At 43.0% G+C, this 287719-nt stretch overlaps 6 protein-coding genes and 1 non-coding gene across 36 annotated transcripts in view; 3 read left to right on the forward strand and 4 right to left on the reverse strand.

The window, feature by feature from the left end:
* Positions 1 to 4471: 4471 nt before the first annotated feature.
* Positions 4472 to 57586, reverse strand: COPA (COPI coat complex subunit alpha). 2 transcript variants are annotated; one of them, XM_003892913.3, is made up of 33 exons: positions 57416 to 57586; positions 54318 to 54431; positions 54046 to 54119; positions 49460 to 49540; positions 47841 to 47917; positions 46690 to 46799; positions 39665 to 39774; positions 37253 to 37352; positions 28768 to 28903; positions 28138 to 28220; positions 26911 to 27061; positions 25552 to 25618; positions 24473 to 24548; positions 22552 to 22634; positions 21742 to 21881; positions 21081 to 21166; positions 20826 to 20964; positions 14219 to 14381; positions 13964 to 14110; positions 12685 to 12874; positions 12468 to 12563; positions 11202 to 11290; positions 10877 to 11000; positions 9911 to 10000; positions 9627 to 9736; positions 8578 to 8655; positions 8391 to 8459; positions 7710 to 7846; positions 7238 to 7424; positions 7045 to 7155; positions 6545 to 6706; positions 5694 to 5888; positions 4472 to 5419 (listed from the first exon to the last, which is right to left on the reverse strand). In XM_003892913.3, the coding sequence occupies exons 1-33, from the start codon at positions 57453 to 57455 to the stop codon at positions 5360 to 5362; spliced, it is 3675 nt and encodes a 1224-aa protein (XP_003892962.2). In that variant the 5' UTR covers positions 57456 to 57586; the 3' UTR covers positions 4472 to 5359. The 2 variants fall into 2 exon arrangements, with proteins under 2 accessions (XP_003892962.2, XP_003892963.2); XM_003892914.3 differs by having other exon boundaries at positions 20826 to 20991.
* Positions 57544 to 74126, forward strand: NCSTN (nicastrin). Of its 3 annotated transcripts, XM_021925734.2 has the most exons (18): positions 57662 to 57766; positions 57990 to 58174; positions 59007 to 59111; positions 63650 to 63773; positions 64201 to 64322; positions 64757 to 64902; positions 65879 to 66029; positions 66355 to 66464; positions 66713 to 66865; positions 67552 to 67656; positions 67825 to 67902; positions 68774 to 68946; positions 70635 to 70737; positions 70842 to 70937; positions 71239 to 71326; positions 71573 to 71727; positions 72013 to 72225; positions 73327 to 74126. In XM_021925734.2, exons 4-18 carry the CDS (start codon positions 63742 to 63744, stop codon positions 73447 to 73449), a joined length of 1848 nt encoding a protein of 615 aa, XP_021781426.2. In that variant the 5' UTR covers positions 57662 to 57766; positions 57990 to 58174; positions 59007 to 59111; positions 63650 to 63741; the 3' UTR covers positions 73450 to 74126. The 3 variants fall into 3 exon arrangements, with proteins under 3 accessions (XP_003892964.2, XP_021781426.2, XP_021781428.2); XM_003892915.3 differs by lacking the exon at positions 57990 to 58174 and having other exon boundaries at positions 57544 to 57766; XM_021925736.2 differs by lacking the exons at positions 57662 to 57766; positions 57990 to 58174; positions 59007 to 59111 and adding an exon at positions 59151 to 59169.
* A 7740-nt stretch (positions 74127 to 81866) lies between these two features.
* On the forward strand, positions 81867 to 87749 carry NHLH1 (nescient helix-loop-helix 1). Its single transcript, XM_003892922.5, has 2 exons — positions 81867 to 82202; positions 85460 to 87749. Exon 2 carries the CDS (start codon positions 85632 to 85634, stop codon positions 86031 to 86033), a length of 402 nt encoding a protein of 133 aa, XP_003892971.1. The 5' UTR covers positions 81867 to 82202; positions 85460 to 85631; the 3' UTR covers positions 86034 to 87749.
* Positions 87750 to 106990: 19241 nt separating this feature from the next.
* LOC116271894 lies at positions 106991 to 107132 on the reverse strand. Its single transcript, XR_004180638.1, has one exon. It is a non-coding gene; the product is annotated as a U4 spliceosomal RNA (small nuclear RNA).
* A 7646-nt stretch (positions 107133 to 114778) lies between these two features.
* VANGL2 (VANGL planar cell polarity protein 2) lies at positions 114779 to 143282 on the forward strand. Of its 8 annotated transcripts, none has more exons than XM_031654525.1 (9): positions 114779 to 115080; positions 116206 to 116289; positions 130110 to 130370; positions 130522 to 130642; positions 133462 to 134069; positions 134877 to 135013; positions 135513 to 135648; positions 138632 to 138863; positions 139708 to 143282. In XM_031654525.1, exons 3-9 carry the CDS (start codon positions 130300 to 130302, stop codon positions 139966 to 139968), a joined length of 1566 nt encoding a protein of 521 aa, XP_031510385.1. In that variant the 5' UTR covers positions 114779 to 115080; positions 116206 to 116289; positions 130110 to 130299; the 3' UTR covers positions 139969 to 143282. The 8 variants fall into 8 exon arrangements, with proteins under 8 accessions (XP_031510385.1, XP_031510387.1, XP_031510381.1 ...); XM_031654521.1 differs by lacking the exon at positions 114779 to 115080 and adding an exon at positions 115353 to 115553; XM_031654523.1 differs by lacking the exon at positions 114779 to 115080 and adding an exon at positions 115353 to 115486.
* A 56950-nt stretch (positions 143283 to 200232) lies between these two features.
* On the reverse strand, positions 200233 to 233304 carry SLAMF6 (SLAM family member 6). 12 transcript variants are annotated; one of them, XM_021925803.2, is made up of 8 exons: positions 233076 to 233297; positions 210219 to 210551; positions 205091 to 205231; positions 204418 to 204528; positions 204041 to 204079; positions 202931 to 203013; positions 201031 to 201102; positions 200233 to 200681 (listed from the first exon to the last, which is right to left on the reverse strand). In XM_021925803.2, the coding sequence occupies exons 1-8, from the start codon at positions 233122 to 233124 to the stop codon at positions 200634 to 200636; spliced, it is 876 nt and encodes a 291-aa protein (XP_021781495.1). In that variant the 5' UTR covers positions 233125 to 233297; the 3' UTR covers positions 200233 to 200633. The 12 variants fall into 12 exon arrangements, 8 of the variants coding, with proteins under 8 accessions (XP_021781495.1, XP_021781472.1, XP_021781469.1 ...); XM_021925780.2 differs by having other exon boundaries at positions 202931 to 203010; positions 204968 to 205231; positions 233076 to 233294; XM_021925777.2 differs by having other exon boundaries at positions 204968 to 205231; positions 233076 to 233287.
* Positions 233305 to 269350: 36046 nt separating this feature from the next.
* Positions 269351 to 287719, reverse strand: part of CD84 (CD84 molecule) — a 38289-nt gene continuing 19920 nt past the window's right edge. For 2 of the 9 annotated variants that reach the window (XM_003892925.3, XM_021925743.2), the window contains 5 exons: positions 282173 to 282424; positions 281659 to 281778; positions 279234 to 279331; positions 278216 to 278278; positions 269351 to 276616 (listed from right to left, as the gene is read on the reverse strand). In XM_003892925.3, the coding sequence (XP_003892974.1) occupies positions 276551 to 276616; positions 278216 to 278278; positions 279234 to 279331; positions 281659 to 281778; positions 282173 to 282424 (599 nt within the window). In that variant the 3' untranslated portion in view covers positions 269351 to 276550. Of the gene's footprint in view, positions 276617 to 278215; positions 278279 to 278906; positions 279143 to 279233; positions 279332 to 281047; positions 281779 to 282172; positions 282425 to 287719 lie in introns of those variants that run through there. The other 7 variants (XR_002516978.2, XR_002516979.2, XR_002516983.2 and 4 more) reach the window with 7 other exon arrangements.

The following is a 287719-nucleotide window of genomic DNA, read 5'->3' on the forward strand; positions in this document are numbered from 1 at the left end:
AAATAACCAGAATCTATACATACATGATTGATATGACAATTATGGTACATAGCATACTACTTTCTCTCACTTCTTTTGTTGAGACGGAGTCTCGCTCTGTCGCCTAGGCTGGAATGCAGTGGCGCTATCTTGGCTCACTGCAGCCTTGGCCTCCTGGGTTCAAGCGATTCTCCTGCCTCAGCCTCCCGTGTAGCTGGGATTACAGGCATGCACCACCACATTCGGCTAATTTTTGTATTTTTAGTAGAGACGGGGTTTTACCTTGTTGGCCAGTCTGGGTAGCCAGGCTGGTCTCGAACTACTGACCTCAGGTGATCCACCGACCTCAGCCTCCCAAAGTGCTGGGATTACAGGCGTGAGCCACTGCGCCCGGCTTCACTTCATTATTTCATTCAAATGTTATCTTTTCTGAAACACTTTCCTTGGCCATTCCTTTTCTTCTTAACACTGAACACTATCTGACATATTATCTACCATGCTTGTTTATTCTCCGCTCCCCACCGTGCAGAATTTAAACACTATGAAGGCGAAGATTTTCGTCTGTTGTCTTCGCTGCTGTAAAGCCCAACTCCTAGGCTAGGGTTTAAAACTTAGTAGGCACTCATTGGCCACTCTTTGCTCTCGCAGTCCCTAATCAGGCACATCTGTCTGCCCAATCTAGTGGCATCTCTCATTTCCTATTCTCTATTAGAACTGTTTGATTAAAGGACACAGGGCCAGGAACTTAGAACTCAATGTTAGAAAGAGAGCATCTGGGACCTTGGACTGAGCAGGGCAATTAGAATGTAGTAGTTAGTAATGGACTTGCTTTCCCTGACCAATCTCCTTTTCTCCACACAGAACCCAACCTCCAACTGAGTGAACACCGGGGATGCTCAGATAGAGGTAACTCTAGACGTCCCTTTCCTCCTTTGGAATTGTTCTATTCAGATCTGTAAGAATGTAGCAACTGTTTCACATACAGATCCGTTTTAGCACTTGGAGAGCACCTATTATTAAGGTCTTGTTCTGGGCACAGCAAGGACAAAGAGATAAATCAGGACCACCCCCTGCTGTAAGGTAGCTAAGTGGAGGTGAGCCGCAGGTATGATGAGATATACACACAGTAAGTATGACACAAGGTAAGAATTTTAAATGAAAAAAATTCCTGTGTTAAGTCACCTCATCACTTTCATGCTTAGCTTCCCAAACACACATTTGAGTACTGCATCAACCACCAGATCAAGCACTTACTATGTCTTTCACAGACAGGGCACAGACTTGTAAAATCGTATCTGTGCAAAACCTGTTTCCTTCTGACCACAAGTAGTGTGTTTTGGGATAAAAATATTATGAACTGTAAGTTATAAAGCCTAAATTCCAGCCCTAATTCTGCCACTAAATCACTTTCTAAGTCCTTTACAATTCTAAACTTCTGTAATCAAATCCTTTCCTGATAAACTTGTTTCCCCAATACCTGCAACATAATTTATTCCAGGGTTTCTCATTCAAATTGCTTACATGTGGATCTCCAATATGGCTATAGGTATAACAAGCACGTTAAAAAAAAGAAAACTTGTCTATCAACAGGCATCTCTATTGGCTTTATTTTATTTTTTGAGACGAGTTTCACTGTCACCCAGGCTGGAGTGCAGTGGTTTAATTTTGGCTCACTACAGCCTCCATCTCCAGGGTTCAAGTGATTCTCCTGTCTTAGCCACCTGAATAGCTGGGTCTACAGGCTTGCGCCGCCATGCCCGGCTAATTTTTGTATTTTTAGTAGAGACAGGGTTTCACCATGTTGGCCAGGCTGGTCTTTAACTCCTGACCTCAAGTGATATGTCCACCTTGGCCTCCCAAAGTACTGGAATTACAGATGTGAGCCACTACACCTGGTCAATTGGCTTTAAACTAATGTAATATAAGCATGTTAATTAAAAGATAATAGATGATAATTAAAATGGAATAAAAAACAAGCATGACTCTTTCTTTGCATTATTTCTTAAACTTGTTTCTGCTTTTCTATTTTTACTACTAATACTCCTAACATCTCATCTCAGTATTTACTGACCTACTACTGACTGCTCCTTCTGCCTTTCTAATGTATAGCGAATACTGTTGAATAACAGTATTTTATAGTACTTTCATATCATTCTGTCCTTAAGGATTTAATGGCTCTCCAGTTTATCAAATTCTAATTCTTGCCTGGGATTCACAATTATTTCATATACATCAATCTTGTTTCCCCAATTATGTAAGATTCAAGAGGCAGGAATTGTAAAGTTTTTCCATATCCCTCAGTTAGTAATGTTTTTGTGTGCAAAATTAATTTTGTAATTTAATTTGCAAATTATAAATAAAAAAATTTGCCAAAATTTATCACCAACTTGCCTATGTTTATAGGGATAATGTTTGTAACTTGGGAAAGTGTCATCAAAGTAGTATATACTTTTTTTTTTTTTTTTGAGACGGAGTCTCGCTCTGTCACCCAGGCTGGAGTGCAGTGGCACGATCTCGGCTCACTGCAACCACCGCCTCCCAGGTTCACGCCATTCTCCTGCCTCAACCTCCTGAGTAGCTGGGACTACAGGGACTGATACCACGCCTGGCTAATTTTTTGTATTTTTAGTAGAAATGGGATTTCACCTTGTTAGCCAGAATGGTCGTGATCTCCTGACCTCGTGATCCACCTGCCTCGGCCTCCCAAAGTGCTGGGATTACAGGCGTAAGCCACCGTGCCCAGCTTTTTTTTTTCTTTTTTTTTTTTTTTGAGATGAAGTCTTGCTCTTGTCCCCCAGGCTGGAGTAGAATGGTGCAATCTCAGCTCACTGCAACCTCCGCCTCCCGGGTTCAAGCAATTCTCCTGCCTCAACCTCCCCAGTAGCTGGGATTATAGGCGCCTGCCACCACGCCCGGCTAACTTTTGTATTTTTAGTAGAGACAGGGTTTCACCATGTTGACTAGGCTGGTCTCAAACTCCTGACCTCAGGTGATCTGCCTGTTTGGCCTCCCAAAGTGCTGGGATTACAGGTGTGAGCCACTGTGCCCGGCCAATATGTACATTTTTTTTTTTTTGAGACGAAGTCTCATTCTTGTCCCCCAGGCTGGAGTGCAATGACGCAATCTCATTAGTAGTATGTACATTTTTGAGAAGGCAGCCTTAGTTTAGGGATGCTGTTTAAAAAAGCAACTCTTAAGATAAAGGTAAAAAAATACAACATGCCGGGCGCAGTGGCTCACGCCTGTAATCCCAGCACTTTGGGAGGCCGAGGCGGGCGGATCACGAGGTCAGGAGATCGAGACCATCCTGGCTAACACGGTGAAACCCCGTCTCTACTAAAAATACAGAAAATTAGCTGGGCGTGGTGGCGGGTGCCTGGAGTCCCAGCTACTCGGGAGGCTGAGGTAGGAGAATGGTGTGAACCCGCGAGGCGGAACTTGCAGTGAGCCGAGATCGCGCCACTGCACTCCAGCCTGGGCGACAACAAAGCGAGACTCCGTCTCCAAAAAAAGAAAAATACAACGTATATAGTATGAAGAGAAGTAAAAAACAAAGTGAAGCTCCCTAATATATTGATATGAGAAAATACCAAAAATGTTAAATGAAAAAACAAAGGTACAAAATTGTTAAATAATATGGTTTCATTTGTGTATAAAGGGGGATAGAGAATGGCATAGTCATATCTGCTAGTATACACATAAAAAATTTCTGGAAGGATGTAAGCAAGCTGGTAACAGTGGTTACCTGCTTTGGGGAAGGTGATAGGAACTGGGTGCCTGATGAAAGGATGGAAAGATTTGTCACAGAATAGCTTTTTATATTTACTGATTTTTTAACTATATGCATTTTTTATTGAAAACATGAATTTAAAATGCAAAAAAGTACATATTTTAATCAAAGGCACAGTAACGTCTACCCAATTATTCTTAGCATATGACAAGCAAAATATTGTATTGTCAATGTAAAAATTTTATCATTGTAATATATATAATGTACTATTCTTGTATCTGTATATTACATGTAAAATATCTAGAACAGTGACAGGCACATGGCAGTTGCTCAATAAATATTGCTATAATCAGCAAGAGATAAAAGGCTGCAATCAAAAACAGAATAGGGGAGCTACTTGCTTTCTATCATTTTCACAGCAGTTTAGGTCCTCATATATATCCTATGAAAAATATGTGCTTCTTTTTTTGTTTTTTTGAGACAGACTCTCACTCTGTCGCCCAGGCTGGAGTGCGGTGGCGTGATCTCCGTTCACTGCAAGCTCTGCCTCCTGGGTTCAAGCAATCCTCTGCCTCAGCCTCCGGAGTGGCTGGGATTACAGGCAACCGCTGCCATGCTCGGCTAGCTTTTTTTTTTTTTCCCCCAATAGTGGATGTTTATTTTGTAATTAAAAATTATTACTGGAAGGAAGACATGTGCTTTGGTGGGGTACCTGCATGGGTGAACAAGAACATGAGAGTGTCCAAGAAATAAATGACCAAGTCAAGAAGCTCTCGTAGAGATTTATTTAGTGTGAGAAATATGAGAACAATAGTTGTAAAGAACAAATCAATAACCAGCAGTGTGCATTTTGGGAAACCAAATAACTTCTTCAAATTTCTGAGCACACAGAGGGTACCTGCCTGGGAATTTAAATGTCTAAGGAAAATGGGAGATGATTAAGAGTTGGTGTGGCCTAGTCACACCAACATGTATTTATTACATCCTGCTCCTTTCTAGTTGACAGGAAAGAAAGTTGCTGTGGGAAGAGAAGGGATAAATACTGAAGGGATTTACTAAATAAATGTCCATCACAGAGTTTTCCTTTTTTTTTTTTTTTTTTTTTTAAGACAGAGTCTTGCTCTGTCACCCAGGCTGGAGTGAAGTAGTATGTTCTCAGCTGACTGCAACCTCCACCTCCTAGGTTCAAGTGATTCTCATGCCTCAGCCTCCCAAGTAGCTGGGACTATAGGCGCATGCTACCATGCCAGGCTAATTTTTGTATTTTTATTAGAGACAGGGTTTGACCCTGTTGGTCAGGCAGGTCTCAAACTCCTGGCCTCAGATGATCTGCCCACCTCAGCCTCCCAAAGTGCTGGGATTACAGGCATGAGCCACTCCACCCAGCCCAGAGTTTTACTTGTTCCTTAGAATTAAGCTGGAAAGGCAGGGCCAATTATTAGAACAACTATAGTCAAGTTGAGAAGACCTCAAAAAAGTCAAGTTTAGACTTCAGATTTTTCCATAGAAGAGGAAAAGATACTAGGTTTTAGGGTAGAGAAAGCCAAATCCAAAGAGTAGTTGCAGGAGGAAGGTGCTGTTAGAAGGAGGATATAGAGACATTCTCTGGGAGGAACATATGGTGACTGACCCATGCACACAAAGGGGGCCTTAGCGAAACTGCAGAGGACTGATCCTTAAACCAATCACATCTTTGCCAATCTCTGTCACCTGTGGAAGAGCAAACAGAGGAATAAGTTAGAGATTTGTAAGGTTGAGAACTCTAGAAAACTTATTCCCTATACCCTCAATGGGCGTAGTAGACAGGTATTTGGGTGTTCGTCACTGACTAGCAAACAGCAGTGGGGAGATGCTCTAGCTTTCTCCAGTGTCACTGCCTCAGGGAGCAGGGGACAAGCACAAGAAGAAAAAAACCACCACCATGTTTCTTTCTTTTTCCCCTTCTCTCAATATCCTAGATACATTTATTGAGGACAGTACTTACTGTGGTGACCCTACAGATTTGACCTTTGAACTCAGGGGAATAGCAGGCCCCACTGAGTGGACACTTTTCCACTGGCTTTCCACGGTAGATGGGCCGATATGATGCAGCACAGATGTCAAAGGGGTTGTGCATGTCATAATTGAGCTGATAGGCATCTGCGGGATTCTTCTCACAGGCAGACAGGATTTTTCGGGTCTAGGAAAAGGAAGGAGTATTTTATTTAGGAGGATGGAAAGCTGCAGACAACACCTCAAAAGGATCCCATCACCATGGTTTGGTAGTTCCATTGATGTGAGATACAACTGTACTAGGTGAAAAGAGGTCCCAACCTCTGTACTGGATGTATGTGAAGGGTTAACAATCACCATTCCTATTGTATCAAACTTTCACCTCCTCAATACAAAAGTGGCTCCATAATCTAGACCCACATTCCTCCACTAACTCTGGAGATTATCAGGATCAGGTCCTAGAAAGGGTTAAAACAGACTTCCATCACCCAAAAAGAATGCATTTGGAGGACACAAGAAATGAGATGTGTATATGAAGCTTTGTGGTGGTTGTGATGGGATATCTGGAGCTTAAGGACAGGACTGGGGTTACTTTCAGGTGCAGTGGAGCTATTCTAGGTTGCACAGCACTCTTAGACAATTGTCATGTCTCAATAAACTACTAATTTTCCAGGAAAAAAGGAAGCACCAAGTCAGGAAGTAAACAGAAGGTAGCATTCTGTTGGCTCTTTTTGTTGAATGTTGTTATTTACTGCTTTGTTTCAGAGGCAAGGACCTTGGTCTGTTCCCTCCATGTAAGAGTTGATCTGGCTTCCCTATGGTCACTGAAGGAGCTCCATCTACCTGTTGCGCCACCTCAGGCTTGGGCCCGAGTTCTAGTAGGCGCCGAGCAAAGGTGGCAGCTGTCTTGAAGTTCTTGAGCTTGAAGAAGAGATTGAGGGCTGTACGCAGCACCAGGATCATGTGCACAGGCTGCAGGTTTGAGTGGGTGAAATAGGCTGCCATCTGGTGGACAGAAAGAAGAACACATGCCAGGTTGATGCTACACCTGGTAGAGGTCGTTTCTAAGCTGCTACACATGCATAGAAAACACAACACAACACAACACAACACAACACAACAGGATGGGTTATAAAGCAGAGAGGTCTTCTGCCTCCTAGGTATGGAGGACTGGTGAGATGAGGAAGTAGGGTGAAGAAATGCATCCTCCCCTCATAGAAATGAAGGGCCTAAATTTCTCTTCGTCCCCACTCAGATCTGGGTTTGAAATTAAAAGAATTCAAACCTAGTGAAGGGTGAAGGGAAGGACGTCTCTGTTGTACTCAGGGTCCTATAGATCTTACCTCACATATGCGCTTCTGCTGTTCTAGAGTCTCTTTGGGCAGCTTCTTCCTTTCTATCTCCATGGACAAACCCACAATGTACTCACGGCAAATGGTGATGAGCTGCTGGGCCTGTAGAGGGGGCAGAAGGTCAGGATACAGAGACAAGAATGTGGGAGTGCCCAGAACTGGGACAGTGGCTAGACCCTCTTACCTCTGCAATCTCTTGTTTGTTGTCCACAACAAGAAGTGGCACACTGAGAAGGATGGAACGGAATTTTTCCACAGCCTCCTCAAATTTGCCAACTGTGGTGAGCTGGTAGCACAGCTGCAACCGTTGGATGAGGTCATTAAGCTTCAGGCCCACAGCTGGTACACCATTCTTCAGCCCTGCATCCTTCCTGGAAAGGGAAAAGTAGGAAGAAGACAGGATAGTCAGTAGCCAACTAGGATCCAATTTCCTTTTCTGGCAAACATCCTCATAGCTACCCTCCTGTCTCCTGTCAAAGTAGCTGCTGTCAAAGACAGCAGATGTAAACCAAACCCCATAGAGTAACAAGCCAAAGATCTTTTTTTCTACTGGAAAACCCTAGCTCTGAAAGAATTCTGACTATGTCACTGAGGCTACCATCTGAAATATCGACCATAACTTGGAACAGATGAAAGCAAAGAGCGAAGAGCCTTACCAGTTGCGATTAGGATATCCATACATGGAGGGTAGGCAGGGCAGAGCCTGATAGGTTGTGCGGCCTCGGGCATATGTCTGTAGGAACAGTTGCTTGTAGGGGCCAAACTGGATTACCCCTACTTGGTCATGAAGGAGCTGGAACAGAAGGAAAGAAACAAGGATTTTGGCCCTGCTGCATAAAAAGCTACTTTTCCTTGGGCAAGGTAATTAACTTCTCTGTTCACGTTTCCTCTCCTCATCAGTAAAATACATTTAATTGTAAGACCTACCTCATTTAATAATACCTATTAAAGTGGTTAGGATAGTGCCTGGCACATAGTGAACATTAAATAAATGTTAGCGGTTATTGCAATGTTATCATTATTGTTGTTATTACAACAATACTGGCTTAGTGTTCAAAAGAGACCCCTGCTTGGGAAGGGGTACTTATCTCACTGATGTGAGCCAGAAAGCAAGCTATAAATGGGTGGAAGATGACTGAAGGATCTGCCCTAAAAGATTACTAGGCCAAGTGGAAGGCAGATAACAGAAAGTCAAGTGTACCTAACAAAGAGTTTTCATGAAAAATATACACCTTTGCCCTTGCGGGTAGGATAATTTCACTTGATTAAAATGAGTCAACCATCTCCCTGGGACCCTGGGCTAGGCACACTCAAGAGGAAAAGCCAAGGTTACTTACCCGCATGGCTGTTTCGAAAGAGCCTGCCAGGATGTGATCAACTGGAAGCTGAGAGTTATTACACCAGATCTAACAAGAAACAAGAAAACCCAAGCCAAGTGAAACTTTGTTCTTCTCTATTCTCCAACACCTGTTATACACTAATCGAGTATTAGCCACTCATCCCTGCTGGTTTCTTCCTGCTTACCTGAGTTGGACTTGTTCCCTTGGTTGGGGGCACAAAGAAACCATCTTCAGCCCCACCAGCTGCCCCAGGGGATATATCCTAGGGGAAAACCAAAAATTGAGTATTGAGTAATTTTTTTTTTTTGAGACAGGGTCACACTCTGTCACCTAGACTGGAGTACAGAGGCATGATCTCGGCATACTGCAACCTCTGCCTCCCATGCTCAAGCAATCCTCCAACCTCAGCCTCCCGAGTAGCTGGAACCACAGGCACAAGTCACCACACCTGGCTAATTTTTGTATTTTTTTTTGTAGAGATGGGGTTTTGCCATGTTGCCCAGGCTGTTCTCCAACTCCTGAGTTCAAGCGATCTGCCTGGCTCAGCCTCTCAAAGTGCTAGGATTACAGGCATGAGCCACCGTGCCCAGCCAAATTGAGTAATTTTTTAGGCCATTCAAGCACTTTGTTCTGTTGAATCTAGAACACAACCATTTACATTGTTCCCTGCCTCCACTGAGGAAGAGGGGTGATAGCTGTGGCAGAAGACTGCCAAAAGAGAAGCCACCTCACCAGTGACAAAATGACTTATCAAAAACTCCAGGTGCTGCCTTCTCATAAGCTGCTGCTGGAAGAACGCTGATTACCTCATTCTTCTTTCTTTCAATGGGAGTTAAGCATCAGATTAGAGATAAGTCCTACATCCTCTCCTCTTTGAGCATATCAGGACAGATGGAAGTGACAAGGCCACTAACTTTGACTCTCTCATGCTTCCTGCTTCTTTTACTTTTAAAAATAGAGACAGGGTCTTGATATGTTGCCCAGGCTGGCTGGTCTTGAACTCCTGGGCTCAAGCAATTGTCCTGCCTTAGCTTCCCAAAGTGCTGGGATTACAGGCATGAGCCACCGTGCCCAGCCATCTTCCTTCTTTCAAATGGGAGATAAGCATCAGATTAGGAGGGTCTAGTCCCCTTCCCTTCTGGAGACCTTAGGATAGTCGTGGGGGACAATAAGGCCTCTAGCTTCCACAGGGAGATATGGAGAGAACCTTCTAAGGGTACAAATTCCACATACCAGCTCAGGAGGGAGCTCCAGATCTTCTTCTACATCCCAGCCACCTCCTTCTTCCTGTCCCTTGCCAAGAGCATCATCCCCCAAACCTTCTGTAGCCTCCACAAACCCATCTGTAAGGAAAATTCAAGCTCAAAACAGATTTGGGCAGTGGCATAATCTTAGCCAAAGAAAGTAAAATCAATCCTAGTTGGTTTCATGGCCTGGAGGTCTGCAGATCTACCCACAACCCAGTCCCAATCCAAGGTGTCCATCGCCCCAGAACAGTCTTAAAACAGCACTTTTACCTTCATCCAATTGTAGCTCTGCATCCTCTCCCCAGCCCTCTGTACCAACAGTGTCAATGTCAATGTCAGCAGCCAGTGCTCCTCCCTTCCCTACAGAGGGAAGGAATAGAACGGAACTGGTTATAGTCCAGCAAGTCTGAGATATGGCCTTTTCTGCAGGCAGGTTAAATCCTTTCAAAAACAGGTGCCAAGCTTCTGCCTACTTATTACTTATTTTTGTGTATTATTTATTTTTGTGGTATATATGTTATGCTAACTTGCAGTAGGTTTCACAGAGGGAGGGAATAGAAGACAGATGGAAGGAACTGGCCTTCCTGCTACCAAAAACTGGCTCTTAAATAATTTGTACTTACCAGCCTTTGGCTACCACTCTTGAATTTCTTCCTGAGAGCTTTGCTAAGCTACCACCACTACAATATGTACAAGGCGTCAGGCATAGGGTAGATAGAGGAGGTGGAGGAAAGACCGGGGTTCAGCACAAAATGCTTAAGAGTCTGTTTAGGCTCTTACTCATGTGAAATAAACTAGGAGACCAAGAAAACAGGAGGAGGTTAAGGGTGGAAGTGGTGGAGGGTGGTAGCACACATCTGCCTATACCCACATACCGGAATTACAGGTACTTGAATTAGTACCTTTAAGATTGTGTCATGAATGATAAAATACTGAACAAAGAACATGACTACATATATAGTAAAACTTAAGAAAATATACCAAAATATTAACTGAAGTTATTGATGGTAGTAGAGGGATCCCTTGTTTTTCTCCCTATTTTCTAAATTTTCTTTAATGACCTGAAAATGCTATTTTAAGTTTTTATGACCGCACCATAAATGACTGGCATTTCAATACTCCATTAGGCTTCATGCAGAAAAAAAGGACAGATTAAACTAAATGCTAATGGTATTCTCTAGGACAGTTCTTCACAAAACAAACAACAAAAGTGGTATGGGAGAAGTAGGTACTTACCTTTGCTGGCAATGGTGCCTTCAAAAAATCCTTTGGATACGGTCAATAAAGGCCAATTGGTATCCAATGGCATGATAGGTGCAGGTGGCTGGAGCAGCTTGGCATTAGGGTCAATGTCTGGGATCTGAATAGTAGAAGAAAAGAGGCTAAAAACAAACAGCACTTGGAAGTCACATAAGGAAAGTTATGGAGCCTCCTTTGATGTCATTTGTTTCTCTGCCTCTCCTGATAACCAGGTGGGAGAGTGATATTCATAATTTTAAACTGTTCTAAGATCTTAGAGTTACTCCTGTAATAAGAGACAATCATGTAAATAAAGACTCACTGTCTCCTTCTCTGGGTCAAATGTTTCCTTTAGGCTCTCAGCTTCTTCATCTAAGCCATGGGTAGCAGCTGTGAGATAGGCCAGGGACTCTGTAGAGAAAACAGACTTTGTGGTATAGGTACATTTCCAAATGCATGTTGCTGGGGTAAGCAGCCTCTGAGATGGTCCCCACAGTGATCACTGACTCCTGGTATTCAAGTTGTTGCATAATACCCACCTCTTAAGTGTGGGCTGGATTTATTAACTAGCTTCTAATGGATAGAACATGGCAGATGTGATGGGATGTTACTTCCTAGATCTGGTTACAAAGATTGTGGCATCTATCTTGGGGTGCCCTCTTTTGCTCACTTGCTGTAAGGGAAACTAGCTACCACGTTACAAACTTCTTTGGAGAGGGCAACACGAAAAGAAAGTGACGTTTCTTAGACAACAGGGAGCAAGGACATGGGGGCTGTCAACAGCCATTGAGTGAGTGCAGAAGTAGATTCTCTCCCTGGTGAGTCTTCAGATATCTGCAGTCCTGGCCAACACTTTGACTGTAGCCTCACGAGAGACGCTGCTAAGCCATGCCACAAATTGTGAAATAATAAATGTTTGTTGTTTTAAACTACTAAATTGGGGGGTAATTTGTTACACAGCAACAGAGAACTAACTAGCTGCTTATCTTTGAGACCTATCCATCAGTGCTGAGAACCTTGGATATCCCTGACTCGTCTCTGTTACATCTTAAATCTAGTTACTGCAACAAATCATGTTGTTTCTACCTTCAAAATATATCCTGAATCTGACCAGTGCTCACCCCTCCACTAAGAGCACCTTGGTCCAAACCTCATCTTTCACCTTGTTTGTTCCCTAATGTATCTCAAATGCTAATACAATGCTTGGTATATAGTGGGTTCTCAAAAATATCCCTTGACTATATACATGAATAAATGAGTGAAACCTCCAAACTGAAAATAAAGAATAAAATTCTAATGGCATCCAACCATGTGCATTTACTAGGGTGTCTGCTCTAGGCCTTTTAAAATCTCCTATCTTCCTCATGAATAACTATTTTCCTAAGGGTGTTTGGCTGGACTGAATATTCTGGCTGCACCTCGCTTTGGCTTTGAATAAAATCTTCTAAGCACAGGAGGAGCATGTTGTCTCTCCTAAAAAAATGCACAATAAAGAGAAATCCCTCACCACTGTACACAAATTAACTCAACAAGAACAGAAAAATACTTCCTCAGACCCTGAAAAAGCTGGTAAGTCCCAGATACTTACTCTGCCCACAGTTCTTTAGGATCCGCACACGCTCTGACACATCACCCAGGTATAGGGCATTCTGATAGTGGCCACTCATGTCCTTTCTGATCTCAGCTGCACCAAGTAAGTAAGAGACACCAAGTTAGGTCTTTTCTTTTAAGTTCCCTTTCTCCTTTATTCACCTTCCTCCTTCCCCCAAGAACCCCTCTTCCCATCCTTAGTTTGAGGGCCTCACCAATCTTCATCATCTTGCGAAGTTTTTCTAAATTGCCAGTGATAAGATACAGGAAGGAAAGTTTGTCAAAGTTTTTGGTACGCTGATAGCACATTTCCACAATCTGGTGGTTTCCCTGTAGCAGGGCCACTTCTCCCAGCTTTTCCCAGCAGTTCTTGTCATCCAGTGCTTTGGCTGCTTCCAGAGCAATCTAAAGAATCCCCAGGGTTGTGTTAACAGGTTGAAGGACAATGTGACTCAAAACCAGGGACTCTGCAAAGCATCTGACTCTATATAAATTTCCCAAAGAATTTCTTATACTTTCACTTACTCCTAGCTTTTAGTCTAATTCCATTGAAAATTAGCCAGGCACAGTGGCTCGTGTCTGTAATCCCAGCACTTTGGGAGGCCAAGGCAGGCGGATCATGAGGTCAAGAGCTCAAGACCATCCTGGCCAACATGGTGAAACCCTGTCTCTACTAAAAATACAAAAAATTTGGCTGGGCATCATGGTGCGCGGCTGTAGTCCCAGCTACTCGGGAGGCTGAGGCAGGAGAATCGCTTGGACCCAGGAGGCGGATGTTGCAGTGAGCCAAGATCGCGCCATTGCACTCCAGCCTGGGCAATAAGAGCGAGACTCCTGTTTCAAAAAAAACAAAAGAAAAAAAAATCCAGTGAACACATAGAACCCCTTTAGATACAGGGATAGAAATAATCACATCACATTTATCCTCCTCCTCGGAAATTTACTTTTACAACAAAACCACCCAGCAGTTGCTGATTCCACAGAGCCAGTTCTTGCTTAGCTACCTTACTTCCTAACTGCCAGGTATGAAGATCCACAGGGGCTTTAGCAAAGACAGAAGAAATAATACTAGGAAGAAGTTCAGAACTGGAAAACGTTTTCCTAAGCCCTTTTCATCTTAGAAAGCAATGCCTATACATTCTAGGCCTCAGTGCTTAATAGGTACTCTTTCATCTAAGTAGCCAGTCAGCAAGATTAAGTGTCAAGGAAATAATAAGATTTTCAAATTCCATACCATCTTGCTTTTATCCTAGAAGTTACTAAATTCACACTAATTGAGGTTGACAAAAATAGAAATGCTGTGGGAGAAGCAGAGGCAGGTAAAAGTAGAGATGGGCAAAGAGCAACAGGAAGATGGCTCAATGTAACAACTAAAAAAATCCCAAATTTCATTATTCTGGCTAAAGAAGCAAGCCCAGAATAATGCCCTCCCAATGCCACTCTAATCCTCTCACCTCTAAGATAATATGGGGCTGATGACCATATTCCTCTCACCTCAATGTTTCCACACTCCAGTGCCAGACTAAAGCGAGTTTTCTCATCCTTGACAAAATGCAGTGCCACTTCAGGATAGCCCTTCTTCTGGAGGTAAGCAATAATAGACTGGCCTACTAGTTTGGCATTCCTCACCATGTGCAGTACCTAGACATTTGGGGTAGGGTTGGGCAAGAAGTAGACATCACTCACAGGAAAGAAAAAAAAAAGAGTGCTGCCTCTCTTAATACTCTAGTTTGCATCCTCACTTCGTACCTCATCATACTTTCTGTTGATCAGGGCCAGCTTGAATTTGAACTCAGTGGGATCAATGGTGAGTACCCGGGGACGACACTCCCTGTCTAGGCAGTATACATTGTTGCCCTTCACCCGTGTAACATAGATGGGTAAATCCAGAGTTCGAATGATCCCGTGGTCCCTAAGAACAGAGGGTAGATGGCACAACTTTCAGTAAGTGAGAGGGAAAATCCATCCTGTGAAGAAATGGAACACACCTAGGAAACGGTCTTTTGTCAAGTGCCATTTGAACAATGATATAGATGGGAAGTGATTCAAAAAAGAGCAGAACTAAATGCCAAATTTATCATATTCTTTCTATGATGGGGTAGATGGCATGATTTTTCTTTATATACTATTATCCTAGAAGATGAGTAACAGACATGGCTATAGGAATCAGACCTAACGGTTAAATCTTAAGTTCTTATATATAATCAGTAGGTGATTATGGACAGATAACTCCTTTATAAGCTATAATTGAAAGTAGAAGAGAGGTATATGTGAAGAGTTCTGACAAAGAAATAATAAAAAACAGAAAGTATATATATTTTTGAGATGGAGTCTTGCTCTGTCGCCCAGGCTGGAGTGCAGTGGCGCGATCTCGGCTCACTGCAAGCTCTGCCTCCTGTCACACCATTCTCCTGCCTCAGCCTCCCGAGTAGCTGGGACTCCAGGCGCCCGCCACCACTCCGGCTAATTTTTTGTATTTTTAGTAGAGACGGGGTTTCACCGTTTAGCCAGGATGGTCTTGATCTCCTGACCTGGTGATCCACCTGCCTTGGCCTCCCAAAGTGCTGGGATTACAGGCGTATTTTGAACTCAATAATAATAAATAGATTGCAAATTGAAGTTTGTCAATATAGCTAACGCAATACTTGACAATTTATAGACTGTATTAAAAGAAATACTAAAAATTATTGGGTTCTACATGTATATATTAGGAGAAACTAAAAATTAACAAGCACTCATCTCAAAAATGTTACTGTTCTTTTTAAACCAAAGAAAGTACGTAGAAGAAAATAATAAAGCCAATAGTAGAAATTAAATAGAAAACAAAAATACAATAGAGAAATTCAATAAAGGCAAAACTTGAATAAAATTGATAACCCTCTCATGAGGGTAATTCAGAGAAAAGAAAATAGTATGAATGAAAAAGGGGATATCACTACAGATCTTGCAGAATAAAGATGTAACTTTTTAAGAGAATCAAACTGGCCAGGCACAGTGGCTCATATCTGTAATCCCAGCACTTTGGGAGGCCGAGGTGGGTAGATCACATGAGGCCAGGAGTTCAAGACCAGCCTGGCCAACATGGTGAAACCCCGTCTCTACTAAACATACAAAAATTAGCCAGGCGTGGTGGTGCATGTCCGTAATCCCAGTTACTCAAGAGGCTGAGTCAGAAGAATCACTTGAACCCAGGAGACGGAGGTTGAAGTGAGCCGAGGTCGCACCACTGCACTCCAGCCTGGGTAACAAAGTAAGACTCCAACTCAAAATAAATAAATACATAGATAGAGAGATAGATAGATAGATAGATAGATAGATAGATAGATAGATAGATAGATGGATGAACAGATAGATACGTAGATAGATAGATAGATAGATAGACAGATGGATAGATAGATAGATAGGCAGATCAAAGGATCAAACTCCTAAAAAATAACATTTGCCAAAGCTGACTCAAAAATAAATAGAAAACACCTACAGTCCTGTAATAGCTAAATAAACTGAATCAAATTTTAAAAATCCTCCCACACAGAAAGTCCTATGTCCATATGACTTCAAGGGCAAATTCTAACCAATATTCAAGGACGAATTAATTTCAATCTTATGCAAACTCATTGAGGGAACAGAAAAAGATACATTATTTGCTTACTTTATGAAATTCACACAACCTTGATACTAAAACCTAACAAGGACAGAAAGAAAAGGGAAAATTACAGGTAATCTCACTTATAAATATGTGAAAACATCAGCAAAATATTAGCAACCTAAAGCTAGCAATATTTGAAAAGGGTAAAAATATCAAGACCAAGTTAGGTTTATATCAGGAATATAATGTTGATTTAACATAAAAAATCAGCTGGGCACAGTGGCTCATGCCTGTAATCCCGGCACTTTGGGAGGCTGAGGCAGGCGGATCACCTGAGGTCAGGAGTTCACGACCAACCTGACCAACATGGCGAAACCTCGTCTCTATTAAAAATTCAAAATTAGCCAGGCATAATTGCTCACGCCTATAATCCCAGCTACCTGGGAGACTGACACAAAAGAATTGCTTGAACCCGGGAGGTGGAGGTTGCAGTAGCTGAGATCATGCCATTGTACTGTAGCCTGGAGTGAGACTCTGTCTCAAAAAAAAATAAAAAATAAAAAATAAATCAATTTAATTCACTACATTAATCAATGAAAGGAGGAAAATTGTATGACTACCTCAATGCAGACTGAGCATCCCAAACAGGAAATCTGAAATGCTCCAAAATCCAAAAGTGAGCACTGAAATGACACTCAAAGGAAATGTTCATTGGAGCAGTTTGAACTTCAGATTTTTGGATGTGGGATGTTCAATCAGTAACGCAAACACTCCAAAATCAGAAAAAAATCGGAAATATAAAATACTTCTGGTTTCAAGCATGTCAGGTAAGAGATACTCAACCTGTATATGCAGAAAAGTTATCTAATAAAATTTAACATTTGGACCAGGCATGGTGGCTCATGCCTGTAATCTCAGCACTCTGGGAGGCCACGGCAGGCCGACTGCTTGAGCCCAGGAGTTCAAGACCAGACTGAGCAACACGATGAAACCCCATCACTACAAAAAATACAAAAATGAGCTGGGCATGGTGGCATATGCCTGTAGTCCCAGCTACTTGGGAGGCTGAGCTGGGAGGATAACTTGAGCCCAGGAGGCAGAGGTTGCAGTGAGCCAAGATTATGCCACTACACAATGGGCAACAGAGTGAGACTCTCTGCCAAAAATAAATAGTTAAATTACATTAAATTAATAAATATATATAAATAAATAAATTCAACATTCATTCAAGGTAAAAAAAAAAAAAAAAAAAACTCTTAGCAAAAAGAAATAGCAAAATTCCTTCACAGAAAAGGGATATACATTTAAAAAATCTACTGTAAGCTCACATAATTCTAAGACACTGAAAGTTCGCCCTTTAAGTTAGGAATAAGACAAGAATGTTTGCTGTCATTATGTTAACTCAACATTGCTGGAGATCCTAGTCAGTGCAGTAAGACAAGAAAAATATAGTAATATGTAAGTACTTGAAAGAGAAACTAAATTGTCATTACCCACAGATACTATGATTATTTGTAAAGGAAATATAAATCCTAGAATTGATAAGAGTCTAGCAAGATTCCTTCATTTAAATTGAATTAACTATATTTCTAAATATCAACAAAATTAGAAAATTAAAATTTTAAATAGATATCCATTTACAAACAGAATTTTAAAACCGTCAAGTGTCTAATAAATCTAACCAAAGAAATGCAAGATCTCTATAGAGAAAACTATAAAGCTTTATTGAAGGATGTTTCAGAAGACCTAAATGAAGAGCTGCTATACCAAGTTCACAGATTAGGAAATTGAACACTGTAAGGACTGTAAAGATGGTGGTTATCCCCCAACTGATATAGAGATTCAATGCAATTCCAAACAAAATGACAAATGTTTTTGTGTGGAATTTCACGTTACTTTTTTTTTTTTTTGAGACGGAGTCTTGTTCTGTCACCCAGGCTGGAGTGCAGTGGCGCGATCTCAGTTCACTGCAACCTCAGCCTCCCAGGTTCACGCCATTCTCCTGCCTCAGCCTCCCAAGTAGCTGGGACTACAGGTGCCTGCCACCACGCCCAGCTAATTTTCTGTATTTTTAGTAGAGACGGGGTTTCACCGTGTTAGCCAGGATGGTCTTGATCTCCTCACCTCGTGATCCGCCCACCTCGGCCTCCCAACGTGCTGGGAGTACAGGCTTGAGCCACAGTGCCCGGCCAAGAATTTCACAAGTTACTTTAAAAACTTATGTGAAGGGCTGAGCCTGGTGGCTGACGCCTGTAATCCCAGCACTTTGGTAAGCCACTGTGGGAGGATGGCTTGAGGTCAGGAGTTTGAGACCAGCCTGGCCAATATGGTGAAACCCCATCTCTACTCAAAATACAAATATTAGCTGGGTGTGGTGGCATGCGCATATAAGGCAGGAGAATCTGGGGAGGTAGGAGAATCACTTGAATCTGGGAGGCAGAGGTTGCAGTGAGCCAAGATTACGCCACTGTACTCCAGCCTGGGCAACAGAGCGAGACTCCATCTCAAAACAACAACAACAACAACGACAACAAAACTTATGTGAAAAGGCATAATTTCCTTGAAAATACCCTAACAACTTTTAAAAAATAAACAAAATAGGATCAGAGTAAGTGTTGTACCAGATGTGAAGATTTATCATAAAGCTACATTATTTAAGACAGTGTGGAATTAGAGCGGAGATAGACCACAGATCCTTGCATTTTGAAAACATGATTTATGTATGACAAAGATGAGACTGCAGAACAATGGAGAAAGAGTGGTCTTTTCAATAATGCTGCTGAGCAATTGAGTGTCCTTATGGAAAAAGTGGGATTAAGCTTTCTATACCTCACAGCATACATAACAATCAATGTCAGGTAGATTATAGACCTAGATATAAAAAGCAAAGTTACAATGTTTTTACAAAAGAATACAGAAGAATAGTTTTATGATTTGGGAGTCAATAAAGATCTTTAAAATAGGATGAAACCTAATATCCATAAAAAATAAAGATTCATAAACTTAACTACGTTTTAAGACTGTCTGTTCATTAAAGGATACCATAGGGAAAATCAGAAGACATGCTACAAAAGGGGAGATACTGATATTTGCAACATGTAGCCCTGACAAAGGACAGACATCCAAAAAAGAAAGATAATGTAAGACAGATTAAAGATTTGAACAGAATTCATATGAGGAAATCCTACTGGATGGCCAGATGAAAAGGTGCTCAATCTCACTAGGAAACAGAGAACAGCAAAACAAAATTACAAGGAGATACCATTACACATCCATCAGATGGACAAAAATAAGTCTCACCAAAACCCAGTGTTGGTCAAGAAGGCAAGAAAGGAAATTTTTTCTTTCTTTCTTTTGAGACAGGGTTTCGCTCTTGTTGCCCAGGCTGGGGTGCAAGGGCACGATCATGGCTCACTGCAACCTTTGCCTCCTGGGTTCAAGTGATTCTCCTGCCTCAGCATCTGGAGTAGCTGGGATTATAGGCACCCACCACCACGCCCAGCTAATTTTTTTGTATTTTTAGTAGAGACAGGGTTTCTCCATGTTGGTCGGGCTGGTCTTGAACTCCTGACCTCTGGTGATCTGCCCGCCTCAGCCTCCCAAAGTGCTGGGACACAGGAGTGAGCCACCGCGCCCGGCCCAAAAGGAAATTTTTATACCAAGCTGGGGGGCATGCAAATTGGTACAGCCACTTTGAAAAGCAGTTTCACAGCTGGGCACGGTGGCTCACAGCTGGGTGCGGTGGCTCACACCTGTAATCCCAGCACTTTGGGAGGCCAAGGCGGGCCCAGATCACAGGGTCAAGAGTTCAAGACCAGCCTGGTCAACATGGTGAAACCCCGTCTCTACTGAAAATACAAAAATTAGCTGGGCGTGGTGGTGCGTGCCTATAATCCCAGCTACTTGGGAGGCTGAGGTAGGATAATCACTTGAATGCAGGAGGCGGAGGTTGCAGTGAGCCGAGATCACACTACTGCACTCCAGCCTGGGCGAGATTCCACTTCAGAAAAAAAAAGAAAAGCAGTTTCACATTGCCTAATAAATGTGAAGATATGCATACTCTATGGCCTAGCAATTCTACTCCGAGGATACACTCTAGAGAAATGTATGTACATGTACACCAGAAAACAGGTAAAAGAATGTTAAGCATTGTTCACACAAGCCAAAAACTAGAATTCACTCAAATATTCCTTAAAAGAGTAGAACTGACAAACTGTGGTATAATCATATTATACAAAAATGAAAATAATTACATTGGAGCTACAAGATGGATGAATCTTACAAAATATTGAGCAAAATATGAAAAAATATATTCAGTATGGTTTCATTTATATGAAGGCAAAACCAGGCAAAACTAAATCATACCAAGAAACACAGGGCAGTAAAATTATAAAGAAAAGCAAGGAAGAAATTAACTGTAAAAACTAGAATGTTATTTTTGGTGGAAACAGGGTGGGTTGTGACCACATGGCGAAGGGCTTCTGGGGTGCCAGCACTGTTCTGTTTTTTGACTTGGGTGGTAGTTATGTTGATGTTCACTACATAACTTGTTATTCTATATATTTTTTTATGTAATTGTCTACATTTGTTTCAGAGTTCTCAATTTTTAAAAAGTTGAAAAAAGAATGTTCTGATGCCCTTTGCACATATATGCCAGGTAAGACTTTTCCATGAAGGAAGTTCACTGAGGACTTCAGTTACATCTCAAGACAGGACAGTGATTTCAGGAAGCTGCCTTCTCCCATTCTGTATCCCAGATAATTAACTTACCCAGTGGTGACAGCATATTTGATGTGGTTGCTTGTGGTATAGATAAATACCCCACTCTCATCCCAGGCCCCACTCTTGACACGAATGTTCTCATGAATGTTACATAAAGCATCCAGTTTGCGGTTACAGATCACAATGGCTGTAAGAGGCAAAGGGCATGAGTGTTCTGTTGGATAGGGTAAGTGCCGTAGACTGGCAGGAATGGGGGTGGGAGGGACTGGTCTCTAAATCAGGGTGGATATAATGAAGACTCACCATGTTTGGCTAGTAGTGCTACATGTGACATGTCTGCTGACCAGATAACATATTTCACTTTAGAAATCTTCACAGATGCCAGAGTCCTGAGATAGACAGAGATGTGCAAACATGAATGGATCTATTTCCCTTATCTCAGGCTATGATCTACATCAACTGCACCCTCTAATTAATGTAAACCCCAATTTCTTAATGCAATACTAATTACACAAAATAATGTAATTTCTACATAGTAGCTCAGTGACTTAAACATTTTGGCTCACACTGTGCACTTTCCCCCTCCTCAACCCCCCTCTCCCTCATTTCCTTGTATTGTTAGGGAATCTGTGTATGTCTATTTTCACCACTGGACTGTAAGCTCCTTTAAATATAGGAACTATGTTATTAATCTGTGTCTCTCTCGTTCTAAGCCCTGAGAACACGCTTTGTTCAGGTAAGTACTGTAAAAACAGATAAATAACCAAGACTCTCGCTGTAATGCTAGTGTGGATGTGCAGGATGGAGAGTGATCACAGAAAGGAAAAGTTACTACAAAGAGTCTTGGGAGCACAAGAAGTGGCCAAGCAACAAGACAAACTCACTTGGGGAAAAAGGTTCCCACTAAAGATGTCCACTCTCCCCAACTACATGGCTGTTTGCTTAGGGGCACCTGATATGTTACCGCTTCTGCTGTACGTCAAAGAGTGTGATAGAGTCCGCATCTCGAAGCAGGAGATTGCCTGTGCCAGCATAGAAGATCTCATCACAGTTGGGCACCTGTACCTTTTTGGTGATCTCATTCTTCAGATTCTTGATCAGAAGCTGCAATAAGTATTAAAGATGGGGTTAAGAGAAGAAGTGTGTATAGATGATGATGGCAACTGATGATGTCTCTCAGCAATTGTTCCTTAGCGTCAATTAACAAGTATTTTTTGTCCTGTCCATGTCAATGACCACTGCAGACAGACCACGCCAACCAAGATCTTCTCTAAGGTCTTTAATACATATTTTTTCTCCTCCAACTAAAACATTCTGAGAAGTCCCAACTAAAGTCTGAATTCCTCAATGAACAACAGAGAGAAAACAGTGTTTCTGGGGCTTAAATTTTGTTAAATATTTTCTTCAGCGTGCTTTATCTTGTGCTGGACCTATTACATTTCAAATAACAATGGAGACAGCAGAACAAGGAGGGAAATTTCCTCATCCAGCCCATTCACTTCAGATTTGATGCATTTTGGGCTCCTGTAGCCAACAGTGACTTTAGCTTGGTTCTTAAACCCAGAGCCACCGCAATCATCAACCCAATCAAATCAGTTTTAATGCCTTTCCCCCAAGAGGGTTTAGTGTAGGGCTACAGACAGAGGTATAGCCAATACATGAGAATCACGGCTGCTCGGGGGAGAATAGAAAAAACAATGGTCTTTATTTTGCAATACACAGGCCGCTGCCACCACACTCCCCAAATTAGTTTCCGCTTTTAGTCTTAACTCACCGAATGCATCCGATCTAGGACAGCAAACCGATTTCGAGCGACCCAAACGGCTGTCAGGCCTGAGGATCGTTTCCCTTCAGGCGCTGAGAAGAACAAAACCAAAGGGTGGGAGCATGTGGTGAGTCACTGGCAGGTGACATAGTCGGGTGCCATGGAGCTGCCAGTCTTGCTGGATGCCATCTTGGCTTTGCCAGTTGAGCTGCTTCCTAACTAATTCAGCCATAACCTGGGGCTATTATTGAGTGACTTTTCCCCACCAGTCCCCTCCAAACACCAACCACCACCCCTGCCAAGGCTCTTTTCTCTAGGCCAAGTGGTTGCATTTCAGCCAACATCATGTACTGGCAGAAGGGCCGCCCATCTTGGGAGACAGCACACTCCATCAAGCTAACGAGCAGGGCCTCCCTGGCCAAGCCGCAGCAAAGCAAGCCTGTGTCATAGGACCCCCTCCCCAGGATGCAGCTGCTCTGCTGCTTTTAACATGCAAATGCTGACTTCCTAGTAGGGCAGGGTGGGGCAGAGCACTCCCAACTAAATCTTGACAGGAGAGCTTGGTGCTGGGTGGTATTTAGAACCAAGCTGTTGCTCTGTAAATGTCAACTGACCATTCTTATCAACTTGAGGAGAGTTAAAAAATGTTTCTCAGTTCAGTGGCTTATTAGAATTTTGAAATGGACACTCCATTCTCTGGGAAACTTGTAGAAGAATAAACAGAAGGGTGCATCAAAATACTCTTTTACCTATTAGACCAGCAGAAAACTGGAGAGAACATGTTGGCCAGTCTTGCCCCTGGCATCTGGAGGGCAGGCAATTTATGAAACTAATTATTATCAAAAATAACACTCCCATTTTCCAGGGGCCAGGAATCTGCATTATTCAAGCCTATCATTGTTGCCCACCATTGGGCTGCTCCTTTATTATTATCTCCCTCAAAAAATGAAGTACAGAAAATAAAAGTGGTAATAAAACAAAACAAAATATTTTAAATTCTATTAATTGTAAACACAGATGGGAAAAAAAAAAAAAGCAAAGGGCTGAGTTGGGAGGTACCAAACCATAAGATTTAGTCAGAAATGGCTTAACTAATTTATAAGGGAGAATTTGACTTATGGATACCAAATACAAATATATTTTCTTTCTCTCACTATGAACACATTTAAAAGAGAGGAGATAGATTAGCAACAATAATAACCCAGTGGCACCCAGCTAGTAAATTATTTCTCAGGAAACTGTTGATGGGGTCTAAAATATCATGAAAGTATGCCAGTAAGAGTGGGGATCTGCAGAATAAATCTCTGATCTGGTACTAGCTATAAACCCGCTGGAGGAAGTGCACTGAAAGGACCATAGGCAATAGTCAAATCCATTCTGAGAATGTTTTGTCAGCAAGTTCTAATCACAAGGACGTCAACAAGGGATGGTGGTGATGGAAGAGGTAGGCAGGAGTCTCAGCTGGATCCTGGGATCCCAAGTGGGGTGTGGGGCTGTTAGCAGCCTCATCTTTTTGACACGCAAAAGGAAGCAAATCGAATCTGGATGTGGATGGGAGAGTATAAATCCCTAGTCCCAGGATGAGGCATTGTAAGATTGGAACCACATTTTTAAATAAATGAAACTACCAGGGTGAAAGTCGTATCAACTGACAATAAACTAGGATAACATGCTGTGCTGAAAGAGAAAATGGAGAGTTTCTAATAACCAAATTATAAAATATATATATCTAGCTGGGGTAATAAAATGGAGGAGGAACATGAATATTTCACACCATGGTCGCCACTGATGCAACTGTCAGCAGCACCTGCCAACAGACATGAGTGATGTGGCCATGGCTTGCGGATGGAATGTGAAAAACTTGAAGAGGAGTTATGATGCGGGTGAGGAGAGCCGGAAGCAGAGTGGGTTAGACAAAAAGAACACCTACCATCAGGATTCTGGGAGTCAGCATCTTTAGGGATGGTGTACAGGTCATAGGTACTATTCTCTAAATTGCTAGCTCTCTGTAGAAGAAAAGGGGAAATTAAAATGTTAGTGACAAGCACCCAAGATAACAGTTTTCCAGTTTACTCTGACAGAGAAAACAGTTCAATTGCAGAGACATCAATCTGAAACCATACTTTTCTTACCCTTCACCCAGAGGGCATTTGACTGTTTCTACATCTATGAATTATAGGGCTCTTTGCCAAACAACTCGGCACTGATGCCACTTTATTTTCTTTATCTTCCAAAGATGCAGATATTATCTGAATGAAAGTAAGAACTGCTCTCTATTCCACAAATTAGCAGACTAGGACCCTGATATTCTGGTACCCCACCCTGAGGACTCATCAATGGAGTACTCAACCACTGGAAAGAAAAAAAAGACATCAAAGAAAAGACACTATAGGAATGCAAATGTTTATTGGAAAAAGAAGAAAAGAAAAAACATGAAAGAAAACTGTCAGAATATGGGACTGCTAGATATTAAAGAAGAAAAGATTAGACAATATAGTTATATGAGGAAAGACATATAACTTCATTCCTTTTAACTTGGCCACCAGGGCACTAAAATTAGAATGTCATTTTTTTTTTTTTTTTCAAATTCTGTTGCAAGAAACAGAGAGGACTCTTTGATGACTCTGAAGCCAACCCCACTGACATGAACTCCCTCTCAAAATCATAGTTCTTCTATTTTCACCCAAAGGAAGGGATCAAGGTAAACATTTTCTTTCCATAGGATATATATAGCCTAAACATACTCTCAAATTATTTCTAGTGATCTGGGTCATTCATCCTGATGCTCCATTAAGTTCAGCTTTATGAAAGATAGGCAGTTCACAAATGCTCAGTATGTTTATGACAACTGAAACCTACCTGATTTGAGTCTCTGAGTGATTACTGTGTCAGCTCTCACAAAGTGACCATTAAATAGTTTTTAAGAAGCCATTAGAGATTCCCTGAGGGCATAAGAAAGAGACCTATGGAAAATGGGGAGAACCTAGGAGGGCTCCACAGGTTACTTACCGTACAAAGCAAGACTGCATTTTCTGCTGGATTGTATGACATATTGAATACTGGAAACTTGGAACCACTAGAGATATATATAGAAAAAGGAAAAAACAGGGAAGACACATAAGAATAGAAGGAAGAAAGGAATCACCCCCACACCTCCTACTTATCCAATCTTTACACTATATACTCATCACTTTTATAATCAGGAGTAAAATGAATATTGTATTCTCTTCCTTTAAGGCTTGGCAACTTCCTTAGCTCAGCTTTGAACAAACAGTTTTAAAAAGTAAGCCATAGTAGAAGTCAAATTATTCAATAGAAGGTAGGTAGGGTTAGCACTCACTGTAGTGAGTGGGACTGAAATTCCTACACATAATTGCAGTGGACACCACACAGTAACATAATGTGATTTGTCTCTGGCTGGTTTCTCCTGTCCCTTGGAGTGTTCACATAAACCCATTTTTTTATTGTAGTGATGCTAGAGGGCGGTTATCAAACCCTCATGCCAAAGTTTGCCACCATTAATGTTTCAGCATGCTGATGCAGCTGGCTTTTCAAAAGGACAGTTCCTTTTGCCAGGCATTCCAGAGGTTATCATATCTTCAGAATTAAGAGTTTCCAGGGACATATATTCTGGTTCAGAGCTTTTTCTGGTGTGCTTTTTGAGGGAAGGCAATGGACAGTTAAAGACAAGAAATGCCAAATAAAGGCAAAAAGTTCTGTTATCAGTTTGGGCCATTCTCTATCAAGAAACTTCCTCTGGCTTGCAAGAGACCCAGCAAATTGTGGCAGAATGATTTTCCATCCACATGGTCACTAGCATTCTCAAGAAGGGAACTCTCATTCTACGACCACTTCCTTGCCTCCCTCACTCATTGAGTTTACACTGAGCAGGCTCATCTAATGGGGATTCCATCTGTGACAGAATACGAGATCCAAAATGTCATTTAAAAGAAGAGTCTTGGTCGGGTGCGGTGACTCACGCCTGCAATCCCAGCACTTTGGGAGGCCGAGGTGGGCAGATCACAAGGTCAAGAGTTTGAGACCAGCCTGACCAACATGGTGAAAACCCATCTCTACTAAAAATACAAAATTAGTCAGGTGTGGTGGCACATGCCTGTAATCCCAGCTACTTGGGAGGCTGAGGCAGGAGAATTGCTTGAACCCAGGAGGTGGAGGTTGCAGTGAGCCGAGGTCGTGTCACTGTACACCAGCCTGGGTGACAGAATGAGACTCCATCTCCAAAAAAATAAATAAAAATAAATAAATAAATAAATAAAAGTAAATAAATAAAAGAAGAGTCTTGTTTGTGGGAGTTGTATCAGGGTGACAGATGAGAGGGTTGGGAGGAAAGAAACAAGTCCGATTTACCTCCGCAACTGCATCACAGCTACATCTTTGGAGCTGTTGAAATCCAGCTGACGTAAGAATCGGTCCTTGACATAGTGTAGCATATTGCCGTGAACAGCATAGGCTGGCCGTTCCCGTTCCAGCTTAAACACAATCATACCACCATCATGGCCTGGGGGACAGGGAGAAGAGGAGAAAGAATTAAGCTGTAGGCAAGAAAAAAACCTGGAAATTGGAGATACATAAGGATGAAGATTATATCTGTATGCTATTAATAAAAGACAAGACACCTGAATACATCTCTTACTTGCCTAAATTCTCACACTTCTTGGAATCTTTATTTAAATAATTCTCTGTGAATCCTTTTCTAATACTATTCACACTGCCATACTTAGTGCCACTATTCACACTGCCCTTTTCTGTGTTCCCCTAATGCTTTGTACAAACCTCCATTACAGTACTTATCATCCTGCACTGTAATCATTTAGGTCTATCATCCACATTATAACATGAATTCCCTGAAGGCAGAAATTATAATTTCTGTCCTTCCTCAGTCTCTAGCATATAAAAAGAGTATAAAAAGTATTTACTGAAAAAATGAATGTTAGTTTAAAAACTCTTTATTATTCTGTTTTTTAAAATGTTTTGCTCTTTCCCTACTAGCATCATCGTCCCTTAGAGAACCCTTATACTTTTGTTCTCCTACTGTTTGTTCTCCAACTATAAACCAGATCATGTCACTTTCCTGCCCAAAACCTTCCAATGGCTTTCCATTTATTCAGAATAAAATATTAAGTTCTAACCATGGCACAGAAGGCAATACACGATCTGGCCTGACCTCACCTATTGTAGTCCCTTACTCACTGTGCTCCAACTGGCTGGCTTCTTTGGTGTTCCTTAGCATGTGATGGTGACACACTAAGCACCTCTCACAACACAGTCTCTGCATTTCCTGTTCCCATTGCCTCACACCCTTTCACTTTTCTGAACACCCAATAAAAAGCAGTAGTCCCCATACTTATCCATCTCTATCTCCCTTAACTTTAATTTTTCTTCAAAGCATTTTTCACCACACATCATTTTATGTACATATAAAGTGGAGGAAAAAAAGGAGGAAAGCTTCAATTAAGTGGCTCTGAGAGTCCTTCTTCTTCTTGTCATCCTACTATATATTTACTAGAGACAAAGCTAATAATCACTTTCAAGTCTTATATAAAGCAAAGAAAAAAGAGAGAAAATGGCCCTTACCTGCTGCAAAGAGGTTAAGGTTAGGGTGAGCAGCTAAGACCCAGAAACGATCATGGTCTCTGCGGAAAGTCTGAACCCCAGTCCTAGAAAAGGTACACAAAAAGAAAAATATTAATTTCCTAGGAATCTTCAGCCCATCCTACACAAGAATATTAAATGGTAAGCCAGCAAGCTGATTAAAATGCAAATCAGGGAGAGTAAACTGCATATCCTAAGTAACAGTAGTCGTGATAAGTTCTACCAAAGAACAAAAAGAGGAGACTTCAAAACTGACCACATTATCATGATATATAGATCTCCCCTTTTCAGCATAATTTTATGGCTTTCATTCCGCATTTCTTACTTCTCTAGCTACAGAACTGGAGAAAGGGGGAAGAAGAAAAAATGTTTAAATTTAGAGGCAAAAAATAATAAACGTGGAGATTTCTATTTGATGGAAAATTTGTAAATGTTGATTGATCTCTAGGTCTCTTCAAATGTTGATTGATCTCTAGGTCTCTTCAAATTTTCATAATATATGATTTGATTTGTCTACATGCTGAAGATGATGAGAGACATAAAGAAGTATTCCAATCTAGTTTTAAAAGAGAGAGTAAGAGAAAGTTCACACAACATTGATGACTAACTTACCGCTTAGACATATCCCAGACTCGAATACTCTTGTCCTCAGAATTGCTGAGGATCAACTCTTGGCGAGGGTGGAAGACGGCACAAGATACATTGTTATAATGGCCCCGGCAGGTATCAACCTCCCATGCCTTGGATTCTGAAGGACAAAAAGAATTAGGTCATCACAATTCCCTACTACTATAACTGTAGGATTTGGAGATATGACATCCTTTTAATCAAGAACTAAGTACTATTATAGAATGCTAAATTTCCAACTTCTTTCTAATATGGCAATCTCCTTCATTTAAGCCTCTTAATCTTTACATTTCTTGGTTCTTTCATTCTGATCCTCTTATTGATTATAACACATCTTCCCTTGGCCGTACATAGTGGCTCACACCTGTAATCCCAGAACTTTGGGAGGCTAAAGTAGGGGGATCACTTGAGCCTAGGAGTTCGAGATCAGCCTGGGCAACATGGCAAAACCCCACCTCTACAAAAAATACAAAAATTAGCTGGGTGTTGTGGCACACATTTGTAGTCCCAGCTACTCAGGAGGCTGAGGGGGAGGATCGCCCGAGCCCAGGAGGTCAAGACTGCAGTAAGCCATGAATGCGCCACTGAACTCCAGGGCAACAGAGCAAGACCCTGTCTCAAAAAAACAAACACCTCTTTTTCATCATTCGCCATCCCTTTATCCTGTTTTATCTGTCCTGATAACAATTTGTCCTAGTTGCCCTTTTAATTTTTATTTTTTATTTTTTTTCAGGGACCTGCCACTTCAGGAGCTGCCATTTTAGAACAAATATGAGCTCCTTAAGACAGGGGCCTTATCTGTTTTAGCCACCACTGTATCTCCAGAGCCTTAAACAAAGTCTAGTACAAAGGAGGTACTCAATAAATATTTGTCAAATGAATGGATGAATTCTATGTTAATACTCCTCAAAACAAGGGTACCATCACAGGAAAAAAGGGAAAGAAGGAATACTTTCAGTTGCAAAACAGTGGTATAGAAACAAGTTGGCTTCACTCCCCTCCACAGAAAACCCAAAACAAATATACAGGGCTGAGATTTTCATCAGCAACAACCCAGACCTCAAATATGACAATGAGACAGTTCCCGGGGCCACAGAAAGATGAAAAAACTCTGAGCAGATGGTAAGAGAATCTGATTTCCACATCTGCAATGCCCCTCACCCCAACTCATGGTTTCTACACTGCAAAAAGTAAGACTGAGGTGGTCAACTATCTTCCCCATCTTCCCCATCTTCCCGGGTGCCCCGGCAGGACATCTAACCTTGACTTAACCCATGGGAGGCATCACGACTGCCTGAGAGAGGAAATATCCCTGAGGACAGGCAGAGAGAAAGTGGGGAGGCAGGACTATCATACCCAGCCCCAAAAACTTGCTCTGTTACTTGGCCAAAGGAGATGCCAAGTAGCACTGCGTTGCAGGAAGTATGTTCCACAGGTCCCCCCATATACGAACCTCTAGCCAGGCTTGACACACAGATGGGATAATCCCTTCGGGACCTCCCCATTCAGGACAGACAATGCTCGGGTCATTTACTAAAGCCAAGGTGAACCTGGGCTTAAGGTGTCACCTGAAGTCAAAAAGGAGGAAGTGACCGAGCAGTAAAGATTTGCTAAGCAAATATGTTCAATAAAAACTAAAGCAAGCCAAACAGAGAAAACTGGAATAAGTAACTAATCTTTCAACACAAAGACATAGGTGTATACCCAAAAGTAACAATAGCAAACACGGAACCATAACCTTCCCACAAGGATAAAGCAAAAATACAATGATTGACCCTAAAATGACAGAAATTTCTGATCTCTGACAAAGAATTCAAACCAGTAGTTTAAAGGAAACCCTGTTATCTCCAAGAGATGGCTGAAAAACAATTCAGAAATTTACCAGAGAAGTTTAACAAAGAGATTGAAACAATGAAAATAAATCAAACAGAAATCTTGAAACAGAAACACATTTGCTGAAATGAAGAGCTCATTAGAGACTCTGAATAGCAGACGGGACCAAGTGGAGGAAAAAAATCAGTGAGCTTGAAGACTGGCTATTTGAAAAACACATAGTTAGGCCAGTGGTAGTGGCTTACACTTGTAATCCCAGCACTTTGGGAGGCTGAGGTGGGTGGATCACAAGGTCAGGAGTTCGAGACCAGCCTGGCCAACATGGTGAAACCCTGGTTCTACTAAAAATACAAAAATTAGCTAGGCATGGTGGTGGATGCCTGTAATACCAGCTACTTGGGAGGCTGAGGCAGGAGAATCGCTTGAGCCCGGGAGGTAGAGGTTGCAGTGAGCTGAGATTGCACCATTGCACTCCAGCCTGGGCGACAGAGCAAGACTCTGTCTCAAAAAAAGAAAAAAAGAAAAAAAAAAAAGAAGTCAGTGGAGAAAAAAAAAAAAGAAGAATGAAAAGGAACAGAGACCACCTACAAGACTACAAGAAACAGAAAATTGCCTCAAAAGACCAAATTTAAGAATGATCGGCTGGCGTGGTAGCTCATGCCTGTAATCACAGCACTTTGGGAGGCTGAGGTGGGCAGATCACCTGAGGTCAGCAGTTTGCAACCAGCCTGACCAACATGGAGAAACTCCATCTCTGCTAAAAATACAAGATTAGCTGGGTGTGGTGGCGCATGCCTATAATCCCAGCTACTCAGGAGGCTTAGGCAGAAGAATCACTTGAACCCAGGAGGCGGAGGTTGTGGTGAGCCGAGAGTCGCACCATTGCACTCCAGCCTGGCCAACAAGAGAGAAACTCTGTCTCAAAAAACAAAAAGAATGATTGGTTTTCAAGAGGGAGCTAAGCAAGAGCAAGGGTAGAAAGCTTATTTAAAAAAATAATCACAGAAAATTTTCCAAAACTTGAGAAGAAAGAAATATCCAGGTACAGGAAGGCCTGAGAACACCAAACAGGTCCAATCTAAATAAGACTACCCTAAGGCATATAAAAGTCAAACTCTCAAAAGTCAAGGACAAAGAAAGGATCCTAAAATAAAAATAAGCAAGAGAAAAGAAGCAAAGAACACATAAAGGAGCTCCAATTTGTCTGGCAATAGATGTTCCAATGCAAACCATATAGGCCGAGAAAGAGGAATGGTATTTTCAAAGTGTTCAAAGAAAAAATCCGACATCTAAGAATACTGTACCCAGCAAGATTATTTTATTTTCCAAATATGAAGGATAGTCTTTCCCAGACAAACAAAAGGTGAGAGAATTTACCACCACCAGACTCATCTTTATAGTAAGTATTAAAAGTAGTTCTTCGATCTGAAAGAAAAAAACACTAACGTGCAAAAAGAAAACTTTTCAAGATATAAAACTCAAGATGTAAAATTAAGTTCACAGACAAACCCAGAATACTATATTACTATAATGGTAGTGTGCAATCCACTTATAACTTTACTATGAAGCCCAAAAGACAAATCTATCAAAATCAATAATAGCTACAGCAACATGTTAAGAGATAGTCAAAAACGCAGGAGCAGAAATGGAGTTAAATGTATAATTCCTGAGTGTGTTTTTGCCTTTGTTTTTGTTCTTGTGATATAAAATAAGCTGTCATCTCTTTAAAATACCTTATTCTATCGATAAGATTTTTTTTTGTGACTCTCATGGTAATTACAGCACAAAAACCTGTAATATACTCACTAAAAATAAAAAGCATCAAATTAAGACATATTACTAAAGAAAATCACTTAACCACAAAAGACAGTAAGAAAAGGAAGAGAGAAGCCTCAAAAAAAAAAAAAAAAAAAAAAAAACGAGAAAATAAGCAAAAAACAGCAGTAATAAGTCCTTACTTATCAATAACATCACTGAATATAAATGCTCTCAATTCTCCAATTAAAAGGCACAGAGTGGCTAAACGGATAGAGAGAAGACCTAACTATATGCTGCCCTCAAGAAACCCATTTCACCTATACAGACACACATAGACTGAAAATGAAGTGGTAGAAGACATTCCATGAAACTGGAGACCAAAAAAGAGCAGGCGTAGCTATACTTGTATCAGATAAAACAGACTACGAAACCTAAGACTCTATAAAGAGACAAAGAAGGTCACTATATAATGATAAAGGGGTCAACTCGGCAAGAGGAAATAACAATTATAAATATCTGTCCACCTAACACCAAAGCTCCCAAGTATATAAAGCAAACACTAATAGATCCAAAAGGAGAGACAGACTACAATATAATAATAGTAAGAGAACTAATACTCCACTCTCAAAAACAGACAGATCAGACAGTAAATCAACAAAGAAACAGTGGAGTTAAACTACACACTAGATCTAATAGCCCTAACTGAAATTTACAGAACATTTCACCCAATGGCTACAGAATATTCTTTTCATCAGCACATGGAACATTCTCCAGAATAAACTATACTTTAGGCCACAAAACAAGTTTGAAAAAATTGTGAAAAACAAATCATATTAAGTATCTTTTTTGAACACAATAGAACTAGAAATAAATAACAAGGGGAACCTCAGAAAATACAAACATATATAAATTAAACAACATGTTCCTGAAAGACTAATGGATCAATGAAAAAATTAAGAAGGAAATTTAAAAATTGCTTGAGACGAATGAAAATGGCAATACAATGTATCAAAATTTATGGGAAATAACAAAAGCAGTACTAAGAATGAAGTTTATAACATAAACACCTATGTCAAAAAAAAAAAAGGAAAGACTCCAAATAAACAATCTAATGATGCATCTCAAGGACCTAGAAAATAAAAAAAGAAGGCTGGGCGCAGTGGCTCACGCCTGTAATCCTAGCACTTTGGGAGGCCGAGACGGGCGGATCATGAGGTCAGGAGATCAAGACCATGCTGGCTAACACGGTGAAACCCCGTCTCTACTAAAATACAAAAAAAATTAGCTGGGCGTGGTGGCAGGTGCCTGTAGTCCCAGTTACTCGGGAGGCTGAGGCAGGAGAATGGCGCGAACCTGGCAGGCGGAGCTTGCAGTGAGCCAAGATCGCGCCACTGCACTCTAGCCTGGGCGACAGAGCGAGATTCCGTCTCAAAAAAAAAGAGAAAAAAAAAAGAGCCAAACCCCAAATTGGTAGAAGAAAAGAAACAATAAAGATCAGAACAGAAATAAAATTGAGATTAAAAAAAATACAGACTATCAATGAAATGAAACACTTGCTTTTTGAAAAGATAATATCAACAAACTGTTAGCTAGACCAACTAAGGTAACAGTACAGAAGATCCAAATAAGTAAAATCAGAAATAAGAAAGGAAACATAACAACTGAGACTTCAGAAATACAAAGAATCATTAGAGACTATTACAAGAATGACATGCCAACATATTGGAAAACTTACGAGAAATGGATACATTCCTAGACACATACAACCTACAAAGATTGAACCATGAGGCCAGGGATGGTGGCCCACGCCTGCAATCTCAGCACTTTGGGAGGTCGGACAGGTGGATCACTTGAGGTCAGGAGTTCAAGATCAGCCTGTCCAACATGGCAAAACCCCGTCTCTACTAAAAACACAAAAATTAGCTGGGTATGGTGGCACAGCCTGTAGTCCCAGCTACTTGGGAGGCTGAGGCAGGAGAATTGTTTGAACCCAGGAGGTGAAGGCTGCAGTGAGCTGAGATTGCCCTGCTGCACTCCAGCCTAGGCAACAGAGCGAGACTCCACCTCAAAAAAAAAAAGATTGAACCATGACAAACCAGAAAAACTTCTAAAAACCAGTGCCTAGATCAAAGCCTTAATAATAGTTCTTCCATCAAAGAAAAGCCCAGGACCTGATTGCTTTACTGCTGAATTCTACCAAACATTTAAAGAATTAATGCCAATCCTATTCAAACTCTTAAAAAAAAAAAAAAAAAAAAAGGAAGAGGAGGGGGGGAATATTTTCAAACTCATTCTATGAGGCCAGCATTACTCTGATAACAAAACCAGACAAGGACACCATAAAAAAAGAAAACTACAGGCCAGTATCACTGATGAATATAGATACAAAAATCCTCAACAAAATATTACCAAGTCAAATTCAATGGCATATTGATAAGATCATTCACTAAGATCAAGTGAGATTCATTTCAGGGACGCAAGAATGGCTCAATACACATCAATAAACATGATATATCACATTAACAAAATCAAAAACAAAAACCATATGATAGTTCAACAGATGCTGAAAAAACATTGGATAAAATTCAACATCCCTTTATAACAAAAGTTATGATCAATATGGGTAGAGAAAGAGCATACCAAAAAATAATAAAGGCCATATATGGTAAACTTAGAACTAATATTATACTTAATGGGAAAAAATTGAAGGCCTTTTGTCTACAGACCAGAAGGCAAGGATGCCCTCTTTTACCACTTTTATTCAACAAAACACTAGAAGTCCTGACCAGGTCAGGTAGGTATGAGAAATAATCAAAGGACAACCAAATTGGAAAAAGTACCCTTGTTCACAGATGACATTATCACATACTTAGAAAAACCCAAGACTCAACCAAAAAACTGTTAGAAATGATAAATTCAGTCCAGCTGCGGGATACAAAATCAACATACAAAAATCAGTAGCATGGCCAGGTGCGGTGGCTCATGCCTGTAAACCCAGCACTTTGGGAGGCCAAGGTGGGCAGATCACTTGGGGTCAAGAGTTCGAGACCAGCCTGGCCAATATGGCAAAACCTCATCTCTACTAAAAATACAAAAATTAGTTGGGTGTGGTGGTGTGCGCCTGTAGTCCCAGCTACTCAAGAGGCTAAAGTATGAAAATCATTTGAACCAGGGAGGGGGAGGTTTCAGGAAGCCAAGATCGAGCCACTGTACTCCAGCCTGGGTGACAGAGCGAGATCCTGTCTCAAAAAATCAGTAGCATTTATATATGCCAACAGTGAACAATCTGAAAAAATATCAAGGAATCCCATTTACAGTAACTACAAAAAATATAAAATGCCCAGGAATCACTCTAACCAAAGAAGTAAAAGGGCCATACAAGGAAAACTATAAAACTCTGATGAAAGAAGTTGAAGAGGACCCCTGAAAATGGAAAGATATTCCATGCCTGTGGGTTGAAAGAATTCATATTGTAAAAATGACAGGGTAAATTACTACCTAAAGTAATTTACAGATTTATTGTAATCCCCATCAAAATATCAAAGACATTCTTCACAGAAACAGGAAAAAAATCCTAAAATTTATGTGGCAGCACAAAAGACCCCAAATAGCCAAAGCAATTCTGAGCAAAAAGAACAAAGCTGGAGGCATCACACTACCTGACTTCAAAATTTACTACAAAGCTAGAGTAACCAAAACAGTGTGGTACTGGCACAGAAACAGACACATCGACCAATGGAACAAAAGAGAGGACCCAGATATAAATTCACAAATCTATAGCCAACTCATGTTTAACAAAGGTGCCAAGAACATAAAATAAAGTGTTGGGAAAACGGGGTAACTATATGCAGAAGAATGAAACTCCTATCTCTCACCACACACAAAAATCAAACAAAAAGGATTAAAGACTTAAATATAAGACCAGAAACCATGAAACTACTAGAAGAAAACATTGGGGAAATGTCCCAGGATATTGGTCTGGGCAAAATGCTCATCACTAATTACCAGAGAAACACAAATCAATGTGTCCTTAACATAAATGCTGAAATATATGCACATATATACAGAAATAAAAGACATGCAAATCAAATCCATAATGAGGTATCATTTCACCACAGGTAAAATGGCTTGCACCAAAAGGACAGGCAATAACAGATGCTGGCGAAGGCATGGAGAAAGGGGAACCTTCCTACACTGTTGGTGGGAATGTAAATTAGTATAGTCACAATGGAGAATAGTATGGAGGTTCCTCAAAAAACTAAAAATAGAACTACCATATTATCCAGCAATTCCACTGCTGGGTATATACCTAAATAAAGGAAATCAATATATCAAAGCGGTATTTGCATCCCCATATTTGTTTACTGCAGCACTATTCACAATAGCCAAAATATGGAATCAACTTAAGTGCTCATCAAGGGATGAATAAAGAAAATTACACACACACACAATGGAATATTATTCAGTCATAAAAAACAATGAAATCCTGTAATTTGCAGCAAAATGATGGATGCAACAGGAGGCCATTGTGTTAAGTGAAGGCAAGAACAAAGAGATAAATATGGCATATTCTCACTCATATGTGGAAGCTAAAAAGTGGATATTATTAAGATAGAGAGTAGAATGGGAAGGAGGGTGAAGGAGGAAATGAAGGGAGGAAAACAGAATATAAATATATTTATTACCACTTAACTGTACACATAAAAATTGTGAAGATGATATATTTTATTTGTAAAATAAATAATTTCTATGCTCCTGGCATTAGCATTAATTAATCACCTAAGGTAGAAAAATTGGTCAGAGTCCAGAAGACCTGCCTACTTTACCTTGCTGGCTGGCAATTTCCTAGATATGGTGATAATGTAACCAGTTCACTCACCATTCATGCGCCAGATCTTCACTTGACGATCATCTGCCCCAGATACAATAAGGGGCATAGTGGGGTGGAAGGCAGCCCAGTTTACTCCACGATCATGACCCTGTAGAAAAAGAGTAGTTCTTCTAAAACATCTTTATAGCCGTCACTCAAAGCAAATCGATGAATCAAGCTACCCGTTGTAAAAGATATCTCTGATTTATTCTTCATGTGAACAGATTCAAGAGACTATGCTGCTCTAAAATTTTGAGCATCAGAATTATCATGTCTGTTCTCCAATATTACCCCAAATTCTCATGTGAATTTCCAAATACATATTTCTAACCCCAAACTCAGCCTCATTTGCATTTAGGATATTCTGCTTTGTTTTTCACTTGCCCATTTTTATCTTATTTCTACAAAAAATTATTAGTATCTCCAGACAAATTTTATTTTTTATTGTTTTTAGATGGAGTCTTGCTCTGTTGCCCAGGTTGGAGTGCAGTGGCGTGATCTCGGCTCACTGCAACCTCTGCCTCCCGGGTTCAAGCAATTCTCCTGCCTCAGCCTCCCAAGTAGCTGGGATTACAGGCACCCACAACCATGCCCGGCTAATTTTTTGTATTTTTAGTAGAGACAGGGTTTCACCATCTTGGCCAGGCTGGTCTTGAAATCCTGGCCTCATGATCCATTTGCCTCGGCCTCCTCAAATGCTGGGATTACAGGCGTGAGCCATAGCACCCAGCTGACAAATTTTATAACTTAATGCAGAAATCTCAGTCTGATCTTGAAGGAGCTCCAAGATTCTTTTAAGAAATCTGGCCGGGCGCCGTGGCTCACGCCTGTAATCCCAGCACTTTGGGAGGCCGAGGAGGGCGGATCACAAGGTCAGGAGATCGAGACCACGGTGAAACCCCGTCTCTACTAAAAATACAAAAAATTAGCTGGGCGCGGTTGTGGGCGCCTGTAGTCCCAGCTACTCGGGAGGCTGAGGCAGGAGAATGGCGTGAACCCGGGAGGCGGAGCTTGCAGTGAGCCGAGATTGCGCCACTGCACTCCAGCCTGGGCGACAGAGCGAGACTCCGTCTCAAAAAAAAAATAAAAAATAAAAAAAAAGAAATCTGCAAGGTGAAAACTATTTTCATAATATTACTAAGATGTCGTCTTCTTCATTCTTTTTTTTTTTTTTTTTTTTTTTAAGACGAGGTCTTGCTGTGTCACCCAGGCTGGAGTGCAGTGGTACAATCAATCATACTAATTGCTCCCTGCAGTCTCAAACTGAAGTGATTCTCCTACCTCAGCCTCCCAAGGGACTGCAAGTGAGCACCACCATGCCCAGTTTTTTCTTGTTTTTTTTTTTTTTTGGGTAGACACAAAATCACAAAATCTTGCTATGTTGCCTAGGCTGGTTTCAAACTCCAGGCCTCAAGTAATCCTCCAGCCTCGGTCTCCCAAAGTGCTGAGATTACAGGTGTGAGCCACTGCACCCAGCCTATTTATCTTCCTCATTCTTATTATTTCATGAGTATACAATAGAGTTTCCCAGCACATGATACGTGATATCATTGCTCTGACAGCTAAGAGAATGTGTGCCAATACATTTCACGTTTTTAAAAGTTGTTTTAATTTAAAATGTGGTAAAAAATTGACACACATAACCCACATAAACAAAAACTCTTTGGGGTCCTCAATAAATTTTAAGAGTCTAAAGAGATCTTTAGACCAAAAAGTTTAAGAACTGCTGATTTTAAGATACTGTATACCCTATTTATCCAGTTATATGGTATACTGTGACAGAATCCTGGATAAGGCAGTTTTGAATTAGCAGTATTATTGAGATATATCATAGTGCAGTGAAAAGCACCTGGGTTTTGAGTCAGATCCAAATTCAAATCTTAGTTCTTACATTTATTTAGTAGATACATGTAGATTTTGGTAGACTGCTTAATTTCTCTAAATCTCAATTTTTTTTTGTCTGCTAAATAGGGATAATAATATCTACTTCAGTGGGTAGCTATGAAGATTAGATCATTTTTTAAAGAAAAACTAGTTTCTTTCCCTTATGCTTTTCTGTTTTCTCACCTGCACAAAAGTTACACATGGCTGGTTCTCAATAACTTTGATTAAATTTCTTACTGCCCTGCCTGACAGAAAGCTTGAGAATGGGCTCTGCTTTGGGATGGTGATGAAGTCTGTGCCTGGCCTTCTCCCTTTCCCTACTGGGTTTATAAGGTAATAAGACTCTCCCTCAGGTGGCACATAAGCTTCATTTCTCTGTTGGTTCACTCACAGTTTGATTTCTAGTACCTCAAACAGTGCCTGGCACTTAATAAGCATTCTGTAAATGTTTGTTGAAGGAATGAATAAATGAACAGCATATTGTGACTTTCTCAAGATGACAGCCCATATCCAGCCCCTGGCTGTAAAGATAAGTACCTCTAGTACATGCTTCACCACTGCATCTGTAGTTCCAAATAGATCAACCCCAGTTATTCCTCTCACATCCGATTCCACCGCACCAGGGGACAGGTTTTTTTTCCTTAGACCTTTGAAGGGATAAGGAGCAGGATGAAAGATGTAAACATAAATGTTATCTAAAACAGCACAGTATCAGAAACACAGAAACTACAGTGAAAAAGAAGAGAAAAAGAAATGGAAAAGACTGAAGAAAGAAAACAGACTCAAGAATTCTTATTTCTAAAAATGTTCAAAATATTGAAGTACATTCACTATCTTCCCTTCTGCTCCCTTAACACTTAAACAGATCCATTACTGGAACTTCTTTCCAGAGGAGGGTGACCCAAATTTCTGGCACACTTTAACCTCTTCTTCCGCGAATCTTACCTCAAGAGGTGTCTGCTTCAGTTAATGCCCACTTTCCATTCTTCAGTGTTCTTGTGTTCTTGAAATGTGGCCCCAAATGGTAAACATTCAATTTCTACTCTCAACTTCATAAAATTTATAGCAGCTTTTTTCCCATCATTTTAGAAAATTTTTCCTTTTTTTTAAAGACTAGTCAAGTGCAGCAGTGAGAATGGGGAAAAGAGTGGAACAAGGAGTTCAATCTGTTACTGACTGGGAACAATCAACTGAGATAACTCACTATCTTCAGACTCAGCTCAAGAAACTTAAAAGGAAAGCCATTTGAGGCAGGCATGGTGGTTCAAGCCTATAATCCTAGCACTTTGGGTGGCCAAGGCAGGTGAATCGCTTGAGCCCGGGAGTTTCAGACCAGCCTGAGCAACATGGCAAAATCCCATCTCTCCAAAAAAAAAAAAAAAAAAAAAAAAAAACATTCGCTGGGTGCTGTGCCACATGCCTATAGTCCCAGCTACTTGGGTGGCTGACAGATGGGAGGATGGTTTGAGCCCAGGAAGTCGAGGCTGCAGTGAGCCATGATGGTGCCACTACACTCCAGCCTGGGTGACACTGAGACCCTATCTCAAAAACGAAAAGCCATTTGAAGAGGCCACAGCGCAGTGTTTCTCAACTTGAAGCCTTTCGACAGCTGATGGGGGAAGTTCCAAATGGGTTACAGAAACTAGGCCTATTAAGGACAAAACAGCTATTTGGTAGAAGATAATGTAAAACCACAAGCCATGTAAAAAAGTGTACTCATGCCTACTACTTGACTCTTGGACAAGGAACAAGATAATTAAAACTGTCATGTCCTTTTAAGTTCCTGCTTAAAAGGCTGATTATAGATTTGAATACTTGGATTTTGCCATTAAAACCTTTGGAGGCTAGTTTTACTGGGAGGAATTAGGCTCTAACTTAAAAACGATGGAAAAAGACACCAGAATAATAACAGTCTTATTTGTAGAGGACCCACATATATGGCTCAAGTACAACTATCTTTAAAAGCTATTTGTGCTACAGTCAGAACCAAAATTATGATAACACTACTACTATCTCACATTCAAAAAGTACTTTGCAGTTTTCAGAGTGTATGCCATGTAACTGGATTCTGATAACAAACCTTTGGAATGAGCAAGCAGGTAAAACTGTAACAGTTTGTAGATGAGAAAAAAAGAATTGAGACTAAAATCCTATCTTTTGAAGTATTTTAGGGGGAAAGTGGAAGATGAAATTACCCAGCACTTGTAAATTTTTTTTAAAAAGATAGCTACGTATAATGGAAAACAAAAACTCTTATTGAAAATAAAACCTAAAGGCTGGGTGTGATGGCTCACGCCTGTAATCCTAGCACTTTGGGAGGCCAAGGTGGGTGAATCACCTGAGGTCAGGAGTTTGAGATCAGCCTGGTCAACATGGCAAAACCCCATCTCTACTAAACATACAAAAATTAGTCAGGCATCGTGGCGCACGCCTGTAATCCCAGCTACTAGGGAGGCTGAGGCAGGGAAACTGCTTGAACCCGGGGACAGGTTGGCAGGGGTGTAGCACAGAGGTTGCAGTGAGCCAAGATTGTGCCACTTCACTCCAGCCTGGGCGAAAGAACGAAATTCTGTCTCAAATTAAAAAAAAAAGGAGGCTGGCGCAGTGGCTCACGTCTGTAATCCCAGCACTTTGGGAGGCCGAGGCAGGTGGAACACCTGAGGTCAGCAGTTCAAGACCATCCTGGCTCAAACAGTGAAACCCTGTCTCTACCAAAAATACAAAAATTAGCTGGGCATGGCGGTGCATGTGTGTAATCCCAGCTACTTGGGAGGCTGAGGCAGGAGAATCACTTGAACCTGGGAGATGGAGGCTGCGATGAGCTGAGATCGCGCCACTGCACTCCAGCCCGGGCAACAGAGTGAGATTCCGTCTCAAAAAAAAGGAAAGAAAACCTAAGTCATTTTAAGCCTAAACTTTGCCATCTGTAGGAAAATATAAGAACTTAAGTTTAATAACCACATTTATATTTATTGTTTTAAAACTGTGATATATCTCTTCTGTTATAGTGGCACCTACATGTTAACACTGGAGAAGCAAGAGCTTAGAAGGCCACAACAACTTTAAAATTATTTTGTCCTCTGTCCAAGATGAGCATTTAGCCGGTAGGTAGACAGAAATAAAGCTGATGCTTTACAATATATTCTCCCAAAGGTTCATAAATACTTCATTGCTGGGATGCCTCCTTTCACTTGTTACACTTGTCCCTTTAATAAGATCTGTCAACTTTTTCTAATGAGTCTGGTATATGAAACAGATTCAAAGGAAAATACAAAGATAGACAGCTGTGAGAAACTTCACCTCCAATAAGCTTCAACAAACACATTAAAAGGAAAGCTGTATGACAGAATGGAAGGCTTTGTTGCATTTGCGTGTAATGATCCAGGAAAAGGGGAAGGGCAAAAACAGACAGATGAATGGTGACAGGCAGTGAAAAGATACTTAGAGAAGAAATATTTGAGCCTTCAACAAGCCACTCGCTAGGACTGAACGACAGACGGAAAATTTCTACAGCAGCTACCCAAATCCAGAGGGAGGAGAGGACACTCTCAGAATGGACCAGTTTGATGCACATCTCCCAATACGGACCAGGGAAAGCAGGAAAAAGAGAGGGATGATAACAGGATTTGGCAGCAAATTAATACTTTTTTAGTAGCCATTTCAAAGACTGAGCCTGAATTACATGGGCTTGACATGCAAAGGTACAAGCCTATTAAAATAATTTAACTGTCAGTTTACTTGGGAGCTCAAGTTAAGAAAGTAATCTTTTATATATAGGTTTGTAAATACATTCCCTTTTAAATAAATAGTTTTTGCCAGGCTAACACAAAAGATTCAGGTTAAGTTAAGCCCCGTGGGGCTCAATCTCCATGGGAGAGGTATCAAGAGATAGGTTTTCCTTAAGATCTCTATATTCTCTTATTGCTTAACTAACTCAGAGAGTGTCCCTTTCAAAAAAAAGAGAGTCAAAAAAATTAGAATTAGTCCTCTAAATTTGGGAGTATTCATACTCTTATTCAGAACTAACTTCTCTGTTTTGGAAATATAAGCACTGGTCTTTAACAGATCGGAAAGCTAATTCCTCTTCCTGTTTTCTGACTTATTTGAACCCAATAGCAAAAAAGAACTCTGCTGAAAAAGAATATGCTGATTTCTACAGAAGGAAAGCATAAAAGTCTAACCCAAAAGCTTCTTGCACTTTGTTAAACACCAAAGCATCTCCTTCCACTCTGGTTAAGGGGTTACTGGAAGTCAAGAGTTGTGGGTAAAGAACAACACTTAGAAATGGTAAAGACAGCATTAACATTAGTACAGCAAGTTAGCACAAAATTCTCACTAGCACATAAATAATGTATAGCAATTGCAAGATTATTATATAGTAATCCATGCACTTCACACATTCAAAAGCAAGTATAAACCCCATGGTGTCACACTCTCTCCCTCTCTTCCCTGATCTAGGGCCCTTAATTTTGATGTAAAAATGTTCTCTGTCTGCAAAAGGTAAAGAAAAGTATTTCGTGCCTTGAGCATTTCATGATCACCAATAATCCAACCACCTGATTGCCCCCAAACGGCACTGGCTAGACTGCAGGGAACATGCTGGGCTGGCATCAGGTGGCACAAACATTACTCTTAGAGTGGAGCCCTTCTCAACCTGGTGTTCTGGAAAAGAATTAAGTCTTAATGCCTGAAAGCATCAGTTTAGGTATGTAATAAATTCTCTATGATCTAGAATAGCATTAGCTATATACCATTCTTGGAAGAACTATGGAAACAGCCACTGAAAGTACTTTCTATAGCACTTAATTCTCTCACAAAATCCAGGTTGACAAAGGCTATTCTGGATAATTGCCGGCCGGGGGCAGTGGCTCATGCTTGTAATCCCAGCCCTTTGGGAGGCTGAGGCAGCCAAATCACTTGAGGTCAGGAGTTCAAAACTAGCCTGGCCAAAATAGTGAAACCCTGTCTCTACTAAAAACACAAAAATTAGCTGGGCATGGTGGCATGTGCTTGTAGTCCCAGCTACTTGGAAGGCTGAGGCAGGGTAATTGAACCCAGGAGGTGGAGGTTGTAGTGAGCTGAAATCATGACACTGCACTCCAGCCTGGGTAACAGTGAGACTGAACAGCATGAATTGGGATCCAACCCCATCAGGCTCCTATATCCTGAGACAGAGAGAGTGCTTTGAATGTGCGCACAGTGAAAAATCATGGAAAGCCATAGTGAGGTTACTGGGAGAGTAGATGCTAAGCTCCCTGGTACTGGCAGTGAGGAGAGGAGAGGACACAGGTTCACAGTGCCTGTGTCTAGCTCCTCCTGTTGGCATGGCTGGTCACATCTGGGTGTACTTCAAAAAACCTTGTCAGTCTGATGAAAAACTGCAATGGCAAAGCCCTAGGGAAAGAGAGTACAACTACCCTATCTCCAATACCTCGTTTATACTACTCCCTTTCATTCTAAGCCTTTGAAAACTACAAAGACAGCATGATCTAGAGGTTCTACTCTACAATTGTCTCCATCTCCCCTTGTCTTGTTTCTATGCTACATTAACCTAAACAACTGCTATTGCAACATTCCAAATGCTGTATCCCAGAATCCAAATTTTCAGCTTGCTGTTCATTAATGGTCTATAAAAACAAGTTCCATTATTGCCCCAGCCCCCCATGCCACAATGGAGTTGGGAACAGTTATCACCTCCGCTGTACAATGCAGAGGATGACTCCTTTATTACAAAGAACCAAACAAAGATCTATGAGGGGGGCCTTCCTTTCATAGAATGAAACATGTTTTGTAGTCCAGTCACTGACATTTCAAAGAACTCAAATCTCTAAGAATTTCTAAGGAAATGAATAGAAAGAAACAACAGGCTGGGCATTGTGGCTCGTGCCTGTAATCTCAGCACTTTGGGAGTCAAAGGTGGGCAGATCACCTGAGATCAGGAGCTTGAGACCAGCCTGGCCAACATGGTGAAACTCTGTCTCTACTAAAAATACAAAAAGTAGCTGGGCACGGTGGCACATATCTGTAATCCCAGCTACACAGGAGGTGGAGAAATGAGAATCGCTTGAATCCGGGAGGCAGAGGTTATAGTGAGCTGAGATCATGTCATGGCACTCCAGTCCAGGTGACAGAGTGAGACTGTCTCAAGAAAAAAAATAAATAAATAAAAGTTAAAAAAAAAAAAAAAAAAGAATGAAAGAAACAACAAATACTAACTGGTCAGGGAACTACAGCATTTAGTGTTTGATTTCCCTATTCCACCACGAAGCACTTCCATCATTCTCACAGGTACAGTCCACTCTCTGCATTTAAATTCTCTAGGTAGCACCTTCTTAGATCTCCTCTATATAAGACTAAACATTTAAATCCTTGTCTCAAAATAAAGATATGTAAACTGTAAAAGGAGGAATTATCCCAACTATCCATAATCTATAAATTGTTTAATTTCTAGTCCTAAATCTGTCCATTAAAAGGTATTCCGGGCCAGGCACAGTGGCTCACGCCTGTAATCTCAGCACTTTGGGAGGGCAAGGTGGGTGAATCACCTGAGGTCAGGAGTTTGAGACCAGCCTGGCCAACATGGTGAAACCCTGTCTCTACTAAAAATACAAAAATGAGCTGTGCGTGGTGGCACACACCTGTAATCTTAATTACACAGGAGGCTGAGGCACAAGAATCGCTTGAACCCACGAGGCAGAGGTTGTAGTGAGCCAAGATCGTGCCACTGCATTTCAGCCTGGGCAACAGAGTGAGATTCCATCTCAAAAAAAAAAAGGCCAGGCACAGTGGCTCACACCTGTAATCCCAGCACTTTGGGAGGCCAAGGCAGGCGGATTACGAGGTCAGGAGTTTGAGACCAGCCTGGCCAATATGGGGAAACCCCGTCTTTAATTAAGATACCAAAATTAGCCAGGTGTGGTCACATGCGCCTGTAGTCCCAGCTACTCAGGAGGCTGAGGGATTAGAATTGCTTAAACCCGGGAGGTGGAGGTTGCAGTGAGCCAAGATCATTGCACCACTGCACTCTAGCCTGGGCAACAAAGCAACACTCCTCTCAGAAAAAAAAAAAAAAAGGTATTCTGGAAATAAAAGTTACCAACTCCTAGAACCCAACCATGCTCCTTGCACTAGAAGAAATGTAATAGAGAGATTTTACTATTTTTAAATAAAGCAACAGGGTCCAACAGTCTTGTTTCCCTGTATTAATCTATTCTAAAAATTTCTTTTTGTCATAGATGTATTTTTTTCTTATTTGTAGTGGAAAGCCTGATTCTTAATCAAATGTCCCAATAGTATATAGATTTTAACTAAAACCTGATCTAACTAGAAAGTTAAAATTTCTTCAAATCAAATGAATTTTCTAGAGTTACCTCTTTTCTTAGAGAAGACTTCCAATATGAAGAACGATCAAAGCAGATTCAACACCCTCAGAAACAAAGATGCTATTATAAAACAGAATATTCTAAATTTTCCAGTTCTAAGTCAACTCTCCTCACTATTTTAAGCAATTGCAGTTTTGCACCAGACATGACCAGGTTGTCCCCTGAACATGGGCAGCTCACCAGAAATATCCCAAACGCGCACAGTCTGGTCCAGGCTGGCTGATACTACCAAGTCTTCTGAGGGGTGGAATTGAGCACACATCACATAATGGTTGTGCCCTGTTAACACACTGCAAGAAAAAAAAAGACAATACCAAATTAGAGGTGGAAGTCAACAGACTCCTAAACTAAATACCTTTCTCCATATTCAATAAATGCTTATCCAATTATATTTTTATGGAGACAAAGGTAGGTCATCCTACCAATTGTGAACTAATAATAAGCCCAGTCAGCTATTTTAACAACAGTTCTCTTCTTGCCTCTAATGCTTTAGTATTTAAATATTACTAATTTCAGGAGAACTGAGATTGCATAGCTCTCCTCTCAAAAATATTTTATAATATCAAAATAAATGTAATCTCAGTAATTCATACTGTAAATTATCTGTGAGATTTTAGTAAGGTATCTCATTTAAAGGCCATCACTTTATTTTTTATTATTATTATTTTTTTGAGACGGAGTTTCACTCTGTTGCCTAGGCTGGAATGCAATGGCACAATCTTGGCTCACTGCAACCTCTGCCTCCCCAGTTCAAGCAATTCTCTGTCTCAGCCTCCCAAGTAGCTGGGACTGCAGGCACGCGCCACCATGTCCAGCTTATTTTTGAATTTTTAGTAGAGACGGGGTTTCGCCATCTTGGCCAGGTTGGTCTCGAACTCATGAACTCAGGTGATTTGCCCGCCTTGGCATCCCAAAGTGTTGGAATTACAGGCATGAGCCATGGTGCCAGGCCAAGGCCATCACTTTAAATGGTCCCTAACTCTTCGTGGAAGGTTCTATGTAAAGCTCCAGCTCCAAACACAAAACAAAACAAAGGTCTAGACCTTGACTCAGGTTTTCTGGGAAAATAATTGAAAACCAGCTAAAATTTCTTGTTCTAAAAGGCTGTATGACTTCTCTTCCTGGTAAGAAATTATTGGAAGATCCAGATTCACATATGGGATTGCCTCTACATTCATTATTTTGCACTTAAAAGCATCCTACAAATACAATCAGTAATTAATCAGCCGACATAGCCATTTGGGAAGGGAGAAGATTGTTGTAAGAGAAGCTGATTATGAAAAAGTAGGAAAAATGAAGACTCTTTTTGAGCCCTCTGCCTCCTGCTTTACCAAACACAGGTTCTAGATTGCCAGTTCCACACTCGGATGGTCTGATCATCTGAGGCACTCAGAATCCAGGGATATTCCTGAAAGATATTCCAGACAAAGGCTTTAAACATTAAACAAATTTGTTTCATCAGCCTCTTGTAATCATTTTTCTCTAAAGAATTGCATTGCTTAACAGTTCAGCTACATTAGCAAAGGGGCTGCTGCTTTTGCTACCAGGTTAGCTGTCGCCTTTTCTCTACCACTCTAACAGCTTTTTTCAACTTCGGCACTTTCACCTATAAGACTTAAGAATGGAAGCCAGTCAGAGGCATAATAGATTCTCAGAGGCAGATAGTGACATATACATTTACATTTTCTTCTATATGTGTGTATGTGTGTGCATTTATATATAGTTAATCATGTAAATTAAGATCCTGTGAAAGATTCTTCTACCTTTAACTCCAGGATGGGAATATTACTTTATTGTCTGACTTCTTTCTGTCCAGTTTCAAAAAATTCCCAGGTCTCAGCAACCAAAGCAGAAAGTAACATATAAAGACAATTTAACCTTTTTGGAATCTGTAAGATTGTTGAGAAAAGGAAGTATTTCTTATTTACACTTCCTTCTTACTACACTTGCTAAGCTTTGTGTTAAACACTGAAGACAGACAGTATCTCTACCTTCAATACAGAGATAGTATCTCTAACATCAGTATTTAGCACAAAGCTTAGAAAGTATAACGCACACACGTATTTACTGAGCTGGTAAAATGAAAGAAAATAAGATTTTTCATAACTTTCCAGGTAGATGGCAACTTGTTCTAGGCAAGGGTCTTCAGGAAGTCCTTTATGGCAATGACAAACAATTCCTACTTAAATTATCTTATTGAGTGGTTATCATTCTGAAATGTTTAAATTGTAATTTTCTCATTCTCTCCTATCCTAAATTTTTTTAATTAAAGAAACAATGTATACTCAACCAGTAAATTATTGTTTATTTCATCATATTCTAACTTAATTCAAAGACTTAATTTACTGGCAATCAAAGAATATTAGAAGTTAATGCTAATACACAGAATTATAAGGAGATCCTCTCAGGTTGCAAATGGATTCAGAGGTTGGGAGTCTGTAATCTCACTATCTAAATCTACTATGATACCTGGCAGCTCAAAGAAAGTAGTAAGCCTGGCTAAGGGAACAGCCTCCACCAGACCCAAAAATCCTAGGATAGAGGGGGTATGATTGTTAATACTTCAAAACGTTTGTTAGCTCATCAAAATGGCATCTTAGTCTGATCTTCCAGACACACCTACTACTTACTAATAATACCCTACATGGGATTAGTTGGCAAACTTTTGTTTTTTGGTTCAGCAAACCTGAAATCAAATCCCTACTTTTCCCTACAGAGAAACAATGACTTCCCATAGAATCCACTGAATCCAATAAAATTAAATTCAGTACAATCCCGAGTGCTTCCTTTTGCAGAAGGAAACAAAGCAGAAAGGTCAATACCACACAGATTGTAGAAGAGCCACTCCAAAAACAACTCTGTTATTAAAACATGGGTTCTTAAGGATCAAATAAAGATTACTATGGGGAAAGTAAGAATGCTCCAAAACTAGCGCCCCATGACTACTTACATGATGAAAAAACGTGGTGCGAATATAATCTAAGTGCCCAAGCAACGTGAAAAGACAGCGCCGAAGCTTGTAATTCCAAACCTGGAAAGACAGAAATCAAACTAAGAAACAGAAATATAGCTATTGGGCCTCTATAGAGATAGAAATACGTATATAAATATGGGTTTACATACATATTTGTACTTTGGCATTTCTAAATAGGTAGGAATCTTGGTAGGAAGCCTTAAGATTTGAGGGAAAAAGAACAAGAATGAAACTATAAGTCAGATAAACAATGTGGGGTTGGGGTATGATTAGGGAAAAGATAAATATGAAATTATTGAAGTTTTTCAGGCTGGGCGCAGTAGCTCATGCCTGTAATCCCAGCACTTTGGGAAGTCCAGGTGGGTGAATCACAAGGTCAAGAGAATGAGACCACCCTGGCTAACACAGTGAAACCCCGTCTCTACTAAAAATACAAAAAATTAGCCAGGCATGGTGGCATTCGCCTATAGTCCCAGCTACTCTGGAGGCTGAGGCAGGAGAATCACTTGAACCCGGGAGGCAGAGATTGCAGTGAGCCAAAATCATGCCATTGTACTCCAGCCTGGGCGACAGAGTGAGACCCGGTCTTGAAAAAAAAAAAGAGAAAAGTTTTCCTTTCTTTGGGAAGACACCATCTGTATTTAGTAGCGGGAAATATTTATCCAGGGCTTGATTTGAAACTCTTTTTTCTACTGCATAATTGTGCTCTCAGCTTGAATACAGGCCCCTTAATGCTTTACCCATCACTTTTAAAAAGTATGACAGGCTGGGCACGATGGCTCATGCCTGTAATCCCAGCATTTTGGGAGGTCAAGGGGGGATCACCTGAGGTCAGGAGTTTGAGACCGGACTGGCCAACACGGGGAAACTCTGTCTCTACAAAAATACAAAAAAAATTAGCCGGATGTGATCCCAGCTACTTGGGAGGCTGCAGCAGCAGGATCACTTGAACCTGGGAGGCCGAGGTTGCGGTAAGTCGAGATCGCACCACAGGACTCCAGCTTGGGCGACAGAGAGGCCTGATCTCAAAAAAAAGTAGGACACATAGATACCATGACTCCAAGGGAAACAGTAATATATGGCATCAGCTTCTTAGACTCCTACCCTGGCGGCAAATGACGCCCATACATATGTGGTCTGTACTCAACTGTCAAGTAAACAGACTTTAACTTATTACATGGAAAATACTACATTGCTCAGTAAGGCTGAGCTAAGCAGAGAAACAATATCATATTCAGATGTGAAGTTGAGTCAACTACCAAAGTACTAGGCATCAACGAACACGATGCCTGGAGCATAAATATAAAATAGCTTATCTTCCTCATTCAGAAAATCCCCTAAAAGGTACAAAAATAAGAGATCAGATGCATTTTTCTTTTTATTTCATTTAATTTTTTAAAATTTCTTTTTAATATTTGTTTATAATCAATCTGGGCCAGCTTGTTACTATTTCTAATTTTTAACTTTTCTTTAGTAAATTATAAAAATATCATTTCCTATAACAAATTCAAACAATCCAAAAGTATGATCTTCCAAACAAGAATGCTGAGTTCCTTAAGGCAGGGTTCTTGCCCAGCATGCTCAACACTATACCCTTACCACCTAACACAGTGGCTGACACTAGGTAAGTGCTCAGCAAGCATTATGCATGGAAATAAGAATAACATGAAAAGTTAAAGTATTCCAATACCTTCGCCTCTATCTATTCAATCAGTTACATATAAATACACATGTACACAGTGGAGTTCCACATAAAAATTAGATCATACCATAAACACTATTATTTAACTGACTTTTTCCCCCTTATAGAGTTCAGTGTTTTAAACTTTCATATTTCTAGCTTCAAAATGTCTTGACTCCTTCAATGGCCTAAGTCAAGCTCCAAAACTGTAAATCCTTAAAGACTTATAGGTGTTTTAGACCAATAGTCAGACCATTTGCTGGGCTCCCCGTCTTACTCTTTGTAAATGAAGATTATACTAGTTTATCTGGATATAGCAAGCAATATGATAGTCCACAGACATAACTTTTCTAGATAATCCTCCTTTTTATGAAAAAATGTTCAAGTTTATTAGTCATCAGAGAAATTAAATTAATTAAAACCACTGAATGGGCTGGGTGCGGTGGCTCACGCCTGTAATCCCAGCACTTTGGGAGGCTGAGGCAGGAAGATCGCGCAAGGTTGGGAGTTTGAGAACAGCCTGACCAACATGGAGAAACCCCATCTCTACTAAAAATACAAAATTAGCCGGGCATGGTGGCGCATGCCTGTTATTCAAGCTACTCAGGAACCTGAGGCAGGAGAATCACTTGAACCCGGGAGGTGGAGGTTGCGGTGAGCCGAGATCACGCCATTGCACTCCAGCCTGGGCGACAGCGCAGACTCGGTCACAAAAAACAAACAAACAAACAAAAAAAACTCCACCGAATGATAGCACTATACACCTACCAGCTAGTAAAGAATTCCTTTGTTTTAATAACAGCTTTATTGAGATACAGTTCAAATACCATACGATTTATTCATCTAAAGTATAAAATTCAATGGTTTTTAGTATATTCACAGTTGTGCAACCATCAATTTTAGGACATTTTTATTCACTCCCCTAAGAAATTCATACCCATTAGCCATCACTCCTCATTTCCTCCCAACCCCTCCAACCCTAGACAATCACTAGTCTACTTTCTGTTTCAATAGATTTACCTATTCTGGACATTTCATAAGTGGAAGATTATTTCTTTTCCAAAGTATTAGTCATTTTGGGAAACCTTTTTTCTTAATTAACACCCAGTTTTTCCTTTTTAAACAGATTATAAGAATCCCAAGTTAACCATTCTTGATACTCAATGTTCATCACTATAAACAACAAATACAAAAATATTATAATGAGGTGATATCCTTATGGGCTTCTGAGATCTATCAGGTGATCTGAGTTTTGATTGCCCCAGGATGTGGTGCTTAAAACCTAGAAAACAGAAATAAATGTCCTTCCTATAATTCCAATAGCTCTTTTCTCTGTAGGCGGCTGTCACTCATTACTCCTGTCACCTAAGTTCTGTGGTATAATCACAATATATAACTTCTTGAAGTTGCTTATGAAAAAGGCTTTACCTTTTTATCAAGTAAATTTCACTGGTTTGGTTTGATAGATAGACTTAATGAAAACAACTAAAGGAAGTAAATAAAGGAAATTTTGATTTATTTTCATAGGTTGCTAGTCTCTGGCTCTAACTTTCGCTATTATGATAGTCAATCATCTTCAAAGAATTGCCTATATTCTGTCTGCTTCCTCATTTTATACTAAGGCCTTCCAAATTAAGCACTTTAAAGGTTATTTCTCAGTCTTGATCTTATTCTAAATGCTTTCTCCTTCCCAAAATTCTCTTCTTCCTTGGCATGCAAGGGGCTTCTTCTCCCTCTTGGTTCATCTTGAACCCCTCAAATCACTGGTTCCCATACTAACTCTACATCCTCTCTCTCCCTTAAATGATGGTCTATCTTCTTATTCAACGTACTCCCTGAGCAATATCTTCTACTGCTTCTCCTTTGGTTCCTCCCTTCATGATGACAAATCACAAATATATTTCTAGCACAGACACCTCAACTAGACTGTCTCTTAGCTCCCTCAAAATTATCAGAGACAAGATGGAATTCATTACCCATTCTCTTCCACTCCAGAAAACTATCTCCTCCTGATTTTCCCTTCCTAGTTAATGACACCCCCTTTACCCAGTGACCTAAACCAGAAGCCTGAAAGTCATCTCATTTATTTCTCCTTATTGGCCCTTATTTCTCCTTATTGGCCATCTCATTTATTTCTCCTTATTGACCATCATCCAACGGATATACTGATTCATTTCCTTAAATTCTCACATCCATCTCCTTCTCTCCATTTCAAATGCTACTACCTAAGCTCAGGTTTCCTGACTGGAATCTTTGCCTCCAGTTCTGCCCAAATCATCCAATCTTTTCTTTAATTACCACCAAGTAATCATTTTAAAAACATATAAATCTGATATCACTCCTGTATTTAAGTTCCTTAAATTGCTCCTTGTTATCTGCATGATAACATCTAAACTCCTGAGTGCTGCAAACAGGTACTCCACGATCTGGCCCCTCTCATCTTCTGCCCCTTCTCTCAACATTTCTTCAGGTTTTCTCCATACAAAACTAATAAGAGTTGCCCTGTATCTAGCTGTATCATGCCTTTTGTCTTTGCACCTGTACTGTTCTTTCCTATTTCACTGTGAATATCTCTCTATTACATCACTCACCAAACTGTACATGCTATTACTTGGATATATGTTTATCTCCTCTATTAAAATAAAAGCTCCTTGAAAACAGAAGCCATTTCTTATTTATTTTTGAATTCCCAAAAAAGAAAACAGTGTCTGGTACACAGTAAGCATTCAATAAATGTTTGCTGGGTAAGTTCTCCAGATAATGTTGTCAAAAGCCTGAGCTCTGTATGAATGAACTTCCCTGTCTTTCAGTCCCTTTCATGATTCCCAAACCTTCCCACATCCTCTGTCCTTTATTCTCAGTCATGACAGACCCTCCGTACCTTAATCTTATAGTCATCTCCTCCAGAGACGAACAGTGGCTGCTGCTTATGGAAGTCAATGCCTCGCACTGGACCTGGTGGAGAAGGCAGGCAATGTATGTTAGAGAGAGCTATCCTTTCTAATATCTAAGGTGATTCCTATTCAGGATTTTTCAGTTTTATCACTTCCACATTCTTTAATCATAGAGGAATCCATGTCAAACAAGGCTTTAAATACCCCAGGATATGAAAAATACTTATACTCCTTTAACTTCCTCTTAGAAATATCTCACCATCGTGTTCATCAAACTTGTCAATGAGAGTGCACATCCGATAGTCCCACAACTGGATGACCCCATTATGTAAACTCGTCAGGATCCAAGGTCTTTTGGGGTGAAAGCTGAGCCCTGAAAAAAATAGAAAATGATACAATGAGCTAACTAAGCCCCATGATGTCACCTTCTGTCAATTCTGATAAGAGAAACTAGCGGGCGGGCAGTGGCTCAAGCCCTATGTCCCAGCACTTTGGGGCACGAGGCAGGCCCGGATCGAGACCAGAATCGAGACCATCCTGGCTAACCACGGTGAAACCCGTCTCTACTAAAAAATACAAAAAACTAGCCGGGCGAGGTGGCGCCTGTAGTCCCAGCTACCGAGGCTGGCGTAAACCCAGGGCCGAACTTGCAGTGAGAGCTGAGATCCGGCCACTGCACTCCAGCCTGGGTGATAGAAGTGAGATAAGTCTCAAAAAAAAAAAAAAAAAGAAAAAGAAACAGCAAGGTTAATCCTAGGTTCATTTATTCATTCGACACACTTGATGATTTTTTACTGGATGCCAGACATCATGAATTTATGTTTGGTACTAGATGTTTGTTATATTCCTTTAAATATTGTTGGGCTTTGCTCTAGGATGCAATTAAGTTACTTGGAATCAGTTGATCCTTTCAAGGCTTGCTTTTAGGTTCTATTACAGGGGGGCTACAGCAGCCTTCATTCTAGGCTTAATCTGGAACCATTATTAAAGCAATAGCCCATCTGAGGTCTCTATTTGAAGCTCTATAATATCAGGAAGTCTTTCCATTCTGGCCAGTAGGAACACAAACTAGTCCCAGCCCTGTGTGAGCTCTGGGGATTGCTCTGCCTTCTTCTTTCCAGTGGTTCTTTGTCAGGTTTTGAATAGTTTTCTCACATGCAGATCAGTACTCAAAGACCTCTAGTGCTCTCTCTCTGCAGCCCCCTCTTCTCCAGTATTTTGCCCTGTAAAATCTAGCATCTTTGCTTCTCCACACTCTAAACTTTCGTTTCCTCAGAAAGAACAAGGGATTCCCCTTTTCACTGAAGCCTGAAAACTCTCTAGGCAGTAATCTATGACAATCATAGGACTCACCTTGTTTATTTCCCTTCTCTCAAGAATCATTTCCCTGCACTGCGTGTCACCCAACGTCTGTGAGCAATGTATGAACCTTTGTTTCATACATTTTGTTTGTTATTCTATCAAGACTGGAAATGGAAGTCCCCAGAGGTAACAACTACTAACAGTTTGGAGTGTACCCTTTCAGATTTTTAATGCAGTTACACATAGACATAGGCCTTACTATTTTATGAAAGTGGGGATCACATTATGATGTTGTTCTGCAAACTTTTACATTATTCTAACAGGCATTTACCTTTGTCCCCCAATTTTTGGCTATCAGAAGAGCCTACTGAAGATACTTCTACAGATAATCTAGCCTATTTGCATTATTACTGCTCTAGGCTAAAGACCTGTAAGTGAGATTGCTCAGGAATAGAATATGTGCACTTAACATTTTAGTACATATATTTAAATGTAAAAACACTGTATCAATATACAGTCTTATGAAGTCTATGGAGGTGCCCATTTTGCACACAGGATGTTATCAGCTATTTGTTGTTTTGTTTTATAAATCTAAGACCCTCCCCCCAAGAAAGTAACTTCACTTTTTTTTTTTTTTTTTTTGCATTTCTTTCATTACTAGTGAGGTGGAACTATTTTAATTATTTATCGAGCATTTACAATTTTTCTTCTAAATTGTCTATTTTTCCATTAGGTTCTCTTTTTCTTTTCCATTATGATATATAAGTACACTCAACAATGGATGTTTGCCCTCAATTATTACAACATCTTTGTTTTTCCTTCTCTACTGCCCAGCAAGAAATTAGGAGCAGAAAAGAAAACTGAAAGATTATGAAGACCCATTTCACCTACAAAGGTCTCAGAAATTCTTAATGGTACCTACCTTTCAAGGTCAAGTTTCCCAAGAGACTTAGAAACTGCTCAGAATATATTCACACATTGAGAGCAGCCTCCACTTTTTGCACTACTGAGTCTACACCAGGTGCTGTAATAAATACATTCCATACTTTCTCATTTTAATTCTTTCTATAAAAGACTATTTTACAGATGAGGAAATAGAGACTTAGAGACCTTAAGTCACCCAAGTCATACAGCTTGTTAGTGGATGTCTCAGGATTCCAAAGCAAGCCCATCTGACTTCAAAGACCAACCACTTCAAAGACTAACCATTTTGTTACGCTGCATCTTACTACATACTCTAGATACTATTTTTTCCGGGTCTCTGGAGACCTTACTTCTCTCTGCCTTTCACATTTTAACATTCTGAGGCTAATACTGAGATCTCAGTATTTGCCCTCCACCCCCAACGACCCACACTCGAGCTCTAGAGTCGCCATACTTAGCAAATAAAAATACGAGATGCCCAGATATATTTGAACTTCTGGTAGGCAAGGACAGACTAAAAAAACTATTCATTGTTTACCTGAAATTCAAATTTAACTGGGTGTCCTGCATTTTATCTGGCAACCCTATCAAGTTGAGACTTTATTGGGGTTATAAGCCTCAAAGTACTACTTCCGGGTAATGAATAAAGCCGAATGGAGGTACTGATGTTGAGATGCTGCAGCCAAGGCCTCCTTAAGTGAGGTAGCCACTACACGTCTCCAAAAAAGCTACTGACTCGGGTGCAAGTAACAGAGATCGAGACTCAAGCCCCAGGGACACTCCATATAACACAATCAAAAAGCCAACAGGTCACAGGGCCTTTGGAGCAGAACAATACAAGTTGGGAGCACAGCAAAGAGAGAAAGGGAGAAGAAAGAATAGGGAGGTGGTCTAAGGAATCACCTACAGTGTGGGAGCCACTTTATAGGTAAATCGAAGCCCAAGGACACACCAAAGAAGAGGGGACTGGAGAACCGCTAGCCAGGCCTAACCTCTCTTCCACCCTCCGTCTTCCTCTGGGTCCGTCTAGTGGGCCCACTTCGGCCAGCACGTCTACCCATTTTCTCTTCCCCGGTGTCTGCGCCGCTCTTGACATCCAACCTCCATGTTCCCCTTTTTTTTCTCCACTACCTTTGACCCGCGCGCTCTTGGTCTCGAATTTGGTTAGCATCTCTCAGGTCTCCGACTCCGATGTTTTAATCCGAGCCCCGACACACCCTGCTGCCCTTCGGACGCCTCCACGTCAGCTACCCTCTGCCGCGGTTTCCGGAAGCTCCTGGAAACACGAACTTCCGGTCTGTTGGGCTCCGGGCCACAGAGATGGTGTCAGTGGTAGCCTAGAGAGGCCGCTACCCGGCAGGAGCCGAACGGGGGCTTCCGCTCAGCAGAGAGGCAAGATGGCCACGGCAGGGGGTGGCTCTGGGGCAGACCCGGGAAGTCGGGGTCTCCTTCGTCTTCTGTCTTTCTGCGTCCTACTAGCAGGTGAGGCCTCCCCACCCGTGAGCTCCGTTCTCTAAAGGGAACTCTCCGGATCGGCCCAGCCGCGAGCGCCACTGTCTCCCTTCTGGTTCCTGCTGCCCCTCTGTCCCCCCACCCTGTAAATCCTCTTTCTCTTTCGTTCCCACGACAGAAGTTCCCCCTTTGCCTGGACCTAAAGGTCCCTTCTCCCCCGCAGCATGTCGTGTCGCTTCACTCCCTTCTCTAGGCCTCTTCCTGGACTTCGAACTCGACCCTCTCCCACTTTGTCCAGATGCCTCGTTTTTCCCACAACCCCAGCCACCCACCCCACAGTCGAAAGAAACAGGTGTGAAAGTTAGCTTTCTTCTCCGGGTTTAGACTTTTTGAGACGAAAGCAATCTTGTTCTGTGGGTGCTGTGCGGCGCTTAAAAGGTAGATTTCTTATTTCTTCCTCTATTGGTTACACCCAAAGTCTGTGTCCCTCTGCCTTGCCTCAGGTTTTGTTTTTGTTTTTGTTTTTTTAATCAGTAAAGCAAGAATAAGGTAGGATATGGGTACTCTTAACTGTCCAAACCGTGAAGTAACGATTCAAGGAACTTTTGGCATTTATAATGTACTTGACTGTTTGTTTATACGCGTTTATTTACTGATACATGGCTTTTTAGTTGGTCACACCCTAAAATGCAAATGTCTGTATGTAACTATGACTGTGCCTTCCCCTAGTTCACATTGTTTTTAAAGATCCTCAAAGGAGAAACCACAGCTGCCCCACACTGTGGGCACACAAATGACCTACTGATATTAAATTAACTGACCAGTGTATGTGATAAGGTTTCTCTCAATTCTGTTCACACTCTTGGAAAAATGTCTCAGAAAGTTTTCTTAGCTCAGCACCTTTGTATTAACTGGTTAGTAATATACATACAGGATATACAAGCAGAAGTGTGATCACCTGTGCAACCAGAATTTGGCAAATCTAAGGTCAAACACCTTTCCTTTGACCAAGTTTTCTCTCTTTTAGTGTCACTGTCAATGGCGCTACATGGACTTTTTAATAACCCTTTGAGGCACATAGCTGAGTGCCATGTAGAGCATGTATCTGTTACAATAATGTGCGCAAGAAGTAAGAATAATGGACTTTAACCTCATTTTAGAAAGTGTGATATTGAATGATTTACCCAAGCCATACATCAGGTTAATTACATGATAGAAGCTAATACCTGTGTCTCTCAATTTTTTCTAACACTTTTTATCTTCCGATCAGGTTTGTGCAGGGGAAACTCAGTGGAGAGGAAGATATATATCCCCTTAAATAAAACAGCTCCCTGTGTTCGCCTGCTCAACGCCACTCATCAGATTGGCTGCCAGTGTGAGTTGAGACTGGGATTCATGTTTATGGACATTGATATTTGTCTGTGCCCTAGATAGTAAGTAACAGTCATGTCCTGCTTAGGAGTTCTGACACTCATACTGGACTGAGAGTAGGCAGTTGTAGAGAACGGTCTGTCAAGCTAGGCAAGATAATAAGAACTGACATTTAGTAAATGCTGCATACCAAGCTTTTTACATGTGCATCTCATATAACCCCCACGACAACCCCATAAAATAGGTCTTACTATTGTTGTCACTTTATAAATGATGAAACTAAATCTTAAAGAAGTTGAGTAACTTTCCCAAGATCATACTGGTAATAAGTGATGATGCCAGGATCTGGTGGCTCAAGCACTAAACTGGGACTCCTTTTTTTTTTTTTTTGAGACAGAGTTTCACTCTTGTTCCCCAGGCTGGAGTGCAATGACACCATCTTGGCTCACTGTGACCTCTGCCTTCTGGGTTCAAGTGATTCTCCTGCCTCAGCCTCCCGAGTAGCTGGGACTGCAGCCACTCACCACCATGCCCAGCTAATTTTTGTATTTTTAGTAGAGGCAGGATTTCACCGTGTTGGTCAGGCTGGTCTCAACTCCTGACCTCAAGTGATCCACCTGCCTTGGCCTCCCAAAATGCTGGGATTAGAGGCGTGAACCACCGTGCCCAGCCAAGCCAGGACTCTTAACCACCCTATTACACTTTTTTTAAGGAGAAAAAAGTCTCATATTCTATGGTGTCCAGTCATCACTTGCACTCTGAACTTTTTGGAACCAAAATGGGCTTCTTAAAGGCAATGAACTATTTAAAGAGAAGGCGTTGAAAATGCCGTATAGACTGGGTGCGGTGGCTCATGCCTGTAATCCCAGCACTTTGGAAGGCCAAGGCGGGTGGATCACTTGAGGTCAGGAGTTTGAGACCAGCCTGCCCAGCATGGTGAAACCCCCCATCTCTACTAAAAATACAGAAATTAGCTGGCTGCTGTGGCGTGCCTATAGTCGCAGCTTCTCGGGAGGTGGAGGAAGGAGAATCACTTGAGCCCAGGAGGTGGAGGTTGCAGTGAGCAGAGATTGTGCCACAGTACACCAGCGTAGGTGACAGAGTGAGACGCTGTCTCAAAAAACAAAAAAAAAAGAAAATGCCAAATAATTGCAGGAGGAATTAGTGAAGCATTCTATTTATCCTTTTTTAAAACTTTGTTTTTCCTTAAATTCAACTGACAGTGAGGCCACTTATTTTTACACTTTGTGTGTTTCAAAAGAAGGTTCCACGACACTATGGCTTTAAAAACTGTTAAAATCATAGGGCAGGAAAAGTAGTAATCTAAAGGCTAACCTGCTGTCTTCAGATTTTGTTTCCCATGGACAATAGCTCTGTCAGAAAGTAGTTTTGCAGAGAAGCAGGAAACTTGGAGTCTGATATTGGCTCTCTCATCATCAAATTGATCACCTCTGAATTTCAGTTTACCCCTGGAATAATGGTTGGAATACTTGCATAAAACTGAAAGTCAAATATCTCTTTTTTTTTTTTTTTTTTTTTTGAGGCAGAGTCTTGCTCTGTCGCCCAGGCTGGAGTGCAGTGGCGCGATCTCGGCTCACTGCAAGCTCCGCCTCCCGGGTTCCCGCCATTCTCCTGCCTCAGCCTCCCAAGTAGCTGGGACTACAGGCGCCGCCACCACGCCCGGCTAATTTTTTTGTATTTTTAGTAGAGACGGGGTTTCATTGTGTTAGCCAGGATGGTCTCGATCTCCTGACCTCGTGATCCGCCCGTCTCGGCCTCCCAAAGTGCTGGGATTACAGGCTTGAGCCACCGCGCCCGGCCAAATATCTCTTAATAGATGGTTATTGATGATGCTAGGTAAAGAGGGTGATCTCAGAAATAGATGGTTATTGATGATGCTAGGTAAAGAGGGTGATCTCAGAAGTGCTGTATAATTTCCTGAAGCCTTCTTCCAATTTCGTAAGAGAAAACTGGGACACTGAGAAGTGAAGGACTTGTTCATGGAAGCGGTTACTACTTTTTTAGCCATCTTTCCCTGAGCTATAGTGTCTGTTCATTATCCCGTGTCCCTGCTATACAGAGCACTGGGAGTAGGTTGACTGGTTCCAATCAGCCCCAAATAAAGTTTTTGTTGTACTTAGTTTCTTTTTTTTTTTTTTTTCTGAGATGGAGTCTTACCCTCTCGCCTGGGCTGGAGTGCAGTGGCACGATCTCAGCTCACTGCAATCTCCGCCTCCCAGGTTAAAGTGATTCTCCTGTCTCAGCTTCCTGAATAGCTGGGATTACAGGTGTGTGCCACCATGCCCGGATAATTTTTTGTATCTTTAGTAGAGGCGGGGCTTCACCATGTTGGCCAGGCTGGTCTCGAACTCCTGACCTCATGATCTGCCCGCCTTGGCCTCCCAAAATGCTGGGATTACAGGCATGAACCACTGTGCCCAGCCCTCTGGACTTAGTTTCTGAACTGGTTTGTAGGTAGAAGAGAGCTAGGTCCAGGGTGGGCTGAGATCAGACTGCTGGTCTTGCTGGAACCTCACTATAAAGTACAGAAGGCCAGGACCCCATCTTCTTGTAACTGGGCTCTAAGAAAACTCCTTTGGGAATGAGTCATTCTGCTCTATGTTCTTAAAACAGCTCTGTGGGAAGCAAAGCCTCTGGAGGTAAAGCCAAGTGCCAGTACAGAGAAACAAGAGGGGGCAAGCGGGACTCTGGCCACTGCCTCATTAAGATCTTGTTTCCTTTTCAACGTACTTATTTCTAAGTCTTACTTTGTCATATCTGTCTTTTCTGAGCAGGCTGCGCCCTTTTTAATTAGTGTAGCTAACATGATAAAACTAAGGAGAAAAAGTGATACCCAGGTTTGATTTCTCATTATAGTGCTCTGCTTCTCTTGGACAATTTAAAGTTTTGAAAGGGGGCTATAAATAGATTTCTTTTCCCTCCCTCCCTCCTTCTATCCTTTCTTCCTTCTTTCATCTATCCCCACAGTATGAGATGAACAGAGGTAGAAAACCTCCTCATTGAAGGCCCAGAGAAAATAAGCAAGTTACTTAAGACTACACCATTGCTAGTTGGAATCCAGATTAGAATCCAGGTTTTTTCCGGTCCAGTATCATAGTTTGTCTTCTTCCTGTCCTCCCTGGAGTTGAAGTTTTGGAGTGGGTGGGTGTGTGTGTGTGAGAGTTGGAGTCACACTATGTCACCCAGGCTGGAATGCTGTGGGACAATCTCAGCTCACTGCAGCCTCCACCTCCCAGGTTCAAGCGATTCCCCTGCCTCAGCCTCCTGGGTAGCTAGCATTACAGGTATGTGCCATCACACCTGGCTAATTTTTGTATTTTTAGTAGAGATGGGGTCTCGCCATGTTGGCCAGGCTGGTCTCAAACTCCTGACCTCAAGTGATCCAACCACTTCAGCCTCCCAAAGTACTGGGATTAGAGGCATGAGCCACTGCACCTGGCCGAAGTTATATATGTTTTAGTTGCCACACTATCTGTTCCTTTTCCCATGTTTTAAATGCTATGGCAAGGGCCAGGCATGGTGACTCACTCCTGTAATCCCAGCACTTTGGGGGGCCGAGGCGGGCATTTAAAACTCTAAAGTGATTCTGATACACAGCCAGGGCTGAGAACTACTGGTCTTAAATAATTTATGAATAACACATCCAATTTTCTGTAGGAGGGAGACCCTAGGATATCTCTGCACACATCACTGGGGACTTAAGGAGTATTACCTAATGTCTTGAATTATGTAGAATTCAAAGTATTCTGGATTCTGGGTATCCATCCTCTAATACAGTGCTTCCCAATCTTTATTATGTCATGAGACACATGGAAAATGTTATTTGTATGGCATCCTGGCACATAGAGAAATGGGTGATATTTTCAGGGCATCCTGGGGTGAATGATAAGTAGACTCCTGGCTGGAGGTGACTTTGGAAACCCTAGGTTTCCTGGAATGAGGAGAACCAATGAGAGCACATCTCTGATCCATTCAAGGCTTGTCAATTGGGAAGCTCTGTTTTAGAAACCTCAGAGTTCTTGATTAACCTCATCTAAAACCGGCCAGAAGCAAGTAAAGTCATTCCCAAAAAGGGCAAAAGGAATGCCGATCCAGGAAGGCTCCTGAGGCCAAGGGCATCTATGCGTGTGTTTTCACAAAGGAAGATTCAAAGCTAAAACCCTGAGCTAGAGATTTAGTGGCATTTCCTGGAGAAAATATAGGTTTGAAAACTTTGGTGTCTGTTGTTGTAGAATCTTATGTATATGGCTAAATAAGGTTGGGGGCAGAGAGCAAGAAAATGAAGTTCACAGAACCTTTCTGGCATATAATGAGTCCTCTTGTGCTCTTTTATATTCCATTCCCTCCTGATAAACTTCAGATGGAGCTCGGGCAACAGCTTTTCAGTTCAAATCTAGAGGTGCCTGTATTCACCCAAATATGTTGTGACATCTTTAGGGATAAAAGATATGCAGAATCAGTGAGGCAGAGTGAGAATTATCAACTGTGGGAGCTTTAATTTAACTCATTCTGTCTTGGCAGCTTCAATTAGTGGAGACACAGGGGTTATCCACGTAGTAGAGAGAGAAGAGGACCTACAGTGGGTATTGACTGATGGCCCCAACCCCCCTTACATGGTTCTGCTGGAGAGCAAGCTTTTTACCAGGTAAGAATAGATATATCTGCTGGGAAAACATCCATAGAGGGAAAGTTCCAGTGAACAGTCCTCCCACTTATTAGTGAAAACTTCCCTTGGCTGCCCTAGTCTGGTCAGGGGAGAAGGCAGGGTGGTCCTCAGAAGGAAAGGTGTACCATCAAAAGAAATGATCTTGAGCTCAAGGCCAAATTTCACCTATCTTGTCCCTGAGTAACCCTGGGTACCCCTCCCCTTCCTTCCTGGGGTGCAGACTCACTAGAGCTCTACTTTTTAGAGCAGATCATACTCCAGACTCAGAAGTTAGAGACGGAAAGGGAAGAAATAAGTCAACAGTATGATTCCACTAGTTCCCCATTTGTTTCCGTCCTGGAGGGCAGGATGTCAGGCTGTCCGACACCTTCCTGTGTTCCTTCATGGAATTCCTTTCCTATTCCAGGGATTTAATGGAGAAGCTAAAAGGGAGAACCAGCCGAATTGCTGGTCTTGCAGTGTCCTTGACCAAGCCCAATCCTGCCTCAGGATTCTCTCCTAGTGTGCAGTGCCCAAATGATGGGTTTGGTAAGTGTCCCAAAGGATCAGGAGAGCCTACTGTCACCTAAGGCTCATTGTTGCTTCGGTCTTATGTCTTTGTGAGGGATGTATGTGTGTTTGTGTCTGTGTGTAGTGTCAGTAACTGACTCCCAAACAGGAGGTAGTGTTTATTTGTCCTTGCTGCTCATACCTTCCCTCTCCCGCTTCCCTTTCCTTCGCCTTACATGGCATCATCTCTTTTTGTCACATGTTCACATCCCTAATCTTATAGCCTAAGACTCCCTGATACCATTGTCTTTCCATTTTAGTGTGGATGGTGATAGACATCATGCCTGCTTCTTTGAGTCACCATCTGCTTTTGAACTCTTAGTTCCAACTGTAAGATTCTTCCTCCCTCACTGGATTCCTAACTACTTGGTGTCCCAGTAACCAGTCCCCCTATTCCCCATCCTTCCCTTCAGGTGTTTACTCCAACTCCTATGGGCCAGAGTTTGCTCACTGCAGAGAAATACAGTGGAACTCACTGGGCAATGGTTTGGCTTATGAAGACTTTAGTTTCCCCATCTTTCTTCTTGAAGATGAAAATGAAACCAAGGTCATCAAGCAGGTAATGACTCTGCCAGCTCCTAGCAGTTCCAGTTAGAAAGATTATTTTTCTAGCCAGTTGTGGTGGTGTGTGCATGTAGTCCCAGCCACCCAGGTGGCTGAGACAGGAGGTTCACTTGAGCCGGGAGGCAGAGGTTTCAGTGAGCTGAAATGGCACCATTGCAGTCCAGCCTGGGTGACAGAGTGGGCTGTCTCTATCTCAAAAGAAAAAAAGAAAGAAAGAAAGAAGATTATTTTATAGGCTCTCCTATTTGGAGGGTGGCTCATTCTACTAGTACACCTGCTGAAAGATGGTTGCTCCAAAAAGAACCAAGACGTTTATTTTTCTCACATTCTCTCCCCACATTTTGCTCCTGCTTCTTTAATGCTCACAGCATTAAAGCCTTTTAGACTAGAAGAAACTATAAAGAATATCTGAAAGAATAATATGAAACAAGGTACACAGCGCACATGAAGAACCACTAGTATCGTAAAAAAAAGCATTGGACTAGAGATTGAGAGATTCAATTTGGTAATTTCTGGGCTTCTTTTTAGCTCTACTGTGCCTTAATTCTGGCCTAGTATTTCCATTTTGACTCATAGAGTAGTTAAGAGATTTGTCCAAAGTTGCATGTTGAGTTGATCTCCTAGCTATGTCATATCTGATTCTCTATCTCTAGTTTGGTGCTCTTTGTATCAGATCACACTGAGTCTTTTCAGTGGCTGAAACTTTCAATTGGGCCTGGCCATCTGGAATGGGATAATTTCATCTCCAGCTAAACCATTGAGTCTGCAACCCTTTGTACCTCTTGATGAGTTTTTCTCTTTGACCTTATAGATCCTGTGGTTGTACCAGATAACTATAGCTCAGGGACAGATGTCTCTAAAAGAAGTGTAGCTTCATCCCAAAAGGATGGAACTGGGCCCTCCTCCTTCTGGGACGTAGGGGAGGGCCTCCACCAACTAGCTGTCTCAGTGGGGTCCATCTCCCCTTTCAGTGCTATCAGGATCACAACCTGAGTCAGAATGGCTCAGCACCAACTTTCCCACTGTGTGCCATGCAGCTCTTCTCACACATGCACGCTGTCATCAGCACTGCCACCTGCATGCGGCGCAGCTCCATCCAAAGCACCTTCAGCATCAACCCAGGTAGGGCAGATCCAAACCATGAGGGTAATGGAATAAGGGGCAGAGGGAGAGTGGAACCAGGCTGGGGAATGTTAAGAGAGACTATAATAGAGAAGGAGTAGACACCATGAAGGAGCTCTGCGTGGGAGAACTAGAAACAATTCTGAAAATTTGAGGCAGCTTGTTCCTAAAGCGGATCGTGGCAGAGAAGCCAAGCCGGGACTGTTGGAAGTAGAGAAAACGACTTAGATTCCGTGGGGCACTGGTCAGAAGTTTTCCAGTGTTGCCTTTATAGCTACTGTCTCCTTTAGCCTTGTTGATCTTTCATTGTTTTCATCCTGCTTAGAAATCGTCTGTGACCCCCTGTCTGATTACAATGTGTGGAGCATGCTAAAGCCTATAAATACAACTGGGACATTAAAGCCTGACGACAGGGTTGTGGTTGCTGCCACCCGGGTGAGTGTTGGCTTCTGATCAGGATGGGCAGGGCTGGCACAAAAAGAGCTGGTAGGCCCCTCTCTAGCATATCAGATTTCAAAGTTGCTAAATTGGGAAGCCTCAAATGGGGAGGAATCTGGGCTGTGGGACTCCTGGGTTGTCTCTGTTGCCGCAGGACAGGTATATTCTCTTGACTGGAGCAAGAAAGGAGGCTTGGGGCCAGTTTTAAAGTATATATCCCCTGACTTTTCTTCTGTTGTACCTAGCTGGATAGTCGTTCCTTTTTCTGGAATGTGGCCCCAGGGGCTGAAAGTGCGGTGGCTTCCTTCGTCACCCAGCTGGCTGCTGCTGAAGCTTTGCAAAAGGCACCCGATGTGACCACCCTGCCCCGCAATGTCATGTTTGTCTTCTTCCAAGGGGTAAGGGCTCTTTGCTGGGGTGCAATGGCAGGGAAGAAAGAGGATAGTAAGGATGAGAGTGGCTACTGGTTGGAGAAGACCTTGGCACTTGACCTAAGTTGTTAATCAGCATAGAGCTTCTGGATGTGTCTACGTATGTCTCCCCTTTAGATTCCTCCATTTTAGGAAGCTTAGAGTCCTTCTTTTCAGGAAGCTTTTACACCCTGAATTGGTATGTAACCATCCCCTTTTTTCCCGCACTGATAAGATATATTGGAGGTGGCCTTTTACTTTTACTCTCTGGACTCCTTTACTGCTATCTCCATCCAGGAGCCCTGAGGCTCCTGACTCTCATCACTAGGACCACAGCCCTAAACTAAGGGAACAGCATCTGTGGCTGAGTCACTGGAGGTGGGGGACAGTTAAGAAGCAGACACATTATAGCTGATGTTCATCTTAGGTCTTTACTGAGGCTACTTTCCCCATTTCTGGGCTTGAGAAATCTTGTAATACATACATATGAGGGATAGTCACAGCTGGGATGTGGGGCCAAGAGAAGCACAAAGTTGCATGACTGTAAGCTGACTAGCAGTTGAGGTGACCTGAGACAGTCGTCTTGCTTACAGCTTTGATGATCTGGCCTTCTTCGAGGCTCTCCTAACCCTTTGGAATCTCTGTTCCCCCTCCTACCTTCCTCCATCTCTCAGGAAACTTTTGACTACATTGGCAGCTCGAGGATGGTCTACGATATGGAGAAGGGCAAGTTTCCTGTGCAGTTAGAGAATGTGGACTCATTTGTGGAGCTGGGACAGGTATGTGGCATGTCCCCCAGCCCCTTCCTTTTTAATTAAAACTTCCTCCTTTGTTATTCTGTGGTCTCAACTACAGGAACCACCACCTTTTCCCTTGACTTCTGTCGCCTAGGTATGGCCCAGAACAGGAGACTGATTCTAAGTGTTGTTTCTTCATCCTCCCCCCAGGTGGCCTTAAGAACCTCACTAGAGCTTTGGATGCACACAGATCCTGTGTCTCAGAAAAATGATTCTGTACGGAACCAGGTAACCTGAGCATCTCCCCTCATTTCCTGTTCCTACAGCTCAGAATCCAGACCCCAACCCCTGCCCTGTTTCCACCAACCCCCAGGGCCTGTGAGACAGGGTAGGAGACAGGATTGGATTGGGTGTTGGCCAAAGGATGAACACCACAGCTGTTGTTGCTGCTGGGAAGAATCAGGAGCTCAGTGGCATTCCATTGGTTCCCTGGACTGGGTAGTTCTCTGATCATTTGTTGCCTAGCAGACTACTACTGCCCATTAAGGATAGGTGAGTGACTAGCTCCCTTCTTGCCTTGCTGCCCCATGGATCCAGTTGTCAAGGCTGCTCTGCCCAACTCCTGGCTGTGTTACACTCCCTATCCAAACTTGTCCTCCACTTTCCTCACTGCTTGTTCAAAACCTTCCCTTCCCTCTATGTCCACCTTTAGGTCTGCTTTTTTCCAGGTGGTCCTCTTTCTGCAATTCCAGCCTTCAGCATCATCCCTGCTGTGGAATTCTGTAGCATTTAAAGAATTGGTTATCTGTTTGGCATTCAGCTCGCAGTTTTCTATTATTATTTGCTCCCTGAAATTCTGCACAATAAGTAATAAATGAAGCATCCACTGAGGATAAAGCAGAGTCTTGAAGACAGTAGAATTTCCTTATAAATATGAAAAAAATAGGTCTCTTCTTTATGCCCCAATTGTCTAATTCTAAAAAGAATGGTGGAACCTACAGGAAATTGGTCCCAAAAGGCTTGAGGGATAAAGGTCTACTAGAGACAGGGTAGCTCCCCAAGCAGGGGACTTGAAGTATAGAGCATTTCAGGCCTAAAAGAGACCTCCTGCTTCCCATCCCCCAGCCTCCCATCAGTTAATCTCCCTCGTTCCCCCCAGGTGGAGGATCTCCTGGCCACATTGGAGAAGAGTGGTGCTGGCGTCCCTGCTGTCATCCTCAGGAGGCCAAATCAGTCCCAGCCTCTCCCACCATCTTCCCTGCAGCGATTTCTTCGAGCTCGAAACATCTCTGGTGTTGTTCTGGCTGACCACTCTGGTGCCTTCCATAACAAGTAAGAATCACTTGGCCCTGCACCCTCTTCATTCTTGAAGAGAGTCTATTCTGTAGTCTGGGAGGAAGGTTATTACCCTCCGTTTTCCCACACTACCCCCTCCAAAATCTCCGGTCCATCTGTATTCTTTGCTCAGTGGCCTTTTCACATCTGACCTGAAACCCTTATTTGTTTGACTATCTAGTCATCTTAGAAAATCATCCTCACCGTTAGCCCTTTCCTGTCACAATCCTCAGTTATGGTTCCACTGCTCCCAAGCTCTCCAGGGTCCTGAGTTCCTCAGGGCTGCCAGCAGAGGGCATCATCTCAAACAAGCATGGAAAGGATGGTGGGGGCCCTTTGACTAGAGGACAAAAAGCAGTCCTTCTCTGGAACTCACCCGGAGGTGCCGGAAACAGTATTCATACTCTGTGAAATGTACCATGTTCTTGACATGTGGTAGGTGTCCATCCATGGTTCAGTGTGAGGGTAAAAGTGCCTCCTATAGCTGATGGAGCTCCAGAGATAGTAAGGCCCTGTTAGTCACCTCTTTCTTAGTCCGGGTTACCCTTAAACTGCTCCTAACTTGAGGCCTCGGATAACGGGGGACTTCTTACTCAGGCTGGATTGCCAAGCTTCCCTGGGGCCAAATGATTTTCAAAGTGAAAATGCTTGAGCTCTGTTTCTGACCCCAGCCAAGTAGCACCTTCTCACTCATTTAGGGGAGTGACAGTCCTAGCACTTAGGGTCAGCTGTCTTCTCTAAAGCAATCCTTTTTTTTTTTTTGAGACAGAGTCTCGCTGTGTTGCCTAGGCTGGAGTGCAGTGGCCGGATCTCAGCTCACTGCAAGCTCTACCTCCCGGGTTTACACCATTCTCCTGCCTCAGCCTCCCAAGTAGCTGGGACTACAGGCGCCCGCCACCACGCCCGGCTAGTTTTTTGTATTTTTTTAGTAGAGACGGGGTTTCACTGGGTTAGCCAGGATGGTCTCGATCTCCTGACCTCATGATCCGCCCATCTCGGCCTCCCAAAGTGCTGGGATTACAGGCTTGAGCCACTGCGCGCGGCCTCTAAAGCTATCCTTGTACCACTCTGGGGCAAGTGAGGATTCATCATTTGAACACGTTTTGGATTTGATTATGTGGCTGACTTGACTTGTGTAAACAGGGATTTACTGATGGTAAAGACTGTGGAGTTCAGCCCCTCTTAAGGTCTATCTCCTTGGGGCTCCATAAGGATCATCATGGTGCTTTTATCAGTGCGTTCTTATATATCTATGAGCAGACCTGATCCTAAGACGTGCTAATCACCTCCTGCTCCCAGCCACCGTAAATCTAAATGTTCATTGGAACAGTTATACAGTTGATCTCATGATATATGGCAGAGTTCTCTGAAAATCATCTTAGCCGTCCCCCATATCTCCAGCCCAAATGATACAGAAATCTCTCCTGTGTTTAAAGATCTGAGCTCATTCACCTTTTCTACCTTGTCTCTCAGGAAAATCTTTAATTTTCTGTAACTACCTCACCCTCACTCCTACTTCCCTGTTCTCCACACCTTTTTCAGTATGGGATCCTGATTTTCTCTCACCCCTTTCTTCTGGATGCTGAAAATGAGATACTGAGTTCCTGCATAAGGGGCATTTGAGGGAGGAGAGGGGCAGAACCCTGGCTAAATGTAGCCAAGGCTCATGCTGGCTTTCCTGGCAGATACTACCAGAGTATTTACGACACTGCTGAGAACATTAATGTGAGCTATCCCGAATGGCTGAGCCCTGAAGAGGACCTGAACTTTGTAACAGACACTGCCAAGGTAGCATTGAGTCAGGCTGGGTGGGAGCCTGGGGCACACAGTGAAGAGCTAGCATTTGAGGATAGGAGAGGTGGGCCATTCAGCCCCCTCCTCACCTACCACAGGCCCTGGCAGATGTGGCCACGGTGCTGGGACGTGCTCTGTATGAGCTTGCAGGAGGAACCAACTTCAGCGACACAGTTCAGGCTGATCCCCAAACGGTAAGAAGATGGGCCCTAGCTCCTTCTTTCTGTTTACACAGCAAGCTGTCCCTATCCTCCCTTGCCCTAGTGTCCCAAACCTTGGAATTCCACATTACTGTTGATGCTGGTGAGAATGCCTGATGCCCCAGAGAGCTCTTATGTGGGCCTCATCTGCATCTTATGAGCCAGCCACTGTCTCCCAACTCCAGTGTATCTGGCCAGTCTGGTTCCTGCCCCATGACTGGGTCTCCGCTGATAATTCTTTCTCTGGGCTCCCTTCAAGTCACAGGGTTTTTTCTCCTCACTGTTCCAATCCTAGGTTACCCGCCTGCTCTATGGGTTCCTGATTAAAGCCAACAACTCATGGTTCCAGTCTATCCTCAGGCAGGACCTAAGGTCTTACTTGGGTAAGCATCTGGTGTGGGAATGGGACCCTTAGCTGAGGAAAGGGATAGAGAAAGTCATTTTGGTTTAACCTTTATTATTTTTTTCTTTTTCCTCTCTGTTTTTCTTACCCCCTGTTTTCCTTTCTTCTCATATTTGATGGATCTTTTCCCCTTGTGCTCCTTTCTGGCTGCTGCCAATCTTGGGCTTTTCTTGTTTCATCCACCGTCCACCCACCAAATCTTCCCTTCCCTTTGGTCTGCAATCAGGTGATGGGCCTCTTCAACATTACATCGCTGTCTCCAGCCCCACCAACACCACTTATGTTGTACAGTATGCCTTGGCAAATTTGACTGGCACAGTGGTCAACCTCACCCGAGAGCAGTGCCAGGATCCAAGTAAAGTCCCAAGTGAAAACAAGGATGTGAGTGGTGGTGGGTGTCGGAAGTGCCCTGGGGCCCCTTTCCCTTGGGAAAGTTGGAGGTTCTTCTAGACCCAGTTAGACCCAGGGGTTGGGATGGAGAGGTGGAGAGATGCAGTCCTCAGCAATTGGGTGTTGAAGAACCTGGGTGAAAATGGACCATCTAAAGGATAAAGGGACAGCAACCAGTTAGCTCAATTGGTTAGAGCATGGCACTGATAGAGGGTAGAGGGAACGAGTGAGAAGAGGATCACCCTAGCCATGTGTTGTGGCCCATCTTCTGTGCAGCTGTATGAGTACTCGTGGGTCCAGGGCCCTTTGAATTCCAATGAGACGGACCGACTCCCCCGGTGTGTGCGTTCCACTGCACGATTAGCCAGGGCCTTGTCTCCTGCCTTCGAACTGAGTCAGTGGAGCTCTACTGAATACTCTACATGGACTGAGAGCCGCTGGAAAGACATCCGTGCCCGGATATTTCTCATCGCCAGCAAAGAGCTTGAGGTGAGATAGGGCAGGAGGGGAGGTGGCAGGGATCTGTTTGACTTCTTTCTGCTTTCTTGTGTCACATAGCCCCTTCCATCTCCCATTTGCCCCACATCTGTAGCAAAAGCTTACTGCCAATCTGTCCCTGGTCAGCCAGCGTGTTCTCTTAGGAGGCCTTTCTTTTCTTTCTTTTCTTCTTTTTTTTATTTTTCTTTTCTTTCTTTTCTTTTTCTTTCTTTTCTTTCTTTTTCCCTTCCTTCCTTCCTTCCTTCCTTCCTTCCTTCCTTCCTTCCTTCCTTCCTTCCTTCCTTCCTTCCTTCCTTCCTTTCTTTCTTTGTTTCTTTCTTTCTTTTCTTTCTTTCTTTTTCTTTCTCTTTTCTTTCTTTTCTTTCTTTCCTTTTTTTGAGATGGAATTTCACTTTTTGCCCAAGCCGGAGTGCAATGGCGCGATCTCGGCTCATTGCAACCTCCGTACCCCAGGTTCAAGTGATTCTCCTACTTCAGCCTCCCAAGTAGCTGGGATTACAGACGTGTGCCACCATGCCCGGCTAATTTTTTTAATTTTTAGTAAAGATGATTTTCACCATGTTGGTCAGGCTAGTCTTGAACTCCTGATGTCAGGTGATCCACCCGCCTTGGCCTCCCAAAGTGCTGGGATTACAGGCATGAGCCACTGTGCCCGGCCAGGAGGCCTTTCTTCACAGACAGTTTGAGTAGGTGTTCATTCTGGAGAACTCCTGTGGATCCCAGAACTCCTTCACAGCTTCCACTCCCATCTGGCATTCCCCGTCTGGCACAGCTGGGATGAGTCAGTCTAATGTACTGAGCTCCTGTCACAAGTCAGTAATGTAAGTGCCACAAGAGAACCAAAGCCATGGGCCCTCCTTTCAAAATGCCTAAAACACGAGACGGAAGCAAGAACAGAGATACTTCACTTCTCTTTTCAAATGGGGAGACAAAGTCTATAGGCTGGGGAGATGTTGCCCATGGTTGTTCCATACTTGGTGCTTAGAGCCAGCATCCGAATTCCCATGGCTCCAAACCCCAAACAATTATCCAAAAAACGGCACTGAGTTCTGAGAATGCCTTTCTCCTTTCCTGCCCTCCCTCCCCCTGCAGTTTATCACCCTGATAGTGGGCTTCGGCATCCTCGTCTTCTCCCTCATCGTCACCTACTGCATCAATGCCAAAGCTGACGTCCTTTTCATTGCTCCCCGGGAGCCAGGAGCTGTGTCATACTGAGGAGGACCCCAGCTTTTCCTACCAGCTCAGCAGTTCACTTCCCAGAGCATCTGTCCCACTGGGACACAACCACTAATTTGTCACTGGAACCTCCCTGGGCCTGTCTCAGACTGGGATTAACATAAAAGACTGGAACTATCCAAAAGAGACAGGGAGAGATAAGTTGCCTCCCTTCCTCCACTCCACTTTCCCATCTCCCCTTCCCCATTTCCTCCTCCTTCTCTACTCATGCCAGATTTTGGGAATACAAATAGAAGCTTCTTGCTCCTGTTTAACTCCCTAGTTACCCACCCTAATTTGCCCTTCAGTATCCTTCTACTTTTTCCGTCCTGCCCTGTACCTCTCTCTGCTCCTCACCCCCACCCCTGTACCCAGTTACCTTCCTGACTGGGAAGGACATAAAAGGTTGAATGTCAGGGTCAAACTACATTGAACCCCTGAGGAGGACAGGGGCATCTCTGGGCTGAGCCTCCTGTATCCTTCCCACCGTCCTTTCTTCAGGCCCTCAGACGGCACATTAGGGTGGGCGTGCTGCGGGTGGGTATCCCACCTCCAGCCCACAGTGCTCAGTTGTACTTTTTATTAAGCTGTAATATCTATTTTTGTTTTTGTCTTTTTCCTTTATTCTTTTTGTAAATATATATATAATGAGTTTCATTAAAATAGATTATCCCACATTACTTGTACTGCTACAGTTATTCTTCCCAGGCAACTCTGTTCAGCGAGCCTGGACTGGAAGTCATGAAGTTGTTATCTTTTATGCTATCGTCTTGGGCTCCAGAGGACCCAAGGGGTAAGGCTCTGTCAAAAACAGTTGAAGTCCTTTCAAATTGCAGAGCCCTGGTTCTCCTCTTGTAAGAACAATGTTAACGTAGTTTCTTCTCACTTTGTAATGAACAGGCATGTCTTTATTCACTCTGAGACACTGGCTGGGGTACAGAGATGAAGAGAATATAACCCTAACCCTTGAGTAGCTCACAGTTGGGATGAGAGAAGAGACAGACATTCTCATAGCTACATGTAATCCAGTGTAATATAAGGAATAATCTCAGTGTATCCCAAGTGCTCTGGTAGCACATAGAGGAATTCAGGACCATGTCGCGGGTGACATTCAAGTGATGACTTAAAGCGTTCACCGGGTGTGGAAGCACAGAATGAAGAAAAGGCGTGAGTCACGTTTGGGAGATGGTAAGTTCAGTGTGTCTGAGCCATAAGGATCAGCAGGAGGCGAGACTAGGCTGAATCCCGAAGTTCTTGGCTGGCATGCTAAGGAGTTTGGGTTTCTGTTAATGGTGGGCCTTTCGTAGGCCAAAACAAGTTTGGACTATTTTAGAAAAAGAACCTGACCTCTGTAGAGATGCTCAAATTCCCTAGGTCTTCACGGAGGCAAAATTCTGGAGTATAGCAGCCCTGCTAAATGATCGTGGGCAACGGCTGAGTCAGCCAAGGGGGAAAGAGAACCTGCAGGAGCAGAAGCTTAAACCCAGCCTTCACTCCACTGCTGGCCAGGAGGCTGCCTCCGACACGTGCCTGAATGCCAGCAGCAATGGAAAGGGACTGGCTGGCAGTATTCACAGGGTTTCAAGCACTCCTCTTAGTTCCCTGATTGGACTGTTTACCTTTTCAAATCCTGCTGAGAAGAGGTGATTTTTCTCCAGGTTTCTCTCCAAGTTCCCCTGGGGGGAAGGGAGACATGTTTGGAGTTCCGAGAGATGAAATATACCCTGCTACTTCTCCCCCACCCCAACCCTCCCAGTTTGAGCTGGAGAGGCTGTGTGGTGCTGGCGGGAGTCGAGCACAGCTGCCACCATCGACTGGGCCGGGCTCCACACCTCCCTCGGCCAACAGGTCTCCCAGCGGACAGAGCAATAAACTCCCTCATCCTGCTGGCAGCTTCAGGAAGCAGAGAAGTGGCTGGGTACCAATGAGGGGGCTGAACAGGGAAACAGGGTTGGGCGGAATCGTGATCAAGGGGTAAGTAAGAAGTTTCGAGATGGAGGACTGTCACTACTTCAATCTCCTCTGCCTAGGGAAGCATCCTGAACACAAACTTGTCTGCTGCCTTCCATGCTCCCTTACCTTCCACTTCCTAAAAAACCAGCTTAGCTTTTTCCATGGCTCATGGAGAGGCCAGGCCCCATAGAAGGAGCACAGCCATCCAGATGACCCACTGGTCTCTCAAACACCCTTCCTTTCTGAGACCATGGTTCTGACTTCTTACCAGTTATCTCCTATGCCCTGAAGACCATGTGTGACTGGCTGGAAGCATCTAATGGGCCATGTACTTCTCAGTTCCTTAGCCTCCGCCTCTCCCTTGATCTTGGCCTTGCCTACCCTTGCCTTCTGAAATGTTTCATTTTCCAGCCCCTTTCCTTTCCCCGAGGGTTTTCCTCCCTATCTACTCCTACCTGTTGCTAGCTGACACTGTACCTTCTCTTCCTCCCAATCCATGCCAATACTTGAATAACTGACCACTCCTGCTCCAAGACCCAGCCTGCCTCTGCCTATTGTGATATCTCGTCTCTCAAGACGAAGGCTTTCCTACCCACTGGTGTTTCTTGCCCAGCTTATCTGGGTAAAGGGATTTTCTATTTTTTTCTTTTTCACCTCTGGGTCACTGCTCTCAAAGGTACATCCTGAGATGAGATACTGTTTACCCAGCGTGTGGTGGTCTGTACTCTGTGTCACTATTATTCAGTAGGACTTTTGTTTCTTCAAGGGACCTTAGAAATCATTTGCATAGTCTAACTCAGTTGATTGAAGAGGGAAACAGCCCAGAGGAGTGATGTGGCTTGCCCAAGGTCACACAGCAAATTAGAGACAGAACTAGGATTAGAACCTTCTGTACATCTGCACGGGCAGCCACAGCAGTAATAAGCATTTATTGAGCATGGCTCTGGTCAGGGCATTCTGCCCAGCATGGACAAAGGGAAAGAGATAGAGCACCTTCCCTTGGAGATTTGGGACCCAGAGTCTAGATGGCAGGACGAGACATAAGATAAATAACAGGCAAGGCAGCATAGTCCCCATGCAAAATCAGTGCTATAAACAAGTTCTACAGAGAAGTTCAGAGGATGAAGGGTTTTCTTCAGCCAGGCGAGGCCAGTATGGAGGAACGTCGTGGGAAAAGCTCAGGACCAGGATTCTGCCACTAATGCTCTTTGTGGCCTTGGAAAGGGCATTTCCTCCCTCTGTAAAATGTAGTTAGACAAGGGACTGCTCCCAGGGCCCCCCAGCTCTGTCAGTCTTGTTCTTTGAAGAGAGCCAGAGTTGAAGCCTCTTCCGTCTCCCTTCATCTGAAAACTCAGAGCAGGGAACGTTTGAGAGGTTGATCAATTCCTGAACTCTCAAAGGTAGCAGGAGAATCAACTCTAGGGAGGAAGGCCTGAGGGGCACTATTGCCGTATAACCCAGGGACAGCAGGAATATGGGGAAACTGTGGCATAACACCAGAGAAAAGACCCTGTCACCCAGCATCCCATTCCCAAAAAAAGTTTGGCAGGAATTGAAGTTAAACTGGGGAAGCAGGGACCTCTGGAAGGTTGGGGTCCCAGTGGGCCTCAGATTGGATTTTTATTCCTTCCTGAATTCAAACTCCAAAGCTAGAGGAGCTCTCCCACTCCTATTGTGGAAAAGGGCAGCTGTTGCCCCTGTCCCCAATCGGGGAAACTTGGAGCAGGAGTGGAGGGGTCATCTCAGGAGGCCTAAGGAGAAGTCATTAGTCTGAGATGATGCAATTGTTGAGTAAATGTTACAGCCTCTGGCTCAGGCTGGTTGGATGCTCACAGGCTGGGGGCTAGGACCCCTAGAGTCCCCACTATCTCCCCCAACTCACAACGGAGAAGGAGTTAGATAAACTGAGGGAAGAAAGAAAAAAAATGAGAGGGTATCCAGAAAAGGATAAGCTAGTGAAAGGAAACTAAGGAAGTAGGGGGTTCCTGGAAGGACTGAAGGCGGAAAGGGAGGCTGAAAGCTGTACTGAGAGGGATGGGAGCCTGAGGGGAGAAAGGCCAGGCGGGCGTGGCCAGGAGGGGAGTAAACCCAGAGCTGGTGGTGACAGATGGGTGGACACAAAGAAGAGAGCTTCAGGGAAGACAGATGGATGGGGGAGGGAAGAGAAGAGGTTGGGGGGATGTGGGGGGAGCCCAGTAGTTGGAGGCCATAATGAGATTGGAGATGGGCTATGAGCTGAGGAGAGGTGAGTGGAGAGGAAAGAAGAAAGGGGAGGCCGCCTTAGGAGACAAAGGCAATACAGCCTAGAGGGCCGGGGACGAGAGGGCTCGGTTGGGCGCTGAGAAGGGGGGCTTCCAGCCAGGCTGGCAGCAGAGAGAGTGACAGATTGTGTAGTGAGCCAGAGTGGAGACCCGCTGTCACCTTCCAGAGGCACAGAGAGGTGGAGACAGAGAAAGACAGACTGACAGAGACCATGTGGAAAAACACAAGGAGAGAAGCTAAGACGAAAGACATCCAAGACAGGCTGTCCCTTCCCAGAAACAACAGCTCCTGCCCAGGAGGAGCAAGCTCTGCCTGTCTTGCTCCTGTGACCCAAAACACTGCCACTGTTACAAAATAACACCCTAGCCATAGGCCACTCCCGGGAAGGGTCAGGCAGTGTGGCACAGCGAGGGTTAATGTCGTCTGCTCTCCCTGCCAGCCGCTTGCCTGGTTGGGTCCCCAGGGCTCCCCACATATGTCACCCCCTCTCCTGCCAAACCCACTGCTTCCCAGCTCCTCCAGGCCCTCCCCCAACCCTCGAGGACAAGGCCCAGGCCCCTGTGTCTTCCCTACACACCAACCTCCCTCCCCTCCCACAACGATCTACCTCTCAGGCCATGGGGAAAGATTTGTGAATCATGATCTGAAAAAGTGAATGCCTGTAAAATGTAAAATAGCAGGAACACTCGTTCTGTTGTATCAGGTGTTGCCTGATTATTGGATTATCACAAATAAAAACCAGTGGAGATTTTTAAACAACAAAAAGAAAGTAAAATAACAAACTATAAAGCCATAATCCTCCTCCTTATCCCCAGGCCCTGGTCTTCCTGCCCTCCTTGCAGCAAAGACCCACACACAACTCCAGGGGTTCTCCCTCCCCCTGGGGTCAGAGGCCAGACAAGCTGGGTTGGCCTCAGAACTCTCCCCAGCCTCCATAATCATAATGCCGCAGATATATGTGTGTATGAAACTTCTTGCCACTTTAAAATCACCATAGGAGGTTGGGATGAGCACTTTATACGGTTTACCCAGCACTCTCCCATGCATTATTTCACCTGGGTGTCACTACTCTGACAAAATAAAACTCAGTCAAGGTTAAGTGACTTATCCAAGGTCACCAGGACTTAGACCCATGTCTAACTGCCCCCAAATTTAGTAGATGTAGTTCTTCCCACCATTTCATGCGTTTATGTCCTCTTTATCACAATTGTGTTCTTTTTTCGCTACTCCCCTAAGGAGCAAATTCTAAGTGAAGTCCTAAGTGAAAACTGGGGCAGGAGGCCCCAGAGTCCAGGATCCTGGCATGCCAGATGCAGAGGAGGGGGAGCGGCCCCCAGAGCACTCTTGCACCCTCCTCTCCTATGGAACCTTAGCTTGAACTGGGACAGGTTCAGGCAGGGTGCTTCCAGGATGGAGGCTGCAGAGCTTAAGTATCTGAGCAAAATGGCCTGAAAGGAGGGAGCCCTGCAAGGGGTTTGGCTTCTTCCTGCCTTCTCTATGCAATCCTCAAGGTTCCTTTCTGCTTAGGGTGTCTCTCTAGATTCTGCTTCTGTTTTCCTCAATGTCTTACTTTTTGGGATCTGGCCTCCCTGTTTCAGTAATAGTCCCTCATCTCCATCGTTCAGTTTATCACCTTTCCCCCACCTTGTTCTCTTTGTCTCTGGTATTTTTTTGTTTCCTCCCAACTGTCTGCTCTCTGCTTACCCCGTGCCTATGTGGCCCCACCCTGCCTTGGGGCCTCCCTCAGGACTCTGTCTCATGGTGTCAGTATTTCCCTGTCGCTGAATGGCTGTGTTTCCTCCACATCTGTATTCATCCAAGTCTGTGTCTCTCTTTTTTTTTAGACGGAGTCTTGCTCTTGTCGCCCAGGCTGGAATGCAATGGCACAATTTCGGCTCACTGCAACCTCTGCCTCTCGGGTTCAAGCGATTCTCCTGCCTCAGCCTCTCGAGTAGCTGGGATGACAGGCGCCTGCCACCACACCCAGCTAATTTTTGTATTTTTAGTAGAGATGGTGTTTCACAATGTTGGTCAGGCTGGTCTCAAACTCCTGACCTTAGGTGATTCACCCGCCCTGGCCTCCCAAAGTGCTGAGATTACAGGTGTGAGCCACTGTGCCTGGCTGCAGCATCCTCTTTTAAAGCCTCTCCCCAAGTCTCTATCTCTCCCATAGCTTGGGTCTCCAAGTCTTCCACAAAGCCTTGGCAACCTGGCAATTCTGTTTCCATTCTTTTTTTTTTTCTTAAAAAAAAATCTTTTTGCCTCCTTTGTGTGTCAATCTCCCCATGAGACTGTGTCTTCCCATTTCCCTATGTCTTCCCCATGTCTGTTACCCAATGACTGTGGTTTCTCATTTTTTTCCCTCCCTGAGTCTCGGTATCTTCCCGTGTCTTTCTCGTCGTTTCCCTCCACTTCCCCTGTCTCTGTTCATCTCCCCTTCTTTCTGAATCTCTCATCTCCCCCATGGCACTCTCTCCTGAGTCTCTTGGTCTCCCAATTTCTTGGATGGGGTGGAGGGCAGGAGAGTGGAGGAGGTAGAATTGTTGTTGCTGGGGGCTCATTAGGTGGAGATTGGTTTTTAATCAGCACCATGGCAATGATGATGCAAGAACTGAGTTGCCACCTGATCCCCTGCCCCCCAGCCCCCCTCCTCAAGCCTCCTTTCCCCTCCAGCTCAGCCCATCTGCTGGCGCCTGGGCACCTGTCTGGGCCTGCCCAGGTGGGAGTTGGCACCTCCCAGACTCAGGGGTGGGGGCAGGTGGGGGAGCTTGGGGAGGAATTATGGGACTCCCCTTAGGGAATGCTTCACCCTGGAGAAAGCCCAGAAAATGTTGACCAGCAACAGAGAAATGGCAAGTTCCTCCAGCCTGAAGGTGGGATGTGCTCCTACTAAGCTCTAGGCCCACTACACATATTATCTCCCTTAATTTCCATGGCAACCTAAGAGGCAGCTATAATCAACCCCATTTTACAGAAAAAGAGGTCAAGGCTCAAAAGAGTGTTATTTGTCCAAGGTCACACAGCTGACAGAGCCTTTTTCACTGTACCACACTACCTCTCCAGCCATGGTTCTTTTCAATACTCGCAAAGGTTCAGTGAAAACATCGAACAGCTGAGTAGGGAGAGAACTTCAGATACGGAAACCCTCTGTGCACTCTCTCTCTATGTACCCTGGTCCCTGTGCTGCCCCTCCTCAATCCTGCCACTCGGCAACATACACACACACACACACACACACTCTCTCTCACACTTACTTTCACACTCAAACTCACACACACTTGCATATACATGCTGGAGGCTACTGAGCTATTGATGGGAACTTAATCAGTGGCCATTTGCATATAATTTTGTATCTGGTTTTCTTATTGCTGATTTGATGCCCTCAAAACACACTCAGAGCCTGCCTAGGCTGCCCTGCCCTCCTCTCCCAGTATCCTTCCAATCCTGGTTCTTCCTGTCTTGGCACTCCTCCACTCCTCTCCTTTTAGCCCTTACCTCTTTCTTCCTAAGAGCCCTCTAATTCCCAGTGGTTCAGGTTGGGCTGGCCAGCCTAGAAAAACTCCCTGTGGGATCTGTGTCCCAAATTTGATCCTGCTTCTCCCCTTGGTGATGGATTAGGTAGGAAGATAGGGGATGGGGTAAGGAGGATGTAGGGGTGATTGAGTCCCAGGGTGATGAGGGTAGGGGCTGGAACAGTTGCTACAGGCAGCCTGGCAAACAGTGGGTACCAGTTTTATGAAGGATAAGAACTTGAGGGCCAGGACCCTAGGGTCCTCTTCTGCATTGTAGTGCTGTCCACTTGCTGTTTTCTCGGTTTCCCTGTCAGTACCTTGAAGAGTCTTCCTCTCAGGAAAAAGGAGACACCAGGAAAGGGCTGTCCAAGTCACGCTGGGACTCAGAATGGGGCCATGGCACTTAACCATAGCTTGCTGGGAGCCTCTGCCCTGCTGCCTCTGATGTGGGAGACTGAGGGGGTTCATCTGTGGTCCTGCCCTGGCTCTCGCCCCAGCCCCACCCCTTCCCCAGCTCTCCATTTCTTGCTTATGAAATATGCATGGAGAACAGATGTCCCTGCTCCCCCACTCCCCGCCCCCCCAGGGCCAGCCCCCGCCCCCAGCTCCCGGGGGGTTCCCAGATCCCTCTGCCAATGGCTGCCTGGCCTGGCTGTTTAATATTGATGAAGGGGGGTGGGCCTGGGCCAGCCAATGGAGAGCTGGGGGTGTGTGTGTGTATCTTCATATATATACATAGGGCTGGGCCAGCTCAGGTGTGTATGTGTCTGAGGGTGTGTGTGTGAGTGTGGCTGGCCCCAGTATATTGCCAAGCCTACCACCTCCACCTGGGCCCTACACCGCCACAATGTGTACCCCTCTTATCTGCCCTGGAGCCTGTACAGCCATGCCACGCTGCCCCTGAGAGTCTAGAAAGCTGGTCACTAACTTTGCAGACGGATGAGCCCTGAGCACCCAGAGGAGACTGGGGCTGTCAGCGCTGCCCCTTGTGCTGCCGGCTTGGATCCCCTGACAGGGTCCTTCTAGGTAAAGGGGAAACCACGGGTGGGGAGGGATGGGCGTGTCCCTCCCATTCTCTGGCTCAAGCCCCTTCCTAGAGCCTCCCTCTAGTTCTCTCTCTCATGCGCTGTGTCTCTCTCTGTCTCCGCATGCCCCTCTTCTCCACTCCTCCCCTTCGACTCTTTGTGCCTATCTATCCTCAGTCGGGTTAGGGCTGGCAGAAGTCGGGTGGGAAGTCCTGTCTTGGAGGCTTGGAATTGCTGCTCCCCTGATCCTTGGACCCTGGAACTTTGAGACCAGAAGTGGATTTGGGGGTGAGGATTTGATGGGTAAATAGAAGCTGCTGCCGGGACTGGAACTGGGGAGGACAGTGGGGCCAGGTGGAGATGAGACTGGGGCCAGATGGGGAGCACAGAGAGGGGAAGGAAGGGCATGGCGAAGTGATGAGGGATGAAGGAACATAGGGACCAGGCAGAGAGAATTAGCCTGTGATAGATGTGATAAATGTGTTGGGAACCCCACAGCTGAACTCCTGCTCCCAACTCCAGCATGGGGGTGGGGAGTTGGGGGCACTAAACATGTACTGGGAGGTGCTGACTTTGGGGCCTCCCACACTATTGCCATCCCCCCATAGTTCATTTGAACCCCAGAACATGGAATGTGTTCTCAATTTCAGCACTAACCATCTTCTGTTTCCTGTTAAGATTGTGTGTGTACTTGTCATCAGATGTGGATGACTTTGCATCCCTCCAGAGCTTCATAGCTGTTTGTTGACTTGATTTGAACCTATCTTCTGTGTGATGGGGTGGGGCAAGGCTTGGGAGGATCCTAACCCCTGTGAGAGCATCTATCAGGCAGGAAAGCCAGGGCGGGGAAAGAAGGGGAGATAGTGACCGTGCAGGCACCTCGGGGCTTCTGTTTCTAATCATTCTTAGTTGAGCTGATGGTGAGTGGCCCACTGTTCCCTTTAACACTGCAACAAGCAAAGCCCTTTCCCCAGCTTTTCCAATGCCATGTTTGTGCTGCCCTGCCCTGATCTCCTCTGGTCCTAGGACAAGCAAACCTTAGCTGAGTCCCATAAGGGTAGCTCCAAAAATCTGTCTGTGTCCTCCTCTGCAGGCCATGTCTGAACCTACCCTGGGCTATGGGAGAGTAGGGGGGGTAGAAGGTTGATTATGTTCCCTTTCCCCAGTCTTCCTTGCAGAGCCTCCAAAAGGGCCAGGGAATGGCAAGGGCTGAAAATTTCAAGGACAGAGGTGGAGGAAGGGGCTGGTTGTGCATAGGCAGGTGGTGGTGAGAAGAGATATCTTCCCCTGGTTTTAGTGGACAGGATCTGACATCCACAATGGTTCTACTGGAGAGGTTTGGGGAACTGGGAAGGGAGCTGTGCAGAGCTGGGGCAGCTGTGCAGAGCTCCATATGTCCTAGTCTACTCTACAATGGGCAATCTGTGTGTTTATCTGCTCCTCCACCCCAGGCAGCAAGGGTAGAGAGGGGCCCTGAGAGGGAGGGGACCACAGGACCAAGGCTTGTATTCTCCCCTCACAACTGGGAAGCATCTAGAGTCATAGCTAACTTCTCTTGGAGCTGTGGCTGCGGTCTTGCTCAGATTTTTTCCTCCTTTTATTTATTCATTTAGGTAAAAAACAGCATAAAATTTATAATAACCGTTTTTAAGTGTACAATTCAGTAGTGTTCAGTATATTCACATTGTTGTGAAACAGATATCTAGCACTTTTTCATCCTGCAAAGGTATAATTTATAATAACCATTTTTAAGTGTACAATTCAGTAGTGTTCAGTATATTCACATTGTTGTGAAACAGATATCTAGCACTTTTTCATCCTGCAAATGTATAATTCTATACCCACTAAACAACAACTCGCCATTCTACTTTCTGTTTCTATGAATTAGACTACCTTAAATACCTCATATAAGTGGAGCTATACAGTATTTGTGTTGTTACTGGTTTATTTCACTTATCATCATATCCTCAAGGTTCATTCATGCTGTAGTGTGTGACAGAACTTCCTTTTTAGGGCTGAATAATATTCCAATGTATGTATATACTACATTTTGTTTCTCTGTTGTCTATTGATGGACATTTGGCTTGCTTCTACCTCTTGGCTATTGTGAATAGTGCTGCTATGAACATGAGTGTGCAAATATCTCTTTGGCTTGTATATATACCCAGAGGTAGGATTCCTGGAGCATATGGTAGTTCTATTTTTTTATTTTTTGAGGAACATTTATACTGTTTTCCATAGTGGTTGCATCATTTTGCAGTCCCAACAAGGCATAAGGGTTCTGATTTCTCCATATCCTCGCCCAGACTTATTTTTTGTTTGTTTGGTTTTTGTTTTTATAGTAGCCATCCTAATGGGTATGAAGTGATATTTCGTAGTGGTTTTGATTGGCATTTTAATGATTAGTGATGTTGAACATTTTTTCATATGCTTGTTGGCCATTTGTATAACATCTTTGGAGAAATGTGTATTCTAATCCTTTGCCCATTTTTTTTCTTTAAAAAATTTTTATTTACATAAATTTATTGGGTACAAGTGCAATTTTGTTACACGCATAGATTGCATAATGGTCAAGTCAGGGCTCTTAGGATGTCCATCACCTGAATAACATACATGGTACCCATTCTGTAATTTCTCATTTCACCCCCCTCCCAATCCCTCTTTTGCCCATTTTTAAATTGGGTTATTTTATTTTATTTTAGTTATTGAGTTGTAGGATTTATTTGTATGTTCTAGATATTAACCCCTTATCAGATATATAATTTGCAAATATTTTCTCCCATTCCATAGATTGCTGTTTTACTCTGTTGATTATGTTCTTCAATAAATTAAAGTCTGATGTGATCCCATTTTTTCTATTTTTGCTTTTGGTGTCACATCCAAGAAATCACTGCTGAGTCCAACGTCATGAAGGTCTCTCCCTGTTTTCTTCTAGGAGTTTTATGGTTTTAGATCTTCAATCCTCTTGCTCAGTTTTAACCTGCCTGGTGTATCCTTCTCATCACTTCTGCTCCTTTCCTGTTACTCGTTTTCTCTTCCCTTCTTATTACCTTTCCTCCTCCTCTTCCTTTCACCCTGTCCACCTGCCTCTCTGTCTCTCAGCCTCTCCCCACCCCGACCCACACTCGTTTCTGCTGTTCTTGCCTCACACTCACAGTTCCTTACCCCTCCCAGCCCACCTCAAACCTGCTTTCCTACCTCTGAGCTGAGCACTCCCTCCTCCCTCTGCTGCTACCACTTCTCTCTTCTCTTTTTCAGGCTTCAGACTAGAACCCTGACCATGGAACCCTGAAGTGGCGGTGACTTCTAGAGCTCAGTGGCAGACCCGACGACCCCAGGCCCTTCCTCCCCCTCCCACCACCAGCTTTCAAGCTCCCAGAGGGAGGGGTGGGGAGGGGATCCTGATCTCACAGGGCAGGGGGCTTCCATCATGATGCTCAACTCAGACACCATGGAGCTGGACCTGCCGCCCAACCACTCAGAGACTGAGTCGGGCTTCAGTGACTGTGGGGGCGGGGCGGGCCCTGATGGTGCTGGGCCTGGGGGTCCGGGAGGGGGCCAGGCCCGAGGCCCAGAGCCGGGAGAGCCTGGTCGGAAAGACATGCAGCATCTGAGCCGCGAGGAGCGCCGGCGCCGGCGCCGCGCCACAGCCAAGTACCGCACGGCCCATGCCACGCGAGAGCGCATCCGCGTGGAAGCCTTCAACCTGGCCTTCGCCGAGCTGCGCAAGCTGCTGCCCACGCTGCCCCCGGACAAGAAGCTCTCCAAGATTGAGATCCTGCGCTTGGCCATCTGCTATATCTCCTACCTGAACCACGTGCTGGACGTCTGAACTCGGCCTGTTTCCCACCTCCCGGACTTCTCTGGGGCCCCTTTCCACCGCTCACTGCTTAGAATGGCCGCATCCTCCCCGAGCCCTTAAACCTTGGCATGGAGTCCCAAAGGCCCTGGGCCCAGGCAGAGAGCCCACGGGCTGGTCATGAGGGCATCTTTCTTTCACTGACCCGGGCACCTCGAGGGCTTTTCTCCTGGGTTCCTCCCGGGGTTTACTGCTGAGGCCCAGCTGTGCAGAATTGTTTGCTAGTGTGGTTGGTATGGAATCCTTGCTAGCTTTACTAAGCCAGCCGCACTTGGAGTCTGCCCCCAAGCTCTCTCACGGAATGCTGCCTCTTCTACCCCTATGTCCAAATTTTCAGCGACTACAGACCCCAGCTCTGTATCCTATCTGTTCTAGCTTCTCCTGCCCATGGTGGGGATGGGCTGTCAGAACTGCAAGGGAGGAAGACTGGGATTAGAGTGGGAGTGGGCTTCTTCCTTCAAGATCTCAGTCTCTCAGTGCTTGGCAGAGGGGCGGGGCCCTGGCGAGGCAGGGGTTGGTGCCCTGACTCCTGTGAGGGGAATCTCAGTAGCTGGGAATTATGGAAAAACTCTTCTTGTTTCTGCCCATCTCGTTCCTGTGGCTTAGCACATACAGACCTCAGATCTTACTTGGTAGTGAGTGCCTTGCCCTCTCCGAGCTATTTGGCCACTTCCCTGCCCCTCTGACTCCTACTGTCCCAATTTTCTCCCTCCCTGTGTGTCACTAGAGAAACAAAAAACAAAAAAACCTAGATCCCAGATTAGGGGATGACATCCCAAACAGCCCGGAGTATTTGCAGGAGGCTCAGGCAACGAGTGGGCCACATCTGACTTCTGCTTCCTCCATCTCAACCCACCCTGAAAATGTGCAGCACCCCTCACTGGTTCCTCCCCCTCACAAGGAAGGCGCCCGATTGTTGCCCTCTGGGAGTGCTCGGTTCTCCTGGCCCTAGGACCTACTTATTAAATTTTTTTTTTTTTTTTCCTTGATCTGCTTTTGGCAAGGGAAAAGACCCCCAACTCTGTGTCCCTACTCCATGTTGCTGATCCCCACCTGCACACTATAACCCAGGGTCAGCAGTAGAATGAAGGGCCTTAGAACCTGCATAGAAGAAATGAACTCACTGCATTTCTGTGTTCCCTTCTCCCTCGCAACAAACTCCTAGCTCTACAAGTATATTTATTTATTCATCTATTTATTATTTATTTATTTATTTATTTATTTATAAATATTGCTATTTATTGCCGAGTTGTGCACTTTGGGATAGAGTGAGGGGCTCCCAGCAGCTCTAGCTGGGTCTTTCTTGCTTCCTCCTTGTTACTCCTCTCCTTTTCTTGCTCCTTCTTCAACTCTTGGTGTGTGTGTGTGTGAGCATGCCCTTTGCTCATCACACCATATCCTTTCCCCAGATTCACCTGTCCTGACACTCTAGTCCTCCAGGATAGTGCTCCTCCCCCAGCTTCGGGGCTCCTGGATGTCCTTCCTCAACGCCCTCCACCCCTAGACAGTCCCACCCGGTCCCGTCTGCCTATTTTCTCTCCCCAGCCTGCCCTGTGACCCTTGCTTCTTCCTGATACTCCCAAGAGCAGGCCCCAGGGGTCTGTGTCTTATATCTGTGTGTGATTCCTTCTGGTTGCATTCCCAATTTCATACAAAAGGAAAAATAAAAGTGACCTCGTTCTAGCACCAGGTATGGTTGTGGTTCATTCAGTTGGGTTAGGAAGCTGGCCTGCAGGTTATGGTGGGGTGGGCATTAAGGGTCCTAGGCTTCGTAGGCTCTTCTGATGAGGTCAGAGAGCTCAGTTTGGGGAACAAACGAAGACAGAGAGAAGGGGCCACAGGGAAAAGAGGTTCAGGGGAGAGTATAACATACAGATCCAAGATTGCCCCACCAAAATCTGGGTGCCAGATACTCCCTTCTTGGTACTTATTTAGTGACCCTATCTGACTTCTCTGATGTTCTGCTTCTGCTCCTGCTCTCTATGGCCTGAGACAGAGGTGAATATTCCAGTGGAACCTAAGTTAAACATGTGTCTGTGGGTCCGTGCTGCTGGGAAAAGCTATGGTATGAAACTGAGACATTGCCTTCCCCTTTATTGTCTCTAGGCTGGGTCAAAATTCCCTGCAATCTCAGTTCTTGGCCTATTTTGTGTTCCCCAGCCTTAGGATACTGGGGAAAACAGACGGCAGGCCTGGGACTCACAGAGGAGTATGGACAGGGATTAAAAAAAAAAGAGTGCTGAAGGAACCCTCAATGAATTTATAGATGGGAACACTCAAGCTCAGAGAAGGTCAGGGTCTTACCCAAGGTCACACAGCTAATTGGGAGCACAACTAAGGCCCAAATCCAGGTTCTTTGTACCATATGCTGCCAATTCCCCTCTGCCTCCTTAAAATGACCCAGCCTGACAGCCCTCTTTTGGACCCCATATTTTCATAGGTGCATTTATAAACTAGAGAGGATTTAGGGTTGTGTGGCGAAGAAACCAAAAGGTCTGGAGACCACTTTATAGGAAGAACAGTTGAAAAACTGAGGATATGTATCTTGATCAGAGTAGACTTGGGGATAATAGGACACCCACTTTTAAATATTGAAAGAAGAATCAAAAATGGGTATTCTGTGGGGCCCCAGGAGGCAGAACAAAACCAGTGAGTAGAAGTTAGAGGAAAGTGGATTTTAATTGGAAGAAAAATTTTGCAATACCTGGAGCTGTCCAGCAATGACAGTGACTGCCTCAAGAGGAGAACTCCAAATAGAGAAGCTGGAGCATCAACCACACACAAAGAAATCATAGAGCACGTTCCTGCCTCTGATGGAAGACTGGCTAGGACCATTAGAAGATCCTTTCCAAACTTAAGGTCATACGAGAAGGCTGAAGGCAAACAGCAGGAGGGAAATGCAGAGACACCTTCCAGTCCCTGAAGGGTTTTCTTTTTTTTTTTTTTTTTTTTTAATCGTGTTGAGACAGAGTCTTGCTTTGTTGCCCAGGCTGGAGTGCAGTGGCAGGATCTTAGTCCACTGCAACCTCCACCTCCCGATTCAAGCCATTTTCGCAGCTCAGCCTCCTGAGTAGCTGGGACTACAGCTGCCTGCTGCCACGCCTGGCTAATTTTTGTGTCTTCAATAGAGATGGAGTTTCACCATGTTGGTCAGGCTGGTCTCAAACCCCTGACCTGAAGTGATCCTCCTGCTTTGGCCTCCTAAAATGCTGGGATTACAGGCATGAGCCACCGTGCCCAGCTATGGATTTTCATCTTTGATGAACAAAGAATGACATAAACAGCACGAGGGGCTTAAGTTAGACTTACGGAGGAGCTTCCATACAGGAGGACTTGACATCTTCCCCTTCCCATGTGAGTTAAATGACATGTGCTCTGCCCAGAGCCTGACAGAAGGGAGGGCTGAACTGAGATCAGGGAGAACTTTAGGACTCCAAAGGGCCGGAGTTGGATGGGAACACAGAAATCAGTGAATCCAACAACTTTATTTCAAAGGCAGGTAAACTACTGTCCAGACAGGTGACATAACTCACCCATGATGATGGCCTGGGATTAGAAGCCAAGTCTTCCATTCCTGGCCCTGAGAGCTTTGTGCTTCTGTGTGCTCAGCAGCCACAGTCCTCTGGGCTCCCTGCCTCCCTCTCTTGTCTCTTTGCCTGGGCTGGAGAGCAGAAGGGGTTAGGGGGCCCCTCCCCTCAGGGATCCCTGAGGGCCTCGGGGTGGTGAGAGGGGGAAGCTGCAGCTGTTCTACTGCTAGCTCCGAATTTCTTCAGATAATCAATTGGCCTCGCTGCCGCTGCCGCTCTTCTTGCTCTTCTCGCTCTGGGCAGGACAGGAGAAGGAGGTGGAGAGTGGGAGGAGGAGGGAGCAGGGGACCAGGCACTGGGGGAGGAGGGAGAGGGCAGGGAGATGGAAGTCCCTGGGCTGAGGGGAAAGTGAAAGCTTTGGGGCTAGCAGAGAGGGAGGATGGAGAAAAGGGATTGTTAGAAGAGGATCTGCTCTACATCCCTCATTCCACAGCCCTCTAAACCCAACTAGTGGGTGAGGGGTGGGGGAGGGGCAGCTTGGGGGACCCCAGAATGGGACTCTTGCACTTCACCCCTGCTTTCCTCCTCTATCCCCTTGCCAAGTATCCCATGCATGGCCATAGCTCCCCCAGCTGTCCATGCCCTCTTCCAGCTCTAGTGACCACAGATGCCTGACCGTCCAGTCGTGTCTTCATCAATGCCCCCCTCTGTCCTGTAACTCAGCAAACCCCACCACCAGTGACAGAGCAGAAGGCAAGGCCCCAGGGGCTTGGGGGGATGCCTAAAATACCACACACACACACACACACACACACAGTCATAGGCTGCCAGGCATATGGCTTCTTTGTGCCCACACAATGGAGGCCCTGTCTGTGCCCTGTCCCAAGTCTGGGCACAGTGTGGAGCGTGCTCCGCTCCCTCATTCCACCTACCTCCCTTCCCTCTCCACCGCCTGTGCAGGTCCTGCCTTTTTTGTCTTTGCTTCTTCGTCTATCTGGAAAGCCCTTTCTACCACCCAGTTCCTTTATCTTTCTGCTTTTTTCTTGTGTTTTTTCCTGAGCTTTTGACCTCTCATTGGATGAGGATTATGGGCAGAAGAAAGAGGCTCACAGTGCTGGGATGTCAGCGAAGGGAGGAGAAGGGAGCAAACAGAGATGAGCCTGAAAGGCTGAGAGGGAGTGGAAGAAGGAAGGCAGTGGTGGCAGCTCAGCCACACTGTGCTAGAGGGGAGAAAACCCACACCCGGCAGCCAGAGGACCCATGTCCCTGCTCTGTCTCCACCTCTCCCCTTTGTGCCACAGTGAGCAAACCGCAGGCCCTCCCTGAGTGACAGCTTTTTCATATGGAAAGCAGAAAGACAACAAGACCCACCGGGGTGTGATGCGGATTAAATGAGATCATCATGAAAGTGTTCAGCATCCTAAAAGCTCATCAGATGCTATCTCAGGGGCAGTAAGTAGCAGGGTCAACTGTACTTTTACACAGTTTGTGCACCATAGAAAGCACCAGGCTAAGGGCAGTGTAGGGGCCTGACTCCCAACCCCCACTCTACTAAACCAGCTGTGTACCAGGATGCAAGCATTCCCCGAGAGGTGGCCCTGGAAATGAGCCCCTCATGTGGGTTCCTGAGCATTGGTCGGGAGTCCAGATGAAAACTCCGGAGTCCTGACCACCTTGGGAACCAAGACAGAATGGAAAGGGACAAGAGGCTATGGGGGATGCCTCTCCCTGAGGGGGAAATTCCTGAGCTCAGTCTTCTCTGAACAAATAGACAATCTATGAGATCTACTAAACGAAGGATGGAGAAACTGCAGCTGAGGAGAAGAAGGGGGCTGAAGAAGCAGAAAAAAAAAAAGGGAGACGTGGGTCGAGGGTGTGATGAGAGCAATGTGCTGGTCTGAGGACCTTTCTCTGGTTCCCTCCTCCTCCATTCCCTCCCTTCAGCAAGTTGAAGGCTGATTTGATTATTTCTTGTTGAACACTGCCCCCTGCTGGCTACCAGCAGAAACATTTTCCCTCTTCCCTATTCCCAGCTAGGAGCTGCTGAGAGCCTGAAAAAGAGAAGAAATGACCCGACTGAGGACAAAGCACGAAGGAATTGCAATTCTGCAATCTGGAATTTTCTACTTGTCAGAGATTTCTGGAAGGTGAAGGAGGCTTGAGGGCTGACTAGGAGTAAATAGAGTTTAGAATCCACAGGTGGTTCATTTAGCTATGTTATGACCTATAATTTCCAGATTGATTTTTTTTCTGGTCTGTGCCTGTTTCATTTATTGTGCGTCTGTGTTATGTGCGTGTTCTGTATCTGGGTATGCTTACCTAATTCTGTAGTTTTTGAACACGTCTATGTCTGTGTACTTTGTGTGTGTGTGCTCTTTTTAATGTAGGACTCTGAGTGACAGCTGTCAGGTATGGGGCAAGGACAGGAAGCTGTCTAATTTCCTCTTTCCTAGAAGCCTGTTCTCCGCTTGAAGTTTTGCCTTTGTCTCCCAGCTCCATGAGCTATAACCTATGGCTATTTATAGGTTACAGGTTTTATTCTGGCTCCTGCCCCTCTTTGGACATCCCAAGCTCAGAGCCTTGATTTGCTCTAACCTGAGACTCTTGGACCTCCCAAGCAGGGCCTCCAGTGTGGTTCCCAAGTGAGAATCTCTACTGTCTACTTCCCTTTTATCCTTTCTGGCATTAAACTCCAGCCTCCTTCTTTCATAAGCTTGTAGCTACCTCTTTCATTGGTTGATTCCAATTTATTCAGTGCAACATGCATTTATGGACTAGCCAATGTATACCAGGCACTGTTCTGAATTCTGAAATACAGGATCAGGCCCTCCCCACCATCTGCTTGGGAGGGAGTGTGGGAGACAGGCATGTAAACATATCAATTTCCCAAAAGGGAGAGGCATCTGCAAGGAAAAGAAGTAGTGCAAGGAAGCGAGTGATTACCTCAGAGAGGGTGTTGGTGAGGAAGGCAGCCAGTAAAATCTGAGCTGGGTTTTGAAAACCATGAGATGCGTACAGTGAATTCTGCGGTGTGCAGCCAAGACCCTCCTTACAGATTTCCTCCTTCGCTGGACAAGCCACTCACTTCTCCAGCTGTGGAAGTGTTGACTCACAGCTGAGTCCCTCTCCAGGAATTGCCTTTGGAGGAAGAAAGCCACCTTGCCTGAGGTGCTGCTCTCTCCCTAGGGCAACGACTGGTTGATATGGGGTTACAAAGTTATCCCAGCTTGAGAGCCCCCATGGGATGGACAGAAGCCTCCGTTGCCATTGTGTTGCTTTTCGTTTCTCTCTCGGCTTATTGCAGCTTCCCTCACACCTCACAGGTGTTCTCAAGATCTCTCCTGCTGGCACTCTCCTGTATACGATCTCAGAGTTCAGGAATCCGCTTCCCAGGGAACTCCACCTAAGATGTAAAGGCACTGTAGGTATGAAGGCATGGAGCCCTGAGAAGCTCTGGTGAGCAAGAGCACACTATAAGCAGTGTGGTATTGTTGGGACATTAAGTGCAAGGGGCTGATGGGACAGGAGAGTGACAGAATGGTCTGGAGAGGTAAGCAGGGGCCAGGTCAGGAGAAGCATAATAGGGACTGTTGCTTTGCCACACAGTGATGGGAAACCAATGAATGTTCTCTAGTAGGGTAGATAAACACCATCATCAGATGTACATTTTAGAAATATCACTTTCAGAACATTTCTTTTTTTTTTAAGAGAGAGTCTCGCTCTATCACCCAGGCTGGAGTGCAGTGGTGCGATCTCGGTTCACTGCAACCTCTGCCTCTGGGTTCAAGTCATTCTCCTGCCTCAACCTCCTAAGTAGCTGGGATTATAGGTGTGCGCCACCATGCCCGGCTAATTTTTTGTTTATTTATTTTTTGAGACGGAGTCTTGCTCTGTCACCAGGCTGAAGTGCAGTGGCGTGATCTTGGCTCACTACAATCGCCGTCTCCCTGGTTCAAGCGATTCTCCTGCCTCAGCCTTCCAAGTAGCTGGGAGTACAGGTGTGCACAACCACACCCGGCTAATTTTTTGTACTTTAGTAGAGATGGGGTTTCACCATGTTGGGCCAGGCTGGTCTCGATCTCATGACCTCAAATGATCTGCCTGCCTCGGCCTTCCAAAGTGCTGGGATTATAGGTGAGAGCCACCATGCCTGGTCACTTTCAGGACATTTCTGAAGATAGCTGCGTAAAGGTAAGCTCTGTGCAGGGAACAGTTTTAGGAGGCTATCGCAAAGTCAGCTGCAAGAAGATGAGGGTCTGTATTTGGGTAGTGGCAGTAGGAATGGGGAAGGGAGGACAGATTTAGAAAGCTATTTAAATGGTAGATTCAACAGGATGTCGTGATTCATTAAATGTGACAGGCTAGAGGAGAACTCCCAGGTTTCTGGCCTGGGAGCCTGGGTGCACAGTGGTGCTACTTTCCAAAGTAGAGCACATAGGAGGAGGAATGTTATAGGGAATTGTGGTGGAGATGGTGGCAGTAAGGTGGTGTAATAAGGACAAACTGAATGAGAGCCCCCTAGGAGCCTTCCTGTGGAGCTGCCCAGAAGGAAGTTGGCTTTCTGGGTTTGTAGTTGAAAAGCTGTACCTCTTTACTAGGATGTCTCCCAGGAATGTCCAACTCCACATATCTCAAACTGGCCACCTTATCTTCTCCTGTCCTCAACTCTCCTCCTCTCCTGGTATCCCCACGGCAGAACATGGTACCATCAGCATTCAGTTGCCCTGACTATTGCTACTCATTTTTCCCTCTGGTCTCACCTCCAATCCATCATCAGTAGCTATTCATTTTACCTCCTAAACGTGACTTCTGTTTTTCTACCAGTTCTACCAATGCTTTTCTTCACCTGGAGTATTGTGGTGGCCTAGCTAGTCTCCCTGCCTTTTGGTTTCCTCCCTGTAGGTCCACCCTTCAAACTGCCCTCAGACTTAGCTACCCAAAATGCAAACTGAACCAGGACACTTCTACACTATCCTTTAAACGATTCCCCATTATTTCCCCAGAATAAAACCCAAGTTCTTCAACATAGTATGAAAGTCTCTTCACAGTGCAGCTCCTGCCAGTTTGTCCAGCCCCATTGGTCATTCTGTCCTTTGTACTTTTTGCTCTAATAATTCAAAGGCACTCAAGGTTCTCTGGCACAGTCCGTAGTACTCCTGACTGCTGTGCCTTTGCTCCCGTGGTTCCTCCTCCTGTACTTCACCTGTATGAGTCCTATTCATCCTTCAAGACAATGCAGATGTCCTCGCCTTCAGAAAAGTGCCACAACTTGGTGTGTCTCTCCTATAGCCCCAGCTTGGCTCCTTATGTGCTCCCTGGTCTTTCTATGCGTATCTCTGTCATTGCACTCACCACACTGAAGTTTACTGAAATCATCTATCTGCTAGCACATGAGTTTCAGTGTGACCTGGGGTGAGTTACTTCAAATCTCTGACTATGTTTTCTTTGTTTGTTTGCTTCTTTGTTTTTTTGTTTTGAGACAGAGTCTTCCTCTGTCACCCAGGCTGGAGTGCAGTGGCCCAATCCCAGCTTACTGCAACCTCCGCCTCCCAGGTTCAAGCAATTCTTGTGCCTCAGCATCCAGAGTAGCTGGGATTACAGGCATGCGCCATCACGCCTGGCTAATTTTTGTATTTTTAGTAGAGGTGAGGTTTCGCCACATTGGCCAGGCTCATCTCAAACGCCTGACCTCAAGTGATCCACCTACCTCAGTCTCCCAAAGTGCTGGGATTACAGGTGTGAGCCACTGCACCCGGCCCTAGCTTCACTTTTTAAACTTCTGCATAGGACGTATGTATATAATTCATTGAGCTTTCCTCCTGCTGATGGCTTCAATCTTCCATTATTAACAATGCTGCAGTGCATATCATCCCATGCATATGCTTGTGCATTTATATGAGCATTTCTTTTTTTTTTTTTTTTTTTGAGATGGAGTCTCACTCTTTCGCCCAGGTTGGAAGGCAGTGGTGCAATCGCAGCTCAGTGCAACCTCTGCCTCCTGGGTTCAAGCGATTCTCCTGCTTCAGTCTTCCGAGAAGCTGGGATTACAGGCATGCGCCACAACGCGCAGCTAATTTTTGTATTTTTAGTAGAGGCGTGGTTTCACCATGTTGGCTAGGCTGGTCTCGAACTCCTGACCTCAAGTGATCTGCTGGCCTCGGCCTCCCAAAGTGCTGGGTTTACAGGTATGAGCCACCGCACCCAGCCTATATAAGCATTTTGTGAAGGTAGATTCCTAGAAATAAAACTGCTAGATTACAGATAATGTACATTTTACATTTTGATAGATACTTGCAATTCCCCTCCAGTAAGGCTTTATCAATCCACACTATTTCCAACCACATATAGGAGTCTACATTTCTCCCTACCCTTTATAACAATGAATATCATCTTTTTTTTTTTTTTTTTTGCCAGTTTGATGGGCAAAAGGAAATGTCACGTTTTTCTTTAATTAGAATTTTTCCTATTATTTGAGGTTGATGATAATTTCATGTACTTATTATATATTTGTTTTTCTTCTGCGAATTTCCTGTTCATATCCTGGGCCTATTTAAAATTTGTTTTAAGCCTTTTTAAAATTTAAGCAATATTTACTTTTTTAAAAATACAATTTATTTTAGGTAAAATAAAAATGTTTTTATTCCCCCTTTTTTTTCAGAGATGGTAGCTCACTCTGTTGTCCAGGCTGGGGTGCAGTGGTGCTATCCTAGCTCACTACAGCCTCAAACTCCTGGACTCAAGTGATGTTCCTGTTACAGCCTCCTGAGTAGTCTTAGTGTTTTATTTATTTATTTATTTTTTGGGCACACTAAATAATTGGTTCATGTATCCCTTTTTGTTGCATTCTATTTTCCCATCCCTAATCTTATTCTCCTTATTTTTATTTATTTATTTTATTTTAGATGGAGTCTTGCTCTGTCACACAGGCTGGAGTGCAGTGGGCGCCATCTCAACTCACTGCAAGCTCTGCCTCCCAGATTCAAGCTATTCTCCTGCCTCAGGCCACCAAGTAACTGAGATTATAAGTGTGTGTCACCACGCCAGGGTAATTTTTGTGTTTTCAGTAGAAACATGGTTTCACCATGTTGGCCAGGCTGGTCTTAAACTCCTGACCGCAAGTGATCCACCTACCTTGGCCTCCCAAAGTGCTGGGATTACAGGTGTGACCCACTGCACCCAGCCACCTAATTCTCTTTTTCACACCCCATAGGCATTGACTTATTTATTTAATGTGTGTCTTCGAATCTACCTTTTATTCCTTTATTTTCTTTGTCTGTGTATCCATGATCAATACATTAGATTATTTTGCATATTTTACATTTCAGAACAATCTTGTAGTGTACATCTCACTCTGCTTCTTTTACTTTTCCTTGTTACCAAACATTTGTTATTAAATTCTATCCTGCTTTTATATGAGTTGGAATTTAAAACAATATATGGTGACTTATTTCATTCTTTTTATCTACATTTACTATATGTATAACATTCCACAATATGTTTATCATAGAAGATATTTTTCCTAATTTTTTGCTGCAATGAATAGCCTTGAGTATGTAATTTTACGTATCTTTTGCAGAATTATTTTTGTAATGCATTCCTAGATATTGGAACTAGATCATAGGTTACACACATATTCAATTTTACTAGACACTTCTAAATTACCCTACAAAAGGTACCAATTTATACTCACACTAGCAGCTCACAATGCTCTTCATTTCCTACCACTTCACTAGTGCTTGATTTTTCTTTTTTTAAAATTGAGATGGAGTCTTGCTGTGTTCGCCAGACTGGAGTGCAATGGCATGATCTCTGCTCACTGCAACCTCCACCTCCTGGGTTCAAGCAATTCTCCTGCTTCAGCCTCCCAAGTAGCTGGGATTACAGGCCCCCACCACCATGCCCGGCTAATTTTTGTATTTTTAGTAGAGACGGGATTTCACCATGTTGGTCAGGCTGGTCTTGAGCTCCTGACCTCAGGTGATGCACCTGCCTCAGCTTCCCAAAATGCTGGGATTACAGGCATGAGCTACTGTGACCAGCCACTAGCACTTGATATTATCCACACTGTAAATCTTGCTGCTTACGTAAAGTGATGTAAAGTGAGAGATATGTTTTTCCACTTTCTGTTTGATTGTTTGGAATTTTAACTGATTTTAGGATCTCTAGAATTATTAAACTGAGGATCCATAGGTTTATAGACAGTAACACTTGCCATGCAGAAAATTTTTGTTTAGTCAAATGTATAATCTTGTCTTCTATGACTTCTGTATTTTGGGCCTTGGCTTTCCCTGCTCCAAAATCACAAAAGAAAAAAAATCTCCTTTCTTCTCTTTTCATACTTATATGATTAGTTTTTTGTGGGTAGTATTTTACCTTTAACACTTTAATGCATCTGCATGTTATTAGAATAAGAAATGAGGTAGGAATCCAGCTTTACTTTTTCCAAATGGCTATCCAGTTGTTCCAACACCATTTATTGAACAATCCATCTTTTCTTTATTAAAATAATAGTTTTATTCTCCCTTTGCAATATTTTTATATATTATTCTCTTTTTTCTTTCTTTAGTTTTGAGAGTTATTTATGTGATGTGAATCCAAATTTTTAAAAAATCAAATATGTGATTTGCAAATGTTTCCCTCTAGTCCGTGACTTGTCTTTTCACCTCTTAAAAGTGTCTTTTGAAAGTGGAAGTTCTTAATTTTTAGTGAAGTCCCACTTATCATTTTATTTATTTTATGGATCATGCTCTTGGTGTAAGAAATCTTTGCCTCACCCAAGTTCACAAGGATTTTCTCCCTGTTTTTGTTGGGAAGTTTTATAGTTTTAGGTTTTTTTGTTTTTGTTTTTGAGACGGAGTCTCACTCTGTCGCCCAGGCTGGAGCTCAGTGGCGTGCGATCTGGGCTCACTGCAAGCTCCGCCTCCTGGATTCATACCATTCTCCTGCCTCAGTCTCCCAAGTAGCTGGGACTACAGGCACCCGCCACCACGCCTGGTTAATTTTTTTGTATTTTCAGTAGAGACGGGGTTTCACCCTGTTAGCCAGGATGGTCTGGATCTCCTGACCTGGTGATTCACCTGCCTTGGCCTCCCAAAGTGCTAGGATTACAGGCGTGAGCCACAGCGCCCGGCCGATCAACTTTTAGAGAAGTAAAATCTTAACAATATGAAATCTTCTAACCCATAAACAATGTATAGTATATTGCCCCATTTATTTAGACCTTCTTTAATTTCTTTTTGTTTTATTTTTTACTATACTTTAAGTTCTAGGGTACATGTGCACAACGTGCAGGTTTGTTACATATGTATACATGTGCCATGTTGTTTGCTGCACCAATCAACTCGTCATTTACATTAGGTATTTCTCCTAATGCTATCCTTCCTCCAGCCTCCAACCCCACAACAGGCCCCGGTGTGTGATGTTCCCCGCTCTGTGTCCAAGTGCTCTCATTGTTCAGTTGCCACCTATGAGTGAGAACAGGTGGTGTTTGGTTTTCTGTCCTTGTGATAGTTTGCTGAGAATGGTGGTTTCCGGCTTCATCCATGTCCCTGTGAAGGACATGAACTCATCCTTTTTTATGGCTGCACAGTATTCCATGGTGTATATGTGCCACATTTTCTTAATCTAGTCTATCATTGATGGACATTTGGGTTGGTTCCAAGTCGTTGCTATTGTGAATAGTGCCACAATAAACATACACGTGCATGTGTCTTTATAGTAGCATGATTTATAATCCTTTGGGGTATATACCCAGTAATGGGATTGCTGGGTCAAATAGTATTTCTAGTTCTAGATCCTTGAGGAATTGCCACACTGTCTTCCACAATGGTTTAACTAATTTACACTTCCACCAACAGTGTAAAAGTGTTCCTATTTCTCCACATCCTCTCCATCATCTGTTTTTTCCTAACTTTTTAATGATCGCCATTCTAACTGGTGTGAGATGGTATCTCATTGTGGTTTTGATTTGCATTTCTCTGATGACCAGTGATGATGAGCATTTTTTCATGTGTCTGTTGGCTGCATAAATGTCTTCTTTTGAAAAGTGTCTGTTCATATCCTTTGCCCGCTTTTTGATGGGGTCCTTGTTTTTTTTCTTGTAAATTTAAATTATTTGTAGATTCTGGATATTAGCCCTTTGTCAGATGGGTAGTTTGCAAAAATTTCTCCCGTTTACTCCTGTTCACTCTGATGGCAATTTCTTTTGTGGTGCAGGAGCTCTTTAGTTTAATTAGATCCCATTTGTCAATTTTGGCTTTTGTTGCCATTGATTTTGATGTTTTAGTCATGAAGTCTTTGCTCATGCCTATGTCCTGAATGGTATTGACCAGGTTTTCTTGTAGGGTTTTTATGGTTGTAGGTCTAACATTTAAGTCTTTAATTCATCTTGAATTAATTTTTGTATACGGTGTAAGGAAGGGATCCAGTTTCAGTGTTCTACACATGGTTAGCTAGTTTTCCCAGCACCATTTATTAAATAGGGAATCCTTTCCCCATTTCTTGTTTTTGTCAGGTTTGTCAAAGATCAGATGGTTGTAGATGTGTGGTGTTATTCTGAGGCCTCTGTTCTGTTCCATTGGTCTATATCTCTGTTTTGGTACCAGTACTATGCTGTTTTGGTTACTGTAGACTTGTAGTATAGTTTGAAGTCAGGTAGCATGATGCCTCCGGCTTTGTTCTTTTTGCTTAGGATTGTCTTGACAATGTGGGCTCTTTTTTGGTTCCATACGAACTTTAATTTTTTTTCAATTCTGTGAAGAAAGTCATTGGTAGCTTGATGGGGATGGCATTGAATCTATAAATTACCTTGGGCAGTATGGCCATTTTCACAATATTGATTCTTCCTATCCATGAGCATGGAATGTTCTTCCATTTGTTTGGGTCCTCTTTTATTTCACTGAGCAGTGGTTTGTAGTTCTCCTTGAAGAGGTCCTTCACATGCCTTGTAAGTTGGATTCCTAGGTATTTTATTCTCTTTGAAGCAATTGTGAATGGAGTCCACTCATGATTTGACTCTCTGTTTGTCTGTTACTGGTGTATAGGAATGCTTGTGATTTTTGCACATTGATTTTGTATCCTGAGACTTTGCTGAAGTTGCTTATCAGCTTGAGGAGATTTAGGGCTGAGATGATGGGGTTTTCTAAATATACATTCATGTCATCTGCAAACAGGGACAATTTGACTTCCTCTTTTCCTAATTGAATACCCTTTATTTCTTTCTCCTGACTGATTGCCCTGGTCAGAACTTCCAACACTATGTTGAATAGGAGTGGTGAGAGATGGCATCCTTGTCTTGTGCTGGTTTTCAAAGCGAATGTTTCCAGTTTTTGTTCATTCAGTATGATATTGGCTGTGGGTTTGTCATAAATAGCTCTTATTATTTTGAGATATGTTCCATCAATACCTAGTTTATTGGGAGTTTTTAGCATGAAGGGCTGTTGAATTTTGTTGAAGGCCTTTTCTGCATCTATTGAGATAATCATGTGGTTTTTGTGGTTGGTTCTACTTAAGTGATGGATTACATTTATTGATTTGCATACGTTGAACCAGCCCTGCATCCCAGAGATGAAGCTGACTTGATTGTGGTGGATAAGCTTTTTGATGTGCTGCTGGATTCAGTTTGCCAGTATTTTATTGAAGATTTTCACATCGATGTTCATCAGGGATATTGGTGTAAAATTCTCTTTTTTTGTGTGTGTCTTTACCAGGCTTTGGTATCAGGATGACGCTGGCCTCATAAAATGAGTTAGAAAGTATTCTCTTTTTCTATGGATTGGAATAGTTTCAGAAGGGATAGTACCAGCTTCTCTTTGTATCTCTGGTAGAATTTGGCTGCGAATCCGTCTGGTCCTGGACTTTTTTGGTTGGTAGACTATTAATTATTGCCTCAATTTCAGAGCCTGTTATTGGTCTATCAGAGATTCAACTTCTTCCTGGTTTAGTCTTGGGAAGGTGTATGTGTCCAGGAATTTATCCATTTCTTCTAGATTTTCTAGTTTATTTGCATAGAAGTGTTTATAGTATTCTCTGATGGTCATTTGTATTTCTGTGGGATCGGTGGTGATATTCCCTTTATCATTTTTTATTGCCTCTATTTGAGTCTTCTCTCTTTTCTTCTTTTTTAGTCTTGCTAGCGGTCTATCTATGTTGTTGATCTTTTCAAAAAACCAGCTCCTGGATTCATTGATTTTCTTTGAAGGGTTTTTGGTGTCTCTATCTCCTTCAGTTCTGCTCTGATCTTAGTTATTTCTTACCTTCTGCTAGCTTTTGAATGTGTTTGCTTTTGCTTCTCTAGTTCTTTTAATTGTGATGTTAGGGTGTCGATTTTAGATCTTTCCTGCTTTCTCTTGTGGGCATTTAGTGCTATAAATTTCCCTCTACATACTGCTTTATATGTGTGCCAGAGATTCTGGTACGTTGTGTATTTGTTCTCATTGATTTCAAAGAACATCTTTATTTCTGCCTTCATTTCGTTATTTACCCAGTAGTCATTCAGGAGCAGGTTGTTCAGTTTCCATGTAGTTGAGAGGTTTTGAGTGAGTTTCTTAATCCTGAGTTGTAATTTGATTGCACTGTGGTCTGAGACAGGTTGTTGTGATTTCTGTTCTTTTACATTTGCTGAGGAGTGTTTTACTTCCAATTATGTGGTCAATTTTAGAATAAGTGTGATGTGGCACTGAGAAGAATGTATATTCTTTTGATTTGAGGTGGAGAGTTCTGTAGATGTCTATTAGGTCCACTTGGTGCAGAGCTGAGTTCAAGTTCTGGATATCCTTGTTAACTTTCTGTCTGGTTGATCTGTCTAATATTGACAGTGGGGTGTTAAATTCTCCCGCTGTAATTGTATGGGAGTCTAAGTCTCTTTGTAGGTCTCTAAGGACATGCTTTATGAATCTGGGTGCTCCTGTATTGGTGCATATATATTTAGGATAGTTAGCTCTTCTGTTGAATTGATTCTTTACCATTATGTAATGGCCTTCTTTGTCTCTTTTGATCTTCGTTGGTTTAAAGTCTGTTTTATCAGAGACTAGGATTGCAACCTGGTTTTTTTTTTTTCCTTTCCATTTGCTTGGGAAATCTTCCTCCATCCCTTTATTTTGAGCCTATGTGTATCTCTGCACATGAGATGGGTCTTTTGAATACAGCACACTGATGGGTCTTGACTCTTTATCCAATTTGCCAGTCTGTGTCTTTTAATTGGGGTATTTAGCCCATTTACATTTAAGGTTAATATTATGTGTGAATTTGATCCTGTCATTATGATGTAAGCTGGTTATTTTGCCCGTTAATTGATGCAGTTTCTCCATAGCATCGACAGTCTTGACAACTTGGCATGTTTTTGCAGTGGCTGGTACCAGTTGTTCCTTTCCATGTTTAGTGCTTCCTTCAGGAGCTCTTGTAAGGCAGGCCTGGTGGTGACAAAATCTCTCAGCATTTGCTTGTCTGTAAAGGATTTTATTTCTCCTTCACTTATGAAGCTTAGTTTGTTGGATATGAAATTCTGGGTTGAAAATTCTTTTCTTTAAGACTGTTGAATATTGGCCCCCACTCTCTTCTGGTTTGTATGGTTTCTGCTGAAAGATCTGCTGTAATCTGATGGGCTTCCCTTTGTGGGTAACCCGAACTTCCTCTCTGGCTGCTCCTAACATTTTTTCCTTCATTTCAACCTTTGTGAATCTGACAATTATGTGTCTTGGCTCTTCTTGAGGAGTATCTTTGTGGTGGTCTCTGTATTTCCTGAATTTGAATGTTGGCCTGCCTTGCTAGGTTGGGGAAGTTCTCCTGGATAATATCCTGAAGAGTGTTTTCCAACTTGATTCCATTCTCCCCATCACTTTCAGGTACACCAATCAAACTTAGATTTGGTTTTTCACAGAGTCCCATATTTCTTGGAGGCTTTGTTCATTTCTTTTTTTTTTTTTTTTTTTTTTTTGAGACCGAGTGTCGCTCTGTCACCCAGGCTGGAGTGCAGTGGCCAGCTCTCAGCTCACTGCAAGCTCCGCCTCCTGGGTTTACGCCATTCTCCTGCCTCAGCCTCCCGAGTAGCTGGGACTACAGGTGCCCGCCACCTCGCCCGGCTAGTTTTTTTGTATTTTTTTAGTAGAGACGGGGTTTCACCATGTTAGCCAGGATGGTCTCGATCTCCTGACCTCGTGATCCACCCGTCTCAGCCTCCCAAAGTGCTGGGATACAGGCTTGAGCCACTGCGCCCGGCCTTGTTCATTTCTTTTTACTGTTTTTTTCTCTATTGTTGTCTTCTCACTTTATTTCATTAATTTGATCTTCAATCACTGATACCCTTTCTTCCACTTGATCAAATTGGCTACTGAAGCTTGTGCATGCATCATAAAGTTCTCATACCATTGTTTTCAGCTCTATCAGGTCATTTAAGGTCTTCTCTGCACTGTTTTTTCTAGTTAGCCATTTGCCTAACCTTTTTTCAAGATTTTTAGCTTCCTTGCAATGGGTTAGAATATGCTCCCTTAGCTTGGAGAAGTTTGTTATTACCGACCTTCTGAAGCCTGCTTCTGTCAAGTCATCAAAGTCATTCTCCATTCAGCTTTGTTCCATTGCTGGCGAGGAGCTGCGATCCTTTGGAGGAGAAGAGGCACTCTCATTTTTAGAATTTTCATCTTTTCTGCTCTGGTTTCTCCCCATCTTTGTGGTTTATCTATCTCTGGTCTTTGACATTGGTGACCTAAAAACGGGGTTTTGATGTGGATGTCCTTTTTGTTGATGTTGATGCTATTCTTTTCTGTTTTTTAGTTTTCCTTCTAACATTCAGGTCCATCAGCTGCTGGTCTGATGGATTTTGCTGGGGGTCCACTCCAGACCCTGTTTGCCTGGGTATCGCTAGCAGAGGCTGCAGAACAGCAAATATTGCAGAACAGAAAATATTGCTGCCTGATCCTTCCTCTGGAAGCTTTGTCCCAGAGGGCACCTGTCTGTATGAGGTGCCTGTCAGCCCCTACTGGGAGGTGTCTCCCTGTTAGGCTACACGGGGGTCAGGGACCCACTTGAGGATGCAGTCTGTCTGTTCTCAGAGCTCAAACACTGTGCTGGGAGAATCACTGCTCTCTTCAGAGCTGTCAGACAGGGACATTTAAGTCTGCATAAGTTTCTGCTGCCTTTTGTTCAGGTATGCCCTGCCTACACAGGTGGAGTCTATAGAGGCAGTAGGCCTTGCTGAACTGTGTTGGGCTCTGCCCAGTTTGAACTTCCAGGCTACTTTGTTTACCTACTCAAGTCTCAGCAATGGTGGACACCCCTCCCCCTACCAGACTGCTGCCTTGCAGGTTGATCTCAGACTGCTGTGCTAGCAGTCAGCAAGGCTCTGTGGGCATGGGACCTGCTGAGTCAGGCATGGCGGAGAACCTCCTGGTCTGCTGGTTGCTAAGACCATGGGAAAAGCACAGTATTTGGGCAAGAGTGTACTGTTTTTCCAGGTACAGTCTGTCACAGCTTCCCTTAGCTAGGAAAAGGAAATCCCCCAAATCCTTGCACTTCCCCGGTGAGGCAACACCCTGCCCTGCTTTGGCTTGCCCTCCATGGGCTGCACCCACAGTACAACCAGTCCCAATGAGATGAACCAGGTACCTCAGTTGGAAATGCAGAAATCTCCCATCTTCTTTGTCAATCATGCTGGGAGCTGCAGACTGGAGCTGTTCCTACTCAGCCATCTTGGAATGGACTCTAACTTTCTTTAATTTCTTTGAGCAATATTTTATAGTTTTCAGTGCATCAGACTTGCACATCTTTGGTGGGATTTGTCCCCCAGTATTTTACATTTTTTGGTGTCACTGTAAATGGTGTTTTAAATTTAATCTTTTGAGTGTTCTATGGGTTGAATTGACCCTTCCTTCCAAGAGATATATTGAAGTCCTAACCCCTGGTACCTGTGACTCTGAGTTTGTTTATAAATAGAAGTCTTTGCAGATGCAATTCATTAAGATGAGGTAATGGTGTAAGATGGGCCCTTAATCCAATATGGTTGGTATCCTTTAAGAAGAGGGAAATTTGGACATAGACACACAGGGAGGGAAGATGATGCAGAGATCCAGAGAGAGAATCCAGCCAAATGACAATGGAGGCAGAGAACGGAGTGATGAATTTACAAACCAAGGAATGCCCTGGATTGTCAGAAAACACCAGGAGCTGGAAGAAGCAAGGAAGGACTCTCCCCTAGTTCCTTCAGAGAAAGCATGGCCCTACCAACACCTTGATGTCAGATTTCTATCCCCCATCACCTTGTTAATGAGTGTTTATCATTCTTAAGTTCTGGTATCATTTCAAATTCTCTCCTCTAGTTACTTTGAAATATACATAATATTGTTGCTAAGTATAGTCACCCTAGTCTGCTATCAAACATTAGAGCTTATGTCTTCTGTCTAACTATATGTTTGTGCCCATAATCAACCTGTCTTCATTCTTTCCTTCCCCTCCACCCTTTCCAGTCTCTGGTATTATATTTGGAGATTTTCTAGATATCTTTCCATTATTGATATTTACTTTAATACCACTGTAGCCAGGGAATATATTTTATATAATCTGATTCTTTTAAAATTGATCACTACTTACTTTATGGCTACCTTGGTAAATGTTCCAGTGAAATGTTATTGAAAAAAATTCGGCTGTTGGATGGAATGTTCAATAATCAATTGAGTCAAATTAATTGATACTGTTGGTCAAATCTTTTATATCTTTACTGATTTTCTATTTGTTCTATCAATTATTAAGATATGGGTATTGATATTACTGATTATCATTATGGATTTGTCAATTTATCCTTGTAGTTCTATTGGTTTTTGCTTCATGTGTATATGCATACACACACACACACCTATATATATACACACACAAACATATATACATAGAGAGAGAGAGAGAGAGATAAAGAGAGACTCCTACTCTGTCACCTAGGCTGGAGTGCAGTGCCACAATCATGGCTTACTGCAGCCTTCACCTCCCCAGGCTCAGGTGATCCTCCCATCTCAGCCTCCCAGGTAGCTGGGACTACAGGTGTGAGCCACCATGCCCAGCTAATTTTTGTATTTGTATTTGTATTTTTTTTTCTGAAATAGAGTCTCACTCTGTCGCCCAGGCTGGAGTGCAGTGGCATGATCTCAGCTCACCACAACCTCTGCCTACTGGATTCAAGCAATTCTCATGTCTCAGACCCCACCTCCTGAGTAGCTGGGACTACAGGTACACGCCACCAAGCCTGTTTAATTTTTGTATTTTTAGTAGAGATGGGATTTCACCATGTTGCCCAGGCTGGTCTTGCGCTGCTGGGCTCGAGTGATCAACCCACCTTGGCCTCCCAAAAGTGCTGGGACTATAGACGTGAGCCACTATGACTAGCCCAGGTTTTTTTTTTTTTTTTTTTTTTTTTTTCAAATTCAGTCTTCGTAAAGACTGTCAAAAATTGTCAATGCTGACTATGTTACAAGTCATCACAGTGGGGTATTGGGAAAAGTTTTCAATTAGCAATAGTAGTGCCTCAGATAAACCTCATTGGCTATGATACTTGCCATTGTGCAAAGCTTCTTCATGTACTTTGAATATCTGTTATTGGGTACATAAATGTTTAGAGTTATTATGTCTTCTTGATGAATTGACCTCTTTATCATTATGAAATGATCTTTTTTATCCCTGGCAATATTCTTTGCTCTGAAATCTACATTATTAGTATTAGTATAGCCATTCCAACTTTATTTTGATTAGCATTAGCATGGTACATTTTTTCTATCCTTTTAGCTTTAACTTATTTGTGTCTATATTTAAAAGGATTTTTTTAGGCAGTTAGATATTGCTTTTATAATCTAATCTGACAAATCATGCTTTTATAATCTAATCTGACAAATCATGCTTTTATAATCTAATCTGACAAATTATGCTTTTTTTTTTTTTTTTTTTTTTTTAAACCGAGTCTCACTCTGTCACCCAGGCTGGAGTGCAGTGGTGCAGTCTTGGCTTACTGCAACCACCATCTCCTGGGTTCAAGTGAGTCTCCTGTCTCAGCATCCCAAGTAGCTGGGATTACAGGTGCACCCCACCACGCCTAATTTTTGTATTTTTAGTAGAGACAGGGTTTCACCATGTTGGCCAGGCTGGTCTCGAACTCCTGACCTCAACTGATCTACCCTCCTTGACCTCCCGAAGTGCTGGAATTATACGCACGACCCCACTGCACCTGGCCTTTAATTGGAGTATTTAGACCATTTATATTTAATGTGATTACTGATATAGCCTGGCTTAAATTTTTGTCTTGTTATTTGTTATCTATTTGTACCATCTGTCCTTTGTTTCTTCTTGCCTCTTTTTCTCAGGAACATAAATAACTGAAATTCAAAATAGTGAATATGGCTGAGCATGGTGGTTCATACCTGTAATACTAATACTTGGGGAGGCCAAAGCAGGTTGATCTGTTGAGATCAGAAGTTGGAGGCCAGCCTGGGCAATGTGGTGAAACCCTGTCTCTCCAAAAATTACAAAAGTTAGCTGGGTATTGTGGCAGGTCCCAACTACTTGGGAGACTGAAGTGGGAGGATCACCTGAACCTGGGGAAGTTGAGGCTGCAGTGAGCTGAGATCATGCCACTGCCCTCCAGCCTGGGCAACAGAGCAAGACCTTGTCTCAAGGAAAAAAAAAAAAAAAAAAGACAAAATAGTGAATATGGTGGGAGAGATTCAATGAAAGATTTGGGACTTTACAGAAGAGAGATATTAAGTCAAACTGATGATGTCAGGAATGACTCAAGAAAATATTCAAATTGAACCTTGAAATATTTTGGATATGGGTGATGGTGTAAGGAAGGTGCTCTATATAGAGGCAATAGGATGAACAATGGGATTGGAGGCAGTAAAGCATGTGTTTGGGCTAGGGAATAATAGATTGTTCAGGTGGCCTGAAAAAGAGTGGCAGGAGAGATGTGGAAAGTACTTATGTTATTAACAGCTTCCTACGGATGTCCCTACCCTGATAACCCACGGATACCTGAGATACCTGTCAAATCCCACATATTATCTACTCTTTAAACCTGCTCTCTCAATAGCCCCTAATTTTATGTATGGTATCACCAGCTTCCTTAATATACATACCAGATAGTCATTTTGAGTCATTTTAAATGCCTCTTTGTTCCTCAACCCTATTCATCCCGCCTGCAGGTCATCTCTTCCAAATTTCAGCTTTTTTTTTTTTTTTTTTGAGATGGAGTTTCGCTCCTGTTGCCCAGGCTGGAGTGCAATGAAGTGATCTTGGCTCACTGCAACCTCTGCCTCCCAGGTTCAAGCAGTTCTCCTGCCTCAGCCTCCCAAGCAGCTAGGATTACAGGCATGCACCACCATGCCCATCTAATTTCATATTTTTAGTAGAAACGGAGTTTCACCATGTTGGCCGTGTGGTCTCAAACACCTGACCTCGTGATCATCCGCCTTAGCCTCCCAAAGTATTGGGATTACAGGTGTGAGCCACGGTGCCTGGCAACGAGCTTTCTTTTCTATCCTTATCTATCCCCACAGCCTTGGAGCCAGGCTCAACTCCCCTCCCCCACCCTGCCCCCCAAACTGTTTAATTAGCCTTCTTACTGGTTTTGCTGCTTCTAGATTCTTCTCTCTTTCAACCAATGCCACACATACCCCCCTGTATGCCCTGAGATGGATGTGAAGTTCTGTGTGTGTACATGTGTACATGCGTACATTTTTCTGGGGAGTACTTGTAGCTTTCATCAAAGTCTCAAAAGTCCACAAAACACTAGGAGTCACTACCCTGTATCTTTATTTCAGATGAAACCATGCTCAGTTAATGTGGTGCAGTTAACAGACTACTGAATAGTAAGTCAGGAGACCTGGGGTTTAGTTCTGGTGCTGCCACTAATTAGCCGTATGATTTTGGGCAATGAGGCACTTACTTTGCACCTGTTTCCTCATCTGTAAAATTCAGAGTCTCCTCCAACCTTAAAATGCTATTATTGAGAAACTACCATTCAATTATTATGAAGAAATTGCCATACAATATCATAAATGCTAAAAGAAAGGTATGCAGAGCTTTGAGAGCACAAAGGAGGTTCTCTGGATGTGGGGCCATCTAGCTTTGCTTGGGAAAGTTGGTAAAGAGTTGCAGAGGAGGCTACAGTCGAGTCTTGAAGGATGAACAGAACTTTCCAGGCAGAAAGAAGGAGGAGGGCATTTTAGGCAAAGGGAACTTTGTGAGAAGGCAGAGAAGTAGTAGAGCCTCAAGTTGGCAGAACAACGAGTAGATGGTTATAGTTTGGATATATGTGTGCTGAAAGTTTGGGCTTTAAATGCACAGGGAGTACTAGGAGATAAGCCTGCAGAAGGGGAATGAGTTGGGGCCTGAAGTTTCTTATATATGGTGCCAAAAAGTTTTGACTTTATCTTGTAGACAGTGGGAAGCCATGGGTTGTTTTAGGTAAGAGAGTGACAGGCTGATTTCCCTTTCATAAAAATCACATTGGCAACAGGGAGGAAGATGGATTGAAAGAGAATGAGACATGTTTGGAAAAGATAAAGGTCTGAATAAGTCAAGGGGATAGAGGTGGAAGGAAGATAATGTTCTTCCTTTTAAACCTATTACATTTAAGATACCCAAGAAATATCCAAGTGAAAATGTATGGTAGGAAGTCGGAAATTTGAGTCTTATGCTCACAAGTTAGACCTGGATTTAGCAGCATTCATAAGTGAGCACTGACTGAAGCCACAGGAGTGAATGACATTGCTTTGGAAAAGCATGTGGAGTGGGGAGTAAGGGGGCCAAAGGCTAAATTTTGGGAAGTAACAGTATTTGGAGTCAGGAGTAGAAAACACATTGGAAGGGCGGCTTGGGTTCAAGGAGCTGAGGAGTGAAGGGAGGAAGAGAGATAGTAGTGAAGAATCTACTTTTTTTTTTTTGAGACGGAGTTTCACTCTTTTTGCCCAGGCTGGAATGCAATGGTGGGAACTCAGTTCACCGAAATCTCCGCCTCCCGGGTTCGAGCGATTATCCTGCCTCAGCCTCCCGAGTAGCTGGGATTACAGGCACCTGCCACCACGCCCAGCTAATTTTGTATTTTTAGTAGAGACAGGGTTTCTCCATGTGGGTCAGGCTGGTCTCGAATTCTCGACCTCAGGTGATCCACCCGCCTCAGCCTCCCAAAGTGCTAGGATTACAGGCGTGAACCACCAGGCCTGGCCTAATAATCTTTTTTAAGAGGGTTAGATGAGAAAGAAATGAAAGCGAAGGCTAAAGCAAGAGGAGACTACTGAGTGGAGGAAGGTATTTCATTTTATTATGTCTGCTGGGCAAAGATCAGTGAAGAGGCCAAAGTTGGTTACAGGAGAGATTGGGAATAATGGATGGAGGTGGGAAAGGACGGGATATAACACACACCTGCAGGGCCTAGACCCAGGCAAGGGAGGTGGAGAGTGTTTATTCTTCCCTAGAAGGAGGAAGGAAATCAGAAAGAGTTTAATTCAGTGGTTCTCACATTAGAATCACTGAGGTATCTTTAAAAAGTGCCAATAGCTGGGTCACACCTCGGAAGTTTCTGGTTTAATGAGTCCGGGATGGTCCTGGGCATTGATGTGTTTTCAAAGCTTCCCAGGAGATTAAAATCTGCAGTCAAAGTTCACAACCACTGGTTTAATTGTAGGTAACATTTTAGATTCATGATAATAGGATTGGATTTGAGGAAACTCACACTTAATAAAGGTTTGATGAATAGGGAGTGATCAAGGTTTCATAGATGAGGAAGGGAGAAAGAGAAGGAAGCAAGAAGGGAAGGCAGCTAATGCTAACTTAGTGTATTTTATGTGCCAGAGATATAGAAATGAATGAGGCGTGGTCCTTCTTCTCAGAGATCAGGATCTCACATGAGAGACACCTCACCACAAGCCTATGATGTAGTACAGTTCTTGACCAGTTAAGTTTTTTTGTGTGTGAGCAGTTTTTTTTTTTTTTTTTTTACTAAAACTGAGGGGGGAAACCCCTCACCCTCAGAACCCAGGTATTTCACAATATAGACTGGTTCTGGAAATCCTTTTGTGAGCATTGAAAGTAGCCTTTCTGGGAAGGTGGGTGCTGGAGAAAGATCTCTAACTAGTCCGGGAGATCAACTCATCCCCAGGCTCATCAGCAGGGCTGGAAGTAGACGGTGATTGTGGCCCTGCATGTGGGTACATTACTGCAGTCACCTGTACCTGGGAGGTGGTTAAAATTGCTAATTGCTCACATGGAAACACTTTGATGGCCATTCTGCTAGTGTGTGAAGCTTCTACGGGTAAGGTACCAAGGATTCCCTTTCTCTGAGCAGCACTGTAAAAAGGCCCTACTTTTCATCAGAGCAGAAAACCTAACTTTTGCTACTGTGGTCTGGGCCTGACCTCCAGGGACAGCTTCAACCACACAGGAAGTAGGTAGGTGCTTCTCTATAGTCTGGACCTTCCCTCAGAGAGAGTCTACTGTCACTTCTTGAGCTCCCTGAATCTTCCCCAGGAGAGTCCAACTCCCAGGGCTCCTGGGAAGCCTCTGATCTGACTCCGCCAGCCCCACCTCCACCTAGTGAGCTGGTGAGGCGTTGAAAGGGCTTTAATGGAGAGCCCTGGCTTTTAGCTAGGGCCCTCCTTCCCCGAGGAAGAGTACTGAAAGAAGTGTCCTAGAGAAGTGTTCTCTCTTAAGAGGAGTGTCCTAGGCACAGAACAGAGAGGGGAAGCTCGATTGGGAATTGACTGTGGCACTATGGGTATGTGAAGCGTGTTCCTTCGGTTACTTCATTAGATCCTTTTTATACAAGCAGAAATTGAGGCTTGAAGAAATCAAGAAACTCGACTATGTCCTCAAGGACAGGAGCTGTACAAAATCCAATCTGTTCCATTCTGTTATCCCTCAGGCTCCTGGCCTCCCTCTGTTATTGTAGGTTGACCCCTTTGGGAAAATCTCAGTCAAATGTCCTTTCAGTGCTCTCCTTCCTTCTAAAGAATTAAGCTAGGTCCCTTAGACCGTAGGGCACATGGGCCTTCTAGTTGGGTCTCTTTGTTTCCTTACTCAGTGACTTGGGGACGTGTGAAATCCAGATGGGATTCTATCCTGGGGTGAAGGTAGAAGGTAGTACAGAGAATTGCTGAATGGGACAGACCACACCAGTAAAATTTATTGTTGGACTCTGTAATCCGGTGTTTTCATTGCAGAGATGTAACTGAAAGCCCCCAACCTCACCCTCAGAGAAGAGAAAGGAGGAACCAAACTTATTCTAGCCTGATGCCTGATACCTGTTAATTGGGAAGCCTCATCTGTTAACATCCTGACTTAGGTTTCAAGATTTCAGTGGGGCCAGACTATGGAATTATCTGTAATTCTGGCATCAGGAGCACTTTTTCCAGTTCTTAGGGCCCTTCTGAGGTCTGAGAAACAGGCTAGCAGCATGTGAACATAATTCACACTGAATCTGCCTGACAGACGGTGCCACGGCAGCCCTGACTCTGTGTCAAATTACACACTAGCTGCCCAGCACTGGGGTGTGCTTTGGGGCAAGGCTGGGGACACCCATGTCCTCCCTACTTCCCTTAACCCTTCTTCCCCAGCTCTCCTGCCACCTCCTCATACGAGCCCTAGTGCAGCCCGGTGCCTGCACATGATAGGCACAAGGTGAATGAGTGCCTGGACGCATGCAGGGACTTGGGTACATGAAATGATGATTCTGCATATTTCATGTAGTCTTGGTGCTGAGTCACCTGCTTACCCATACTACTGGAGGAGGGGATGAAGAAAGGCAGAGTTTGGGCAAAGGAGAAAGGAAGTGTGTTTTACTGTTCTGCATCTTTGAACAATGCAGCAAAGTTGGCTCTGTCCTCATCTTTGGACAGGTTAGAATGAACCATCAAAAGGGGTGAGATTAGGTCTCAGGAAATAATTTTCATTAGGGAGGAGCAAAAATTCCGAAACAAGTGAGGAACAGAGACTGGGAGTCTTCTTCTCTGGGATTCCTTAATCACAGGGTTGTTAGAGCAGGTGCCAGGACTGGAAACTGAAGGAGGCTGAGATGTTGAAAAGGCCTTGGCCTGCTTAGGGAGAAGTATGTGAAGATGCTTTCGAAATGATACTACTCTAAGTAGCAGGTTGCACGCCAATAACACTAATGATAATTGAATACTGCTTTCGCTTACTCCAAGGGGAACATGGACTTCCCACAGCCCAGGCTTTTACGGTGTAGGGTCACTCTTGCAGGGTCAGATATAAAAGAACCCTAACTGACTTCTTGGCATACTGGGAGGCAGAAATGCCTCAGACGTGTAGGATATTTTGTGAGACCCTACCATCCCTGTGTGGCACCTTCAACTCTAAAGTATCTGAAACTCCTGGGATGCACAGTCTGCCTGCTTGGGGTTGGGGACCCAACAGGCCAAGGCATTTTTCCTCTTGGAGGTTTCCTGGGAGAAGGCCCCCTCTCCTCTGCCATCCAAACTCCCAGGCGCCCGCGTCGTCTCCTCCTCCCCTTCTTCCCCAGGGCAGGGTTCCCTTTGTAATTAATCCCAACACTCAAACCAGAGGGGAGGAAAAACGTGTTAATGAGGGAGCGTCCCAGACTGACTGGGGCGGTCGCTGCTCGCAGCTAGAACTCCAAGTAATTAAGTTATTTTTGGAAGGAGGGGATATGGTGGTGATGGTGTCAGGGAAATCCCCGTATGCATGGGAAGAGGCGTGCGTCTCTCGCCACTAATTAAAATTAGGGATGACCCTCCCTTCTCGCACCCCTAGGGGGAAAAAAATTCAGTCTTCCCACGGCCCAGATTCCATTGGATTTTGTGCAGCCGGGTCCGTGGCCCTAAAGAGAATATGGCCAGCCCCGGGGATCTGGGGGTTCCGTCTCCGACAGGAGGGGTCGAGGAAGACAGTCCCAGGAGGGACTGCGGGCTGGGCCAAGGCCAAGAATCGAGGCATTCTCCTGCCCACCGTTCGGCACCCGTGTGTCAGCCCCACCGCGGATTCCCAGGATCGCTGAGGGCCGCCGGGCATCTGAAGGCGCAGGGCTGGGGGAGCGGCGACTCCGGGAAGAGCGGGGCCGCAGACAATGGATGTGGCGGTAGGAGGGGCGGCGGCTGCGGGAACAGCCAGGAGGCGGCACCCGGGAGCTCGCGCTCCCCCGCCCCCTGCACCCCCCCACCCTCATCCCCTCCCCCTCCGCCCCCTCCCCCCTCCGCCGCCGGCTCCCGATCTGATTCCTGATCCTTGATTCCTTGATCCTTGGTCCCGCCATGGGAGCCTGAGCGCCCCCTATTCCCCCCTGGCCCCCAGCCCCCGGGGCCTTGAGGGGGAAGAGGCAGCGGTCTGGGACGGAGCAGGGGGTGACCAGACTCAAGAACCCCCCGTCTCAACACCCCCATCGCCCGCGCTGCCTGTCCGGTAGCGCCGAGTTCGGAGCGACCCGAAGCGCTGCGGATACAAAGGCGACGGGCCGAGCGGGGCGCCCGCTGAGCCCACCCGGCAGTTCGCAGCGGCGGGTGAGTGCCGGGCCGCGGGGGCGCGGGCAAAGTTTGAAAAAAAAAAAAAAAGAAAAAGAAAAAGAAAGAAAGAGAAAAAAAGAAACGGAAAAGGAGGAAAATCATGCAAGGGGCCAGGGGGTGCCCGACCCCAGAGCGAGCGGGGTGGCTTATGGGGGAAGGGGGGCTGGGCTCCGGGCAACCCCCTTCCGGTGCGCTTCCCCACGGCACAGCGGAGTACCCCCCCGCAACTTTGGGGAGGAGAAGGGGCTCGTGGGGGAGGGGGCGGAGCCCAGGCCTGGAGAGCCGGGGACTTTCCTGGGCCCGGGCGGGGGCCTTAATGATCCCAGGGGAGCCGGTTGAAGCCGGAGACTGGGAGCTTGTGTTGGAGGTGGGGGGAGAGGCGTGGAAGGATCGGAGTCTGGAGGTATTGGAAGCCAAGGGTGTTTTGGGGTGCACACACCCCTCAGGAGCGTGGGGAGGGACGGAGGCAGGTATGCATTAAGGGTTTAGAGTGGAGTCTGTGGGGCGGGCTGGGCAGAGTAGATAGGGTGTGTGTACAGCCAGAGGATGGGGCTGGAAGCGGTAGACTGTGTATACGGGCCGAGGGAACAGACGCTGGCATCCTTCTCCCCCCTCATATTTACCCATTTAGGGGACTGTGGGCTCTGCGTTAGTGAGTTTTGAAGGGTTGGTGGAGGATCCGTGTGCATGATTCTTTGTTTTGGTGTGTGTGCATGCCTTGACGTGCTGCATGTTCCTGCAGGTGGGCCCCTGGTTTGGATGTGTAGGTGTTTTTCTGTGCTTGACTGTGTGTGCACCCAAGAAGCGGCTGACCACGCATCTGCTGTGTGTTTGGATATGTGTTTATATGTATACTTAGGGGAAGGCGTGTATGTCTATGTGTGTGTATTGGGAGAGGGCTTCACGGGAAAGAGGTGTGTAGGTACCAAGGAAGATGGGTGTATAAGAGCAGAATGGAGTGTATGTGGATAGGTGCGTGTGCACCTGTGTACTGGGAAGGGGTGTGAGTGAATCTGTGTTCTCTTGTGTGTAACCTGTGTTGATGGGTATCAGTGTGTTTGCCTGCCTTAGCTGGTATGTATGTTTCTGAGTGTGTGTAAGGGGTACCTCTTGTCTCTGCAGGCAGATTTTCCTGGCAAAAGTCCGGAAAGGAAGGCTGTCTGCAGGATTTTGAGACTTCGTGGATGGCCTCGCCTGGATTTAGGGGTAGTACCTTAAGTATCTGAGACCTATGGGTGGGAGGGAATGGGTTGTCTTATGAAGTGCCTGTTTTGGGGGGATGGGTTTTTCTGGAAGAGGGCGTGTGTTGTGGGGAATAGGGAACAAGGGGTCTGGTTGTAGTCCTAGAGGAATTTGGAAGATTGGCGGGGTCAGGGAGAAGAATAAGAGGAACTTCCTCCCCCATCATCATAGGCTGGGTTCCAGTGCTTGGAGAGGCTACATTCTTATATTCCCAGCCTTAGTTAAAAGCCTCAGGCCACAGTTCTCTTGGAAAGCCGTCTCAGAGTTTGTTGCTTGAGAGCCTTCTAACTCTGCCCTAACTCTAAGATCTTAAAGTTCCTGAGGAGTCTTGGGATTTTGGTGCGGGATGGAAACAAGAGGAGGAAGCATGTCTGGAGGGTGAGACCTGGTAGGGAACAACTTGGGTTCCCTGCCCATGGGGTTGAGAAGGTGGCATAGGGTGTTTCTTCAGGAGTTTTTGCAAGTGAGTCTGTGTGGTTTATCACATAGTTTCCCTTTTCCCTGGTGTGAAGCATGATTGAGATGGAGCTGTGGGTGTGGGGCCAGGGACTGACTGTGTGTCGGGAAAGGGCCAGGTACCCATTGCAGGCTATACTGCCATACTCATCGTCATGATAGTGTGGTGGGAAGTCGGTGACTATCCAGGAAGTGAATGTCTCTTTCCACCAAGAAGCCACAGCTCCCTTCTCTCCCTGTCCTCTCTCATCCTTTTTCTTTTGGGGTATAGGGAAGGGGTTGCTCACCTCCTTCTTAAGGATAGCCTTCCTCCATTGTACACTCTAGCAGTTTTCTTTTTGCTGCCAGTGGCTGGGTTGCGGCACCCAGTTTTAAGAGCTGAGGTGAGATTGCACATGCCCATTAGGGTCTCTGGGCAATTGCAATTGGAATGTTAGAGTCTCTAATGGGCATGTGCAATTGGAATGTTCCCTCTTTAGTCCTCAGGGCTCCCTACCCTCCCTAAGGCCTGGAGATAAGAGTAGTGGGAGTTACAAAATGTTTGAATGAGGAACGGGGCAGAGTAGGAAAAGCCTTTTTTTTTTTTTTAATGGATCATTCCCCTAAACCCAACACCTGTCTGACAGTTAGGGCTCCCAGGGCTAGCAAGGCACTTGCATCTAAGATGGTGTGCCCTGGCCCTCTGGGGTACCTTGTTTGCTCTGTATACACTCATCACATGCATGATATATTATACTGGTGGGGGCTCTTCCAAAGAGGAGGAATTGTGGTCAGATAATAGGAAATGCCATTTCTGAAAGTACTTCCAGATTGGGAGTCGGTGGCCACGTTGGCCCCTCCTCACCCATTGTCTTGCTCCTGACTTCTACTTCCTCTAATTCTTCCGGGGCAGGCCTCTCTGGTGTGTTTGCCTCTTCTCCTGATCCTTTTAGGTCTGAGGAAATATCCCCCCTTCCCTGGCCCTAGAGCAGGACAGTCTTTTATCTGCTCATCTGGTTCCCAGGTCCTTCCAGTTAATGGGGAGGGAACTTGGCTAACAGAAGCTTTGGCAGGGAAAAGGAAGAGATCTGATCCCCTCTTGAGTTTTAGAGATTCCAGTCTTCTCCTTCCCTCAAGTGTTCCTCACATTGTGAGGCCAGAGAAAGGAGTCAGAGTTGGTTGGAATTAGTACTTAACAGTGGTGTGATCTCGGCAAGTAATAAACCCCCTTCCCCAGCCTCTTAGGTGTCTTAAGGCACATCCTCCAAGCCTAGACTGAGCCCTTCCACAAGGAATCCCTGGTCCCCTGCCAAGTGGCTTTCTTCCCTGGTTTGCTTTTAAATTCTGGCTTTGCCACTTTCTAATTCTGTGACATCAGACAAAACTGGTAACTTTTTGAAGCCTCACCTGTAAATTGGAATTAATAATAGGCCCTACTTCTTAGGGTTATGAGGATTAACTGAAATAATAGAGAAAGCACGTTGCACAGTTCCTGGCACATAGTAAATGTTAGCTGGATGGTTTGGATTCTGAGGGATAATCATCGTTAAGGGAGAGAGGTCGGGGTTGGGACAGGAGAAATAGGCTTTGGTTCTGATCTTCCTCTGTCCGGCCACATTAGGCACTGTCTCCTGTCTGCCAGGTGCTGTGTGAAGCACAGGGGATGGAGGGGCTAATAAGATGTTTCCCAGGGGAGACATGCGAAAACATGTTGATTCACTGCAGCCCAGTGAGTGCTGTGTGGATGTGTGTTCAGGAGGCCACTGGCGCATAGAGGAAGAGTGCTTGGCCCTGGGGTGAGGTGCCAGGGAAGGTTCCTGGAGGAGATGCCCCCTTAGCTGGATTAAAAAAAAATTAAGGTGAAATTCACATAATAGGAAATAAACCACTTTAAAGTGAATAGTGGCATTTAGTACATTCACAGTGCTGTGCAACAACCACCTCTGTCTAGTCCCCAAACATTTGCACCATCCTGAAAGAAAACCCATACCCATTATGCAGTTGTCCCCATTTCCCCTTACCCCAGCCCCTGGCAGCCACCAATTTGCATCCTGTCTCTATGGATGTACCTATTCTGGATATTTCATACACATGGAATGATAGAATGCGTGACCTTTTGAATCTGGCTTCCTTCGCTTAGCATAATGTTTTCCAGGTTAATTCACATGGTAGCATGCAGCATGTATTAGTACTTCATTCCCTTTTATAGCTGAATATTATTCCCTTGTGTGGATAGACTTTAGCTGGTTAAAGAATGAGTTAGGCCAACAGGAAGGGTCTGAGGAGGGCACTGCTGGTGGAGGCTCAGTGTGAGCAAGAAGGCACACAGGGTGTTTGGTAGTCCTGCACCTTGAAGTATGAAGTAGGGATTTGGCCTCAGTTTCTCTGTCTAGAAAACAAAGTTATCATCCCTTTCCTGCTTGTCCTATGGGGTTGGTAGAGTTGGAGGTATTAAGGGAGAAGAGAGGCTAGGGTATTATTGCCTCTTCTTAGGCTCTGGGCTAGGGATGGGACTTTTAAAACTTGCTCTTTCCTCCTCTTTCCTGGGCAGCTCACTCCTGTATGCATCAACCCTCATCCTTGTGGGGAGCCATCTCCCTGTTCACTTGGCATCAGCTTCCCCTCTCTCTGAATTGACCTGAAATTTCCCCTTTTACCTTCCAAAGATGGATAACCCTGTGCATGATGAGATTTTGTCAGCAGAGGTGAAGGAAAGCCTGGGAGTAAGTCCTACTCACACTCTAGCCTACGGCGGCCCTCCCCTTCTTTATCCTGTCTCTTGGTGATGTGGCTTGGGCAGCCCTCTCTCACCTTCTCTGTTGTGATCTGGCTAGAACTGTGGTAGGCCAGGGAGAATTTTTGCTTTCCTTGTCTCTACCCTGCTTGGTACAGAATAGGAGGTAGAGGCCCTTTATGGTGGGGCCCTTTGGAAATGAAGTTTTGCTGTGCTTTGTCAGATGCCCCTGGCAAGGTTGGTAATTACAGACATAACAGCTGGGAACTGGTTTGGGAGAAGCAGGCTTGGAATCAGCAGAGCTGAGGATATCCTAGTAATCAGGGTGGGGCAGGGAGAGGGGAGAGTGGGAAGAAGCTGGGGGCTGGCTAGGGTGGGAGGCTTGGGACCCCGTTCCCCTGCCACTCCACACACAGCTGGGCATAGAGCCTAGAGGAGAGTGGGAGGTGATTGGAACCCAGGTCTGCCTTACTGTAAGTGAGGAAGGAGGAAGGAGAGGAAGAAAGTTGGGGGATGCAAGGGCCGCTGAAGAAAGAAGAAAAAGGAGGAAGAGGCATTTTGGTGGCTCTCTCAGGCAGTACCTGGATATGGTCTAATTTAGAACAGGGCCAACGCGGCACCTAAAGGTGGTTCCATCTTATTCTGGGGTGTTTCTCCTTACAGTGAGGTTATGGGAGCAGGAAGTGGAGGGGATTGGCTGTGGACCCACTAAAGGAGAAAAGGTGGGAACTAACATTTTTTAAAGCATCTATTGTGTGCCAGAATCTGTAATATTCTGTATGCATTATTTTGCTGAAAACTCTTAACCTTCTGAAGTAGGCACTATTATTCCCATTTTATAGATAAGGAAACTGAGGTTTGGAAAAGAGGAGCGACTCACCTGAGATTACATAGCTCGTAAAAGACTGTGCCAGGTCTGACGTCAGTGCTCTTCCTTTTTCCAAAAGTTTCTTCACCTTCCCCGACTGTCATTCCAGTTAGGTCTGATTGCTCATTATTGCCTTTAATCTTGCACTTGAGTAGTTCCCCCGTTTTCTGAAAAGCAAACATGAATCCACTGTCAGCCTGAGGAGCAGAGAAGTCTACCCTTGAGGGTGGGAGTCAGAGAACGATCTCGTCTCCAGGAGGAGCACCTTGGTGTCATAAACCTGGGGTGGGGCTGGCATTTCTGCAGAAACCTCTCCTTGCTGGGCCATGATTTTGCAGAGTGGTTGAGGGAAGGGAGTGACTGTAGGTTCTGGCCACCATGGCCCATGAGATCTTGTTTGTGATTGGGAGGAGCCTGGTCCTTATTGTCTATAGGGTTTTTTCACAGCCCCTAACAATGTCCTTCAGACCCCTGTTTTCACCAGAGTGTTCTTGGCTCCCTCAGCCTGGTCAGAGACAGAGGGTGTGTTTGTTTGTGGGTCTGGGGAGGGGGTTCTGTTATTTATTTATTTTTTTTTTTGAGACAGAGCTCGTTGCCTAGGCTGTAGTGCAATGGTATGATCTCGGCTCACTACAACCTCTGCCTCCCTGGTTCAAGTGATTCTCCTGCCTCAGCCTCCCAAGTAGCTGGGATTACAGGCATGTGCCACCATGCCCAGCTAATTTTGTATTTTTAGTAGAGGTGGGATTTCACCATGTTGGTCAGGCTGGTCTCGAACTCCTGAGCTCAGGTGATCTACCTGCCTCCGCCTCCCAAAGTGCTGGGATGAGCCACTGCGCCTGGCCTAGGGGGTCTGGATTTTTAGGGTAAGTAGGATTTAGATAGGAACAGGTGCTGAGCCCGAGGTGTGAATGCAGTCACTTAAAACACAACAGACTGTGAACAAAACATGCATTTTGTCACCTGCTTTACTTCAGGAATGGAGATGGTAGATATAAGGGATGGGGGAGATGAGAATTTTCAGCAAAGAGTGAGAATCTTAGGTAGGGGGTAGTCAAGATGGTGGAGGCTGGCTGGTACTTGGGCCTTTCAGCTGTCTCTGGTTTTCTAGATAAGAACTAGCCAAGTTGCCAGATCCAAGGCTCTGGGCTGAGGCAACAGGAGGTTCTCAGGATGGGGATACCCAGCTCTGCCACCCTCACCCCCAGTCACACTGTATCTCACACTCTACTGCCTTCCTACAATTCAGCCTTTCCTGACAGCATCCCCATGTGTTCTTCCCCCGCACTCCATCCTCACAGCTCAACTCCCCCCATCCACAGCAAGCCCAAGGTTGGCTAACTTCCCCTTCCCAACTAGCTGCTTTTTACATCTTTGCACCCCAGGGCAGGGGCTGGGTGAGTAGGTTTTGAAGGTCTTTTGGGGCCAGGGACAGTTGCGGCCTACCTCGAGCAGCAGGCTAGGAAGAGGGGGCATTTGTTTTTGGAGTGCACAGGAAGCTGGCTTATGGGTCAGCACAGCTCACCCACCTCCCATTGTCCACCCTCTCCCTGAAGACACCTCAAGCTGCCTGTTTTCCTTCTTGGTTCTTCCACAGCTCACCTGGTGGGCAGGTAGGGGCCAGTTCTCTGCCTAGGTCAAGGGAGGAAGCAGCTCAAATCCTGGTGGTGGAAGTTGTGGCGCCTGCCCATTGGTAAAAATTAAGTGGAGAATCCAGGAGCCCTGGTTACCTTCCCACCAGCTTAGTGTCCCGTCTTCTCACCGGCCCCCACCTGGGACAGATGCCAGGGGGATTACTCACCTTTTCTCCTGCAGCCTTTCCACCCCCAGTGTTCTCTGCAAGACTGACTGGGAATGGGTCTGGGGAAGGCTAGGGCATGGAGTGCTATGGGACATGTATGTACACACGTGTGTGCTTTTGTGTGCTGTGTTGGGCGGCAGGTACCTCTGGGAGCTGGGATGGGGGTGGGGGTGCTGGAGAGACAGCAGAGCAGGTCTTTACAGAACCTGCCTAGCGAGGGTGGGTGGAGCTGGGTGGAGCAGGCAGGAGTGAGTCCAGGTTTCAGAGGGGCAACAGAGTGTGGGTGTATGTGTGTGGGGGGCAGGTGTTTCGGTGTGTTCTGTGGATTTAGAGGTCCCCAGCCTCACCCCCGGCCTTAGACTGAGGGAAATTAAGGAAGCAGGTGGAGAGGGGCTTGGCTCTGGCTTCCCCAACTGCTTTTGAATTAGAATGCAAGCTCAGGTATCCTGGCCAAGAGCCTAGTCTGTGGGCCCTTCTCCTGTGGTGCACCCTGCACTGCGGTCTGCTGGTGAGAAGCTGCTCTGGAAGCCTAGATGCCTGGATGACCCAAGCACGGCCAGGATCCCACCCCTCCTCTGCCACTCAGCCCAGTGAGGAGAAGGATCCTGCCCCCACCCTGGGGCTATGAGGATGGTGAGCTCATGTCTGGGGCTGTCCTGGGAGAATGCCTGGTTAACAGGGCGGGGGTGGGGCACCTGGTGCCAGTTCCTGGGCTCCCTGCTCTGCCCTTCCCACCCCTCAGCCCACCAAGATCCAGCTGTTCTCTCTGGCCTCCTGGGCAGCACTGTCATCCACGGACAGGCTTTTTCAGGGTTTAGGAATGCGGGTTGGGACAAAATCTCCACTCTATTTGTGGTCCAGGGCTGGAGCTGTTCCTTGCCTATGCTGTACCTTAGTCGTTTTGGTGATAGCAAAGCCTAGCATCTCCGGATGGGTGGCTTGCCCACGGCCCAAGGCTGGGTGGGGATGAAGGAACATCACGGTTCTTAGAAGTGGTAGAAGGATGGGTGCAGGAACCACCCCTTTTGGGGATAGAGGCTCTTTGGTTCTGGCTGTCTTAGCTGAGGCCTGTCTAGTCTCTGTTTCTTTGTCTCTGGTGAGAAGAGGGGGCAGAATGGAGTCAGCAAATCCTCTCCTGTCGTGGCCCTCTTGCAGTTGTGTCTACTCAAGGAAGCAGTGTCCAGAGCAGTCTCATGGAGAAACCTGGTCTCACTCCAAGAGAGCACCCCTCAAAGTCAGTGTTAGTACGATTTTCCAACAATCAGAGGAGGCCGGAAATGGGCTGCTGTAGAAGTAGTGGCCATGAGAGAGTAGTGGCACCCAGAGAGAGAAGTAGTCACCTTCTCTCTCTGGGTCCCAGAGAGAGGCCCCTTTCAGCTTGGTGCTGGAAACTGTTGAGAAGAGGGTGATTCAGCCAGCTGTGTCCTCCTGCAGGGGAAAGGGAAAAGGAAAGGGGTGTCAGGGAGTGATGTGGGCATAGTCAGAGGTTCGGGTACCTTCCTCTCCTCTGTGGAAGCCATGTTGGGTATCTGCATTTTCAACCCACACCCATCAACTTCAGCCCCCTACCAGGGCCTGACAGCTCTGCCTGGGTTAAGCACATCTGTGAAACTCAGGGGAGGAGTGTGACGAGGAGGAAAACCAAGCAAGGCTGTGAAGTGGGACAGCTGTATCTCGAGTCTCTGCTGTGCCTTGCACTGGCCTTAGGCGTTGGTGAGGTGCCTGACTGCACAGAGAGCTAGCTCCTGGGATCGTGAGTTGGGAGGTTGGACTCTCAGCTTAGTTCCTGCCATCTCCACGGCTGAAGGTGGGCATCCAGCACTTTGAGTGGAACTTATATTGATATCCTTGGACCTTGGCACTACGGTTGGTGGTGATTAGGGAGCCAGGCAGCTAGGGGGTGCCCACATGTATACCCCTGCCCATGGGCTGCAGTGGGAAAGGGGTGCAGGGCATATGCAGGAAGACCCAGGCCCCTGTATAGGAATCGGAGACCTTTAGTGGGCAGGGGCCCACAGACGACTCTTCAGGCAGGGTCTGAAGCAGTAATCACGCCCATTTCCCTGTGTTCAGGCAGAACCACCCTTCTTTAGTCCCTGACTGTGGAGAGGAAAATGGTCCTATCAGAGATCTCTGCTCCTGTCTGAGGAGAACTTGAGGCTTCTTGTCCTCTTTCCCATCATCTTCCCACCTGGCTGGAAGTCTTTTAAAAATCAAACCCGGCCGGGCGCGGTGGCTCAAGCCTGTAATCCCAGCACTTTGGGAGGCCGAGATGGGCGGATCACAAGGTCAGGAGATCGAGACCATCCTGGTGAACCCGGTGAAACCCCGTCTCTACTAAAAAATACAAAAAACTAGCCGGGCGAGGTGGCGGGCGCCTGTAGTCCCAGCTACTCGGGAGGCTGAGGCAGGAGAATGGCGTGAACCCGGGAGGCGGAGCTTGCAGTGAGCTGAGATCCGGCCACTGCACTCCAGCCTGGGTGACAGAGCGAGACCCCGTCTCAAAAAAAAAAAAAAAATCAAACCCAAGCACCCTCTGCAGCTCGGCTGGCTAGGTGCTTCCAGCCCTGTCCTTGGTGATGAGGAAAAATAGGTGCCCTTTTTAGGTGCATGTTTGTGCTCTGTCCCCGCCCCCCTTTTCTTCGCGAGAATCACCCTGGTTTCCACAGCTCTTTCTCCCAGCCCCATCTTCATCTATGCTCTGTCTCATTACCCCACCCCAGGCCTAAAGTAGCTGGGACTGGGCTGCGGGGTGGGCCCGGGCTAGAGCAGTGGCAGGAGGTGGCGCCTGCAGCTGCCTGCGTCTGGTCATCGGTCCTCAGCACGCGCCACGCATGGGGGTGCTGGCGTTTGTGTTCAACGCCTTGCCCACTTAAGCTGCCTCCTTTGAGTGGGAAATGGGAAAGAGTTGGTCCGCCCTGGTCTGTGTTTTGGCCAACACCCACCTCCCTTATACACACACAGACCCCCACACCCACACACACCCACATACACACTACTCTAGGGCCCTGCTCCCTCTGCCTGTTGCCAGGTTCTGAGTGTATTTTTTCCAGAGGCCTCCAATTGTTTCCTGAAGAAACCTGATCCCAGAGCTCAGACAAAAGCTGGGGCCGCCAGAGGAGAAACCCCATTCTCTCCTCCTCTGTCCCTATCGCCCCCACCTCTATAACCTCCCTCCCTTTGGATGCTGGGTATGGGTTCCAGGACCCGGCTGCCATCACCTAGGCAACAGGGGGCTTTTGTTGCCATGGTGATCAATGTGGGAGAAGCTGGGCAGCCGGGACAAAAGCCCCCACATTCCCCCCCGCCGAGCTCCCCCCAATCCCCTTGGGATGATACTGAGACACATTCCATTAATTTTATTTCTGAAAGGCCTTTGGAGGGGAGAAGGGTCTCCTTTTTGTAACAGGCTCTCTCTTCTCTCCCTCTCTCCTCCCTGGCCTCTTTTTAACCCCAGATAATCCATGGTTGGTTTGAGCAGGGGACTGAGTGTGTGTGTTTGTGTCTTGGGAAGTGGGGGGCAAGGTGAAAGGCAGTGGGGCACATTCCTTTTCTACAGTCTCCCTCTTCCCCAGACTAGGGCAGCTCCCTGCCCTGCACGGAGTCCGGACTTCCCTCCCCGTCTCGTCATCCCTTTTGACATTTCCACTTGTTGATCTCATCCAGTGATCCCCTCCCCCCATCTCTTCCCTGGGAACGCTGCCCACCCGGGAGACCCTCCAAACCCCTGATTCCTGAGACTGATTAAATAAGGGGAACTTCTGCCCTTCTCTTTACTCCCCTCCCCTCCCTCCTCCCAGGCCCCCCAGCAGCAGTGCTTGGATTAGTTCCCTGGGGTACTTGAAGACACAGCAGGCAAGGGTCTCAGAAGTCGGGTTCATTTTTGGTGCCTGTGTTTGGTAGGGAGGAGAGAAGCCTGTTTTGGTGCTTTTTGGGCTCCCTGACTTGGGTTGGCAAGCCAGGGGAGCAGGATTCATGTTGAGTCTTTAGTAAGTAGCAGGGGAGGAAGATAGGGGGCACTAGGCTGGGCAGCTCAGAACAAAAGGATGGGAGGGGACTGGCACCCTTGTCTGGTTTGAAATTTATCTGGAGGGAAAATGCAATGGCATCAGTTTACCTCCTGGGTGTGTTTGAAGTGGTGGTTCTGGTTGGTGTGCGTGTGTGTGTGTGTGTGTGTGACTTCTTTATTTAGTTATACTAACAGCAGGATTTATTTATACCACCTCTTTCTCTAGTCTCAGAGGAAGTGTCTGGGGATTGGACTATGAGTGATCCTGGAGCTAAAACTTGTTAATTGCTTAACTAATTACTAGCTGAGCCATTTATAAAAGCACTTCTTTCACCCTCGTGATCCTTACGGCTACCCCATGAAAAAGGCATCATTATCTTCCCTATTTTACTAATGAGCTTACCAGGCTACGGGCACAGAGATGTTAAGTAACTTGCACATGGTCACACAGCTAGTCAGTGGAAGAGTTAGGTTTTAAACTCAGATCTTTGAGTGCACATCCCTGGCTCTTCTGGCTGTTGGCTTTGGCAGATGGTGGGTATACAGAGGATGAGGAGATGGACAGCCTGGGATCTAGTGTGTGTGTCTAGACTCTAGTCCATGGCAGTTGTTTACTTCTCCACCCCCTTTTCTACCCCCATGTCACTCTGTGACCCACTTATTATCTTTGAGCCTCCTGGCAAAAGTCAGTTTTTATGAGGAAGACTAGAAAGAATAGGCTGGAACCACAAGAGAAATGCAGGTGAGATGTCTAAACTATATGGAGGGATAGGCCAGTAGAATGGGTCCTCAGGAGAGTGGGTAGATGAGCCCAACATATATATTTCAGGTAAGTGGATAAATAAGGATCATTTTTGCTGCAAAGGTTTTTGGAAAGTCTTATGGTTGGGTTAAGGTATTATGTCTCTGTCCTGTACGTGTGTCCTTATCACACACATGCTTTGACATGGGGATACTGACAAATATGTGTGTGTCCTTATCACACACATGCTTTGACATGGGGATACTGACAAATATAACTAATCCTATGGAGGATTGCGTCTATAGAGCTCTGTTAAGAGGATGAATGAATAGATTTCACATTCATCTCCCTACAGTCATTATAGTTTCCCTGAGAGCCAGAGAGGTGTACAGTCATGGATGTTTTGGTCAACGATGGACTACATATATGATGGTGGTCCCATAAAATTATGCTATTGTATTTTTACTGTACTTTTTCTATGTTTAGATACACAAGTATATACCATTGTGTTACAGTTGGCTACAGTGTTCAGTACAGTAACATGCTGCACAGGTTTGTAGCCTGGGAGCAACAGACTGTACCATAAGGCCTATGTGTGTAGTAGGCTATACTACAAAAACACAAGGTTTGTGTAGGTACGTTCTTTGATGTTCCCAGGATGCAGCTGCCTAATGACACATTTCTCAGAAAGTATCCCTGTGGTTAAGCGAGGCATGACTATGTTCATTTACTAGGTTGGTATCAGTTCCTTGCTCTGTGCCCATGGGAGGGGAGATTGATATAAATATGTATCAATCATATTGTTTATTCTCAAATTACTGATGGTTTAGAGTAGTCGGAGTAAAGGTAACTATACACAGCAAATCCATTTTAGTTTTTTTTTTTTTTTTTTTAGACAGAGTCTCGTTCTGTCGCCCAGGCTGGCGTGTAGTGGCATGATCTTGGCTCACTGCAACTCCCGCCTCCCAGGTTCAAGCAATTCTCTGCCTCAGCCTCCCGAGTAGCTGGGATTACAGGCGCCTGCCACCATGCCTAGCTAATTTTTATAGTTTTAGTACAGATGGGGTTTCACCATCTTGGCCAGGCTGGTCTTGAACTCCTGACCTCGTGATCCACCCACCTCGGCCTCCTAAAGCACTAGGATTAAGGTGTGAGCCACCCCGCCCGGCCCCATTTTAGTTTTTAACATAATCAGCCTCTCAGCAGCATTTGACCTGGTTGACTTAATTGCCACCTCAAAACACTCTTAAATTTCTGGCTGCCTTGAGACCCCACTCTTCTGGCTCCCCTCCTTCTCTGGCCTTCTCATCCCATTTGCTCCTTTTCCTCTAGACATGTGTACATGTCGGGGTCCTTTATGTCCTTATGTAGTCCTCTCCCTAGGTGATTCCATCTATCCCCATAGCTTTTCACACCCTCAGTACCTCCAGCTCGGACTGTCCTCCGAGTCTGGCTCCTCTGATACCTGGCTGCCTACTGTCTCATGGCCACTAACTTAGCAGGCTAGAAGCTGAACTAATTGTCTTCCCTCACAAGGCTGCTTCCTCCCCAGTCTTCCCTATCCTACTGATGGTGCTACCATCTGCTCCCTTGCTCAGGCTGGGGATTCTTGACACTCCCGTCCTGCTCATTAGGTCCTGTTGATTTGACTGTTGCTCACTCTTCTGTGGTTCTACCCTTAGCAAGCCTGTACTACTGCAGTCACCTCCTTACTGATCTCCCTGTTTCTACTTTTCCCTCTTTTCAATCCATATCTGCATAGCTAAAATCCTTCGAAGTTTTCCTGTGGCCTTAGAATAAAATAAAGTTCATGCTCTTCACCTGGTGCCTGGCTGTCTCTGCAGTGCCACCTTCTACCGCCCACTCTCTTCCTCAACTCTGGCCCCACTGGCCTTTGTTGGTTCTTTAAATACAACACACTCTTTCCTGCCTTTGGCCTTCACACATGTGATTCCTCTGCTCCTTTGCTTGGTTAATTCCTGTTTCTTCTTCAGGCCTGTGCTGAGATGTCATTTTTTTCAGACTTTCTAGAACCGCTAAGTTTAAAGTAGCCCTTGCCCCATGTGGTGTCTCTCATAGTTTCCTGTTCCGCCCTTCCATCCGTAAGTATAAACGACCTGCAATCGGTCATTTATACTTATCTGCTTACTTGTTTGGTGTGCCCTCTTCCCTGCTAGACTGTAAACTCAGGGTTTGTTATACTACTTTACACCTAGCAGAATACATGTTCATAGAAGGTGCTCAAACAAGATTTGATGCGTCAATGACTGAAGATAGGAAGTAAGTGCTCAGTGGATGATGATGACTGTTAGGGGAGTCAGGGTCAGCAGGGAAGATAACATTGGGTGCTAGAGTATGTGGGGGCTCCTATGAGGGGGTGGGGCTGGGCTCAGAAGAATGAGCAGGATTTGGGTAGGGATTAGAGAGAGGAGAGGTCATCCTCCTCTGCAGAATCAGAAGGTGAAGTATGGTTGAAAGATAAGCCTATAAGTAGGCAGATAAACTTGTGCCTTGCCTATTTCAGAACTTTAGGCAAGTAGAAACTTGTCTTCTCCTCCCACCCCCACCATATTATCCATAGTTTCCACCCCTCACCCTCACCTGGGGGTGTGCATACGAACCTGCCACACCTGATCTTACCAGTAACCCTGGGTGTGTTTGAAGTAGATGCTGGGGAGATGGTACCAAGGGAAGCAGCCCGCTGTGGGCACACTCAGAAAGTATGAGTGAGGGGAGGAGGTGTAGCATGTGGAGGAGATGCCTGGGGTAGCCCCTGGACAGAAGCCAGCTCCTTTCTGCTCTCTGAGGTGTCCATTGGTTCAGCCTGTTGGCTTGGCCAGAACCTGCCCTCTTCATGCCTCAGTTTTCCTGGCTGAGAATAGGGAAGCAATGCCCTGCTCCTCCCTTTCAGAGGGCTTGTGGTTAGGTCATTCTGGGTGAGCCTTCCTGCCCTGGGAGCCTTTGCTAGCCATCTTCCCCCAGGCCTGAGTCCTTGGCACAGGCTGGCAGGGCTCTTTCTAGAGGAGGGTAGGAGGAACTGGGCCCAGTGGACAGCAGGAACCTGGGTGGAGATATTCTCAGGCCATGGCTGGGCTCATTTGAGCCTTCTGTGGCTATTGTGTGTGGATGGTCTTCCTCTGCTCTGACCCCATAGAGAGCTCAAGCCGCCTCTAACCAGCTTCTTCCTCTCACCAGGAGCGTCGCTGGATTTTCTCTGAGACAAGCCCATCCGTCCAGCAAAATAGAGTCCCTCAGGGTGACAGTTGACTTCCTGAAGGTGCCTCTTGGCCTGAAGAAGCCGGTGCTGAAGGAGGTGGCTGTGGGGCCCCCCAAGAGGCCCCAGCCTGCGGCCCTGGAGCGCTATAAGGCGCGGCGTTCAGACGCCATGGACACCGAGTCCCAGTACTCGGGCTATTCCTACAAGTCGGGCCACTCCCGCAGCTCCCGCAAGCACAGGTGGGCAGGCATGTGGGGTGACGTGTGGCGGAGGGAGGGTTGGGGGCTGTTAAGAGGTGGGCACGTGCAGGGGTGGTGGGGTAGAGTGGCTGCTGAGAAGACCCTGGTCCACTGCTGGACTTTCTGTGCCTCTTCTGGCTTCCTGCCGCAGGGACCGCCGGGACCGACACCGCTCTAAGAGTCGAGATGGGAGCCGAGGGGACAAGTCGGTGACAATCCAGGCTCCTGGGGAGCCCCTGCTGGACAATGAGTCCACACGAGGGGATGAGCGGGTGAGCACCGGGGATGTGGTGGCCCAGACTGGCATTTTCAGACTGCTCCTGAGGGGCTGGAGGCTCCACAGACTGGGGGAGGGCTTGGAAACCTGGTCTCAGACAGCTGCCAGATTGGGGAGTGTGTCTTGTGTTATACTTAGGTTGGCTCAGTATCTTAAGGTAGGACTTTCAGGAATTTCAGTATAGAGATCCCTCTGGAAGCAGCAGCCTCTCCTTCCTTATCTCCAGAGGCGTGGGGGGGTGACCTGGGCTGTGTGACGGGAATTGCCCAGCTCCTCTGCAGCTGCTGCCAGCCGGTCAGGCCCGCTGGGAGTCTGGAGCAGGAGGGCGGTGGTGGTGGCTGGGCCTGGGGTGTGTGTGAGCAAAGCTGAGTTTTCCTGGAGCCTCAAGGTGTGGGCGCTCTGTGCCCTCTGGTGTCAGCCTGTAGAATGGCGTCACCTAGGTCTTGGGAAAGGAGTATGGGAAGAGTAGATGAAGAAAGCCTGAGGGAGAAGAAGTGAGGCTGAGGGATGGAGCAGAGACCCCCGGAGAGAGTTCTCCAGGACAGGGGGGAGCAGGTTTTCTATTCTAACCTCTGTTGCCCACTGTGCTCACCTGGTAGGGAGGACAGTGGACAGAACACAGTCCTGGAATAGGGCAGAGGCAGGATTCGAGGTGACACTGAGGTTGCCCAAGACTCATTCCTCTTGGGAGCATCTCTGGGGGCTGGAGATTCCCAGCTCCTTTTTCCTCAGAAGAAATCCTTGTGACTGACATTGGGAATTCCTGGGCCTTGGGAGCAGGTCAATACCTGAAGGAAATGTTCTTTTTCCCTCTCTGCCAATCCCTTCTCCCTGGGGCCTGGTCTCCTGAGTTCTTGAAGTGACCCTGAGGCATGACCAGCTCTCCTGCTGTTGGGGAGGAGATCCCAAGCCATTGGTCCTTGGAGGGGGTGGGCAGTATGTCTGGGGGGCAGAGGGCAGGGAACAGACCCAGGGCCTTGAGCTGAAAGCAGTCAGTGCATCCGCTTTCTATCTTCACATCAGACTCGTTCCCCATCCTGTGGAGAGGAGGTTCCTCAGCCTCCCTAATCACTGGTGCTGTCGGGCTGCCTTCATCCTGTAATCTGAACCTTCTAAGTGTCAGGATGTGATTCCATATCCCCAGGCTGTCCCAGGAGTGGAGGCTGTGGGTGCTGAAGGCGGCTGGTGGTCTTGGGACTCCTCTGTGGGATGACCTCCAGCCACTGCAGAGAAACAGCTTGAGCAGACCACACTTAGAGGGGCACCTGGGGACCTCATCCTGGCCACCTTCTTGCCTCTAGGGATAGGCATTTAGATGGCCCAGCAGAGGTGGCCTTGCAGACCAGAGACCCAGAGACCCAGGGTGGCCTTGAGTCTGCACAGTGTCCTTCACACCTTCACACCTTTACCCCTGGGGTCTTCTCTTCTTCTCTGTGCTGCTTTGCTCAGGTTACTCCCTTAGTTGGAAACCTTCAGTGGCTCTCCATGCCTGGAGAATAGGTGCTTATTGCCTAGCCCAGCACTGCAGCATGGCCTGCACAAGCCCCGCCTGGCTGTTCTCTGCCTCACCTTCCTGGTTGCACCTTGCTGTACTTCTGCACATGGATCCTCTGCTCTCATAGCCCTTGGGTGCCTCAGTTCATGCCATTCCTGCCCTGGAGCTCCTCCTCTAGCTTCTGCTGAAATCATGGCATGCTGGAAAGAACTTAGATAGGACTTCCATAATTTTTTTTTTTTTTTTGAGATGGAATTTCGCTCTTGTTGCCCAGGCTGGAGTGCAATGGTGTGATCTTGGCTCACTGCAACCTCCGCTTCCTGGGTTCAAGCGATTTTCCCACATCAGCCTCCCGAGTAGCCACAGGCACGTGCCACCACGCCCGGCTAATTTTTTTTTTTTTTTTTTTTTTTTTTTAATTTTTAGTAGAGACAAGGTTTCTCCATGTTGGTCAGCCTGGTCTCAAACTCCTGACCTCAGGTCATCCGCCCACCTTGGCCTCCCAAAGTGCTGGGATTACAGGCATGAGCCACTGCGTTCAGCAGGACTTCCAGAATTAATGTTAATGTTTGGGTGGTTCATGTGGATCTTGTTAAAATGCAGATTCTGGTTCAGTAAACGTGCGATGGGCCTGAGGTTCCGCCTTTCTAACCAGCTCCCAGGTGATGTCCACACTGCTGGTCCACAGATCACATTTTGAGTAGCCAACCAGCCCTTAGAGATCATTTAGTTCAGCGATTCTCAATCTTGGATGACCACTACAATCATCTGGGGAGGTTTTTTTTTTTTTTTTTTTTTGAAAAGGTTCACAAGCAGATCGTATTCCCCAGTAATTAGTATTATTTTCCAACCTCCATTAAGTGTTCTAATGTGTGCATCTGGGATTGGGAACATCTTCCTGGGAGCTCCCCTCCCCCAAGGATCAGCTCAGGTCCCACCTGCCTGCTTTGCTTGGCGAGTTTGCCCTCGGATCCCAGTCACTGCCTGAGCAGCTCCTTCAGTATTTGTCCTGTGCTGTCTGCTCTGAGGGTCATTACCGCATGTGTGGTTTTTTCCTCTCTCACTGACCAGTGTCCAGCTCCCCGAGGGCTCGGGTCTTGGACTTGGCCATCTGCAGAGGCCAGACTTGGACACACAGTGGAGCTCAGTAAATACTTTGATGGTTGCCTATTTGTTGATTACCCTCTCTTCTTTCTGCCTTCTCCTTTCCCATGTGTTCCTCTCTGCCTCCTCTCCCCTCGCCCTTTCTCCTGTTCATCTCCTCTTCCTCTTCTTACCCTTTTCTCCTTATTGTGTGGCTGGCCCCCTTCTGCCTGTAGGATGACAACTGGGGGGAAACGACGACAGTAGTAACGGGCACCTCAGAGCACAGCATCTCCCACGATGACCTCACGCGCATCGCCAAGGACATGGAGGACAGTGTCCCTCTGGACTGCTCCCGTCACCTGGGTGTGGCGGCAGGGGCCACCCTGGCGCTGCTGTCTTTCCTCACGCCGCTGGCCTTCCTGCTGCTGCCCCCACTGCTGTGGCGGGAGGAGCTGGAGCCTTGCGGGACGGCCTGCGAGGGCCTCTTCATCTCTGTGGCCTTCAAGCTGCTTATCCTGCTGCTGGGCAGCTGGGCTCTGTTCTTCCGCCGGCCCAAGGCCTCGCTGCCCCGCGTCTTTGTGCTGCGCGCCCTACTCATGGTGCTGGTTTTCCTGCTCGTGGTCTCCTACTGGCTCTTCTATGGTGTGCGCATCCTGGATGCTCGGGAGCGCAGCTACCAGGGCGTGGTGCAGTTCGCCGTGTCGCTGGTGGACGCCCTTCTTTTCGTACACTACCTGGCCGTGGTCCTGCTGGAGCTGCGCCAGCTCCAGCCTCAGTTCACGCTCAAAGTCGTGCGCTCCACCGACGGCGCCAGCCGCTTCTACAACGTTGGCCATCTCAGGTACTAGCCCACGGCTGGAGAAGGGTTGGGAGGGAAAGGGCATGGGAGGATGTGGAGTGACTGCTAGGGTGGGAGGGTGTGATGGTGGGCTGGAGGTGATGGGCTTGGAGGGCTATGTGGGAGGGAGTTGAGTACTTTGCACCAAGTAGGTTTTCACCAATGTTTGCTGCTTGATGGGCAAGTTCATGTACACGTTGTGGGGCAAGATCAGTTGGGAGTTATGAGTTGGGAATGAACAGGCATTTAGAGGTAGGGAATATTAGAGGGGGATGAACCAAAGGGAAGAAATATTGGGGGGGTGCACAAACAGGGGCTTTTTGGAATCCCCTCTCTAGTGGAATCCCCACTCTTTCTGGGAGGCACAGCTTCTTGTGAGCACTCAGTGGCCTGTGAAGTGACCTGGCCAGAGGAGGGATCCCCAGAGAAAGAGATAAGGAGGAGAGTTCTTCAGCTGCCAGTAAACAAGCTACCCCTCGAGGCCACACAGAGTATCAGTGGCACATCCTTGGTCCTGTAGAGAATCTTGGGGGAATGCCGGATGGGGATGAGGTGATCTTTGACTGGGGACCCAGGCCCAATGCCCTTTCTCTGCTGGGCTTTGGCATGGCGGGGAGGGACTGGAAGGCCCAGCCCTGGGGAAGGCTTGGGAGCCTGGTAAGTAGACCTCAGGCCCAGAGTCGGGCTTCTTGGAAGCAGCTCGTCCCTGTCCTGTGTCCTCTCCTGCCCTGCCAACCTGCCCTAATGTGTCCCTTCCCCTGTGCCCCTTGTCTGTCCCTTCTCCGCTCCCTCCTGCCGTCTCCCCCACAGCATCCAGCGCGTGGCAGTGTGGATCCTGGAGAAGTATTACCATGACTTCCCTGTCTACAACCCTGCCCTCCTCAACCTGCCCAAGTCCGTCCTGGCCAAGAAAGTGTCTGGCTTCAAGGTGTATTCCCTCGGAGAGGGTGAGCAGCCCTGCTCCTCTGCCCTTCCCTGTCTCTTCCCAAGCAGGACTCCAAGTTCCCGCCTCTCTCTTACCCTTCGTCCCTTGCTTTTTCCTTTCCTTAGCCTATGTTCCAGCTGCTTCTGTTCAGTCACTTCCCTTGACTCCAGGTGGCTGAGCTGCTCATCCTACTTGCTGTCCCTTTATGCTATGGCGTGTCCCCTGATCTGGCTCCTCAGTATCTCTCATCAGCCCTGGTCTAAGCCCTTCAGCTCTTGGAGCTGCAGAACCCCCTGCACTGGGGAGGAACACCTGCAGGACTCCTGTGCCTCCAGTGCCTTCCTTTTTGCTTTCCTGTGGCCCCTCCCAGAGGTGGCCAGGAGGGTTGGGATTAGGAGGTATTGCTGGGTGGTGGGAACAGCTTCTTCTGGACATGTCAGGCTGCTGTCTCCAGAGCTCCTGGAGTGGGAAGAGAGGCCACACTCTGATGTGACCATCTCCTCTATCCTGTTCTTGTGCAGAAAACAGCACCAACAACTCCACTGGCCAGTCTCGGGCTGTGATCGCAGCGGCAGCTCGGAGGCGGGACAACAGTCACAATGAGTACTACTATGAGGAGGCTGAGCATGAGCGAAGGGTGCGCAAGAGGAGGGCCAGGTGGGTCCCTGGGGGAGAAGAGGAGGGGAGGTGCTTGTTGGGTGAATGGGGAGAGGAAGACCAAGGAACTTCTATAACTGCTGGAAATATAGAGCAATGATGACATGAGTGGGGGGTGTGTTTGTTTTCCATTGCTGCCCTAACAGATTACCATAAACTTAGCAGCTGTGAAACAGCACACATTTATTATCTCCCAGTTCCGTGGGTCAGGTGTAGGCTGGCTGGAGGCTGTGCTCAGGCCTCACAGGCTGAAATCAAGAGGACTCTCATCTGAGCCTATGCTTTCTCTTTCAAGCTCATTATTACGGGGAGAATTCAGTTCCTTGTCACATAGCCCCATAGGCAGTTTACAAGATGGCAGTGCACTTTTTTTCCCAGCAGAAACAGGTCTCTAACTTCTGCCACCAGCTGGAGATAACTCTGATTTTTTTTTTTTTGGTATTTTTAGTAGAGATGGGCTTTCACTATGCTGGCCAGGCTGGTCTTGAACTCCTGACCTCATGATCCACCCGCCTCAGCCTCCCAAAGTGCTGTGATTACAGGTGTGAGCCACCACGCCCAGCCCAACTCTGATTTTTAAAGAGCTCATGTGATTAGATCAGGCCCAACAGGACAGTCTTCTTTTAAGGCCACTGACTTGGCACATTAATTACATCTGCGAAATGTACCAAGATTGTTGTCTAATGAGGGGATGGGAGTCTGGTAGAAGTGGAGGGTATCTTTGAATTCTGCCTGCCACAGTGGGGTAGGGACCCAATAAAGGGATGTGAGCTTTACCTGCAACAGCACGGACTCAGGCTAGACTAGCCCGCCTACCAGTAGATCTTGAGGGGACTCACCAGATGGTGCTTTTGTTGCCTTCAAAAAATGAGGTTTTAGTGCCTATATTTTGGTAAATTCTTAAATGCCATCCTCGCTTCTCCCTTTCCCTATTCATATTATTACGTGAATTTAGTCAACTCTGAAGAATCTTACTTGGTGCCTACTCTGCCGGGTTCCATCTTGGTCTGTCGGGAGTTCCCTGAGGGAGGAGCAGAGTGCCTTGGGACTTGACTACACACCTGCCCTCCACCCCATCTCCCACACCATCTCCAGGTTTCAAGGGCAAGAGGTAGCCCTTACTCTGTTCTTATATGAGGCTGGCATCCCCTGTAGTAGAACAAAGATCACCAACGCCATTTCTGTGGCATTCCAACCTATCTCTAATTGTCTTGGAAATGGCCCTCATGGGAAGGAAACCAGTGATGTCCCTACCCCTTTACCTTCTGCCCTGACCAGGGTCATCCAGTCTCCTGTGCTGCCACCACCATTTTTGGCACATAGAGGACTCTTTCCTTTCCCCATTACCTTGCTTGTAACCAGGAGCAAACTTTTTCCTTTGTTTACCTGAGATAAAAGGATCTTTTCAAAGGGAATTTACTGAGAAATGTAGGGGAAGCAAGAGAATAAAGAAAGAAATGATAGACATACACAGATCCACACCTACATACCCAGAGTCCCATCTGAAATGACTCAAGTTCCTGGGTTCCTGGGTTTCTGCATAACAGGCCTCACTTTCTTTCTTTGTCCTGTCACTTCAGGCTGGTCCTGCTCTTAGGCCAGGGGGCTTTTACTTTGGTTTTTGGACTTGAAGTGCAGATAATCGGATTAATGGCTCTTTTCAGCTTCTAACATATTGTCATTATAGGGTTTTTCATGGTTCTTTGTTCTGTTTTCTCTTTTCCTCCAGTTCCCACTTTCACTCCAGCCCCACATTTGAGGCATCCAGTTGAGTGTGTTTGATTTCCTTAAAACCCATATGTATCCTTGTGCAAAGTTAGTGTTAGTGTAGTGATCTTTGTTGGTGTTGGTGTGTGTGTCTGTATGCTTTTTTTTTTTTTTTTGAGACGAAGTCTTGCTCTGTCGCCCAGGCTGGAGTGCAGTGGCGTGATCTCGACTCACTGCAACCTCCGCCTCCTGGGTTCAAGTAATTCTCCTGCCTTAGCCTCACCAGTAGCTGGGATTACAGATGTGCGCCACCATGCCCATCTAATTTTTGTATTTTTAGTAGAGATGGGGTTTCGCCATGTTGGCCAGGCTGGTCTCGAACTCCTGACCCCAAAGTGCTGGGATCACAGTCATGAGCCACCACGCCCGGCCATCTGTATGCTTTTAATGTAAATGGACTTCTTTTTCCTGCTTCCTCCTTAACACTGAGTTTTTGAGATTCATCCAAGTTGCCTGTACATCTAGTTTGTTGCATCTTTTTGCTGCACAGTAGTTCGTGGAATACTCCCAACATCCTATCCAATATTTGGTTTATAGTTACTTCTTTCTTTTTTCCATTTTGATGGAAAAGTAGTATTTTACTAACATTTTCATTTGCATCTCTCTAATTGCTGGCCAGTAACTACTTCGTATATTCTTTAGCCTTTCAGTCCTCTTGTGAATTTTCTGTTCACCTCCTTTGCCCTTTTTTCTCTAGGCTTTCTGCCTTTTTCTTCTTGATAGAAATTGTAGCAAATTCTTTGCATGTTCTAGATATGAATCCCTTGTTGGTTTTAGATGTGTATATTTTCCCCAGCTCCATCAGATGTCAGTTAATGTTGCCCATGCGATCATGGTTGAATAGAAATCTGTCTTTTTGATGTAGTCATATCTATTAATTGTTGACCCAGTGAAATATGATTTGGGGGTCTTATTTCAGAAGGTTTTCCTTAAAGTTGGATGGAATGCTTTGTCTTTCCTATAGCACAGTTCCCAGTTGTCTCTCTGGGGTTTGACACTAGGTTTGCCCTCTGAATCCCTGGGTTGGGCCCAATGAACTCTGACTGTTTACTGTTCCCAGTGGGAGAAAGGCACGATTGCCCCTGGCTTTGTATTGCTTTGGGTGAGCACAAAGGCCTGACCTCATTCAGGCAGCTGGAGTGTTGGAGCTAGGGGAGAGGGGTGGGGTGGTGGAAAGAGAGGTGGGCATCTGGCCCAGTCCCCTCCTGTCCCCTAGGCTTGTAGTGGCAGTGGAAGAGGCCTTCACTCACATTAAGCGGCTGCAGGAAGAGGAGCAGAAGAACCCCAGGGAAGTGATGGACCCCCGGGAGGCAGCCCAAGCCATCTTCGCATCCATGGCCCGTGCCATGCAGAAGTACCTTCGGACCACCAAGCAGCAACCCTACCACACCATGGAGAGCATCCTGCAGCACCTTGAATTCTGCATCACGCATGACATGACGCCCAAGGTAGGCCTGCCCTGCTGCCAGCATCCTTCCTCCTTCCCCAGCTCCTCTTCCTTCCCACATTCATTTTTCCTGATTCTCTCACTACTTTCCTCACTGTCCACCTCATTTCTCTCTCCTCATCACCTCCTCTTTATAATCTTCTCTCTCATTCCTATTCCACCTGCCCCATCTGTGTGGGGTGAAGTCTTTAGGTGGATGAGGAGAAGGGAGTCCTCAGGACCATTTTTGGGGATGGCTGAGACTTAGTTCTTATCTCTATGAGGGCTCTGGAATTACCACATCCAAAGGCCCACCTTTACCCCCATTACCCTCTTCGCCTCCACTAGCTGGTCTTGGCTTTGTGTCATTTTGAGCCATTGCCCACCCTTAACTCTATTGCCAGCTTCCAAGAATTGCTTTCCCTGAGCCACCCTTGGTGAGCAGGTAACTAAAGATGTTGCACTTTAACCTTGACACCTCTGGCTCCCTCCTGGTGCAAAAAAACAAAACCTGCTTGGCATTAATCATATAAGCTGTGTGGGAAGGAAGGAAGAATGAGGGAGGGCTTACCCAGGTCACAGCCTGGTGCAGGGAGAAGAGCAGCAGATGGGGGTCAGGGGAGCCGAGTTCAGTCCTACCTGATGAGCCACATCCCCTTGTGCACTCCAGCTTCCTCATTTATAAAATGAGGGTCTGAAGCAGATGATCTCAGGCCCCTTCCTGCTGTAACATTCTGAAGTTCTAGTTCATATGCATAGAGTGAGCTCAGGGACGTCCTTGTTGTCTTTGGAAACTGTGCCCCAGGGGATGAAGGATAGTGCGTAGGCGACAGAGATTTTTATTCAGCCCCTTCTTTTCTCTTCAGGCCTTCTTGGAGCGATACTTGGCGGCTGGACCTACCATCCAGTACCACAAGGAACGCTGGCTGGCCAAACAGTGGACACTGGTGAGCGAGGAGCCGGTGACCAACGGGCTTAAGGATGGCATCGTTTTCCTCTTAAAACGCCAGGACTTCAGCCTGGTGGTCAGCACTAAGAAGGTCCCATTCTTCAAACTCTCCGAGGAATTTGTGGATCCCAAGTCGCACAAGTTTGTCATGAGGCTGCAGTCTGAGACCTCAGTGTGACTGTGCAACAGCAGGGGGGAGTGGGAGACTCTGGGGGGCTCCTGAGGGAGTAGGAAGGGGCTTGGTTCTCAGGCCCAGCCACATTCCTGCCACCCTTCTTCTTCTTGCTCTTGTTTTTTGTTTTTTGTTGTTTTGTTTTTTTTTACTTGAATTAACTTACCCCCACCTTCTCTCGCCTCTTCCTTATTTTACTCCATGTGAACCTGGACCATCCTGCTGTCAACAGTACCTGGGAAGGACCCCTCTCCCCTGCCCCCAACAACTTTTGTATTACTCTAGGCGCTGCAGGAATCAGTGCCTCTCTCCCTCTTCTTTCCCTACCTAGTCTTTTCCCAGATTGCAGTCTCTCCTGAAAGGGCACAGGACCCTGCTAATTGTACCTTCCCCTCCTGAGCCTCGACTCATAAACCCAAGTTCTTGTAGCGTTTCTCTTCAGTGGCCCCAGCAGGGTTTCTCTGGGGCACATGGTCATGACTCCAGAGAGCCACAGTGCCAAATTCCTCCAGGGCAGCAACTAGCCCTCCTGTCCCTCACACCAGCCACAACAAACCCTGGGTTCTGGGGCAGGGATACTCCTGCCACACAGTCTGAGTTAGGAATCTCCTTGCCAGGAGCATTTGCTTCCACATATATTTAGAGCAAAGAAGGATCCCATCCTTTTCCCAGAAATCTCCACCTCATGTTTTTGGTTTGTATGGTCACGTGACCATAGGCAAACAAGTGGAAACTGACTGTGACCACTTTTCCAGGGACTTGGGGGAAGGTACCTTTCTTCCAATGTGTCTTTCCTAGGCAGTCCCTGAGGAGGAGGGCTGAATAGATCCCTGAGGGTTTGGAGAGACCCCATCATTGACTCCTGCTCCCTGACCCTACCCTCACTTTCCTCCCTGCTCTTCCCAGTGAAGGATGGTAAGTCCTGTACAGACTTAGTGGCTTGCAGACCCTGACCCAGCCCCTGTGGTCTTAGACAAATGTTTTTATTTTTGTCATCAGCCACCCCTGTCCTGCTGTCTTCTCTCGACTCCAGAGACCTGTTGCCTCATCTCTTTTGGGGAAGAGCTGGCAGCTCCTCCTCATCCCCTGCCTTAAGTCCAGTTCTTTGCCTCAGGGGTCTGGTTTCCTAGGCCTTCCAGGGTCCCTACCCCTTTTCTCCCTGCCTGATTCTCTGAGCTCTGGGCTCCCTCTGTACCGGGTTGAGGGACAAGGATCACTGCCTTTTGTAGGTACTTCACCCCTCACCCCATTTTAGCTTCCATAGTCTTTGCACCAAATCCAAATTCTTGATAATTTAGATCTCATTTTGAGCAAAATTTGCTGGTCCTCTAATAAATCTTTTCAATATAACTCTGAGCCTTTGACTCAGACATTTTTGCCAAGGAAAATAGAATTAGGAAGTACCCATATACATCTAGCCAGGATCCACATGGAGGACCTTTCCAATGGCTGCAATGACTAGGCCATTCCTCTGAGTAACTCACAGTGTCCCTTTGTAGGCCCTTCTTTTCCCTGGAAGACTCGTTGGTACTTACCTTGCAGAGCACATCCTGGGATAAGATCCTCAGGGTCTCACCTGGGAGGCCCCCTCTCTGTGTAGTGCCAGCCCTGGGAATGATGGAGCCTAGTGATCGGGGTTTCTCCTGCTGTCCTTTCTGCAAAAGTTCACCTGTTCACCCACCACATGCCAGAGCGGGGCTCATTGGCCAATGCCTACCTTGCCCCCAAAGGGGTGGGTTGTGGAGCTCACTTAGGCATGGCCTCTGGCTGGGGCCAGGGTTACGAGATAGGCCTGTATGAAATACGTCCTGTTCTGGGGGTCTGTCTCTTTTCTTCTCTTCAAAATCCTTGTGTCAGAGGAGTCCCTTCTTAGTCACATAAATACCTCACTATCCTGGAAAACAGGGCCTGGATGGTGACTGGGGTCATTGCCTTTGGGGGCAGGATGGAGTGTGGTGTGGTCTGAGGAGCAGATTGGGGTTGGAGAGAGGGAAAGGATTTGGGATCTTAGTTGCTGTCCTAGGTTAGGGGCAGGGGAGTGTTTATTTTAAGATCCTGCCATGTTTTTAATCACTGTGATTTTTTTTCATTCCCCTTTCCTAAAAAAAAGAATTTTCTCCTCCAACTCTCTCTCTAAGCACTAAGGGCTGTGCCTGAGAATGGTAACATTTTGGTCTTTTGCGTCAGAACTGTGGTATCTGTCTTCTTTCATTGTTGTTGTTATTATTATTATTATTACTTTTGTTTTTTAAAATGTCAGGATGAACTGTCAGACGTATGGCCATGTGTTTGTCCTCTGCTTCTCCTCTGTGGGAAGTTGTCTCCATGCTGTAAACTGCTGTGGGGTGTGCGGCTGACTCAGTCCCTCTGAGCAGTTTCCCCACTGTGTCTGTCCCATCATGCGCTGGATCTGCTCATTCTCCTGCTGTGGGGGTGTGCCCACCTCTTACCCCCTAGACACCATAGGGCTGCTGTGGCTGGGCCTCTCCAGTACTCTCTTTTGTGTGACTCATGGCATCCTCGCTCATCCCCACCGTGCCTAGCAGGCCTTCCTTTTCACCACCTCGGAACGCTTGCCCTTCCTCCCTCCACACCAGGACGCTGTGCCTCAGTCCTTCACCTACCTCGCCACTCTGCCACTGTCCTCATTGGTCCTTTCTCCTAAACTAGTCTTTGTGCTCTCTTTTTTTCTTGTTTATTTCCCTCTTGTCTCTCATCTTTTCTTCCTCTTCCCCTCCCATTTCAGTCCTTTGCTTTTCTCTTTCCCATCTCCACTCAATATTCCAATGGCAAACCCTGATGTAACACCTTTGATGAGACATCGGGCTCTCCGGAACTTTCTCATTGGACACATCTTTTCCCCAGGGTTTGTACTTCTCTTCTTTCCCAGGCGAACTCCCCTGTTCCTCTGTGGTGTCTGTCAGTCTGTCTGTCTTCTCCTTCCTCTGCCCTTCCCACGGGGCAGTATCTGCTGATGGATTCAGTCCTGGTGTGTGATTGTTGTGATTTGTTCTTCTGTGCGCATAAGGAAGGGGGCTTTTTGAGTCCCTTCCAAGTGAGATTGTAAATGTAGAATTTTCCACTGTTGGATCTAGATTTTTTTTTCTTTTTTTGGGGGGGGTTACAGAGCTGAGACCTTGTGCATGCATGTAGAAAATTGTAAAATGTAAATTTTTTTTTAATATATAAAAAGCTTGTTTCTACAGTTTGCAGTGGATCTAAACATTATGGCAATTTTAGGGTTTTTTTCTTAAACATAGGAACTAAAACTGTACAAATTTTTTTTTATATAAAATAAAGACATTTGACTTTTGTGGGGGCATTCTGTTGCTTTTCTTTCTTTACAGGAATGGGAGCAAAAGAGGGCCAGGGGAGAAAGAATATATACTCCTTGTTAGGGAGGGAATGGGCAGGAGGGGGCAGTGTGAGCCCGTCATTGCTCTACAGGCCTTCAGGGTGTGTTGGAGAGAAATGGGAAAATGAAAAAGGAAATTGCTTATTCCGAATCCTGATTCTAAAGAGAGAGAAACAAGAATATGAGGACTCAACCACTTCCTGGTGTAGTTGTCAGGATAGAGAAAGAAAGATTATTTCCTGGGTCCACTGTCCTGAGCAAGCTTGTATCTGTATGGCCTCTAGGACAGGAGTGGGTTTCTAAAACGTCTTTCTAAAACAGAAAGTGCCATAGGAATTTCAGGGGATAGTTGAGATTTCAGTCAATGGTGACAGCTCATCACAATTCATTGAGACAAGTTTCTGAAGTATGTGTCTTAGTTCTAAATATGTAGAGAGCTCATTGCTCCGTTGTCACTGTAATGCATGTAATCAGGCACTAAAATCATCCTCAAGAGATTGGGGCCCTTCTCCTAGTCTTACCTGGACCTGACCTCTGTGACTTTGGGCAAGATGCTTCACGTGTAAACAGCCTACCAAGGTTAAAAACAAGCATTTCTGTATGGAGATGGCCTATTCACTAGATTTCCTCCTCTTCTCCCCTGCCTCATACTCTGCCAGGCTCTGGGGATGCAAAGGCAAGAGAGGCTCCACCCTGGAGGATGACCCAGTTTACAGGGGTGACAGGCCGGGTGACCCTAGTGCAAGGCTTCATGGTGTGTTCTCAGGCAGAGTGTAGACGAACCCTGGCTGAATTCCAAGGAGCTCGAGTTTCCTTCTTCAAGAAATCTAGGGAGTTTGTTTAAGGCTCAAGATGGGGGAACACCCTTACCTTGAGATTACGTTTTGTTCATCTAAGTATTCCTAGAATCGAAACCAGTTCCTCGCATATAGTTGGTGCTCAATAAAAAATTATTGAATGAATAATGAACTTAACAACTAACAATACAATAGGGGCTCATGAAGGGGATCATGTACTTGCTTCTCCCTTTAAAATTACACTCCAGTCTTTCTCATGTGAAAACAAACAAAAATACTTCCCCCTTGAAACTGCATCCCCATTCTCACAGCTCTGTTCTTTTTGTAACTAGGCTTGTAGAATAGTTTCACTTGCTGTTTTCAGTTCATTTCAGAGTCAACTTGTGACTTACATTGTGACCAAATTTCTACCTTAGCATGCCTCTGAAATTATTCTTGTTCTCAACAGTGAAGTGAAGTATAGTAAACACCTTTTAAGTTTATTCTTTATTTAGTGCCTATGATGTTCCCAGCCTGATGCTAAAGTACTTTCTCTGGTAAAGATATTGGATATGGTCCTGCCCTCTCTGAGCTAACCTTAGTGGACCCTTGAGGAGCCTAGTTAACCTCAGGGACCTCCTCCTGTAATGCTGGCCCCAGGAATTCATAGATTTAAAGCCAGACCTCAATATTTGATTGATAAGATCATATTTTCTCTAGAGGTTTGCTGCAAGCAAAAGTGATAATCCTGATCATTTGTCATGCAGCAAAGAGTATTTGTAACTTTTGTCTGAAAGGTGTTTTCCATGGGAGTACTTCACATAGCACTGAAGTTAGGGACCCAGCTTGGTGGATTGTCAGGGTCATGCCTGGCACTTCATGACATTATATGTGATTATATGTGATTACATATGCTGCCCATGTGTGATTTTTGTTTTTTAGCCTTTGCCTTTGAAATACAGCTGAGAGGGGGATCTGGGGGCTGGGGCTCTGGACGAGGAGATATAAAGATCTTTAGACCAAGGTCTCACTGATTTGTTATTAGTTTTTTATTTTTTAATTTTAATTTTTTTGTTACTTTTTGTTTGTTTGTTTGGGATAGCTTAATGGCTTCTACAGATTGAAAGTCAGCTTGCTTAATGTAACCCTTGGCTTTTTCATACTTTAAGCATATGATAGTAATGCTCTTCCAATTGCCAGGAAGGCTGGGGTAGGGGAAAGTGAGCCTTTGGAAAACCACTGCAGCATTAGTATACACAAGGTCATAGAAGATGCTAGAGAGATAATAAGGGACCACCTACATAGTAAATCTTGGAGAATAGTCATCCCTGTCCAGTTCCCTAGTTTCTTTTTAGGCTGAGAATGGGGTCCATTTCGCTTGGTACAAAGGACAGGGCAGACATGATATCCTACCTGCTCATAACAGTGAATGCCACATTTAAGTATGTAGAATAGTGGGAGAAGGTACTGGTTTAGAGTTGGGAAACCTGGCCAAGGCATTGGCTTCCCTCATTTCATCTCAGCAAGTTTTGGGGGCACACTTACTGTGTGGTAGGCATTGTGATACAAAGATAAATAAAACATTGGCCCCCTCCCCTTGGAGCTCATGGGACTTTTACTAGATAAGTTGGGAAATTTTATTTTGTCATATGTTGTAGGCAAGCCAAGGAAGTACACTGTTTTCCTGGAGGTGGTAAATGCCATCTGTAAAAGGCAGACTGAAGCCAACAGTGTATGAGGGTATTGAGCCTGATATGTAAACTATTTTGATGTCGCTTCTCAAAAATAGCCATCTGTACTCTGATATCCTGTAACAGGAATGACTTTGGTAATAAGGTTATAAAAATTAGGAGTATGGCTGGGTGCAGTGGTTCACGTTTATAATCCCAGCACTTTGGGAGGCCGAGGTGGGTGGATCACCTGAGGTCAGGAGTTCCAGACTAGCCTGGCCAAGATGGTAAAACCCCATCTCTACTAATAATACAAAAATTAGCTGGGCGTGGTGGCATACACCTGTAATCTCAGCTACTCGGGAGGCTGAGGCAGGAGAATCACTTGAACCCGGGAGGCAGAGGTTGCAGTGAGCCAGGACTGGGCCATTGTACTCCAGCCTGGGTGACAAGAGCGAAACTGTCTCAAAAAAAAAAAAAAAAAAAAAATTAGGAGGATGAGGTTCGGTTGTGTCTTGTCCCTTCTTGCTTTTGGGCACAATTAGGTCATGTTGTTGCTTCACTTAGGGTAAGTATGTGGTTAAAAGTGAAGGATTTTAGGATTTTTAGGGCAGTGGAACTACTGTATATGTGCTATAAAGGTGGATACTTGGCATTATAAATTTTTCCAGACCCATAGGATATACAGTACCAGTAATGAAGCCTAATGTAAATTATGAGCTTTGAGTGATTAATTTTAACAAATGTACCACTCGAGTGGGGGATGTTGATAATGGGAGAGTCCATGTAAGTGTGGGGGCAGGGCATGTATAAAAAATCCCTGTACCTTCCACTCAATTTTCGCATGAAACTAAAACTACTCTAAAAAGTCTTTTACATTTGAGGTCAGGAGTTCGAGACCAGCCTGGCCAACATGATGAAACCCCGTCTCTACTGTAAATACAAAAATTATTTTGGGAGAATGCGCCTGTAATTCCAGGAACTCGGGTGGTCAAGGCATGAGAATTGTTTGAACCCGGGAGGTGGAGGCTGCAGTGAGTTGAGATTGTGCCACTGCACTCCAGCCCGGGCAACAGAGCAAGACTCCATCTCAAAAATAAATAAATAAATAAATAAATAAATACAAACAAACACTATTTTTAAAAAAGCTGACTAAGAAGACATCAAGCACAACTTTACCTAGTTCTAGATACTGCTCTAGTAATAAAAGTGATAGTATTAAAGGTACTTGTGATGCAGGGGGCAAAAAGTGCAGGTGTGTGCTGTTTCTCTTGAATCCCTTAACAGTGTCACTCTGGAGCTTGGAAATCAGTTAAAGACCACTGAAGAGGAAGCTGAAGCTCTGTTCGTCCATCAATAATACTGTGACAACCAAAAATTTGCATGAGGGGACTTAAATGAGTCAGGAAACATGTGATTTAACTTAGTGAAGATTTTCGCTCCTTTCAAGTTCCTGTTAATGTTAGTTCTCTTTGACATACGAATGTGTGATTTTAGGGTGGGGTTGTCTGGGATGGTTTTTACTGTAATAAAGAACACTTGTTGAAGGACTTCTTGTCTTCTGCCAGTTTACTTATATCTTAACACAGTACCTCCGGCCTCAAAGATGGAATCCAGTTAAAGTGAAAGCAGAGCCAAACCGTATGCAGGGAAAACTGACCTTGTAGATTTCATTTTCAGTGACTGATACGAGATTGTGTACTTCTGATTTGGAGCATATTGAAGAATTCGATGCTGGGCAACCTTTTTCCTGGAATTGAAATGTTCATCGGGTTTTTACTCTGTCTTGAAATAGGTCCCCAAAATAGAGTTTTTCAAACTTCAGTGGTACATATAGCAAGTGTACAAATCACTTGAGGATTATGTGAAATACAGATCCTGATTCAACAGGTCTGGGGTACGGTCTGAGTTTCTTCATTTTGAACAGGTGCCCAGGTGTCTTAGTCAGCTTAGGCTGCCGTAACAAAATACCATAGACTGACTGGGTGGCTTAAAATCCAGAAATTTACTCCTCATAGTTCTTGAGGCTGGAAGTTCGAGATCAGGCTGGCAAGCATGGTTTGGATCTGATGAGGGATCTCTTCTTGGCTTATAAGATGCTACCTTCTTGCTGTGCCCTCACATGGCAGAGAGAGAGGGAAAGACAGTGAGAGAGCCAGGTTTCTTACGTCTCTTCTTATAAGGGCACTAATTCCATCACAAGGGCCCTAGTCTCATAACCTCATCTAAATCTAATTACCTCCCAAAGGCCGCATCTCCAAATAACATCAAACTGGGGGTTAGGCTTCAACATATGCGTTCTGGGGCAACACAGTGTTAAGCACCAGGTGCTGCTGCTGCTGTTCTACAGACCTTATTTTGAGTAGCAAGGCCCTAAAAGAAGCTTAATATACCCCTGACAATTTGAGGGTCCTAAACATGCCTTACTTAACTCTAAGATAATTGATGCAAGAGATCAAAATTGTTAAGAAGTCTAAATTTTATGAATGTAATAAATAGTTTGGTAAAGTCATTGTTGCTCATGCTATAAAATTGCACCACCTGTATCAAATTGTGATTTTATGAGAATCTTAAATGATATGTTGCGAGATAGGCCTTATGTGTGGAGTTTATACAAAAGCAGTTCAGTAGGCAACTTCATTGATCCAATGAGACATTTAAAATGACATAAAAAAGAGCCAAGATGAGATCTTATCACTAAAGGCCACAGAAATTAAAGGAGCAGTTTACAATATAAATTATCTTTGGCTAGAAATTTTTTTGCCAACGTGACGGTATTAGTCCATTCTCATGCTGCTGTGAAGAAATACCCAAAACTGATTTAATTGACTCAGTTTCTCATGGCTGGGGAGGCCTCAGGAAACTTACAATTCTGGTGGAAGGGGAAGCAAACACATCCTTCTTCACTTGGCAACAGGAGAGAGAATGAGAACCAAAAACTGCCAGTCTCTTTGCATTGCAAGAGTGACATTTACTTCAGTTCTTAACAAGTTCCTCATCTCCATTTGAGACCACCTCAGCCTGGACTTCATTGTCCATATCACTATCAACATTTTGGTCAAAGCCATTCAACAAGTCTCTAGGAACTTCCAACCTTTCCCACATTTTCCTGTCTTCTGAGCCCTCCAAGTCTCTAGGAAGTTCCAAACTTTCCTGTATTCTTCTGAGCCCGCCAAACTGTTTTAATTTCTGCCTGCTACCCAGTTCCAAAGTCACTTCCACATAACTGGATATCCTTATAGCAGTACCCCACTCTCTGTGGTACCAATTTTCTATATTAGTCTGTTTTCATGCTGCTATGAAGATATACCCAAGACTGGATAATTTATGAAGAAAAGAAGTTTAATTGACTCACAGTTCCTCATGACTAGGGAAGCCTCAGGAAACTTAAAATCATGGCAGAAGGCAAAACAGGCATGTCTTACATGGCGGCAGGTGAGAGAAGTGAGTGTCAGCTGAAGGGGGCGGCCCCTTATCAAACCATCAGATCTTGTGAGAACTCACTATCATGAGAACAGCATGATGGTAATCACCCCCATGATTCAATTATCTCCATCTGGTCCCTCCCATGACACATGAGGATTATGGGAACTACAATTTAAGATGAGATTTGGGTGGGGACACAGTCAAACCATATCAAATACCAATAGAACAGAGGAAATTCATGAGTTTTATCATGTTGAGATAGCATGATAAGGTGACTCAATGTACTTCAATATTTGCATTAATTTCTATGGGTATAGAATGAAAGTGTGAACCTTGAATATCTGAGACAGGTCTCAGTTAATTTAGAAACTTTATTTTTCCAAGGTTGAAGACACACACCCATGACACAGCCTCAGGAGGTCCTGATGACATGTGCCCAAGGTGGTCAGAGCACAGTTTGGTTTTATACATTTTAGGGAGAGATGAGACATTAATTAACATACGTAAGATGAACATTGGTTTGGTCTGGAAAAGGCAGGACAACCTGAAGCAGAGGTGGGACAACTCGAAGTGAGGAGGGGGCTTCCAGGACATAGGTAGATAAGAGACAAATGGTTGCATTCTTTTGAGTTTCTGATTAGCCTCTCCAAAGGAGGCAAGCATACATGCATTTATGTCAGTGAGCAGAGGGGTGACTTTGAATAGAATGGGAGGCAGGTTTGCCCTAAGCAGTTCCTTGGTTGACTTTTCCACTTAGCTTAGTGATTTTGGGGCCCCAAGATTCATTTTCCTTTCACAAAAGTAACATCATATTTCAATAATTGTAGGTAGCATCATATATCAATAATTTAGAAATATCTTCTCAAGTTTCTTTTCCCAAATCGTGGTCACTGCACAAACTTCAAGATCTTGACAATCTTGTAGTTAAATGTTGCTGGAAGCTGTCTTATCTGTGTTTAGTGTTTTTCACTCATTCTGTCATTTAACCAATATTTGTTGAGCACCTTCTATGTGCCAGGAACTATGCTAGGTATTGGTGGCATGGCAATGAATAACACAGATATAGTCTTTGTTCTCAGATAGTAATCACTTAATTTCAAAGGTGATGAATGTAGTGATGAAGTATAGGGGACTATGGGATCTTACAGTAGGAACCTGATCAAGGTTGTCAGGAAAGGTTTCCTTGAAATAAAGGATGGCGCACAAAATCTTTTTGACTAGGAAGAGCTTCCTCATTCTCTTCAATAACCAAACTCTATACAAGTAATTGCTGTCTAAAAAATGAGTGTCAAAATAATTGGACCTTGGAAGTTGTCAAAAGATTTCTTGAGAAGGCTGGCAAGGATGTGTAGCAAGGAGAATGCTTGTGCACTGTTGGTGGGAATGTCAATTAGTACAGTCACTATGGAGAACAGTATGGAGGTTCCTCCAATAACTAAAAACAGAACTACTATATGATCCAACAATCCCACTGCTGGGTGTATGCCCACAAGAAAGGAAATCAGTATATTGAAGAGATAACTGCACTCTCATGTTTATGGCAGTACTATTTACGATAGCCAAGATACGGAAGCAACCTAAATGTCCATCATTGGAGGAATGTATAAAGGAAATGTGATACAAATATACAATGGAATTCTGTTATTTATAACAACGTGGATGGAACTGGAGGACATTATATTAAATAAAACAAGCCAGTCACAAAAAGACAAATATCACATGTACTCATTCACATATGGGAGCTAAAAAAAAACTGAAGTCATGGAGATAGAGACTAGAATGATGTTTACCAGAAGCTGGGGAGAATAGGAGGTACAGGGAGATTAACAGGGAATGGTTAATGGATACAACAATACAGTTAAATAGAATGAATAATTTGTAGTAGTTGGTAGCACAATAGGGTGACTGTAGTTAAAAACAATTTATTGTATATTTAAAAATAACTAAAATAGTTGAATTGGAATGTTCCTAACACAAAGAAATAATGATAAATAAATGCTTGAAATGATGAATACCCCAATTACCCTGATTTGATGATTACATACTGTATGCCTGTATAAAAGCATCATATGTGCTCTATAAATATGTACAACTATTATGTAGCCATATAATTAAAAATAAAAATGAATTTCTGAACAACTAAGGGACTGTTATTTTACTAAGACTCAGTGACGGCAACAGAAATGAAAGTTACAAATGAATCTTTTGTTTTAAGAATAAAATCAAAGACAGGGAGAAGAATTGGAACATCTAATGTACCCTGTGTATATGTACACATAATTGCTTGACACTAAAGAGAAGAGCACCTTTGCGGAACCCCTCATGCTTATACCACAGAACCCATACCTGGTACTCGCTATTTCTCAGCTGCCATGGTTCTTTCTGAGGGCAGCGTCTTGCCAAAGCTTATCAACAGTTTCTGAAATAGTATTTACTATTTGAGGAGAGCTCTGAGTTAAGCATTTTCAGTTCAGATGTTGTTTTCCCCTCGAATCTTCAACAAACCATGTGGAACCTCTGCCTCCTCAGATTCCTGGTATGGTGCCATATTGTGGCCAAAGAGATGCCCAAGAAGGCCTGTTTGCTTCAGATAGTAACTCACAGAGTGTCAGTATCTTAGGAGGTCATTACTGGTCCAGATATTCTGTCTTCATTAAGTAATTAAAGGGAAATAACATTCTGGAAATGGAATAAAACCAGCCATGCATATAAAAGAGCAATTATAAATAAGAATGTTAATTTATCAATTTACAACAACTGATAGATCTAGTTTGGGAGCTGGAGTTGGTAATTTGTACAGGTATATTCCTGATGGGACAGTTCAAATTGATAAATTAGCATTTGTCTATTAAGTATAGAACCAGACAAGAGGAATTGGAGATTCTGAAGGACATCATTAAATGTTGCAGTACTTCATTCCCGTTTTCTCTTTTCTACATACTACCCATGGGTATCCTCATCTCATCCCAAGTCTTCAAATACCATCTGCGTATCAGGTAGCACAGCATAGTAGTAATGAACATGGGCTCTGGGGTCAACCTGCCTGGGTTTTTCTTCTGGTTTTGCTCCCAGTAGCTATGTGGCCTTGGGGAAATTTTCTGCTTCTTCATCTTTAAAATAAAGACAATAACACAGTGCCAACCTCATAGGGATGTTGGGAGTGCAACTGAGAAAATATTCATAAACTGCTTTGATATGCCTGGCATGTAGTAAGTACCCAATAAATGTTAGTTATACACCAAGTACTCCCAAATCTCTATTTCTTGCCCTGACTTCTCCCCAGAATTCTAGACTTATAAATCTAAGTGCTTATTTGACATCTTCACAAAGACATCTAAGAGATATTTCAAACTTACTATAGAAAGTAATGGGAACCCGGGAGGCGGAGCTTGCAGTGAGCTGAGATCCGGCCACAGCACTCCAGCTTGGGTGACAGAGCAAGACTCCGTCTCAAAAAAAAAAAAAAAAAAAAGAAAGTAATAGCCTAGCGAGATAAAGATAATGTTTGTCTCTGGGGCAGAGAGCAATGATTTTACCAGGCTCTTGAGTACGGCTCTGTGTCAGTAAGCAATCTACTCTTACTTTCAGTTTCAAGTGACTGGTGGTGATCCAGGTTCAAGTAAACAAATTCTGTTTGCGGTCTACCCAAACATCTATATCCTCACTACCAACACTATTTATTTTAGCTGTGGGGACCCCTTAACTAGTGGCCACTGCCTTATTGCTTGTTGGTTAGTGCCATGGGGCTTACTGTTTCATCATAATAATGCCCCTCCCTCCTTCTGCCCAGAAGAGAAAGAACAATCACCAAGCACCATTTGGACAGCTTGCTTCAATCCTAACTCTTACCTCTCAGCCCCATTAACAGGTAGAACAGTGGGTATCCTCATTCTACACCTCTCACTCACTACTTGGATGAGAACAGTCACTACTGGATCCCCAGGAGTCTCTCAGATCTTCCAACCAGGCCTGCAAAGAGGCCATTGTACTTTCCTCTTCCCGAAAGCCATCTCTGTCAGCATCTCGTCCCCATTGCCAGAACTTCCAACAACTGTGAAAAGCCTGAGATGTTATGTCACTTCTAAACTAATAAGTTTGCCTGCTACTGTTTCATGGGTACTGACAAAAAAACATGAGACTCCTGGGTCAGAGACAAAGGTCTTTATTACCCTTGGCTCAGTAGGTAGCACGAGCTTCATATTTGCATTAGTTCTCCTTGCTTCTAAGTTCCACTGGGTGATACGGAGCAGCCAATCTGGATGCTCTGCATGCAGTAAGTTTGTGTCATGGTTGAGAACCCTGGGATTAGGAAACCCTAGTATTTTAAAGAGCGTTTACTTGAGACACAAGTATCTTAATACTCTGACCATTTTATGTAGTTCTTTCCCAGACTTCCTTTTTACTGCCTTTCCAATATTGTTTTTTGTTTAAGTGCCTGAAAGGTGGTCAACCTGTTAAGATGCTGCCCATGAGTCAATGTAGATGTGTACCTCAGGCAATATCTCCTTCCAAACAAAGTGTACAACTAGATATGCTGCTTCAAGTTCTGCCTGCTGGAGAGATTTTCTTTCATTAGTGACTTTGAAGCCTCCACTGAGTGAGGTTCACTGTAGTGGAGAGGCCATTCTCATTCATCTGGGGCTGACATAGCATGCAAATCCAGGCCCATGCTCTTTCTTCCTCCATTAACTGTTCATAGGGAATTCCTCATGAGGCTGTCAGTGTAGGGCGAGGGAGAGGTGGAAGAGTAGTTGGAATTACAAAGTCCCCTGCTTATGCAGCATACTTGTGTATTCTGGACGTGTTCAGATCCAGTTTTGTATATTCCACTTCTGTTTTATAATGAATTCCTGCTAGGCAATTCAGTTTTATATTTGGTGGTTCAGGTGACACCCAGTTCATGATGGACAGTTCGTGTTGCATGATAATTTGGTGTCCCGAGGCAGACATTCAATTTCTACCAGCTCTCAGAAGCAAGCCAGCAATTGCTTTACAAATGGCGAAAGGTTGTCAGCACAAGTGGACATCAGCTTACTGCAAATCTCTGGGGGGATCTCAAAGACTTCCAAGGAGGAAGAAAATCCATCTAAATTTGATTACAAAGAAATGCAAGAAACTCCATGCCTAAATTTGTTTTGTATAAAGGTAAAAATGGTAGATTTATTAGAATATTCCCCCTGGTGATTCTATCAAATGCTTCTCTTCTCCAAAATCAGATCTCATATTCAGAATATTTGGAGACCATTAGAATGATTTTGTTTTTGCTTTTTAAAATTTTTTTTGCATCCATAGTTTTTGGGGCTCCTTAAGTAGATGCTTGGTAGCACCAAGCTTGTGTAGTCTATCATATGGCACACGTGAACAAAGAAAGGGCAAAAGGAATTATCAGGCATGCCTGGCTTGCTGTATGAGAACAGAGTTATTCAATGGTATTGTACAGGTTTTCCTCTATCAGGCCTTAGGGGAAAGGGGTCAGCTCAGGTCCCCTTGTGGGGGGCATTAGTAAATAGTTGGATTGATTTATACAAGCAAAGTGTTGCTCACCTACATATTCTTTAGTGACTATGTATAACTTTATAGGATGTTCATCTAGCATGTTTATAAGTAAGGGCTTGATGGTCTGTAAGTGATTTCCAGAAGACACTATCTCTCAGTTTGCAATATCCTTGTCTGTTAATAGTAATAGGGGCACACACCTTATGGAATAGATTATAAAATTTGAAAACCTCGAGATTTATCAATGTTTTCACTGCCTTTAATTTCTTACAAAATTAAAGGAGGGTAATAAAACACTAATGGAACTTAAAAGCTGGCCAAGAGTTATGGCAGTTTATTCATTCGAAGTACAGCGACCAGATGTTCTGTCCATAAGTATAATGAACAGGACTGTTATAACAAATATAAGGCTAGTACTATTTTCAAATGAAATATGAATGAGTAGGTTCATGAGATGTCTGGTTACTAATGGCCATGCACTGGTGAGACATCCATGTGATGGATAATGTTGTGTTAAATTATTATAAAGCATTAAGGATGATTCATTCAGAGGTTCAAGAAGCCCTGACTTAATGGATGAGAATCAAATTTAATTCCAAAAAGACATAGTTTGAACTTTACTGAGAGGGGTCTAATCCTGCTAAGCTATTAGTAAGGCCTCTGTTTAAGATATATGTCTCATACAATAAGGAAATATTGCCCCCACCCATTTAAACATCTCTTTGCTATTAATCTCTGTTTTTCCTTAGACATTGGGACTAACAACAAATTCACCTTTTCTTTGTTTCTTTCTTTTTAAATTAATACGTATTGTTAATTTCAAAAGCTTTTGGGGTACAAGTGGTTTTTAGTTACACGGAAGAATTGTACGGTGCTGAAGTCTGAGAATTTAGTGCACCTGTCACCTGAGTAGTGTACATTTTACCTAATATGTAGCTTTTTATTCCTCACCCCTTTCCACCCTTCCTGCTTCTGAGTCTCCAGTGTCCATTAGACTTACTCTGTATGCCTTTGCATACCCATAGCTTAGCTCTCACTTATAAGTGAGAACGTGTGGTATTTGGTTTTCCATTCCTAAGTTACTTCACTTAGAATAATGGCCTCTGGCTCCAAGCTGCTGCAAAAGGTGTTATTTCATTCTTTTTTATGACTGAGTAGTATTCCCTGGTGTACGTATATATCACATTTTAAAAATCCTCTCATTGTTTGATGGGCACCTGGGTTGTTTCCATATCTTTGTAGTTGTGAATTGTGCTGCAATAAACATACATGTCCAATGTCTTTTTGACATATTGTCTTCTTTTCCTTTGGGTAGAAAACCAGTAGTGTGATTGCCAAAGTGAATGGCAGATCTACTTTCAGTTCTTTGATAAATCTCCATAGTTTTCCGTAATGGTTGTACTCATTTACATTCCCACCAGAAGTGACTAAGCATTCTCTTTTCATCACATCCATGCCAACATCTATTCTTTTTCGACTTTTTAGTAATGGCTATTCTTGGCTGGGCTTGGTGGCTCACGCCTGTAATCCCAGCACTTTGGGAGGCTGAGGTGGATAAATCACTTGAGGTCAGGACTTTGAGACCATCCTGGCCTGCATGGTGAAACCCCGTCTCTACTAAAAAAACAGAAATTAGCTGGGTGTGGTGGTGGGTGCCTGTTATCTCAGCTACTCGGGATGCTGAGGCAGGAGAATCGCTTGAATCTGGGAGGCGGAGGTTACAGTGAGCCGAGATTATGCCACTGCACTCCAGCCTGGGCAACAGAACAAGAATCTGCCTCAAAAAAAAAAAAAAAAAAAAAGCTACTTTTGCAGGAGTAAGGTGGTATCTCACTGTGGTTTTAATTTGCATTTCCCTGATGATTAACAGTGTTGAGCTTTTTTTTTCATGTTTGTTAGCCATTTGTATGCCTTCTTTTGATTGAGTTCCTTGTAAATTCCTTGTAGATATTAGGCCTTTGTTGGATGTATAGTTTGCAAATGTTTTCTCCCATTATGTAGGTTTACTGTGATGATTATTTCTTTTGCTGTGCAGGAGCTTTTTGATTTAATTAGGTCTCATTTATTTATTTTTGTTTTTGTTGCATTTGCTTTTGGGGTCTTTGTCATAAATTCTTTACCTAGGTCAATGTCAAGAAAAGTTTTGCCTAGGTTATCTTCCAGATTTAAGTCTTTGATCCATCTTGAGCTAATTTTTGTATATAGTGAGAGATAGGGATGCAGTTTCATTCTTCTACATGTGGCAATCCGATTTTCCCAACACCATTTATTGAATATGGTATCCTTTCCCTAATTTATGTTTTTGTCTGCTTTGTCAAAGGTTACTTGGTTGTAAGCATTTGGCTTTATTTCTGGGTTCTCTATTCTTTTCCACTGGTCTATGTATCTATTTTTATATTATATGATAATTTTTATTTATTAAACTGGGTGCTGACTACATAGGTGTTTATTATTATCCTTTTTTTAACTGATCTGAAATTTTTTTTAAAAATGTGATTCTGTGTAGTGCTGCAAACTTTACTAGGAGATTTGAAAGTTATACTATTCAAATGTTCAAGCTAATTGAACATTTGAATAGCACTTAAATTTGCAAATCATTTTTTATTATTTAATTCAATCAACAATGCACATAATTTTTGATTATTGGTTGTAAAGAAATCTGCTGACTCGCTTGATAAAATAACAAGTTTGCTAATACAGATATTCCTCAACTTATAATGGGATTGTGTCCCAATAAATCCATCACAAATTGAAAATATCTCAAGTCAAAAATGCACTGAACATTATAGTTTAGCCTAGCTAAAAGTGCTCAGAACACTTACATTAGCCTACAAATGGGCAAACCCATTTAACACAAAGCCTATTTTATAAAAAAGTGTTGATATCTCATGTAATTTGTTGACTACCATACTGAAAGTAAAAACCAGAAAGGTTATATGGGTATTTGAAGTGTGGTTTCTACTGAATGTGTAGTGCCTTTGCACCCTCATAAAGTTAAAAAATATTAAATTGTTAAGTCTGGCACTGTCTGTATAGTGAGACTTCACATAAGCTATGTAGCGTGGCTCCAGATACCAATTATCCAACTTGTATCTTGGTTTCCCCTTTTGCCTTATCCACGGGCATCTTCATTCTGACCCAACAGTAGACTCACCATTACTTTCCACTTACTTTTCCATAGCATGGTTAAGACCTTCCCTTCAGGAAAAACTTCACTCTTACCTAAAGGGATGAAGTTTTTCCTTGGAACCTCAATAGGCCTACCACATAAGAATTCAGTTTTACAAGCTCCACATAGGAGCAACGCATCACAGGCAGGAGGGCAGGAGGGGTTATTGTTTTATCATTTGGCCCCTCAACCACTGCAAGGTAATAAGTAGGCCAAAATAATAGTGCAGATGGCTGTAGGGTCCCTGAAATAAACTGATGAAGAAAAGTGGTCATTAAGATTTGCCAGGTTTCCCATCATTTGCAACATGTCACTCCAAGCTCAGCAATTGGATGTGTGTCAAATGGCTAATGGGATGATATCTCAATTTTAACTTCACTATCACTATCCCAGTCTGGAATAAGGATTTGGTAGACAAATAAGAACCTTCTTCATATGTTACCATGTCTGTACCTGAACCATACTCTTCACTCGCTTTTAAACACTGGACTTGGTGTTTGTGGGTAACAATGGAACTGGGCTAAGGTGAGTTTTGGCCAGTGAACTAAGCAGCAAGGGCCTTTTTCATACAAGGTCTAGGATAGAGAATAATCCAGACAGTATGTCCATACTGACCACTTTTGCAGATGGTCCATATAAGGTAATTCAACAGTAGCAAAACCATTGACAATTTCTTACCTCTGGGCTACACTTTCTGGAGTTCATAGGCATCACTACATGATATAAATTAATAATTTCTAAATTATCTGAATAATTATCTATGACTAAACTAGTCACTGTAAATAGAGTCACTTCATGATTTAATATACTATATTGTATTTTAATGAACCATATTAATTCATTTGTATATATACATATATAAAATATACCTATATAAACATCATCTTTAAAAGGGCATCCTCTGGGTAAAAGACAATGTAAATGAAGTGAAGGAAGAATAATGTGGTGTATGGTCAGTCTTAGTATTTTTTGTTCTTTTAGAGATAGGGTCTTGCTCTGTCACTCAGACTGGGGTGCAGTGGCGTGATACTGCAACCTTGAACTCCTAGGCTCAATCGACCCTCCCACCTCAGCCTCCTGAGTAGCTGGGACTATAGGCATGCACCACTTTATCCAGCTAATTTAAAAAGTTTTTGGGGGGCTAGGCACAGTGGCTAATGCCTGTAATCCCAGCACTTTGGGAGCCCAAGGCAGGTGGATTACTTGAGGTTAGGAGTTCAAGACCAGCCTGGCCAACCTGGTGAAACTCCATCTCTACTAAAAATACAAAAATTAGCTGGGCATGGTGGTGCGCACCTGTAATCTCGGTTACTCGGGAGGCTGAGGGAGGAGAATAGCTGGAACCCAGGAGGCAGAGGTTGCAGTGAGCCGAGATTGTGCCACTGAGCTCCAGCCTGGGTGACAGAGCGAGACTCCATTTCAAAAAACATTTTTTTTTGTTTTTTCTTTTGTAGAGATGGGGTCTCATTATGTTGCCCAGCTGTCAGTCTCAGTATTTATTTTCATTTTGACTTTTTGTTAGTGTTTTGTTTCTTTTGAGTTTCTAGAATAGTATTGGGACTCACTGGGGGTTGTCAAAGTTAGTTTTTACACCAATAAATGATGAGCCCAACAAGGTAATGGCCCAGAGATTAGATCCAGATATCTGTGACATTATGGGCTGAGGGGGTCTTAGGAAATTTTTGGAAGGATGTAACTGAGTACTTTGCATTGAATTTTGGGAAGTCTGTTGCATTCTCTTAATTCACCCAACAGTACCAGCCAAACGATAATACAAAACTTGAGGTTCTTACCTGAAATATGAATGAGAGAGCTATGCTGTGCTTACATTTCTACATAACTTGCCTTCTTTCCACATGCCTGTTTTTTGTTTTGTTTTGTTTTTAAACTAAACTGGTTGAAACTGAATCAGCCAGGGATTTTAAGCTTTCTTCTGGTCCCAGGTTTAAACTGAGTTTCCAGTCTTTGGTGCCTAGTGCTAATTGGACGGCGGTGGGGTGTTTACGAGGGTGGGGCAGGGACCGTTGGCACAATCCATCCTGTTTCCACGGCAGATACCTCCCATTTCCTGTTTATTTTTTTTAACGTTCTATATAGAAATAGTTTGTACAACTTCGAATTAAAAAAAAAAAAAGAGTTTCAGTGTGGAAAAAAACAAGCCATCTGCAAGCCCTAGTGAGGCAGAAATCCACCCTAGTCTGGGCAGCCTGTGGCTTTGTCTGAAAAGGGACCTTACACACTCAGAGCTTCTGTTCCTGGTATCCTCAAAGCCTTGGCTGACCTTGACTCCCTGGCACAACTGGCTCCCCTGGAAAAGTGGCTTGGGATTTGTGAGTTCGAGACTCTCAGTTTTGCACTAGGAGATTGGGGTTAGGAAGAGTATGCAGTTTAAATCTCTGTTCTGTTCACCAGACTTCATGAAAGCAGTGGTGGTTCTGTCTTAACTCTTTTTGGCTGCTTTGCCTCCAGTGTCTCCACACTGATAATGTTGCTCTTTTGATGAATGATAATGGACTGACATGGACGTGTAAGAGAATAAGAATAGTAACAGTCAGAGTGCTTGCATGGGATCTTCTGTTGTTTTCAAAGCATATTCACACAATTCTTCATTTGCCCCTTTCTGAAACCATCTGAAGAAATGTGACAGAAGAGAATGGGACCCAGTAACAAAACTAACATTGATAAATTATTTATGAAGTGTCAGGTATTAAGCTAAGCTATTTATATACACTATTGACAACACTTTATTTATGTACATATATATTTACATACTTTTCATAATAACTGTGTAAGATAGGTACTGTTACCTACCTCTGCTTTACACAAAAGGAAATCAATGACAAAAAGTCGATTAATTGGGCCAAGGAGACATAGCTTATAAGTGTTGGGCTGGGATTCAAACCTGGTCTGCCATCTGCAGAGTCCAGTGTTTAACCACTAGCGAGTGGAATCTAGGGTAAAGGGCACCCGTGTGGTATTATAACTCAGGTTAGAATCCAATTCGTTACCTTAGAACCTGGGTGTCCTGACTTTTATCCAATGCTTCTTTCTTGCTTTTTTCATTTTTTTTATTGTGAAATATGTCATACACAGACTATATTGGATGAACACACAGACTATATTTGTTGAACCATGTGAAATTGTCTATATTTGCTCAGATTTGGCACATAACAATAGTAACTTCATGATTTAATATATTATATTGTATTTTAATGAACTATATTAATTCATTCGTGTGTGTGTGTGTGTGTGCATATATATATATATTTATTTATTTTTTGAGATGGAGTCTCGCTCTGTCACCCAGGCTGGAGTGCAGTGCATGATCTCGGTTCTCTACAACCTCCACCTCCTGGGTTAAAAAGATTCTTGTGCTTCTGTCTCCTGAGTAACTGGGATTACTGGCATGTGCCGCCATGTCTGGCTAATTTTGGTATCTTTAGTAGAGACAGGGTTTCACCATGTTGCCCAGGCGGGTCTCAAACTCCTGACCTTAAGTGATCCACTCACCCTGGCCTCCCAAAGTGCTGGGATTACAGGCTTGAGCCACCACACCCAGCCAATTCATTCATATTTAATGAACCTATTTAATGAACTACTATATCTTAGTTTAATGAACTAAAGTTAAGCAAACCCTAATATAACCAGCACACAGTTTAAAGAGTAGAGCATTGCCCTCTATGTGCCCCTCCTCCTCCTTCCCCTCTGTAGATAATTCTATGCTGACTTTTGTGATAATCATTTCTTTTCTTTGTAGTTTAACAACTGTGTTGGCATCACTACAGAATATGGTTAGTTTTTATTTTTTATGTCTTTATATAAATGGATTATACTGCAAGTGTTCTTTTCCAAGTTGCTTTTTTCCTTCAATATTAGGTTTATGAGATTTTCCAGACTGATGCATGCATTTATAGTTTTAATTAATTAATTAATTTTTATTTCAATAGTTTTGGGGGTACAAGTGTTTTTTAGTTACATGGATGAATTGTAGAGTGGTGAAGTCTGGGCTTTTAGTGTATCCATCACCCAAATTAGTGTACATTGTACCCAATAGATAATTTTTCATCCCTTTTTCTCATCCCGACTTCCCCCTTTCTGAGTCTCCAATGTCCATTATACCACTTTCTTAGATTTCCAATCCATGAGCATGGGATGTTTGTTTGTGTCATCTATGATTTCTTTCAGGAGTGTTTTGTGGTTCTCCTTGTAGAGATCTTTCACCTCTTTGGTTAAGTGTATTCCTAGTTATTTTATTTTTTTTGGTAGCTATTGTAAATGGGATTGAGTTCATGATACGATTCTCAGCTTGGTTGTGTTGGTGTATAGCAGTGTTATTGATTTGTGTACATTAATTTTTGTAACCTGAAGACTTTGATAATTCATTTATCAAATCTAGAGATATTTTAAATAAGTAAAAGTAGATCTACACTTGGATCCAGCAATCCCACTACTGGATGTCTACCCAGTAGGAAGGAAAAGAAGTCATACTAAAAAAGACACCTACACACGTATGTTTATTGCAACGCAATTCATGATTGCAAAGATAGGAATCAACCCAAGTGCCCATCAACCAATGAGTGGATAAAGAAAATGGTGTATATACATGCCACACAATACTACTCAGCTATAAAAAAGAATGAAGTAATGTCTTTTGCAAAAACTTGGACGGAATTGGAGGCCACTATCCTAAGTGAGGTAACTCAGGAACAGAAAATCAAATACTGCATGTTCTCACTTTTAAGTAGGAGCTAAGCCATAGGTATGTATTTATAGGTTTTTTTGTTTTTTTTGTTTTTCTTTTGAGACGGAGTCTCGCTCTATGGCCAGGCTGGAGTGCAGTGGCACGATCTTGGCTCACTGCAACCTCCACCTCCCAGGTTCAAGTGATTCTCCTGCCTTAGCCTCCTGAGTAGCTGGGACTACAGGCATGTGCCATCATGCCTGGCTAATTTTTGTATTTTTAGTAGACACGAGGTTTCACCATGTTGACCAGGATGGTCTTGATCTCTTGACCTTGTGATCCGCCCACCTTGGCCTCCCAAAGGGCTGGGATTACAGGTGTGAGCCACTATGCCTGGCCTATAGTTTTTATTGTTGTTGTATGATATTCCGTTCTGTGAATAAATCACAGTGTACTTATTCATTCTACTGTTGAGCACTTTGGTTGTTTCTGGGTTTTAGCTAATTAGCACAACACTCCTGTGAACATTCCTACATGTGTCTCCTGGCGCAGATGGCAGAAATCCCTCCAAGTCTAGTGTACATATTTATGGGTAGATTTACTGAGTGGAAGAAAAAGCCTAACCGCTTACACTAAATGACTCTGTACCCAGTGGGTACCAAGTTTCCATTGCTCCACGTCCTCTCTTATACTTGGTGTTATTAGATTTTAATGCGTTTGTCATCTAGGGGTATGTAGTGATCCTTTGCTGTGATTTTAATGTACATTTCCTGGATTATTAAAGAGGGTGAACAGTTTTACATATCTTCAGTTATCATTTGGATTTCTTCTTTACCCTTTGGGAAATGCTGCCTGTATGTGTGTGTGTGTGTGTGTGTGTGTGTGTGTATGTTCACAGGAATTCATTAAATGTTTCTGGATATTAGTCCTTTGTCAGTTACATATATTGTAAATATCCGCTCCCAGTTGTGGCTTGGTTTTTACTTTCTTTATGGTTTCTTTAAGTAAAAGGATTTTAAAAAATTTAATGTATGGGTATGATTAGTGCTTTTTATTTCTTGTTTAAGAAATCCTCTTTTATGCTAAGATCATGAAGATATTCTCCTATAATACCTTTTAAAGTCTTTGTATTTTTGTCTCTTACATTGAGGTCTTTCATACTCCTAGAGTTGAGTTTTGTGTATGGTGTCAGGTAGTGGGAGGACGTCTAGTGTTCCAGTGTGATTTATTTTTAAAAATCCATTGTTTTCCTACTGATACACATTACTATCTTTGTTATATATCAGTTTTCCGTGACTTTTTCCAGTGGGGTAATCACTGTCCCCTGTCCACATTTGAGAATAGTTGAATGATTAACTTCGTGTACTTGCTCTCTCTTCTTCTCCGTTTATTGTTTCTATGTGGTTATTTTACAGATGTAGTATCATGAAAACACTATAGTGTAATCAGTATTATCTCTTAACTTCCTTGATTTAACTACCATTCATGACTTGTAAGTCCCCTTGGATGCTGTGTCCCCATCAGTGGCCTCGTCCCAAGTCATGCAAATCAGAGCTGAGTGATTGGTAACTGTTGTGAATAGTTGACTCTCAGGCTTTGATACCTGGGGAGAAGAAGGAGAAAATTCAAGTCACTAAGCAAATAATATGGGCAGTGAACTAAAGGAGTAGTGCCTGCGGAAGTTGTGTACTAACCTGGAAGCAAGAGGATCTCCGTCCTTTTTTAAACTATTTTGTGTGTGACCCTGTTCTCAGTTTTCTTATTTGTTGGGCTACATGAGCTACACTATCTCTTTCACTTCTAAAATTCAAATGAGACTCTGTCACCATCTTTCTGTGTGACTATATGTATCTAAATATCTTTTTGGTTTTCCTTTCCATAGCTCCAGTTTCTCTTACAGATACTGTTTAGAGTGAGTAATAAGTAAATATTTGATTTCTTCCTGCTTTGGGTAGAACTGTGCTGATGTATCTAAGGAGGAAATGGAAAAGAGGACTGTTAGTTGATGAGAGGAGATGAGAAGTTTATGAGAAAGGGCAAAGAGCCACCCAGGCTGCCCCTGGGGTCACTTTGAAGCTTAAAATAATACATCTTCTTTGTACCTGTTTCCTCCACTAACAAATGAGAATATCAATAGCTACCTCACTTTATAAACTTATTGGGAAGATCACATCAGATAGTATAGCTGTAAATAGTAAAGTATTTTTAAAATGGAAACAACTGTATAGGCATTCACTAGGCATCCACTCTGGTCCTGTCAAAACAAATAAAATATGATCCCAGTCCTCAAGGATTTCACAGTCCAGAACTTCTTTAGAGACAACATGGTATCATGGGAGGAATACTGGAGTAGATGCAAGAAGGCTTGTTTCCTGATAGTGTACTTGTGTGTGATCTTGGCCAAGTCTTCTAACTTCCCTGAATCTGAGCTTTATAATTTGTACAATGAGGAATAGGAAAGATAAACTGGACAGCTGGTAATATCTGTTCTAAAATTCTGATTCTGTGCCCCTGGACAAACACAGCTATTCCTTGTCATTTTTGCCTCCTTAGTAGATAGGTTGTAAGAGTCAAGTAAGATGTGTGTGAAAGGACTTTGAAACCTTAAGAAGCTATGCAAATGAGATGTGATTATTACTATCACCACCGCACTCTTTCCCCAGGTTTGAATGGATTGCAAAACTGGCTACCTAATTTGTGGGGCCTACTGCAAGATGAAAACAAGACCTCTTGCCTATTGCAAGTGAAAACAAGTCCCCTGTTAAAAAATTATTTAGAATTTAAAAATAACAATAGCAGAGCATTAAATCAAATGTGAGACCTTGAGTGACTATGGTCTTGGTGACTTGACTATGCGGTCACAAGTCCATAAATCCAGCCTTGATAATTTTGTTTCCAGATTGTAATTTTCCAGGCACCTAGCATGTTTGCTATCCTTACATTTTTCTTTCTTTCTCTTTCTTTCTCTTTCTTTCTTTCTTTCTTTCTTTCCTTCTTTCTTTCTTTCTTTTCTTTTCTTTCCTTTCCTTTCCTTTCCTTTCCTTTCCTTTCCTTTCCTTTTCTTTTCTTTTCTTTTCTTTTTCTTTCTCTCTTTCTTTCTTTCTTTCTTTCTCTCTTTCTCTCTTTCTCTCTTTCTCTCTTTCTCTCTTTCTCTCTTTCTCCCTTTCTCTCTTTCTTTCTTTCTTGAGACAGAGTCTTGCTGTGTCACCCAGGCTGGAGTGCAGGGGCCCAATCTCAGTTCACTGCAACCTCTGCCTCCCACGTTCAAGCGATTCTCCTGCTTTGGCCTCCTGAGTAGTTGGGATTACAGGTGCATGACACCACACCTGGCTAATTTTTGTATTTTTAGTAGAGACGGGTTTTCACCATGTTGGCCAGACTGGTCTTGAACTCCTGACCTCAGGTGATCCACCTGCCTCGGCCTCCCAAAGTGCTGGGATGGCAGGCATGAGCCACCATGTTTGGCCTGTCCTTGCATTTCTTGGTGGTTTACAGGATTATGACTTCTGCTTCTGTCTTTTCACTCACCCAGTGCAATTCACAAGGATCAATCATGCAAGTAATTACCAATTTAGTAAAAAGTGAGGAAATTCACTGAATAAGATATGTTTTTTTGAGTCAGCATCTCACTCTGTTGCCCAGGCTGGAGTGCAGTGGTGTGATCTTGGCTCACTGCAACCTCTGTCTCCCAGGTTCAAGTGATTCTCATACCTCAGCTCCCAAGTAGCTGGGACTACAGGTGTGCGCCACCACGCTTGGCTAATTTTTGTATTTTTAGTAGAAATGGGATTTCACCATGTTGGCCAGACTGGTCTTGAACTCCTGATCTCAAGTGATCCACCCACCTCAGCCTCCCAAAGTGCTGGGATTACAGGCATGAGCCACCATGCCCAGCCAGAATAAGATATTATATACCAAAATGTAAATAATCTTAGTTTTAGTGATTTTGGTCTACTTTCATGATAGGGCCTCTTGACATGGTTGATATCAAAGTGCTGCCTTGAATGGTTTTATGTGGTCCCTTGCACTTTCCCATTGGTGTCTCCTAATTTTTTACTCTGTTGCTCTTTGTCCTTTACTCAGGACATGCTCCACAGCCATCCACCAGTGCCAGCCCATCTTTGAATGCTATACTCAATTCTCTTGACCTTTGCTTCTGCTTTAAAGCTGGCAGGCTTCTTTTACTTACATCAGCTTTGTGTTTGAACCTCAAATGCTCAGGAATAATTCCTTTAAAACATTTCCTGCCACCTTTCTTGGATACTAATGTAGTTCTCAGTTAGAATGTATGGGGGATTACCCATATAAAGCCTCAGTGCTTCAAAGTGAGGAATAATTGTGTAGTAAATAGATCTGGCCAAGGATGAAATGACTGTTAGACAAGACAATCGCTTATCACTGAATGTTGTCTAGCTAGGCTGGGTTACTACCCATCAGACGTGTTACAGAGGCATTTAAACAGGGGATGGGAGTTTAAGGTGATCTTAAGAGCTTTCCAACACTAAAAATGTTGTGATTCTGTGTTAACAAATTTACTAGCACACTGACTGCTCTTCTACTTTTATGAGTCTCTTAAACTGGAAATGGGCATGAGGAATCTTTTTGGGATGGTGGAATGTTCTAATATTAGATTGTGGTGATGGTTGCCTAACTCAGTAAATTTACTAAATATCATTGAACTCAATACTTCACACCAGTGATTTCATGGTATGTAAATTATGTCTCAATACATCTGTTTTTAGAAAGTCTTTTAAGACTATAACTGCCATATTTTGAAAACCATTATTTATTTTAAAACATACATTATGTATTTTTAAAGTGTATGCTAATAAATTATACACTTTTGAGAGGCTAGATATTCAAATAAGAATAAATTTAATCCCTGGAAAATCATCTAGAATATATTAAAATGATGCACACTTAAAGAAACATGGATGTAAATCACTACCAAAACTGTTGCCCTACTTTTAAAAATTATTTATTTATTTAGTTTTAAATTTACATGCAGTAAAACTTATTCTTCGTGATATATAGTTTCATGGATTTTTGCGAATGCATATAGTCCCGTAACCACCCTCACAATCAAGATGCAGAACAGTTTCATCACCCTCAAAAATTCCCTTGTGCTACCAATTTGTAGTTAACCTCTCTCCCCACCTGCAACTCTGGCAACCACTGATGAGTTCTCTGTCATTATAGTTTTACCTTTTCAATGACATTATACAATATATACAGTTCGAAGAGATTTTCAGACTTAAAACTTATTCATTTTAATAGTTGAATTATGAAAATAATGGTTATTTTGGGGTTGGAGGGATTTCCCTGTTGGTAACTAGTCAGATGAAGAAGAGTGAAGTAGTCGGAGGCAGTATAAGACTAGCTTGAATTCAGTCACACTTGTAGAATCACAGGTGGTTAGACTTGGAAGGGTTTTTGGAGTCACTTAGCTAATATCCCAATATGAAGAAACTGAGGTCCAGAGGGAAGAGTGAGTCTCAAACTTGCACAACTAGTGTGGAGCTGGCCTAGCACTAAATTTCCCAATAGTCAACTTCAGTATGCTTTCAACTACTATATGCCCTGATTCGTACTATCAGTTCTGCCTGACTCTGAGTTCTAGCACAAATTCTTCCCCTTTGTAATTCCTCTGCCACATCCCTGATTGCTGATGATGAAAACAATACTTGATATACATCACTAGCACCGGCAAAAAGGACAAATTCTGAACTATCATCTCATTAAGTTATTATTCCCGACTCTTTGCATCATGAAACCATAACTCATTTGCTACTATTTATTGGATGGTTGTTCATTCTATTATAGGCAAAATGCCCAAGAGAAAATACACAATCCAGAATTAAGTTATTTTAAAAGGCAAGAACTGGAAAGGCCATTAGAAATAACTTGAGGTGGTTTTTAGGCATTCTTCGGCATCTCCAAAGTTTCCATTGGGAGCACCTCAGGAGAGGGGTAAGGAAAAGGCTCAGTGGTAGCTGTGCTACCTCCTCTGATAAAACCATTTGTGATCACTTTCATTCTTCCTGAAAGGCTTCCTCTAACATTTCTTACAGTGCTGATATTCTTGTGGTGAATTCTTTCAGCTTCTGTATGTCTGCAAAAGTCTTTATTTTACCTTTATTTTTTAAGGCTATTTTCACTAAGGATAGGATTTTATGTTGACAGGTGTGTGTGTGTGTGTGTTTGTGTGTGTGTGTTTCCCTCCTTGCTTTCAAGATGCTGCTCCAGTGTCTTCTGGCTTGCATTGAGAAGTCTTTTTTTTTTTTTTTTTTTTCCCCCCGCAAGACTGAGTTTCGATTTTGTCACCCAGGCTGGAGTGCAACGGCATGATCTCGGCTCACTGCAACCTCTCCCTCCTGGGTTCAAGTGATTCTCTGGCCTAAGCCTCCCTAGCAGCTGGGATTACAAGTGCCCTTCACCATGCCCGGCTAATTTTTGTATTTTTAGTAGAGATGGAGTTTCGCCATGTTGGCCAGGCTGGCCTCAAACTCCTGACCTCAGGTGATCCACCCACCTTGCCCTTCCAAAGTGCTGGGATTACAGTCGTGAGCCACTGCGCCTGGCCGAGAAGTCTACTTTCATTTTTACCTCTCTTCCTTTGTACATATTGTGTCTTTTTTCTCTGTCTGCTTTTAAGTTTTTGTTTTTATTAATGGTTTTAAGTAATTTGATTATGATGTACCTTGGCATACTTTTCTTAAATTTCTTATGGTTGGGATTTAATGAGCTTCTTGGACATAAGAATTTATAGTTTTATCAAATTTGGAATATTTGGTTATTATTTCAATTTTTTCCTCCCCTCCTTCTACTTAAAAATAAAAGAAATTTTAAATTGAAGCAGCCACGAAAGTACATGTCAGGCCTTTTGTTTTGGGAAGCTTGATTGATTGGTGACTCCAGCAGCTGTTCTCTGACTCTGCCATTGTATTTCCACTGAAGCCAGACTTTAATGGGCTGCTCCTAACCAATGATTGAATGTGGTACAAATGTGATTGCAGACCTTTTTCTGCAAGATGCAGACTCTTCTGATGGGTGACTTTGACTTGAGGACTGCCCATCAGCCGGGCTGACACTTTTCTTTTCTTTTTTTGAGTCAGGGTCTGACTCTGTCACCCATGCTGGAGGGCAGTGGAACGATTGGGACTCACTGCAACCTTGATATTCCAGGCTGAAGCGATCCTCCCACTTCAGCACTACCAGTCCCCACTCACCCGGCCCCACCACCCCTTGAATACCTGGCACTATAGGCATGTGCCACCATGCCCTGCTAATTTTTTTTTTTTTAAATTTTAGTAGAGACGAGGTCTCACTATGTAACCCAGGCTGGTCTGGAACTTCTGAGCTCAAGTGATCCTTCTGTCTTGGCCTCCCAAAGTGCTGTGATTACTTACAGGCGTGAGCCACTGCACCTGGCCTAAAACTATCTTAGAACAGGGCAGAAGTCTGAGATTATTCTTACTTAATCCTCCTTCCTTTCCTCCCTTTTTCCCAGGAGTCACATCTACATGGTCTAAGGAGTTTCCCTATCATCTCCATCTCTATCTTCTTTTTCCTTCATAGCCATCTCCCCCAGTAAATCTTTGGCATCTGCTTCCCGGAGGATCTGAGCTAACACGTTTATTATTGCCATTATTTTATTTTTATTTCCCATTAGTATAAGATTTCACTTAAATAAAAGGTGGCTCATGCCTGTAATCCCAGCTCTTTGGAAGGCCAAGGCAGGTGGATCACCAGAGGTCAGGAGTTCGAGACCAGCCTGGCCAACATGTTGAAACTCTGTCTCTACTAAAAAATACAAAAATTAGCCGAGTGTGGTGGTGGGTGCCTGTAATCTCAGCTACTCGGGAGACTGAGGCAGGAGAATTGCTGGAACCCAGGAGGCAGAGGTTGCAATGAGCTGAGATCACACCATTGGACTCCAGCTTGGGCCAACAACAGCAAGACTCTGTCTTAAAATAATAATAATAATAATAATAAAAGAAAAGATTCCATATCCAAAAGTGAGAACTGGTGATCTAATTTTTAACCATGTTATGGTTGAAGGACTGAAGCTTTGAGGTCTCTTTTGAATACTGAGTTTACAAACTGAAATCAACCTAAATTACGACAATAGTCAAGTCATAAAGGCTTGTTCTTTTTTCTGGGGTCTCGAGGCCCTGGACCAAAATTCGGCACCAATGTCCTAATCATGACATTACTACTAACTTCTTTTTAGTACATGACAAGCTACTTACCTTCTCTAATCTTATTAAAGGGCTTGGGTTAGCTTATCTATACAGACTTTTTAACTCTAAAATGTAACGTTATAGGTGAGAAAACTTAAAGAATTTACCTGACCAACTATCCAAAAACTTGTTAGAGAAAGACTGTATGGATTGGATTTTTTTCTCTAATAGCCAACAAAATGCTCAAGACTTTTTCTTGTATTGAACTGTCTTTGGGAAAATATCCTGATAAACCACTCATGGCAAAAGATGTGGCCATGGATTTCAGGAACCAATAGAGTTTTTAAAAAATGGCTGAATTGTTCTGCATAAGCAAAAGAAGCAAGGAATTTGGTTTTGATCCTAGGAGGGAACAGGAAAGGGAAGGAGGAAGGAGCAAAGCCTTTAGAAGGTATAAAGCTAGAGAGGTAAATGGAGTGAAGATCCCTGAGGACAGAATGGAAAAGGGGCTTTTAAGGTTAGAGATACCCAACATTTAATTGGAAACTTTTTGCTGTATTATTGAGGTTTCTGGTGTTTGAAAGTAACATAAACCCAGTTCCAAGAAGCTTATACAAAAAAGGGATCTTAGTGACTCACAACGTTTGGAAAGATTCCAGGATCGTTAGCTGCATCCAAGGAAGAATTATAGAAACTAAAGTGCAGACACTGTACAGAAACCTGAATTAACACTGCCAAATCTCTTTCTCTCCCTCACTCCATCCTTTCCTTTCCTATCTTTCTCATCTCTGCTTAACTCTGTTTCCCTTTCCATGTTGACTTCATATTTTTCTATGACAGAAAGGACTTTGCCATGTGAAAGGAGACATGGTTGCAGCCAGACTCAGCTCAGCAACCATAGAGAGCTTTTTTCCTCTAAGTATCCATATAACAATTCCAAGGATGTGTTACAATTGTCCCTGCTTGGATTACATGTCCATCCCTTGTCAATGCCAGGGAAATAGAGCACCATGATTATCCCACGCAGGTAATGTGCCTCTGTTTTTGCCTGGGGGTAAGGGTCTTTCATGAGAAGAAAGGAGGTGGAAATTCTTGATGGGAAGATAAAATAATAGTTGTCACTTTGTGTTGCTTCAGTGTAAACCAATGCTTCTTTCGAAAACATTCAGTAAAACCAGAATGTTCCATCCATGTAGCAGACTTGTGTAAATCAGGCTGTTTAGGTGACAATTATGGCAAGGATGCTGGGCCTTGCCTAGGTTTAAGGTGGTAACAATAAGGAAACATACACAAGAGGTCAAATGACCCATAATCTGAACTAATTAAACAGAATCAGGAATTTGGAGCCAGAGGTGACCATGGGAGCCATGTCAGGAAAGGATGTAGAATAGAGGCTTAAGTGCACCTTATATGCCTCTGTGACTGGGAATGGAGCAGATGTACAATTGCTGGCTAGTTTTCCCATGGGGTATATTTTAGGTTCTTCAAAGACTCCTCTGCTGGGAATTTTTAACTGTAATTCCTGTGAGGTAGATGGTGCTTCCTATGTGACTGGCTGGTTTTCACTTCAACTTTTGGGACTGAGCTTCCCTGAGTTGGTTATGATTATGACTCTACAGTGAGCTTTCAAACAGACTCCTGGCCAACTCCGACTTGGAAAGTCTATGTGTGGTCTTGGGAAACACTTCTGCATTGTTGTCCCACCATCTATAGATGGTCAGTCCTCATTCTTTCTCTGCTCTGTGGCCTCAGGCACATCTATCCACAGCCTCTCTTCACATTCCTTATATATGCCAAACTCCAGAGGACACATGTCACTCTGAGTGATCTTCCGCTTATGGTACTATTGAAGCTCACTCAGCTGGCTTGAGGTGATGGGAAAGTCTCCCTTTCCCATGGAAGGGCGCCCCCCTTCCCCATAGTAGCACAGCATTCCAATGACTCTTTATGGAGCAATCCCCTCCCCTCCTTCTCTTCAACTTTGACTCCTGATATGGGTGATGTGCCAAGAACCACACAATCAGCTTTTGATCATCTCTTTTGTCAATCCCTGAAAAAGTGGGCAAGCTTTGTAATGTGGCGAGAGCTTAGCATCTATTGTTTTGTTTTAAAAGCAACCACACCAAGGCTAACTGTGATTTTTGGAGCCTGGGCTCAAACTAAACAAGAATCTCATTTTAAATCCTTTTACACATGCATTATATCACTTAATCATTTAGGTATATTGGTCCCATTTTACACATGGGAAAACTGAGGCTTTGAGAGGTCAAGTGATTTGTTCAAGGTCTCGTGATAAGTGGCAGAAAAATCTAAACCCAGATTTTTTCTGATTCTGCTCATTCCACTTTGAAACTGTTAGTTGATTACCAGAGTCCTGAGTCTTGTGGTTCATGCTTTGAGTTGGCATGGGGAGTACTGTTCAAGTGCTGGTACCTCTGACTCATGACTGTGTTCTTAGTCCATTCACCTCTGCACCTAAATTTTCCTTTATGTAAGTTGTGTCACATAAGAATAATTAATAATACTTTTTTCCCTAACTGCTTCCCAACAGAACTGTGTTGATAATGAGGTTTGGAGGTGGGTGGGTAGGAAAAATTTGTTAGAACTAAAAACGTTTAAACACCCACTACTATATGCCAGGCAGGCTCTGTGATAGGCTTTTTATAGACACTATTTAATTTAATCAAAGTTGACTAAAAAATATTTAGCAACTGGTCCAGCGCAGTTGTTGGCCAGTCACAATGATGCTGGCTACTGACTGTCAGACTGTGCCAGGGAGGCGGCTGGAGGAGGGGAGCAAGGCACACAGGGCCAGCCAGCCAGCAAGGAGCGGCCAGGGTGACTCTCAGAGCGCCCCACGGCAAAGTTCCTGCTCTTTCTAGTTATTTAAACACTTCAGAGGAAAGCAGCCACACCAAGGCTAGCTATTATTATTCTCAGAGGTAGTTACTCTGAAGTTATTTGGATAAGGGTAAACAAGGCTAAGAAGTTTCATTTTTAGGGTTCTGCTTTCAAAGGAACACCGTTTTGCTCCTTTCTCTTATCTGTCTCTTTCTCATGCTGCCAGTAGACCAATGTCAAAACCTTGTGCTCAAAACCTTACTTCCTGTCCTTGTGGTAGCACTTCCCAATTGAGAAACATTTAAAGCACTGAAAGCAACACTCAAAAGAAGGAAAGAAAGGATAAAAAGGGAGGGCGGGGGGGGGGGGCGGGAGGAAGATCATGAAGAAGGAAGGTAAAAAGAAGGAAAGATAAATAAATAAAATCAAAGAAGGAAGAAACAGTTCAGACCAGTTTGCAGGTTTAGAAGTCATTTCTGGCTCCCTAACAGTTTTCGTCCTCAAAGTGCTTTCGGGCCACCAACATGTTCACCCAATACTGGGCATGACCCAGGAGGGGAGGTAAGAGTGAAAGGTGGAGTTGACAATTACTTGTGGAAAAACCAAGGACAAAGAGGAAGAATTAAAACAGGAAATGACTCATGAACAATGGAAGGGGTGCTCCCCTCACTTTTATTATCCCCCTCAGAGAGAAAGAGTTTCCACTAGCTTTGTTTTTGGGAGTTTTTCTTCAACAACAACTCTAACTCTAACCCTCCTAACCCCCTTCTTTGAGGGAGACTCAGTTTTTCCAAAGTTACAACACACTTCTCTGCCCTCTTCTTTCACCCCAACTTCTCATGAGGCATCTTAACACTGAATATTGTGTTCAACATACACTTTTGAAGAAAACAGAGGAAAATGCAAAGATTTGTAAATGGATTATTTGAAAAAAACCATGGCAGCCGTTTCAAATTTTAGGGATGCTGGTAAAATTCATCTGAGAAGTAGAAGCCTATTGGGTTTAGACAAACTCCTCAACAGGCCACTTTGTTCAGACCTAGGCCCCATAGCATGTTCTGAAAAGGCAGATACTATGAGTAAAAAGAGTTTAAATTGGTCTGTATACTGGAGTGACAGGTGTGTTTCAGTTTTTTCCTGGAGGAGTAGGGGAGTGTTGTGCTGGTAAACGTTTAACAATCACCTCTCCAATAACGACAACCAAACAATACAAAGCACCCTAAAACTCGGATTTGTAGCACTTGTCCATTTCTGCGGTAGCATTTCCATCAAGTCACTGAGTTAGGAAAAGACGTGCACCATTATACAGTGTTTCCTCTATGTATGTGCAGTAGATGTAAACCCTCCCAAGATCTTAGAATAGTAAAGGATAGTAAAATATTTAAGAAATGATGCATTTGAGTACTTACTACCTTTTAAAAAATATATAATTTATTTAAATATCAGCATTTAGTTAATGATGGGATGCTTAACAACTAACTTGCAGAAATCCTGACATTTTAGCGATTGACTCATGTGACTAGATTTGGAGGTCTGGCACCTGGAGAGAAGGAGAGTGAGACACAGTAGGCTCCCGAAATTATGTGGGAGCAGCAACGTGGATGAGAGGCTACCAGCGGAATATAAGCACTGCTCCCTTCCCACCCATCCAGCAATCTTCACAGATGGAGGTCTCCAGCTGGGTGTGGGAAGGTGGGGGAGGTATTTTATTTAAATGTTGAAGGAAAGGGTGATCTCAGAAGGCTGGAAGACCTAGAAACATTTGGTTTAAATATTTAATATTAAAAATGGTTTAAATGACTAAGAATGACCCAAAGAGATAAGATTTGATTATTTCATTTGGATATTGGACAAATGAAGAGTGGTTCTAATCACTTGTCCACCCCCATTCCTCCCTTGGCAACAGGGCTGGCATGGCAATATGTACAAAAAGTGAGTCCCAAAAGTTGTGCCTGTAAAATTATTACAGAAATTGCCCCAGACTTCCAGAAATGGTAGACATTCAGATTCCCTGACCAGGAGAAACAGTAAGTAAATAAGAGTGAATCTGCTAAGGTGGCCACCACCATTCCTTTGTGCTAAAGCCTGTAGGAGAAGTCCTTGGATGGTCTTTCAGAGCCCACCAACTCTTATTCATGTAGAATCCAGGTTATTGTATTCTCAGACTACAGAAAAAAGGAGACAGCAGGTTACAAAGTACTGGGATTATAAGAGACAGACTCTGTGACAAAAGAAGTTACTATTATTGTCCTGATAGGGACAACCTAATAAAATACAAACACAATTCATCAAGAAATGGTGAAATAATAGTTATTGCCATCTATTTAAGAAGGGAGATATTAATAAAATAGTCTAGACAGATTTTCATAAAAACTGTTTACAACAAAAAGATGTTACTTGAAGAAGTAAACTTTAGTTATCTTAAAAAATGCATTAATGTAAATCATTTTGTTCCTTAAGGATGCTGGATACATGCAGATTTGCTATCTAATTTTTACATTTGAGTTTTAGAAAGCCATCTGTAACCACTTTCCTAAATTATCAGAGTTGTCTGAATATTAACAGGAAGCTTAAATTATACCTCTGGCTACACTTTTCCACTTACTGTTCTATTTTCATCTCATTCTCAACTTATTTATAACCAAACTCATAAAGTCACCCAAACTAACTTCCTATCCACACTACCAAGTTTCCATTTTTGCACCACAATCACCAAGCCTGAAGCTTTGGATTCATCTTTGAACAACCTTCTTATTTCCCATGTGCAATCAGTTTCAATGTTTTGTCAATGCGTCTTTGGTTGCTCTGTTCCTCCATTTTTATTCTCCTGATTAACTTCATATTACCTTATACCCAAATTATTCCATAGCTCTCTAATTTTAATGGTCTCCAGCTTCCTGGGCTCTTTCTCCAGACTATCTTATTAACACACATCCATTACATTGGCTTTGGAAACCCAATTCTTTCTATGGTGTGCTGACTGAAAGAGTGAAATTTGCTTTTAGACCTGGATTTTGTTCCAGCTCTACTTCTTTCTCTTGTGGAAACTTGGGCAAGTCATTTAGCCTCTAAGCCTCCATTTCTTCAGCTGTAAAATGGAAATAATAATAGTGCTTAAACCACAGAGTTGTTATGAGGATAAAATGAGGTGATTTTTTTGTATATGATATGATTTAATTTCTTCTTATATTCTTCTATATTTTCCAAATTCCTTTTCATGATGATGTATTACTTTAAAAATATAAATAAAAATATTTATTGGGTACATAGTGATGCATAATGAACAGGTCAGGATAATTAGAATATCTGTCATCTTAAATATTTATAATTTGTTTTGGGAACATTGAATATTCTTCTTCTAGCTATTTGAAACTATATAATATATAGTTGTTAACTGTAATCATCCTACAGTGGTATAGAACACTAGAATTTAGTCTAGCTGTAATTGTGTGTTCTTTAACAAATCTCTCCTTATTCTCCCCTTGTCTTACCCTTTCTAACCTGTAGTATCCTCTGTTCTACTTTTTACTTCTTTGAGATCATCATTTTTTTTAGCTTCCTCATTTGAATGAGAACATGTAATGTTTAACTTTCTGTTCCTGGCTTATTTCACTTAAAATAATGATCTCCAGTTCTACCTATGTTGCTGTGAATGACAGGATTTTATTCTTTTTTATGACTGAATAGTATTCCATCGTGTGTATACACCACATTTTCTCTATCCACTTATCTGCTATTGAATACCTAGCTTGATTCCGTATCTTGGCTATTGTGAATAGTGCTGCAATAAATGTGAGGGCACAGATGTCCCTTTGATCTACTGATTTCCTTTCTTTTAGATAAATGCCTCGTAGTAGGATTGCAGGATCATAAGGCAGTTCTATTTGTAGCTTTTATTTGTCTTATTTTTTTATTTTTTAGGGATGGTGTCTCACTCTGTCACCCAAGCTGGAGTGCAGTGGTGTGATCGTAGCTCACTACAGCCTGGAACTCCTGGGCTCAAGCAATCCTTCCATCTCACCCTCCCAAGTAGTTAGGGCTACAATGCACCACCACACCCAGCTAATTTTTAAAAGCTTTTTGTAGAGAGGCAGTCTTGCTATGTTGCCCAGGCTGGTCTTAAACTCCTGTCCTTAAGCAATCCTCCTGCCTTGGCTTTCCAAAGTGCTAGGATTTCAGGCATGAGTCATTGTGCCTGGGCTTATTCTATTTGTATTTTCTTTAGGAACCTCCCTGCTGTTCTCCACAGTGGTTGTACTAATTTATATTCCCACCAACAGTATATGAGAGTTCGTTTTTCTCTGCATCCTCTCCAGCATTTATTTTTTGGCTTTTTGATAATAGCCATGCTAAGTGGAGTGAGATGATACCTCACTGTGGTTTTGACTTGCGTTTCCCTGATGGTTAGTGATGGTGAGCATTTAAACACGTACTTGGGCCAGGCACAGTGGCTCATGCCTGTAATCCCAGCACTTTGGGAGGCCGAGGCTGGCGGATAATGAAGTCGGGAGATGGAGACCATCCTGGCCAACGTGGTGAAACCCCATACCTACTAAAAATACAAAAATTAGCCTATTATGGTGGTGCATGCTTGTAGTCCCAGCTACTTGGGAGACTGAGGCAAGAGAATCGCTTGAACCCAGGAGGCGGAGGTTGCAGTTAGCTGAGATCGTGCCATTGCACTCTAGCCTGGCGACAGGGTGAGACTCCGTCTCAAAACAAAAAAACAAAAACAAAAAACCCCACACATATTTGTTGATCATTTGTATGTCTTCTTTGGATAAATGACTGTTTGAATCATTTCCCCTTTTTAATCAAATTGTTCGTTTCTGAGACTTTTACTGTTGAGATATTTGAGTGCCTTGTATATTCTGGATATTAATCCCCTGTCAGATGAATAGTTTACAAATATTTTTTCCCATTCTATATATTGTCTTTTCACTCTGTTGATTGTTTCCTTTGCTGTGAAGAAACTTTTTAGTTTTATATAATCCCATTTTAAAATTTTTGCTTTTGTTGCCTGTAGTTTTGAGGTCTTATTCATACAATCTTTTCTCAAACCAATGTCCAGAAGTATTTCCTCTATGTTTTTTTCTAGTATTTTTATGGTTTCAGGTCTTGCATTTGGGTCTTTGATTCATTTTGAGTTAATTTTTGTACAGGGTGGGAGGTGGGGGTCTAATTTCATTCTTTTGCATAAGGATATTCAGTTTTTCTAGCACAATTTATTGAAGAGACTGTACTTTTCCCAGTGAGTATTCTTGGAGGCTTTGTCAAAAATCAGTTAGCTATAGATATGCAGATTAATTTCTGGGTTCTTTATCCTGTTACATTGGTCTACGTGTGTTTTTTTTTTTTTTTTTTAATGACAGCACCATGCTATTTTGGTTTCTATAGCTTTGTAGTATGTTTTGAAGTCTGGTAGTATGATGACTACAACTTTGCATTTTTGTCCCTTCCTCAGGATTGCTTTGGCTATTCAGGATTTTTGTGCTTCCATATAAATTTTAAGATTTTTAAAGTTTCTGTGAAGAATGTCATTGGTATTTTGGTAGGAATTACATTGAATCTGTAGATTGCTTTGGGTAGTATAGTAATTTTAACAATATTCTTCTGATTAATGAGCATGGGATGTCTTTCCATTTGTATCCTCGTCAATTTTTTTCATCAGTTTTTTTTTTTTTTTCTTCCCTTAAAACAGGGTCTCGCTCTGTTGCCCAGGTTGAAGTGCAGTGGTGCAATTTCAGCTCACTGCAGCCTCGACCTTCCAGGCTTAATCGATCTTCCCACCTCAACTTCCTGAGTAGCTGGGACTACAAGCATGCGCCACCACACTCAGCTAATTTTTGTATTTTTTTGGTAGAGATGGGGTTTTGCCATGTTGCCCAGGCTGGTCTTGAACACCTGGGTTCAATCGATCCTCCCATCCCTGACTCCCAAAGTGCTGTAATTATAAGTGTGAGCCACAGCTCCTGGCAGTCTTCAGCGTTTTGCAGTTTTCCTTGTAGAGGTCTTTTACCTCCTTGGCTAAATTTATTCCTAAGTTTTTTTTTCGATTGCTATTATAAATAAAATCATGTCATCTGCAAAGAGGAACAATTTGACTTCTTTCCAGTTTGGATGCCCTTTATTTTCTTCTTAAATGCTCTGGCCAGGACTTCTGACATGAGGTGATGTATATACAATCTCAGCATGCTGCTCGGCACATAGTGGCTTCCCACATCTTACTCACCACTCCTGGTCAGACTCCTTTTTCATATCCTATTTTGGGGCAGCAGTCTGCCTTAGCTCTTCCCCTTTCAGTCTATGCTCACGTGTAAATAATCTCATTTAGTCTTGTGCCTTTAAATATCACCTATATGTTGGTGATTGTAAGGCATAAGTTATCTATTCCCACTGGCATTTTTGGGTTGCTGGCTTCTTCAGCTCCAAGTTTGGGGTATATGAAGCAAAAAGAAAACTCGGGAAACTTACCATCTAGTCATTCCTTGGGTCCTGAGGTCCCTAGGCTGTCTGTCTTCTTCTACCCACCTTTCTTCTTTTGTATATATATAAATTATATATAATTATACATACTATATATAGTGATACATAATGTCTAGAGGGTTTTTTGTTTTACTTAGTGGGAAGAATAGAAAAAATATATCAACTCTATCTTGATGGCAGTGCCTACTGAGGTTTTTTTAAAATAAAAAAAAAATTTAAGTTTGTTAAAAAACACATAATATAAAGTTACCCTCTTGGCCATGAAGTGTACAGTTCAGTAGTGTTAATTATATTCATATTATTGTGTAACAGATCACTACAAATTTTTCATCTTGCAAAAACTGAAACTCTACACATACCAAACAACTTCCCATTTCTCCCTTTCCCAATTCCTGGCAACTACCATTCTACTTTCTGTTTCTGTGATTTTAGCTACTCTAGATATTTCATTCAAGTGGAATCATACAGTATTTGTCCTTTTGTGACTGGCTTATTTCACTCAGTATGATATTCCCAAGGTTCATCCATTTTGTAATATGTGACAGAATTTCCATTAGGGCAAAATATTTAGTGAGTTTCTAATTTTAGTGATTATATGCTTAATCTACAAAAATTCAATTTTCTAAAATCTCACTTTTTGTTTTCTTTATGTTTTTAGTAATTTTAAATATAAGTATTTTATATTTTAGTTCATATTGTCAACTACTATTTTAAGTGCTTGAGAGCTTTAGTTTTCCTTTTTAAATTTGCTTTTCCTCATAACGAATTTTTTTCTTGTGTGCTTCGGATTTTTTAATGTGTGCTCATGTTTTGCAGGTTTTTGTTTTTTCTTTTCCTGTGAGAATCCCTAGCAGTCTAGGTTTTGGACCTATCCTATCTGAGTAAGATCTAGAGGGATATCACAAATTGAGACTAAGTTTGGTGTTAATTCTTGATTTGAGGATTCCAATGCTATGTGGGGAGCATAAATCTGAACCCTAAACCCAATAGAAGATGGTGAGCCATGGTTTTGAATTCTCAGGTTCTTAGAGGAGACTTTTGTTTTTTCCACTCAGAGCTCAGGCAGTCAGACAAGCTTCTTAGTCAACTCCCAATTCAGATGGATGACTTTTCTCCCTCATCTATCAGATTGTGCAGCTATTATATTGTTCTAACTTTATCTGGGGTTTTCTGTTTCACATCAGCACCTCAAAAGGTCTCAAGGCCTCATTTCTTGTTCCTATTGAGATTCAAGACCCTGGGCTAACTTTAGCATTGTCTTTATTTTGAATTCTATGTAGTTGAAGTACTGAGTAGCTAGCTTCCAAGATGGCCTCCCTTTTTGCTGGTATTCACAGCTTTGTGTAATCCCCTTCTACACAGTATCACAGTTGCTCTGTATGACCAATAGAATACGGCAGAAGGGATGGCGTGTCACTTTCAGCATTTAGTTTAAAAGTATCAGGGGTTTTATTACTCTCTTTATGATCATTTACTTTGTGGAAAGCTAGCTGCCATGTCATGGGAACACTCAGGGAGCTTATGGAGAGGCTTGTGTTACCAGAAAATGATGTCTCTGGTCAATAGTGTATGGCGGATGCATCTGACAGCAATAACTTAAGCATACCCTGAGGATGACCTTATCGTGTAAGAAGAATGTTGATTCAAAATTCCCAGGTAGGGAATCCAGTAGTGGCCAACCTAGAAGTTTACCCTTTATTAGGTTGGTGCAAACATTATTGCGGTTTTTGCCATTACTTTTAAAATGGCAAAAACCACAATTATTTTTGCACCAACCTATACAAAGGACATCTGAGCCCTTGGCCCCTTCCTTGGAATGCAGGTTGTGCAAGGAACTGAGCTGAGATTCTTTGTTTTGAACTCGGTGGAGGTTGCTAGGTGAAGGATGCTAAGTGGAAATTCCTATATAAACTGCATGCATTTTATAAACAGTAGCAATTTTTCCTGTCCAGGCCGTTGCTCGTGGGCCATTCTGTGTGTAAGTCCTCAATACACTCTACGTCTGGTTTGCTGGTTCTGGGTTTCTTCTTTGGCCTCGTGGACATGGTGCTATCCCTGTTGGAATCAACAGGGGTCAGGGATGACAAATAGCCAATGAGGCCCTGATGCTTGCTAACAGTCATGTGAGTGAGCTTGGAAGTAGATCCTTCAGACTTCAGATGGCTGCAGTCCTGGCCAGTATCTTGACTACAACTTCATGAGAAATCCTGAACCAGAACCACCCAGCTAAGCCATTCCTGAATTTATGAAGCTTGGCAACTGTGAAAGCTAATAAATGTCTCTTTTTTCAAGTTGTTTAATTTTGGGGTCACTTGTTACATAGAGATAGATCACTAATACAGGTACCATAATTGTTTGACTAGCTTAAGACCTTAAAGATATAAATCTAGCATTGATAATTTTGATCTAGTACCTTTATCTTCTTGGCTGATCTTTTTAAAACCATCCTTTTCTATACATACATAAACTAGACCTTGCCAGTTATCATCTAAAACTGCTCCACTCTTCTGAAATACTTGATTCTATATCCTGCCTTTGACTACAGCTTCATATCCTTCTATCTCTTATGTCATTTCTCCACACAAATGATAAGGCTTATCAATGACCCACTCATTTATTCCCAGTTTATTTTTCTCTTTTCTGGCCTTGCTTAATTCTTCTACTATGGTCAACCTATTGCTTTTCTGTATGTTAAATACCTCTGTCTTTTGGGAACTGCTTTTCTCCCACTCCATTTGGTGTTGGTGAAGCTGTTGCTCATATGACCTAACCATTCTCACCACAGCTGTGGGCTCCTGACTCAGGTTGACCAAGCAATCCCTATTGGGGATTGATATGTACACTGTGAAAGAAAGGGTTGGAGTCTACCTGTGGCGTTATGTTTTCTAAGGAATACATAAGACCAGAACTGCTGGAGGTTGTCCTGTTGTGCTTGGATATATTTTAAAGAGAATGAAGTCAAGCAAAGGTAAGCAGAGCTGAGAGATGAAGAGGGACAACATTCTTATGATGTCATTTGAACCATGGACCCTGTTGGACTCGAGGTCAGTTCGATTCCTTAGACATTCCAGCTGTATAAACCAATAAATCCTTTCTTAGCTTTTTTTCTTATGCTATTTTATAACGTTTTTGTTTTTTTAACAACCAAAAGCATTATGACTAACACTCTTAGCCTGTACCTCTATTTCAGTTATGAATGCATTTGGTTGCAAATTACCAGAAAACACAAAAACCATGTCTGACATAATTAAGAGTTTATTTGCTCCACATGGTAAAGTCTAAGGTAGGGCAGTCCAGAGCTAATGCAGCAGCTCAGCAGTACCATCAGGAATCCAGAGTCTTTCTGTGTTTCTGCTCTGTCATCCTTACTATGTGGACTTTGTCCTACTTGTTGCCAAGTGGCTGCCGCTTCTCTAGGCGCCAGAACTGTGCTCTAGGCAGAAGGAAACAGGACCCGAAGAGACCGTATTTGCAGACTTCTGTTTATGTCTCATTGGTCAGAAGTGTGTCCCATGGCTTACCCAACTGCAGGGGAGCTAGGAAATTAAGTGTTTAGCCTCTATCATCTCTGTATTAGAAGTAGGCAAAAGAAAGAAGAGTTGGAAATGGACAAACCTAAGTTGAAAACTTGGATTTTCTCTGGATTCCAGAACTATATCTTACATTTTCACCTGCCCTACAAACAACCAGCTACCTTCTAACTTTACAAATCATTCTGTATTTGAATTCTGTGTGTTACTGGATAGAACCTACAAAATTGTAAATAATGGAACTTTTACAGATTTTACAAGTTAATGACATTAAGGCACCCAGAACTATTTGTTAGTTCTTTTTATTTTGTTTTCATTAGCCGCCTCTCCTATTCCCTTTAATTGTTATTGAAAATCTTTAACACACACTACCTTTATTAACCCCTCTTCTCATATCCTTTTTACTCTCAACGGGTTGCAGTCCCTTGCTTTGCTAAGAAAATTGAGGCTATGACATACAAAGTTTCTTAATTTCCCATAACCAACCTTTCCTCTTTTCTTTGTTTCCTTTCAATTTTTAAACTAGAACCTACAGTTGTGGTCTTAACCTCACCCACAATCATTGTGCTACAAATTACCTGATGTTTATTTCAGTCATCATTGTATACCAACACTTGTCATCATGTGGTAGTAGGCACACCATAAATATTTGTTGAATACTTATTGAAGCCTCCTTGTAGAACTTTGCTACATCAATTATTCCTTTTCTCTCCTGAATCTTTTGCTTCTCCCTCTTGTACCTCCTATCTGTTAGTCTGTAAATATATTCAAATGGTTTTTTTTTTCCCTGAAAGTCAAAAAGAATCCCAAAAGAACAAAACTCTTCCTTCTAATGTGCTTATATTCACCTCCTGGCTAACAGCTAATTTTTCTCTTTCTGTACTGAACCAAACTCTCAAAATAAGAATTTCCATTTTCAGTCTCTACTTCCATTTCTTCTAGTCATTTCTCAACTCATTGTTTACTGGCTTCCACTCTACCATGTGAACGGAAGGTCCCTGATGATTTCCTACTCACAAAATCATATGTTACTTAAGTTTTCTGTAGAATTTAGTTACACATTTTCTATTTCTTGTAACTCTCTTCTTCCTTAAATTTTGTGACACTAGGAATTTTTTGTTCCCCTCTCTATCAATTGTTTTTTTTCCTTCTGTTGGGATTCTCATCATCAGTAATGTTACCCAGGGCTCTGTATGTGATCATCTTTTCTTTTCATTAAACACATACTCCTTATAAGATCTTACCAATACCATGGCTTCAGCTGCCACCCAAACAAAAATTGTTCCCAAGTCTGTATCTCTAGTTCCAACCATATTCTTTTGTTAAGACCTTAAAGAGGTAAAGGAATGAATCACATGAATATTTGGAAGAACAACATTTCAGGGAATGGAAATAGCAAGTGTAAAGGCCCTGAGGTCGGAGTGTCTTCATCATGTTCAAAGAAAAGCAAGGAAGCCAGTGTGGCTGGAGCTGACAGGGTGTGGGGAAAATTACTAGAAAATGAAGTCAGAGAAGCAGTAGGAGAGTGAAGGTCAAATCATGTAAGGTCTCATATGCCATGTTAGTGATCCTAACTTCTACCGGGAGTGCGATGAAAAGCCACCGCACGATTTGAGCAAAGAAGTGATATATTCTGACTGGAGTTTTAAAAGGATAACTCTGTGTTGAATATAGATTGAAAAGAGCAAAATAGGAATCAGAGCAACCAGATTAGGAGTCTATTGCAATAATTTAGATGAGAGATGATGGTGGTGGTCTGGACCAGAGCTGTGGCAGTCAAGCAGCTGGTCATGAATACATGTTATTGGAGAACCAACAGCATGTGATGACAGATTGGATGTTGGGTTTTGAGAAAAAGGAGAACTCGAATATTTTTGGCCTGAGTAACTGGAATGATGGAGTTGCAATTTACAAAGTTGAGAAATACTGTGGGAAAAACAGACTTGGGAGAAGATTAGGAGGTCAGGTTTGGACCAATTACATATGAGCTATTGATTAGACAATCAAATGTGAAGTCCTGAGGCAGCTGGATAAAGAATGGAGTTTAGTGGTTAAGTGGGACTAGAGGTATAAATTTGAAATTCGTCATCCTATAGAAGGTATTTAAACTCATGAGGCTAGATGAGTTTATTACTGGAATGAAAATAAAAAGAAAAGAGAAATGCTTTAAGAACTGAGCCCTGGAGCAACCTGGTGTTAAAAGGCAGGGCTGATGAGAATGAATCAGCAAAGGAAATTAAGGAATGGCCACTATGTGGGATGAAAATTAGAAGAGTGTGATGTCTGGGAAGATAACTGAAGACATGTTTCTAAAAGGAAGGAACTGACCATGGCAAATGTTGCTGATACGTCAGTTAATTTGAGGACTGAGTGTTTCAATGGGTCAAAATAGTGGGAGGAAAGAAATTGCAATTTTTCTGGAAAGGACGGAGAAAAATGGGGCAGTAGCTAGAGAGAGAAGTGGGCTCAAGAGAATTTTGTTTATTAGATAAGAGAAATAAAAACATGTTTGCAAGTTGATGGGAAAGATTCAGTAAATAGAAAATTTTGTTAAAGCAGGGAAAGGGTAGAAATGCTGGAGTGATGTCCTTAAGTAGGTGAGAAGAGGTGGGTTTTAGTAGAGGAATTGTCCTTTGCTAGAAGCACAGTTAATTCATCCACAGTAAGAGAAGAGAAAACAGAGTAGGGCATAGATGTAGGCAGGTGGTAAATGTTATGGTGGAAGTGCATAGAAATATTCTTCAGACGGCTTCTATTTTATCAATAAGGAAATTGGGAGCAAGGATGGGGGTAGAGGTATTGGAAGGTTCATGCCCTCATTACCTCTCTGCCCTCATCTCCTAGTTGTCTTAGGGAGTGAGAGAATGAACTAAGGAAATAAAGCATAATTGTCTGTCAGCATTGAGATTATGGATCATAACTTTCAGTAAGACTAGTCAATGTGGTTGTATGGTTTTCTCTAACTACCTTTAGTTGTGCAAAATCAGTCATGATTGAGCCAAACAGTTGGATTTAAGTAGTATTAACTTTTATTATTATTATTATTATTTGGCCTGGCAGTTACAACATAAAGTTGAGGGACAACAGAGTCAACTGCTTTGTATGAAAGAAAGTGGTGAGAATGACTATTATTTAAGCTGAATAACGAGGAAAGTGATGGCACAAGGGGTGTGAGGGATAGTAAAAAGTGGTTGGATCAATGGATTGTAGGCCAGAGGATGGAAGTTAAAGGATTGTTAGAGTTGGGGCACAAGAGGGAATGAAATGAAAGATAGAAGGTAGTGATCAGAGACAGTGGGGTGCTCGAAATTAAGATCATAGAAGGGTTATGGCTTTTGGTACTAGGGTTTAACTATGGAAGTGAAAGGCTGAAAGGCTAAAGGAATAAAAAAGGTAGAGGACAGCATCATTGGAGGAGAGGAGGTCAAGGATCTGAAAAGCTGCGCTAATGGAAAGATCATGTACATGGAAAGAATTATGAAGGAGTGGTGTTGAAGAATGTAAGAGTCAACCAGAAGCTAAACTCTTCAAGGAACAGGAGGTAGTGACCTGAGGATAACAGATGACTGCAACAGGAAGAGTAGTGGTGGTATGATTTTGTAAAATTGCTCATCTTAAGGTCATGCATGACCTCCTAGTTACCAAAAATTGATCTGAAGTTTTATACAGAATGTGTCATCATTTCCACTTTCATGAGCTTTTTTTTTTTTTTTTTTTTTTGAGATTTTATGACCCTGGGATCTGCTGGTTCTCCCACCTCCCTGTCAATTCCTGCCCCCACCTAACCCCCTCTTTTTTATCACCTCTTGGATTCTGCTTCTCAGTAGCAATTACCTGGAGCTCCCTCTTTTTCACAGTTCACACACTATCTGGGTGATCTCACCAATCTCACGGCTTCAGCTTCCATCCAAATGCATGTGGCTTCCAAATCTGTGTCTCCAACCCCAACTATGCTCCATTGCTTCAGTCCTGTATTTCTGACTGCCTACCAAGTTGCCCTTGGATGACCTTCAGGGAACTTAAATTCATTCAAGACTGAATTAGTTATCTTCCTCTCCAAACTTCCTTCTTCATTTTTGAATTTCAGTCTAAGACACTTTTAACTCATCATAGTCTGTCTTCCTCATCTCCTATATGCAGTCAAGTCACCAATGCCTGTGATTCTATTTCTGAAAGATGAATTCTATTTCTGAAATGCTAACACTGATTAAATCCAACTCTTTGCCTCCTTCAAAGCTATGTCTGCACAACAAAAAACAGAGGAAGAAAAACAGAGGCATTTCCTAGCTTTATAAAAGTCTAGGAAATATAGTTTACTAGATGTTCTGTTTCTATAACACAAGAAGGCCATCTAAGAAAGATAGAATGGATGTTGAGTATCAATCCATTTATTGACGTCTCCTGATACTCAATTATGGGAATCCCTAAAAGAGTATGTTATAGGTTGTGAATCACTCTATTCTTGTGCACCCACACCAGGTAAGAAGTTATTGTTGCAGTTTATTATTATTTGTATATTTAAAAAGGATGAAAGCAAAACAAAAGGTCACTACCTAAGAGTAGCCTTCCTAGTCACCCTATTTATTTAGGCTTCTCCTTGCCATTCTCTAATTGTTTCTTCATTCATTTGTCAAATATTTAGAGTATTTTGTATTAGGCATTATTCTGAGTGATAGGAATACAGCAGTGATGAAAACGGACACAATCCATGATTTCATTGAACTTAAAGTCTAGTCAGGGAGCTGTGCAAAAAACAAAAAACAAAAAACAAACAAAAAACAAAAAACAAAACTGTATAGAAATAATGTATTTTCCCCAGGTGTGGTGGCTCACGCCTGTAATCCCAGCACTTTGGAAGGCCGAGGTGGGCGGATCACGAGGTCAGGAGATTGAGACCATCCTGGCTAACACGGTGAAACCCAGTCTCTACTAAAAAAAAAAAAAAATACAAAAAAAAAAAAAAATTAGCCAGGCATGGTGGCGGGCACCTGTAGTCACAGCTACTTAGGAGGTTGAGGCAGGAGAATGGCGTGAACCCAGGAGGCGGAAATTGCAGTGAGCCGAGATCGCACCACTGAATTCCAGCGTAGGTGACAGAGCGAGATTTCATCTCAATAAATAAATAAATAAATAAATGAATAAAAGAAATAATGTATTTTCCAATCGTGATTAGTGCTTTGAGAAAATAAAGGGCAACAGAACAGAACGAATGGGGTTGGGGAGACAGGGAACAATTTTAAGTAGGAAAATTAGGGAAAGCCTCTTTGAAGAGATGAGATTATAGTGTAGATATGAATGGTGAGAAGAAGTTAGCTAGACTAAGGCTTGGAAGAAGAGAACTCCACAGAGAGAACAGCAAGCATTAAGACCCTTAGGTGGTACAAGCTTGGCATCTTCAAAGACATGACCGATATCTCCAAAGCCCTCCTTCGTAACACTTATCACAAGATGTAATCATATATTTATTTGTGTGTACCTACTTGGATCTGTTATATATTTGCTTACTGTCTGTTATCCTCATGATCTGTTATCCCTTTCAGGATGGAGGCCATTTTTTAAAATTATACTTTAAGTTCTGGGGTACATGTGCAGAATGTGAAGGTTTGTTACATAGGTATACATGTGCCATGGTGGTTTGCTGCACCCATCAACCAGTCATCTGCATTAGGTATTTCTCCTAATACTATCCCTCCCCAAAACCCCCACCCCTTCACAGGCCCCGATGTGTGATGTTCCCCTCTATGTGTCCGTGTGTTCTCATTGTTCAACTCCCACTTATGAGTTAGAACATGTGGTGTTTGATTTACTGTTCTTGTGTTAGTTTGCTGAGAATGATGGTTTCCAGCTTCCTCCATGTCCCTGCAAAGACATGAACTCATCCTTTTTTATGGCTGCATCGTATTCCATGGTGTATGTGTGCCACATTTTCTTTATCTAGTCTACCATTCATGGGTATTTGGGTTGGTTCCAAGTCTTTGCTACTGTGAACAGTGCCACAATAAACATATGTGTGCATGTGTCTTTATAGAAGAATGACTTTAATCCTTTGGGTATACACCCAGTAATGGGATTGTGGGGTCAAATGGTATTTCTAGTTCTATATCCTTGAAGAATTTCCACACTGTCTTCCACAATGGTTGAACTAGTTTACACTTCCACCAACAGTGTAAAAGTGTTCCTATTTCTCCACATTTTCTCCAGCATCTGTTGTTTCCTGACTTTTTACTGACTGCCATTCTAACTGGTGTGAGATGGTATCTCATTGTGGTTTTGATTTGCATTTCTCATTTATTGATTTGTGTATGTTGAACCAGCCTTGCATACCAGGGGTGAAGCCAACTTGATTGTGGTGGATAAGCCTTTTGATATGCTGCTGGATTCGGTTTGCCAGTATTTTATTGAGGATTTTTGCTTTGATGTTCATCAGGGATATTGTTCTAAAATTTTCTTTTTGTGTGTGTGTCTCTGCCAGGTTTTGGTAACAGGATGATCCTGGACTCATAAAATGAGTTAGGAAGGAGTCCCTCTTTTTCTATTGTTTGGAATAGTTTCAGAAAGAATGGCACCAGCTCCTCTTTGTACCTCTGGTAGAATTCGGATGTGAATTTGTCTGGTCTTGGACATTTTTTTGTTGGTAGGCTATTAATTATTGCCTCAATTTCAGAACTTGCTATTGGTTTATTCAGAGATTCAACTTCTTCGTGGTTTAGTCTTGGGAGCGTGTATGTGTCCAGGAAGTTATCCATTTCTTCTAGATTTTCTAGTTTATTTGCATAGAAGTATTTATAGTATTCTCTGATGGTAGTTTGTATTTCTGTGGGATCGGTGGTGATATCCCCTTTATCATTTTTTTATTGCATCTATTTGATTCTTCTCTCTTTTCTTCTTTATTAGTCTGGCTAGCAGTCTATCTATTTTGTTGATCTTTTCAAAACAACAGCTCCTGGATTCATTGATTTTTTGAAGGGTTTTGTTGTGTCTCTATCTCCTTCAGTTCTGCTCTGATCTTAGTTATTTCTTGTCTTCTGCTAGCTTTTGAATTTGTTTCCTCTTGCTTCTCTAGTTCTTTTAATTGTGATGTTAGGGTGTTGATGTTAGATCTTTCCTGCTTTCTCTTGTGGGCATTTAGTGCTATAAATTTCCCTGTATACACTGCCTTACATTTGTCCCACAGATTCTGGTACCTTGTGTCTTTGTTCTCATTGGTTTCAAAGAGCATCTTTATTTCTGTCTTCATTTTGGTATTTACCCAGTAGTCATTCAGGAGCAGGTTGTTCAGTTTCCATGTAGTTGTACGGTTCTGAGTGAGTTTCTTAATCCTGAGTTCTAATTTGATTGCACTGTGATCTGAGAGATAGTTTGTTGTGATTTCTTTTCTTTTACATTTGCTGAGGAGTGTTTTACTTCCAATTATGTGGTCAATTTTAGAATAAGTATGATGTGGTGCTGAGAATATTCTTTTGATTTGGTATGGAGAGTTCTTTTTTTTTTTTTTTAAATTTACACTTAGGGTGGAGAGCTCTGTAGGTCCACCTGGTCCAGAGCTGAGTTCAAGTCCTGGATATCCTTGTTAATTTTCTGTGTCATTGATCTAACATTGACATTGGGGTGTTAAAGTCTCCCACTATTATTGTGTGGGAATCTAAGTCTCTTTGTAGGTCTCTAAGAACTTGTTTTATGAATCTGGGTGCTCCTGTATTGGGTGCATATATATATTTAGGATAGTTAGCTCTACTTGTTGAATTGATCCCTTTACCATTATGTAATGCCCTTCTTTGTCTCTTTTGACCTTTGTTGGTTTAAAGTCTGTTTTGTCAGAGACTAGGATTGCAACTCCTGCTTTTTTTTTTTTTTTTTTTTGCCTTCTGTTTGCTTGGTAAATCTTCCTCCATCCCTTTATTTTGAGCCTATGTGTATCTTTGCCTGTGAGATGGGTCTCCTGAATACAGCACACCAATGGGTCTTGACTCTTTATCCAGTTTGCCAGTCTGTTTCTTTTAATTGGGGCATTTAGCCCATTTACATTTAAAGTTAATATTGTTATGTGTGAATTTGATCCTGTCATTATGATGCTAGCTGGTTTTTTTTGGCTCATTAGTTGATTCAGTTGCTTCATAGCATTGATGGTCTTTACAATTTGGCATGTTTTTGCAGTGGCTGGTACCAGTTGTTCCTTTCCATATTTAGTACTTCCTTCAGGAGCTCCCGTAAGGCAGGCCTGGTGGTGACAAAATCTCTCAGCATTTGCTTGTCTGTAATGAATTTTATTTCTCCTTCATTTATGAAACAGTTTCATAACTATGTTTGGATATGAAATTCTGGGTTGTAAATTCTTTTCTTTAAGAAAAGTTGTTGGCTGGATATGAAATTCTGGGTTGTAAATTCTTTTCTTTAAGAAAAGTTGTTGACTGGATATGAAATTCTGGGTTGTAAATTCTTTTCTTTAAGAATGTTGAATATTGGTCCCTACTCTCTTTTGGCTTGTAGGGTTTCTGCTGAGAGATCTGCTGTTAGTCTGACGGGCTTCCCTTTGGGGGTAACCTGATCTTTCTCTCTGGCTGCCCTTACCATTTTTTTCCTTCATTTCAACCTTGGTGAATCTGGCTATTACGTGTCTTGGGGTTGCTGTTTTCGAGGAATATCTTTGTGGTGTTCTCTGTATTTCCTGAATTTGAATGTTGGCATGCCTTGCTAGATTGGGGATGTTGTCCTGGATAATATCCTGAGGAGTGTTTTCCAACTTGGTTCCATTCTCCCCATCACTTTCAGGTATACCAACCAAACTTAGATTTGGTCTTTTCACATAGTCCCATATTTCTTGGAGGATTTGTTCATTTCTTGTCTCCCTTTTTTCTCTAATATTGTCTTCTCACTTTATTTCATTAAGTTGATGTTCAATCACTGATATCCTTTCTTCCACTTGATTGATTCGGCTATTGAAACTTATGTATGCTTCATGAAGTTCTTGTGCTGCATTTTTCAGCTCCATCAGGTCGTTTATGTTGTTTTCTACACTGGTTATTCTAGTTAGCAATTCGTCTAACCTTTTCTCAAGGTTCTTAGCTTCCTTGCTTTGGGTTAGAACATGCTCCTTTAGCTCAGGTGAGTTTGTTATTACCCACCTTCTGAATCCTACTTCTGTCAACTCATCAAACTCATTTTCTGTCTAGTTTTGTTCCCTTGCTGGCAAAGAGTTGTGATCCTTTGGAGGAGAAGAAGTGTTCTGGTTTTTGGAATTTTCAGCTTTTCTGTGCTGATTTCTCCCAATTTTTGTGATTTTATCTACCTTTGGTCTTTGATGTTGGTGACTTATGGATGGGGTGTGGACGTCCTTTTTGTTGATGTTGATTCTGTTCTTTTCTGTTTGTTACTTTTCCTTCTAACACTCAGGCCCCTCAGCTGCAGGTCTGTTGGAGTTTGCTGGAGGTGCACTCCAGACCTGTTTGCCTGGGTGTCACCAGCAGAGGCTGCAGAACAGCAACCATTGTTGCCTGACCCTTCCTCTGGAAGCTTTGTCCCAGAGAGGCACCCACAAGATGCCAGCCAGAGCTCTCCTGTATGAGGTTTCTGTTGGCCCCTACTTATTTTTTTTAATATTATTATTATACTTTAAGTTCTAGGGTACATGGGCATAACGTGCAGGTTTGTTACATATGTAAACTTGTGCCATGTTGGTGTGCTGCACCCATCAACTCCTCAACACCCATCAACTCATCATTTAAATCAGGTATAACTCCCAATGCAATCCCTCCCCACCCCCCGATGATAGGCCTCGGTGTGTGATGTTCCCCTTCCCGAGTCCAAGTGATCTCATTGTTCAGTTCCCACCTATGCGTAAGAACATGAGGTGTTTGGTTTTCTGTTCTTGCGATAGTTTGCTGAGAATGATGGTTTCTAGCTGCATCCATGTCCCTACAAAGGACACAAACTCATCCTTTTTTATGGCTGCATAGTATTCCATAGTGTATATGTGTGTTGGCCCCTATTTGGAGGTGTCTCCCAGTCAGGCTACACAGGGATCAGGGACCCACTTGAGGAGGCAGTCTGTCCATTATCAGAGCTTGAACGCTGTGCTGGGAGAACCACTGCTCTCTTCAGAACTGTCAGGCAGGGATGTTTAAGTCTGCTGAAGCTGCACCCACAGCTGCCCCTTCCCCCAGGTGCTCTGTCCCAGGGAGATGGGGGTTTTATCTGTAAGTCTCTGATGGGGGCTGCTGCCTTTTGTTCAGAGATGCCCTGCCCACCGAGGTGGAATCTAGAGAGGCAGTCAGCTTTGCTGAGCTGTGGTGGACTCTGCCCAGTTTGAATTTCCCAGTGGCTTTGTTTACACTGTGAGCATAAAACCGCCTACTCAAGCCTTGGCAATGGCAGACGCCCCTCCCCCCACCAAGCTCCAGCATCCCGGGTCAATCCCAGACTGCTTCACTAGCAGCGAGAATTTCAAGCCAATGGATCTTAGCTTGCTGGGCTCCGTGGGCATGGGACCCGCTAAGCCAGGCACTGGAGGGAATCTCCTAGACTACTGGTTGCTAAGACCATGGGAAAAGCGCAATATCTGGGCAGGAGTGTACCATTCCTCCCGGTAAAGTCTCTCACAGCTTTCCTTGGCTAGGAAAGGGAAATCCCCCAACCTCTTGCACTTCCTGGGTGAGGTCGCGCCCTGCCCTGTTTCAGCTTGTCCTCCATGGGCTGCACCCACTGTCCAACCAGTCCCAATGAGACGAACCAGGTACCTCAGTTGGAAATGCAGAAATCACTCGCCTTCTGTGTGGATCTCACTGGGAGCTGCAGACTGGAGCTGTTCCTGTTCAGCCATCTTGCCTGATCCTCCCTGATTTGCATTTCTCTAATGACCAGTGATGATGAGCCTTTTTTCATACATTTGTTGGCTGCATAAACGTCTTCTTTTGAGAAGTGTCTGTTCATATCCCTCATCCAGTTTTTGGTGGAGTCGTTTGATTTTTTTCTTGTAAATTTGTTTAAGTTCTTTGTAGACTCTGGATATTAGCCCTTTGCCTGATGGATAGATTGCAAAAATTTTCTCCCATTCTGTAGGTTGCCTGTTCACTCTGATGATAGTTTCTTTTGCTGTGCAGAAGCTCTTTAGTTTAATTAGATCCCGTTTGTCAATTTTGGCTTTTGTTGCCATTGCTTTTGGTGTTTTAGTCATGAAGTCTTTGCCCATGCCTATGTCCTGAATGATGTTGCCTAGGTTTTCTTCTAGGGTTTTTATGGTTTTAGCTCTTACATTTAAGTCTTTAATCCATCCTGAGTTAATTTTTATATAAGATATAGGGAACGGGGCCAGTTTCAGTTTTCTGCATATAGCTAGCCAGTTTTCCCAACACCATTTATTAAATAGGGAATCCTTTCCTCATTGCCTGTTTTTGTCAGATTTTTCAAAGATCAGATGGTTGTAGATGTGTGGTGTGATTTCTGAGACCTCTGTTCTGTTCCATTGGTCTATATATCTGTTTTGGAACCAGTGCCATGCTGTTTTAGTTATTGTAGCCTTGTAGTATAGTTTGAAGTCAGGTAGCATGATGCTGGATGGAGGCCATTTTTATCTCATTCAAGGTCACATCACCAGTGTTTAGTTTAGTACCTGGCACACAGTTGGCAGTTAAGTGGTTACTAAATGAATGAATAAATAATAAGTATTTATTAAACAAAATGATGTGTAGGATTCATTGTTTAATAGGTACCTTTTGTTTTCTAAATATAATATAATATTGACTATGCCCTTTTAAACGGCACATTCTGCCCTCTATCACAGGCAGGCTCCTTTCCCACACCCTTTTTCCTTTGAAAATCTCTGTGCTCAGAAGTTAGATATTGGAATTACTTCCCCCTGTGTCTTAAATTGCCATGAATTCACCCTGTGTTTTGGATTGTTGTTGCATCCTGAGAGGGATGTTCTACTTTCCTTGGGTCATTAGAAGTCAAAGGGAGAATGAACAACAGAATACAAGGTGATTATGAGACATCCAGGAAGATACCCAGTCAGCAGAACCTAGGGAAACAAATCTAATTATAGGACATAAATAATAAGAGAAACTAAGTGAGAGAGAGGTAAGGAGGAGCCAGAAAGAGAAAACTAGGATGATGTGACTTAATGGGCATTAAAAGGAGGGAAACCTCAAGGGTGATGGGGGGATTGTGTGATGTCAAATGCTGCAGAGAGCACCAGAAGGCAGAGAAAAGATCTCTGCCTCTAGAGGTTGATATCCTCCAAGAATGCAGCTTCAGAAGAGTGGGCTAGGGGTGAGGAAGCGAAAGCTTTGGACATGGCCATTCATTCTAGAGGTCTGGTAGTAAAAGGTCAGTGATGATGTCCCCCTCCTTTCTTCCCACAGGGAGTGCTTTTAGATAGCCTCTGGGAAGGGGAAAGTCAGGGGGTCAGACTTGCTCCCCCTCCATTTGAGAAGTCACTTCTTAGCCCATTCTTTTCATCACCTTGAAACTCAGTGTGAAATGTCTATCCAGTGACCTTGGACAGGGTAGCCTTCTCTCTGTTCTGCATCCAGCTATGGCCCTGCTTCCTCATATCAATGTACACAATGAACCCTGAGGGAGGCTAAATGGTAAAAGCTTCAGGCAAGTGTCCTAAAGCTACATGGGGTTTAGGTGTTGACTTGAGGGTGGGATGGGGTGTGGACAAGTGAGATCAGACATTGTTATTTTGGGACGAATTAATGTGCTCCTTTGACCAACATGATGTGGGGCAAAGCTTTATGGTGTAGGTAAGAGGTTGGAAACTTAACTATTTTCAGTACTAGGTAGGTATCATAAGTGAGTGAAGTAGGCAGGGCAGGCCAGGAGTGAAATGTGAAGTGCAAGCCCCGTTTAGAATAGGACAGAGGCTACTCAGCACCAGCTAATTGTTGCCTCACAGGGATGTGGTCCCAGTATGCACAAGGCACAGAAGCAGGGAGAGTCTAGATTATTCTAGGAGCTGAATAAAGAATAGTGTGGCTGGAATGCTGTGAAAGGAGTAGAGATGTGAGTAGGGGTCTTGTAGGCCTTGTCAACATTTTGTGACCACACAGTGGGAATGACTGGGGGCTGGCAGAGAGGGAAGAGTATTTTTATTCCCTTTCATTACCTTTCCAGGACAGCCAATCACAGCCATCTTACCTTATTCAAAGTAGTTTAATGGGGCTACTATTTCCTCAATTCCATAATGAAAATATTAAAGAACAAGCTTACCTCCTGGGCAAAGAAAGTTTGTTTTTTGGTAGGAATTTTGTAAGGATTGCATGTTTTCTTCCCTGCTTGCAAAATGCATAATTTATCTTTTGGGAATGGGGCATCCGGGTCTTAATGTATTTAACTTCAGAACAATACATTAGGTTATTGTTGATTAAATCCATTTGTTTCCCACAAGAAAACAAAAATGATTAGTTATATGGTGAGTACTGGGTAGTTTTCAGTTTTATAAAGGAGATCTGATTGAGAGTCTCCCATAACAATACCCTTTACTGATACGAAAAAGCATAGTAGAAGAAGAGGCTTGATAAGAGAAATCAAGTTTTGATTGTTTTTATTTTTATTTTTTTAGACAGAGTCTCACTCTGTTGCCCAGGCTGGAGTGCAGTGGCATGATCTTGGCTCACCGCAACCTCTGCCTCCCGGTTTCAAGCGATTCTCCTGCCTCAGCCTCCTGAGTACGTGGGATTACAGGAGCCTGCCATCACACCTGGCTAATTTTTGTATTTTTAGTAGAGACAGGGTTTTACCATGTTGGCCAGGCTGGTCTCAAACTCCTAACCTCAAGTGATCCACCTGCCTCGGCTTCCCAAAGTGCTGGGATTACAGGTGTGAGCCACTGCATCTGCCCAAGAGTTTTGATTTTTAAAAACTTTTGATATATCTACAAGATATGCAAATGGTGATGCCAAGGAGGCAGTTAATGAGGTAAGCCAGGAGGTCAGGACTTAAGATGTGTTTGGGAACCATTAGCTTATAAATGCTGTCAAGGCAATAGGAATGGCTGACATCAGATAAGAAGAGTACATAGATGGAGAAGTGAAAGGGACCCACATGTGAGCCTTAGCTTCAGTCTTTACTGGTCCTGTGGAGGAGGCAGTGGATCTGCAAAGAGCCTGAGAAGCAGCTAGGAAGGAAGGAGTAAAACTGGGGGAACGTAGTGTCACAGAAGCCAAGAGAAGAGAGTGTGGTATTTATGATAAAAAGGGAGAAAGTTGAAGAGATTGAAAGAAATATAGCAATTAGGAAGTCTGTATTTTAGTAACTGGTCTATAATGACATGTGAGCTGAATTTTCTTATGAGTTCTTTTCTTATTCACCTCTTAGATATCCACAGATATGCCCTTAGTTTTTGTTTTGTCTGTGATCCTCCCCAGTGCAGTCCAGACTCAGGGTAGATTCTGGTAGATTTCCTGCTCTAGATGAATTAGTAGTGCCTTCCATGACATATCCCCTAATTTTCTTGCTGATTTTAGGCACCCTAGATGTTGCAAATATTTTTCTACCTGCACTGACTTTACAGATTGTTCCTTTTCCTCCTCTGAAGAAGTTTGGAAGCCTTCAAAGTTTCCACAAAAAAAAAAAAAAAAAAATTACTATTTTTTTTTTGGGGGAGGGATCTGCTTGAAAGGAAAGCACTCTCTTACCTGCCCAGTGAGATTTCCCCTGAGCTTCAGGTCATCTTGCACGAACATGGCAGTAACCCTCTTTTTTCTCTTTTCTTTGAAGTCTCCATGAACCTATTCCTTGGAAACTCTTCCTTTTTCTTGATTAAACTTCCCTATCTTGTCCTACTTCACTGACTAATGATGTAATTGATGGCTAACATTTGAGATTAATTAACTTTGATGAGCTTTGTTTTTCTTTTATATTCTTTTCAGCCATTATTTCAGTTCTTCCCCACTCCAACTCCCCAACCCCTTCCCTTTGAATCTTGTGGTGTTGAGAGCTGGTCTTTGTCACATGTCTTGTTGTGCTGAAGGTTTGTGAGATGATTCTGTGTAATTCAGTAATAATAATTAATTTGTACTATTATTAATTTGTACTAATTATATCAGTAATGATACCAACAATGCTGACTGCCATTTATTGAACTCCTTTATGTGGCTGAGAGCTATGCTAGGGATTCCAGGTGTATTGTCTTATTTCATTTTCACAAAACCCCATTACATATTCATTTATTTACTAAAAATTTTTTTTGAACACTTGCCATATACTGGATACTGTGTTAGGTGCTAGGGTTACAGTGATAAACAAAACAGTCTCTGTTCCTGAAGAGCTTAGGGTATAGTGGGAGAAATAGATGTTAACAAAGTAAAAATAACTGTTTAATGATGCGATAAATGACATAGAAGGTGTAACAGAATAATAAGATCTATTTTATTTTACTTTATTTTGTTTAGTTTTATTTATACGATTTGAGACAGAGTCTCACTCTGTCACCCAGAGTGGAGTACATTGGCACGATTTCGGCTCACTGGAACCTCCATCTCCTGGGTTCAAGTGATTCTCCTGCCTCAGTCTCTCAAGTAGCTGGGATTTTAGGGGTGCACCATCACACCTGGCTAACTTTTTTGTATTTTTTAGTAAAGACAGGGTTTCACCAAGTTGGCCAGGCTGGTCTTGAACTCCTGACCTCAAGTGATCTCCCCACCTTGGCCTCCTAAAGTACTGGGATTACAGGCATGAGCCACCACACCCGGCCTAGAAGATTCATTTTAGATAGAGTGGTCTGGGAAGGTTTCTCTTAGGAGGTGACATATTTAAATTAAGGCATAAAGAATAGGAGGACCCCAGCAGGCAGAGGAAAGGCCTGCAGGAAGATGTAAATAATTAACATAAAGAACTTTTCCTTTAATAGAGAGACTAAAAGAAGATCAGGGAGGTTACATAGAGAGTGTCAGAAGGGTAAAGCTAGCTGAGGCTGGAGGTGGGTCAGACCATCCGGGGCCATGGAAAATGTATTTCTTTCGAGTGCATTGGAAAGCCTTCAGGGTTTTAAGCAGGCAACTGAAGGATCCAATTTATATTAAAAACATTACTCTGGCAGTCTTGTGGAGAGGGGGTTAGAGAGGGACAAGAACAAAAGTGGGGAGAACTGTTCTGAGGTTAAGGTAGGATTCAGGTTAGAGGTGGTGATGGTGGGATACAGGATGGTGGTCAAGGAGTTGGGGGAGCAGTGGAAGGTCCAAGAAATATTTCTGAGGTAGAGTCCAAAGGGCGTGGTGACAAAGACGCTGGAGTCCAGGGATGACTTAGATTCTTGGCTCAAACAATGAAACTGATGTGATACCATCTTCTTCCTTTTTCAGTCTGGGAGACTAAGGCTCCAAGAGGTTAGGCACTATGTCCCAGGAGATGTGTCTAATAAACATTGTACAAGTTGAGCATCCCAAATCCAAAAATCCAATATCCAAAATGCTCCAAAATCTGAGATTTTGAGCCCCGCATTGACATGAATGAAACTCAAGGGAAATATTCATTGGAGCATTTTGAATTTCGGATTTTTGGATCTGGGATACTCAACCAGTAAATATAATGCAAATATTCCAAAATCTGAAAAAAATTTGAAATCTGAAACATTTCTAGTCCCAAGCATTTCAGACAAGGGATGCTCAACTTGTATCAGGATATGAGCAGGGGCCCATCCAACTCCAGAGACTACACATGTAACCAACACATTGTATTATTTCTCAACAAGTCAATCCTACTGCTTTCTAAAGGGAGAGAAGTGGTTGTCTTCTGGATTATAAACTCTCTCTCAACCACAATTCCATTTGCTTAGTTATCAAAGAGAGAGTCAATGTGCTGGTGTGTTATCTTTAGCATGTTTTGGCCTGAAGTGGATTGGAAAATATTATTTGAATCACATGCTGGAAATGATGTTATCCTTAGGTGTTTGACCCAGGTAAGCAGTTTTAAATCTGAAGGACAGGAGGTGATAATTCTATCCTAGATATTCAGATTCCTTTGCCAGGAACAATAGGAACCAAGCTTCCTGCTCTTCGTTCTCTCTCATGGGATCAGAAGATGTGTCATTCCTGAATTCCTTTGAGGCCTTTCAGCAACTTACACGACGTTGTCAAGGGCAGTTGCCCTGGAAAAAGTGGGTTTACTCTGTGGGAAAAAGAAGAAGATGAAGTAGGTTAATTGGAACTGGAACCTCAGCCCACCCCTCATAACTACAGAGGAGGATTGGAGACTACTGACAGGCATATAGTAGAGATATTGACAGCACAGGGCAGGATTAAATTAAAAAACATGTAATTTGAAAACTCAGTTATGCATGGTGACCCTAACACAAAATAACTTGTTGGATATGTTTTGGTGATGTCCCAAGACTTTTCATATGCTGCTGCTGGTTGTGCATCTGTAAGATGACCCTTTTATTTTTACTTTATTTGCAAAATCATAGGTCTGTGGAGAGAGGCAAGAATATAAAGACGTGGAGCAATCATGGGTTTACCTCTTTGGAATGATTAACTGTGGAGTAAATTGTGACAGTAGCATTTTTTATAGGTGTCGAGATTTCCGTTTCCTGTAAAAAGAATCATACCAGTTTGACTTATACAGAGACAAAGAGATTAATGCATAGATATATTCTTAGGAAAGACTGTGTGACAAAAAAGAGAATATGTCAAAGTTCTTCCAGAGGAAGGCCGGGGAATGTTTAGTGGAAGACCAAGCATCACTAGCTAACAAACCTGTGAGGGTTTAGTGGCATTTCCTGAGCCCCAAACAGAAGAGCAACACGGCAGCAAACCAGTGGGCTCAAGAGCCAGAGAAAGACAGCCTTGCTGTATGAAGGGAAGGAAGTATTCTTGTCCTTTGTCCACCTCTACTTTCCTTCCTCCATTTTTTTAAGAAAGAACTTATATACCAGATAGTTATATTATATGTTTTGTCTCAAATTTTTACTAGCTATGACTGAAACTGCCCATTTTGCCTGCTCCATCTTTTGCTATAATTCTAACTGCCTGGTCATCCTGTCATTGGGGTCTCCTCAAGCATGGGGAATGGGTAGAATAGGAACACTTGGCCTTAAGAATGGCTCTGTGTGGAATGCACGTTACAGAAATAATAGCAGAAGTCCCTACGCCCCTCAAAGAACCTACTCAAGGATTTTGACACTTTAAATTAAAGAAGTATTTAGAGAATTATCAAGACCTGGACTGGGCACAATGGTTCATGCCTGTAATCCCAACACTTCGGGAGGATGAGGCAGGCAGATTACTTGAGTGCAGAAGTTTGAGACTAGCCTGGGCAACGTGGCGAAACCCTGTCTCTACAAAAAGTAGAAAATTTGTCCTGATGTAATGGTGCGCACCTGTAGTCTCAGCTACTTAGGAGGCCGAGGAAAAAGGATCACATGAGCCTGAGGAGGTTAAGGATGCAGTGAACTGTGATTGTGCCACTGCACTCTCCAAAGCACATTTTTTTTTTCTTTTTGCTAAACAGAAAGCTAACACATTTGTAGGAAATTAGTGTTTTGATTTGTCAGAGTGTGAGTTAACTTGTCTTCAAGAGGAATTTGCAAAGGCAATAGAAATGCCTGAGCAAGTGAGAGTACCCCTTCTTGCTCCCTGTCATCAAGGAGCATACTTTGCAAATATAGGTGAAGGGAATCCAAGATTTCTAGATAGATCATTGCTTACATCATTTGGAAAATACTAAGCTTTCCTGGCTTATTTTTCAGAAGACATGAAAACTGGCCTCTCAAAATGTATAGTATTATTTAGAGACGTGCCACCTGCAGGTCCTTTATTTAGGGGTGGTGGGGAGCTGCGGATGCATGACAGATGAGTTGCTGATGCTTGACCAAGGCCATCCTGTTATGTTGTAGATGAGAGGGGAGGAGTGAAACATTGCTCATGGTTTAGTGGCCTCTACTGTGCCCCCTTCCCCTCTTGAGAGACTATTTCTGAGCTCCCCTAAGACCCCTTCATCCACAGTGAGAAGTCAGTCCCCTGCTATGGAACTATGTCCATAGGAAACTTTCAAACTTAGTGGAACTCTGACCCATTCAGCAAGTATTTACTGATCATTAGGCTAGGATACAGGGCAAGAGAGAGGAAGACGTAATTTGTACTTTCAGTCAGCTTGTAATTAAGCTGAAGGGACAAGACTTACTGATGTATCAAGCAGTTGGAGAACGGTGTAAAGCAGGGTATGAATAAACATGTCCTTAAGGGTGAGAACGCAGACACCAGAGTGGTCTAGCACATAACTTTGCTGCCCCTGTTGCTGTGGCTGTCTTCTCCTCCCCTCAATGGTCATTTGATCAGTCAGATGGTTATGGTGACAAGTTTGTGAACAATGGCTGTAAAACTGACAACACAATGGCGTATAAAGCTGAAAGGACTCACCCTGTTTGAATGAGTGACTGAAGCATACACAGTGTTGTTCACTGGAGAGACTGAAATATACTCTATGTTCCCCGCAGACTCTGCTGTTAACATAGGAAGGCACAGTCAATGGCAGAAGGACTCTGGAACTGCTCTCCCAGGACCTCGCCCTCCCCAGTGCACACTGTGTCCCCAGATAGGCAGGTGTTTGAAGCATCTGCTTTCCTGAGGGATCACTCATTCTTGACAGTCTTTGGAGTTCTGGGTGAACCTTCTCAGTCATGTGGTCTATTTCTGACCACATCTCTTGGGATAGGAGGTGGTGTTGAGGTCCCCTAAAGCTTCAGAGTCTCCCTCAGGCTTCACATGTGGGTCAGGAAGCTCCTGGGACCAAATAGCACTGCCTATGGAAGGGCTAAAGACACCTTGCTGGCAAACATAAGGAGCCAGTTATTTCACAGACAGGATATTATTAAGCTTTTCAGAGGTCCCTATAGTGGATTTGATTATTTTGGAGATGAGGAACTGGAGGCTCAGAAAGCTTAACTGACTTGTGCAAAGCCATACAGGCAGTGATGAAACTGGAACTCAAATTCATGTCTTCCGACTTCAGACTTTATGCCTTTTCCTCTACAAGCGATGTCATGCATCACTCACACGTGAAATGAGACCCAAAGCCAATCTTGAGTCCAGAGCCTGTGTTTGTGTTTCTATATCATGTTTTCTCTTTCCACTGTGTCTATCCATTGCCAGAACCCTGGCTCAACAGTAATGATGCAGTCAGACAGTTTGGTTTTGTGTCTTGGATGCTTTAATCCTGCCTGTGCCCTGGACTTGCTGGGTGACGAGGGATGATCCCTTTCACTGGGACTTAGTGTCTCCATCAGCAGGGTGGTGAATGAACCTGATATCACCAAGAGAAACTGTCTGAGTGACTGGTTCACATGCCTGTGCCTGTGAACCATGTAGGACCCATGATTACAGGTCATCTCCCCTCACACCATGTGGTCTGAGTAATGACATTCTGACTCCTTCCTCTGTCATTATCCAGCCCTCTGCCATCCCCCTTTCTCTTCCATTTGGCTCTTCCCATCTGCTTTATGATGGAGAGTTAAGAGTCTGAATGCTCACCAGGGCCCTGTGTTCGCTGAGTAGACAAAGGTAGAGAATCTGAAAAATAAAACCAGAAAATTGAAATGTGTGACAGCAGTGGGAGAGGCATTTCACCCCCAACCCCATGAGTGTTGGGATGTGGTGGGAGGGGACCCAAAAGGAAGGGCAAGCAGCCCTGAGACAGGGTCCTACTTTTCCCTGTAGGATATTTCTCTGAGGATATTAGCAGGTGCAAGATCACACCCCAGGATCATCTCAGTGGACTAGCTGAGCCGGGGTTTGCAGCCTCCCTCCCTCCTCCTGTCCTCCACAAGAGATCCTTGGGAATCAGAGGCCCCAAACTCTCAATCCCTGGAACCCTGGAGAGGAGACAAGTAGGAAGAAAGGAAACCTGCCTCTTCTTTTCCTCAAAACAAGTAACAGCATTATGATGAAACCGGTGACTATGCATATCCCAAAAACCACAAACAGAATCATTTTGGTATCTGTATATTGAATTTTAACATCTGAAAAGAGAAAAAAGAAATGACATTTGAGACACATCAAGTGAGGCCCACTGTTCTTGGAGCCTTCATGGAGCCTCTTCTAGGCCATATTTGGGGGCTAGGTAGGTTTATTTATACCCAGAGGCTTTGGGGTGAGAGTCCTATGTGGCAGGCAGGGGAGGGTGGGGCCCAGTGGAGTTGTAGGGAGAAAGCAATCGTACCTTCCCAGGCCTTTGCTTTTGGGTTCTGAGTGGGTTGGAGGAGGGGTTGGGGAATGGAGAGGAAGGAAGGAGAGTCCTCTGGGAGTACTGAGAGATGCAGAGCTCCAGAGGGCATCTGTCCCCTCCCAGCAGCATTTTCTGCCTCCCACTGGGCCACAGTTTTGGAAATTATGTAGGATGTGAGGACGCGTTACACCCCACAGCTGCTCAAGGCTCTCAGACCTGAGGCAAGCTGTTACCTCCGCAAAGCTTCTGGGCAGAGACAGAGAAGGATAAATTGCTGACAGCATTCTCTGCTATGCAGGTGTAGTCCTGTTCACCGGAAATCCTGGGGTCCCAGGAGGTAGTGATGTTTGGCTCACTTGAAAGTGTGCTTCCCAAGGCCTCCCATCTGAATGAGACATTGTCATCTGCATCCTCCACAGAGCAGGTCAGATGGATCTCACAGGTCCTATTCTGAAAGAGCTGACTGTAATTGTTAACTTGTATGGTCCTCAGTTGTCCTGTTTGCAGAAAAATAAGATCCAGATTAAGGACAAATGTCTTGGCTCAGCCCCTTGTGAAAAATATCCTTCACCTCAATGTTTTGTATTTCACCTTTGCTGTATATTATGGTCTGTAGACTCTGTAAAGGACTCTGCTTTTATTGCCCAATTGATGGTAGCAAGGTCTGGGATGACCAAATGATGCAGGACATCAGTATGGGACAGGATAGCCAGCAGAAGAAGTGGGAAGGGAGAGACTGAGGTTTCCATCAACTAGTTGGATAGTTTTGGGGTGGTCATTTTATATTTCTGGGCTCCAGTTTATCCCTGGGGTCCCTTCTAGTACTTGCACTCTGCCCCTGTGTAAAGACAATTTGGAGACCAAGCCGAGAATTCTGAGGGCACCTCAGTGAGGTCAGAAGCCAAAAGACCAGGTGCAAGAGTCCTGTTTCCTCTGCTATCAGAATTACCTAACTGGGGTGGAAGATGGAAGCATCACTTCCTTGGGGAATTTGAATCTATGGGGATCCTGGTTCTCACTGTATCTAAAGCTGGCTCCAATAGTGAGAAAGAGACTCAGATGTAGAAGGTCAGCAAGACAGAAAGGAAAATGCTGAGAACCAAAGAACTGGGGAAGGAAGAAGTGAAGAAGCTGAGAAAGCAAGCAGGCAATTCTGGGGAGCAAAGAAGTGCGGCATATCTAGGCATGTAAGATGACATGTGATGCAGATATTTCTGAGAGCAAAGACCGGGAAATACTGCCTAGTAAGATGTAACTGTGAACCAATGGGAACATGGGAGCAAAACAGAAAAGGCTACTAACTTAGCCTTGGCCTGAGGTTTGAAGTAAAGATGACCCAACCAGGAAGAGAATGACTCCAATTCTCTGATTAGAAGAGACCGAGTAGTGCTTTAAGCTTAGTTGAGTAGGGGTTGTGGAGTATCTGTACTGAAATCTTACCAGAACAGAGTTTTCATGTATGGGAAAAGTGTTGGATTTGGAGTCAGGAAGACCTGAATTAAGATCATGGCTTTGTAATTTACTGGCTACATGACCATGGACAAATTACTGCTATATCCAAGCCTCAGTTTCCTTATCTGTAAGACTAGGTAATAATACTCACTTCTCAGGTAATTTTGAGGAATAAATGAGACAGTGCCTGGTACAGGGATAGCAAATATTTGTCGTGAAAGTCACATCTTCCTCATCCAATGTTGATGGTTGAACTAAAAAAAAAATCCATCTTGCTACCTTTTTCCACTTAATGAATATGTAAGGACATTTCCACATGTATGTAAGTGTGTAAGTATATCTCAAACTTGGTATAGTCTAAAGGACTCCTGTTTTTCTCTCCCAAACCTTCTCAACCTACAGTTTTCCCCACCTGACTTGTTGACAACTGCATCCTTCCTATCACTGAGGCCAAAACCCCTGGAGTTATTGCTGACTCATATCTTCATCTCATACTCCCACATCAGGAAATCCTGGTGGCTTTATCTTCAAAATATGTCCAAAATGCAACCACTGCTCACCATCTCCACTGCTACCACCCTGATCCAAGCTAGCATCAACTCTTGTATGGACTATTGCAATGGTCTCCTAATTGGGCCATTGGCTTCTACCCCTCTCCCTTGAACTCTATTCTCAACAGAGCAGCCAAAGAAATCCTTTAGACAAGTAAGTCAAATCATATTACTTGTTTGCAAAACCTTCTGATGGCTCTCAGTGTCACTGAGAGTAGAAGCCAAAGTCTTTGTGATGGCTCTCAGTCCTTATGCGATGTGGTCCCTGTTTCCTTTCTGGCCTCATTTCCTATTACCTACCCCTTAGTCTGCTCCTGGATGTTTGGCCTCCTTGGTGTTTCTTGAGTAGGCTAGGCACAGGGGATCTTGCTATCTATGCCAGATGGCGTGGTTTCCGGTTGTCTGCATGGCACACTTCCTCACTTCCAATTGGTCTTGGCTCAAATGTCATCTTTTCAATGAAGCTTGTTCTGATCACTCCTTTTAAAATTGTCCCCTGCTCCCTGGCACTCTTGATGCTTCTTATGCTGTTTTAATCTCTCCTTTGTTCATACCAATCAGGGCTTTCTTACATGCTATATCACTTGTTTATATGTTATGTGAATTGTTTGTTACCTGCCTCTACTTCCCTTCCAGAATGTCAGCTCCATGAGGACAGTGGTCTGTTTTGCTCACTGATGTATTCCAGGTGCTACAACAGTGCCTTAGACATTATCCATGTCTAACAAATATTGTTGACTCAATTAATAAACTTATCATGGCTTCAACATTTTCTTAACATTAAACTCTAGGCAGTTGTATTAGTTTGTTTTCACACTACTATAAAGATACTACCTGAGACTGGGTACTTTATAAACAAAAGGGGTTTAATTGACTCACAGTTCTACATGGATGGGGAGACCTCAGCAAAACTTACAATCATGACGGAAGGGCAAGGGGAAGCAAGTCGTGTCTTGCATGGCAGCAGGAGAGAGAGAGAAAGGGCAAGGAAGTGCCACACTTAAAACCATCAGCTTTCATGAGAGCTCACTATCATGAGAACAGCATGGGGGAAACCTCCCACATGATCAAATCAGCAACCATCAGGTCCCTCCCTTGACATGTAGGGTTTACAATTCGAGATGAGATTTCGGTGGGGACACAGAGCCAAATTATGTTAGCAGTCAGTCCTAATTAATTGATATTGGCCCATAAAATCAAATCTTTGCCATTCATATCCTGGCACATATCAAGAGATTGAGCAATGCTAAAAATCAAATCTATATAACTTATACCTTGAAATTCCTGGCAGGGCACGGTGACTCAAGCCTGTAATCCTAGCACTTTGGGAGGCCGAGACGGGTGAATCACGAGGTCAGGAGATCGAGACCATCCTGGCTAACACGGTTAAACCCCGTCTCTACTAAAAAAATACAAAAAATTAGCCGGGCGTGGTGGGGGCACCTGTAGTCCCTGCTACTCGGGAGGCTGAGGCAGGAGAATGGCGTAAACCCGGGAGGCGGAGCTTGCAGTGAGCTGAGATCCGGCCACTGCACTCCAGCCTGGGCGACAGAGCGAGACTCCGTCTCAAAAAAAAAAAAAAAAAAGAAAAGAAATTCCTTTGCACTATCATAAAACTACCTGGTATAGCTCACACAGTTCTTTGTGTATGTGCCTTTGAAGGAGATGGCACTCTAAAAATCCCTGAAAGAGATCAGTATTGAGCCTCAAGAGGGTGGTTGTTGCAAGATAAGTCATACTTGGTCTTCTCAACAATGTTAGAGGAACATTATCTCAGCAAACGTGATGAAGCCTGGTACCCATTTCAGGCTTTCCATTGGATGAGTCTCTCTTCTCTCCAGTATCCTACACTGCCTTGATAATTACTGGTCACCCAGGGTGATTCTGCCTGTAGTGGGTTGAATAATGACCTCACAAAAGATCTGTCCGTGTCCTAATTCCCGGAATCTGAATATTACCTTATTGGACAAAAGGGTCTTTGCAGATGGAATTAAGTTATATGAGATTATTCAGTATAATCTGGATAGTGCCCAAACCCAATGACAAGTGTTCTCATAAGAGAAAAGCAAGGGGATGTTTGAGACAGACAGAAGAGAAGGAGGCAACCTGACTATGGAGGTAGAGATTGGTGTGATGCAGCCACAAGCCAAAGAAAACCAAGGAGTGTTGACAGCAACCAGAAGATGGGACAGGCAAAGAGTAGGTTGCCCCCTACGGCCTCCAGAGGGAACACAGCCCTGCCCACACTGTGATTTTGGACTTCTGGCCTCCAGAACTGTGAGAGAATATGAATTTGTTCCGCCACCTACTTTATGGTATTTCTATTTCAGCAGCCTCAGGAAAGTAATACATTGCCCCAGGGTGATTTTTCCCTTTTAGTTAGAATCGCTTGTGTAGAAGTTTTCCAGACATCACCTCTTTCCCATTACGTTTACCTGTTTGGTGTTCTATTCTTCAAGGACATACCATTGACTAATCTAACATGATAAACCTGCCAAATATTCAGGGGATACTAAAAGTTAACTTGTAATCTGTCTGTGGAGACATTTTATTTTAACAGTGCTTTTTTGAGTACCATGTCTTAACCCAAAGAACTCTGAGTGAATTTTAGACACTACAGGCCCTCAAGTGGATAAGAATTATAGAATTTCAGTGGTCTTTCATGTTTTCTGGTCTGATTGCCAATTTAATGCTTGAATCTCCTGCTAAGTCGTTATTCTAAAGCCATTAATGGCATCTCTGAATATCACTGGTTGCTAGAGAGGTATTTTTCTGATATTGACTCATAAGCAACCTCATTATAGTTTCCATAATTTTATGTTGATAACGTTTTCATTCTTTTTAATCTTGGGAAGGCAGATTGTTGACTGGTGATTAATATGAGCCATTGGGGGAAAATATTGTTAAAAATTAAATAAACTTGACAGAAAGGATGCTTCTCATTATCAGCCTATCTTTGCAGAGAACTTTCTAGGTAGACCACTGTTCTATACACAGATCACTCTACTGGGTCAGACTAGCCTTTGTGAAAAGGGAGGTGTTGTGGCAGGTAGTTATGTGGGAAGTGCTGCCATTACTATCTCTGTGACTTGTACGCAAATCACTGTGACTGAGGCTGTGCCTCAAGGGTATAAGATCTGTACCTACCTCATGGAGGCTTTGTGAGAATTACATGGCAAATACATGTAATGCACAAGGCAACACTATCATAAATATTTGATTTCCATTACTTCTGCTACATTTCCGGTTGAAGAAGACCATTTTACTGGAGTGAAGTAATTCTGAGCTGGGACACAAGACAGGCTCTGTCCTCAGCTCTGTCATTAACTGGCTTTGCAATGTCATTGTGTTGACACTGACTCAATGACTCTAAATGCCATATTCTTTACCATTAGGTGACAGTGCACATTTGAAGTCACAGGATTGAAATACATGTATATTTTTCAGTCCATATGGAATTAAACCCCATATTTTGACTCACTGAATATCCTCAGAGTGTAACTGGACAGCTTTACAGAGGTCTCTGTGGTTATCTGGGCACTGTAAGAGCCTGTGTCTTCCATCTCCAGGTTGCTGAGTTTCAGGGAGTAGGACTGGGTGAAGTTCAGTCGCTTTCGCTGTTTAGGATGAGTCACGTGGATTTTTGGACTTTTGGTTTCAGAGGGTTCTATGAAGGCAAGAGATGTTCCATTGCAAAGCCAAGTGATGGACTCAATCATCTCTCCAGCATGAAACTCCAGGGGAAGAATTACTGACTCCCCCAGAACCCCATTCACCATCAGTGGGGTTGAGCTGCTTTGTGAAACTAGATTCCCTGTAAACACAGAAGGAAAAGGTTTTACAAATGTTCCTGACAATCTCCCTGCCAAGTCCTGCACCCTTTCACCTAACTCTGCCAGTCTGTTAGAGCTCTCTGATACCAAAACTCAGAGATATGACAGAGTAAGAAAGCATAAGGAGATGGTTCTAAACGAATAATCACAGTCCCAGAGCTTCACCTCTAGCAAAATGTCAGCCACTCTTGGTTAGTAGGCAGCTAGTCTAGATGAAACTGGCTCAGTCCATGCTGGGTTCTACACTGGCTGGTCACTCCTAGGTCATAACTATACTTTGTGACCCCAGCCTCTGAATTCCTCTGACATTAGGTTGAGGGGGACAGGAAACTATAGACTCCAAAAACTGCAAGTCTTTGCTAATAAAGTATAATTAAAGCCTGATATTTACTGATTGCCTACTGTGTGTCCATCTTAGTAGGCCTGTGCAATTTAGAAGGCTGGTAACAGGGACTAATATCAGGGATTTATAGGATAGTCAGTTCTTCTTATACATTATTTCATTGATGCTGACTACAATCTGTGAGGCAGGCAGGATGGATATTATTACTTCCATTTATAGATAAAGGAACTGAGCCACAGAAAGGTTAACTAATTTTCCCAGGGTTGCACAGCTAAAGAATAGCAGAGTCAGGATTCAAACCCAGGTCTTCTGACTCCAGTGACTTTGTATTCTTTTCATTATACCAGAAGATTTTTCTTTATTCTCTCAGAAAGATTAGGAGGAGACAAAATTGATACACATAGAAATAATATATATAATTTCATAGTAACACATGATGGCCACATTCTTGTGAGCTTATTCAGAACTATCAATGTTTAAGCAAAAAAGGTGAAATAGTCACAATGATTCTTAAAGAAGATGCTTCCTTAGCATCCTTTCCCAAATTCTTAGCAATTATCACACTATTTTGTAATCTTGTTCACCTGTTTGTCTAACTGACCATGCCTTAATCATCCTTGCATGTCAGTACTCAGCACCATGTCTGACACGTAGTAGAGTCTGTGGAAATGTTCTAGAGGGTCAATGAATAAATAACCATAATCATTACCTAACCTTCTCAGGATCTCTTCCTTCTTTTTCTTAAAAATTTCAACTTTTATTTTAGATATGAGGGTACATGTGCAGGTTTGTTACATGGGTATATCGCACCCAGATAGTGGGCATATTAACTAATAGGTAGTTATTCAACCCATACCCATTCCCTTCCTTCCACCTCTAGTAGTCCACAGTGTCTATTAATCCCATATTTATGTCCATGTGTGCTCAGTGTTTGGTTCCCACTTATAAGTGAGAGCATGTCGTATTTGGTTTTCTGTTCCCGTGTTAGTTTTCTAGGATTATGGCCTCCAGCTCCACCCATGTTGCTGCAAAAGACATGATTTTATTCATTTTTATGTCTGGTTAGTATTTCATGGTGTATACGTACCACATTTTCTTTATCCAATCCATCATTGATGGGAACCTAGGTTGATCCTTGTCTTTGCTTTTATGAATAGCATAGTGATGAACATACAGGTGCATATGTCTTTTTGGTATAATCATCTATTTTCCTTTGGCATAATCATCTATTTTCTTTTGGCTATATACCCAGTAATGGGGTTGCTGGGTTGAATGGTAGCTCTGTTTTAAGTTCTTTGAGAAATCTCCAAACTGCTTTCCACAGTGAAAATTTACATTTCCCGCTAACTGTATAACTGTTTGCTTTTCTCTGCAACCTCACCGTGGGACCTAGCACCTATTTTTTTTTATTTTTTGACTTTTAATAATAGCCATTCTGACAGAATAGTAAGGGTCCAGTTTCAATCTTCTGTATATGGCTATACAAAAATATTAAAAAAGTATATTAGTGTATTCTGAGTTTTCTATTCTCTTCCAGCTGTCATTCTGACAGAATGGCTATTATTAAAAAGTCAAAAAAGTGTATTCGTCCATTTTCACACTGCTGATAAAGACATACCCAAGACTAGTAATTTATAAAGGAAAGATGTTTAATTGACTCACAGTTCCACATGGCTGGGGAGGCCATGGCACTCACAATCATGGCGAAAGGTGAAGGAGGCACAAAGTCACATTTTTTTTTTTTTTTTTTTTGAGATAGAGTCTCGCTCTGTCACCCAGGCTGGAATGCAGTGGTGCAATCTCAGTTCACTGCAAGCTCCGCCTCCTGGGTTCATGTCGTTCTCCTGCCTCAGCCTCCCGAGTAGCTGGGACTACAGGTGCCCGCCACCACACCCGCCTAATTTTTTGTATTTTTAGTAAAGATGGGGTTTCACTGTGGTCTCGATCTCCTGACCTTATGATCCACCTGTCTCAGTCTCCCAAAGTGCTGGGATTACAGATGTAAGCCACTGTGCCCAGCCAAAGTCACATCTTACATGGCGGCAGGCAAAGAGAATGTGTGCAGGGGAACTCCCCTTTATAAAACCACCAGATCTCATGAGACTTATTCACTATCATGAGAATAACACAGGAAAGACCTACCCCCATGATTCGATTACCTCCTATCGGGTCCCTCCCATGACATGTGGGAATTATGGGAGCTCTACAGTTCAAGATGAGATTTGGGTGGGGACACAATCAAACCATATCATAAACCAAACCAGCATCTATTTTTTTTTTTTTACTTTTATTAATAGCCATTCTGACTGGTGTGAGATGGTATTTCATTGTGGTTTTGATTTGGATTTCTCTGATGATTACTGATGCTGAGCATTTTTTCATGTTTGTTGACTACTTGTATGTCTTCTTTTAGGAAGTGTCTGTTCATGTCCTTTGCCCATTTTTTAATGGGGTTTTTGCTTATTGGTTTAAGCTCCTTATAGATTCTGGATATTAAATCTTTGTTGGATACATAGTTTGCAAATATTTTCTCTCATTCCGTAAGATGTCTGTTTACTATAATGATAGTTTCTTTTGCTGTGCAGAAGCTCTGTAGTTTACTTAGGTTCCACTTGTCAATTTTTGTTTTTGTTGCAATTGCTTTTGGGGACTTAGCCAAAAATTCTTTGCCAAGGCCAATGTCAAGAAGGATATTTCCTATTTTTTTCTAGGATTTTTATAGCTCGAGGTTTTACATTTAAATATTTGATCCATCTTGAGTTAATTTTTGTATATGGTTAAAGGTAAGGGTCCAGTGTCAATCTTCTGCATATGGCTAGCCAGTTATCCCAGCACCATTTATTGAATAGGGACTCCTCTCCCCATTGCTTGTTTTTGTAGGCCTTGTCAAAAATCAGATGGTTGTAAGTGTGTGGCTTTATTTCTGAGTTTTCTGTTCTCTTCCAGTTGTCTATGTGTCTGTTTGTGTACAGGTACCATGCTGTTTTGGTTACTATAGTCTTATGGTATGGTTCAAAGTCAGATAGTGTGATGTCTCTGGCTTTGTTGTTTTTGCTTAGAATTGCTTTGACTATTTGGGCTCTTTTTTTGGTTCCATAAGAATTTTTTTTTTTTTTTTTTTTTTTGAGACAGAGTCTCGCTCTGCCGCCCAGGCTGGAGTGCAGTGGCCGGATCTCAGCTCACTGCAAGCTCCTCCTCCTGGGTTTACGCCATTCTCCTGCCTCAGCCTCCCGAGTAGCTGGGACTACAGGCACCCGCCACCTCGCCCAGCTAGTTTTTTGTATTTTTTAGTAGAGACGGGGTTTCACCGTGTTAGCCAGGATGGTCTCGATCTCCTGACCTCGTGATCCGCCCGTCTCGGCCTCCCAAAGTGCTGGGATTACAGGCTTGAGCCACCGCGCCCGGCCAGGTTCCATAAGAATTTTAGAATAGTTTTTCTAATTCTGTGAAGAATGACATTGGTAGTTTGATAGGAATAGCATTGAATCTAGAAATTGCTTTGGCCATTTTAACGATGTTGATTCTTCCAGTCCATGAGCATGGAATGTTGTCATTTCTGAGGGTTTCTTACTTCTTACGAGAGGAGCTGAATAGGGGAGGAAATGTCTCTTGGCGTCCTAGTGCTCAGCTCCTGGGTAAGCTTGCACTTCCTCTCTCTTTCATGAATTGTCATATGGGTTCCAGGCACATGATTATTGCTGTCATCAACATCTTTCCTATGAGCATTTTAATACACTGTTATTTGTCATCGTGACTCCTTTTTCCTCTGAATCACATGGGTAAATACCACAAGAAAAATTTTGAGCAAAATGTCCAGATACCAGAGAATACAATGATATGATTCTATTTATTTAAAGTTGATAAAGAGACAAATCTATGCTGCCAGAAGTCAAGAGAGTGGTTACCTTTGAGGAGGGAGAGGTGGTTAATAGGAGAGAGTATAAAAGAAGGATCCTGGAATGCTGATAATGTCCTATCTCTAGATCTGTATTTGGCTACACAGATTTGTTCATTTTATGATAATTCATTGAGCTGACATTTAAGATTCGTATAGTTTTTTTCTTTGTATTTCAGTATAAAAAGTTAAAACAGTAACAAAACACAACAAAACAAAATCATGTCAATGGTCTATACGGACCAAAATGATCTGGCCATCTCTCTCTCTTCGACCTAATTCCTATATTCTCTCCCTTGTTCACTTTGCTCCAGCCCCTTTGGCTATTCCTTGAACAGGCCAGGACTTTTGCATTTGCAATCCTTTCTGTCTGGAATGTACTTCCTCCAAGTATCCATGCAGCTTACTCTTTTGCCTCTATAAAGTCATTAATGCAAACATTCCTGCTCAGAGAGTTTAAGGAAGTGTGACCACTCTTTTCACACCATCAGCCCCTATCCACCCTTGCACATCCAGCTGCCTTTGGATTTACCATCTAGGACTTACCATCTAGTATACTTTAAAATTTGCATATTTGTTTTTGTTTATTTTGTCACCTCTCCACTAGAATGTAAGCTCTATGGAGACAAAGATTTTTGTCTGTTTTGTTTACTATTGTGAACATTCTTGAACATTGCCTGGCACATAGTAAGCATCCCCTGAATATTTATTGAGTGAATGGACATATCTCCATTCCATCTCTTGGAGGTTTTCTGTCTATAATGTTAAAGCTCAACTCCTTTTGGTAGGGGATCTGGGCTTACTCAGTGGCCCAAGGACTCACCAGGAGCTGTTCTTCCCTTGCCTAGAACACTCCTTTAAGTTCCATTGATTTTATAGATTGAAATAATTAGTTTATGTAACAAGTCATTCATTCTATTTGCTAACTTCTATGCTAATTCAATTAGTAAAACCTCAGGAACCATGGCATTCAGACCACATTTATTAGGTCTGTTTTACGTACCAGTTCCTGGACTGGAAACTGGGAATATAAATACTGTCAGTCCTCTGGGTCCATCATCTGATAGAGGAGCCTGACAGGTAAATGAGTAGTTAGTTCTGATGTGGTGGGCTGGGCATTGAGCTAGTGTAGGGCTTTGCATCTGCATTGCCCTCGTATCACTATTGCACTTACACATGCAATTGCAAGCAGTTCTTTCTCTTTGTTATAAGATTATTTTCCTTTCTTTTCCATAATCTTGAGGTCAGGGATTCTGATTATTATTTCTATATTCCTAGAACTTAGCACACATTTTCTAGCTCAATAAATGTTGAATTGTTAGAGATATGTGCTCCACGGAAGCACAAATTGATAGAATCCTGAACTGGGGACAGTTGGGAGTTGTCAGGGAACAGTTCACAGGAGATGACATTGTAGCAAACTCTTGAATAAAACTTATGAGCTCTCCATTACTTAATTATTTGTAATTCTTCCAAGAATGCCTTGCTTTCTTTAGTTTTTCACTGCTTTTCCCTCTGTTTAAAATGCCCTTCTTCACCTTTCTTTCCTCATGGTAAGCTCCTATTTATCCTTCAAGGATGAGCTAAAATATCTGTTTGCCTCTGCTTATATTTATGTGGGTTTGGCATTGGTACAGGGCGAAGGGGAGAAAGTAGTTTGTGGTGAAGGAAAGGGAGAAGGAGCACAGGATGGATGAGATGGTAGGAATAGTTCCCCATAGACCCAAAACCAAACCAAAGCAAAACTAGATTTGAGAAAATATGCTTAGGGACAGTGAAGGTCAGATGCTACTGAAAATGTTTAAAAGACCCTACGTGACACTTTGGACAGGAGCAGAGCTGCTTCAGGGCCAAGGTGTTGTGGTGTGGCCCAGAGGGCACACGGAGGTCCTTTTCTCTGCTCTGCCGGGAATCAACACTGATGATTTGGGAGCATCCGGGACCAGCACCCTTGGCATGAATATTGATGTTCTTGGAATAGGCAGGGCATCTAAATGGCTCTGCTGGCATCCTGTGTAGAGGACTAGAAGCAGAAAAGGAATTTAAGAATGGGAAAGATGCCTCATGTTAGCAACTGGTAGGCTGCTTTGGGGACTCATGGGAAGCTTTCCTTTGAGACTCTCATAAGTCACTGGGGAACCCCTTGCAACATGAAGGTGGTGCTAAAGTCTTGCCCATCCTCTGGTGAGGATGTCAAGACAGCAGACATTTGGGGTACATTTGTTTACAAGTTTCATCTACTGTATGATGTGTTTTGGGGAACTCAAATAATGTCTTAGGCAGCATTGTATTTCCCCATAACCTGGTCCAGGGAACTCAGTGAATGTTAAGTAGATTGAGATTAGAATAGAGAAGTTTTTAAGGGTTACCTGATTAGTGGAGGATTAGTTTGGAAGATATTAAAAAACATGAAGTATTTTTGAAAACGAGGAAAGTATAAAGAGAGCAGTGTCTTAGGAAAGAGAGGAGAGAGGTAGAACTAAGCAGATTCTGAAAAAGAGAGAAAAGTCAAGAAACTTTGGGGTTTCTAACCTGAGGGACTAGCTTAGGCCCATCGATATAGTAAAGAGGGATATAGCAAGCTGTGTTAGCTCCACAGGAGGCAAGTGCAGTATGAAAGAGAGTAGGGGCTGATTTCTCAAGAGAATTAAAAGGAAAGGGAGGAGAACGTAGGACAAATGGAAATTACTCTTTAGGGTAGCAGAGTCCTGAGCAAATTTGGAGCAAAGGGAAGCAGCTGGGAGAGAAAGAAAAAACTTAAGATATGGTGAAAGGGAGTATTCAAAACAGTGTCATTTCTGAGGAGGAAGCCAGGGTGGGCTTAGGAGCATACGTGAAGAGGTTAGTCTTGGGTAGAGGTGGTTCTCCTTTTCTTTTGAGACTGAAAATAATGAGGTTAAAGATCTCAAAAGATTTAGAGGTTAAAGGGGAAGAAGTTGGAATATTTCACTTATGTCGTTCTCAAAGTTGTTCTAAGAGAAGTAGATCTCACAGAATCTAGAGGAAGCTGGAGAAGACATGTAAAAGCTGCTGTGAGGAATTTGTTAGGAAACTGACAAGTGATCAATAAATGAGTGTGGAAGCAGTGAGGAGGAATTGGCCAAGATTGGTTGACCGGCAACATTCATAGAGTCCGTCCAGTTTTGCATTGGCTGGTGTGAAAGTGATTGCAGATTTTGCCATTACCTTCAATGGGAAAACCCGCAATCACTTTTGCACCACACTAATAACTTTCTCCAATGATTATAGCACATGTAGCCCAGGAACAGGGAAAGAAGGTGCTGGGGATCACCTAATATAGCAACAGGCATAGTATAGGCAGGTGTGGCATCAAAGGGGAGAGGGATTTCAGGGGAATGGTAACTACTTTGTTGAAATTGCTGGCTTAAAGTCTGAAGGTCAGTGACATTAGTGAAAATGGCACAATAAATAGCTGCAAGGGTCCATCCTTCCACAAAAAAACATGAACACTCATGCAAACACACACAGAATGAGCAAACATTGTCAGAATCAACTTTGTCAGAACTGTAGAAACTAGTCAAAGGACTATAGCAACCAAGCAAATGATGAGTCAAAAAAGAGGCAACTTAAAAATGCTAGGAGTTCTAGTCTGGTCAACATGGTGAAACCCTGTCTCTACTAAAAATACAAAAAAATCAGCCAGGCATGGTGGAACATGCCTGTAGTCCCAGCTCAGGAGGCTGAGGTGGGAAAATTGTTTAAACCTGGGAGGCAGAGGTTGCAGTGAGCCATGATCACACCAAAAAAAAAAAAAGAAAAAAAAAAAGGAGTTAAAAAAAAAGTCAAATACCTAGAAACAAAGTATAAAGCAGTGCTTATCAGAGGTGGAGAAAGGGAACAGGGAGGAAATGGGGAGATGTAGGTCACAGGGTACAAAGTTGCAGATACATGTGGTAAATAAGTCTTGGAATCTAATATACAACATGAAGGCTATACTTATACAATTGTATTGTATACTGAACACTTGCTAAGAGTAGATTTTAGATACTCTTACCATACTTGCAAGAAAACGGTAACTGTGCAAGATAATGACTATGTTAATTTACATGACTATTAACATGTAAATTAGACTATAAGAGTAACCATTTCACTGCATATATCAAAATGTCATGTTGTACAGCTTACATGTATACAATTTAAAAAACGATTGGGGAGCTTTACAGAACGTTTGATCGCCCTTTCCCCAATCTCTTTTCTCCATCTTGGTAGCAGTCTTGAAGATGGCCATCTACATTTTCAGTAGGAGACCATGGTCACTGGTTCCAGCGGGCATAGAGCAGACCTGGTTCTGAAAGAATTGTATTTGTCTTTTTTTGAACTATCTGGATGCTCCCTAAAGAACTGAGGAAAAGCATTTGTCTTTGTTTCAACTACCTCTTTCAGGTAGAAAATTAGCCATGCAGAGGACATTTCTCATAAACACTGAAAGGCCATCAATACCTGGGGTAAAACATTATAGTGGAGGCAAAAAATAGATACGCTGAATGCCTGGGAGGAAAAGCTGGGGAGAAAGATTCTTAGAAGAATTCAGGCATTAAAAAATGTCTGCTTATACCAGGGAATTTGGAAAGCCACATACATGCCTAGGGCAGGCTGCATACTTAGAAAAGTTCTGAGAAGACCCTAAGATTTTTATCTATGGCTGATATTTATGCTGGGTACAAGAAAAAAGTCAAGGCTCAAGCAGAGTGGTAAATAGCCTGTCTAGGCATTAAAAGAGTGCCCCAAAACAGAGATTATGTGCATAAGCCACCATGCCCGGCCTCAACTATCTTAAATACACTCAAAAAGCTAAAGGAAACGATGGACAAAGAACTAAAGAAAATCAAGAAAAGGATATATAAAGAAAAGTAAATATTTTTAAAAGATAGAAATAATAACAAGGTGCTAAGTAGAAATTCTGGACCTGAAAAAATACAATAATTGAAATAAAAAATTCACTAGAGGCTTTCAACAGAAGTTTTGTGTAGGCAGAAGTAAGAAATAGCTAATTTGAAGCTAGGTCAATTGAAATTATCCAGTTTGAGGATCAGAAAAGAGTGAAGAAAAATGTACGGTGCCCAAGAGATTTGTGGGGCACCATCAAACATACCAAAAAGTACACATAATAGGAGTCCAAGGAGGAGAGGAGAGAGAGAAAAGGGCATAAATAATATTTGGAAAAAATAATCCCCAAACTTCCCAAACTTTATAGAAGACATGAATTTTTACATCCAAGAAAGTCAATGAACTCCAAGAAGAATGATCACAAAGAGATCCATAACAAGACATATTATAATCAAACCAGAAAAACAAAAACAAGGAGAGAATCTCAAATGCATCAGAAGAAAGCAATTAGTCATGTACAAGTGATCCTCAATAAAATCAGCAGCCAATTTCTCAGAAGAATCCATTGTTGCCAGGAGGCAGTGGGATGACATATTTAAGGTGTTGAAAGAAAAAAACCACCCATCAACCAAGAGTTCGACATCTGAAAAAATTATCCTTCAAAAATGAAGGAGAAATTAAGACATTTGCAGATAAACAAAAGCAGATAGAGTTTATTGCTAGTAGACTTGTACTATAAGAAATACTAAAGCGAATCTTTCAGGCTGAAATAAAATCACACTAGAAAGTAACTGAAATCCCTACCAAGAAACAATGAACAAAGGTAAATATGACTGCATAGATTAATACAAAAGCCAGTATTCTTGCATTTTTGCTTTGCAACTTCTCTTTTTTCCCACATGATTTAAAAGACAAATGAGTAAAACAATAATTATAAATCTGTTAATAAGCACACACGTACAAAGATGTAGTTTGTTACAACAACATAAAGGCAGCAGAATGAAACAACATAGGAGCACAGTGTTTGTATATTATTGAAGCTAGGTGGTGTGAATTCAAAATAGCTTGTTATAAGTTGAAGAGGTTAAATGTAATACTGAGGATAACAATAAAATAACTAAAAATACAGGAAAGGAAATGAGAAAGGAATCTAAACTAAAAAATATGAACTATACACGAAAGAATAGAATAGTGGAGGGATTGAGGGGAAAAAATTTAAGACATATAGAAAAGAAATGGCAAAATGCAAGAAGTAGGTCCTTACATATCAGTCATTACTTTAAATGTAAATGAATTGAACTCTTCAATTAAAATACAGAGATAGGCAGAATGAATTGGAAAAATAGGATTCAACTATTTTCTACATACAGAGATTCACTTTAGATTCAAAGGCACAAATACATTTAGAGTAAGAAGATAGAAAATGATATTCCATGCAAGTAGTAACCAAAAGAGACTTACAGTAGCTATACTAATATTGGCAAATAGACTTTAAGTCAAAAATTATTAGTAGAGACAATAAAAGACATTATATATTAATAAAAGGGTCAACCCAGCAAAAAGTTATAACAATTATAAACACATATGCACCAAACAACAGCCCCAAAATACATAAAGCAAACATTAACAAAATTCAAGGGAGAAATAGATAGTTCTACAGTAATAGTTGAAGACTTCAATACCTCACTTGCAATAATGGTCAAAACAACTAGAGAAAAGATCAATAAGGAAATAGAGGACTTGGAAAACATTATAAACCAACAGTACCTGACATATATACGAAGAACACCATATCCAAACACAGCAAAATATACATTTCCTCAAATGCACATAAGTCGTTCTCATAGGACAGATCATATATTAGGCCACAAAAACAAGTCTCAATAAACTATAAAAGACATAAATTATATGATGTCTCCTGTGACCATAATGGAATAAAACTGGAAATCAAGAACAGAAGGAGAATTGGAAAAATCACAAATATGTCAAAATTAAACAACATAGTGTAAAATAATCAATGGATCAAAGAAGAAATACCAAGAGGAATTAGGATATAACTTGACACAAGGGAAAACAAAACAAAAAAAAGCTTACCAAAACTTATGGAAAGGAGTGAAAGTAGTGCTGAGGGATATTTCTATCCCTCTAAAAGGAAGAAGGAGGACTAGGAATCCAACTTACAAAGGATGTGAAGGACCTCTTTAAGGAGAACTACAAACCACTGCTCAATGAAATAAAATAGGACACAAACAAATGGAAGACTATTCCATGCTCATGGATAGAAATAATCAATATTGTGAAAATGGCCATACGGCCCAAGGTAATTTGTAGATTCAATGCCATTCCCATCAAACTACCAATGGCTTTCTTCACAGAATTGGAAAAATCTACTTCAAAGTTCATATGGAACCAAAAAAGAGCCCACATTGCCAAGACAATCTTAAGCATAAAGAACAAAGCTGGAGGCATCACACTACCTGACTTCAAACTATACTACAAGTCTGCAGTAACCAAAACAGCATGGTACTGGTACCAAAACAGAGATATAGAGCAATGGAACAGAACAGAGGCCTCAGAAATAACACCACACATCTACAACCATCTGATCTTTGACAAACCTGACAAAACAAGAAATGGGGAAAGGATTCCCTATTTAATAAATGGTGTTGGGAAAACTGGCTAGCCATATGTAGAAAGCTGAAACTGGATCCTTTCCTTACACCTTATACAAAAACTAATTCAAGATGGATTAGAGACTTAAATGTTAGACCTAAAACCATAAAAATCCTAGAAGAAAACCTAGGCAATACAATTCAGGACATAGGTATGTGCAAGGACTTTATGAGTAAAACACCAAAAGCAATGGCAACAAAAGCCAAAATAGACAAATGGGATCCAATTAAACTAAAGAGCTTCTGCACAGCAAAAGAAACTGCCATCAGAGTGAACAGACAACCTACAGAATGGGAGAAAACTTTTGCAATCTACCCATCTGAGAAAGCACTAATATCCAGAATCTACAAAGAACTTAAACAAATTTACAGGAAAAAAACAAACAACCCCATCAAAAAGTGGGCAAAGGATATGAACAGACACTTCTCCAAAGAAGACATTTATGCAACTAACAGACATATGAAAAAATGTTCATCATCACTGGCCATCAGAGAAATGCAAATCAAAACCACAATGAGATACCATCTCACACCAGTTAGAATGGTGATCATTAAAAAGTCAGGAAACAACAGATGCTGGAGATGATGTGGAGAAACAGGAACGCTTTTACACTGTTGGTGGGAGTGTAAATTAGTTCAACCATTGTGGAAGACAGTGTGGCGATTCCTCAAGGATCTAGAACTAGAAATACCATTTGACTCAATGATCCCATTACTGGATATATACTCAAAGTATTATAAATCACGCTACTGTAAAGACACATGCACACGTATGTTTATTGTGGCACTGTTCACAATAGCAAAGACTTGGAACCAACCCAGATGTCCAGCAATGATAGACTGGATTAAGAAAATGTGGCACATATATACCATAGAATACTATGTAGTCATAAAAAAGGATGAGTTCATGTCCTTTGCAGGGAAATGGATGAAGCTGGAAACCATCATTCTCAGCAAACTATCACAAGGACAGAAAACCAAACACCACATGTTTTCACTCATAGGTGGGAATTGAACAATGACAACACTGGGGAACATCACACTCTGGGGCCTCTCAGGGAGTGGGGAGCTGGGGGAGGGATAGCATTAAGAGAAATACCTAATGTAAATGATGAGTTGATGGGTGCAGCAAACCAACATGGCACATGTAGCAAATGTGCCATGGCACATGTTTGCTATGTAGCAAACCTGCACAAAGTGCACGTGTACCCTAGGACTTAAAGTATAATAAAAACATAAAGAAGGAGGAAATTTACGCCTTAAAAAACTAGATAAAGAAGAGCAAACTAAACCCAAAGCTATTAGAATGAAGAAAATCATAAAAATTAGAGCAGAGATAAATAACATAGAGAATAGAAAAACAAGAGAGATAATCAATGAAACCAAAAGTTGGTTCTTTGAAAAGATCAACAAAATTGACAAACCTTTAGCTAGATTGACAAAGAAAAAAAGAGAAAAGACTCAAATTACTAAAATTAGAATTGGAAGTGGAGACATTACTACAGATCTTACGGAAATAATAATTAAAAGGATTAAAAGAACACTTTAAATAACTATATGCCAACAAATTGAATAACCTAGATGAAACAGATTTCTGGAAACACATAAAATACCAAGACTGACTTAAGAAGAAATAAAAAATTAAAGAGGACCTATAACAAGAAAAGAGATTGAATCAGTACTCAAAAACCTCCTGATAAAGAAAAGCCAGATGGCTTCACTGGTGAATTCTACTAATTATTCAAGGAATAATTAGCATCAATTATTCTCAAGCTCTTCCCAGAAACAGAAGAGGAAAAAACACTTCCTCACTCATTTTATTAGGTTAGCATTACCCTGATACCAAAGCCAAAGATATCAGAAAAAAGAAAACTACAGATCGATATCCCTTATGAATATTGATGCAAAAACTCTCAACAGAATACTAACAAACTGAATCCAGCTCATATTACAGGGATTATACACCATGACCAAGTGAAATTTATCTCAGAAATGCAAAACTGGTTCAATACATGAAAATCAATCAATGCAGTATATGATATTAACAGAATGAAGAAAATAGAAAAATGACCATCTTAGTTGATGCAGAAAAAACATTTGAAAAAATCCAGCACTCTTTTAATAAAAACACTTGAGAATCTAGAAATAGAAGGGAACTTCCTCAGTCTGATAAAAGGCGTTTATGAAAACCCACAGCTAACATTTTACTCAAGGATAAAAGACTAAAAGCCTTTCAACTAACATCATGAAAAGGCAACAGTGCCCAGTCTCACCACTTCTATTTAATATTGAACTGGAAGTTCTAGCCAGAGCAATTAGGCAAGAAAAATAAATAAAATGCATCTCCATTGAAAAATAAGGAGTAAAACTATTCCTATTCACAGATAACATGACCTTGAAAATAGAAAATCCTAAAGAATCCACAAAAATGATCAGAGCTAATAAATAAATTCAGCAAAGTTGTAAGATACAAGATCGATATATAAAAATCAGTTCTGTTCCTACACACTAGCAATGAACAATCTGAAAAAGAAGTTAAGAAAAGCAGTTCCATGCACAGTAGCATTCAAAAGAACAAAATACCTGGCAATAACTTAACCAGAGAGGTTCAAGATAATACACTGAAAACTAAATAACATTTCTGAAAGAAAGGAAATGTAAATAAATGGAAATACATCCTATGTTCATGAATTGGAAGATAATATTAATATGCCAATACCACCCAAAGCAATTTATAGAGTCAGTGCAATCCTTATCAAAATTTTGATTTTTTTCATAAATGGAAAAGCTAATTCTCAAATTTATATGTGATTTCAAGATGTCCCAATAGCCAAAACAATATTGTAAAAGAAAAGCAAAATTTGTGGACTCACACTTTCCAATTTCAAAACTGATACAGATATGGTCATCAAAACAGTGTGGTACTGGCATAAAGATAGACATATTGATAGATGTCTATATGAAATTAAATTGAGAGTCCATAAATAAACCCAAACATTTATGGCCAGGTGATTTTTGACAAGAGTGCTAAGATCATTCAATAGGGAGAGATTGCTCTCTTTAACAGATGGTGCTGGGACAACTGGATATCCACATACAACAGAATGAAGTTGGACCCCTTCCTTTCATTATATGCAAAAATTAACTCAAAATGTATCGATCACCTAAATATAAGAGCTAAAACTCTTAGAAGAAAACATAATGATAAATATTCATGATTTTGGATTTGGAAATGGATTCTGATATATGACACTGAAAGCATGAATAAGAAAAGATAAAATGCGGGGAGGGGCCAAGATGACTGACTAGAAGCAGCTATGGTTGGAGGATCCCACTGAGAAGAACAAAAACAGTGAGTGAATCCTGCACCAGCAGCTAAGGTATCCAGGTTCACTCACTGGGACTAACTAGGTGGTTGGCATGACCCACAGGGAGTGAAGAAAAGCAGGGTGGAACGATAGCCCACCAGGAAGCTGCATGGGACAAGGGGTGCTCCCACTTCCAGCCAAGGGAGGTGGTGAGTGATTGTGCTACCCCACCCAGGAAACCATGCTTTTTCCATGGATCTGTGCAATCCATGGACCAGGAGATCCCCTCACGATCCAACACCACAAGGGCCTTGAATCCCAAGCACAGAGCTGTGCAGATTCTCAGGCACCACTTGGCTGCAGACTGCCTGAGACTACTGAGTTCCTGGGGGAAGGGGCAGCAGCCATCACTGCAGCTTCTATCTGCTGTTTTCCCCTGCCAGTGCCAGAGGGACTGAGTAGTTCGGACCCAGAAGGAATTCCCCAGGGTGCAGCACAGCAGCTGTGGCAGACTGTGGCCAGGCTGCCTCTTTAGGCTGGACCCAGACTCATCCCTTCTCACTGAGTGGGGCCTCCCTGTGGGAATTTCAGCAATTCCAGCCAAGCGTTTATGGATAGAACTCTGATCTCCCTGGGATTGAACCCCTGTTGGTAGTGGGGCTGCGGACTCTGTGGATCAGCAGACTTAGTCTTTTCCCCTGCTGGCTCTGGGGAATCTGGGCAGTCTGGATAAGTAGGATCCCCCCCATCCCAGCACACCCTTTCTGCCAAGGGACACAAGGAATGCTTCATTAAGTGGGTCCCCTATCCAATGTGACTCCTGACTGGGTGAGACTCCCCAACAGGGGTTACCAGACACTTTATACAGGAGCACTCCCACTGTCATCAGTTTGGTGCCCCTCTTGGACGAAGCTCCCAGAGGAAGAAGCAGGCAGCCATCTTTGCTGTTCTGCAGCCTCCACTGATGACACCTCCAGGGTGGGGAGGGACCCAGGTGAATAGGGTCTGGAGTGGACCCCCAGCAAACTGCAGCAGCCTTGCAGAAGAGGGTCCTGACTGCTAAAAGAAAAACAAGCAGAAAGCAACAACAACAGCATCAACAAAAATGTCCCCACAAAAACCCCATCCAAAGGTCAGCAGACTCAAAGATCAAAGCTAGATAAACTCAGAAAGATGAGAAAGAATCAATTAAAAAATGCTGAAAACTCAAAAAGCCAGAGTGCCTCTTCTCCTCCAAATGGCTGTAACACCTCTCCAGCAGGGCACAGAACTGGGCTCAGGTTGAGATGGATGAACTGACAGAAGTAGGCTTCAGACGGTGGATAATAATGAACTTTGCTGAGCTAAAGGAGTGTGTTCTAACTCAATGCAAAGAACCTAAGAATCGTGATAAAACATTACAGGACCTATTAACCAGAAAAAACAGTTTAGAGAGGAACATAAATGACTTGAAGGAACTGAAAAACACAACATGAAAACATCACAATGCAATCATAAGTGTCAGTAGCCAAATAGACCAAGTGGAGGAAAGAATTTCAGAGATTGAAGACTATCTTGCTGAAATAAAATAGGCAGACAAGATTAGAGAAAAAAGAATGAAAAGGAACAAACGAAACAAAACCTCTGAGAATTATGGGATTATGTAAAGAAACCAAACCTACAACTGATTATTGTACCTGAAAGAGACAGGGTGAATGAAACAAAGTTGGAAAACATACTTCAGGATATCATGCAAGAGACTTCCCCAACCTAGCAAGACAGGCAAACATTCAAACTCAAGAAATACAAAGAACCCTAGTAAGATACTCCGTGAGAGGATCCATGAGAGGATCAACCACAATCTCTAAGGTCAAAATGAAGGAAAAATGTTAAGGGCAGCCAGAGAGAAAGGCCAAGTCACCTACAAAGGGAAGCCCATTAGAATAACATCAGGCCTCTCAGCAGAAACTCTACAAGCCAGAAGAGATTGGGGGCCAATATTCAACATTCTTAAAGAAAAGAATTTTCAACCCAGAATCTCATATTTGGCCAAATGAAGCTTCATAAGCAAAGGAGAAATAAAATATTTTTCAGACAGTCAAATGCTGAGGGAATTCATCCACCATCAGGCTTGACTTGCAAGAGCTGCTGAAGGAAGCACTAAATATGGAAAGGAAAAGCCATTGTCAGCCACTACAAAACATACTGAAGCACACACTGAAGACCAATGAAACTGTGAAGCAACTACATCAACAAGTCTTCAAAATAGCTAGCATCATGATGGCAGGATCAAATTCACACATAACAATACTAACTTTAAATGTAAATGTGCTAAGTGCCCCAATTAAAAGATACAGAATGGTAAGCTGGGTAAATTGTGAAGACCCATTGGTGTGCTGCATTTAAGAGACTCATATGCAAAGACACGCATAAGTTCAAAATAAAGGGATAGAGGAAAATCTACCAGGCAAATGGAGAGCAGAAAAAAGCAGGGATTGCAATCCTAGTTTCTGACAAAGTAGACTTTAAAGCAATAAAGACCAAAAAAGACAAAGAAAGGCATAGCAAAGGGTTAAATTCAACACGAAGAACTATCCTAAATATGTATGCACCCAATACAAGAGCAGATTCATAAAATAAGCTCTTAGAAACGTACAAAGAGACGTAGACTCCCACACAATAATAGTGGGAGACTTTAACACCCCGTTGTCAATATTAGACAGATCATTGAGACAGAAAATTAACAAAGATATTCAGTACTTGAACTCAGCTCTAGATCAAGTGGACCTGATAGACCTCTACAGAACTCTCCACCCTACAACAACAGAATACACATTGTATGCACTGCCACATGGAACTTACTCTAAAATCGATCACATAATTGGAAGTAAAACACTCCTCACCAAATGCAAAAGAACTGAAATCATAACAGTCTCTCAGATCACAGCATAATTAAATTAGAACTCAAGACAAAGAAACTCACTCAAAACCACACAGCTACATAGAAATTGAACAACCTGTTCCTGCATGACTCCTGGTTAAATAATGAAATTAAGGCAGAAAGCAAGAAGTTCTTTGAAACCAATGAGAACAAAGAGACAATGTATCAGAATCTCTGGACGCAGTTAAAGCAGCTGTTAAGAGGGAAATTTAGAGCACTAAATGCCCATATCAAAAACCTAGAAAGCTCTCAAATTGAAATGCTAACATTAAAACTAAAAGAACTGGAGAACCAAGAGCAAACAAACTCCAAAGCTGGCAAAAGACAAGAAACAACCAAGATCAGAGCAGAACTGAAGGAGATAGAGACAAGAAGAATGCTTCAAAAAATCAAGGAGTCCAGAATCTGTTTTTTTTTTTGTTGTTGCAAAAACTAGTAATATAGATAGACTGCAGGTTAGCTAGACTAATAAAGAAGAAAAGAGAAAAGAATCAAATAGACACAATAAAAACTGTTAAAGAGGATATCACCACTGACCCCATAGAAATAAAAACAATCATCAGAGAATGCTATAAATACCTCTATGCACATAACCTAGAAAATCTAGAAGAAGTGGATAAATTCCTGGACACATACACTCTCCCAAGACTGAACCAGGAAGAAGCTGAATCCCTGAATAGACCAATAACAAATTCTGAAATTGAGGCAGTAATAAATAGTCTAAAAAAAAAGTTTTATTTTGAAACTATTCCAAACAATTGAAAAGGAGGGACTCCTCTCTAATTCATTTTATGAGGCCAGTATCATCCTGATACCAAAACCTGGCAGAGATACAACAAAAAAGAAAGCTTCAGGCCAATATCCCTGATGGACATTGATGCAAAAATTCTCAGTAAAATACTGGCAAACCAAATACAGCAGCGCATCATAAAGCTTATCCACCCTAATCGAGCTGGCTGTATTCCTGGGATGCAAGCCTGGTTCAACATATGCAAATCAATGAATGTAATTCATCACATAAACAGATCTAAAGACAAAAACCACAGATTATCTTAATAGACACAGAAAAGGCCTTTTATAAAATTCAACGTCCCTTCATGTTAAGCACTCTCAATAAACTAGGTATTGATGGAACATATCTTAAAAAACAATAAGAGGCATTTATGACAAACTGACAACCAATATTATACTGAATGGGCAAAAGCTGGAAGCAGTTCTTCTGAAAACCAGCACAAGACAAGGATGCCCTCTCTCACCACTCCTATTCAGCATAGTATTAGAAGTTCTGACCAGGGCAATCAGGCAAGAGAAAGAAATAAAGCGTATTCAAATAGGAAGAGAGGAAGTCAAATTGTCCCTGTTTGCAGATGACATGATTGTATATTTAGAAAACCCCATTGTCTCAGCCCAAAATCTCCTTAAGCTGATAAGAACATATGCATGCATGTGGACGGTTGGTAAAAAGTAGATAACACTGCTCAGGGGGCCATCAGGTCACAGTCTCTTCACAGAAGAGCATTGCACATTTTGACTCAACCTCAGAATCAGCCCACATGTGTTTGTTTTACTTACATTTCCAACCACTGCTCTCTCCTGGACATCAGAATACCTATGTCTGCTTCCTGCAAACACACTCAAAGTTAGTTCCTATTTCTTCCTCCCTACAATCCCAGTGTGACTGAAGTCCAGTGGAATTTAGAACCTTGCTGCTCAGTGTGGTCCATGGTTAGGCAGCATTGGTGTCACCTGTGAGCCTGTTAGAAATGCAGAATCTCATTCCCTATTCCAGAATCAGCATTTTAGTAAGATTCTCCCAAGTAATTTATATGCACATTTAAGTTTGACAATTTTCCATCTATAAAAATTGAAATGAAGAAACGAACGAGATTTATTTTCTCTAGGATGTCATGATGCTTGATTTTAGTTATAATTATTGTTTTGTTCTGTTAGTTTTGCCACCCAGGGCTTGAGTTAAAGGAAATGGGATTATTTCTCAATATGGTTTGTCTCTTCAGCTAAATTTTCTAAAAGGAGTCAGGATACTGCCCAACCCACTTGAAAAAAATGTAGGCTGGTGTGAGTCATTGTTTTTCATGGTTGTTTCCAACATTGATTTCATTTGCCCCATGCTTTTGCAACAGTGGTCTTCTTTCCCTTCCTAAACCACTCCAGGCTCTTTCCTGCATCAGAGCTTTTGTACACTTGATTCCCCCTGCCTTAAAAGCTTCTTCATTTGACTTTTCCTGTTTAACTTTTCACACCCTTTAACTATCAGATGAGATGTTACTTTTCCAGAAAGTCCTTTCTTCATCACTCTGTCCAAAGCAGGTCCCCGTGTTTTTCTCTATCAAGATCCCCTGCTTATTTATTTTATTTATTTTTTGCTAGCCTCACATTTTCTAATTATGTATGCATTTGTGTGAATATATGACTGCGTGTAAGCTAAGTAGTGCAGTGAAGTTGTTATAAGCACAGACTCCAGAGCCAGGCTTCCTGATTTCCAATTCTAGCAGCCACTTCTCTCCTTCTGGGTCTCAGAACACCTGCATCTGCCTCCTGAAAACTCATTCAAATGTGTTTCTCTTTCTATACCCATTTCCCCTAGAAGTGTGGGGCAGTGAGCAAGTTACTTAAGTGTTCTGTGCCTTCTTTCCCCGTCTGTGAAGTGGAGATTGGAGCACTGTGTATTTCATAGGGTCATTATAAGAAGTATTCATGGAAATAGGGAGAAGAAGAGGAGTTTTAACATGAGGACATTCAGAATATTTTATTCTAGAGGTGGAATTAATTTTGCAGGGAGGTAAAAATGAAGCAAAAACTCAAGATTCTGCTCCCAGGTCAGGAAGTGGCTCTTGAATGAAAGAAAGAATTCTCTCTCTGCATTTTATATGTATTTCCCAAAGTTCTGTACTAATTCCAGTTTTCTCCTCAATGTAACATATCTCTATGCCATTGATTTTTTAAGTCTCTAGCCTCAGCCCTACCCCTAGTCCTAAGTTTCCAGGAACTTTCACGTAACTTCCTCATGGATAGAACACTGACATCCTAAAATCAGTAGGTCCAAAATTGAACTCGCCTTCCTCCTGTGGCTGCGGTCCACCTTCCAATTTTGTCACTTTCTTTGCTTATCCTGTTTGAAATTTCACTGCCCTCTTTACCATATTTCATCTTTTCCTTTCCTACTTGATTTATTTATGCTTTATCACTACTGAATACACTATTTTACTTGTTTATCTTTTTTTACGGTTTGTCTCCTGCTAAAATGTTAACTCTATGAGAGCAAGAATTTTTGCTTGCTTTGTTCATGATGTATTCATGCAAATTAGAACAGTGCCAAGCATTCAGTAGGCACTTGATGAATATTTATACCTTTCCCCTCATTCCAATTGCCAATTAATCTACTTAACTCCATATTGATGGGATCTCTTGCTTCGGTCCCTTCTTTCTTTTATGCTGCTGCCACACTCATTCAACTGTCATTGTTTCTCAGAACTATTACAAGAGCTTGCCGCATGCTGGCTAATGAAATTTGGGCAAATTATTTAAGTGAACTTCATCTCAGTTCTTTATTTTAAAATGGAGATAATAATAGTATAAATTCATAGAATTCTCATGAGACTCATAATGTGTGTACAGCACCTGGAACAATACTTGAAATACAATAAGCACTCAGTGAATGCTTCCTACTTTCATCCACTACCCTGGGCTAGCTCTGGGCTAGGTTTCCGTTGTCTCCTGGCCTATCTCTGCCTGAATGCTACACTTTGTCTCCCTTGGACCATTTGTAGTTCCCCAAATATGATACGAATCTTCATCTTCTCCATATAATGGACAGGAGGGAACAAGAAGCCAGTTGGATCAGTTCATTCTTTTCTCACTGCCATATTGCTGTGAGAAAAGCAATGTCATATTACTGTGCTTTTCTCAATGCCATGCATTGCTGGACTAGCTAGTCCTTATTTGCACTAAAGGAGGGGAGAGATGGAAACCTTTTTTTTTTTTTTTTCCGCAACGACCAAAAGGTGAGAGGATTATTTTTAGTGTGTTCGATTGGGCCCAGAAAATTTGGCTCAGCTGAATAATAGGTTTTTAATATTTTAGCTGAGGATAGTGAGGTTCAGGAAGGATAAGTAACCTCCCTGAGGTTCACAGTATGATAGTAGCTAAATTGGTATGAGGGCTCATTTTCTTGGTCTTGGTACTCTTTATAACACAAGATGCTGATCATAAACCACAAACAGTCTTGTCTTGCAAAAACTTATTTCCTCTGCCCCAGCAAATAACTTTCTTACATGCAGACACAGTTGAAATTGTTCACCGACAACCATCTCAGGCTTATCGCATCCAAAGTTGAGAGGAGGTAGTAGTATATCAGGTAACACTGTGAGCGTCCCCTTTCCCACCCCAATCCCTTGGCAGAGAACCAGACAGACAATTGTATACAGACGATTTAGGTTGAGCAAGTGCCACAAAACCAGGAAGTCACTCAGTGACTACACCAGTCTGGATTGACATTTACCTGGGCCAAAGCAGAAGACAAACAGGAGCGATTGGAACAGCCACAGCATGCTTTCCGTGGTGAAGACTGGTGCTTGAGACCTTGAGGCAGTCAACGTTTTGCTTTTCTGTCATAAACTGAAAATACTTTTTACTGAGACTTCCCCTTCCTCTCAGAGGCGTGGTGAGAACTTTTTCTCCTGAACTGAAAATCCTAATTTCTAACTGTGTTAATTTTTTGTTTACTTTTTTCTGAACTAAGTGCACAAATCTTTTTTTTCGGGGGGGGAGGAAGAAGATAAAGTCCTTTACTGCATCTTTCATAAACTTATATGTAAAAGTCTGTAAGGAATTTCCTAAAATCTACTAGAACAAATAAGTGACGTCAGCAAGGTGAAAAGATACAAAACCAACATATAAAATTCAATTGCAATTGTGTATACTCACTGAGTAATCTGAAAATAAAACTAGAAAAACAATTCCACTCTAATTATATCAGAAAAATACTTAAATATAAAGCTAACAAAAAGCCAGAAGAAAACTAAATTTTTAAAAGTCTAATTTTTCTTTTCTTCTTCTGTTTTATGTTTTTTCTTTCTTTCTTTCTTTTTTTACATTTATCAATTTTATTTTATTTTATTTTATTTTTTATCTTATTTCTTTGTTATTATTATTATTATACTTTGAGTTCTAGGGTACATGTGCATAATGTGCAGGTTTGTTACATATGTATACTTGTGCCATGTTGGTGTGCTGCAACCATCAACTCGTCAGCACCCATCAACTCGTCATTTACATCAGGTATAACTCCCAATGCAATCCCTCCCCCCTCCCCTCTCCTCATGATAGGCCCCGGTGTGTGATGTTCCCCTTCCCAAGTCCAAGTGATCTCATTGTTCAGTTCCCACCTATGAGTGAGAACATGCGGTGTTTGGTTTTGTGTTCTTGTGATAGTTTGCTAAGAATGATGGTTTCCAGCTGCATCCATGTCCCTACAAAGGACACAAACTCATCCTTTTTTATGGCTGCATAGTATTCCATGGTGTATATGTGCCACATTTTCTTAATCCAGTCTGTCACTGATGGACATTTGGGTTGATTCCAAGTCTTTGCTATTGTGAATAGTGCTACAATAAACATACGTGTGCATGTGTCTTTATAGCAGCATGATTTATGATCCTTTGGGTATATACCCAGTAATGGGATGGCTGGGTCATCTGGTACCTCTAGTTCTAGATCCTTGAGGAATTGCCATGCTGTTTTCCATAATGGTTGAACTAGTTTACAATCCCACCAACAGTGTAAAAGTGTTCCTATTTCTCCACATCCTCTCCAGCACCTGTTGTTTCCTGACTTTTTAATGATCACCATTCTAACTGATGTGAGATGGTATCTCATTGTGGTTTTGATTTGCATTTCTCTGATGGCCAGTGATGATGAGCATTTTTTCATGTGTCTCTTGGCTGTATGTATGTCTTCTCTTGAGAAATGTCTGTTCATATCCTTTGCCCACTTTTTGATGGGGTTGTTTGTTTTTTTTCTTGTAAATTTGTTTGAGTTCTTTGTAGGTTCTGGATATTAGCCCTTTGTCAGATAAGTAGATGGCAAAAATTTTCTCCCATTCTGTAGGTTGCCTGTTCACTCTGATGGTAGTTTCTTTTGCTGTGCAGAAGCTCTTTAGTTTAATGAGATCCCATTTGTCAGTTTTGGCTTTTGCTGCCGTTGCTTTTGGTGTTTTAGACATGAAGTCTTTGCCCATGCCTATGTCCTGAATGGTACTACCTAGGTTTTCCTCTAGGATTTTTATGGTATTAGGTCTAACATTTAAGTCTCTAATCCATCTTGAATTAATTTTCGTGTAAGGAGTAAGGAAAGGATCCAGTTTCAGCTTTCTACTTATGGCTAGCCAATTTTCCCAGCACCATTTATTAAATAGGGAATCCTTTCCCCGTTTCTTGTTTCTCTCAGGTTTGTCAAAGATCAGATGGCTGTAGATGTGTGGTATTATTTCTGAGGACTCTGTTCTGTTCCATTGGTCTATATCTCTGTTTTGGTACCAGTACCATGCTGTTTTGGTTACTGTAGCCTTATAGTATAGTTTGAAGTCAGGTAGCGTGATGCCTCCAACTTTGTTCTTTTGACTTAGGATTGTCTTGGATACGGGCTCTTTTTTGGTTCCATATGAACTTTAAAGCAGTTTTTTCCAATTCTGTGAAGAAACTCATTGGTAGCTTGATGGGGATGGCATTGAATCTATAAATAACCTTGGGCAGTATGGCCATTTTCACGATATTGATTCTTCCTATCCATGAGCATGGTATGTTCTTCCATTTGTTTGTGTCCTCTTTGATTTCACTGAGCAGTGGTTTGTAGTTCTCCTTGAAGAGGTCCTTTACATCCCTTGTAAGTTGGATTCCTAGGTATTTTATTCTCTTTGAAGCAATTGTGAATGGAAATTCATTCCTGATTTGGCTCTCTGTTTGTCTGTTACTGGTGTATAAGAATGCTTGTGATTTTTTCACATTAATTTTGTATCCTGAGACTTTGCTGAAGTTGCTTATCAGCTTAAGGAGATTTTGGGCTGAGACAATGGGGTTTTCTAAATATACAATCATGTCATCTGCAAACAGGGACAATTTGACTTCTTCTTTTCCTAACTGAATACCCTTGATTTCTTTCTCTTGCCTGATTGCCCTAGCCAGAACTTCCAACACTATGTTGAATAGGAGTGGTGAGAGAGGGCATCCCTGTCTTGTGCCAGTTTTCAAAGGAAATGTTTCCAGTTTTTGCCCATTCAGTATGACATTGGCTGTGGGTTTGTCATAAATAGCTCTTATTATTTTGAGGTACGTTCCATCAATACCAAATTTATTGAGCGTTTTTAGCATGAAGGGCTGTTGAAATTTGTCAAAAGCCTTTTCTGCATCTATGAGATAATCATGTGGTTCTTGTCTTTGGTTCTGTTTATATGCTGGATTATGTTTATATATTTGCAAAGGTTGAACCAGCCTTGCATCCCAGGGATGAAGCCCACTTGATCATGGTGGATAAGCTTTTTGATGTGTTGCTGAATCCGGTTTGCCAGTATTTTATTGAGGATTTTTGCATCGATGTTCATCAGGGATATTGGTCTAAAATTCTCTTTTTTTGTTGTGTCTCTGCCAGGCTTTGGTATCAGGATGATGTTGGCCTCATAAAATGAGTTAGGGAGGATTCTCTCTTTTTCTATTGATTGGAATAGTTTCAGAAGGAATGGTACCAGCTCCTCCTTGTACCTCTGGTAGAATTCAGCTGTGAATCCATCTGGTCCTGGACTTTTTTTGGTGGTAGGCTATTAATTATTGCCTCAATTTCAGAGCCTGCTATTGGTCTATTCAGGGATTCAACTTCTTCCTGGTTTAGTCTTGGAAGAGTGTAAGTGTCCAGGAAATTATCCATTTCTTCTAGATTTTCCAGTTTATTTGCATAGAGGTGTTTATAGTATTCTCTGATGGTAGTTTGTATTTCTGTGGGGTCAGTGGTGATATCCCCTTTATCATTTTTTATTGTGTCAATTTGATTCTTCTCTCTTTTCTTCTTTATTAGTCTTGCTAGCGGTCTGTCAATTTTGTTGATCGTTTCAAAAAACCAACTCCTGGATTCATTGATTTTTTGGAGGGTTTTTTGTGTCTCTATCTCCTTCAGTTCTGCTCTGATCTTAGTTATTTCTTGCCTTCTGCTAGCTTTCGAATGTGTTTGCTCTTGCTTCTCTAGTTCTTTTAATTGCAATGTTAGAGTGTCAATTTTAGATCTTTCCTGCTTTCTCTTGTGGGCATTTAGTGCTATAAATTTCCCTCTACACACTGCTTTAAATGTGTCCCAGAGATTCTGGTATGTTGTATCTTTGTTCTCATTGGTTTCAAAGAACTTTTTTATTTCTGCCTTCATTTCGTTATGTACCCAGTAGTCATTCAGGAGCAGGTTGTTCAGTTTCCATGTAGTTGAGCGGTTTTGATTGAGTTTCTTAGTCCTGAGTTCTAGTGTGATTGCACTGTGGTCTGAGAGACAGTTTGTTATAATTTCTGTTCTTGTACATTTGCTGAGGAGTGCTTTACTTCCAATTATGTGGTCAATTTTGGAGTAAGTGCGATGTGGTGCTGAGAAGAATGTATATTCTGTTGATTTGGGGTGGAGAGATCTGTAGATGTCTATTAGGTCTGCTTGCTGCAGAGATGAGTTCAATTCCTGGATATCCTTGTTAACTTTCTGTCTCGTTGATCTGTCTAATGTTGACAGTGGAGTGTTGAAGTCTCCCATTATTATTGTATGGGAGTCTAAGTCTCTTTGTAAGTCTTAAGGACTTGTTTTATGAATCTGGGTGCTCCTGTATTGGGTGCATATATATTTAGGATAGTTAGCTCTTCCTGTTGAATTGATCCCTTTACCATTATGTAATGGCCTTCTTTGTCTCTTTTGATCTTTGATGGTTTAAAGTCTGTTTTATCAGAGACTAGTATTGCAACCCTTGCTTTTTTTTGTTCTCCATTTGCTTGGTAAATCTTCCTCCATCCCTTTATTTTGAGCGTATGTATGTCTCTGCATGTGAGATGGGTCTCCTGAATACAGCAGACTGATGGGTCTTGACTCTTTATCCAGTTTGCCAGTCTGTGTCTTTTAATTGGAGCATTTAGTCCATTTACATTTAAGGTTAATATTGTTATGTGTGAACTTGATCCTGCCATTATGATATTAACTGGTTATTTTGCTCGTTAGTTGATGCAGTTTCTTCCTAGCCTCGATGGTCTTTACATTTTGGCATGTTTTTGCAATGTCTGGTACCAGTTGTTCCTTTCCATGTTTAGTGCTTCCTTCAGGGTCTCTTGTAAGGCAGGCCTAGTGGTGACAAAATCTCTCAGCATTTGCTTATCTGTAAAGGATTTTATTTCTCCTTCACTTATGAAACTTAGTTTGGCTGGATATGAAATTCTGGGTTTAAAATTCTTTTCTTTAAGAATGTTGAATATTGGCCCCCAATCTCTTCTGGCTTGTAGAGTTTCTGCCGAGAGATCTGCTGTTAGTCTGATGGGCTTCCCTTTGTGGGTAACCCGACCTTTCTCTCTGGCTGCCCTTAAGATTTTTTCCTTCATTTCAACTTTGGTGAATCTGGCAATTATGGGTCTTGGAGTTGCTCTTCTTGAGGAGTATCTTTGTGGCATTCTCTGTATTTCCTGAATTTGAATGTTGGCCTGCCCTACTAGGTTGGGGAAGTTCTCCTGGATGATATCCTGAAGAGTGTTTTCCAAGTTGGTTCCATTTTCCCCCTCACTTTCAGGCACCCCAATCAGACGTAGATTTGGTCTTTTTACATAATCCCATACTTCTTGCAGGCTTTGTTCATTTCTTTTTCTTCTTTTTTCTTTAGATTTCTCTTCTCGCTTCATTTCATTCATTTGATCCTCAATCGCTGATACTCTTTCTTCCAGTTGATCGAGTCAGTTACTGAAGCTTGTGCATTTGTCACTTATTTCTCGTGTCATGGTTTTCATCTCTTTCATTTCGTTGATGACCTTCTCTGCATTAATTACTCTAGCCATCAATTCTTCCACTTTTTTTTCAAGATTTTTAGTTTCTTTGCGCTGGGTACGTAATTCCTCCTTTAGCTCTGAGAAGTGTGATGAACTGAAGCCTTCTTCTCTCATCTCGTCAAAGTCATTCTCCATCCAGCTTTGATCCGTTGCTGGCGATGAGCTGCATTCCTTTGCAGGGGGAGATGCGCTCTTATTTTTTGAATTTCCAGCTTTTCTGCCCTGCTTTTTCCCCATCTTTGTGGTTTTATCTGCCTCTGGTCTTTGATGATGGTGACGTACTGATGGGGTTTTGGTGTGGGTGTCCTTCCTGTTTGTTAGTTTTCCTTCTAACAGTCAGGACCCTCAGCTGTAGGTCTGTTGGAGATTGTTTGAGGTCCACCCCAGACCCTGTTTGCCTGGGTATCAGCAGCAGAGGCTGCAGAAGATAGAATATTGCTGAACAGCGAGTGTACCTGTCTGATTCTTGCTTTGGAAGCTTCCTCTCAGGGAGGTACTCCACCCTGTGAGGTGTGGGGTGTCAGACTGCCCCTAGTGGGGGATGTCTCCCAGTTAGGCTACTCAGGAGTCAGGGACCCACTTGAGCAGGCAGTCTGTCCCTTCTCAGCTCTCAACCTCCGTGTTGGGAGATCCACTGCTCTCTTCAAAGCTGTCAGACAGAGTCGTTTGCGTCTGCAGAGGTTTCTGCTGCTTTTGTTATTGTTTACTGTGCCCTGTCCCCAGAGGTGGAGTCTACAGAGACAGGTAGGTTTCCTTGAGCTGCTGTGAGCTCCACCCAGTTCGAGCTTCCCAGCGGCTTTGTTTACCTACTTAAGCCTCAGCAATGGCGGGCGCCCCTCCCCCAGCCTCGCTGCTGCCTTGCCGGTAGATCACAGACTGCTGTGGTAGCAATGAGGGAGGCTCCGTGGGCCTAGGACCCTCCCGGCCAGGTGTGGGATATAATCTCCTGGTGTGCCCGTTAGCTTAAAGCACAGTATTGGGGTGGGAGTTACCCGATTTTCCAGGTGTTGTGTGTCTCAGTTCCCCTGGCTAGGAAAAGGGATTCCTTTCCCCCTTGCGCTTCCCAGGTGAGGCGATGCCTCGCCCTGCTTCTGCTCTCACTGGTCGGGCTGCAGCAGCTGAACAGCACCGATTGTCCTGCACTCCCTAGTGAGATGAACCCAGTACCTCAGTTGAAAATGCAGAAATCACTGGTCTTCTGTGTCGCTCGCGCTGGGAGTTGGAGACTGGAGCTGTTCCTATTCGGCCATCTTGCTCCGCCCCTTCTTTCTTTCTCTCTCTCTTTTTTTTTTGCTGTTTGGGGATGCTTTTACTTATTTATTTATTTTTTATTACTATACTTTAAGTTCTGAGATACATGTGCAGAATGTGCAGGTTTATTACATAGGTATACATGTGCTGTGATGGCTTGCCTTACCCATTAACCCATCATTTACATTAGATATTTCTCCTGATGTTATCTCTCCCCTTGCCCCCCACCCCCTGACATACTCCAGTGTGTGATGTTTCCCTACCTGTGTCCATGTGTTCTCATTGTTCAACTCTCACTTATCAGTGAGAACATGTGGTGTTTGGTTTTCTGTATTTGTGTTAGTTTGCTGAGAATGATGGTTTCCAGCTTCATCCATGTCCCTACAAAGGACATGAACTCATCCTTTTTTTATGGCTGCATAGTATTCCATGGTGTATATGCGCCACATTTTCTTTATCCAGTTTATCATTGATGAGCATTTTGTTTGGTTCCAAGTCTTTGCTATTGTGAACAGTGCTGCAATAAACATACGTGTGCATGTCTCTTTATAGCAGCATGATTTATAATCCTTTGGGTATATTCCCAGTAATGGGATTGCTGGGTCAAATGGTGTTTCTGTTTCTACATCCTTGAGGAATCACCATACTATCTTCCACAATGGTTGAACTAATTTATACTCCCACCAACAGTGTAAAAATGTTCCTATTTCTCCACATTCTCTCCAGCATCTGTTGTTTCCTGATTTTTAAATGATTGCCATTCTAACTGGTGTGAGATGGTATCTCATAGTAGTTTTGATTTGCATTTCTCTAAAGACCAGTGGATATCGAGCTTTTTCATATGTTTCTGGGTCTCATAAATGTCTATTTTGAGAAGTGTCTTATCATCCTTTGCCCACCTTTTGATGGTTGTTTTTCTCAAACGTTGAGCTTAAGTTCTTTTTGATCCTGGATATTAGCCCTTTGCCAAATGGATAGATTGCAAAAATTTTCTCCTTTTCTGTAGGTTCCCTGTTCACTCTGATGGTAGTTTCTTTTGCTGTGCAGAAGCTCTTTAGTTTAATTAGATCCCATTTGTCAATTTTGGCTTTTGTTGCCATTGCTTCTGGTGTTTTGGTGTTGAAGTCTTTGCCCATAACTATGTCCTGAATGGTATTGCCTAGGTTTTCTTCTAGGGTTTTTGTAGTTTTAGGTCTTCTGTTAAAGTCTTTAATCCATCTTGAGTTAATTTTAGTATAAGGTATAAGAAAGGGATCCAGTTTCAATTTTCTGCTTATTGCTAGTCAGGTTTTCCAACACCATTTATTAAATAGGGAATCCTTTCCCCATTGCTTGTTTCTGCTAGGTTTGTCAAAGATCAGATGGTTGTAAATGTGTGGTGTTATTTCTGAGGCCTCTGTTCTGTTCCATTGGTCTATATATCTGTTTTGGTACCAGTACCATTCTGTTTTGGTTACTGTAGCCTTGTAGTATAGTTTGAAGTCAGGTAATGTGCTGCCTCCAGCTTTGTTCTTTTTGCTTACAATTGTCTTGGCTACATGGGCTCATTTTGGTTCTATATGAAATTTAAAGTAATTTTTTTCTAATTCTGTGAAGAAAGTCCAAATGGTTTGATGGGAATAGCATTGAATCTATAAATTACTTTGGGCAGTATGACCATGTTCATGATGTTGATTCTTCCTATCTACGAGCATGGAATGTTTTTTCCATTTGTTTGTGTCCTCTCTTGTTTCCTTGAGCGGTGGTTTGTACTTCTTGAAGAGGTCCTTCACATTCCTTGTAAGTTGTATTTCTAGGTATTATGTTCTCTTTGTAGCAATTGTGAATGGGAGTTCACTTATGATTTAGCTCTCTGTCTGTCTATTTTTGGTGTATAGGAATGCTTGTCATTTTTGCACATTGATTTTGTATACTGAGACTTTGCTGAAGTTGCTTATCAGCTTAAGGAGATTTTGGGCTGAGATGACGGGGTTTTCTCAATACACAATCATGTCATCTGCAAACACAGACAATTTGACTTCCTCTCTTCTTATTTGAATATGCTTTATTTCTTTCTCTTGCCTGATTGCCCTGGTCAGAACTTCCAATACTATGTTGAATAGGAGTGGTGAGAGAGGGCATCCTTGTTTTGTGCCAGTTTTCAAAGGGAGTGCTTCCAGCTTTTGCCCATTCAGTATGATAATGGCTGTGGGTTTGTCATAAAGAGCTCTTAGTATTTTGAGATACGTTCCATCAATACCTAGTTTATTGAGAGTGTTTAACATGAAGGGATGTTGGATTTTGTCAAAGGCCTTTTCTGCATCTGTTGAAATAATTATGTGTTTTTTGGTGCTGTTTATGTGATGGATTACATTTATTGATTTGTGTATGTTGAACCAGCCTTGCATACCAGGGATGAAGCCAACTTGATTGTGGTGGATAAGATTTTTGATATGCTGCTGGATTCAGTTTACCAGTATTTTATTGAGGATTTTTGCATCAATGTTCATCAGGGAAATTGTCCTAAAGTTTTCTTTTTTGTTGTGTCTCTGCCAGGTTTTGGTATCAGGATGATGCTGGCCTCATAAAATGAGTGGAGAGGAGTCCCTCTTTTTCTATTATTTGGAGTAGTTTCAGAAGGAATGCCACCAGCTCCTCTTTGTACCTCTGGTAGAATTTGGCTGTGAATCCACCTGGTCCTGGGCTTTTTTTTTTTTTTTTTGGTTGGTAGGCTATTAATTACTGCCTCAAATTCAGAGCTTGTTATTAGTCTGTTCAGGGATTTGACTTCTTCCTGATTTAATCTTGGGAGGGTGTATGTGTCCAGGAATTTATCCATTTCTTCTAGATTTTCTAGTATTTGTGTAGAGGTGTTTGTAGTATTCTCTGATGATAGTTTGTATTTCTGTGGGATCAGTGGTGATGTCCCCTTTATCATTTTTTATTGTGTCTATTTGATTCTTCTCTTTTCTTCATTAGTCTGGCTAGCTATCTATTTTGATCTTTGAAAACAAACAAACAAACAAAAAACAAACAAAAAAAACGGCTCCTGGATTCATTGATTTTTTGAAGAGTACTTCATGTCTCTACCTCCTTCAGTTCTGCTCTGATTTTAGTTATTGCTTGTCTTCTGCTGGCTTTTGAATTTGTTTGCTCTTGCTTCTCTAGTTCTTTTAATTGTGATGTTAAGTTTCGATTTTAGATTTTTCTTGCTTTCTCTTGTGAGCATTTAGTGCTATAAGTTTCCCTGTACATACTGCTTTGGCTATGTACCAGAGATTCTGGTACATTGTGTCTTTGTTCTCATTGGTCTCAAATTACTTATTTATTTCTGCCTTAATTTTTTTATTTACCCAGCAGTCATTCAGGAGCGGGTTGTTCAGTTTCCATATAGTTGTGTTGTTTTGAGTGAGTTTCTTCATGAGTTCTAATTTGATTGCACTGTGGTCTGAGAGACAGTTTGTTATGATTTCCATTCTTTTACATTTGCTGAGGAGTGTTTTACTTCTAATTATGTAGTCAATTTTAGACTAAGTGCAATGTGGTGCTGAGAAGAATGCATGTGCTGTCGATTTGGGGTGGAGAGTTCTGTAGATGTCTATTAGTTCCACTTGGTCCAGAGCTGAGTTCAAGTCCTGGATATCCTTGTTAATTTTCTGTCTTGTTGATCCGTCTAATATTGACAGTGGGGTGTTAAAGTCTCCCATTATTATTGTGTGGGAGTCTAAGTCTCTTTGTTGGTCTCTAAGAACTTGCTTTATAAATCTGGGTGCATCTGTATTGGGTGCATATCTATTTAGGATAGTTAGCTCTTCTTGTTGCATTGATCCCTTTACCATTATGTAATGCTCTTCTTTGTCTTTTTTTTCTTTGTTGTTTTAAAGTCTGTTTTATCAGACAGTAGGATTGCAACCCCTGCTTTTTTTTTTTTTTTTGCTTTCCATTTGCTTGGTAAATATTCCTCCATCCCTTTATTTTGAGCCTATGTGTCTCTTTGCCTGTGAGATGGGTCTCCTGGATACAGCACACTGATGGGTCTTGACTCTTTATCCAATTTGCTAGCCTGCGTCTTCTGATTGGGGCATTTAGCCCGTTTATGTTTAAGGTTAATATTGTTATGTGTGAATTTTATCCTGTCATTATGATGCTAGCTGGTTATTTTGCCTGTTAGTTAATGCGGTTTCTTCATAGTGTTGATGGTCTTTACAATTTGGTATGTTTTTGCAGTGGGTGGTACTAGTTGTTTCTTTCCATGTTTAGTGGTTCCTACAGGAACTCTTGTAAGACAGGCCTGATGGTGACAAAATATCAGCATTTGCTTGTCTGTAAAGGATTTTATTTCTCCTTCGCTTATGAAGCTTAGTTTGGCTGGATATGAAATTCTGGGTTGTACATTCTTTTCTTTAAGAATGTTGAATATTGGCCCCCACTTTTCTGGTTTGTAAGGTTTCTGCCAAGAGATCTGCCCTTAGTCTGATGGGCTTCCCTTTTTGGGTAACCTGACCTTTCTCTTTGGCTGCCTTTAACATTTTTTCCTTCATTTCAACCATGGTGAATCTGAAGATTATGTGTCTTGGGGTTGCTCTTCTCCAGGAGTATTGATAGGTGACAAAGTGCTAGCAGCCCTCACTCTCAGCACCTCCTCAGCCTCAGCATCCACTCTGGTGGCGCTTGAGGTGGCCTTCAGCCTGCTGTGGCACCGGCACTGTGGGAGCCCCTCTCTGGGCTGGCTGAGGCGGGAGCCCCCTCCCTCTGCTTGCCCGGAGGTGTGGAGGGAGAGGCCGGGGTGGGAACCGGGGCTGCCCACTGCACTCGCAGGCCGGTGTGAGTTCCAGGGGGGTGCGGGCACAGGCTCCATGGGCCCCACACAGGGAGCTGACGGCTGGCACCGCCAGGCAGGGCAGTGAGGGGCTTAGCACCCGGGCCAGCAGCTGTGGCAGTTGTGCTGGGTTTCCCAGCAGTGCCAGCCTGCCAGCACCGCACTCAAATTCTCCCCGGGTTTGGCTGCCTCCAGGTGGGGCAGGGCTTGGGACCTGCAGCTCCGGACCTGCAGCCTGCATGTCTGAGCTACTTCCCCTGCAGTGGGCTCCGGTGTGGCCTGAGCCTCCCCGACAGGTGCCACCCCCTGCTCTGTGGTGCCCAGTCCCATCAACAGCCCGAGGACTGAAGAGTGCAGGTGCCGCTGGGGACTGGCGGGCAGCTCTGCCTGCAGCCCTGGTGCAGGATCCACTGGGTGAAGCCAGCTGGGCTCCTCAACTGGATGGGGACTTGGAGAACTTTTATATCTAGCTGGAGGATCGTATGCACACCAATCAGCACTCTGTGTCTAGCTCAGGGTTTGTGAATACACCAATTGGTACTCTGTATCTAGCTAACCTATTGGAGACTTGGAAGACTAGCACTCTGTGACTCTGTGTCTAGCTCAAGGATTGTAAATGCACCAATCAGCACTCTGTGTCTAGCTCAGGGTTTGTGAATACACCAATTGGTACTCTGTATCTAGCTAACCTAGTGGAGACTTGGAGAACTAGCACTCTGACTGTGTCTAGCTCAAGGATTGTAAATGCACCCATCAGCACTCTGTGTCTAGCTCAAGGTTTGTAAATACACCAATCAGTACTCTGTGTCTAGCTCAAGGTTTGTAAACACACCAATTGGTACTCTGTATCTAGCTAACTCGCACTTTGTGACTCTGTGTCTAGCTCAAGGATTGTAAACATACCAATCAGCACTCTGTCAAAAACAGACCAATCAGTTCTCTGTAAAGTGGACCAATCAGATCTCTGTAAAATGGACCAATCAGCAGGATTTGGGTGGGGCCAGATAAGGGAATAAAAGCAGGCTGCCCCAGCCAGCCAGCGGCAACCCACTGGGGTCCCCTTCCACATTGTGGAAGCTTTATTCTTTCACTCTTTGCAATAAAGCTTGCTGCTGCTCACTCTTTGGGTCCATACTGCCTTTATGAGCTGTAACGCTCACCGTAAAGGTCTGCAGCTTCACTCCTAAAGCCAGTGAGACCACGAACCCACTGAGAAGAACAAGTAACTCCAGATGCGCTGCCATTAAGAGCTGTAACACCCACCATGAAGGTCTGCGGCTTCACTCCTGACAGTGAGACCACGAACCCACCAGAAGGAAAAAGCTCTAGACACATCTGAACATCTAAAGGAACAAACTCCAGACACTCCATCTTTAAGAACTGCAACACTCACTGTGAGGCTCCGCAGCTTCATTCTTGAAGTCAGTGAGACCAAGAACCCACCAATTCTGGACATAGTATCTTTGTGGAGTTCTCTGTATTTCCTGAATTTGAATGTTGGCCTATCTTGCTAGGTTGGGAAGTTGTCTTGGATAATATCCTAAAGTGTGTTTCCAACTTGGTTTCATTCTCCTTGTCACTTTCATGTACACCAATAAACGTAGGTTTGGTCTTTTCTGTCTCATATTTCTTGGAGGCTTTGTTCATTTCTTTTCATTCTTTCTTCTCTAATCTTGTCTTCATGCTTTATTTCATTAAGTTGATCTTCAATCAGTGATATCCTTTCTTCTGCTTGATGAATTCAGCTATCGATACTTGTGTATGTTTCACGAAGTTCTTGTGCTGTGTTTTTCAGCTCCATCAAGTCATTTATGTTCTTCTCTAAACTAGTTATTCTAGTTAGCAATTCCTCTAACCTTTTTTCAAGCTTCTTAGCTTCCTTGTGTTGGGTTAGAATATGCTCCTTTTGTTAGGCAGGGATCTAGACCCAACATGGCGATGTCACCCGGCATAGCAGGCCCTTTGTTCAAGACTTCCCTTCCTCTTTGAACACACCCGCAGACTTGCATACATCAGAGGTTCCGGCTGGGCAACCACACTCCCCCATGACCTGCAGCTCACCTACATTCCACGAGTTTGTAAACAGCAGTTTCGGTTAACAGTTTCCAAAGACCCCTTCCTCATGACCCTTACTCGACTCCTGCTCTAGTAGTTTCAAGACCCCCCAGGCCCTGTTTGTACAATCAGCTTCCCTACCTCTTGGGCTATAAAAAAGCCCCTACCCTCCTCCCTCAGCACAACTTCCTCGGCCCGCACCTTTGGACCAAGGAACCTCACCTGTGAGTCCTAATAAAGGCTATTCTCATTGCCATTTGCCTTGTGTCTTTGTTCCTGGTTTGGCTCCAGCCTCAGTTTACCTTTACATCTGGTGCCAAAACCCGGGAGGAGACCCCTCCCCTGGACCCCTGCTGGGTCAGGCAGGCTCTCCTCTCCCTGAGCCAGGAGCTCCTTTCTGAGCCGGGAGCTGCTTCACCAAATCCAAGACTCAATTCGATCACTGCTGGGTAAGTTTTCCCCCATCCTGTAGGCCCCCCAGGAAGTCCCTGTCCAAAACGTGTAGCCATGTCAGGGGTTCCCTCCGGTCAACTGTGACCTTGGCACTGGGGACTAGGAGACGTCCAACCTCCCCGGAAGCCACCATACCCTGTACTCCATGTGTCAGTAGGAGGACGCTCCCATTGCCTCTGGACTGCCCGTCTTAGGACCATGGGAACTACCCAGTCCAAACCAGACCGAAAATTCCCTCTGGGGTGCCTCCTGGCGAATCTCCAGACTTTAAGTCTCAGCCAAGACTTAAAACAAAAGTGGCTAATTTTCTTCTGCACAGTAGCATGGCCGCAGTATAAATTGGATAATCAGTCTCAGTGGCCTGCAGGAGGCACTCTAGACTTTAACATCCTTACGGATCTGACCAACTTCTGCAAGAGACAAGGCAAATGGCACGAGATACCCTATGTTCAAGCCTTTTGGGACTTGCGTTCTCACCCAGATCTCTGCGCCCAATGCTCGTTAGCTCAGGTCCTACTCACAAAGTCTCTTCCCTTGAGCAAGGAGAGGGATGATTCCTCCTCTTTCTCTGAGCCTCCTGACACCCTATCCTGGCCACCCCTCCAGTCTCCCGCCCAACCTCCTCCTTACCCTGACCCGCCATTATCCCCGTCCTCGTCAATGCTTCCCCTCCCTTCCACCCCTCATTTGCCCTTACCAAACCCAACAGATTCTGTCTCCCCTACCTCCACCTCCTTCCCTTCCTCACCTGTCTCAGCCCATACTCGGTCCAGGACTGACCTCTTGTGTCCCTTGCGAGAGGTGGCAGGCGCTGAAGGAGTAGTCCGGGTCCATGTGCCGTTTTCATTGGCAGATTTGTCTAAGTTTGAGGAGAGTGCAGGCTCCTTTTCGGCCAGTCCTACTTGTTATATCAAAAAGTTCAGGTATCTGTGCCAGGCATATGATCTCACCTGGCATGACCTCCATGTCGTTACAACCTCAACCCTGTCTCCTGAGGAGCAGGAGCATATCCTAGCGGCAGCCAGGCAGCACGCTAACCAGGTTCATTTAACTGATCCCGCCACGCCAGTCGGCACTGAGGCAGTGCCCTCGGCTGAGCCCGACTGGGACTACCAGGTAGGGCAGGCAGGTCGCTGCCGCTGAGACATGATGGTTCAGTGCCTTCTTGCTGGCATGCAGGCAGCCTCTAACAAATCAGTCAACTTCAACAAACTAAAAGAGGTAGTCCAAGGCGCAGATGAAAATCCGGCCGTTTTTCTTAACCGGCGGACTGAGGCACTTATTCAGTACACCCGCCTTGACCCTGCCTCCCCTGCAGGAGGAACCGTCTTGGCCTCATATTTCATTTCTCAGTCAGCCCCTGATATCCAAAAAAAAAAAAATTTAAAAAGGCAGAGGAAGGCCCTCAAACTCCCATCCAGGATTTAGTCAAACTGGCCTTCAAGGTCTACAACTCCAGGGAGGAAACAGCTGAGGCCCAATGACAGGCCAGACTAAAACAGAAGGTACAACTCCAAACCCAGGCCTTGGTAGCAGCCCTGAGGCTGGTCGGCTCCAGGAGCTCCCAGAAAAGAGGTACTACCCTAGAACCACCTGGTGCCTGCTTCAAGTGTAGCAATGACGGCCACTGGGCCAGGCAGTGCCCTAACCCAAAGGAGCCAACTCGCCCCTGTCCGAACTGTCAGCAGATAGGCCACTGGAAGTCAGACTGCCCCGACCTAAGGATGGTCGCTGCGCCTCCACGTGACGACCCTCCTCCAGGTATTGGAGGCGCCTTCCAGCTCCTCAACACCAACACAGATTGAAGAGGCCCAGACTCGGGGACCCCTCTCACTCTCGCTGAGCCCAGGGTCATGCTCCAGGTAGCGGGTAAGTCCATATCTTTCCTTATGGACACGGGGGCTACCTACTCTGTTTTGCCTTCCTTCAGTGGCCCCAGCCACCCCTCCGCTGTCACAGTCATGGGAATTGACGGCACTCCCTCCACCTACCGCCAGACTCCTCCTCTGTCTTGCTGCCTGTTTGGCTCCCTCTCCTCGCACTCATTTCTTATCATTCCTTCGTGCCCAGTCTCCTTGTTAGGACAAGATCTCTCCAAGCTAGAGGCCTCAGTTCATTTCTGACCCAATCCCTCCGCACACCTCGTGTTCCTCTTCCCCCTTCTCTCACCTGACAAACCCCGCCAGGCTGACCCCCCACTCCCGTTTCCAGTCCCCATTAACCCTAAGGTGTGGGACACCTCCACCCCGATCATTGCCCAGCACCACACTCCGGTCCGCATCTGGCTAAAAGATCCTTCTAAGTTCCCCTCTAGACCCCAGTTCCCTATCTCCCTTGAACACCGACAAGGACTAAAACCCATCATTACATGCCTGCTCTGGCAGCACATTCTAGTTCCCGCCAACTCACCATGTAATACTCATATCCTGCCTGTAAGGAAAAGCTCTGGGGCCTATCACCTTGTACAGGACCTATGCCTCATCAATGAGGCAGTAGTCCCTACCTTTCCAGTTGTTCCTAATCCATATACACTCCTCTCGCGCATTCCCCCTGACACTACTCATTTCACTGTCCTTGACCTGAAGGATGCCTTCTTTACCATCCCTCTACACCCAGACTGCCACTTTCTGTTTGCTTTCACATGGGAGGACCCAGACACTCATGTATCTTCCCAGCTGACCTGGATTGTCTTGCCTCAAGGGTTCCAAGATAGCCCCCATTTTTTCGGACAGGCACTGGCACGGGACATCCTCCTCTGCCCCCTAACCCATAGCACCCTTCTACAATACGTAGATGATCTATTACTATGTAGTCCTTCCTGGGAGTGCTCCCTTGCAGACACTGCTACACTTTTAAATTTTCTAGGCAACCAAAGTTATCGGGTTACCCCAGCTAAGGCTCAACTTTGCACCCCTACTGTCACCTACCTCGGTATACTCTTCACACCCACTACGAAAAGCCTCACAGCAGATAGAATGAGCCTCATCAAAACTCTCCAGCCTCCTCAGGATGTGGAAGACATCTTGTCCTTCCTAGGACTGGTAGGGTATTTCAGGCATTGTATTCCCAACTTCGGGGTCTTAGCCAAGCCTCTCTACCAGGCTGCCAAGGAAATACCCACCAGACCTCTGTCTGACCCCTCCTTGGTTGCCAACTCTTTCAAGAAGCTTCAGGACTGTCTCCTTTCTGCCTCTGCTCTCTCTCTCCCCAACCCCCTTCCGCCCTTTCATCTATTCACCGAGGAGCGCCAGAAGATAGCTACTGGCCTCCTAGCCCAGCCGGTTGGATCCACATACCAGGCTGTGGCCTATCTCTCCAAGCAGTTAGATCCCACAGTCCAGGGCTGGCAACCTTGTCTGCGAGCCCTGGTGGCTGCCACAGAACTTACCCAAGAGGCCCTCAAGCTTACCCTAGGGCATCCTCTCACAGTCTACTCTTCTCACCGACTGTCAGATCTCATCACACACAAGTGTCTCAGCCATCTCACCCCGTCCCAGCTTCAACAGTTCCACCTGCTATTCATTGAAAACCCTCATATCACTCTCATCACCTCACCCCCTCTAAACCCTGCTACCCTTTGCCCACTCTAGGATATGATTCTGCCCCTGCACATTCCTGCCCAGAAGTTCTCACCACCCTGCCACCTGCCCACCTTGGTCTTTCCAAATAGCCATTAGAATACCCAGACCGTACCCTGTTCGTAGATGGGAGCTCTGTCTTAACCCCCAATGGACGCCGACAGGCAGCATATGCTGTCGTAACAGCAATCCAAATGGTTGAAACCAGGCCCTTGCCTCTAGGCACCACCTCCCAGAAGGCTGAACTTACTGACCTTACTCATGCCTCACTTCTCTCTGAAGGGCAGAGGGTTAATATCTATATAGACTCTAAATATGCTTACCTTATTGCACATACTCTGGCAAGAGAGCGGGTTTCTTACCACCAAAGGGATGCCAGTAGTCAATGGACCACATATAAAGAGGTTGCTTGATGCTGTCCAGGCCCCCAAAGAGGTAGCCATCATCCACTGCAAAAGCCACCAGCATTCTAAGGACCCTGTGTCACAAGGTAACAGCCTAGCTGACTCCACCACGTGGGCCACTACCCTCACTTCCTCCCCGCCCCGAGCACCTTTACTCTTTCTTTCCCCCACATATTCCCCTGACTACTCTTCCCAGGAACTTCAAACCCTGATGGCCCACCCCAGTGTTACCTGAAAGAAGGATGGGTAGGTGTTCATTGACAGCCGAATAGCGCTCCCTCAGACTCAGGCAGTACATATACTGACCGACATACACCACTCTCTCCACATAGGACCCAAGGCTATATACAACTTCCTAGAACCCATCTTTCACCTTCCCTCACTGCAGGCCCAAATTTAAAAAGTACATCAACAATGTGCCACCTGTTCGGCCACTAACCCCCAAGGTAGGCTCAGACATCCAGGGCCTACTCATCAGCTAAGAAGCCACCAGCCAGGAGAAGATTGGCAACTTGATTTTACCCACATGCCCTGACAAAAAATTTCGTTACCTGCTGACCTTAGTTGACACCTTCTCAGGATGGATTGAGGCTTTCCCCACCACTCGAGAGACTGCAGAAGTCGAAGCAACTATTCTCCTAGAGCACATCGTCCCCAGGTTCGGTCTCCCCCGAACCATCCAATCAGACAATGGTCCGGCTTTCATTTGCAAACTCACCCAGCAGGTGGCAGCCGCACTCCAGATTACCTGGAAGCTCCACATTCCCTACGATCCACAGTCATCTGGTAAGGTAGAATGCGCAAATGTCCTCCTTAAACTGCATCTAACCAACCTCCTCACTCTAGAAAAAGTCCAAGAAGGACTCCACAAAAAAACCTCAGGATTAGAGTCCCCACTCGGGTGGTGGCAGTCGTCCATGGCCGGCTGGGTCCTACCCTTCCTAAGCCCCTTACTAATCATTGGCTTCTTACTACTCATAGCTCCCTGTACCCTCCCCTTCATCCAGGACTGCATGAAAGAAGTCTCCCGGGTCACTTTCAATCAGATGCTGCTCCACCCCTATACCCAAGTTCCGACCTCCGATGAACCCCACGATGACCCATACCAGCAGGAAGCAGCCAGATGAACACATCACCCCTTTTTTCTTATTAGAAAGAGGTCGGAATGTTAGGCAGGGATCTAGACCTGACATGGCGGTGCCACCCGGCGTAGCAGGCCCTTTGTTCGAGACTTCCCTTCCTCTTTGAACACACCTGCAGACTTGCATATGTCAGAGGTTCCAGCTGGGCAACCACACTCCTCCATGACCTGCAGCTCACCTACATTCCACGAGTTTGTAAACAGCAGTTTCGGTTAACAGTTTCCAAAGACTCCTTCCTCATGACCCTTACTCGACTCCTGCCCTAGTAGTTTCAAGACCCCCCAGGCTCTGTTTGTACAACCAGCTTCCCTACCTCTCAGGCTATAAGAAAGCCCCTACCCTCCTCCCTCAGCATGACTTCCTCGGCCTGCACCTTTGGACCGAGGAACCTCGCCTGTGAGTCCTAATAAAGGCTATTCTCACTGCCATTTGCCTTGTGTCTTCGTTCTCAGTTCGGCTCCAGTCTCAGTTCACCTTTACACCTTTAGCTCAGAGGAGCTTGTTATTACCCATCTTCTGAAGCCTATTTCTGTCAATTCATCATACTCATTCTCCTTCCAGTTTTGTTCCCTTGCTGATGAGGAGTTGTGTTCCTTTGGAGGAGAGGAAGCATTCTGGTTTTTGAAATTTTCAGCCTTTTTGCACTGTTTTTTCCCCATCTTCATGGATTTATCTACCTTGGTCCTTGAGGTTAGTGAGCTTCAGATGGAGTTTCTGTGTTGACATCCTTTTGGTTAATGTTGATGCTATTCTTTTCTGTTTGTTAGTTTTCCTTGTAACAGTCAGGCCCCTCTGCTGCAGGTCTGCTGGAGTTTGCTGGAGGTCCATTCCAGACCTGTTTGCCTGTATCATTAGTCGAGGCTGCAGAACAGCAAAGATTTCTGCCTGTTCCTTCCTCTGGAAGCTTCATCCCAGAGGGGCACCTGCCAAATACCAGCTGGAGCTGTCCTGTATGAGGTGTCTGTCAACCCCTGCTGGGAGGTGTCTCCCAGTCAGGAGGCATAGGAGTCAGGAACCCACTCGAGGAGGCAGCCTGTCCCTTAGCAGTGCTTGAGTGCTGTGCTGGGAGAACCACTGCTCCCTTCAAAGCCAGCAGACAGGAACGTTTAAGTCTAATGAAGCTAAGCCCACAGCTGCCCCTTCCCCCAGGTGCTCTGTCCCAGGGGGATGGGAGTTTGCTCTATAAACCCCTGACTGAGGCTGCTGCCTTTCCTTTAGAGATGCTCTTCCCAAAGAGGAGGAATTTAGAGAGGCAATCTGGCCCACAGCGGCTTTGCCGAGCTACCCTGGGGTCTGCCCAGTGCAAACTTCCTGGCAGCTTTGTTTACACTGTAAACAAAGGGAAAATCGCCTATTCAAGCCTCACTAATAGTGGATGCCCCTGCCCCCACCAAGCTCGAGCTTTCCAGGTCAGTTTCAGACTGCTGTGCTGGCAGTGAGAATTTCAAGGCAGTGGATCTTAGCTTGCTGAGCTCCGTGGGGGTGAGATCTGCTGAGCTAGACCGCTTGGCTTCCTGGCTTCAGCCCCTTTTTCAGGGGAAAGAATGGTTCTGTCCCACTGGTGTTCCAGGTGCCACTGGGGTATGAGAAAAAAACAAAACAAAACGAAAACCTCCTGCAGACAGCTTGGTGTCTGCCCAAATGGCTGCCCAGTTTTGTGCTTGGAACCCAGGGCCCTGGTTGTGTAGGCACCTGAGGGAGTCTCCCGGTCTGCAGATTGTGAAGACCGTGGGAAAAGTGTAGTGTCTGGGCTGGAGTACACCATTCTTCATGGGACAGTCCCTTCCGGCTTCCCTTGGCTAGGGGAGAGATCCTCAAGCCCTTGCTTCCCAGGTGAGCTGGGTGCCTCAGTTGGAAATGCAGAAATCACCCAATTTCTGAGTTGATCTCATTGGGAGCTGCAGGCTGGAGCTCTTCCTATTTGGTCATCTTGCCCAGAAGTCAACTGCACAAATCTTAATTGTGCAATGTGAATTGGAAATTTCACTTTCCATCCATATACTTTTTCCATTTGGAGGGAATTATTTTATTGAGGTAAAATAACCTAAATTATATATTGTGATAATGTAACCTAAAATTTATCATTTTAACCATTTTAAGTGTACAATTTAGTGGCATTAATGCACAATGTTGTGCAATCATCAACACGATTTCCAAAGCCTTTTCATTACCCCAAACAGAAACAGTGACCATTAAGCAATGGCTCCCCATTCCCTTTCCCTTCAGTCCCGAGTAACCTATAATCTACTTATTGTTTCTATTAATTTGCAAGTACCTTATATAAGTGGAATCATATGATATTTGTCCTTTTGTGTCTGGCTCATTTCACTTAGCATAATGTATTCAAGGTTTATCCATGTTATAGCATGTATCAGAATTGTACCCTTTTTTATGACTAAATAATATTCCATTGTATGTATGTACCACATTTGTTTATCTATTCATCTATTGATAGATACTTGGGTTGTTTCTATCTTTTGTCTATTGTGAATAATGCTGCTATGAACATTGGTGTACACGTATCTGTTTGAATCCTGCTGTCTGTTTCTTTGGATTCACCTAGGAGTGAAATTGTTGGATCATATGGTAATTCTATGTTTACCTTTTGAGGAACTGCCAAACTGTTTCTCATAATGGCTTCATCATTTTACATTCTCACCTGGAATTGGAAAAAGGGTTCTAATTTTTCCATATCCTTGCCAATATTTTTTATTTTTCATTTTTTTGATAATGATTATCCCAATGAATGTGAAGTGGTATCTCATTATGGTTTTGACTTGTATTTCCTTAATTACTAATAATGTTGAATATTTTTTCATGTGCTTATTGACCTTGTTGGCCATTTGTATATCTTCTTTGGAATAATGTCTACGTAAGTCCCTTGCCCAATTTTAAATTGGATTATGTTTTTTTTTTTTTGAGTTGTAGTGTTCTTTATATATTCTAGATATTAATTCCTCATCAGATATTTGATTTGTTAATATTCTCTCCAATTCTGTGTGCTGTCATTTTACTCTCTTCACAGTCTTTTGATATAGTATAATTTTTTATTTTGGTGAAGTCTAATTTTTTTTTTTTTAAGATAGAGTTTTGCTTTTGTTACCCAGGCTGGAGTGCAATGGTGTGATCTTGGCTTACGGCAACCTCCGCCTCCTGGATTCAAGCAATTCCCCTGCCTCAGCCTCCCAAGTAGCTGAGATTACAGGCATGCGCCATCATGCCCGGCTAATTTTGTATTTTTAGTAGAGACGAGGTTTCTCATGTTGATCAGGCTGGTCTTGAACTCTTGACTTCAGGTGATCTGCCTGCCTTGGCCTCCCAAAGTGCTTGCATTACAGGTGTGAGCTATATATATTACAGATATAGAAAGAAATATCTAGATTTCTTTTGGTGCCTGTGCCTTTCATGTCATATTTAAGAAATCATTGCCAAATGCAATGTCATTAAGATTTTCTATATGTTTTCTTCTAAGGTTTTTATAGTTTTAGCTCTTACAGCTAAGTTTATTATTATTATTATTAAACTTTAAGTTCTAGGGTACATGTGCATAACGTGCAGGTTTGTTACATATGTATACTTGTGCCATGTTGGTGTGCTGCAGCCATCAACTCGTCAGCACCCATCAACTCATCATTTACATCAGGTATAACTCCCAATGCAATCCCTCCCCTCTGCCCCCTCCCCATAATAGGCCCCGGTGTGTGATGTTCCCCTTCCCGAGTCCAAGTGATCTTGTTCAGTTCCTACCTATGAGTGAGAACATGCGGTGTTTGGTTTTCTGTTCTTGTGATAGTTTGCTGAGAATGATGGTTTCCAGCTGCATCCATGTCCCTACAAAGGACACAAACTCATCCTTTTTTGTGGCTGCATAGTATTCCATAGTATATATGTGCCACATTTTCTTAATCCAGTCTGTCACTGATGGACATTTGGGTTGATTCCAAGTCTTTGCTATAGTGAGTAGTGCCACAATAAACATACGTGTGCATGTGTCTTTATAGCAGCATGATTTATAATCCTTTGGGTATATCCCCAGTAATGGGATGGCTGGGTCATATGGTACTTCTAGTTCTAGACCCTTGAGGATTCGCCATACTGCTTTCCATAATGGTTGAACTAGTTTACAATCCCACCAACAGTGTAAAAGTGTTCCTATTTCTCCACATCCTCTCCAGCACCTGTTGTTTCCTGACTTTTTAATGATCACCATTCTAACTGATGTGAGATGGTATCTCATTGTGGTTTTGATTTGCATTTCTCTGATGGCCAGTGATGATGAGCATTTTTTCATGTGTCTGTTGGCTGTATGTATGTCATCTTTTGAGAAATGTCTGTTCAGATCCTTTGCCCACTTTTTGATGGGGTTGTTTGTTTTTTTCTTGTAAATTTGTTTGAGTTCTTTGTAGGTTCTGGATATTAGCCCTTTGTCAGATGAGTAGATTGCAAAAATTTTCTCCCATTCTGTAGGTTGCCTGTTCACTCTGATGGTAGTTTATTTTGCTGTGCAGAAGCTCTTTAGTTTAATTAGATCCCATTTGTCAGTTTTGGCTTTTGCTGCCGTTGCTTTTGGTGTTTTAGACATGAAGTCCTTGCCCATACCTATGTCCTGAATGGTATTACCTAGGTTTTCTTCTAGGATTTTTATGGTATTAGGTCTAACATTTAAGTCTCTAATCCATCTTGAATTAATTTTCGTGTAAGGAGTAAGGAAAGGATCCAGTTTCAACTTTCTACTTATGGCTAGCCAATTTTCCCAGCACCATTTATTAAATAGGGAATCCTTTCCCCGTTTCTTGTTTCTCTCAGGTTTGTCAAAGATCAGATGGCTGTAGATGTGTGGTATTATTTCTGAGGACTCTGTTCTGCTCCATTGGCCTATATCTCTGTTTTGGTAGTAGTACCATGCTGTTTTGGTTACTGTAGCCTTATAGTATAGTTTGAAGTCAGGTAGTGTGATGCCTCTAGCTTTGTTCTTTTGACTTAGGATTGTCTTGGAGATGCGGGCTCTTTTTTGTTTCCATATGAACTTTAAAGCAGTTTTTTCCAATTCTGTGAAGAGACTCATTGGTAGCTTGATGGGGATGCCATTGAATCTATAAATTACCTTGGGCAGTATGGCTATTTTCACGATATTGATTCTTCCTATCCATGAGCATGGTATGTTCTTCCATTTGTTTGTGTCCTCTTTTATTTCACTGAGCAGTGGTTTGTAGCTCTCCTTGAAGAGGTCCTTTACATCCCTTGTAAGTTGGATTCCTAGGTATTTTATTCTCTTTGAAGCAATTGTGAATGGAAATTCATTCATGATTTGGCTCTCTGTTTGTCTGTTACTGGTGTATAAGAATGCTTGTGATTTTTTCACATTAATTTTGTATCCTGAGACTTTGCTGAAGTTGCTTATCAGCTTAAGGAGATTTTGGGCTGAGACAATGGGATTTTCTCAATAGACAATCATGTCATCTGCAAACAGAGATAATTTGACTTCTTCTTTTCTTATTTGAATACACTTTATTTCTTTTTCTTGCCTGATTGCCCTAGCCAGAACTTTCAACACTATGTTGAATAGGAGTGGTGAGAGAGGGCATCCCTGTCTTGTGCCAGTTTTCAAAGAGAATTTTTCCAGTTTTTGCCCATTCAGTATGATATTGGCTGTGGGTTTGTCATAAATAGCTCTTATTATTTTGAGATACGTTCCATCAATACCGAATTTATTGAGCATTTTTAGCATGAAGGGCTGTTGAATTTTATCAAAGGCCTTTTCTGCATCTATTGAGATAATCATGTGGTTTTTGTCTTTGGTTCTGTTTATATACTGGATTACGTTTATTGATTTGCATATGTTGAACCAGCCTTGTATCCCAGGGATGAAGCCCACTTGATCATGGTGGATAAGCTTTTTGATGTGCTGCTGGATCTGGTTTGCCAGTATTTTATTGAGGATTTTTGCATCGATGTTCATCAGGGATATTGGTCTAAAATTCTCTTTTTTTGTTGTGTCTCTGCCAGGCTTTGGTATCAGGATAATGTTGGCCTCATAAAATGAGTTAGGGAGGATTCTCTCTTTTTCTATTGATTGGAATAGTTTCAGAAGGAATGGTACCAACTCCTCCTTATACCTCTGATAGAATTCAGCTGTGAATCCATCTGGTCCTAGACTTTTTTTGGTTGGTAGGCTATTAATTATTGCCTCAATTTCAGAACCTGCTATTGGTTTATTCAGGGATTTAGCTTCTTCCTGGTTTAGTCTTGGGAGAGTGTAAGTGTCCAGGAAATTATCCATTTCTTCTAGATTTTCTAGTTTATTTGCATAGGGGTGTTTATAGTATTCTCTGATGGTAGTTTATATTTCTGTGGGGTCAGTGGTGATATCCCCTTTATCATTTTTTATTGCGTCTATTTGATTCTTCTCTCTTTTCTTCTTTATTAGTCTTGCTAGTGGTCTATCAATTTTGTTGATCTTTTCTAAAAACCAACTCCTGGATTCATTGATTTTTTGGAGGGTTTTTTGTGTCTCTATCTCCTTCAGTTCTGCTCTTAAACTTGTTATTTCTTGCCTTCTGCTAGCTTTTGAATGTGTTTCTTCTTTCTTCTCTAATTCTTTTAATTGTGATGTTAGAGTGTCAATTTTAGATCTTTCCAGCTTTCCCTTGTGGGCATTTAGTGCTATAAATTTCCCTCTACACACTGCTTTAAATGTGTCCCAGAGATTCTGGTATGTTGTATCTTTGTTCTCATTGGTTTCAAAGAACATCTTTATTTCTGCCTTCATTTCGTTATGTACCCGGTAGTCATTCAGGAGCAGGTTATTCAGTTTCCATGTAGTTGAGCGGTTTTGATTGAGTTTCTTAGTCCTGAGTTCTAGTTTGATTGCACTATGGTCTGAGAGACAGTTTGTTATAATTTCTGTTCTTGTACATTTGCTGAGGAGTGCTTTACTTCCAATTATGTGGTCAATTTTGGAATAAGTGTGATGTGGTGCTGAGAAGAATGTATATTCTGCTGATTTGGGGTGGAGAGTTCTATAGATGTCTATTAGGTCTGCTTGCTGCAGAGATGAGTTCAATTCCTGGATATCCTTGTTAACTTTCTGTCTCGTTGATCTGTCTAATGTTGACAGTGGGGTGTTGAAGTCTCCCATTATTATTGTATGGGAGTCTAAGTCTCTTTGTAAGTCTCTAAGGACTTGCTTTATGAATCTGGGTGCTCCTGTATTGGGTGCATATATATTTAGGATAATTTGCTCTTCCTGTTGAATTGATCCCTTTACCATTATGTAATGGCCTTCTTTGTCTCTTTTGATCTTTGATGGTTTAAAGTCTGTTTCATCAGAGACTAGTATTGCAACCCCTGCTTTTTTTGTTCTCCATTTGCTTGGTAGATCTTCCTCCATCCCTTTATTTTGAGCCTATGTATGTCTCTGCATGCGAGATGGGTCTTCTGAATACAACAAACTGATGGGTCTTGACTCTTTATCCAGTTTGCCAGTCTGTGTCTTTTAATTGGACCATTTAGTCTATTTACATTTAAGGTTAATATTATTGTTATGTGTGAACTTGATCCTGCCATTATGATATTAACTGGTTATTTTGCTCGTTAGTTGATGCAGTTTCTTCCTACCCTCAATGGTCTTTACATTTTGGCATGTTTTTGCAATGTCTGGTACCGGTTGTTCCTTTCCATGTTTAGTGCTTCCTTCAGGGTCTCTTGTAAGGCAGGCCTGGTGGTGAGAAAATCTCTCAGCATTTGCTTTTCTGTAAAGGATTTTATTTCTCCTTCACTTATGAAACTTAGTTTGGCTGGATATGAAATTCTGGGTTTAAAATTCTTTTCTTTAAGAATGTTGAATACTGGCCCCACTCTCTTCTAGCTTGTAGAGTTTCTGCCGAGAGATCTGCTGTTAGTCTGATGAGCTTCCCTTTGTGTGTAACCCGACCTTTCTCTCTGGCTGCCCTTAAGATTTTTTCCTTCATTTCAACTTTGGTGAATCTGGCAATTATGTATCTTAGAGTTGCTCTTCTCGAGGAGTATCTTTGTGGCATTCTCTGTATTTCCTGAATTTGAATGTTGGCCTGCCCTACTAGGTTGGGGAAGTTCTCCTGGATGATGTCCTGAAGAGTGTTTTCCAACTTGGTTCCATTTTCCCCCTCACTTTCGGGCACCCCAATCAGACGTAGATTTGGTCTTTTTACATAATCCCATACTTCTTCAGGCTTTGTTCATTTCTTTTTCTTCTTTTTTCTTTAGATTTCTCTTCTCAATTCATTTCATTCATTTGATCCTCAATCGCTGATACTCCTTCTTCCAGTTGATCGAGTCGGTTACTGAAGCTTGTGCATTTGTCTCTTATTTCTCGTGTCATGGTTTTCATCTCTGTCAGTTTGTTCATGGCCTTCTCTGCATTAATTATTCTAGTTATCAATTCTTCCACTCCTTTTTCAAGATTTTTAGTTTCTTTGCGCTGAGTACGTAATTCCTCCTTTAGCTCTGAGAAGTTTGATGGACTGAAGCCTTCTTCTCTCATCTCGTCAAAGTCATTCTCCATCCAGCTTTGATCCGTTGCTGCCGATGAGCTGCGTTCCTTTGCCGGGGGAGATGCGCTCTTATTTTTTGAATTTCCAGCTTTTCTGCCCTGCTTTTTCCCCATCTTTGTGGTTTTATCTACCTCTTGTCTTTGATGATGGTGACGTACTGATGGGGTTTTGGTGTAGGTGTCCTTCCTGTTTGTTAGTTTTCCTTCTAACAGTCAGGACTCTCAGCTGTAGGTCTGTTGGAGATTGTTTGAGGTCCACCCCAGATCCTGTTTGCCTGGGTATCAGCAGCAGAGGCTGCAGAAGATAGAATATTGCTGAACGGTGAGTGTACCTGTCTGATTCTTGCTTTGGAAGCTTCCTCTCAGGGGTGTACTCCACCGTGTGAGGTGTGGGGTGTCAGTCTGCCCCTAGTGGGGGATGTCTCCCAGTTAGGCTACTCAGGGGCCAGGGACCCACTTGAGCAGGCAGTCTGTCCATTCTCAGATCTCAACCTCCATGTTGGGAGATCCACTGTTCTCTTCAAAACTGTCAGACAGAGTTGTTTGCATCTGCAGAGGTTTCTGCTGCTTTGTTGTTGTTGTTGTTGTTGTTGTTTACTATGCCCTGTCCCCAGAGGTGGAGTCTACAGAGACAGGCAGGCCTTGAGCTACTGTGAGCTCCACCCAGTTTGAGCTTCCCAGGGGCTTTGTTTACCTACTTAAGCCTCAGCAATGCCAGGCGCCCCTCCCCCAGCCTCACTGCTACCTTGCCGCGAGATCGCAGACTGCTGTGCTAGCAATGAGGGAGGCTCCATGGGCATGGGACCCTCCCGGCCAGGTGTGGGATATAATCTCCTGGTGTGCCCGTTTGCTAAGACCCTTGGTAAAGTGCAGCATTGAGGTGGGAGTTACCCGATTTTCCAGGTGTTGTGTGTCTCAGATCCCCTGGCTAGGAAAAGGGATTCCCTTCCCCCTTGCTTCCCAGGTGAGGCAATGCCTCGCCCTGCTTCAGCTCTCGCTGGTCAGGCTGCAGCAGGTGACCAGCACAGATTGTCCAGCACTCCCTAGTGAGATGAACCCAGTACTTCAGTTGAAAATGCAGAAATCACCCATCTTCTGTGTCGCTCGCACTGGGAGCTGGAGACTGGAGCTGTTCCTATTTGGCCATCTTGCTCCGCCCCCTTCACAGCTAAGTCTTTGTTACATTTTCAATTAATTTTTATGTATAGCATGTGGTAGGGGTCCAACTTCATTCTTTTGTGTGTAGATGTCCAGTTGTCCCAGAACCAATTGTTGTGATGACTGGCCTTTCCTTCATTGAGTGCTTTTAGAATCCTTGCCAAAGATCATTTGACTACATATTAAAGGGTTTACTTCTGGGCTCTTGAGTCTATTTCACTGGTCTGTATTTGATTACTGTACCTTTGTAGTAAATTTTGAAATCAGGAAGTATGAAGTCTCTAACTTTCTTCTTTTTTAAGACTATTTTGGCTATTTGGTGTCCCTTCAGATTCAATATGAATTTTAGTATGAGTTTTCCTATTTCTGCAAAAAAATCTTCGGGATGTGATAGGGATTGCATTGAATCTGTAGATTGTATTGCCATCTTAATAATACTAAATCCATGAACACAGGATGTCTTTCCATTTATGTTTGTCTTCTATAATTTCTTTCAGCAATGCCTTACAGCTTTCAGTGTACAAGTATTCCCCTCCTTGGTTAAGTTTCTTCCTAAGTATTTTATTCTTTTTGATGTTATTGTAAATTAAATTGTTTTTCTTATTTTTTGGATTGTTTATTATGAGTTTATAGAAATGGAACTGATTTTTACATGTTGATTTTGTATCCTGCAATTTTGCTGAACTTTTAATTAGCCCTAAGAGTTTGTGTGTGTGTGCTTGTGGTGTGGCTTTTATACATATGATATTATATTATCTTTAGGATTTTATACATATAAGATTATATTATCGGTGAACAGAGATAATTTTGCTTCTTCCTTTCTAATTAAGATGTCTTTTATTTCTTGTTCTTGTCTAATTTTTCTAGCTAGAGCTTCTAATGCTACACTGAACACAGTGGTAAAAGTGAGCATCTTGTCTTGTTCCTAATCTTAGGAGAAAAACTTACAGCCTTTCACCATTGTATATGATGTTAACTGTGGATTTTTAATATATGGCCTTTATTATGTTAAGAAAGTTCTCTTGTATTTCTAGTTTGTTGGATAGTTTTTATCATGAAAAGATGTTGAACTTTGTCAAATGGCTTTTCTGTGTCAATTAAAATGACCAGTTTTTTTCTTTCATTCTGTTAATGCAGTATATTACATTGATTGATTTTTGTATGTTGAACTATCCTTGCATTCCAGGAATACATTTCAGTAAGTCATGTTGTATAATCCTTTTAATATACTGTTGAATTTTGTTTGCTACTTATTTTGTAAGAATTTTTATGTAAATATTTATAAGCAATATTGGTTTGTAGTTTTGTTTTCTTTTAGTGTCTTTGCCTGGCTTTGGTATCAGGGTAGCGCTGGCTTCACAGAGTGAATTAGAAAGTGGTCTTTTCTTGTTAAGGACTGAGTGTTGATGCCTCTACAAAATGTATGTATTGAAGCTCTAACCCCCAATGTGATGATATTTGGAGATGGGGACTTTGAGAGATAATTAGGCTTGGATGAGGTCATGTGAGTGGGACCCTCATGATGAGATTAGCATACTTATAAGAAAGGAGAGACTAAAGTTCTTGCTTTCTCTCTGCCACATGAGGGCATATAGAGAAGTTGGCCACCTACAAGCCAGGGAGAGTTTTAGCAGCAATTGAATCAGCTGGCACCTTGATCTTGGACATCGAAGCCTTCAGAAATGTGAGAAATAAATTTCATTTATTTAAGCTACCAAGTCTGTGGTATTTTGTCATGGAAGACAGAGTGAATTAATATATTTATCTTCAATGTTTGGAAGAGTTTGAGAAGGATTAGTGTAAAATCTTTTAAAACTCTGGTGACCAGTGAAACCTTCTGATCCAGGACTTCTCCTTGTTGGGAAGTTGTTTTAAAATTATTTACTTAATATTCTTAGTAGTTATAGTTCTAACCAGATTTTCTATTTCTTCACGATTCAGTCTTTGTAAAAATTGTATCTACTTTATCTATGTTATCCAATTTGTTTGTGTACAATTGTTTGTAGTAGTCTCTTCTATTCTTTTCATTTCTGTAAAATTGGTTGTAGTGTCCTCATTTTCATTTCCAATTTTAGTAATTTGAGCACTCTGTTTTTTTTCCATAACCACTCTAGCTAAATTTGTCAATTTTGTTGATCTTTTAAAGTAACCAACTTTTGGGTTCATCAATTGTCTCTATTTTATCTCTGGTGTAATCTTTATTATTTTCTTTATTCTGATAGTTTTGGGTTCATAGTAGTGGCACTTTCCCACTTGAGATCTGAATTAGGTGAAATAGAGACCAGTTCTTCATGAAATCCCAAGACAGGTTAGAATATTGCAAATAATGTCTGTTATGTTCCCTCTCATTCAAGGGAGGGAACTGAGAAGTGAACTCCTGCCTCCTCTAAACAAGCTTTCTGCTGGGATGAGGAGGGGGTGGGGCAAGGGCAGGAAAAATGCCATGGAACTTTTCCTACCATTTCGAAAGTGGCTTTTTCTTCATTGGGCATTTGATTGGTTGTTATAAAACTCTGACTGTTTTCCAGAGTTCCTATAAGGTTAATTCAACCATTTGGGGTTTTTTTGTTTGGCTGCTTTTTTTTTTTTTTTTAATTACTCTAAGTTGGGGAAAAGAGAGTTTGGAATTTCCTAGTCCACCACTTTGCTGACATCACTCTCTCCATCTCTATACTTTTATATTGATTTTTAAAAAAAATATAGAAATGTGTTAACATATTTCTTAAGTAACTAAAAATTAGTGACATTACCCAAGATCTTGGTGGATAAATAATACTTTCTCTAAGGAATCAATGCCCCTTAGAAAAATGACTGATTCTAGATGTGGGATAGCCTCTTATATGTTTTTCTTGACTCACTTTACTAACAAGGATCTTCAGTACAATACAGTTGAAGAGTAGCAGTGATCTTGTATTCACTGAATATGAGAATGGTTACTTGTATTCATTACTTTATTAAGAATCCCTCTAACGTTTCCAATAAATGTTTAGTACATATGCTGTATCAAGTTGTAAAAGTTTAACCTGAGCCAGTCATTTGCTTATTTGCTCTCAGCTCTATTCCAACCCTTCTGTGCTCTTTATTTTTCAGAAGGTTAGAAGTCTGCAAGCTACATTTATCTTTTCCTTTGTCAGATGGCTTCTGATTAGATTTCATCACTGGGTGGTATTGGTTAAAGTTGGATGGAAGGAATAAATTATATTTTTTCCATAATCTTAGTTTCTGGTATGTCTTCAGTAATGGCAGTGATAGCAGAAGACAAGTACCACTTCAGGGTTCCTGGTATAGCAGTGCAGTTCCAGCAAGCATGTCAGAAGTCTTGCTAGTGTGGTACTTGCAGGATCAGGCTTTGATGGTAGCATCTGCAGTGGTGAGTGATTTTTGTCTCCCAGAGTCTCATAGTTTTGATGGGACTGTGAACTCTTAGAATCTTGAAAGCTGGCAGCACTGATTCCCAAGACAAATTTCCATAGGGACAAAGTTCCATAGCAACTTCCTGGAATTACTAATTGCTGGTAACCTCAGCTTCCCTGTTTTACTCTTCCATCACTTTTGGAATCAATTTCCTATATTCAACTTGCTGAGTTTTCAGTATTTAACATGGTTTCAGTTTTTTTAAAATTGGACATTGACTAAAATACATTCTATTTTTAGCTTTCTTGAAAACTTTTTAAATCAGTCATGGGTATTCAGTTTTATCAAATATATATTGTAGACTATGTCAAGATTATTATTTTTTTTCCTCTCCTTTAATCTGTTTGAACAGCAGATTACAATAGATGGTTTCTTAGAGATAAATCATCCTGGCACTCTAAGGATAAAATCCTACTTGGTTGCATTTTTTTTCTTTTAATGCATTGCTTTAAAATGGACTGAAGTTTAAGTTAAGATTTTTTAACATTTATATTTATAAGTGAGATCGGACTATATCAGGATGTGGCAGACTTTTTCTGTAAAGGTCCTGATAGTAAATATTGGACTTTGTGGACCATACAGTCTCCTTTGCAACTACTCAACTCTGCTGCTGTACTGTGCAAGCAGCCATAATAAACACATAAAATAATACATGTTGGCAGTGTTTTAATAAAACTTTATTTATAGATGCTGAAATTTGAATTTCACATAATTTTAACATGTCCCAAAATATTATCATTCTTTGAATTCTTTTCAATCATTTAAAAAATGTAAACTATTCTTAGTTTGTGGGTCAAATAAAAACAGATGGCAGACTGGATGTGGCCACAGGCCATAGTTTTCTAACTCCTGGTCTATGTATCTCTTTTTGGGGGATCATCCTTATCTGGCTTTGGAATCAATGTTATATTATAGTATTTAATGAATTTGGAAGCTTCCCACTGTTTTCTATGCCTTGGGACAGTCAAGATGACTGGGAATTATCCTTTCACTATAGGTGATAGGACTAGTCCATAAGACTGTCTAGTCTGGTACACTTTTGGCAATTAGACCACTGAATATCTTTCCATTTTTCTCAGGTTAAAGAAGTTCTTCTAATTATAAACTAACTTTCTTTCTTCCTTTCTTCCTTCCTTCCTTTCTTTCTTTCTTTCTTTCTTTCTTTCTTTCTTTCTTTCTTTCTTTCTTTCTTTCTTTCTTTCTTTCTTTCTTTCTTTCTCTTCTTTTCTTTTTTTCTTTCTTTTGAGAAAGAGTCTTGCTCTGTTGCCCAGGCTGGAGTGCAGTGACACCATCTCAGCTCACTGCAACCTCCACCTCCTGGGTTCAAGCAATTCTTGTGCCTCAGCCTTCCGAGTAGCTGGGACTACAGGTGTGTGCCACCACACCCAACTAATTTTTTTTTTTTTTGTATTTTTAGTAGAGACGGGGTTTCATCATGTTGACTAGGCTGGTCTTGAACTCCTGGCCTCAAGTAATCCACCCGCCTCAGCCTCCCAAAGTATTGGGATTACAGGTGTGAGCCACTGTGCCAGGGCTTAATTATAAATTTTCAACTTATAAATTATCACATATACAAAGCCTTATACCACAGCAATCCATTGGTCCTTTCTGCCACCAGATGACATTAGCATGGACAATATAACCATTATTTGTGTTTTGGAAAGATCACTCTGGTTGTGGTGTAGAGAATGGATTGGACTGGGAGCAGGCATGACTGCAAGAGGTCAAGTGCTATTGTTTGGGTAAGAGATGATGGCAACCCGGACTATTGTAGTTAGTGGTGAAAGAGAGGTAGATAGACTGTAGTGACATTCAGGAGTTGTGTTGGGGTTTTCAAGACCACCCCCAGATTCAGTCATTCACTAGGGGGACTCACAAGACTCAGCATATAGCCATAGTTATGGCTGATTTATTACAGTGAATCAACACAAAGAAAATCAGCAAAGGCAAAAGGGTAAAGTCCAGAGGAAACCAGGTGCAAGCTTCTAGAGTCCTCCCACAGTGGAGTCAAACAGGAGGTATGTAATTCCTTCAACAACATGTTGTGACATGTTTGAAATGTAATCTACCAAGGAAGCTTGATGGAGCCTAGGCATTTAGGGTTTTTCTCTGCAGTCAGTAATGTAGGCACCCTCTACCTAGCATGCACCAAAATTCCAGAATCCAAGAAGGAAAGCAGATATTCAGCAAAAACCAAATCGTTGTGCCAACAGTTCAGGCACAGTGTAAGTCATCCTTATCAGGGAATGGTAGGAACCATCCCAAAGTCCAAGTTCCCAGACACCAGCCAAGCGCCAACCTTATAAGCATGCCCTTCAAAGGACAGCAGTTTTAGGCCTGCTGTGTTAACTCTTCTGTGTTTCCTGCAAAGCAGGTAAAATCATTATTTTCCAGTGCATTTCCAACCAACGGTTTTATAGAATCTATGAAGGTAATATACCTTAGAAATAAACAGAATATCTGGCTTTGTCATTGATACATATGCCAAAGGATTGTAACATCCCAGCTAAGGCAATTAAAGGCTGATAAACTATTGCATCTTCAATAATTAAAGTATTACAAATTGAGGACTACTTGCACTGGGTCAGGCACTGTGGATACAAATGGTGACAAAACCACGCATGATCTGTGTCCTGATGGAACTCACAGTCCAGTGACGGAAGAGAGGAATTAATCAAATAATCACAGGGAGAAATATTTAAAGACAAAATTGAAAACTGCTGTAAAGGCGAGGGGTGTTGTACTATGAGCGCAAAATGTGGGCATCAGATGTGGCCTGGAGGAACAGGGAAAACTTTCCCCAGGAAGGGACACTTGAGTTTATCCCAGAGGAATGAATGAATGGGCATTGTGTAAATCAGTGATATTGTGTATTGGAGGTAGTGAGGGTAAGAAGGTGGAGGTAATCTCAAGTTGAAAGTCCTATGGCTAACGTGTAGATGAAATGAAATGAAATGTGCTAAACCTCAGAGAGCACTGGAGAAACACTAGCAAAATTTGTTTATCTTCTCAAATTGTTGCTGTATCTGCCTACACAGTTTCTACACAGGGACTCTGAAATTCTTCATGGGTAGCAGTCAGTTTCAACCCCACAAGAGGATGTAGCTGGGGAGCTGGAAGACCAGGCTCATCTGCAAAGTCTGGCTCAGAACAGAGCAGCTGCGGCCTCTTTGATAGGCAGGGAATAGAGGAAGTGGTTTTGTCTCAGGCCTAAAAACCATTTGCTATCTCACACAGCCCCTCTTACTAAGTCACCTCCCTTTCAGTGTTTACCAAACATTCTGAGGCCCTGCACCTACAGTTCTGTGGGAACCACAACCTCATTCTCCTCAGTTAAAAGCCCAGTCTTTTTATCCCTTTCCTCCAAGTGGCACTATGGGTGACACAGAGACTTTCTACTCTCCAGTTTTGGACTCAGACTCTGAATGTGATTTCCAGGACGCCTTTTCCTCTCCTGATATGTGGGCGCCAATCCAAATTCAGTTCAGCAAATACTTACTAAGCTCTACTAGGCATCGGCTCCTGTGATAGGGCACCACGAGGGAAAAATTGTAAGACAAAGCTCCTGCCCTGGAGGGAGATGACCCCCAAAACGTGATTTAAGTCCTCAAATTCCTCTCTCTAGGTTGATCAAGGCAGAACTCGCTTCTCCATCTGTGACGAAGCACCTCTGCTGCCCTCCGGGTTCTTTCTGTTTCTGGTATTTGTTCTTCCTGTCTCTAGCTTCTCAGTCTCCTCCCAAGGTCCCAATCATCTCTCCACATCAGCCTTTCTTTTTTTCATTGTCTGTCTTATACCCTCAATCCCTTGGTCTCTTGTGTCCACTCAGGGCCTAGATTTTCAGATGGCACAGGGCTTTTATCATGTGGACTATCTCCTTTGCTGTTTCATCTGCTTCATTTTTGTTGCTCTCAAAAACCAAAACAAAGTAAAACACAAAAGAGAATAGATGCATTATGAAATAATATTTATTGTGTCCTGCTGCAATGGAGCCTGTAGTCTCATTTCTCAGGCACTTACAAGGTAAAATTTATGAACCATACTTTATTAATGGACACTTACAAATGCCTGAAATAAAAGATGACTTGTAGAGGGGATACGATATGTTGTTGCAAACATGACACCTAGCTTCTGGAATAGGGTTAGTGGCACTTGCCGCTAGTGAGCATAATTTTCACATTCAAATGAATAATGAACTAATCAATAAACTTTTTGTTGAGGAATTGAGGCACTCAGACACAAAACACAAAATTAGGCACTCAGACACAAAACAACTTATTAGCTAGTTGGAGAAAAGAGCTAAGAAGTACCCTATCTATATAATTATCAGAGAATGTGATAAAAAGCTACTACTCTGTAATCGTGTGCCAAATGCTATAAAAGTATAAATAGAGGGCTACATATTTAGCTTTGGACGGGAGGTTTTGAAAGGCCATACAAAGGGGATATTCTGTCTAATCCTTGATGTATGAAAAAGTCAGAGACAGAAAGGAGAGAAGGGCATCCCAGACAGAGGACACAACATGGGCAAAGGCATGGGAGGATTTGGTGGGTGTGTGGGCCCATGATAATTCTGTGTGGCTGGAGCCTAGGGAGCAGGCAGGAGACAGCCTGGAAGGTCTGATGGGTCAGGTTGCTAAGGAGTGTGGTTCCCCAGGAAAAACATTTTAGTATGGAAGTGAAGTGATAAGATCCTTGTTTTAGAAAGATTTCTCTTTATGTAATAGCAACCCAGGTAACACGTGATAAAGCAACGATCTGAGGGAGTGCGCATATAGAGGGAAGGTGTGTTAGAGAATTAGACTGATTGAGGGCACATGGCTGAGAAGAGCCATATAGAGAAGTTGGAAGTGACAGGACCTATTCTCTGACTAGATGTAGAGGGATCTGGGGTGACAGGGAGAGTGAAGGAGCCAAGGATGAAAAAGTTGTCTGCCTTGGGTAGCTGCTGATTGGTGAAGCAGTGAAGACTCGCAGTTCTGCACCCAGCCCCTGGAATTGAATCCTGGCTTTTCTGTTTACTAGGATGAACTACTGTGACTCAGCCTTAAAGACTTCACCTTTCTGTGACTTGGTTTCCTACTTTGTAAAAAGGAGGATGATTGTATCTTCTTCAGAAGGCAGATGAGTTTTAATGTTTCTTATGGGCTTTAAATGAGTAAATGTAAAACAAGACAGGGAATAGTACATAGTAGGCACTGGATAAATGTTAATTATTTTGATTATGGTGGATCATTAGCATAGGAAAAACAGAAGGAAAGCAAGTTGGGAGGTCAGAGACAGACCTGTGAGTTCAATTTTGGACACATTAAACTTGAGGTGACTTTTGACATCTATGTAGAGATGATCCATAAACTATTGGAAATACAAGTTGTAAATGAAAGAGTTGAGATTATGAGCATTTAAAGATTCTCTGACAAATAATTTATGAATTATTTGCCTACAACAAGATCTTATAAGAAAAATATTTCTCTTTTGCAAGGATTTGGCCATTTTCCGGTCACAGAATTGATCCATCCCAAACCCAGAGACTCGTACAGGGCTGTTGAGAACTGTCTGGGCAATCATCCAGTAACAGTTAATAATTATCATCCATTCTTTTGTGAATTCCCAAAGTCTGCAAGTCTCTAGAGAATGTATTAGTCATGACTTTGCTTCCTCAAGTCAGAATTCAAGACTTTTTAAATGGTCCTTTGTCAAAATGCATTAACACTTTCATATGTTTTGAAAAATTACAGGGCTCCTCACACTTGGATGGGGGCTTATTTAAGTCTAAACATGCACAGCTGTTTTTTTTAACCACAAAATTGTTCAGCATAATTCTCCAAATTCTTATCTCTTCTTTTGTTTCTGTTATTTTTGTGATTTTTAGTGGTGGAAATTTACGGTTTCTCTCATTTTATATTAACTCATCAGAGTGTTTATGACCTGAAACCCCTGTCTGTCCAAAATGCATATGAAGAGCTCTATCCAACCTTCTTTAATTAAATGGGCATTTTCAACAGAAAAGTTGAGTGGTTATCTAGATAACAATGGAATTAATATATTAATATATTTACTTTGAGCTGCTTTTAGTACCTTAAAATATTAGCATATGCAAGTATTCATTCAATAGATATTTGTGGTCCACCTATTATGTGTCAGGCAAAGTGCCAGGTGCATGTACACCTAAGGCCAAGTGCCAGGTATGCGGAATCCACAGGAGGTAAAAAGGGGCCACATGGCAGAGTACAAGTACGTGACCCTTGGTGGCAAGAAGTCTTGAGTTCAAATCCTGTCTTCCCAGCTTTCCAACTTTGCCAAGATATTCATTATGTCACTCTTAGTGTTAACTGGAAGAATTAATTTCTACTTTACAGGGCTGTCATGAGTATTGACAACAATGTATGAAGCATCTAGTTTAGTAGTTGGTATGCAAAATAAGCCCTCAATGATTCTTACAGGCTCCCTACCTTCAAGGAGCTCTCTATTATTATTATTTATTATTATTATTATTTAGGTATATCCCCTGTTCTCTCAGTCTAACTGGGGAGGCAGATATAGCATCAGGTAAATATACTGTTGCATAATAACAGGGGGAAAAACATTGCATATAACAAAATATATCTGAATAAGGAGGGATGAGAGTTAAAAGTTTGATATACAACATTAATTTTGCATAATACTAGCTGCATTTCTGTTATAAGAAGCTTATTTCATGTATTTGGATTAGCATCTTCTGATGATTTCAGGCCTAGAAGAACAGCTTATTAAAAAATTCCAGAACTTTGTCATGCACAGGCACATTCCTGTATGAACAACATCTCATTTAATCCCCACATCAACCCTACAAGGTAGGCACTATTATTATCCCCATTTTAAAGATGGACAACCTGAGGTACAGAGAGGTTAAAGTAACTTGCCTAAGGTCACATGACTAAGAAACCAGGATTCAGAACCAGGCACTCTACTGTCAGAGCCCACATTTATGACCACTCATTATACTTCCTCTTATTGTCTTTGTTATTCAAACTTCATTTTTTTTTTCTTTTGAGATGGAGTCTCACTCTCTCACCCAGGCTGGAGTGCAGTGGTGCGATCTCAGCTCACTGCAACGTCTACCTCCCGGGTTCAAGTGATTCTCTTGCCTCAGCTTCCTGAGTGGCTGGGACTACAGACACGCGCCACCATGCCTGGCTAATTTTTTTTTTTTTTTTTTTTTGTATTTTTAGTAGAGACATGGTTTCACAATGTTGGCCAGGCTGGTCTCGAACTCCTTGTGATCCGCCCACCTTGGCCTCCAAAAATTCTAGGATTACAGGCATGAGCCACTGTGCTTGGCCTTCAAGCTTCATTTTACAACTAGTAGAGACTGTCACTAATTATTCTTGAGAAAATTTATACAAATCAACGGAAATTCAGAGAAAAGTTAAACAGAAGAAAAATAATGAGTCTGGAAGAAAATATTGCCCAGCCATTCCTTCTCTCCAGGCAAGACCTAGGAAGTGCTCTTTGTGGACACAGTCCAAACCTGACAGGCTCCTTCCTGCCTGTGCCCGTTTTCCAAGCTGGCCCAACTAGGCTATTCCCTCATAGCTTGTGTAGTTTAGAGTGTTCTATAGATTTTTTAAAATCATATTTTAAATGAGCTTCACTTTCTTCTTCTAAGAATCATGAGCTGCAACATTCCTCATTTTCTCAGTTGAGTCCCTCAGTAAAGCCCAAGGTGTCTGCGGGCAGAGGGACTGTCCTGACCTACTAGAACTTTCCACCAGAGGGCTCTGTCTCTGAGATTTCCATTTTGATGCACATTTTTAAAAACCGGCACACTTTGTTCTGATACAAGATCCTGTTCCATGATGCTTTGATTTTATAGACCTCTTGGTCACAGTCTAGTTCATCTGGAAAGTTGTGGAGGGAAAAATAACATCACATGTATTTTACAGAAGGAAAATCTAAGAACTGAGCCCTAGAGAGAAGGGTGAACAGATAATATGTTCATGAATCAGGAGATTCACAGGAGAGAAACAGTGAGAGGACAGACAAGAGCAGGGTATTCTAAGCCCAAAGGCCACCTTCAGAATTCCTGGGCTCTGGCTTCATTCCAGGTTTGCTCTTCTGGAATACCTAACAGATCTAACCTGCTTCCGATTTTTATTTTTGACAATACACACAAGGGCATTAGGACACCAGGAATTTTCCTTGAGTGAGTAATTAGGAGGAGGAAGAGGATAAGTTAGAGAATAAAGATGTTCAGGAATGAGTCTTCAACGCATCCACAGAGTGAGGAGTGGTTTTATTTTAGGAGAAACGCAGCCTGTTCAGTGTCACTTTGGAGCTCCTCCATCCTTTACGACCAACCCTCTTTATTCCTTCCTGTACGTCTTTTCTTGGGGTGCTGCGTTTCACCTCCTGACAACTGGTTTGGTGCTTCAGCTGACCTCTTAGTTGGTCTGCCTAACTCTGAAAGTCTTCTCCCTCCAAAATGCCTTTACACTCAGAACAGCCTCTGATGTATGCATCCTGATATTTATTTTATTTTATTTTATTTTTTTTGAGACAGAGTCTCACTCTGTTGCCCAGGCTGGAGTGCAGTAGCAGGATCTCAGCTCACTGCAGCCTCCATCTCCCAGGTTCAAGCGATTCTCCCACCTCAGCCTCCCAAGTAGCTGGAATTACAGGTGTGCACCACCACATCCAGCTAATTTTTTGTATTTTAAGTACAAAAGGGGTTTCACCATGTTGGCCAGGCTCCTCTCATATTCCTGACTTCAAGTGATCCACCCGCCTTGGTCTCCCAAAGAGCTGGGATTACAGGCGTGAGCCACCGTGCCCAGCTGCATCCTGATATTTAATGCTTGCCAGAATTTGATTGCATCATGCTTGTTGGCTTCTATCTTTTTTTTTTTTTTTTTTTTTTTTTTTTGAGATGGAACTTCACTGTGTCTCTCCCAGGCTGGAGTGCGGTGCTGTGATCTCAGCTCACTGCAACCTCCACTTCCTGGGTTCAAGCGATTCTCCTGCCTCAGCCTCCAGAGTAGCTGGGACTACAGATGTGTGCCACCATACCTGGCTAATTTTGTATTTTTAGTAGAGATGGAGTTTCACCATGTTGGCCAGACTAATCTTGAACTTCTGACCTCAGGTGATCAGCCTGCCTTGGCCTGCCAAAGTGTTAGGATTACAAGCGTGAGCCACCACCCCCAGCTGGCTTCTGTCTATCTGTAATTCCCACATGTACAATGTAGTGAGGAAAACAAATAATTAGTTATGCAGTAAGGCAGAATGAGATGAGTTTTAGTGATAGAAGGACCAAAGGAGAAGAAACAGCAGTGTGAAAAGATCCTTGATTAATTTTGACTCCTGATACCAGGGAAAGCTTTACAGAAGGGGTACCATTTGAGGTGGGCGTTGAAGGACATGGAAATGGACATGGGGTGAGGGCACACATTTGGCTGGGGCACTCTGCCACACATAGGCAAGGGACTGTGAGCATGCATCTGGAGAGGTGCTCTGAATACACCCCACTGATCCAGGCCACTGCTCATTTTTCATGCTTCTCTCACTTGGAGGCCTTCTGTCTTCCTCGTTCTCTATCCAAATTTCATCCATCCTTCAAGGCCCAGCTTCAGCCCTGCCCCCTCATAAAGTCTTTTTTGACTGTTCATGCCATTACTTGCAGCTTCAGTTCAGCGTTAACTGTAGTGTCTGTGCTGGAATTGTCTCCTGAGCTACACAAGGACAGACATTATGCATATCTTCTATTTTGGGGCCTTGCAGCTCCTAACATAGTGCTAATGGTAGTTGGTGCTAGATGAGTCTATGGATTCATTTACTGGGACTGATGTCTTTATCTGCTCAAATGCAGCCCGTTTCTGCTGTCCAGCCTAGGACTGTTCATGGGGACTTACGAGTTAGCTGATTATATTTACTAACACATAAGGGAAACACTTCCTCAAATGATCATATAAATGTCCTGCTCAGCTGTGAATGATTCCTCCTCATTGTGGAGAGTTAATGCCTGTGTAAGCTGGCTGGTGGTCTGTTTGTGGGGGATGCCGGGATGGGGGCATTCTGTCTCAGCTTAAACCCCATAGTTCTCTGAGCCTTTGGAGCTGGGATGAACCCAGTTTCATCATCTGCACCATCATCTCCCCAGTTCCTTCTGGAGAATGACTCTGTTTCTTGCAAGGTCTATTTTGATGGTTGGATTACACCCAGTTCCCCAGAAGTATGAGAAATATAAGCTGGTCAACTCCTTTTGGAGAGCGGGAATACTGGGCATGGCTGCTTCTTCTGCTGAGGCTGCTTGGAGTGATACAAAAGGAAATCTTGGCCAGAAAGAAAATCCTATGAGGTTTCTGAAGTAGCAGTCCAAGGAAAGTGTCCCAGCAATCTCTAGACTGTACAGAAAGAACATTTTCCAACACTCCATTTGGAGAGTGTGTCTACATGGCTGAGAGCCACAACTCTGACAGAGACCCACACAGCACTGTCATCTGTGTTTGGACTTATTAAGCCTGTCGTGCCCTGCACAAAGATTCCCAGACAAAGGGATGACTGTGCTTATATGCAGCCCACATTCTGCTCCCCAAGCCATGCACTCGGGGGAAGGGCTGCATCTGCCTCAAGCGAAGGGTACCTTTTCCTAATTTGCTCAAGATGCATGGTGGAGGCCACGCACCGGGGATCTTCACACATACTGACTATGAGCAGAGCATCTTGGCTGGTGTGCCATGGCCTATTACAGGTGTACAAAATATTGATCCCCTTCTCCCACAGTCACTGGGCAGGGTTGTTACCTCCATTCACAAGAGGCCTCTAGTCATATGCAGCTTCTGGAAGCGAACAATCTTGATTGCTTATCCCAGTGTGCCATAAAAATATTATTTTCTACATGTGCTATGATGGGAGGAAGTTTGGGAAAACTATACTAGGTAACATGCTTTATCATTCATTCAGAAGGGAGCCATTTCAAGAAGGGTGTGCGTCCATTTTCCATTTAGGCACAAGCTATGCCCAGCAGAAGGTTTCCTGCTTTGCTTACAAGTTGAGATGTGGCAGTTTGCAATCTCCCAGTAAGAGCTAGGCAGAGAAGATCTGGATCCAGGGAACCTGCTAGTATTGGTGGTTGTAACTCAGTTTCCAGAGGGAGAGTTCAGCCCGGCAGCCTAGATCACAATTTCATAGCTTGAAGTCCCAGGAGGTTTACTGTCCCGTGTGCTGGCTTTCCCCATCTGTGCACGAGAGGAACATGTGAGAAAATGTTAACTGAGAGGGGCTGCTGGGGAACTCCAGTCCTGCAAGTTCCCAGGGGAGTTAAGCAAATGGCACAGGGGGATGCCTTAGATTTGCCTCGTGCTGGGAAAATCTGGGGTAGCAGGGCTTTGCTCTTTGCTGAGTCCCTCGTGTCTGCTCCAGCCACCCTCGATCTGGGAGGCCCTGAGCAATTAACTTCTTAGCCCAGAAAAGAGCAATGAGAGGGAATGGGGGCAGGGCCATATTTGGAATAGATTTTGATTATAGGCTTGAGGCAACATTCAGGTTCAAGCTACCTGCATACCTTGTTCCTAGTTGAGCCCTAGTTTTTTTGTATCCCAATAACTCCACTTTCACCTATACATAGTGGGGACTCACTGCTAGCATCTCCTGTGCTCTAGGCATTTAGAAGGCTGCAAACAATCTTCCCACTGCCTTGAGGAGTCTTAGGTTTTAAATTAAATACTGACCCAATAATTATCATCTAACTTGTCTATAAGGATTTATCTTGAGATGTCACAATCCAGGACTCCATGATTAATCCCTCAAATTTTATCTCCTTCTAAGTTAGGTTACTCTTCTTCCTCCAACTCTCCTTGAGATCCCGGCACAAATATGCTGGACACCCTGACCCTCACTTCTTGCCTGTCCTTCTCCTTTGCTTCTCCTCTTCTTTCCTCACTCCTCCCCTTCTTTTTCTTTCCCTCCTTCCCTCTCCTGAGCACTGAGAAAATAAAGGTCCCTCTATCTGGTTGTCCAGTCCATTTGGCTTATCTTTTCAAGCAAACTGCCCTGTGCTCCAAGTCCTCTTTAAAAGGAAATAGCACCACCCTGCTCGCTGAGCTCATAGATGTCCTCCCTATTGCCTTATAGGATCACTCTTAATTCTTACTCAGTTTAGCTTCCTGCTTGGTAGCTCGGCTATTAAACAGGAATACTTAGAAAATATGATTCTTTAAGCAACTCTAAAGCTGTCCTGACTGTAGCCGCAGTGAGGACCTTCAGATAGTGACAATCCCTCCTTAGATCACCAAAAGTTACAGTCCTGTCAGAGGGCTTTGCATATGGTAGAGAAGGACATAAGGCACAGGCATAAGGCACAAGGCACTTGACACTACAAATGGTTGTGCAGGCTGCGTGTGGTAAAAGAGCAGCTGAGGGAGCAAATGAACTGAAAGTCAGCTTCTGCTCCATTTCACTCATCTGGGCATCTGGCATGGGCCTGTGTCTGCTCGGAGGGAAGCACCCGTTTTCTTATTTTCACACCGTGAGCTAGCAGTGGCCCCAGGTGTTATACGGGATGGAGTTCCTATACCATAGTCCAGAGGCATAGGGACTTCTGTATTTGAAAGGTGGGATCAGCATCCCAAGTAGGACAACTTGTGGGTGGTCATTGACCTGGGGAGTGGGGCTCTGTACATGGGTGGAAGTATGTATAGACCAAAACCCTAGGCAGTGGGTCCTGAGAACTACAAGGAGTACCAGGGGAACCAGCTAGTCCCTGATTGGATGGACTGGGTACACCAGAATGGCTGGAAGAGATAGGAAAACAAGGATAAAAAGCCAGAAAGGGTTACCTTATCAGCGAACTGCACTTCGGAATAAACTGAATTCACTGGCTCTTCCTTGGAGGGAAGCACCTGTAAAACACGCATCTTCCCCTCAGTGAGGGAGCCCAGGCCCAATCTTACAAGTCCCCTTTCCTAATTCTACCCACCATCCTTCTCTGGTCCCACATTTACTAGGTGACCTCCCCCTTGGCCTCAGTTCTGGCTCCGTCCAACTCTGGAGAGGCTTAGGATCAGGAAGGGATAAGGTGGGGGTGAATGGGTAGCAGTTGGACAGGGTCTTGGGGGTGAAAAACCTCAGAGGCCAAGAGGAGGGATACTATGGTTCAGGCTGAGTCCTGCTCAGTCAAGATTTTAGCTTTCCATGGCCTCTATGGATCCAACTGCCCTACCAGTCCAAGCACGGCGCTAGACTGACCAGGCAGACCTCAGTCTCCCCCTTGATTCCATGCAGACTTCAAGGAGGCAGGCTGGTAGGGACACAGGAGAAGGTGATCCAGGGTGGAGGGGAGGGAGGGGCAGGCAGGTAAAGCGGGGGTGGGAGGAGGGGTGTGGAACAGTGACTCTGAGTCTGAGGGAAAGCAAGCCGCTACTGCTAGACCAGGAGGGGCATTCAAGGGAACTTGTCTGTCAGTTCTGTTGCCTCGGAGCCCCCTTAGCAACCTGTTCACCACCTTGGTAGTCACATAGCAGCCCTCACCTCACACCAGGAGCTCCTCTGTTGTGTGGCCCCTCTAGGGGGCGTCTTGCTCCTAGTCATGGTTCAACTAACCTGGAGCCAGGCCCACTGTGGGACACTCAGGGCCTCAGCCCATGGAGGCTGCCATGGGGTGACAATGGGTCACGTTCCTGTCCTCATAGAAAGATCCGTGGCATCATTTCCCTGACATGGTATTTCCTGGTTGGAACCTCTGAACTCTTGGCTGTGGCTGCTTTCTAGACAAAAACAGGCAGAGGGCAATGGCGCCCATGACTCCCTGTCATGGAGATGGTGGCACAGGAGTGTCCATGAATTGCATCAGCTCACCTTGGACTGCAGGATTTCATCATAGATTCTGGACTCTGCTGGCTGGGTGTTCCTTGAAGCCATGACATATGTGTATATGGTTTTCTTTGAGGCAGCATCTGTCTCACAAATAAATATAGACCCACAGTCTGTGAAAGGTGGTTTTTTTTAGAGATGATCTATTCCAATGTTCTCTTTTTAAGATGAAGAAAGGAAGCCACCAGGGGTTAAATGCTCCCATCCTTTGAAATGGATGCTTGGATCCTCAGAATGTCTCAGGAGTCACTTGGCTGAGGCCTCACCCACAGATCAGTGGGAATTCTCTTCTACTCTAGAGTCCGGATTAGGCCAAAGACAATTTCCCCAACCCCTCCCTGTGTGGACAGTCAAACGTAGCTCTTCCACCCAGGATCTTCCTTTGTGTCTCTGACACTTACCACTGACTGTCTTGCATGGCTAGTTGACTTTGCATGTCACGGTCTTAGTTTTTTAACTTGATTGATTCTCTCTAGTTATACACTGCTTTACCTTTGGCACAGACCTTGCTGTAACCATCTCAATGTTAAGCACATAGTAGATGTTCCACGAACATTTATTGCTTGTTTGATTGATTCACAGTCTTTTTGTTTGTTTTTGAGATGAGGTTTCACTCTGTCACCCATGTTGGAGTGCAGTGGTGCACCTCACAGCTCACTGCAACCTCCATCTTCCGGACTCAAGTGATCCTCCCACCTCAACCTCCTGAGTAGCTGGGACCACAAGTATGTGCCACCACACCCAGCAATTTTTTTGTATTTTTGGTAGAGACAGGGTTTCACTATGTTGCCCAGGCTGGTCTTGAACTCCTGAGCTCAGACGATCCACATGCCTTGATCTCCCAAAGTGCTGGGATTGCAGGCATGAGCCACAACACCCTGCCAATTCACACAGTTAATAAGCATTTATTAAGCTCCTTCTATGTGCCAGGCTCTGTGTGAGGCCCCAGAGAAGAAAAGACAGTAGATAAGTCTTTCCTTCTAAGAATGTATAGGCTAGAAGAGACATTCACGTCAGTGTACTCCTTTGCTTTGGTACTAACACAGAACATTTTAGGGTCAAGGTGAAAAAAAATGGCCAGAATTTTGGGCCTTCATAATCCAGGGCACCAATACACCAACAAATAACAGATCTGAGCTGAGCAGTATTACAGGGCTCCAACATTCAGAGTTTAGTTCCATCCCATATTTGGTGAGTATGAGACAAATGGAGTGCTCTCTCTTGTCTCATTTATAGATGCAAAGAATATCCCTTTTCTCTTTCCAAGAGGCAGTGAGGAATTGAAGACGATATCTCTTTGAGGGACCTTGCAGATCACCCGTGGCTCAAGCAGGCTGTCCCTTCTCCCCATTGTGAGGCCGTTTGAATATGGCACATGTCACAAATCCTCTTCCCTCTAGAATGCCTCCTCTGTACCATGCCCCAGGCCCATCAGTTATCAATATACTAGTTAACATTTATCAAGTACTTACTACGTACTGGGAATTGGGTCAAGTATTTTGTATTTCTAATTCCATTTAATCTAATTCCACAAGTATATGCAGCACACCTTATTACTATGAATATTTTACAACTGAGAAATGGAAGCTTATAATGATAAAATAACTGGTAGCTGATAAATGGTCAAGCTGGGACTTTCACCCCCAGACTGACTGCAAAACACATGCTTAGTCTTAACCACTCTGTTGTGAACTCCCCATCCCTTCCAATTATTATTCAAGGAACTTTGTGGCTGAGAACTTACAAGTGTTCTTAGTGAAGGTGTTCAAGCAGGAACCTGAGGAGTCAGACCCAAAGGCGACTCAGGAACATGGAAGCAGAAGTTCCATGTTTTTTATTGTGATTGGTGGGAAAAGGAAGTTCTTGGGCAGACATGGGTGAATAGGAGGGTATAATGATTCATTGAGGGTCTAAGATCAGGTTTTCTGAATTGAGAATGGCACAACTACAAAATGATCCAGAGCGATTCAGAGGGATCTAGTGACAACCATGGAGTACAGGATTAGTACATGTTTCTCAATGACTCTCCAATAGTCATTATCAAAATACAATGAAATTGGAAGTGACCCTGGAGATCCTCTAGTCTAAACATTTCACACATGAGGGCACTGAGTTGGAGAGGTGAACACACTTGTACAGTGAAGCACAGCTTGTTCATGTAGGTACTAAGCTTGAACCCATGTTCTGGGCCCACCAGATACTGGTGATCTCAGGAATGGATTCTGAAGACCACTCAGGGTAATGCCATACCATCCTCAGAGCCATCATTCTGGGAGGTGGTGGGGTGGGGATTGGAAGAAGGCAGATTCCCTGGAACAATGGACCTTTTGGCCAAACCTTGGATAAATGGCTTCAGTCCCAAGAGGAGAGAAGGTGAGTTTCCACATTTTACTTTCTGGGAAAATCCTACCTTGTCTTCTCTTGAACAAACGGAACAAAAACACTGAAGACAGAATGACAACAAGCAGAAAGAACATAGCCAGCACACTCAGCAATCCGGTGTGGCGAATACGGAAGCCCATTGCGATGTCTGAAAATAGAAGATGCAGTGAGTCTTGATTCTCAGGAAATAGGCCCAAGAGGCTGGGCAGGTTTGTCCACAGTCAGGGGCATTATGAAAATTGGGTGCCCTCCAAAGGAGTGCCAAAGCTCCTAGGGAAACTAAACTTTCGCTATGAAAAGCCAGGATGAGAAATTGAATCAGAGTTGATCAGGGGCTGCCACAGAACACCCAGAAATGTCTAGCATCTCTCAGAAGGCTTTGGCCTCTTTCCCAGTGGGCTTCTTGGGAGGTGATGCCCTCAGTGACCAGGCCAAAGATAAAGGAAGCACATTTCCCTAGAGAATGTGGCCCACATTCAGACCTTGCAGCTCCTCAGAGTGATCTCTGAGACTCACCAGGAGAGATGGGCAGAGCTAGTTACCTGCACAGAGCTGCCGGGCAGAGATAGAGTCAGAATTGTTGCTGACAGGGTTCTGGGCTGTACACGTGTAAGTCAGCTCTTGGTCCTCAGGAGTCTGGAAGATTTGAAGGACATTACCCTCTTCTCCCAGGGGACTCCAATTGTACGTCACATTCTTTTCTTCTTTCTCTACAGAGCATGTCAGTGTGACATTACAGGTGCTGTTCACAGATGCCATTAAACTCTGTGTAATTGTTGGTTTCCCAAGTCGACCTATGAGGGGCAAACATATGAGCCAATGGTGAGCTGGAGCTGGCTTGTACTAGTTTGTGGGAGCCAATTGTTAAATTCTCAGAAATTTGCAAGCCATCATTAAAAATTAAATTATAAAAACTTATAATTAAATAAATTATGTTAAAAATAAAGGTAATAAATACTCAAAACTCATCACTTTCTAATCTTTTTTTGACATTTTCCTACTGTCTATGCTCTTGAGGTTATCTACATCTATTGTATCTGTCCTTTGCTAACGGAGTATCTGTCTTTCCAACTCTGCATGTCTTAAAATCAGCTGTGGTAGGAGTATTTGCCCCACAGAAATTTGCAATTGCTATAAGCTAGGGCTTGATTTACTGTTTTGATGATTGTTGCTCTAGACTTAAGATAGCAATGGAAGAATGAAGATTAAACTTAAAAGTGTATAATATCTGTAGCCATTACACTGTGAGTAGCACAAAAAATAGGAAGTATTCTGGTGTTTGGAAACCATTATCCAATTCAGCAAAGAAGTCACTCATGTCATTGATAAACAAATGAAGCTCCAATATGTATGTCTCTGTTGAATCACTTTTTTCTTATTATTTAACTGAAATGAAAATATCAACCAATGTTCATGTTGGAACTATACTCACACATCAATTACAACTATAGGCTGGTTAGGGATATAAATGCTTAGCAAAAATCAATGAAAGCAATCTGTGAGAATAATTGGAATTTATCCTGTAGTGCCCTCTCAGCAAAATAAATTCTATATGGAATTTACAATAAAGACTATTGTATATTTTATTATCATTAATGAATCTGTGTCTACACATCCTTCAAGTCAATAAAATTTGTACTAAACATAAATTATATATATGAATATACACACCCAATTAAAAGCTAATTGAACATTTCTCAGCACACAACTGCATGAAATAATTTTTCTATTTTTTAATTTTTTTATTTTTTGAGACAGAGTCTCGCTCTGTCACCCAGGCTGGAGTGCAGTGGCATGATCTCGGTTCACTGCAATCTCCGCCTCCTGGGTTCATGCCATTCTCTTGCCTCAGCATCCTGAGTAACTGGGACTTCAGGTGTCTGCCATCACACCCGGCTAATTATGTTTTTGTATTTTTAGTAGAGATGGGGTTTCACCATGTTATCCAGGATGGTCTCGATCTCCTGATCTCCTGATCCACCCTCCTTGGCCTCCCAAAGTACTGGGACGACAGGCATGAGCCACTGCACCTGGCCGAAATAATCTTTACTTTTTTTTTGTTCTGTTTTCTGATGTATGTATATTTTCTTTTTCTTTTTTTTAACTATCTGTGATGGAAAGCTATAATTTCTTTAAAAGTTCATTAAAAATGTTTTTACTTAAGCAATCAAAAAGTAAACTATAAAAGTTGAAGGGTAGTAAAGGGTTACTAAGGAACAATAATATTTCAGTTTAAGTGGTAGCTAGGAATGGAGCTGGCATGGAGAAGGGTAAGGTTTTTTCTTTTACCAGGAATAAGAAAATGACAACATTTGCAGTTAATAAGTTCAGCGCCCTCTCAGCAAAGTTGCTGTGGTGAGGTTTGTTTCTTCCACTGTAGCTATGTTAGGAAGGGAATAGAGGAGTCAGAAGGAACTGGTGCAAAACTTTCTAATTAGGGTGGGTCTAGAAAGGCAATAAATTCAGAAGTGTAGACACAAGATATAAGAACCATTATCTTGTGTTTGTGAAGGAGCACAACATGAGCAGTAAGAAGCTGTAAAAATGTTTGATTCCAAGCTAGCCAGACATTCTGGTCCTAACAATCTTTTAGAGGGATCTATTCCATATTAGAATTAGTGATGACTTGGAGCAAACCCAAAACAAGTTTGGGGAAAAGACCTGGATTAACTATAATTGTGATTGATATGATATCAATTAGTGGAAAGTGAATCAAATTTTGTGTGTGTACGTGTGTGTTTCTTTAGAAATTTGATTTACAAAAATGCCTAGGCAGTGCTTGGTATTTACCAATTTTTAGAAAGATTTTTGGGGGTGAGTGTTGAGATAGGGGATAGTGGTGAAGAAGAGGATCCCATCTCACTTTTCTCAGCAGGAACAGTGGTGTTACCTGCACAAAGATGCTGGGAAGAGAAAGTCAGAGACATGGCTGACAGATCTTCATCCTCCCAAGCCAAGAGTGTGGAAGCCACTGGAGACCTGGTTCAGAATCCAGGCTCCACTGCTCTCTAGCTATGGATAATGGAGAATGTATACAGCTTCATGGAGCTTCAGCTCCCTTATTTATAACATGAGAAAAATTTTTTTTCCCTAAATAGGATTATTGTGGGGATTAAATGAGCTTTTGAAGATAAAGATTATTCTAATTACCTATTTACTTATCTATCATCTATCTGTCTGTCTATGCTGGTATGCACATTAATTATCTATGGAAGACACAGAATAAGCTGGCTACAGCCGCTGCCTCTGAGAAGAGAGAGTTATATCTCATTGTATTATCTTTTGCTCTTTTTGTGCATGTTACAGTGCTTGAATATGTATAATGTATGTATTTTAAAAATAGATAGTAGAATGCCAAACACATATACGGTGTTCAATAAATGTTAGTTTTCTTCTCTTTATTTTCCCAACTAACTACCCATAAGGTACAGATTTTATTGTACATACAGTACATCTTTCTTTAAAATATTACTGCACTCTGTCCTAATTGTAGGTGGTAGAAGACTTTCTGATGATTGGGTAGGCAAAATTAAACATATAAAGGGATTAAAAATAAATATCTTAAACTTGAATGCCATCTTTATTTTCTCAGCCAAAATTCTTGAATGAGTTAAATATTTTCTAAAGGGTTGACATTTGGGTATGGCTCTTTGACTACATTATTCAAGCTTAATTCAGAGCATTCTTCATCTAGGAAGTCCTTCATAATGAGATTTTTTTAAAGGGATAAGGATTAAAAAATTAATGATTACTAGTTATTGAGCATTTACTTTAAGGCATGCACTACACTAGGAGCTCAACTACCATTATCTCATTTAATACCATCAATTACAATCTACATTCTATAAGTGAGGAAACTTTGGGCCAGAGAGGTTAAACAACTTGCCCAAGATCATACAACTGACAAAGTATGCCTAATCCCAACATTAATGTTCTTTCCACTATGCTGTCCATCTAGATAGAATCTGATTCAATCATCTTACATTAATCGAACATCCACAATTGCTAAGCACTGTGAAACCTAGGAAAAATACTATTCATTCATTCTTTTTCAACAAATACTTCTGGAGCAGCCACTATGTACCTGATGATGTAGGTGCTGGGAATACAGTGATAAACAATATACAAAGTCCCTGCCTTTATGGAACTTGCATTTTAGTGGGTGACCTATATACCTGAATTGCATCTGTCACAACATGGATTAGCCACATTTCTGTGTTTTTCTGCAATGAGGCAGATGAACAGAGAAATCTTTGAGAAATGGCCAAGGTGTTCTCTATGCTAGAAACTAGTATTGCCCAAAAGAAATGTAATGTGAGTCACTTATGTAATTTTAAATTTTCTAATAATCACATTTCAAAAGTGAAAATAAGCATGTAATATTAATTTAAATTATGCATTATATTTAACCCAATATAACAAAAATTTCATTTCCCTAATATGAAAATTATTGGGGAGGGTGCGTCTGCCATCTCTGCGGTTCAGTAGCTTCAGCCATTACAGCCTACCAGCTTTGAAGAGTTCAAATGATCCGGAGGAGGTAGGGTCCCCTACAACGGAGCACAGTTGCTTTGCCAGATCAGACTGCTCCTTTACTCTCACTGGGTGGGACCTCCCTGCAGGGGCTTCAGCTACTCTAGCCAGGGTTATACAGATGGAGCTTTGAATTCTCCCTGGGACAGAGCTCCTGTGGGGAGGGGCAGCCACCATCTCTGCCATTCAGTCAACTCAGCTGTTCCAGCCTGCTGGCTTTGGAGAGTTCATACAGTCTGGACAAGGAAGGGACCCTCCAATGGAGCACACCTGCTCTACCAAAAAGCAGCCAGACTGATTATTTATGTGGCTCCCTGATCCTGTTCCTCCTGACTGGTTGAGACCTCCCAACAGGGATCCCTAGCCGCCTCCTACAGATGTATTCAGGCTGGCAATAGGTCAGTACACCCCTGGGATGGAGCTTCCAGAAAAAAGAGCAGGCTGCCATCTTTGCTATTTTGCAGACTTAACTGGTGATACCTCCAGGTACAGGAAAAACTGAGGCGATTAGGGTCTGGAGTGGACCCTTAGCAAACTGCAACAGCCCCAAAGAAGAGTGACCTGACTGTTGAAAGAAAAACCAACAAACAGAAAACAACAGCATCAACAAAAAAGACCTCAGCAAAACCCCATTCGAAGGTCAATGACCTCAAAGATCAAAGGTAGATAAGCCCACAAAGAAAATAAAGAATTAATGCAAAAATGCTGAAAACTCAAAAAGCCAGGATGCCTTTTCGTCTTCAAATGACCACAATACCTCTCCAGCAAAAGCACAGAACTGGGCTGAGGCTGAGATGGCTGAATTGACAGAAGTAGGTTTCAGAAGGTGGGTAATAACAAACTTTGCTGAGCTAAAGGAGCATGTTCTAACTCAATCCTAAGAAGATAAGAATTATAAGACAATACAGGAGCCGATAGTCAGAATAGCCAGTTTAGAAAGGAACATAACTGACCTGATGGAGCTGAAAACCACAACACAAAATATTGATCACAAGTATCAATAACAGAATAGACCAAGTGGAGGAAAGAATCATAGAACTTGAAGACTATCTTTCTGAAATAAGACAGGCAGACAAGAAAAAAGAAAAAAGAATGAAAAGGAAAGAACAAAACCTCCAAGACATATGGAGTTATGTAAAGAGACCAAACCTATGACCAATTGGGGTACCTGAAAGAGATGGGGAGAATGGAACCAAGTTGGAAAATATACTCAAGATATCTTCCAGGAGAACTTCCCCAGCCTGGCAAGACAAGCCAACATTCAGATTCAAGAAATGCAGAGAACACAAGTGAGATACTCCATGAGAAAATCAACCCCAGGACACATAATCATCAGATTCTCCAAGGTTGAAATGAAAGAAAAAATGTTAAGGGAGAGAGAAAGTCCAGTCACCTACAAAGGGAAGCACATCATACTAAAAGTGGACTTCTCAGTAGAAACTCTACAAGCCAGAAGAGATTGGAGGCCAATAGTCAACATTATTTAAGAAAAGCGTTTTCAACCCAGAATTTCATATCTGGCCAAACTAAGCTTCTTAAGTGAAGAAGAAATAAAA

The sequence above is a fragment of the Papio anubis genome, chromosome 1 (assembly GCF_008728515.1).
Source record: "Papio anubis isolate 15944 chromosome 1, Panubis1.0, whole genome shotgun sequence".
Lineage (NCBI taxonomy): Eukaryota > Metazoa > Chordata > Mammalia > Primates > Cercopithecidae > Papio > Papio anubis.

What these genes read in the sequence shown, in the direction of transcription:
- NHLH1 (XM_003892922.5), top strand. Translation starts at nt 85,632, where the DNA reads ATGATGCTCAACTCAGACACCATGGAGCTGGACCTGCCGCCCAACCAC.
- COPA (XM_003892914.3), bottom strand. Translation starts at nt 57,455, where the DNA reads ATGCTAACCAAATTCGAGACCAAGAGCGCGCGGGTCAAAG. An exon ending in AAATATGCTGTCACCACTGG is followed by an intron (nt 14,382 to 20,825) that starts GTAAGTTAATTA and finishes CTCTGTTCTTAG; the next exon opens with GGACCACGGGATCATTCGAA. An exon ending in TCAACAGAAAGTATGATGAG is followed by an intron (nt 14,111 to 14,218) that starts GTACGAAGTGAG and finishes CCAAATGTCTAG; the next exon opens with GTACTGCACATGGTGAGGAA.
- VANGL2 (XM_031654525.1), top strand. Translation starts at nt 130,300, where the DNA reads ATGGACACCGAGTCCCAGTACTCGGGCTATTCCTACAAGTCGGGCCAC. An exon ending in CGCAGCTCCCGCAAGCACAG is followed by an intron (nt 130,371 to 130,521) that starts GTGGGCAGGCAT and finishes TTCCTGCCGCAG; the next exon opens with GGACCGCCGGGACCGACACC. An exon ending in TACAACGTTGGCCATCTCAG is followed by an intron (nt 134,070 to 134,876) that starts GTACTAGCCCAC and finishes TCTCCCCCACAG; the next exon opens with CATCCAGCGCGTGGCAGTGT.
- NCSTN (XM_003892915.3), top strand. Translation starts at nt 57,682, where the DNA reads ATGGCCACGGCAGGGGGTGGCTCTGGGGCAGACCCGGGAAGTCGGGGT. An exon ending in TTTCTGCGTCCTACTAGCAG is followed by an intron (nt 57,767 to 59,006) that starts GTGAGGCCTCCC and finishes TCTTCCGATCAG; the next exon opens with GTTTGTGCAGGGGAAACTCA. An exon ending in TCGCCAGCAAAGAGCTTGAG is followed by an intron (nt 72,226 to 73,326) that starts GTGAGATAGGGC and finishes CTCCCCCTGCAG; the next exon opens with TTTATCACCCTGATAGTGGG.
- SLAMF6 (XM_021925777.2), bottom strand. Translation starts at nt 233,124, where the DNA reads ATGCTGTGGCTGTTCCAATCGCTCCTGTTTGTCTTCTGCTTTGGCCCA. An exon ending in TGTCTTCTGCTTTGGCCCAG is followed by an intron (nt 210,552 to 233,075) that starts GTAAATGTCAAT and finishes CTGTGTTTACAG; the next exon opens with GGAATCTAGTTTCACAAAGC. An exon ending in TTACACTCTGAGGATATTCA is followed by an intron (nt 205,232 to 210,218) that starts GTGAGTCAAAAT and finishes TTCTGCAAACAG; the next exon opens with GACAACTGAGGACCATACAA.